At 39.9% G+C, this 274,294-nt stretch overlaps 3 protein-coding genes across 6 annotated transcripts; 1 reads left to right on the top strand and 2 right to left on the bottom strand.

The window, feature by feature from the left end:
* Positions 1-16,868: 16,868 nt before the first annotated feature.
* LOC149318082 (lysosomal amino acid transporter 1 homolog) lies at positions 16,869-51,665 on the bottom strand. Of its 4 annotated transcripts, none has more exons than XM_089507707.1 (9): positions 51,533-51,665; positions 35,021-35,135; positions 30,179-30,518; positions 27,429-27,558; positions 26,248-26,338; positions 25,148-25,272; positions 24,412-24,507; positions 22,436-22,621; positions 16,869-17,439 (listed from the first exon to the last, which is right to left on the bottom strand). In XM_089507707.1, the coding sequence occupies exons 3-9, from the start codon at positions 30,358-30,360 to the stop codon at positions 17,341-17,343; spliced, it is 909 nt and encodes a 302-aa protein (XP_089363833.1). In that variant the 5' UTR covers positions 30,361-30,518; positions 35,021-35,135; positions 51,533-51,665; the 3' UTR covers positions 16,869-17,340. The 4 variants fall into 4 exon arrangements, with proteins under 4 accessions (XP_089363833.1, XP_089363834.1, XP_089363836.1 ...); XM_089507708.1 differs by lacking the exon at positions 51,533-51,665 and adding an exon at positions 39,130-39,239; XM_089507710.1 differs by lacking the exon at positions 51,533-51,665 and adding an exon at positions 38,919-38,993.
* A 23,570-nt stretch (positions 51,666-75,235) lies between these two features.
* Positions 75,236-228,457, top strand: VEPH1 (ventricular zone expressed PH domain containing 1). The gene is made up of 13 exons (XM_089508976.1): positions 75,236-75,373; positions 79,601-79,816; positions 85,530-85,704; positions 109,433-109,599; positions 119,190-119,399; positions 140,863-141,083; positions 155,003-155,212; positions 160,426-160,820; positions 178,611-178,750; positions 187,052-187,186; positions 204,794-204,911; positions 220,218-220,354; positions 223,362-228,457. The coding sequence occupies exons 1-13, from the start codon at positions 75,236-75,238 to the stop codon at positions 223,596-223,598; spliced, it is 2,499 nt and encodes an 832-aa protein (XP_089365102.1). The 3' UTR covers positions 223,599-228,457.
* On the bottom strand, positions 93,586-101,869 carry PTX3 (pentraxin 3). The gene is made up of 3 exons (XM_089507711.1): positions 101,737-101,869; positions 100,817-101,359; positions 93,586-95,088 (listed from the first exon to the last, which is right to left on the bottom strand). Exons 1-3 carry the CDS (start codon positions 101,867-101,869, stop codon positions 94,469-94,471), a joined length of 1,296 nt encoding a protein of 431 aa, XP_089363837.1. The 3' UTR covers positions 93,586-94,468.
* Positions 228,458-274,294: the final 45,837 nt, after the last annotated feature.

Here is a 274,294-nt window from a genome sequence, read left to right on the forward strand (position 1 = left end):
GGTAGCAAGAGAATTAATTGATGAATTATCAGGGTGCAATTTTAATTGGAGACAGACAGCATGATGTAGTGTGTGTGAGTGTTGGACTAGGCCTCTGGAAACAAGGGTTCAAATCCCTGCTCAGCCATTGAAACCTACTGGGCAACCTTGCATAAGACACACACTCTCAGCCCCAGACGAAGGCAGTGAAAACCTCCTCTGAACAAATCTTGCCAAGTGAGCCCCATGATAGAGTTGAGTTCAGAGCAACAATTTGATGGCACACAACAATAAGAATTTTAATTGGGGAGTCAGGGGCTCTGCAGACTGGCAGTTTGGGCTGGCCTGGGGGCAGAGTTGGGGTGTAGTGTCTACATGACACACACCCCAGCTCTGTCCCCAGGATGGTGTGATGCCATGCATTGCACCACACAGTGTGAGGCATCACGGTGCTCCTCTGGCACTGCGTCTGCACAATACAGTGCCAAAAGAGCACCATAAAGCTGCAGCACTGTGACTATCGCACCCTTTCCAGGACACAAAAAGGAGCCGCTTATTGCGGCTCCTTTTTGCGTCCTGGAAAGGCCAGATTGGGGCTGTGGTGTGCGGTTGCTGTGGCCCTGATCTGGTTGTAAAACAGGTGGCTGGAGGCTGCCCCTTCAGGGCTGTCTGTACAGCCCCTCAGTGAGTCAAAGGTGCCTCCATTTAATTTTAGGCTACTGATCTTTGCTGAAGTCTGAGGTGCATGAAAGAATTGTAATTGGAAATATAAGACTGTTTCAGCCACACCTCTAACTCCAGCCACAGACTACATTGCAGGGCTGTTGTTAGGCTCTTTCCTTAAATCACTACTCCTTTGCATTATGGGAATAATGGAGCAAGTTTTAAAAACATAGAACAAAAACAACAATTGCCACACAAAACTGCAAGACCCCATGTCTTTGCTGCACTCTTTTTGTTAGATGAAGACATGTAATGCAATCATAAGTATGCTAAAATCATAGAGTTCTCCATTACCTTTTTGTGGCCAGCTATCATTTCTGCCCTATGTGGGCCTTGCAATTGGGTGTGTAAATTTACAGCGCTTTATAAATAAAGGTTAATAATAATAATAATAATAATTCTGTATGTGATTGTAATGATGCTCCTCTCTAATATGATTTGTTATTTTCCCAACACCAGCTTTCCGTTCCAGTGGGTTTCTTATCAGCATGCAAGAAACTACATGGAAATAAAGCTTACACATTAATGAGCTCAGTAGACTTAATAATAATAATAATAATAATAATAATAATAATAATAATAATTTTATTTATATTTCCCACCTCTTCCTGCGGATCAAGGGGGGATTACAACAATAGAAACAACATTACAAGATAAAAACTACAATTTCATATAAAAAACACTCAATGAAACAGTAAAACTGCTATCAATACAATACATAGACTAAATCATCATTTAAAATACATATCTTGCAAATAGAGGTGGGGTATTTCTAACTCTCTTATAGCAGATTGGGTGGATAGGCCTTAAGCCAAGATGTATCAGAAGACATTTTCCTTGAGCAAATATCTGTCTTCTTCATGTCTTATCATCCTAGAAACAGGACACTTCACAATTTTATCCCTGAATATCCTTGTTTGCTGGCATTTATTGTGGTAGCCATCCTGAGTCCCCTACCATGCTTTAAGAAGAACACTAAGGCTGCATCTACTCTACAGAAATAATGAGATTGGATACCATTTTAACCACCATGGTGCAATGCTATGGAATTTTGTGAATTGTAGTTTGTTGTGGTACCAGAGCAAAAATTCTAATACTCCAGAACAAAGCCCAAGTCTGGGCTATTAGATGCACCATGAGTGGTAATTTGGATACCAACACAATTGCTGCTTTGGTCACATGCAGTGGTAATAACAGCAACTCCCCCAGAAAAATGGAAAGGAGCTGTATTTCAGCCATGGAGTGTAATCCTAAGAAACTGGTGGATAATTCCCCACTCCTGGAAATTTGGAAAATAGTCCTCCAACCCCAGCTTCTCTGCTAGGAAATTTCAAAAGGCCATTTGCAATAGCAGTCCTGCTGTGGCACCTGCTCTGAGTCTGCATTCAGAGATGAAAAACAGTTTTGCTGTGTTGCTGTTTTGTCAAGATTCTTGACAAAAGTAATTATGATCTACCTAAAACTAACACATTTGAGGGTTTAGAGTACATTTCAGAGAAATACAGTTTAGCCAAACCATGCATGCTACATTTCTCTAAAATGCATTAAAATGTATTGGTGCCTGTTTTCAACTGTACACTTTTTTGCCTTGTCCATCCTAAAAACGTATAAAAACGCATACACACATTTTAAAACTGCAACTGACTGAACTATGTATGGTTGAAAATTAGGTACTGTAATTATTTTGTCAAGGGAGGAAGGGAACATGTATAAAAATACCTTTGTTAGGAAAAATATGCATGAAAAATACCATATTCTCCAGCATTTCACAGATGAAAACTGGGACACGTCTAGCCAAATAACATTCAAGTACAGTCAAAGTGGCAAAATGTATTAATCAGGAAGAACAGACAAGCTAGGAGAGGCTGTAGTAGCTGGCTTTTGCCTGAGTCTTCTGGGAAGAGCAAAATCCCCACCTCTTTCTTTTCTCTCCCCCCTGCTGATATAATTGAATGCAAATTACTTTTGCATTTTGAACTCAGTCTGAAGTAACTGAAGTTAAGTTGAGAACAAAGGGGTAAAGTGGGAGAAGGAAAAATAAACTGGGACATTTTAAAAGCAGCTGAAAAAGTGGGATGTCAGAGGATTAATCAGAACTGTCTCAACCAATTCAAGTCAGTTGAATGAAACACATACAAATGTCTATGAAGGAATTAAAAGGCAAATTTTATGACTTTATATGAACAAAGGCTGTGAATGGAGGTGAGATTCAGAGAAAAATAACAAGCTCAAAAGTGGGAGTTACATTTGTACCTGCAAGCCTCGCAGCCATTTTTGTAGTCTCATGAGTCCTGCTCTCTGTATTTCCTTCTGCCTACTTATCTGTTCACCTTCACTGCTCTGGATTCTGACTTCAACATGCCTCTCTGTTTGTATTTCACTCTCTTGATCCAAATGTTTTTTATCTGAAAGTGATTCCTGAACAGGTGAGAAATCCTGACCTGAAAATGACTCTCTGATCCTCTTAAGTCCCTAGTGACTATTGTAGTAGTATGGCCTTCTCTGTCAGCAACCCAAACACTTAAATACAAAGCTCTCTTTGGCCACCATTTGTAAATCAGAATGATAATGCGCTGTCGGTATCTGCTCTCTGTAGACAACGTGTGGACAGAAAAATAATTTGTGAGAACGACACTAACAAGGGCTTGGGATATTCCTGGTTTATAGGTTGCAAAGGAATAATAAAGAGCATTAGATTCCCCAGCCCTCCTGTTCAGAGGCATGTAAAGAAGTTTACAAGCCCAGGACTGCACAGTCTCAATGTCAGTAGCTCCAGTCCCAACAGACTGAAAATGATGACAGACATCAAAGAAACAACTATCCGGGGAAATGGTCAGAAGCCAGAGACAGCTTAACCACAAAGTTGAAAGCTGAAAACTGTATATTGCAGGCTTGAAAGTCAGATTCAATATCTCCGCTTGAACACCACATCAGAAGATTTCTGCAGAAGCCGTCAACAGATGGACACCAATATTGGAATCTTGAGTGGGGACATACTTGTTCTGTTTGCAGGCACATTACACTTTTTCTTTTCACTTGAGAACTTTTGAAACCCTGCTAAGAAGGCTGCTTCGTCTTTCTCCTTGCTTTCAGGATTTTATTTGCTTTTGAGCTGGGAAAAGAACAGCGCATGCAGAACATATGCAACACGAGTGAATGTTCTCATGCAAGATTATCGGCTGTAGAAAGAGAGGTAAGCTTCAAGCCAGAACCTGTTTAAAAGGCAATACAAAGTTTGAGACAAAGATTTTGTGAAAACATATTCAAAATGACATCTGCTGGAAAGAAAAAAAAACCCTTGAGAATTGTAAGACCAAACTAGACTACATGAAGATTAAAGATATCAGCTGTAAACAGGATCAGAACAATAATGGTTTGATGGGAACAATTACTCCTACTCCCTCACTGGCTAGGGCTAGGGAGTCCAGTCTTGAAGTATGAAGGTATAGTTAGTTAGCTAGCTGCTAGCTCACTCCTTCCTTCTTTCCTTCTTTCTTTCCCACCAATCCACAAAGCTGATATTCAACTTCACTTTACTGGCCTGCATCTAGCCCCAATGCAGCATCCAGGCTTTGCTCCAGCACCTTCACAATCCCTGCTGACTTCAGTGACAAGGAGAATAAAGACAATTTTATCATCAGCATACTGATGGCATCCAACTCACAAACTGCTAGTGATCTCCTCCAGTTGCTTCATATAGATATTGGACAGTATGGGAGACAAGATACAGTACTGTGACACTCCATAACACAATGGCCATGAGGCTGAGCAGGAGGCCCCTAATGCTACTCTCCAACCTTGCTGATAAGAGCAGAAACACTGTAACATAGATCCTTCTACTCCCATCTCCCAGAGCTGGTCCAGTAGGAGATCACAATCAATCGATCAAAAGCTGCCAGGAAAGAGAGGGGCAGTAAAAGCATTCCAAGAAAACCAACAAGATAGCACTCTTCCTGCTTTTTCCTCATTGTAGGTCATCAGTCAATGAAACCAAGGCTGCCTTGCTACTCTACACTGGACTGAAACCAGACTGAAATAAATCCAGATAATCTGTTTCTTCAGTGAAATGAAGCTGCCTAGTCACAACACATTCAAATAACTTGTTCAAATACAGGATATTGGTCAGTAGTTTTCAAATATCTCTGGATCCAGGGAGGTCCTTTTCATGAGAGAACCCAATGTAGCCTCCTTGAAGGCACCAGGCATCTTCCACTGACACAGTGAAGCATTTACCATCCCTTAGAGTAGACCCACCCAATCAATCCATCTTGTTACCTGTTCTACCCCAATCATGTCCCTAATCTCCTGGTGTATGTGTTATCAATGTATAGTTTCACATTACACAGTTATATAATTTTGATACCAGTTCAAATGCCATGGTTCCATCCTATGGAATCCTGGGATTTGTAGTCTGGTGAACTGCTTAGACCTCTATCAGAGAGTTCTAGTGCCTCATGAAATGACAAGTCCCAAAATTCTATTGGATGCAGCCATGAAAGTTAAAATGGAATTATAGTACTATGGTCCTGTACTGCAAAAACAAAGACCTTACTTGAATAATAGAGTAAGAATTGCAGAGGATCAGGCTATTAGTTTCAACCAGGTTGCAGGTCTGAAAATGGGTTTACCCATACATAATAATAATAATAATAATAATAATAATAATAATAATAATAATAATAATTTTGGTGTGTGTTCTTGTCTGTTGTACTATTCCATTTCTATGGCTCTGCCATACTGCACAATTAATACAGTTTAACACTGCTTTAACTATCATAGTTCCCTCCTATGGAATCCTGGGATTTGTAGTTTGTTGTGGCATCAGAGGTTTCTGATAGAGAGAGATAATAGCTCACACAACTACAAATCCAAGAATTCCGTAGCACTGAGCCATGGCAGTTAAAGTGGTACCAACTTGCATTAATTCTGCAGTCCAAATGCAACCTATGCCATAACTCAGAGAAGAGTTCAAACATGTCAGGGGGAAAAATGTATTGGGAAAAGGGCTTCAAGGACCTCAGTTCCCTGTGACTTAGTTGTTGGTTGCTGCCAAGTCAGTTTTGATTTATGTCAACTTTATGAATGACAGACCTCCAAGTGCTCCAGTCATCAACAACTCTGCTCTAGTCTTCCAAACTCAGGGCCATGGCTTCCTTGATGAAAGAAGTAAACCCTATGATGAGACAATCCTTTGTGACTGGTGTGGACAACATGGAAAACCTGCAGGTATTGCTTTCATTTTTTTAAATAAAACAACCATGTTTTAAATTTTATTAAACCAAGAAGCCATGTTGAGATGCTGTCTGCAATTTAGCCATTCTAGCAAATTATGGATATATCTGATGGATAAAATAGCTAATTTGTTTTGTGGTTCTAAAAATATTTCAATATGATTGGGGAAAAAGGAAAATTTACAGAATAAAAAAACTGGAGAAGGTCTTCTAGACCATCTAGTTCAACCTTCAATACAGGAAATGCAGGATTATAGCATCCCTATCTGAATGCTGTCCAACCTCTATTTGAAGACCTTTGGACAGAGAAAGTACCCTACTGGTTCCACTGTTGAACTACTTATAATATCCAGACTTGGCTATAACTCCAAAAAATACATTAATCTATTAATTACATCTATTAAGTGAACTGGAGTCCACAAAATCTTAGTCTCAAAGGTGGTACAAGATTCTTTATATCTTTTTTCATTAAACTGTGTTAAATTAAATGCATATATATTACACTATACATTCCTAAAAATATTGTAAAAAGAAATATATTATGTTGCCTGTTTGGAGGACAGGATACAATCTCTTGGTGATTTTTTGGCATTCTCTGATAGATAGACAAGATAGTAGTTGTCTCATGATAATAAAGAAGATAATACAGTATTTTAAAGAAAAAAAATATATGATAGAAGTGTGGAGAAAGTACACAGTTTGGAGAGAGTGGATTTGTTGTTAATTCCTGTCAAGATGGCTTTAATTTACAGTATCCATATAAATCAGGTCCTCCCAGATAACCCACCAGTAACACTGTCTTCCTCTTTTTCTATTACCTCCTACTTTACTAAGCATTATAATCTTTTCTAGTGAGTCATTTCATCTCATGATATGTTCAAAATACAATAACCACTGTTTGGTAATTTACAAAAATGGTAATCTAGGGAGAGTTCATGCTTGATTTGCTCTACCACACTTTCATTGGTTATTTTGGCAGTCTATGTAGAACTCTCCTCCAGCAAGATTTGAAGACAAAATAAAATTTTGATTTGTGTCTGTGTAGGGTGTGGTGGTGAGCGACAGCTCTCTGACAGTTGTCCACCTCTGCCATACATGTTTAATTTAGCTGGATACTCATTGTAGCAGCATCATGCAACATTTTCATTGATGCTGTGATCCATCATCTTCCTTAGATAATGCAACTAAATCTTATTGGACCCTGTGCTAAATCAGTTTTTTAACCATTGGGGGATCACAGACACGTCTGCAATTGTAAGGCAAGCTACTGACCCTCTCTACTAGTAATGCACATAAACAGAAGCACACAAAATTTTGCATACCTTTAGCTTATTTTAATGGATTGGAAATAGCATAACATGACAATGACAAGGACTGTATGTTACTTCACTGTGTAGGCTACCCTACACTTGTTTGGAGTGAAGCAGTAACTTAATAACATAGCTTGACGAAAAGTTGTTTTCCCTATACAAAGACAATTTTCAAAGTAACATGAGGAAACTTAAAAAAAATTAAACTCATGTTCACAAATCCCCTGGAGCCCATCCATGGATGCCCCCATCTCCTACAGGGGTTTGGGGGTCACAAATGAAGACACCCTGTGCTAAACAGAAGAAAATAGGTTTGATGCCTTGACTGTGGACTGCTGCAAAAGAATTCACACATTTTACCAGCAACAAACAACTGGCAACTAAGTTTAGAATATGTGTGATGCAACAAGTAAACAGGCACCAAAGAGAGCTCTGACAAATACTGCAGTCTGTGTGAAACTTCAAAGGTAAATAAATGATCATTCAGTTACTCTAAGCTCCTTAAATAAGAAAATCCCAGGAGTGCAAAAGAGTAGGGAAAACACCTGTCCTGTTACATTGATAAGCATGTTAATTGAATAAGTGGAGAGACTACTTACACTGAATTAATCCAAGGAAATTCAGTAGAATTATACCAGATAAGGGGTCTAGGAAGTCCTTACTGAGCTAAGTTGAAGTGTTCAAGTTATGCAGACCAATTTTAAAGGCATTATAGGAACAGATGCTTCCATTCTGGAAAAGTTCATCTGCCAAATTTTTTAGCAAGCCTGTCTTAGTAATGTGGGGTAGACTTTTCAATATGTCAGAAACACGATCGGCTAATAGCTCAGAAAACCTATATTTTTCAACCTTAAATGATGATTTTGCCTTTTGTAAATCAAATGGAATGTGGAGAACCTTAATGTATTGATTTACTGACAATTGTTGAAAAGGGCAAGCAAGATAGAATTTCTGTTGTTTATCTCCACTAATACTGGATGGATTTCCCCCCACCTTTTCATAATTATAGAAAAAGAAGAAGAATGTCTAATTGTGTGTTTGCTACCCTGTTAATTTAACAAGATTAATATAAACATAATATTTTGGCTCATCTTGAAAATAATTTGTTGCTGTTCTTTTCTTCCAATCTGTCCTGCTCTGAAGTCACCACTGTAGCTCTCCATGGATATATCTTCCTTTTTGTTTTGTTTAGTAAATTTATGTCCTGTCTTTCTTCCAAGCCATGCAGAATACATGGTTTCTGTTCCCTACTAGTGTTATCACTGTGAAGTCAGAGGCTGTGCAGACCGGCAGGAAAAGCCAGCCTGGGGGGTGGAGTCAGGTGTGACATCATGCGCCACACCACGGCACTCCTCTGATGCTATGTGCACACGACCCAGCGCCAAAGAAGCACCTTAAAGCTGCAGCACCTCGGTTATCACACTTTTTCCAGGGTGCAAAAAGCTGCTTTTTACAGCTCCTTTTCGTGCCCTGGAAAGGCCAGATCGGGTCTGCAATATGCGGTTGCCGCGGCCCCGATCTAGGGAACATGGAGGCAGCTGCTGATTGCCCCTTCGGGGCAGTCTGCACAGCTCCTCAGTTAGGATCAGAGAGAATTTGAACGCAAGTCCACCAGTCTTAATCTGATACCATGCAGTTAACACTTCAGAGTGGTGCTTGTGGTATTTACTGTGTAGTCCAATGCATATTTACACAAACCATATTCAATGGAATTTACTCTCAGGAAAGTACCAACATAAAGTTGTATCCTAAACAGTTTGGGACCAAATTGATATTTTCCTTAGTAATAGTTAGTATGAGTGTAGAGAACAGTAGGCTTGCTAAATGGCTGATCATTAAAACTGCAAATGTCACAGATTTTACTATGAAACACAGGCTGCGTTCTGCATACAAATTCTCAGCTCTATTGCTGATCTTTGCAGATCATGATTCTTGATTGGAAGAAAGAGATGTAGTGATTTAATTTTGCATAAAAATATTCTGCATATACTCAGAGACTCTCTGAGTTTTCCATTTATGAATTCTCTATGTTTGAATCACTGGCTAATCTTTGTAGCTATCCATTTATTACTGTACTTGTGATGGATGAATGCTCTGTAACAAACATTTCCTTGTTAACTTTTATGTGATAGTGGAGGTAGAAAGCAAAGAGATGTATATGACTGAACTGAAGGGCTAGAAGATGAGATTCCATGTTTGGTATACCTTTCCCCAACCCCACAGTTTCCACATATGCTGGACTCCCACCATTCTCAGACAACAGTCCTATTATTGACTGTACAACCCATGTGGTGGAAAAAATCCAGGTTTGAAAGAGATCTTTTGAAGGCGCCAATAACAAAATGTTCCCTTCTAAAGTCAATAGTGATGACTTCCATGCCGTTCTCTGTAAATCCTATCATCTGACTCAATACTAATGTTTCAGTCCATGAGTTAAATGGTAATTTATCAGATCAAACCATTTCAATTATTAGGATTTGTGCTTGTTCAAAGTCAGTTTGACTTCAGTTTACAGCAATGAGAAACCTCCAAAAAGATCCTGTTATAACAGCCCTGCTTGGATTTTCCAAATTCCTTGATTTAATCTATGCAACTATAGTGTGGTCTTCCTTTTTTCCTGCTGCCTTCCACTTTACATTCCACTGTTGTTTTCTTGTCATCTCATGATGTGTCCAAAGTATGGCAGCCTCAGTTTAGTCATCTCTGCTTCTAGTGAGAATTCAGGCTGGATTTTCTCTACGACCCATTCATTTTTTCTTTTTAGCAGCCTATGGTATCTGTAGAACTCCACTCCAGCACCACATTCAACTGAGTTGATTTTCTTTCTGCTGCCTTTCTTGACTGTCCACCTTTCACATCCAGGCATAGAAAATGGAAATACCATGGCACGGATAAGTCTGATTTGGCATTTAAAGATATATTTTTACACTTGAGGATCTTATCTAGACTCTTCATAACTGTTCCCCCATTCTGATTAATGACTTAGCCAAGGTATAGAAAACCTTTAACTATTCTGATATCTTCATTAGCCACTTTAAAGTTATGTAAATCATTTCTCGGCATTACTTTTGTTTTCTTAATATTCAGCTGTAATCCTACTAACTCATGTGAGCAGCTGTTTCTATCTGGTTCAGACCTGTTTCAGGGCTTCGGGTAGCCCAAGTACTACTTGTTTGCAAGGTCTGGGAGTTAAGAGCATTTAATGTTTTGATAGACAACACGTAAAGCTCAATTATATTTCTTCGACAAAGCCAATCCCTTGGACATAAGCAACATCTAGGTAAGTATTACCAAATGGTAACTGAATAATGCTCAAGCCACAAGTTTTAAAAGAAAATGATCCTTTTGCATTCTTGGCTCATAATAAATAATTCTTAATTTGCTGGAACTATGAATGAAGGTAACATCTCTGATCCAAGCATTTCTTCTTTAAAAAAATTATTCATGAACAATCTACATTAACATTAATGCTCAACATGATAGCTACAGTTAGCAGATACCTATTAATACACTAAATGTCAAAAGAATTGGTTGCAAATACTCATGAACCAGAATTCATAGGCTTCACAAAGTATTTTTATTTATTTATTGCAGTAATGAGGTCTCTTGCTTTAGAGTCAGTCTCAGATAATGGCACATGATCTGCTCTAGGAATTTTGCCCGAAAACAGAGACTTAAAAATATCCCAGTGCCTGGCTGCCAGATTTTATGACAGCTATTATACTTATAGAAATCTACAAAAGAAAAATGAAATCCACAGGGAATCCAAATTTACTTTGACATTTGTCAACATTTGGTGGACCAGGAAAATAAACACAAGACCTAACAATGTGATATGTCAAATCATTATGGAACATCAGATGTAATAGTTACCAATTATCATAGCATCCCTGGTTCACAGTGATGTTGCTAGCGGTCTGTCACAGACTGCAGTGTAACTCCTTCATTATTAGGACATGAAAAGCTAAATTAAAATATGTCACCCTGAACTCATGTTATCTGAAGTCACTGTTTCTCTCCTGCACCTCATAGTCCCATTTATTTTCAGATAAGCATACATTAATGAAATCCCATTAGTGGGTTTTAACTCTTGTCATGCTTTGGTGTTACCAAGAAACAGATCAGCAAGGCTATCTATGGTAATTCAAGGGTGCTATTGGAATATGAAAAGGTTCAGTTCTCAGGAATCCAAACAAAGCTATAAGGTGAGCCTTGACTGGGAGAACCCAAACTGTGAAGGTTTATGCCCATCACAACATTATCTGTAAGTACATGCCAACACATATTTGGTAGAGAAAAACTAAAACCAAGGAGCTGACAATTTCCAGCCTGTCTTTTCCCATGCCAGCTTAGATTCTGATAACATCTGTTGCCGGAAGGCTATGCTGGAAGACATGCTTGGTAGTAGCAGCCTTCTCCACGCTTTACTGCATGGTGTCATAGCATTACCGTTCTCTTCCTGCAGGAAACAGTTGTAAAAGTGTGTCTTTTGTGGAATGGATTTTTCCAGCCAGAAATAAGATTTACTTTTTAAACCATCACCTGCAGGAAGATGACTGAAACGCTACATCATGTGGTAAGGCATACAGTGAACCGCTACTTTCTGGTTCAGTTTCTGCTTTCTTTTCTTGTATGATAAGACTCATAGATGTTTTAATATTATTTTATGGCTTAGCATATGGAATCCTGGGATTTTTAACAGGTGAGGTACTGACATTGAGCTATTAGAGAGCTCTAGTGTACTCCCCAGAAATTCATCAGTAGGGCTTTCTGGAAGAGAATACTGAGTACCTTATTTATGAAGAAACTGAATAAACAAATATTGAGTATATTTAATCTTGAAGTAGGTCTGACAGACTTTACCATCCCATATGTGAGAGATATAGAAGGGGCTAAGAAAGCAAACTCTCACATAACTAATGGGCTGTTTTTTAATAAATAATGAGTCATTTTCATGTAACTAATGTAACATTAACACACATACAATAGTTTAAAATTTAAAAAAAAGCATTTAAATCTCCCCAAATGATGCTGTCCCCCCCCCCCCAACAAGGTGTTAAATCTAAAAACAGGACCTCTATTGGTTAAACTGGAACTTTAAAAATTTTCATTCTTGAACGGCAGCTCCCAGGACCAGCCAGCATGGCCCCTGGGACTTTCCCAAGCTCTGGCTTAGACACAAAGGAAATGGTCAGTTCACAGTACACATGATTTTGCAAGTAATAACTGTCTAGAAGATCTGATTCAAACACTTCAGTCACTGCTTTGACTCAGTAGCCCAAATCTATTTGGTCATATAAAAAGCAAATAATTTATTAGAAGGGCTAGCTAGAAATTCACACTGAGGTCAAACAGCTCAGAATTACTGTATGTATAAGATGTGCAAGGCAAACATAAAGAAGATGCGCTCACACCACAGGTAAAGTACCTGCTAAAGTTCAATTGTTGCCAACCTGTCAGTGACGTATGATGGTTTAAATTCAGCTTATGACACCATAAGTCACTTTTTTGGTTATTTCAGAATAACCAGCCTTGTGCAATGATCAACCCACCCCCACCCCCCAAAAACCTTACCTTTTAGCTGGGGTTCTATTGGTAAATCATGTAATCTTAATAGTTGGAAGGGACCACAAGGATGCTTCTCATATCCTTTTCTCTCCAATGTTGACTGAATTGCTGTGTAGTGGGGGTCATGCAGCTAAAAGGTGGATTTGGGGTAGTAAAGGGGAGAAGTAGCATAGTTTCACATGTGGGACTTCAATGTTACATCCCTGTGATGCAGGGTGTTAGTCTTTTGTTACAATCTACATGCACAGTCACTGTGTTTGAAGTGAAAGTGGAGTGCACTTAGGTATGAAAAGGGAACAAATATGTTGATAGATCACTCAAATGTGAGTTTTATATTACACATATACCTTAGTTAAAGAAATAGATATGTTCCTGGGCATTAGTTCCTTAACTGATAATGTAATATCAAAGGTGCAAATAATATGGAAGGAATAGAGATTGATTCTTATATCATAAAACAGAGCAGTAGTTCAACATATTTCAATAAATGTTTATTCAAAACAAATGCACATACAAAATGAAACCACTAGCTCAGGTAAGGCTTGCATAAGCCTTGGAAAAACAATAACCAAAACCAAAACTAAAACCAAACAAAAACATTTTGATCCCTATACAGCCAACTTGAAGGCTTCTTCCAAAAAGTGTCCAGGAATGACCCCCCCACCAGCTCTTACTTTTCTTATGATTTCCATTTTGCTGCCAAATGTACACATCTGTAATTTTTCAAAAACATGCTGGCAGTAGTTGGTGAGGTAGGTTTACCTGCTCTTCTTTGTTTTGTTGCTCGTGCAAGGTCAATAAGGAATTCACAATCTTAAATTGTGAATTTAAAATGTGGATTCTTTTAATATGTGCACATCTTATTTGTCCTTTTACTGATGTGTATTTTACTGATGTGTATTGTCCTAAACTGATGTATATTTTAATTTATGTCTTTTTAACTGATGTTGTTTGTTAATTCCCTGCCTCAATTCATGGGGAAAGGCAGACAAGAAATAATGATGATGATACAGAGCTAATTATCTTGCCTAGGCAGACATGTACAACTAGAGTAGAATTGGCTAGAGTAGAATACCATTGTGAAGTCAAAGGCTTTCATGGCCGACATCCATAGATTTTGTGGGTTTTTCGGGCTATGTGGCCATGTTCTAGAAGAGTTTATTCCTGACATTTCGCCAGCATCTGTGGATGGCATCTTCAGAGAATTCTGGCGAAACATCAGGAATAAACTCTTCTAGAACATGGCCACATAGCCTGAAAAACCCACAAAAATCCATAGAATATCATTGGTTCCCAGGTCAAGCTTTATTGTGTTTTTTTATTTTAGACAGGTTGCTGTAACCTGCCACCCAAAGTTTCTTTCCTCAGCTCTCCTTCACCATCATTACCATGTCAAAGCTGCTCAAAACACTTCCAAGATAAAACCTGAGAAGAAAGGAACGGGCAGGCATAAAAAGACTTTGTAGAAAAGAAAAGAAGAGCCTTTGTGTAGAAATGTCTAATTCTACACTCATATGAACTCTAAAGCTAACAGTGGCCTTCATCAGTTTCTGCTAGAGTAGCCCATTTATTAATTGCTGACCAGTAAATCAACCCTTGTGTAAATTCCACCAATTCAGTGAGTTTATTGTGGATGGAACTAGCACTTGGATTTAAGTCAATGTTTTCTTAATTGCACGTACCAAAGTCATTTCAAATTATCATACAGACCATACTACGAGACTTTGTAAAGCATTAATGGAAATGGTTAAAGGAAATTGCCTTTAACACACTGCTTTATATGCTTACTCAAAAGTATGTTGTACTGTGTTTAGTTGGGTAAAGTTGCATAGAATTATAGTCTTGCATACTACAGTGGGCCCTTGGTATCTGCTGGAATTTGGTTCCAGGACCCTTTGTGGCTTCCAAAAGCTGCGAATACTTCAGTCCCATTATATACAACGGCTTAGTAAAATGCTGCCCATTAAATAAAATGGCAAAAACAAGTTTTGCTTTTTTCAATTTATATATTTTTAAAATATTTTCTAGCTGAGGATGACTGAATTGGTGAATGACAGAATCCATGGGTAGAAGGCTGACTGTATATAAATATAACTAGAAATATGAACAGATTCATATTGAGTCCAATGCAAAAGATTATGAACAGAAGCTTTAGCCCCATCTTTTAACTATAAAATGCAGTTACAGCACATGGTAATTTGAGTCATACTGTATAAACCAGTATCCAATGAAAATATAAAACATGTGCATGTGTGCCTACATCAAAATGAATTGGGAGAATAAACTGCACCACACTTCAGGTTGCAGGCAGTGAAAGTATTTTTTTTTAACTCAAGGGAACATTAAAAATGTGATCGTCCACCTGCATCCATCTGTATATTCAATTATTATATACAGACACCAGAGGTTATACTTAGAGTGGGAGCTGCTGATTCTTTTATGAAGAGAAAATATATTCATTCTCAATCTATGTCCTATGCCAGTTATTCCTGAATTAGAGCCACTGCCATGTGGGATGTCACACTTGCCAGAAGACACCAAGCTGATCCCCTAAGTATTCTGGCCCCAAATTTGCCCCAAATTTGACCCATATCTAGTCTCTTTTGCTACAGATTTTTGCATCTTGCAGTCAATGATGGGGGCTGCCTTCCTATGCAATCCATTTGTTGCTTGGCTGCTGCCATCAGAATAAGGCACTCAGCCACACTACCAACACTGAGTTCTGAGTGACTTGTGCCTACAATGGCATCACCAGACAGTTTGCCAGGACTATGCGTGAAAAGGCAGCTGCCGTCATTGCTGCGAAGAGAGCCAAAAACTCACAGCATAAGGTGAATCAATGTGAGTTGGGGGAAGGAAAACCAAAAATAAGTGCAAGTGTCATGAAGATAGTCCAGATTTAATTGGGATTTTGGACTGCATCATGTACACAAGTTACAATGAGCCCAGTGGAATTTGAGGTAAATCACCCATGAAGACAAGTCCACAGATAGTACTGACTATAGGTTGCCTCTGGAAGATCTTTTCTTTTTCTTTGGTTGTAGCAGTTAAACTGACTACATACTGTATGACCCCATGTCTGTGCATGGCTAGAGGGAACTCTGAATCACAACTGTATTCCCCCCCCCCCCCCCACATCAGTGCATAAACACTTGGAAACACACAGCTGATTCTTTAAACCAGGTATCAAGAGCTGCCAGGTCATGGGCCAAATCTGTTCTGAAGTCTTCCTTTCCTGGCTCTGTATTAAAGGGAATGGGTGATTGAAGTAGCCACTACAAAAGGAGGAGACAGTCCTCCACATTTGATGCCATCCTGGAAAAAATGGGAGGCTGGGGAAGAGAGATACTCATGTCTAATAAAACTTTTTAAAACCTCCCATTGGTGCCAAAGGGAACTTTTTAGAGACAAAGAGTGAATTATTTAATGGAAGAATTGGATGAGTAGATCCCTGTGTAGATGAGTGTGAGAAAAAAGTGGTGAGGATTTGAAAGAAAGTGTATGGAGTGATTTGACCTTGCCCATTGCCACTTCTGGACTGCTTTCTAGTACAAGGTACTCCAAATATTCCCTTCACTTAATAAAGCTCGCAGCTGAATAAATGTTCTCCACCCATCCTTTAAACTGTTCATAATTCATGTGTGGACTGGATTTCCAATGCATTAAAATGTGTGCTGTGGATATGCATTATAAGAGTATATTGTACTACTGAGTTTAAACATGGCAGATGATATTCCAATTGTGTAAGATCTCACAGAACTTGTGACATGATAAGAGGTCTTAGCATATTCCTGCACCTCCTTTAGTTCTGGTTCCTTAAGGAAAACAAGAGAGCAATCATGATGAAGTGGTTTGAAAGATGAACTACAACTCTGGAGATCAGGGTTCAATATGCACTCAGCCATGAAAACCCACTGGGTGACCCAGGCAAGTCACACTCTCTCAGCCTCAGATTAAGGCAAGGCATATCTGAACAAATCTTACCGAGAAAACCCATGGTAGGCTAGGGTCACTATAAATCAGAAATGGCAACCATCACAATGACTAAAACGATCTCACTGATATATAAAAGAGTTTATTATCATCCGGCTCAGAAAAGTAGTGTGCAACATAAGATTCATTTAAGGATGAAAATATTAGTTCAAAAGATGATGCTTTTTTTGGTTGCAACTTAGCATCTGATCTTGCCAAAACTGGCATGTTTCTTCCCACACTGGCTAGTCTCCAAGGATTTCAACTTCTTAAAATCCAGTAATTGAAGATCATCCTGGAACTCTTAGGTCTGGCTTCTTTTCTCTTTTGTAACAGTATCTCTCCAAACCAACCAAATACAAGCAAATGGAAATAAGATGAGCTTCTAATGAGCATCATCTTTCACTTACGGCAAGTCTTGAAGATGTCAGAATGAAAACAAGGGGGTACATCTAAACTTTATCATATCTGGAGAGAACCCATTGGGACTTGAGTTAGTTATGACTAAATGAGGATCCAGCTGATTTTACAGAAAGATAACACGGATTTTATGGACATCAGAAATCTTCATTTATGAGCAAGGGTTCTATTTCTAAGGCCACCAAGCTGGCTCTTTTCTTCTTTTGTTTACGATATATAATAAATTGTACAGTTATCTGGATATTAAGGTAAGGAAAATAATAGTTTCAGAGAAAGACAGCTTACACAGTGTCAATTTTAGGACCAAAAATAGTAAATTAAATTAAGGACATATTTTCCTCGGTACAAAATACTTTAGAATATGTTTCATCCTGATCACAATATTTCATGGATGAACATGTACATGATAATTTGAAAAGAAAAAAAGTATTCAGACAAACATGTATTTGCTCCATCACATTAGTTTGTGTGAAGAAATTTCTGAATGTATATACAAATATGTATAAGACTCTATATATAGTGGTTCCTGACAATGAAGATTATCAGATGGGGGGTGGGGGGGGGGGAAGCTGGGAGTTAACGGCATATTCCTAGCAAAGTTGTGCAATTGTGCTGAAGATTTTCAGACACATTGCACTTATCCAGGACTTAATCCATGAAAATCCAGGAATGCTTCAACAACAAGCCAGTCATAGGGAAGTCCCAGGAATAATTTGTCACTGGAGCATTCCGGGATCTTCATGGGTCAAGTCCTGAATATGCGCAATGTCATCTGAAAATCTTCAATGCAACTGTGCAACTTTGCCAGAAGTATGCCTTTTTCTTCCCCGATTTTTCCTCATCTGATAATCTCCAATTTTCTTAACCAGAGAACCTCTTTAAATATCTTGTGAAACTTCACGACTTAACTCAGTATTTAAAATAGTAGTAATAGTAATAGTAATAATAATAATACCTGAACACTGAATCATTAACAGTTACACCATCCATTAACCTTCCCTCAGAGGTGCTGGAGGGGGACAGAATATTTTTCTCCTTTTCCCTACCAGTTTGCAGCTGGAGAGCATTGAATGGCAAAGTGCAGGCCCAGCCAGCCAGCCTTTGCCTTGGCTTCTGTCATGTGGCATCTCCACTTTGGGGAGGAGGTGGACTGAGCAGCCTCAAGTCTTCACAGACCTGCTGTCAGGACATCATGGCCCCCTGGGAGGTCTAGACCACAGGTTAAGAACCACTGTTCTCCACAATAACTGGAGAAGTCCAGAGTTCTCACATATATACACAGTCTTTAACCTAATTGAAAAAGGAGGTATACATACTCAAATCTAAATGTAATTTGTTTTCTCTGCCAAGATAAACAGGTATTTACTTCAGGAGAGGGAGATCCATCACATATCTGGAAGAGATATTTGGAAAAGAACAAATATAAAACAGGTCCTTTTCCACAAAACATTTATTGTTCATCATTCCCAATTAACTAACTTAGCATGCCATTTAGCAACTGAGTATATCAATTTAACCTTTAATACCACAACAGCTCTTTTACTTAACTTAATGGCATTTGAATATTAAAATCCTTTCCCAGTAATTATGTGTGTCATTCCTATTCTGAAATTTTGAATTAAAATACTATAGAGAAACATTTGTTCCTTGTCTTTTTGATATTTCTAGCCCACAGACACAACCACCTGTCTTCTGAATATATTAACATTAGTCTAGTTTGGACAAAGGAGGAAAAGGATAACATTACAATAAACTTCTTTTTGTTAAAAAAGAAGAGCTATTTCAAAATCATCCAAGGCAGAAGACTGCAGTATAGTATTGTTTTGTTAAGAGAGACACAGAAAGAGAAAATGCTGTAACACCAAGGAACCCAAAGTGAAAATTTTTGGTTATCCTAAAGACCCAGAATAATCTAATCTGATGTAACAGGGACTACAGGAAAACACACAACAGACAACTAACAGAGCATCATAGATACTTACTGAAGCTTATAGAAGGCAATGGCACAAATTTAAGATAAATTTGATGGGCAGAAAATAATCAAATTACATTTTTAGCCATGTGGCCCTCTAGATGTTGCACAGCAACTCCAAGCATTCATCACCATTGGTAACACCAGCAATGACTGCTGGGACTTTCATTTCAACCACATCTGGAAAGCCTATTTCAAGCATTTCACAATTTACAGTTGTGAGCTGGAGATTCAGTCTGCTAGGCTACTCACCAAATAATTGGATGTTTTATCAATTTTTTAAGAAATAAGAAAATCTGGAGTCTGAATATACAGACATTTGAACTATTATTTGGCCAGTGTGCAACCATGTGGTTTCAATATGAATTGAACTTAGACACACTCCCTGACATACAGTTCAGTTTCTGAACAGACTGCATAACAGAAAAATGTGTGACCATTTCTCATTTGTAATGTGTTGCTCGTGATCAGAGGTCTCCAGGTTCCTTTTAAGCTCTGTGTTGCTGTTGTGGAACAATATTATGAACCATGCAAAAAACACCATGCCAAGATCACTGGGGTCAAATACACATTTGCTTGTTTTAACAAAGAGAAAATCCACTCAGTGTTAATGTTTCCAGCAAAAGCCATGGGACCAGGACATTGTTTAGCCCTTGCAGAAATAAAATGCTTTTTTGTTCAAATTATGGCTAGAAGCCATGCATCACAGAAGGCTGCCAGTGGACAAAATGACACATTACCACAGTAGCTGACAATAGAGGTTTTGTATCATGGTGTGGAATTACATTTAGCTATGGACTATGTCAAGTTAGTACTAGAATTCAAATTCAAATACAATTTTTTAAAAAAAAATCCACATACATTCTCAGTTCTTTGATACTGTCATATCCTGCCTCAGCTCTGTCACAAACAACATGCTAAATTTACAATACAGTGTGCCCTTGGCTTATGTGGGGGATCCGTTCCGTACCCCCCCCCCCCGCATAAGCCAAATATCGCGTATGTACACGGTGGCATGGTGGCGCGCGCACCCCATTCATTCAAATGGGACGCGCCACCCCTTGCGCCCCGCATGGCTCTACACAGCTTTGCGGGTAAGCTAAAAGCTGCGTATAACACGGGTGCACTGTACCTATGTAGATGTATGGAGATACAATCTTTCCATACAAGTACCGGGAGGACATCCAAGCCCTCTGCCATTTCATTCCCATTTTTCACAAAACTTTAAAAAATGATTTTATTGGCAACGGTGATGGCAACCAACACGATATTGCTTTATGTACCATAGCTCTGTCTCAAACAATTTGATTTGCATCAAAATTTAAAACAGACTGTAAACTGCTTTCTTAAAATTACGATTTGGGTTACTGAATAAAAAATAACATGTAAAGCTTGTGATAAAACTCACTGAAGCTAAACTACTAAAATGTAGTGATATTGAAAGAAAATAATGTGATGACTTGAGTTATGGATTGGACTGTTATAAATGTATATTAAAACCTTAGGGATAAAGGAGCAATAGTCAACAACATTCTTCATCTAACTTAAAGTATTCCTTGCTATACCTCTTTACAAGTCATGATGTATTTTGTAGAGAATGGGAAAGCAAAATTACTGTCTAGTTTAGATTTCATTAGTCTCAAACAAATGCCTAGTAGGTAATGTTAGCTGTAATTAAAATGAGACATAGTGAAATATATTGGTTGTTTGAGTGATTTTGAGTATGGTGTCAGCTAATTTCTACAATTCTATAGATAACTAATTGGGTAGGGAAGGTTCTATCTGGAGACGTGATTCCCAATCTTCTTACAATCACATTTGGATTATATTTTTAGAGATTCACATTGGGCTATCATCTAGTAACAGTAACACGGAAGAGAGAATGTTTCCTGCTGTTACAGCAATCAGAAAAAAGGGGACTGAACTGAAACAAGAAAGAATGAAGAAATGCCAATAAGGCATTTTAGCAATTTAATACATGTTCTTGCCATAAATTATTCTAGAATTGTCATTTAAACAAAGGAATAACTTTCTTAAGTCTTTTACCATCAATCTGAAACAATATTTCTGATAGTATAATGCACACTATATTAAACTGTAATTTAGCCACCCACTAGCATGTTTAATAAGATACAGTGGATCCTTGTTATACGCTGGGGTTTGGTTCCAAGATCCCCTGTGTATAACAAAATCCGTGTATGCTCAAGTCCCATTAAGTATAATGACATAGCAAAATGGTGTCCCTAATAAAAAATGGAACATCAAGGCAAATTTATACTTTTTTGGAACATTTTCAAACCGTGTATGCTTGAATCCGTGTATAAAAATCAGTGTATAAGAAGGGCCGACTGTAGTATCCACTGCCACTTACTTGCATGTGACTGTATATAACAGCTGTGTGTATAAGTTGTACAGCATGGGTAGAAATTGTGTGGACCTCCCAGTGTTGTTGACCTTCTAGATGTTGAACAGTAGCTCTTAGAAGCCCTGGCCAGCATAGCCAATGGTGAGGAATGCTGGGAGTTCAACAACTTCTGGAGGATTGCATCATTCCTACCCTGATGCACATTTTGAGCCTATGAATATTTACTCAGAAGTAAATCTTACTATGTTCACTGGGGCTTACCTTCCAGGGAAGTATGTGAATAGGGTGCAGCCTTAGTCAGGTTTTTTTTTCCATTTTTCAATCTGGTGCTTAATCAGCAGCATTTTAATCAAGATTGGACCAAGCCCTAAGTACAGTATAAGGGACAATTTATTGGTGTTCAATAGATGCAGCAAGTGTTCCACAGAGTTTTCTACTTAAGTGCAAAATATCTATTTTATGTTCATTTTAGGCTGTGGAATAACATTATGTACAACATGAACAAGCTATGGTAACAATAGCCATATTTAGCATACATTTCTCTGATACACTTTTTCAAAACTAATGTTTCAAGATACCATTTTGGTCCACATATATTCAAAGATATAGGTCACACACAAATACTTGTTCTCGATTTAACAGGTACATTACACACATATTCTCCTTGTTCTCTGACATAACAAATGAAATTTGGTAAAGTTGTGCCACCTATGCACATATTTGATGTAACAATAGAGTTTTAGAAAGTGTAAATTTTTGTTCCCTTATTATAGATAGAATGCTGAAACTTTATTGAAAGAAAAGTTATTACTTTGTAATTTGCATCACCTGCGGGCAAAAACTACTTTTTCAAGAGATTTCTGTGAAATAAACAATTTTCATTTGAAAAGGATACAAAAATATCTAGAAACAAAACTCCAAAACTCCCAATAAGCCAAGGAAGATGATGCCAGAAATAAAAACGTATGAGATATTTTGTTGCAGGCATCTTTAAGACAAGACTTAGACCATAGGTACAGTTTCCCATCATGGCTAAGGCAAACAACAGATAAGATGTTCCTTCTGTCGATCTTCTTTGGAACTAGAATGCAACAAGTAAATGGAGGATTACAGGAAAAGCAGATTTTTTCCACACATTACCTGAAACGAATAATTGAAATCTTATGGTGGACATTATGGAAACTGAAAACCCCTGAACACATTTTATCTACTGTCATAAGAACATAGGTTGCTGTGTGTACCTTTAAGCCATTTCTGATTTATGGTGATCCTAAGACAAACCTTAAGGCCAAGAAAACAAGGGTTTTCTTGGCCTTATTTGGTTAGAGGGCATTTGCCTCTGCTGGTCTGTCTAGCTCAAAACTGTCTGCACCAACTGCAGCAGTACTTATGATGTCCAGAGCATGCACTCTGCTATTGGGTTATACAGATCTCCCCTTAATAGACACACATCAACCATGATAGATTAGGAATCCTAAAATCATTTGGCAGCCCATTAAATCTTCACCTTCTCCAATGAAATCACCACTCATTTGAACACCAATTCCAATCTTCCCTTGCTTGCGGAGTTGTAACCACAACCACACAACCCATATAGGAGAGATTATCAAAAGAACTAGGGATAAGCCTGAAGATTGCTGGTATGCACAAATAAGAAAATCTGGGGGGAGCAAAAGAATGCCAAAAAGAATCAAAAGATGCATCATGATTCAGTGATTTGTTTCAATAAGTAGGGGATCTGACAACTGGACTGAGGTGGGAATAAAGACTGTTTGGTTGGAAAGGAAGAAAGAGAGAAAATATAGAATAGTATTTTCCAGATGTGCTGGGACTACAGCTCCCATAATCCCATTTGGAAGGCATGGGTTTGAGGAAAGGCACTGCACTATATAACAAGGCCAGTATGGTGTCATTATTTGAACATTGGACTAGAACTCTGGAGACCAGGGTTTCAATCCCCACTCAGCCATGGAAACCCACTGGGTTTCACATTCTTTCAGCCTTAGGGGAAAGCAAAGGCAAACCCCTCTCTGAAAAAATCTTGCCAAGAAACCCCTGTAATTGGTTTATTTTATGGCTATCATAAGGCAAAAACCATCTGAAGACATACAACAACAACTATGTAAGAAGGGCTGAAAGAGCTTTTTCATTTTAGATAGGTCAGACGTTCCTGATTCACACTGGAAAGTTAGTCAAAATGTTCTTTCAATGGAAAATGACAGGATGCAATGAAAAAAATGTATATTTTAATGTAACTGGTCCTAGGCACCAGTGTGTTCATCACCCCACCTTAACAACCACAAAATAGATATAATCCCCAATCAAAAATATAGTCCAATAAGGACTGAGTGTACTTTGTGGTTTGGTAATTTGACTATTGGAGGGAGTGGAAAACAGGGAAGCAGGGAGTTATAAAATAGTTTGAATCATAAACAGAACTCCATACTGTAATATTTTGCTGCAGTGCCAACTTGTTAAAACTTATTCAAGAATTTTAGTCTGATCTTAAATGCACATCAAGATACTTGAATCTCCATTTTCAAGATACTTTCAACGATTTACTCCAGAAAAATCATGCAACCCATGTAGTCAAGACTGAACATATAGGATATTTCTGTTGGATAATGAAGATATCATTTTAATCATCACCTAACTCTAACCAAAAATCATTTAGTGGAAGCTGTGTTGAATTGGTCTTTTTTGTTTCAGTCTGAATTGTAATCTGTTCTATTCAGTAAACATCTATTTTACTTAAAATTTAGAGTCCTAAACCCAATTCTCAAAAAGAAATTATATAAAAATATTTTAAACATAGTTAAAGATCAAAATAGTCTTCTACCAATAAAAAAACACAACAATAAACAAACTTACATTTTTATACAGCTGAGGAATTCTTGATCCTAAATAAAACACACATGATACATAGCCACAAATGAAGCCTGACGTCTCAATTATATCATGAGATCTCTGAAAAATTAAGAAAACCAAAGAGAAAACATTAAGCAATTTCAAGTTTGAAGCCTGCAGGTAACCTTCAGAATCTTTTATTATGGATTAAAGCAGGGAACAGAAGATGCTTTTTTAAATGGCAAATTATCTTTAAAACTAATAAATGAAACTAAAGGTACTACATAGTATTATGGTATTTCTACATGTGGTGGTTTAGTGGTTAAGACACCAATTCTGATTATTGTAAGGTCGGAAGGTTGTCAGTTCGAGGCCCAAGCACCACATGATGGGGTGAGATCCTGTCACTAGTCCCAGCTTTTGTCAATCTAACAGTTCGAAAGCATGCAAATGCAAGTAGATAAATAGGTACTACTTTGGTGGGAAGGTAATAGCGTTCTGTGCAGTCATGTTGGCCATATGACCATCGGATTCGTCTTCAGACAACTCTTTGGCTTAATAATAGAGATGAGCATCACCCCCTACAGTTGGTTACAGCTAGACATTCATGTCAAGGGGAAACCTTTACCTTTTACCCATTTCTACATCATATTACCTAATACTACTTTTTGTTAGGATCATAACAAATAATTATTCCACCAATTATTCTGTTCATAAATAAATATATAAAGTCTCCATATAATATAAAACTAGGTCATACCTCACTTTTTCCTGAAAAAATGGTCTGGACTTGGCTTTGTAGCAGCAGTTGACTGGGTAAAATCATACACAGTACTAGGCACAACAAGATCCAGGTTATACAACAGTTCTTCAAGTTTATACCACCTTGAAAGAGAAATAAAATAAATATCTTTCCACTGCTGCTTTTAAACAAATCTAATGTTTGTTTATAGACTAAATGCAAAAACAAATGCATGCATGTATAGTTCTATGGCAGCACAGGATCCAAATTAGGGTGAATAGCTGTTCCATTCATTTGAACTTATTTCTTCTTTTTCTATCCTTGAAGCATTCAAATTGTTGGTTCATCCTCAAATCTCTCTTTTTGGATTGAGGACAATTTTGAACTGGCCCCATATGTACAATAGACAGTCATCAGATGGACCATTCACCTCTACCTGTGCGCAGGAGCCACTTGTCTTCAAGCCATGAGTTTATTGCAGCATATCAGCAAATCATACAAGTGACCTATTCTGCGTCTTCTTACAGGACTGCCGACAGGTGACTGCATGATATGGTATAATTAGGGAACTTAGCTAAGAGCACACCTGTACAGTCCTATATCTGGAAGTCCATATCTATACTTCAAAAGTAATTTTCTTAAATTCAAAAGGGCTTACTTCTAGGTAATTTGGTATAGGATTGCAGCCTAAATGAACATTTTTCTGTAGCAACTTCTCTCTCTCTCTCTCTCTCTCTCTCTCTCTCATTTCCTTTTCTTTCATTTGTATGCTACCTTTTCCCCAGAGTGGGACCCAAGGCAACTGACAGAGAGAGTCAATTAAAAAACCTTCACAATTGTTTTAAAAACAATTAAAATTAATGAGTCCATTTTCCTTTCCTCATTTGATAGCAGCAGAAGAGTATGTGTGACTTTCTGCAGTCCTTAGTGCATCCTCTTTTAAAACTACAGTGTGCTAGCTAGATCTAACACCAAAATCACAAGAACATGTCAAGTTGAAGCTACTACACTGTTCAACATGCTATTTAAAACACACAGTTTAAGCAGTTTAAAGCATGACAAAATAAAAAATTAAGAGGAGCAGAAAACTGCATAACATCTTCATTCAAAAGACTCACATTTTGTCACCTTCTGATTCCTTAGCTTATAATAGGCAAACTGGGATATCATAATTATGTCCATGTAAATGTAAAAAATGGCAGTGATGATCTGTAAAAGATGACAAGACCAATGCATAATTTATAGATCTCAACTGGCAGGGCATTTGCAAGCTCCTGCTCCAACACCTCATTGTTTAGTCATCTCTTATAAAGAGAAGCCCTGAGCAGGACTACAGTAGATGACCTTAACAAATGTGAATATTTGTGGATATTAGACAGCCATCCTAGCTTAGTGTGTATGAATCTCATTGAACTTTTATTCTGCTGAATTGCAAGCTTTCTGCCATTTAGAAGCATGCATACATATGTACATTTTTCTGATACCATGCCGGCACAGATTAGTCTCCACCTCCACAAAACCCTCTTAAAGTATTTGCAATCCTGGGATAATTTACAAAAGCTCTGACACTTATTAAAGCCCACCAAATGTGAGTGCAGGAGACAGAGAATTCCCATACCTCTTCTTCCTCTCTGTTGTTTCAGAAGTATGTGATAGAGTTGCTATGATCTGTCCCAGCTTCTTGCAATTTCACATACATTGAAGATTCCTTCAGTGTATGTGAAATGCTAAGGAAGTGTGAAAATTTTGCAGGCTGAGGAAGATCATAAATGAAGAAAGAGAAAAGTGTGTGTGTGTGTGTGTGGGGGGGGAGTAGCAAAGATGGGGTACTGTGAAACCAAGAAGTGTCATGTGGAATACAGAGAGAAAAGGGAGCAATGTGAAATGCAAAGAAGCCTATGGAGATGGAATATGCCATGGGATGCACAGAGAAAGTGTAGGTAACAGAGATAGGGTGCCAGAGATGTGTGTGTGTGTGTGAAATGAGATAAACAGAAAAGCCATTGTGGGGGGGGGGGGACCCCACCAGCGTATGTACTATAAAATATAAAGAGAAGAGAAAGAAGCTTAACAGAGAGGCTGGAGATACCTGTTGTGGTGAAAAGAGAAAATATATATGAAGAACAAATAGAAAAGGATCATTAACTGAATAAACAGAAAACACTCCAATAAAATGGAAAGAACACAATTTTTCATAATTTAATATAGTTTTCTTAAGTTAGCGTGAAAAGCAAGAATAAATGTCAATGTGATCTCAGGTCTATTGCAAATCAACATTTTAAAATTCTGACCAGTTTACCTGTATTGGAAGTTGCTTTGTCAAATAACACCCAATAAAACTGGTGAGGTCTCCAGCAATCCAGCACAGGAGGAAACCCAACGACAGTGCTTGGTCCACTTTTCCATTCTGATAGGCCACATACAATTGACTGGAGTAAGGAAAAGTGAAACAACACAAATCAGAGTTGGGGGGAAAATAACACCCAATAAAACTGATAAGGTCTCCAGCAATCCAGTACTGGAGAAAACCATTGTTGTTTGCTTTAAACCATTTTTTTTTTGCATTTATGTGTAGAACTATACCAATACAGGACTAAATCAGAAAATTAAGTAGCAGAATGCAGTTCAGATGTTATGACCACTAGTTTAAATAATAATTGTTCTTTATAAGGTGCTCTTTTAAAGCAAGTTGTTTTGGTTGAACTTATGTTAATTGAAAGATCTGTTTCTGAATGACATTTCTTGCATTATAAAATAAAGTGATTAAAAGAAGCAACTGACACTGGATACTGATCTAACAATAAACAACTGCCAATAAACTGTTAGAAGTTAAAATGTTTAATTTCTAACAGTCATTGTGGTTTCAGTAAGAAGGTTGGTCATAATAATAATAGCCAGACTTTTTTTAAAAGGAATAATAAATTTATATATATTATATCTATTTATGAGGGGAATATCTGAAAACATGTTTTTTTCTAGAGAGGAAGGAAACTTATAAAGCAAATTTATAGTAAATGTTTAAAATTGTTTCAATTGTGCATTTTACTATTATAAACATTTGTTATGCTTTATCATAAATTCAATTAGTCCCAATTCAAATAAAACACATTAAAAAACTGAACTCCCTTATGTGCTAATGTATCAATCTTCATTTATTCAATGGATATATTCTTGTTGGTACTAACAACTGGCTTTAGGTCTCAATGTTTCTGTCTTGTTAACCATTTTAAATTCCATTTGATGTGAAACACATGAACTATCTGGATGATAAGTACTTAGGAGCTGAACAGACTGCCCGTAATGGAGGCCTGCAGCCGCCTCTTTCTTCACTGGATCGGGGCTACAGAAACTACATGCCACGGCCCCAATCCGACCTTTCCATGGTGCAAAGGCTTACTCATTAATTAGATTTACTCATTAATTAGGTTTACTCATTAATTTCAGTGAATCTAATTCCTGGGTAAACCTGCATAGGACTGAAGACTTAAATCTATTTAAGTAACTGTGAATCCAGTTTTTAATAAAGCAAGCCAATTCTCCTTTTCTTTCTCTTACCACGACTAGTTACTATCATTTTCCACAGTATTTAATACTAGAAAAAATGCTTTAGAAACCTTTTCTAATTTATCTTAACAATAAATATGTGAAGGTGATTATTAATATTCCTGTTCTACTAGTGAAGAACAAACGCTATGGGATAAGCAGTTTCTGAAATCATGATTGAGGGGGAAAATGAATCAAGGCTTCCTACTAGATAAGACCCTCCAATCTGATGCGCAGGACAACATTCCCACCCCCTATGGGCCAAGGACTGGTACTTTCTTAATGCTCATTGGCTACAACTGCTTCTTTTCTGGAAATCTGCCATGGAACAGCATCTGAGCATTGATTTCCATTTTGAGTAGTAGATCACAGTGCTCTAGATCACACTGGTCCATGCCATCATGTGGGTCCACTATTTCAGATATACCATTAATTCCGTTCCTAGACAATGCAATTTGTGTCATTATGATGTTGCCACTAGATTCAGATAATTAGAAGCTCTGTTGTGACCCAATCAACTGGAGGATTTGTCACCTGATGTACAAATCATATACAATAAGAAAAGTTAACAGACTATAATGTAGCAATGGTTCTCCAAACATGACCCTGCAATGAGCTTCTAAGCATTACAATGGCCCCATACAGACAGACTAAAATAAAGCTGCTTCGGGTCACTTTGGAGGTATGCTGTTTAAATGATGCATGCGTACTAAGAGTCCGGAAGCTGCGTCAAAGCTGCGCTCTAGTCCTTAGGACTGGATCATGGCTTTGGTGCGGCTTCTGGACTCTTAGTATGCATGTATCATTTAAACAGCATACCTCCAAAGTGACCCAAAGCAGCTTTATTTTTGGCCTGTCTGTAAGGGGCCAACGTGCCCTTACTTTACACAGGGGATCTGTTCTGGACTTCCCCGCGTAAAGCAAATTCCGCCTATGCTCAAGCCCCATTTAAATGAATGGGGCTAGTGCATATGGCGGCGTGGCCTATGGGAAGCGCTGAGCCGCGCCTTTCCCCATGTGGCTGTCAGTGTATGCTGTAAGCCGCATAAAGCGCGCCCGCGTCACAGCACTGTACTAGCTCTATTCCCCATGCCATATCATCAGAGGTGCAGTGGCTTGTCATTTGAATCTACCAACAAAATGGGCAGAATGTAGACAGTATGATGGCTTCTCCTCCCGTTAAATGTGTGAACGATGCTCTTGCACTGCCATATATTTAATGATGGAAAGATCAAAGAAGAAGGGGTGATGTGTTCTTATGTGCTCCAAATAGCATAGATTAGTGTCAAGTCACCACAACAGTAGAGTATAGCAAGCTAATTTGTCAACCATCAAATGTTGCTTTAAACAGGAGAAACATGCTGCTCTGGCATATCCTATTTATTCTATGCAGATAGGGACAGAAATGCATCAAAGGATAAACCAAAAAAGGCTGCTTCCGAGAAAAGCTTCAGGCAAGATTACTCATATATGCATCTGAAAAGTACTTAAACACTTTAAACTCACGGTAGAGCAGCAAACAGAAAGCAGACAATGGAGATCAGGCCTATGACAACACTCCAATACTCCCACGCATTCCCGACACATTCTTCAAGGAAATGCCAAATCCAGGGTGTTCCATTTAGACACAATCTCTTCTCCTCTACTGGGGAGATATTAAAAGCTTGTAGATGCTGCTGGAGAGCCATCTATTCAAGTTCAGGGATATTATTTCAGAAGTTGGCTCAGTTCTGAACCCCATGCAAATCCATTTACCAATTCTGAATATTCTCTCTCTCCCTTCAAAGCTCACACATCCAGATGGATGACTTGGTACAACAATTTATTTCCAACCTCACAGAAGGGCCTGCCAAATTCAAAGAAAATAAAATACATCCAGCATGAATACATCAATTTAAAAGACAAATCCAGCTAATTATTCTATTTGGACACATATGAAAGGCAAACTCAAAGCAGGAAAGAAAATTTAGAATATAGACATTAACCCACAGTTTTGAGTGTTCTTTTGCTGATAGAAAATGTCTAGTTTTCTACAATTCAAGTGAGTGTTTGGTTCCAGCCCAAGAAAATCAACAGAAAACATCAAAATGGTAATATTGTACAGTGGTAGCTGATGAAGTGTTTCCTATAGCAAAATTGCAATGAACAGTATTCCAACTTTAATTGAACTGCCATACTTATAGAAAATTTGACACCATAATAAAATTAACAACTGTACCAGAGTAAGAGAACCAGTCAGACATATTTTGAAATTATTTGCAACTGCTTTCTTTAATCTAGGTTGTATGTAATATGTATTTCATGTTATGTCTCCTTGGTCATTAGTTGATGCTAATGACATGGGGAAGGGTAGGGAAAAGATTAATCTTCACCTGGAAACAGCAGTTTAGTGCTTCTCTTTCCATCCCCTTCCTTATCTGCCAGACTTTTCATAAACTAATAGTAGAGGGTTCAATTCACCCAAACATTCTCTAGTTAAGCCTCATTAATGTAAACAGGAGCTACCAAGCTCTTACATGACTCCCATTCATTTCAATTTGTGTCAGAGAACTTTCTGGATGACTGAACTCACAGCTTGCTTTTTGCTCGTTATTATTTTAACTGGAAATATTAAATTTGATATTTGATGTGTTCAATATTACTTGCATTTCAAAACTAATTTTTGATTGTTTTAGTTCCTTATCATTTACAATTTGTCTGTATACATTTAAGCAACCTGGTTATTATATACAGCAATGATTCTTGATACAAAATGTCATTAACATTTGTTAGCATATTTGTAATGTGAACAAAATGCACCACAACACAAAATAAATTGATGCCCTATAAAACTGTATCTTTACTGTCTTATGTTAATTAATATAAAACAATGACCAGCCATAGGTTCCATACTTACAGCCACTGATAAGGATTAAAGATCTTGCTCTGAGATTCAGTATATTGTCAGATTGACTGTAAGTACATAATGGTTAAGAGCTTTTTAAAAGAGTAATAATCCACATTAAGTGATCTGGATATGCATCCAATTTCCACTGCAAATTAAAGCATGGATTTGAATCAAAATCTCTAGATTCCAGGAATTAATTTAATGAAATGTGGATGGTAGCAGCAATATGTCTTGCATTGCCAACACTTTTCATAATTAACTTCTCCATTATTATGAAAAAAAATGTTTTGCAGTGCAGCAATGGCCACACACTCAATTGCATCCTGGGTGTGGGTGTATGTGCAGCAATGGGTAAAAGTAACTGATGATAGAATAACTATGTGCTCAACGGCATATGCAACAGAGAAAGGGATAGTGAATGACTGGGCCAGTTTCCAAGATTTCAGAGTACTACAAGAAATAAATTAATGTCCATTTCATATCCTCTCTGAATATGTAAAATCTTGTTATTCTCAATTTGTACATTAGTACAGAATAGAGGTCACTCTATCTGTATGTAATCCAAACAAAATCACAGCAGAGGTAAGGCTGAAATTTATCTTTAGTATCCACTACAGCAGACCCACACAATAATGGAATTTATGTATGTGTTTACTCAACATTCAACCATTGATTAAATAGATCTTACTTTAGTTGAGAATAACTCAACACCCAGCTTTGCTATATTTTAACACAAATGATTTTGGATATAAAATCCGAACCATCAGAAATAGTCCACTCAAAATAGTTCTAACTATATTGAGCTACTTCATCCAAATTAAGAATTAATGATTGTAAAGGGCATAGAAGATATTTAGGGCACTAAAAGCATGAGCACTAAGATCAATGAAGACATCTCCTGCCTTTGTGGCACTTTTAGAATTCAGATACCATCTTTCTAAGATTTTATCTATAAAATATGAGAAAGTTAAAAGGAAAGGGAGGACTGTCATGTGCTGAGCTGATGAAGTTTATTCTGTATTTCTGCTGAAGTAGACAGGTTTTTGTCTCTGTGTATGGCTGCGCAGACATCCAGGAGCATCCAGAAACCACTCCCAGTCTGATCGCCCTGGGGCTGTAATGAACACATGCTGCAGCCCTTAGGGCGCCTCCTGCTGAGGGTGCCTCCTGCAGTCCCAAATGGACTGCGGCAAGGAGCAAAAAAAAGCTGCTCCTTTTCTGCCTCTGGGTGGCTTCTAGGTGCTCTGGGGGCATGTGGCGTGTAAACACCACATTCTTGGAACAGCCAGAAGTTGCCTCTGTATGCTAGTATGTTTCGAGCCTAAATTAATAAATTGGGAATCAGAACATTTACTGGTCTACTGTAAGTTATCCAGTGATCTATTAATAATAATAATAAGTTTTTATTTATATTTTCCCGCCTCTCCCAGATGGATCAAGGCGGGATTACAATCCGTTAAAACACATACATCAATAATAAAATACATATTATATCAATAAAAGTAATACAGTTAATTCTTAAAACTGACTCATCATCAAGTGGTAATGCAGTAGATTCGTACAATGGTCTGAAGGTATCTCTTACACAAGGTCAGGTGGGTAAGCTTGCCAGAAAAGTGCTCTCTTAAACAACTCCAAGGAGGTAATAAGACAGATCTCTTCCGGGAGATCATTCCACAATTTCGGAGCAGCTGCTGTGAAGGCTCTTTGGGAAGTCGATATGAGCATAGTTGATTGATGTTTTAACATGTTCTTCTCAGTTATTCTAAGTGTGGGGGGCGGATTGTGTGGGGAGAGGTGTTCCCGTAAGTAACTTGGGCCCAAGTCATATAGGGCTTTAAAGGTAATAACCAACACCTTGTATTGCGCCTGGAAGCTAATTGGCAGCCACTGAAGAGATTTTATATGGTCAAACCTGGATAAACTGGTGACCAGTCTGGCTGCCACATTTTGAACCAGTTGAAGCTTCCGAACTTGGTACAAGGGTAGCCCATATACAGCATGTTATAGAAATCAAGACGAGAGATTACCAGTGTGTGTACCACTGCTTCTAGGTCCTTTTGGTCCAGGTAGGGGTGAAGTTGGCATATCTACCGAAGTTGGTACCAAGCACTCCTGGCTGTCGCATCCACTTGAGATGACAATTGTAGCGACGAGTCCAGGCGTGCTCCCAAACTGCGAACTTTGTCCTTTAGGGGAAGCATGACCCTATCCAGGACTGGTTGACAAATCTCCATCCCTGGACTTAAGGTACCTATCACAAGTACCTCTGTTTTCTCTGGATTCAGTTTGAGTTTGTTTTCCCTCATCCAGCCCATTACTGACTCAAGGCAGGCATCCAGAGGAGAGATGCCTTCTTTAGTCACTGCAACAATCGGAGACATAAATAAATTTGGGTGTCATCAGCATACTGATAACACTGTGCCCCATGTCTCCGGATGATCTCACGCAATGGCTTCATGTAAATTTTAAACAGCATGGGGGACAGGATGGTGCCCGGAGGTATGCCAGATGTCAGCTCTCTTGTAGATCTCAATGTACACTATATACAATAACCCCATTGTTTATAATAGATGAAAAACTGGTCAAGATTCTTCATCAGATGTAGGTTAGACAAAGAGCTCCAGCATTGCAGCTTTTTCTGCAAATGTTACCCCCCCCCCATCTACCTCTTCAGGTAGCACCACAACTGAAGGGTTTCTGAAGATCAAGGTGCTGAAAATGACAACTATAGTGCTCTTCCAGTCACTGGATGCAATAAGACAGGCAACTGGGAAGACATTATGGGCTCCTGCTGCAACTGCTTGTCTCAATGCACCCCATGACCAGGAGAGTGATGCAGTCACTTCCCAGGATATCAATAACTCTGCAGCTGGGGTGCTGCCTGGCTTAAGAGATCGACTTTTGGGGTCATGTTTAATCAGTAACAACTATAAACGTGAATCTCAAAAGTTATGAAATCACAACTCCAGCTTGCAACCTTATAAATAATGAACAGGATGCCAACCACTATTTCTTAAACTTTTTCATTTTTTTCAGTTACATTTTTGTATACAAAAGCAAGTGTCCAAAAACTCCCTTAAATTTAACCTTATTTCCTTGCAGTGGAATTTTATGTATGTCTTACCATGAAAAAAAAATCCTGAGTTCCATGGAGCTTACTCCTAGGTACGTGAGTTTGCTTCTAGGCAGGTGAATATAGTTCTGTAAGTTTAGTGCCTGTGCATTTCCATCCTGCCACACATTATTGACACTAACAACTACTTATTTAAAAGGGGAGAAAAGGCCACATATAATCCCTTGCTCTTTATGAATTATAAAATGGAGACAAAGAACGTGAAATTGGAAAATGAAACCCAAGATAAAAGCCATAAAACTAAAATACTAATACAGTGTGTGTGTGTGTGTGGGGGGGGGGGAATCAATGCAATGCCTTATTAAAGCAGAACTCATTTCATTACCTGCAGGGCCTGCATGTTCTTGTGAAACCTCTGTGGTAGCTCTAACAACACAATGTGGTACATGCAGGAGTGTTGAACTAGCAGTTAATACTGGTGGAGATTAGCATCATATAAACTGTGGAAAAGAGAAAGCACATTTTGGTTTAGTCAAAGGGAAACCTTCATGACATTCACCTACAAGAAGAATACTGAAATATCTCCAGCCATTTATGTACTATACTTTTCAAGCTTAACCTGATGTCTCCAGACAAATACCAGCAACAGCTATTAGAGAAACAAAGTAGTTCAAAAGCAGTAGGATAATACAGGTTAGTCTATAATCCTCATGAGACTGAAGGTCTGGCCTTTGGCTTATTCCTGTACAACATCTCCTCTGATGCATGTTATTTTGTTGTCTGTTGCTAGTTACCATTTATGCAACACCAGCATTTGTCAAGCAGTAAGCTTAGTATCACTGTAGGTTCTGACAAAAACCCAGTCGTCTGTTCTTCCACGGTCAAGACATCCAAACACTTTCTGCAACTTGTAGACCTTACCTATGTAGGGTTAATTTCAAGGGCTTCCCACACACAGGTCTTTTCTTCCATGCAGGTTAAAAGTTCAATATTTCTTATTTTAGAAACTAAACCAGCTACACAAACAAATGGACGAGCAAATAAAATTCAAGGGGTGTATGGAGGGAGGACCCACACTACTGTGATGTAAAAGACTGGCAAATTACTTCACTTTAAACATTTTACTTTTAGCTTACTGTTACCTGAGTATAAAGAAATCTAACAGACCCAAGTAAAGAAATTTTGCCCCCCCCCCTCCTAAAAAGCTCCTATACTTTTAAGAGTAATATTAGCATTTATAAGTGAGCCAGCATGGCATAGTGCTTTGAGTGTTGGACTACGACTCTAGAGATCAAAGTTCAGTTCTCAGAAAACCTTCTCTGAACAAATCTTGCCAAGAAACCTAGGGTCACCATAGGCACACAACATCAAATTAGCATTTATACAAAGTTTACTCATTAATGCTTAAAACCTCCAAATAAGGCAGGTCAGCTTTGTTCTTACCATATTACAGACGTGGAGGAAAGCTGAGAATACCCTGCCTCTCATTTATCATGTTCATGGCTAAGGCAAAGACTTCTCAGCTATGACGTGTCATAATCATGATGCGTGACCTCCCTTATTCATAAAACCAGAAGTGAGGCTCACCCAGGCACAGAGACACAAGGAAAGGGAGGGTATCATCAGCTAGATTTCCATTTATGTTGCAATTACTACAGAAAGGACAGTCCCATTCCAGGGCGGGGAGGAGACGACGTTTGCCACATCAGCTCTTTTAAGACAGCCAGTAAAAAACATGGAATGCAGCTAGAGGGTTGTGGGGACTGTGCCTGCTTTCCTCCTCCAGATCTCTGCACATTTGTTGGCCCTTCTGCATATAATAATATAATAAAATAGTGCTGAGGAGGTCTAGAACCAAGGGTCCTTTCACAACCCACAAGTACAGTACTATTTTACTTTAATTGCCATGGCTGCTTCCTATAGAATCCAAGGGTTTGCAGTTTGGTGAGGCACTAGAGCTCTCTGGTTGAGAATTCTAAATGCCCCTACCCAAACTGCAAATCCCAGGACTCTATAGGATGAAGCAAAGGCAGCTAAACTGGAACCTTAGTGCTATAATCAAGTACAGGTTGAGCCTCCCTTATCCGGAATTGTAAAATGGGAAATACTCCGAGGTCATTCAGATGTAGTTTTTTATACTGCAAAGACACAAATAATCTCAATCATGCATTCCGGGTTTGTTATTCACTATGGAATCGCACTGATGTGCATCTCTGCAAGTTCGGTTGCTCACACATGCAAACATTCAAATAAAGATGGAGTTGACAATGTGAATGCATTTGGAATATGTTCAAGGCATGCAGCGTTTTATCACAGGTCTATTCATATCGGTTATTCACACTACCAGCAATGTGGATCGTTTTTAAAAACGCAGGGAAAACCTGATATCGATTATCCCGGATTAAGTGACAGCCTCCTCAACTTAATTGGGTGCATTCGGGATGTGTGTGAACAGAGATTCAACCCAGATTCATCCTGGATTATTTGCACAGTGTGAATGACTCACTAAATAATTCCCTAAATTGTCCACACAGGGTGGCTGAGATAGTGACATCTTTGCTTTGTGAAGGTTCACTGTACACCATCTTTGTTTCATGCACAAAATTATTAAAGTAGAGTGGACCCATCCCTTATGTGGAGGATCCGTTCTGGAACCCCCTGCATAAGGGAAAAATTGTGTTTTATCACGCCCCATTGAAAATAATGGGGTACAAGTCATGGCGTGGTGCTGGTAATGTATATAAGGTATATACGAAACATAAACGAATTTCATATTTAGATTTGGGTCTCATCTGCAAGATATCTCATTATGTATATGCAAATATTCCAAGATCTGGAAAAAACCCAAAATCTAAAACACTTCTGGTCCCAAGCATTTCGGATAAGGGAGACTCAACCTGTAGAGTGAAAGGGCCCCAGTACAGGAAATGTGAAGCTCAGGCCTCCCCTCTCCACATGTCCATTGGTTCTGTGTTAAATTATTTTAATTTCACCCCACCAGCTCTTTCAAGACAGAAAACGATGGCATGGAATGGGGATAGAGGGTGGACTGTGCTCCAGACCCATTTGTGCGAGATATGAATAAAAGGAGAAAGGCAGGATATAAATACAGTGGACCCTTGTTATACACTGGGGTTTGGTTCCAAGATCCTCCGTGTATAACAAAATCCGCACATGCTCAAGTCCCATTAAATATGACATAGCAAAATGGTGTCCCTTATAAAAAATGGAAAATCAAGGTTTGAAATTCCACATTATTTAATTGTATTTTAAGGGGGGTGGGGTGGGTTGAGGCTTCGGATTGTATATTTTAACCTTGTAAGCCGCGCCAATTGCATTTTGTAAAGAGGCGGGATATAAATAAATTTTATTATTATTATTATTATTATTATTATTAAATTTATACTTTTTTGGAACATTTTCAAACCGTGGATGCTTGAATCCATGTGTTAAAAAATCGTGTATAAGAAGGGCCAACTGTAAATAAATACCTTAAGCAAGCTGAAGGGGAAAGGGTCTCTTTGTCCTTCCCTACCTTAGAAGTAGAGGCCTTATAATAAAGATGTTGTTGTTTGTTGTCAACTGTCCTTGAGTCGACTCATGGCGACCCCATGGATGAGATACCTCCAGGATCCCCTGTCCTTAACTGCTTTGCAAACTCTGACCCGTGACCTCTTGTTATACACATCTGGTGTGTGGTCTTCCCCTTTCTACTACCTTATACAGTGCGCCCTTTTTTTACGCAGGGGCACTGTTCCAGACCACACCGTGTTCAAAAAAAGTGTATGCTCGAGCCCCATTGAAAGTAATGGGGCTCGTGCATGGACTTCAGCTCCCAGAATCTTAGACAGCTGACCAAAACGGCTGAGGCTTCTGGGAGTTGGAGGACCAGAGTTTGGGAATGACTGCTCTAAATGAAACAATGTTATCGGATACAGTGGGGAAAGGATGCCCAACAAAAGGAAACAAAACCCAGCCCTGTAAAAGGACCTTGAAGAAATAGATGCCTCCTTCACTACTCTTTTGGGATGTTCTAGCTGACCCCTAATAAAGATTGTGGCCTTTAGAAAAGCACCTTCCCCAACAAATGAAGCAACTCTGATACCTAAAACATCTCCCAAAAATGGGCTGCACTGTCTCTTACACAGATACAGAGATCATGATGATGATGATGATGATGATATTGATTTGTATATTGCTTGTTTCCCAAAGCTTGGACTCTGTCTCTGGCTGCCTCCATTTCTGAAGAGTATAAGTACAACAAATAAAGAAACAAAACCCACACTGCAGAAATAAGCTGGTTGGACAGCGCTTTAAAGTGCCAGGGCTCCATGCTATGGAATTCTGGGCATGGCCGTTTGTTGTGGCACCAGAGTTTTCTGCAAACTGCCATTCCCAGAATTCCACAGCATGGAGCCCTGGCACTTTAAAGCGCTGTCCAACCAGCTTATTTCTGCTGTGTGGAAGGCGGTTTACAATGGAAAAGAACAGTACCATTTTAAAAACAGACGCAAAAGTGAGAGGGCTCCTTTCCTCCCTGTCATGGAGGACCACAGAAATATTAGGCCGCAAAGCCTGGCCCCTCTCAGTACCTGAGGGGCCCCTCTTCCCTCCCTCCCGCCGGGCAATGGCGCCCTGAGGCGGCACAAAGCGAAGGGGCGCCTCCTCCTCCTGGAAAGGAAGGCAGGAAGGAGGGACGCCATTGAATGGCTGTCCTCCCAGGCAGCTCCCTCTGCCGACCGACGCCTGCCTTTCCTCCTCAGGCAAACCTCCCAGGGACTTCTTGGGGGAAAGAAGGCAGCGACTGTTTTTAATTGTATTATATTTTTATGCCGCCTTTCTCCCAGAAAGGGGCCCAAGGCGGCTGACAAGAGGCCTGTTTGTTTGTTTGTTTGTTGTTGTTTTAACCTCAGGCAGCCACACTACCAAGCTTCCTCTGTAACATCTGCTGACCCTTTTCTAGGACACTCCAGCAGGGATTTCAAAATATCCTCCATTTTGAGCATGACTAAGAAGCATGGATTTAGCTTTCTGTCTGTTTTTAGCTCAGGGTGACCAGAAGTCCTCCTTTTCCAGGACATGTCCTACATTTCAGGCTTTTCTCCAGGAGGAATTTCAAACTTTCCTCCATTTTGAGCATGACTAAGAAGCAGGAGTAATGCTTTTTAGCTTTGATTTGGGAATGTCCTCCATTTTTCCTCGAGTGTCCTACATTTTCTGGTGGCTTACCCTCAGGGTGACCAGAGGTCCTCCTTTTCCAGGACGTGATCTCCATTTTAGCCCTTCTCTCCAGGAGGAATTTCAAATTTTCCTCCATTTTGAGCCTGGCTAAGAATCATGGACTTAGATTTCGAAGATTGGTTTTCAGTTTTAATTTGGGAATGTCCTCAGTTTTTCCTTGACTGTCCTACATTTTGTGGTGGCTTGTCCTCAGAGTAACCAGAGGTCCTCCTTTTCCAGGACATGGCCTACATTTCAGCCTTCTGTCCAGAAGGAATTCCCAACTTTCCTACATTTTTGAGCTTTTGAGATTTCTACTCCTAGAAATCTAAGATTTCTAGGAGTAGGGGGTTTCTAGATTTCTAGGAGTAGGGTTTTTTAAAGTCTTTATTTGGGAATGGCCTCCATTTTTCTTAAATTTCCTACATTTTGAGGTGCCTTGTCCTTCTTTGTGGTTAAGACATCTAGTCACCCTGGTCCTGACCACAAAGGAGGACAAGCACCATAAAATATAGGGCATTCAAGAAAAATGGAGGACATTCCCATATTCACATTCATGGGAGTTTATTCTGAGCCATATAATAATAATAACTATTTATATCCCGCCCAATCACAAGGAATCAGGGCAGGTTACAAAAGTAAAAAGCTGCCGTTTTTGTCCCCTGGGAATGACTGCTCTATTTTCGTGTTATTTCTGGTCTGGCAAAATGCTGTGTGATAAACTTCCCATATTTTGAGGGGTTTTTAAAAAAATTAAATCTACTTTAAATCCCATTTCTTACTAGTGTGATAAGGTCCTAAGAATGAAAACTGGAGATGGCTCCTGTACATTTAATAGTTGTAGAAGAAGAAATTCAGCAGGTGCTGCTTGTCACTCTACCAGCAGGAAATAACTTGAACACACATCTCTAGAAATTCCCTGTTGCACACAACCATGTATAGGAGCCATTTCCAGTTTTTACTCTGGCAGCCCCACCAATGACTTGCCATGCCTGCCAACATTCATTCTTCTATTCAAGTATTAAAACAAAGGTGTTCTATCTGGTCCATTACATAAATTTAGATAACATTGCTTGCCCGCTTGCTGGTACTGAAGAATATACTACTTGAGTCCTATGCTTTTAATAGTAAAAATAATCTAATGGGTGTAGAGTACTAGAAAAACTTTTCATCCACATTCATTTATATACAACCTGATGTAAGTATGCTTACTTGGAAGGGAGTCTCATGCAATTATTCCAACAGAACGTATTTCCCACTGTTTGGATTTAGAGGTGAGATTTTACAGAGATCTGAGTCATTATATACTTTTTTCACTGCATATTTTACCAGCTTTGTTTCAGCATGTAGCCATCCAAATGCTGTTTGGCAGTTTCCGTTATAAAACCATATTTTATTTTCTGGTTGCCTTGAGATAGACATTCCTATGGACTAGCCAAAGCAAAGCTATCCTAACTAAAACGGGTCCTTGATATCTGCTGGGGTTTGGTTCCAGGATCCCCCATGGATACCAAAATCTGTGGATGCTCAAGTCCCATTAAATATAATGCCATAGAAAAATGATATCCCTTATATAAAAATGGCAAAATCAAGGTCTGCTTTTTGGAATTTATATTTTTTTGGACATTCCCAATCTGTGGATGCTTGAATCTGTGCATAAAAAGTCAGTGAATAAGGAGGGCCAACTGTATTTCTGATAATAGCTCTAGAGGTATTCTCAAGGACAGACTCTAGCAGTTGTATTCCACCAGTATATTCTCTGGTGATATACTGGTGACAATGTTTACTAGCTCAGATTGCTTTTTTTATAGAATCGTAGAGTTGGAAGAGACCACAAGGGCCATCCAGTCCAACCCCCTGCCATGCAGGAAATCTCAGTCAAAGCATCCCCGACAGATGACTATCCAGCCTCTGTTTAAAGACTTCCAATGGATCAGCTCTATTAAATGCTTCCTACTATCCAGTACAGCGGCATAACACAGTCAGAAAAAGTGTGCATGAAATATGAAATGCTGGACACAAACAGTATAGTGGGTATGCAAAAACTTTCATGGCTGAAGCACCAAGAATATTGGGATATAAACTTTTGTGCAATGTAACAAGGGAGTTCTTCTGCACCTGAACTTCATTTGGAGATAGTACAAAATGTGTCTGCCTATCTTTTGGCAGAGGATAAAGGAGTGGCAGTATATCGTTTCAAAAATTCTCCAAATTCTCCAACTAGGGTGGCCAGTGATTATATTGAATGGGGCACTCTAGAAGCTGTAGTCCAAAAAAGTAACTTTCCCAAGCTCTTTATCAATTAGATTTGAAGAATAGTTGCCCTGACTGTAGTCACCATCTGAATATCAACGAATTGTACTGAATTTTGGAGTAGGGAGCCTTTATCTCTCTAGGGACTTTATCACAGTAGACAAATCCCATAGAAACGGGATTTAAAAGTAGAAAAAAACTGGAAATGCAGGATTTTTTCAGACGGTGTTTCTTCCAAAGAGCAATAACACAAAAATAAAGTGAACAGAAAATTGACAAAAACTTCCGAAAGTAAAAAGATGTCATTTTTGTCTACTTTCCCTTCGCTTTGTTTTTGTGTTATTGCTCTTTGGTGCAAGTGTGTCTGAAAAACTTCCTGCATTTATGGTGGGTTTTTTTATACTTTTAAAATCCTATTTCTGCACGGGATTCATCTAGTGTGATAAGGTCCTAGATCAGTGACTCCCCAAACTTTGGTCCCCCAGGTCTTTTGGACCTCATCTTCCAGAAGCCTCATCCAACATGACCAACAGCCAGGAATTCTGGGAGCTGAAGTCCAAAACACCTGGAGGACCAAACATTGGGAACCACTTTCAGATGTTTTGCACTACAAATTCATCATTCTGTTACCACTGGACAGTTACACAGGGCTAAAGGGAACTGTAGAACAAAACAACTGGAGGCCCAAAGATTCCCAGACTTTGTTCTAAATTATAACCTACTCTTTCACATTGGACAGGCAATTCCTATATTTTCCTTCCTTCCTTTTATAGTCCACTTTCCCTTAAAGTATTCCCATGGTAGTAAAGAACAAAATTTGTGGATCAAGCCCACAGAAATCAAGAGTGGAACCTGCAAAATTTGCCAAGCGCTTTGAGGAGCACTTTAAAAAAAAAATCTGCAAAGTAATTGCACAACAGAAAGGAAAAGGTGTAGGTGATGCTCTTAGACTGTAAACGATGCCAGATGTCTTTGATATCCAGATATATTTTAGTTTCAGTGCTTTACACAATGGATGATTATAGACAAGAAACAGTGGCCTGTTACAGACAGGCCAAAATAAAGCTGCTTCGAGTCACTTTGGAGGTATGGTATTTCAATGATGCATGCATCCTAAGAGTCCAAAACCCACACCAAAGCCATGCTCCAGTCCTAAGGACTGGAGTGCAGCTTTGGTGTGGATTTTGGACTCTTAGGACTCATGCATCATTGAAATATCATACCTCCAAAGTGACTCGAAGCAGCTTTATTTTGGCCTGTCTGTAACAGGCCAGTGTTTATGAGTAAGTCATTATTTAAATACAACAGTATCCAACAATGCTGCTAAACACTGGACAATGTTATTATATTACTATATTACTGGGCCAGATCTGAGGGATGGTAGTAGAAGGCACTGTCTTGGAGAGAAAAGGAGCTGAAAAAATGGGATGAGATATAATTAATCAGGACTGTCCCTACTATATTGGACAGTTAGGGGTATGCACTTTTGAACAGATTCTTAGGTTTTAACAGATTCTTAGGTTTTTAAATGGCACTTTAATTCAAATGGTTTTACATTTCTGCTTCCTCTGTCATGCCAGATCTCCAACAGGACTCATTTGCCCTACATTTTGTCCCTGGTAATAGTGGACAATTATGGCAACCCTACAGAGTCATACACGATAAAATTATATAGAGCAGGGAACTTGAGATATTGTGTCCCTTCCTTCCCCTAAGTCCCCTGAGCAAGCTGTATTTATACAAATTAACTTGACTGTGCAGCAATGAAATGTACAAAGGTTTTCTTATTACTGAGCTACACTCTTATAGCATTGCTATTCCACTTCAACTGCTCTGGCTGCCTCCTGTTGCATTCTGGGATTTGCAATATAAAGAGGGGATTTAGAATTCTCACAGAGAGCTCTTAGACCTCATGGAAATACAAATCCCAGAATGCAACAGGAGGTAGCCAGAGCAGTAAAAGTGGAATAGAAGCACTAAGTCGGGTAATGTGATTTGACTGCTGTCATACTACAGAATTAATGCAATCAGACACCACTTTAACTGTCATGCTCAATCTTGTGGAATCCTGGGATTTGTAGTTTGTTGTGGCACCAGAGCTCTCTGACAGAGAAGGCTAAAAATCTTACAAGAATACAAATGCTAGAATTCCATAACTTGAGACAAGGCAGTTAAAACAGTGTCAAACTAGTAATTCTGTGGTGTAGATGCAGCCATTGTCTTCCTTCATAAAATGCCTATGTTGTAAGATAGTAAGGTATTCAAACTTTCAACATAATGCACATCTTGGAGTAAAACTGAGGATATTGCAGCTTTTACTGTGCATAGAACTTTTTAGTGGTTTCTTTTTACAGAAGTTCACATCAAAAAGTAGATATTCGTTCATTCTTGAAGGACTGCTTAAGCTGAACAGTCAGTTGCCAAGATGCATGATACAAACATTTATTTTGATATTTATTTACATTTATTAGTCTCCTACTAACCTAGTCCTGTAAGTATTATATATTTTAAGATGGGAATATCCCCTCATAAAATACATAGAGGAAGCTGCCCTTACTTTTTATTGAGGTAATTTTATGCTGTGCAAGTAACAGTAATGGAATATTTTACTTTTTGCTACGAGATGAAGTAAGACCATCTAATCAAAGAGTATCCTTACATTTTGACATAGCTGCCCTCTGCTGGACATCTGCTTTTTCAACATACAATATTTATTTGGTGGTCTTAATGTATCTGTGTGATCAATGGCAGTATCATGTGATAAATGACATTTTCCATATACCACTCCTTGCCTAACATATAGTTTTTCCATTAATCTATTTTAACTGTGACTTATTTTGAAACCACAAGCAATAGAGCAAGCTGCTGCCATTTTCAAAAACAAAACAAAACACTCACTTCCATACAAGGATTGGTCTCTCTAGAATTAGAATACTGCTTTTCGAGTGAAGGATATGTTGAAGGCACATGCATATATCATAGTTGCATATCAAAGAATGAGGATTTGGAGTTTGATTATTTTTCCCTGTGTTTCTAAACACCTCTTGTCTCCACTGTCACTAACCTAAAATGATGCTACGATCTTAAACTCTATAAGGCTTCCCTGTGGTATAAAACACGTTTAAGTAGAGAGACTTGGAAGTAAAGTTAGCTTTTTACAAGTTATACTTAAACTGGGGGATAAGTGCAGTGTCGCTCATTATATTACAATCCTAATTTAATTTAATTATTATTAAGTTACTGCAAAAACAGAAAAACAGCTTCATTTATATACCGCTTCATACTGAACTAACAGTGTCTAAGCAGTTTACAACTGTACGTTAATTGCCCCCAACTATCTGGGTACTCATTTTAGCAACCACCTCGGACGGATGCAAGCCTGAATCGAGTTTGAGCCCTTTCGCTGGTATTGAACTCGCAACCTTATGGTTTTGAGTGAGTGGCTTCAGTACAGGCATTTAACCACAAAAGGAATTTATAAGTAACTTATAATTTGTAACTATTGTCAGATTGTCAAGGGTTAAAGTCAGCACACTGGGAAATGCTTAGATGTGTGTGTGTGGCTGACAATGAGCGTCAAGCCTGGGAAGGACAAGGCTGATCAAGCACAGCTGATGCTCATAACCTCAAGGACACTTTGGTGCCTGTGTGCACTTGTACCTGGTTGATGAAACATCTGACTGGATTGCACAGGAACTCACTGAGTTTGGGAGACCACATGGTCTGAAGGGTATATAAACTCAGGGGCTTCCAGTAATTGCTTGTGGGTTGTTAGTAGGAGTTTGGTATTTGTTTGAGAGATCTGTATTATAGCCCTGTAAATAAAGCACTTCGGGAGACTTGGCTTGTCTGGTCGTTTATCAGCTGAAGCCTGGCATCGGTTGCTGAGAGTCCCCGGAGGTTCCTGCATTTCTTCAGTTCCTGGAAGACATCCAGCTGCTGTTATCTCTACTGAGAATTGGAACCACGTTTCTGAATTTGCCAGCTTACTCTGCCATACAGCCAACATTGGCTACAGGGCTCAAATGAGTTGCTGACAACTATCTACTTCCACCTTTTTGCTAACAAATTCCTGAGATAGAAAGCATATTAGATGGAATCTATATGTGAGATGAAGTGGACTGGATGCCTCAAAAATTTGTTTAGAAATGCACTTGTCCCAGTTAGTTTCAAAAGTGCAACAGAACTCCTTTTTATCTTTTTATGCTGACTAATATGGCTATGTCTTTGAAAAGTACTTTAAATAAACTGTACTTTAGATATATAATTTAGGTGGTTTACAATATTATGAGCAAATATAATATTTCTCTGTGTGAGCAGTGTTCTGTATAGAGATGTTGAGGGAGTTGAAGTTATCAAGTAAATTCAAAAATGGAAACATGAGGTTTCTTAGTTGTGCTATAAAAGGCACTTTACCCAAAGAATTCTGTAAACCTGTGGGTTGAAAATTTAATGCAAGATTTTTGTTGGACTTACATCATTCTGGTTTAATTGCCATCTAGTCAACAGCTTACTGTTTTCTTTGACAATGAATAGATTTCTTTGACACCATAATCAGTTCAAACCTCACCTATGTTGTCTGGTAAACATGTGCCCCACTAAATGGCATGCATGTAATTACACAAGGAGCTAGGATGGATGAAAAATGGGTTTTTCCATCTATCCATCCATCCATTTATCCATCAGTCTGTCTCTCTCACCTTTTCACTGGATATCTGTATGTTGGGCAGTGTAAAGAATTTCATAAATCTGTTCATATTCTGCTGCAGCAAACAGTATTGTGGTATACTGAAGACTATTTATTTATCACATTTTATGCTATTCATTAGCTGCAAAGTCTTGGTTGATATATTGCTACATAACCTTTTGTAAACCAGAACCCACTTTCCCTGCTGTATGAAGTATTACCTGCAATTGGCCAATAAACATATGCACAAATACAGAGAGAAGGGGCAGAATATTCTTGCAGTGTAAGATCAGAAAGCCTCAGCAATGCAAGAGACATTTGGATGCCTTTGCTGTTCAGAATCAAATGAGTAAACTAAACAGAATTCAGTACAAGGGCTAAATGAGCCAATCAGTTGGTTTGGCAAGGCAAGATTAAATAATGTACATATCTCTAGCAAGGGACAGTGGTTCTCTGTGTCATTTAGCAAGAATGACACGACATGGCCATATTTTAATGTATTATTTTAAATAAATGTTTTTTTTTCTTAGAATGCTGCCTGCTTTTGTGTTTGCAATCATATAGTGGTTGTGTTATACTCAAACAAAGGATCATATAACTGGTTTCAGCTGCGGCATATCATGATAACATTTTAACCAACAATTTTGTAGTTCCAAGCTTTGTGTGTTAAGGTCAGGAAGAGTCATAGTAACGATAAACAAATCTAGATCTGAGGGACATTTTCTCCAGGTCTGAGATTCAGTGATTGTTGCTTGCACTCAAACAATGGGTAGCTGGGCCAGATCTCTACCATTTAGGGTTGCTAAATCTCCAGGTACTCCCTAAAGTCCTAAATTAAATCATGTACATGAGCTGCCGGCAAGTTCAGGGAAGTCTGGCTGGGCCAACTGTGCCCTTCTTAAACCAAAGGAAAGGTGGGATTACCATTTAATTAAATGTGCTCCAATCAGCAAGCCATACTAATACTAAGCATGGCTTGTTCCGTGTCTGGAGTGGGCATTTGGAAAAGCTGAGCTGAAGGAATGAAGGAGTGTGTGCACTTTAAGAGCAATATTGGTTTGACAGAATGTAAAGACTGGCAGATTTGAGGGCTGATTTATTGCTGCTCTGAGTTTGGGTGTCAAAGAAGACTCTGAGCAGGTGACCAGAGGTCCTCCTTTTCCAGGATATGCCCTACATTTCAGCCTTTGGTCCAGGAGGAATTCCAAAATGTCCTCCATTTTGAGCATGACTAAGGAGCACGAATTCATATTTATATAAGTGGTTGGGGGTACATGGGGGCCATCTGATGATCCATGGTTTGCCACAGAGTCCCCCCCCCCCAAAAAAAAAAAATCCATGGTAAACAGCAGATCAATTTGACCCATGTTAAGGCTCTTTTCCACTAAGATTTGGCCAGATCCACTGGATCTGGATCTGATCTGCCAGGATCTGACCCAATCCTTGGCCTGGGGTTTTCCACATCCTGATAGGTTTTGGCTTGCATCATCCAAACAGGATGGCATGAGGCTGGGGGGAGCACAGACTTTGGCCCATATGGACAGCACTCATGTCAAACTTTTCCTCCCTGAATTTGCCTATTCACCTTTCACACAACCTGTGTAATTACTGGGGCAGTATCAAAAATGTAAAGCAATAAATAGAAAATAGTAAATAACAGGAAGAGGTGGAGGGAAGCCCGGGGTGGTGGTGGAGTCGTATTGCCTAGGCTAGATTTTGAAATTTCATTTCTCAGATCTAAAAAAACAAATTTCTTTCACAGTTCAGTGAAGATTGCCAGTGTGGACAATCCTTAACACAATTAAAGAATTAATAAAAGCATCCTGTACTGACTTCCAAGCCACTGTGCCATATTTTGATATACAATAAAGGCTTATGATAAATTTGTACATTTGAAAAGTAAGATTAAACTTGGCTGAAGTGCCATTTATCTTTTAAAGTGTTAATCTGTTTTATTTCCATTTTGCAATCTTTCTCCCTAATGTACTTGATGACAAAACCCAATCATTTTTACTACTGAGCTGGGCCTGAAAGGCCAGTGCTCAATTTTCTGTTTCTCAGTTTTTATGCAATGTGTATAGTTGGGCACTTGATAAATTCAAACCTTGGGGACAGCACTACCGAGTTATATTGTGAAAGCAAAGGACCATCTGTTGACTTATATAATAGAGATTATCGGTTTAATTTTTTGAACCTTATGAGAAAAAAAATTGATTCTCTACAATATATTGGAGAAGTTTAGCAATCCTTGTTTGGGTTCATGTGCTTGCTAGTAGTTGTGTATCATTTTAGAATAACAGCTCCTTTCTCCTAAGATCATATCGAGCTAATATGGTTTTTATTGATAGCAGAGTAATGAGACATAAAGCCAAGATAGCAGGGGAGGACTTTAATGTCAGTATGGCTAGGATCTAAAGACCTTCCATTTCTAATAACCATTTCTTGCATTGTAGGAGAATTTGTTTCTTCAGGCAGGTGGGCTGTGGTATAAGAAAAACAATACCCTTTTTATAGGTTTTGTTCCACAAGTGCAAGCTTCACTTCACTTTAAAAAAAAAAAAGGGGGGGGGGCAGGTCTTTATTCTACAAGTTGGTTCATGACTCACTTGAAAACATTGCAAACTACCTTATATAAATTCAGATTATTTGTTCATCTACTCCGAGATTGAAGATCCTCTGGCCTTTCAGATGTTGTTGGGCTAAGTTCCCACCACACCTGGCCATTCTGTCATGATCTTGAAGGCCAGACGTTCTCCAACCTTGATCTAGTCAAGTATCATCTATCCAATATTGTCTATCTTGACATATCTCAGACAGAGGTTTTTTCCCCCAAGACCTACTATCTGGTCCTTTTAATCAGAAATTGAACTTTTGACTCCCTACATGCCAACATGTGTGCTACTACTTAGAGCCCAACCATTCTTACTATTTATTAGCTTTTGCATATCTGGATACATATTTGTGTGAATATATGTCTTCCGCTCACAACCATTTGGATCTTAGATGGGATGTCTACATAATATTCATAAATGGTAACATCTGAAGATAACTTTGGAACCATTTAAGATGTTTGAATGTTAGTAGAAGAAGCATTCTTATGTTTTCCATCTCCCTTTTTTGAGTCCCATGGAAAAGAAAGAAGTGCTTGTCATCCATAGGGAGACATACATTTGTGCTCATATCAAGAGAGTAAGATCTTCATGGGAGATATCAACACCATCCTCTCACAACCCTAGGATGTTATGCTAAATCTATTTTTTAAAAAAATTGTTTTAGCACACTAATACATTGTTTCAACACACTAATACATTATTATTTAAAGTACTTTGGAAGTAATTTTTTTTTAAAAAAAATAATGGTTTTAAGTTTTAAAAAATTGATATCAGCATGCTACTTTTGAAGGTACTGAGAGGATAACCATATTCCATTAATGAAATAATGCCTAGTAAGTGCTACAGATTGTATAATAAATAATGATTACTTTACACGCCAAAGGTAATGTTTTTGGCTAATATCGTTTCAAGGAATTTGGGAGAATTTTCCTATTCTTAAGGGTTAAAAATCATTTGCAAGAAACAGCAGAAACATTTTGCTCTTAAAACAGTGCATAATGCACTACTTTTTTTAAAGGAAAATAAAGATAAAGATAAAGGTAGGCATTCTGTTGGTTAGTTTAAAAGTAACATTCTAAGCTCTGTTCAAACTATTGCCCATTTTAACACAAGCCCAACTTTTTTCTTTGTAATATTCACTAAAAGACTATGAGCATTATATCCATTTTCAAACGAGCCCAATTTGTTTCCTATCTAATATTCAGAGAAAGGTGCTCAGTAGTCTCCCCCCCTTTAATTGCTGTATAATTAAGGCTCTTGGTTAAAACTGAGTTGTCTTAATTTTAGATGTTAATCAAATAATCAATTATTAGATGTTATTGCTATTGGATTAAGGAGGTTTAGCAAGGTAAAAATTATTGTACTTTGCAAGTTCATCATTAGCATAATTGTTTTAGCTATTGATACTCAGGGTCAATATTGTGACACTGTATTTTTCAAGGGCTGTTGCAGAATTAATGCAGTTTGACAATTCTTGACTATCATGGCTCAATTTTATGGAACTCTGCGATTTGTAGTTTATTGCAGCACCAGAGCACTCTAAACAAGAAGGCTAAATGTTTAACAAAATTACAAGTCCCAGAATTCCATAGCATTGAGCCATGGCAGTTAAAGCAGTGTGAAACTGCATTAATGCTGCAGTGTAGATGCAGCCAACGTCGACTTTTCAAAGCAAAATTTGAACAGATACAATTTGAATTTTGAAGCAGTGTTGCATTTTTCATTGATGTGACTCTCTGTATTCTCTCTGTTAAACAGAAGTGGAGCTTGAGTCCCCTTGTTCAATATGATTGGCCAGAATCCATAGCAATCAGGAATGTGGGAACCCACCTTATATGAGGTCAATCTATTTGTCCATCTTCCACAATATTTTTTTTTATCCTGAGGGGATAAAAATGTGTCTAGCATACATATTTTCTATAACTTGTTAGATCTTTTTACAGAGAACTAGTAGAGAATTAATCTGGGACCTCCTCTATACAAAGTAGAAAGTGAGCTTTAGCCAACTAATTTTGTTATCTAGACTTTATTTAATATTTGGAATAGCAGTATCAGAGATCCCCAAGCATTATTTATACAGAAAAACCAGACTTCCTTTAAAGTTGAATTAAATTGTGCTACTTACCTTAAAAATACTTGAAAGTATTTGTTCAAGGCAGGGGGTCTTCATTGAAATTTATAATGCTTTTAAAGGCTTTCAGAAAAGTATGTACAGTAACACTCTCCTTAGTGAAGAATGCAGCCAAACTGGTCAGATATTGAGGTAGTGAAGTATGCATCTGAAATGACAGAGCTCCAACCACTTGTCATACTTCACTGAGTTCAAAAGGAGCACCTAGTCTCTCAACGGCTGAGTTACGCAGTTCACTTCAATTAGTAGAAAGTGCTCCAGAGTTCATCAAGTGTGCAACTCAATTAGCAAAGCTCCCTGGATTGGTAACAGCAGTGACATAAAAGGCATTTCTCTTGGCCAATAAAATATGCAGCTCAATTAGCAATCCATGCAGGTTGAGAATTAAAATATATAACTTGATCTTCCAACAAGAAGACAGATGACTAGTTAAATTTTCAGACCAACCATTAATAGCAGTTGTCATGCTTTGCAATAATAATGAGAAACACAGACAGCTAAATTTGTTACTTATACAGCTGTAGCATTTTACCACCATATTATCACATACCCACACATGGGAGAAAAATATTTTTCTCGGTTATCCATTAACCTGGTTTATTCAGCATTGGATCTACACTTTATGCAGAGTCAATTGGTATATCGCTGAATCACTTTCAAATTGCTGACAGTAATAGTATTTTAAAATTAGAATTTTTAATTTGTGCTTTTAAATATATGGATTTTTTAAAAGAAATGTTTGTTGCTTATATACCACCTCAACTTATTTCAGAATTGCAGTGGGCCTTTACTATCCTCTGGGATTTGGTTCGAGGACCCCCTGTGTATACCAAAAACCATGGATGCTCAAGTCTCATTAAATACAATGGCATAGTAAAATGGTGCCCCTTATATAAAATGGCAAAATGAAGGTTTGCTTTTTGAAATTTTAAAAATATTTTCAAACCATGGATCACTGAATCCATGGATAAAAAAATCTATGGATATGGAGGCCTGACTGTACAAGAAAAAAAAAACATTTTAAAATTATTCTCAGTGAATGTCTCCCCTGTGAATATGGCTGGACACAACAGCAAATAAAGTGGGATGTACTAGTGACAGATAATTAACTATGTTTTGAGATCCAGTGTGGTGTAGTGGTTTGCATGTTGGACTACATCTCTGGAGGCCAGGGTTTGATTCCCAGCTCAGCTATGAAACCCATTGGGCAAGTCACATGCTCTCAGCCTCAGGGGAAGGCAACGGCAAGCCTCCTCTGAATAAATTTTGCCAAGAAAGCCCTGTGAGAGGGTCGCCATAAGGTGGAAATGACTTGAAGGCACACACCACCAACAACAAATGGAAAAAGTTAAAATATTTGTATCCTACCACTGCAGCCTGGAATGGTGAGGTCCAAGAATTCTACACCTCATTATACAGAATGCAGCCCTCAAGACAAAATAGTGTAAAAACTTACCCAGGCTGCATCCACACTAATGAAATTATCCAGTTTGACACCACTTTAACTGCCATGGCTCAGTGCTATGGAATTCTGAGAACTGTAGTTATGTGAGACATTTAACTTTCCCTATCAGCGAGCTCTGGTGCCACAACAAACTACAGTTCCCAGCATTCCAGCATTGAGCCATGGCAGTTAAAGTGTCAAACTGGATTATTTCTTCAGTGCAGATGCAGCCTCAGTTATCTTTGCATTTGCCATCTTTAAATGAATAGAGAACCTCTAGTCAAGCCCCATGAGAATTGAAGGGTTAAATTAGAATTGCTACAGTACTTGAGATTACTGTTGACTTCTAGGATGGCTGTATACCACCTCTGGTAACAGAGGCAGTGTAAGGGTGCGGTGTACACAGTCCCTAAACATGTACCAGTCTTTGATGGAATGACAATTTATGCATAACATGTATGGGTCTCTTACCTATCCTCCCAGATAAGAATGTAAGAATCTCTTTATGTGGGGAAAAAGTCCATATGGGGTGTGTTACACACGCGCCAAAAGTACGTGCCGAGCACGTACTAGGGTTAGAAAGGGGTGTCCTTTCTGAACGCCCCTAACCCTAGTACACGCTTGGCGCATACAAAATCGCGGCGCCTGTTCTACACGGGTACCACCATCTTGACGATGCAGACGCTTAGCGTCCGCATGTCGTGCAGCAGAAATGATGCCGCCAGTGCGCCATTGGCGCTTTGGGGCACCATTTCCGCGGCACAAAAAGAAGCTGCATTTTGCAACTTCTTTTTTGTTGCGTCCGGGAATCGCACGGTTTGGCTGCTGTGGTTCCCGGATGCAGCAAGCAGCGGCACCGGCAGACCGCCCTTTGTGGGTGGTCTGTAAAGCACCTTTGTTATCAGTTTTAAGATGGGGACAACATTTTCCCTCCTCCAGTCTGCTGAATCTCTTCTGTTGTCCAGAAATTCTCAACAATTATTGTCAGTGGGTCTGAGATTACCTCTGCTAATTATTTCAGTTTTACAGATTGCTAATAAATTAGTTCTTTTGACTCTAGAGACTTGGAATTCATTTAGAGGTTTTTTTAATCACCTTTTAAATCTTCCACTCACATTTTAGCACCTTTTGGTACAAATTAGTCTCCCTGCCAATTCTTTGCAAAAAAAGTCTTTTTGCACAAACCATACAGTTTGTTGTTGTTGTTGTTGTGTGCTTCCAAGTCATTTTTTACTTATGGCAACCCCAAGGCAAACCTATTTCAGGGTTTTCTTGGTAAGCTTCTTCAGAGGGTGGGTGCCATTGTCATTGTCTGAGGTTGAGAGAGTGTTATTTGTGCAAGGTGTTTATGTTCAAACGGGGAATCGAACTCTGATCTCCACTCATAGTCCAATGCTCAAATCACTACACTATGATTGTGTGTGTTTGTGCATGTGTGTATTGTACAGAAAATTGTGTGTCCCAAAATGTGAAAAATTGCACAGCAGTTGACCATTCTTTCTGTGGAGTATTTCTGTTTAAGACTCCTATTGTTTACATCCTCCCTAGCTGTGTCAGTTTAACACAATTTCTTGAAGATACTGAAGACCAAACATCTTAAAATGGAATGAATTCACCAGATTATTCATTCTAATGTGATAATTGTATTTTGTGTGGCAAATTTATTTAGTCAGAGGGAATAAAAATGTGCAATTGATCAAGCAGGCAGCAGTCCATTAAAACTCATGCCAAATAAAACTTGTTAGTTTTTTTTTAGGTGCCATAACATTCTTTGCTGGTTTTGGCTGCAACAGACTAAAACAGCAGCACCTTGGAAGTATTACTCAAAATATAACAGCCTGTACTTTTCATTTCCTATTAGTTTCATTTCCTATTATGCCATAGTTAATTTGATAGATTTTAGCATGCTATAGGACCCTTTGTTGTTTTCACTGCAACGTACTTAACTTGGCAATCCCTCTCGAAGTCCAAAATGATCAAAAGGTTGGAACACTTTTCAAAGAGGCACAAAATTCTGACTATTACATGGCAAGGAGAATAAAAAGGTGGAATGAACTGTTACCAAAACCCAGACCAGAAGCAACTCACAATGCAACAATTTACCTGCACTGTCCCACTTGTCCCCTGTGAATTTTACTAAGCCCTTTTTAAAACCAATTAAACATTATATTGTATGTAGAAGAAAAGTATTTCCCTTTCTAATTTTTTTCTAAAATTGTCCTGAATCTATTACCTATCAACTTCATTGGGTAGTCTCCAGTATTATAATAGACAGAAATGTCTCCTCCTGCATCATTTTCTTTGTTTTCCCCCCAAGCTTTTTGTCATAGTGAAAGAGCTTGTTCATTTTGGTTGCACTTTTTAGTGCCCTTTTCATATCAGTGATATTATTTCTGAGATATGTTTAGTCTAATGATTTGCTTTAACCCTGTCCAGAAACAGCCCTGATATTATGTGTCTATATTGTTCATGTTAACTGATAAAGAAAGGCACTGATAGGACCAATCAAAGGTTAAGGAAAATGTGGCCTGTGGAATGCATGTAACTGTTGGGGCTCTGTTTGCATCCTCTGAAGCCTACCTAAAGCCCCATATATATATGGGTAATTTCTGGTTATATCTGAACCACCTGTGCAGGTCAGTTTTAGCTTCAGTACTTATAAGGTACAGAACAGAGAATGCAGTCAAAAAAATTAGAAGAAGACCAGGATTTGGAAGGACAGCTATGAAAGAACTAGACAAGATTCTAAAGTGTAAAGATATAACTCTGAATACTAAAGTGAGGATTGTCCAAGCCATTGTATTCCCCATCACCATATATGGATGTGAGAGCTGAACAGTGAAGAAAGCGGATAGAAAGCTAATCAACTCATTTGAGATGCGGTGCTGGAAAAGAGTTCTGAGGATACCGTGGACAGCCAAGAAGGCAAACAAATAGGTTCTAGAACAGATCAAGCTTGAACTCTCCCCAGCCAAGATGACTAAACTGGGACTGTTGTACTTTGGTCACATCATGAGAAGAGATTGGAACTTCTAATAATATATTTTCTAAATTGTGGACTATTTCATAATTTTATAGTTTAATAACTCGATAGCATGTGTGAGCATATACTAGTAAGGTATTTGATTTTTTTTTTATATGCAGATGCAGCGCTGGAGGAGCACCATGATGCCACACTGCCATGGAGTGGCACACGGCATCAGGGCACCCTGGAGGCAGAGTCAGAGCATGTGTCATGTGGATGCGACATCCCGACTCTGCCCCCAGGCTGGCCTTAATGGCCGGTCTGAAGAGCCCCCTAGTTACCATCAAAGCTGGCTGTGGAGAAACTGTCAGTACCTGTATTTTAACATGAGTGAATAGACAGGTGAAGGGGAATTGTTTTGTCATTGTGGTAGGGTGAGGGAACTGTAGCCTATGTACTATTCTAAGAGGAAGTTACATAGTAATAATACATAGTAGTAATCTTTAGGATATTAGAAATATATAAAAAAGTAGATACCAATAATGGTTTATATTTATATCTTCTTGGCTTTACTTCGCGAACGAAGATTCAGGAAGGACTCATCCATGCTTTCTACAAGTGCGTTGATGACATTGGATATATCCTTCGAGCCTGTGCAATGGATTTTTCTGGTGGAGCGCAGCGTGCACAGAACTGGCCTCACCCTTTAAACCAGAGGTTTGACTGCTGAGGCCTTGACAAGCATGGATGGTGGCAGCGAGGTTCTTGGGTTGTAGGTTTGATTAGAGTTTCCTTCTCTTAGATGGTTGGCCTTACAGGGCTAGATAAGCACCATCTGCCCAGGTTTGGGATTAGAGTTTTCCTTCTCCTATGATGGTTGCCATAAGGCTAGAGAGCCCATCCTGCCCTTTGGTGCTCTTGGTCAGAACCTTCAGTTGTGACCTGTCTGGCATGGGAGGCCCTACCAGTGGCTATTATACCACCGCCAGCATAGCTCACAACTTCATTAGGGTACACAAGCCTCTCCCACAGACAGTCAGAGCATAGCTGGGGGAAATAGGAGGCCAGAAGATGACAGTTAAGGAGGGAGGAGCCTCTTTCTTCAGGCTATCCCTGGTGGAGCTGGGTCTGCCTCTCTCTATGTATATATGAAACATGTTTTGTTCCATGTTTAAATACACTTACCAATGGCAGAGTTATGGGGCTATAGTTATGGTAGCAATGATATAGGAGTTGCGAATGACCCAGTAGAGAGGGAAATGACAGTGGAATTGGTGACACATCACATTGTGGTGCTAGCAGTTGAACCTTTGAGGGTGGTCTGGCACAAGTCACACGAAATGGCAAGTTCACTATAAAACAATTTTGCAAATATTTTATGTTTCTCCTGCCAAAACTATACTGATATGTGTATTTAAATTCATTTATTCATTATGTCCAGTTATATATAAGGAAACACTGCAAAACCATACTATTCTGAACATTTTAGCACTTTGCAATAATGTTCACAGATTGTTCTGTTTTGCTAGCTGCCTAGGCAAAGGATGCAATAGACTAATTAATTATCATAATTTGCCTGCTAGCAAGTATTCTAATTCTCAAGCAGGGGAAACAAAAGGGGCATTGTGGGCAGAAATGGGGCCAAGAGACTGTTTCTATATTTAGCATAAATGGACATCGTCTAACCAAAGTTAAGCATTTTTTTATGTCTCACTGAGTTCAGTTGGACTGGTAGGCATGTTTACACATCATACTAAATCCCCCAAACTACACTCTAACATTCCAACTTCATGTGTCATTAATTGTATGAATGCACTTAACATACACATTTCAAAAAACAAAATGGCATTTGTGGCAGAAAGAAGAAGCAGAGGGACTAGAAGTAGGTCAAGAAGAATTTTTTAATGCGCCTCCCAAAGGAGGTTTCTTGGCCAGCTGCTATGATTTTAATATTTAATACTGTGAAAAGTAATAATCTCAATTGGTAGGATAATTTTATTTCCTTAGCTTGTTGTAGGATTGCCAGGTGAAATAATGAAAAGGGGTTCTATACCAAGTGAAGCTTGGATGACAAGTAACACCTGTTGAAATTCACTCTTCCACACAACTGGTAAAGATACAGGAGCAATGTCTCTTATTTCACCTTGTAACCTTATTATTGAGTTCCTAGCTGTTCTTTTTTATTATGAAGTGAAGTAAAACAATGGGTTGAAGCCGTCCTGAGTTAGTCATGGCTCTTCACATTGAAATCAGTGTTTGCCACGTTAAACTAAACCCAATTACTATTCTGAGTTAAAGCATTTAGACGAAATCAGTTGCTGAATGGCATGTCCAAACTTACATGAGCCCATTGGTTCAGAGTAGGAATTGCATTTCACCTTTAGTGACTAAAGCTTCTTGCATTCTGTTCAGTAATAGTCTGTTGTTTCATGATAATAGTCATCTTGCTATGAGGATGATAAACTACTTAAGGGATGAGAATAGCAATAGCAAGCAATAGCAAGTACATTTCTATACTGCTTATCAGTGCATTTCAGCACTCCCTAATTGGTTTACAATGTGTTGGCTAATTGCCCCCAACATGCTGGGTACTCATTTTAGCAATCTACAAAAGGATGCTAGGCTGAGTCAACCCTGGAGCCCTGTGACTGGCTGCAGTACAGACATTTAACCACTGCGCCAACAGGGCTCCTGAAGATAAGGCAAAAGGCATAAGCATAGCTTCACTATGTTCTATATTCTATCTCTATCTATGCATCGATCGATGGATAGATAGATAGATATTGATATATGTTCTGTGTATATGTTCTATATTCCCAGGCCCTCATTTAGGGCTCAGCTCCAGGTAGACCTGCTTCTTCAAGCTGATACTGTTTATTAAATCAGGGACCAGTGTTTCTATAAAACCACATAATTCTGTTAGTTTTATATGGAGATTCAATAAAATACTGGTTAGCATTTCTGGGGTTTTCCAAATTTCTTCTCTTTTAAGGTCTGGTACTTCTAAAAACTATTCCTCAGGGGTTTTGTTTTTGTTTTTCCTAGTAAGAGAAGCTAGCTAGATCTAGGACTTGTATTAACTTCTCAATGTTCTTTCCTACATCTAGCAGTTTATTCATTAACTGAATGGAGAACCACTTGGGGGTGGGAGGGAAACCCCCACAAACTCATAGCATTATAACTATAGTGATTCAAGTTTGGAAATCAACTTCATTACCCCCCCCCCCCCCCTCCCGGCTTTCACTCAGGCCACAAGTTTTGCAACCAATTAATGTGGTTTTTGAGTAGCCAGGTTAGAGGGAAATACAGAGAAGATATTTGTTTGCCTGATTCCACATGACAACTCCAGGGTAACTGAATAGACTGTACGGTTGGTTTGACAAGGCAGAACACTGAGCCAGCAGCCTCACATACCAGAGGCAGGGGGGTCGGCAGGGGGACTCTGACAGTTGTAATGGATTTTATCAGAATTTCTCCGAAGGCTGACTATTTTGTCTTCAATTATTAATGGTTTTCAGAGGGGTTTCTCTTCCACCCCCTTTTTGTGAGGTAATGAATAACTATTAACTTAAAACAATATGCGTTCATATTAGCTTTGCAGCAATGAATAATTTAATTGCATGCATGGGGAGGCATAGCTTTTAAATGGCTGAATGTCAAAATACTGGAGTTTATTTTTGAAGCAGTGTAAACTGTATCCTTAAAGTTGGGGTGGTTGGGGTAGAGGATGTTAGATACAGATGTGCTACAGATGCTTGTGAGTTAATTTGATGTATTAAATGTGTTACTAGTGTTTTATATGAGGCGTGAACATGTAAATTAATCTGATAAGATACTTCTTTTGGGAAATTGATGCTTCACTGTATGTATATGGTAATTTTTAATAGGTCTTAATTTCTTTTCACTTTTCTTCTCTTCTCTCACTACCTTCATTTATCAAATGTTATTCTGAAACAGCCTTAATTTGGCAACAAATTCATTTCAGGAAACAAAAATATAATTGTCTTGTTATGCAATTTCTTTATTAGATGCCCTGTTGGCTACTACTGAGGGAGAACCAAAGGGCATTGGAGGAGTGCTGTCCAGTTGCACTCGCAGTATTCTGAAAGTCACAGCCAATTGATTTTGATATTCCAAAATGAACTATCTGATTCTTCTGAATTCAAGCTACTCAATGATGCTTCATTCATGTCTGACAGCCTGTCTTTCAGTTTGAGAGCCCCTTATTTATCTGTAATATCTGCAATATGCCTGTAATATGCCTAGCAGGCATTTTAACTCATTGAAATACTAATACACAAAATAGTGTGCAAATAAATGACAGCACTATACTATGCTCGTTCACTCGGTTATAGGTTGCACTGTGTTCACTGCATACATCCATGCTGGTGTGCGCAAGATTGCGAACTAACAGCACCATGTCTTTGATCAGAAGTAATGTCCATTAAATAACTCAGGTAAGTGGATTCTACAATTGCCCCCTTATTTACCCTTGTTTTGCTGCAACAACTAACTTCCAGCTCTTTACAGGAATAATTCTTGTAGGGTTAAAGAATGAGTACAGGAATACTGTGAAATATAATATTATTGTGCCTGTGAGGTGGGGAGGGGGGAGGAGTTGGTAGTATGTATCATATTGTTATTCAGTTCTCATTAAATTGTTTTTAAGGGACAGGAGGATCTTGATGATATGAGATAGTTATATTAACTTGGTTTTCTTTTCCTTTCAGCATGTTACATAGGGTGGCCAGTTGCAAAAGTAGACAGGGATCTTGGAATGTTAACATGCTGACATTTCCTATTTTTCACCACTTCTAAAGGGGCAGGGGCTTTGCTCTTGTTGTTGTCTTATTTTAGGCAATAATTGTCAATGAAACATGCTTCTTTAATATTGCAGTGATAACCCACTTATGTATGATGTATATGACTCCACTGATTTTTGTAGGACAGCACCAAACAGAAGTTATTGCTAACTGGACTTCTGTATTGCCACATTTTTGTTTATAAGTTAAAGAATAAGATGCAGGATTGTTTGTTTTTGTTTCGGGTTCTGCTTGTATCATTTATACCACAAACAGGATGATTAAAAGGAACTACCTATCTCTACCGGTAGTTTTAAAACTTTTTTTGTGGGGGGTAAGGTAGAGTCAGAGTGTGTTTTGAAAATCTAGTTAAAGCTATAAATAATAATAATAATAATAATAATACATTTTATTTATATACCGCTTTTCCATAGATCAAAGCAGTTTACAGACCATATAAAAACCATTTAAAACATCTCATAAAAATAGATAAAATCCACTAATACAAATTATACAAAATCTGAACACAATCATTCAACAGGGTAAGGCAGAGAATCAATGGGATTCTCTCCCAAGAGTGAGAAAGTGTATTTATTTATATAATTTATGTATATAATTCTTCCAGAGTGGGACCCAAGGTGGTTTAAAACATGATGGAAACAAGATACAATTAAAACCCTCATGATAATTTTTTTTTTTTAAAAAAAATTAGCCACTATAAAATCACAACTGAACACTTGGAAAGCCCAAAGCTTTACCTGAGAAGTCACTGTGACAAAAAACATTCAAAGAAACAGGAAGAAAATGAAACAACAACAACAACAACAACAACATTTATTTATAACACAATTTCCACGAAAGGGCATTACATCAGAGCATATATTATAAAAATAAATGATAAACACCATACTATAAAATGTTAAAATAGTAAAATAAAATACTAATATGCTAAAAACAAAACCAAACAAAATCCTCCTCAGTAACTACACATCTTGGCCACCTTAGACATGCTCAGCAACTTAATGAGGTGAATCGAAGAGGAAGGTCTTTAACCCAGAACTAAACTGAAGTATATCCTTGTTCTCTGGTTAAGAACACTTGCTGTATATGCTGATAAAAATACCAAGATTCATTTTCTATTTAACAAAGTATAATGAATCCACTATTTTAATCATTTGTTGTTCAGGCAGTAATAAGGCATTTTTGGCTGAGCATTATGCAGCCTAAAGTTTCACAATACAATAAAAAAAATAAAAAGGGGTGAAGCAACAGAAAACAAGCTTGTTCCCTCCTCAATATGACACACCTTCACATATTTCAACATGGCTATCATATCACCTCTTAACCTTCTCTTCTCCAGGCTAAACATCCCCAGCTCCCTAGGTCTTTCCTCATAAAGCATGGTTTCCAAGCCCTTCACCATTTTGGGGGCCCTCCTTTGGAGACACTCCAATTTGTCAACATCCTTTTTGAATTGTGGTGCCCAGAACTGGACACAGTATTCTAGGTGAGGCCTGGCCAATGCAGAATAGAGTAGCACTATTACTTCCCTTGTTCTAGACACTATACTTCTATTGATGCAGCCTAAAATAGCATTGGCCTTTTTAGCTGCTGCATCATACTGTTGACTCATGTTCAACTTGTGGTGTACTAGAACTCCTAGATCCCTTTTACATGTAGGAGCTTATTGCTTGGGCAAATAAGCCAGTTTACCATGGTTTCAATTCTGGATCCAGGATGCCTCTGGATGTTATCATATCTAAATCGCCACCGATCTAGGTGGGATGCTGCCGTCCTCATGTATCCCTGGTCGAAGCCTCGCTCAGCTGGACAATATTTTATGTTGGAATCACCCTGACTTCAAAAAAGTGCTGGCTGAGTGAGTCTTTGGCCCGGGATGCATCCAGGCAACGGCATCCTGGCTAGATTGGTGGCGATTTAGCTGTGATAACATCCGGAGGCATCCCAGATCCAGAATTGAAGCCAGAAAAGGGAATCCAGCTTTTTTTTCCCAAGTGATAAGCTCCTTAGTCTCCTTAAACCAGATATCTCCCATCCTATGTCTATGCGTTTCATTTTTTCTACCTGTTGCAGTCCGGCTTAAAAAAAAAAGAACCAACAGCTTGATGTTATCCATCCACAGTTGGTATTGGGACAGCAAATGGAGCAGGCATGTGGTCCACCTGGTCACATTTTTTCTCACTAGGGTGAGATGCATTGCATTTGCATTGAAATTACCATAATTATTTTTAGATATGAATCTCTCTGTGTAAATTAGAAAATGGAACACTTTATGCAAAACATAGCATTCTTTTGACTTTTGTTCTGGTTACGTTAAAGCAAATACCCTGTGTTTTGTGTTCAAATGATCTGCATGATCACAGCCGTTAATTGAAAAGAAATAAAAGAGTATATCCTAACATTAGAGTACTCTGTAAGAGGTTTATCTTTAATACCATGGGAGAAGGGGAATCCTTTTCCCTCCTTTAAGATATGAAGTATCCATTACTTGACCTTTCGGCTAAAAAACAGTGTCCGCTTGCATACCACCAAAAGTGAGGGCAAATGGGAACAGAGACTAACATGAAATTTGCATATACTTATTTATAGGTTCAAATTTGGTGAGGGGAAATACAATTTAAAGTCAAGGTGGGGGGATTAGGTATCAGAGGCACTGCATTGCAGTGGTTCTGGTCCTTCCTCTCGGGCAGGTCCCAGAGGGTGCTGCTTGGGGACAGTAGCTCCAGAAAGAGGGAGCTCCTTTGTGGGGTCCCTCAGGGAGCTATTTTGTCCCCAATGTTGTTTAACATCTATATGAAGCCGCTAGATGAGATCATATGGAGTTATGGTGCTGGGTGCTATCAGTACGCTGATGACACCCAAATCTATTTCTCCATGTCTCGTTCATTGGCCTCGAATTCTAATGGCATCTCTTCTCTCAATGAATGTCTTCAGGCGGTAATGGGCTGGATGAGGAAAAACAGATTGAAGCTGAATCGAACAAGATGGAGGTGCTCACGGTAGCGGCCCCGAAACCAAGAATTGGGTTGCAACCACCAGCCCTGGATGGGATCACACTCTCCTCCAGTGACTGTGTTCACAGTCTGGGGGTGCTCCTTGACTCGTCGCTCCTGATGACAAATCAGGTGAATGCGACGGTCAGGAGCGCCTGTTATCAGCTTCGGCTGATATGCCAGCTGCGCCCTTTTCTGGAAGTAAGGGATCTCGAGACTGTTGTGCATGCGCTGGTAACCTCACGCCTTGACTTCTGTAATGCGCTCTACATGGGGCTACCCTTGTGCCTGGTTCGGAAACTACAGCTGGTTCAAAACATGGCAGCCAGGCTTGTGTCAGGAACATCTAGAAGGGACCACATCACTCTGGCTCTGAGGTCCCTCCACTGGCTGCCTATTGGTTTCCGGGCCCACTACAAGGTGTTGGTTATTACCTTTAAAGCCCTAAATGTCTTGGGTCCAAGCTATCTCAGAGACTGCCTCTTCCCATACAATCCTCCCTGCGCCTTCCGGTCCTCTGGGAGGAACTTGTTGCAGCCTAAAAAATCGAGGCTTGTGGCGACCTCCCGGAGGGCTTTTTCTGCTGTTGCCCCCAGGCTCTGGAACGACCTGCCAGACGAGATCCATCAATTAACATCTTTGGACAGCTTCAAAAAGGCTGTCAAGACGGATCTCTTCAGGCAGGCCTTCCCAGACTAAAATATCCCAGTCTCAGGATCTCCCCCCTCCTCAGTAATGTCTCCAAAGCCCCCTTTTCTTTTCTTTAGAACTGAAGTTGAAGTGGTTTATTGGTTGGTATTATTTTGTTTAATTTATTGTTGTTCTAACTAGTTATTGTGATTTTAAATTAGATATGCAGTTTAATAACTTTTTAAGGGAGGAGGGAAATATATTGTTTTTATGCTTTATGTTATTTTAATGTTGTAAACCGCCCGGATTGGTTGGGCATAGGATGGTATATAAATAAAATTTATTATTATTATTATTATTATTAACCTCAGCAGGGCTGGGGGCCAAATTTTCACTGCCAGCATCATTTGTAGCATGTAACAGGACTGCAAATGGCTATGTGTATGGAATACACGGGTAAAATGAGCTGAAAATGACCAGATGTTGACTTCTGGTTTTGATTTTTATGTTTGGGCAGTGCTCAACATTGTTGTCCGCCCCCCGCCCCCAACCTCTTGAAACTCCAGACTACCACTCCTGGAGGTTTCTAGGGAAATTCATATTTTTGCAAACATTAAACAATTGGTTTAAAGGGAGATCAGGTGGTGGTGGGGAGGTGGCCTACAGGATTCAATCTGCTCACCTTTAGATTTAAAGCAGAAATATTGTGCAGCACAACATCGCATAATGGTTTGTGCAGGTGACAGGTGTGCCTGTTCAGTTCTCTATTGATGGGCAACTTCCAAGCCATTGCCTCAACAACCATTCAAATACAGAGGATATCTATAAAACTAGAACACATGATCATTCTAGCTTATAATGGTATATGTGTATAGGAAGCCATATAGATACAATTCCATACACATCAATGTAAGCGGAGTATGAACTATGGATGTATGTCTAAGTGGATATGCATAAGCCTGCATTATTTAGACTAATTGTCGATATGGTTATATCAACTGAGCTCAGACATGAATTTGCAAATGCACAGTATTAAATATGTGCAGTGTAGTACAGTATAAAATCACTTGCTGTGTAATCACTTCTCATAATATTTTACTTGTCATAGTTTTCTTTGCTCAGTTATACGAACCTTGTATGCCATTTATGCGCTTTTTCATTAAAATGAAGGGCAGAGGCCTGTCCTGACAGAAAGAAACTGAGAGGTATGTAAGAAACAATGGGTGTTTTGTGGGAAAAATTTAAATGTATGCGTCTGATCCCATGGGAATTGCAGCAGACCATATATGCTGTGTGAAAATGATGTTCTTTCACCATAATCTCTATGCCTTTTGTTTCACTGAAAAACAAACTTGTGAACATTGCTGTGATTCTGCTAAGAAGATCCTGCTAATTCTACTGCAGTTAAGTAAATATATCTAATACCATAAAAATATAGCTCCAAATATAGTTCTCCAAATTAAGATCCTACTATTGCTCAGGAAAGATAGAAAAGATAGTAAACATGTAAGAATGTTAGGATGATGATAAAATATTCTGTAACACTGAGGATGAGGAAATGAGTTTTCCATGCTCAGACTGGGAGTATAACTATGGGGAGGGGGAGGAATAAGGGATTCACCTCTCGAATAAGAATTATGCCCCCAATGAAATTTTCCTTCAGTTTCCAAATTTCTAACAGTGCACTAACTTTTAAAATTTCAGTTCAGTTTAGGCACAAAAGATTACCAGGGGAATGTGAACACAGCAAATGTAAGAGTTCTAGGTGTGGATGATTTTCAATGTCTCACATTCTGCAGTGCTAGAAATGTGGGCAATGAAGGGAAAAAATCATCTGGAGAAATAGAAATCTTACTGAGGGGGGCAATATCCTTATTTTGAGAAAGAGTTGGGTTAGAAGATTTGTCATTAAGAAATTGGGTATTCCTGAACACAGATATCTATTTTCTCCAACAGATTGTGCAGCTCATTGGTGGCACTGCTTTGGGAACTACTTTTTTTCTTACTTGATTGAGGAACCCAGTAGCCTCACTGTCCTTTGGCCAACAGTTCTGTACAATTGATTGTTAACAAATATAATTGGAATAAGAAAAAGAGGACAGCAATAAGATTTCTTCAGTCAAGAGGCAGTGTTGATTTACTGGAATATGAAAGCTAAGCTCATAATGAGGTTCAAACTTATGCATTATTTTAGCTAATAGAAAATATTGTAATAATTGGTATATAATCATGGTGTAGTTACAGGGGTGGGTAAAATGAGTGTATTGCCCCTCTAAATGAGAATTCTTCTGCCCCCATGAAATTTTCCTTCATTTCCCAAATTTCTAGTACTACAGAAAATATGGAACTGAAAATTCTTTACACCTAAAACTCTTATATTTGCTGTGTTCAATTTCCCTTGGTGACTTTGCTTGGCCCTTTTCTTTGGATGCATAAACTCTGTTTCTTAATACTCAAATAAAGTTTTCAGTTATTGCAATATTAACAGTTTTGGGACTGAAGGAATGTTTTATTTTGGGGTCAGAATTCTTTCAGGGGGGCAATGTTCTAATTTTGTGTCCCCCTCCAACTACACTGTTGCATATGTATAATTGTTATATATTTTACCAAAGTTGAAGCCAGCAGGAAAAGAGGAAGACTACTACAGGTGGATTGACTCAATCAAGGAACCTGCAGCCCTGAGTTAGCAAGACTCAAGGAAAATTGTTTATGACAGGGTTTATTCATAACAGGGTTTATTGGAGCACTCAGTAAAAGGATGGCCATAAGTATGGTTGCCATACTCCAAGTTTAGCCAAATTTTATCTGGCTTCTAGAGATTCTAGCCAGTGCTTATTTGGACTATCATATAGCCTGCATTCTAAACTTTCGTTTTTTAAAAAATATCCCTAGCCCTTATACAAACACAATTACAATTATTAAAATGTGCAGCCCCTCTGTTTTTCAAGAAACAAGGGTATCCAGCCTTTGAGTGTGTTTAGCCAATTGAGGTCTCACACCTAAGTGACAGAAGTACAGTATTCTATAGACAAAACCCAATGTCTCTCAGTACAAGCCTCCAATTTCTTGGGTCAATGTTACAAATCTGCATAAAAGTTCAGTGCTTAAGTAAAGTCCAGCTGAAGTTGAGACTTACTGCAAATCCTGCACAGAAGACAAAGCCATTCAACTGAAGGATGAAAGATGCAACCAGGCAGGGTAAAACTTGGAATATAATTATTAGTGTTTAAGGTTCTATGGGGTCTGCTCCCCCCCCCCCAATAACATTTGACGTAGCAAGCATATGCTTTTTATTGGATGTTCAAGGCAGAGAGGAATCAAATTCAATTTTATAAGGGGTACTCAGAGTTTTCCCACTCCATGTCTGTAAACAAGAGAATCACATGGGCCAGAACAAGCCATTTTTGAGATAGATTGATGCCTAAAGCGTTGGAATGTGTTGGGCATGCTTGAGAACAGTATTTTAGAGTGGAAACTTCAAATACAGGTTGAGTTTCCCTTATCTGAAATGCCTAGGACCTGGAGTGTTTTGGAGTTGTGTGTGTGTGTGTGTGTGTATTAGATTTTGGAATACAAGTAGTGTAGTATGCACCTATATGTGAGGTTCTGTGAAATGACAGGAGATGTGGATTCATGCCAAGCACTATGCTCAGACTCACTCATTTCACAGCTGCAAGCTGAATGCAAAGTACAAAAAATACTTGTTCAGAGAGGGTTTGCCTTTCTCAAAGGTTGAAAGAATATGACCCAGTAGGTTTCATGGCCAAGCAGGGATTCAAACACTGGTCTCTAGAGCTGTGCTCCAGCACTCAAATCACAGCACCATATTCTCCAGAAGTTTGTACCCCTCCTGAAAAAAATTTGATAAGCAAGACTATTTTTAGGGATACTACAATTTATTCCATCCTGTTCAAGACCTTAATATACTGACCATTAGTGGAATAAATGGAGAGTATGAACTATAGAGAGGACACTGTGCATTATTACCCTTTGGTATCTTAATTTGCTCATTGTGTCCTCATAAAAATCATGGTAGTGAGAGCAGCAGCAGAGAAGTGGCTCTTACTACCTTTTGTCAGTAAAGAAACCTAATAAATGAATAGTTGAAAAGCAAGTTTTACAATATGATGGAAATAGATGTTTTCTGCTTAAGGCAAAAAATAACATAAAATAAAATAAGGGAAGCAGGAAGTAATGCAATTCAGATATGCATAAACCACGAAAACACAATTGTTTTCTAATGTTCAGTTAGCAAAAGGAAGTGGTTTCTGTTTTGCAGTAAGGTAGGTTACATATTGTGAGGATGGTGGAGTCTGAAGAAACAGCCTTTGGTATCAAAGTGAATTTCATGCCTCACCTTTACTTTTTTCAGCTGATTGCCTGGAGCAGAATTCACTGCCACCAGAATTTTTTGCTTCCCTATCCCTGCACAGGAAGCACAGAATCAACAGACATGAGCATTTTAAATGCTTTAATATTATTGTTACATTGTATTCTGTTACTGATGCTGTTTATATGTTTTTAATCTGTACTTGTTTTAATCGGCATTGCTTCCATTTTTGTAAACTGCCTTCAGTCCCGTTTCTGTAGGGGGGGGGAATGGGATGTAAAATAGATAGATACATTTGCGCAGAATGCCAAAAAAATCTGATTTTTAAATAAAAGTAGCCAAAGAAGTAGATCATCTAGTTCAGCGGTTCCCAATCTTTGTTGGGCCGCAACCCACACTGCGGCCGAAAGTCCCACCCGGCGGCCTCCCTGATTGTTTGGGAGGCCAGGAAGGGGCGGGTCTTCTGGCTGCCTACAAGCCCCAGCGGCCTTTGCGGTCAGGGAGGCCGCCAGCCGGAAGAAGGGGTGGGACTTCTGGTCGCAAAGGCTGCTGGAAGCCCCTCTACCTCCTCTTCCTCACCCCCCTCCTCGTCCTCCTCTGGGGTGGTGGCAAATAACTTTTGGAGAATATGGGCATGGGAAGGTTTCCAGTTTTAGGCATCTTCAAACCAAGCACTAGTACTTTGTACTAGCCGTATCTACAGTCAACCACAGAAGGAAACAAAAAGTTGCTTTCCATTTGTTCTTGTAGCTCCTCCATATTCCCTGCCCCATGACCCCTAAACTTTATTTTTGCTATTACATAGACCCTTTGAGTGCTATAAGATCCCTTTGGACATTGGAACCTTCTGAGGATTTCTGACTTTTGATTTCAAAAAATATGGTGCCTCTTTAATACCAAAGATGAAGTCCTGATCAGAAATTTGTACTTGGCAGAAGAGTGGTAAGGATATGGAGAAATAAAATGGTTCCCAATTGGCAGAGGGGTCAGGCAAGGCTGCATTCTAACACCCTATTTGTTCAACTTGTATGCAGAAAATATCATATGAAGAACAGGCTTAGATTCAGAAAGAAGAGGAGGAAAGATAGGAGAAAAGAATATCAACAATCTGAGATATGTGAATGACACCATTCTACAGTAGAAATCATCATGGACTGGGAACATGATGAGAGGACAAAAAAGAAAGTACAAAGGCTGGCTTAATGTTGAATATAAAGAAAACAAAAATAATGAACCCAGGGAACCTACATAAATCAACTTAGACAATGAGGAAATTGAAATAGTTAAAGAATATCTTGGATCAAACATAAATCAGGAAGTAGACTGCAATCAAGAAATCAGAAGGAGACTAGGAATGGGAAGGACAGCAATGAAAGAACTAGAAAAGATCTTACAGAATAAAGATATACAACTGCACACTGAAGTAAGAATTGCACAAGACGTTGTATTCCTCATAACCGTATATGGATGTGAGAGTGGGACTGTGAAGAAAGCAGATAAGAAGAAAATCCATTCTTTTGAGATGTGGTGCTGGAGAAGAGTGCTGAGGATACTGTAGACAGCCAAAAAGACCTTGAACAGATCAAGCCTGAAATCTCCCTGGAAGCCAAGATGATCAAGTTGAGGCTCTCCTAATCCGACCACATCATGAGAAGGCACGAGTCATTAGGAAAGACAATAATGGTGAGAAAGAGAGGCAGTCCACACACTAGATCAATAGGCTCTATTGGGGGGGAAGATAACTGGTATGAATTTACAGGAAATAAGCAGAGCAGTGGAGGATAGAGAATCTTGGAGATGTCTTATCCACAGGGTTGCCATGAGTCAGGATCAACTTGAAGGCTGTTAACTACAAGCAGCACCTTTGAGACTAACTGAAAGAAAGAAGCTGGCAGCATGAGCTTTCGTAGACTTGAACCTACTTCCTCAGATGCCTGAAGTGGACATCTGAGGAAGCTGGCCCAAGCCTATGAAAGTTCATGCTACCAGCTTATTTTTTTCAGTTAGTCTCAAAGGTGCTACAAGATACCTTTGCATTTTCCTGACTAACATGGCTATGTCAGTAAGTACCAGAAGCAAAAACTAGCAATCCTCAATTAAGTGGAAATAAAATTACCCAAACCTTCTGGATATTTCAACATAGCCTAAGTGAACAGTAAACCTATTGGGAATGAAGATTTCTCAATTTTTTGCAAATACAGTGGAGCCTCCGCATACGCTGCCTTTTTATAGGCGGCTTTGAGCATAGGCGCTCAAAGCCGCCGGCGCGCGCGGGGCGGAAGGGGTGGCGCATCCCATTCAATTGAATGGGCGCGCGCACCCATTGCGTCTCGCACGCCGCCGCGCCGCCGCACACGAGCCCCATTGGAAACAATGGGGCTCGAGCATAGGCGGATTTTTTTATACGCGGAGGGATCCGGAACGGATCCCTCGCGTATAATAAGGTTCCACTGTATCTAGATTGTATTATTAATGTTGGTTTTGAAAATGTTGCCATACCTTTGCCTAAAGGATCCTGGATAAAGTAAAATGATGAGGATACTGAGCACTCGCTTTTAGAAGGCTAGGGCCATTTCTTCCAGAACTACAGTTCCCAAGATCTCTGTTGGTGGAGGAAATGACGATTAAGGTAGCTAAAATCTGCCACGTAGAGATCTTTCTAGTTGAATATACATCATGAGGAAATGTTCTTATTCAAGTGCACAAAGATACTACAAGGTGTTTTATGATGATAAACAGTTCCAGAAGCCTATAGACAACTTCGGTCCCACTTTGTATTCATGAGCTGTTTTATTCTTTGGAGGAAGAATGTCTTCTTTATAGTAGTTAAATTCATTTACTCTCTTTTAAAGAACCATAAATAAATAAATAAATAAATAAATAAATATTTTAATTGCAAACTCACTGGGGTTTCTTCCCAGGAGAGGATAGTTTTCCACAGACAGAGAGCTCTCTTTTATTCATTAAAACCACTGGGCTCTCAAGTTGAACAAGCTTTTTTATTTTTTTGGTATTTTTGTCCTGGGAACAGAGGCTTTCATTCAGAGATAAGGCCACTGTGCTTTTAGGCTCTTTCTGGTCACCTGACAAAGTCCTTGGTAACTTTTAGGCTGCTTTAGTCTGCATTCCACAAATTCCTTATTCCTGGCCCTGTAATTAACAGCTTCAGGTTCACTGCATTAACAGTAGATTCCATAACTTTCCACTTGTTGTTCCCTCGGATGTTGGACTGTTGCAACAAACAGGCAATGCTGCGCGTCAGTCCTGAGTCTCAAACTAACACCATTTGCTAGCTGTCAAAAAGCAGACAAAAAAAATCCATCTGTGAATGTCGTGGAGTCATGATCAGGTAAAACATTGGTTTGCATTTGTATATTCTTGTGTGAGGTTCCTTTCTATTGCAAAATTAGCCATTCCAAAAAGTGCATCTGTTTTGAACCTCATTGATTCCCAGGGAGGGGATGTATTTTGTTTTTGTTGCATCAGACAGAGAACCTAATGTGTCAATATGGCTTTGATTAATCACCTTCGTCAGGTTTTATTCCTAGGCTATGTTTATTACAATGAAGATGTAAAAGAGAACTCTTTGATATTATTTTTTAGCAGTTTTAGGTTGACAGTTGTCCATCTGATGCCCATGTTCTTGTAGACAGCTACATCTCTTGTCACTATGCTGTATCATGCTCTATGTGGTTTTTAAATATTTTGTATTGGCAATTAATGGCATGAAATCAGAATCACTGTAATGAAAGAAAGTTGTTCAGGGCAAACTATTTTACTCTCTCACAGCGTTGCAACTGAACCTCAGACTGACATTTCAGGTTAGTCAGTTAAAATGTTCTTGGGGGGATTGATCTGGAATAGATATCTGATTGTGCCTTTTGACCTTAGAAGGAGTGATTACATACAAATACTGAAAAGCACTGACAGAGAAATGTGTGTAGGAGACGACCTGTTCATACTACCTACATGTCAAAATGCATATACATTTGTACAATTACAGCTGTGTACCATTAACAAAAAGTCACAGTATCTGCAGTGCACAGGTATTTTAAAATACACATGTTTTAAAAATTATGTTATGCTTCCACATGAGCAGAAAGGGAAACAGGTTGATTTTCATTAGTAGAATGAAAGTGAAACATGATAATGAAATAAGATACATTGTGCTTTTATCTAGTTGTATATCAGCATGTTCGGTGAGAAAGGTGAGACAAAGATAATGTGAATTGGTTCTCAGAATACATGATCTGACATCTTTATATCAAAATCTACCATTATTGGTTTTAAATTGTTTTATATCACTGATTTTATGTTGTTTTTAAAGGCAAAATCATTGGTTTTAAACTATTTTTATAACTATTTTATGTTGTTTTAATTGTTTGTACCTTTACAAAAGAACTCTGAATATAGACAGTGATTTAAATCTTTTAATACACCCTGAGGTTGTGATGGCGAACCTATGGCACGCGTGCCATGGGTGGCACGCGACACCATTTCGCCAGGCACGGGGCGAGGGAGAAGTTGGAATGGGCGCGTGCCCGTTCTGCCTCTTCCCTGCCATTTTCAGGCCTCCTGCTGTCTCTCTGAGACAGCGGGAAGCCAGAAAATGGTGCCTGGGAGAAGGAGAGAGGCGCACGCGTCTGGCTCCTCCTCCCAGCCCTCTTCCCTCCCGGCTTCCCTTTCCTCCATGCGAAAGGGCTCCATGGAGCCCTTTTACGCTGAGGAAAGGGCTGAAGAGGAGGGGGCTGGGACACGTGCCCAGCTACCTCCTCCTGACCTTCACTTCGCCCTGCACGAAGGGCTCCATGGAGCCCTTTCGCATGGAGCGAAGGCAGGCCAAGGAGGAGGAGACTGGGATCCATGCCCAGCCTCCTCCTCTTCGGCTTCCCTCTCCTTCCCTTCTTGCCCTCCCAGACCCACGGCTGCGCTGCCATGGGTTTGGAAAGGCGAGGAGGGAAGGAGAAATGGCCCATGGAAAGGGTGGGGGGAGAAGCTGGCTTCCTCCTCCTCTCGCCCACAGGGCTTCGCCAGGCCGGAGGTGTCCTTCGGAGGACACCTCCGGCCTGGGGAAGCCCTGAGGACAGGAGCAGGGCCTGCGGATCCTTTGCTCTTGCCCCCCACGGGCCCTTACTGGTTCCCAGCTGTCTCTGAGAGACAGCTGGAGACCAAGGGAAGGGCAGGAGGAGCAGGCACACCCCTGTCACCCCTCCCCCAATTTCCCCCGACTTCCAGCTGTTTCTCAGAGACAGCTGGCAGCCGGGAAAGGGCGTGGGGAAAGCCCTGCCCTCAGAGGGTGGAAGCCCCACCCTCGGAGGGTGGAAACCCCGCCTCTGGCATGGGCCCCCACCCCCGGAGGGCGGAATCTCCACACTTGGCACCGTGACCTAAAAAGGTTTACCATCACTGCCCTGAGGTGTAGAAACTGGGCTAAAGACCAAGTGGGCTTTTTTCATTACCTTCCCCTGCCCCTGTTTTTCTTCATATTCTTCAAGAACAGATTTTACATGTTACTGGAGATTCAGCATCACCACTGTAATTCCCTCTGTTATAACACTAAAATATCTAATTAAGGTCTGTAATGGTTTCATTAGTTCATGAATGTTTTACTTATGTTGATTTCAAATATGGTTTAGGATTTTTTTTCATGTTTAGGTGAGGGATATGTAAAAATCATCTAATGGATTTTGAAATATAATATCCTGATATGGTACCCATAACTGACTTAAGGTGACTCTGTGGTTCTGTTGTGAAATGTTCTTCTAGCTTCGCCTTTTACCAGCAATTTGTACATTCGAAGTGTCCTATTAGCCTATTAGAGATACATTTGCTTTCCAATATTGTGTTGAAGGTCTGCATATTTCATATGAGTGTTCATAAATCATAGGCACTTGATTTGAGATTCATTTCACTGCCCAGTAGGGCTTAATCACACTGATTGGGTGAGGTACAACCTGTGGTTGATTGATGACAATGTTAAGATTGATTTACAGTAGCATGATAATTGATTTATTGCTGCATTCTGATTGATTTATGATGGAATTATAATTGATTTATGACTGATTTATGATCCCTATATTATGAATTAAAGTTGTGGCTATCCTGAAACTCAAGTAATGGTATCCGTACACCCTTGCAAAGTAGTATATAGTAGTTATATAGTTTATATAATCACAGAGATTATATAAAAACAAAACACTCTAAACACAGGGAAAAAATAAAGAAGCTTTCACCTAGAACCATGAAGACATCTAACAGTGCCATGTGATCTTACCTAGGGAACATATTGCTAAGCTCACAAACTATAGAATTTGCAACAACAAGATGTGGTGATTTTAATTTCTTCATTTCTTTTCCTCAGATTATGGTGGAAGAGCATTGTATATGTGCAAAAAACATTCACATATATAAAAGAGGGACACCTTTTGGATTATGGATTTATGTGTCACTAACTTTGACTAAAAGCACACTGGTACACTGAAATCTTTTTCTGGCTGGCAGAACAATCAGTTATGCATCATCTCTTTGGGCTTGTTTTGGGACAAAAGGACCTTTCGCGTGCAGGAGACCTTTTCTCCTTAGATGATTCTGAAATAGAAGGATGTCTGTCAGAGGCTCTTGAACAGATAAAAATTATTAGTTCATCTCCAGTGAGTATAACATTTAATACTTTTGTTGTGTGCATGATTTCAAATGCTTGCAATGGATTAGAAAAGCAGAGTATCTCCAACAGGTGTAGAATAAGCAAATACATGTATTATTACATGCAAGGACGTTGACACAGAATTTTAGCCTTACCTTGCAATTTCTTAATCATTAGGGAAATAAGGTACAAGACACCTAGCACCTGAAACAGGAGGGTGGTAGGGAGAGGTAAGATGCCTTTAATGTGGAAAGAAAAATGTAAGATGGTACATGGCAGACTGAATTATGCTTCCCTGAGAAAGAAAGATAGTTATAATCTTTCCTGGGGGGGGGGGGGGCAACTTGGAAGGCATCCCACCCCACCTATTCATAATGCCAATTAAAACTGTTGTATCATAAACAACAATAATAATGAACTTCTGGTTTAAGATCAGAGTTAAGATCAACTCAAGTTCTGTAAAGGCAGGAAGCTGGAGGGAAGGAATAATGATCCTTTAACAGCTGTGCTCCATGATGAGTAATGATATTTTACAGTGTCACAAATTGTGCTTAATTTACCCTTTATGTCCCCATACTTTCCCTTCTGTTAATTCACAGAAAGACTCCTCTAGGAATACAGATGTTTCATAAGGCAGCACCAGGGCCCCTTTCACACTACACAATTATAGCACTATGATTCCATTTTAACTGCCATGACAACTTCCTATGGAAATCTGGTATTTGTAGTTTGATGAAGCACTAGAGATCTCTGGCTGAGAATTCTTAAGTAGCCTTCCTTGAGTGGAAAAAATTCAGGATTCCTTAGGATGTTCCCATGGCAGTTAAAGTGGAATCATAATGCTATAACTGTGGAGTGTTAAACAACCTCAGGACAAGATGGAGTATCTTTGCTGGTCCCAGGCAATCTGTTGTCTTCCTCTTGGTTTGGGACAAAGGATGTGTGCAGGGCAAGTTGTAAGCAAGCATATTTGTAATATTATACTACATAGCTGTACTATATGTTGGTACTACTACATACATACTACATAGACAGGAGCATACCTGTCAAAGCATTAGCCTTGTCTTTGAATTTCCTGGCCTTCTGTGGCTAGAATCAACTTGAAAGATTACTGAAAGTGCAGGAAATAATAAAGAAAGGTTCCCCCAGTACATACACAACATATGTTGTAATCCCGCCTCGATCCGCAGGGAGAGGCGGGAAATATAAATTATTATTATTATTATTATTATTATTATTATTATTAGTGTGTATGTGTGTATGTGTATGTATATAGGAAATTTGATACAAAAGAAATAGATAAAGGTCCTCCCCCCAATAATTGGAAATCCATTTTAGTGACATACATGCAGTATAGATAATGATCAATATAAAATTAATTAAGGGAAAGTAAGATTTAAATGTAAGATGCATGGTGAAAATAGATCTCACCTTCTGTATTGATGCTAATTACATAATATTTATACTATTTCTGAAAGTATGGTTACACTGTTTGATGTGTAGAATTACTACTCACTTTATTATTTATAAGCATTGGAATATTTACCAATCTTTAAAAAAATGTGACTGCACTTAGAAAATGTATTAAGATGTATTTGTATTTTATAATATATAAAATAATATCATTTCAGAACATTAATAAATTAAAACAAATCCTTTTACAAATTTAATTCCCACTAGAGGGCATCAGTGATACATAATTGACATGGAACACATTTTCAAGTAATTTTTAAATTCAGACTCTTCAAGTTGTAAGTAATTTTCTCCAGATATGAATGGAGTCTCTAATTGTAGATGTGCATATTGTACAACTTCCCAGAACTGAAAAATAGAAATTACAGAGATTACACAGAAAAGAATGGATACAGTGATGGTGTGGATCATATCCTTTCTAAAGCAGTGGGGGCTTTAGCTCACAAAGAAAGCTGACAGGAGCACCATAGTATTTTATAAAATCATGAATAGTCTGGATAAAAACCATAATGTGACATCATCCCTACTGATTGACTGGCAGTAGTAAGCACAGAAGAACCAGAACGTGAAGAAATACTTTTGGGTTTGTACAGTCAGGTTGCTGTGTTGGCCCTGCAGAAAAATACAACAAAATCCAAAATTTACAAAACTGTGATATTTTTCTTGGAAAGCTTTTGAAGCTTCATTGGCTTCTTCATTAGGCAAAGATGTTAAAAATCATATAGAAGAAGTAAAGTCACCATGTTTGTCACAGACATTCATTTTGTCTCAGGTGTTACTTCTGTGGTCAGTTAAGATGATTTGTAGGGATCTCAGTGCAGACAGAGGCCACTTCACTTCATGGTCATGTGGGGACAAGGGACAAAAGGCTGTAAATGACAGGCAATGATATTTCAAATCCATTAGCAACAGAAAAGTATCTTCCCTTGTCCTTCCCTTATGTGAAGATTGAGATCAGTTTGTTGTTGTCATTGCTGCAGAACAGAAAAGTAGAAGATTTTTTAAAACAGTAATACAGATGTATGGAAAATAGTCTACTTCTGATAATTCACCTCAATATCTTTTTTAAAAAATAGAACTGCCATGTTCAGTGGCAGTGTTCTCCTGGTTATTATGGCCTGGGATAAGCAGCCACAGCAGGAGATGGCCATTCCCATGATGCTCTTTTTTTGTACGTTTTTCATGGGACCTGGCTACTGTTAGAGATGGAATATTGGATGGAAGAGGCTTTTGATCTGATCTAGATAGTTAGTTGAATAATGCAAATGGGTATAACTCATCTGTCCATAAATTTGGTTTTGGTACCAAAAATACATGCCTATTAAAGGTACAAAACAGAGACAGACTGATAAAGCAGAAATGTGAAAGTGGGAGACTCACTAATAGATTCCAATTTGGCAAATGTCTGTCTCATGGCTGCCTTCCAGCAGTGGAAAGGGCTAAGGAAAAAGTTTAAGAAAAGGATGGAGTAGATGAGATCAATGCATAGCCCAATATATTTCTTAACATTTTTTTGCCAAGCATACAATGCTCAGTTCTCTTTGCTTCCAGTACTTGGAACCCAGAGAAAAATGGGCACCGATTTGTTGTTGGTGTGTGCCTTCAAGCTGTTTCTGACATATGGTGATCCTAAGGTGAATCTATCACAGAATTTTCTGAGGCTAAGAATGTGTGACATGTCCACAGTCACTCAATGGGTTTGTATGGCTGAGTGGTGAATCAAACCCTGGTTTTCAGAGTCATAGTCCAACATTCAGATCTACACCACTTTGGTTCCTCGACGCCAACAGTGAGTCTAAATTAGTGGGAGCAGCATATAGAGAATAGAGAACACTACCTAGTAGTGATGTGATATCTAGAAGGGATTTATGTTACTTTATTCATTCAGATGACAGTTGGGTACCATAAATCCAAAAATCTGGAATGACCTGTTGGATGCAATCTGCCATCTAACATCTTTGGATGCCTTTAAGAAGGCAATAAAAACGGATCTCTTCTGGCAGGCCTTCCCAAATTGATCTCCTCAGAATTTTCACTCTCCACTTGTTTAGCTGTACCCACCAGACCTTTATTTTGATCTATTTTATTAACCATTTTATTGGGAATTGTTTTTAATGGTATTTTAGGGTGGGAGGGAGATTGGGGAACTAGGATCTAATATGTCCTGTTATGCTTTTATCTATTGATATTTATGTTTGATTTTATTGATTTTGTTTGTTGTTACCTGCCTCGATCCAATACAGTGAGAGGCGGGATACTACTACTACTACTACTAATAATAATAATTCATTTGTTTTAAACTTTTTATTGTAATTGTTGTGTAATTGTATTTTATTTTAGAGATTTAAGTCACAAAAATAGAAAGTGGAAACAGAGCTGGAGAGTAGTGGCTTTCTTTATGCCTTATGGGATGACATTATAGTACTTCAGTTCTCTTCAGGAGAACTGTAACTCTTCAGAGAATTCACAGGAGATGGTTGTAAAAGCATGTCTTTGGTCTATCTGGAAAAATTCATTTGACAAACGACACGTTTTTACTACTGTCTTCTGGGAAGAGAACTGAAGCGCTACAACATTATGTGGTAAGGCATGGAGAAAGCCATTACTCTCTAGCTCCCATTTCTGCTTTTTTTTCCTTACACAATAAGGCTCTTAGTCTGTGCTTTGAACCATTATGGAACCCATATTGGGATAAAGGCATGATTTAAAAAAATAATAAATAAAAAACACATAGCTTGACAAATTGTGTTGTCTCAACCAGGACTACCAAACTAATGACAATGACCAGGCGGTTGTGGAGATCTGTATAACACGAATTACCACAGCCATCAGAGAGACAGAGTCCATAGAGAAACATGGGAAAGCTCTTATTGCTCTTTGGGAGTCATGTTTAGAGTACAATCTGAAACCTTCAGGAAAAGATGAGGACACGCCCCATGCAAAAATTGCATCTGATATTATGAGCTGCATTTTGCAGGTAAGAATGCATTGCAATGAGTATTGTATTAAAGCCCAGAATAATGAATGGTAAACTTTGTGAGGCTTGGTTTTTCTATCACCCCTGGACTGCCACAACTGCCCCTCTGCTTGGGACAAAAGCAGAGGTGAGTTTCTGAAAATGCTATTTGTTTCCAAAACAAGGACTCAGGGAGGTGACATTTAACAGAAGAATTGTGCCTTCTCAATTTTGGAGTCACAATTCTCCATGGGCACATTCACCCTGACTTTTTGTCCCGAGGAGATTCGGATCACATACCCAGATTATTGTTCCCATTACGTTTTGTGTTCCTGAATATCTCAGAGTTATTTTAACCCTGTTGTTATTGACACATACCATTATTTTGGGTTAAAATGGGACTGCCTTTTCAAATGCATTCAAACCTTCTCAGTTTTTTGTAAATGTCAATTGAACAATGTGCATCTATCTCATCTCTCTCCCTTCCTCTTCCTGAGCTATGGGAATCAGCCATCAGTGCCCTTCATGTCCTTATTTATATTTATGAGGTGGCTTTTTGGAGTAGTGGAGGTTGTTTATTCCTGAACTTTTGGTGAAAATCAAAATTGGGAGTGTGAGTGTGTGTGTGTGTATGTGTGTGTGTCAGGGAACAAAAACTCCTCGCATTGATGGGAGAGCCAGGCAAATGGGGAGGAGGAGGAGGAGGAGGAGGAGGTGGGAGAAAAATCCTCCTTCTCCCCCACACACCCCAGGAGCCTCTGAGGAAAAGTTGGGTCGCCATAGGTCAGAAATGAAGGGAAACAACACAACCATGGCAAAACAAACCCCAACATAAACTGGGGACATTTTGGAATTCCTCCTGGCTGAAAGGAAGGACATGTCCTGGAAACGGAGGATGTTTGTGCATCCTATTTCTGACTCATGGTGACCCTACCACAGGCTTTTCTGGTTGAAATGGAGGACAGGTCCTGGAAAAGGAGGACCTTGCCTGGTCACCTGGGCTGAGGGAAATGGTAAGGATCTTTGGGAAGGATCTTTTCAGAGAACTCCAAATCAATTAAATAGTGTATTCACATTGCCAATGATGCATATCTTTTAAGAAAAAACAGGAAAAAAACGGTATTGAATATCCCAGGTTAAGTGGGTTTTTGGGTAGCCCCTCTCCCCAAAAGTGCATCAAGTCCATTCTGGGTGTGAGAACACTAAGGAAATAACCCGGGTTCACCCTGGGTAATTTTCGTATGGTGAATGGGGCCCATGTTTTGCTGGATTCTTGGTGTGTGTGTGTGTTCATCCCTCATGCAATCCCACCCTTGGTTTAAACCTTTGAGCTTTTTTTAAAAAAATCAAAATTCTGCACCTTCTATTTGTTTCTTGTCCCCTGCCCCATTGAAGGAGATGTTGGGGAGAAGGAATGCAGAAATAAAAAGCAGCTTGTAGGGGAAGTTCTTAAGTGTCCTAAATCCATGCTGGTTATGATCTGTAGCAGGGCTTTTTTTTTCATGGCTACATAGTTTAGCTTTTACATTAAGCATGGAATAAAGGCTGTAGGCTTAGTCAATTATAAAGCAAGGAGATGAGCCCAGGACAACGCAAAATGCATTGCATGTCCATGTAATGTCCAAAGGAGCAAAGAACGAGACTGAACCAGGAGGTTAAGAGGGAAGGATGTTGTACGCATAGGTACAATCTATTGAGGCATTGTTTAGGGGTTTTCCACCTTTGGTAATAGTATCTATTGGCATTTAGTTGCCCATCCCATGCCTGGGGGCAGTCCTTGCAGCTTGTTTTCACTTTTTACATCCTGCCATTCCTGAGCATACTTAAATCCTGCCATACTTTCAACAATACTGAGAGGTTTCTTGATACATCCTAGTTGCCATTTCGTCACCCTAAACTTTGGAGCTGAGGTCTTGTCTTGCTTTAAAATCACATTAATCTGTTTTGACTCTTGGCTGTTTTCATCCAAAGGGAACAAGAATATGATATTAGAGAAAGAGAGAACTCTTAGACCTGGTTTCACATCAGTGCAGTGGCAAATTAAAACTGTCTGTGTGCCTGGTTTTGTTTGTTTCTGCTTCAAAACTCTAGGATCATGTCCAAGTAAACATTTTAAACAATGAAAGATGAAAAAAAATGCTGGATCTTAGATGAGTGTTGATTTCCAAAAATATATTTCTTTAATAAACAGAACAAGTCTCCATTGTCTCTACTTTTCTTATTATTGTAACTCTGTCAAAACACAGGCCCTGTTGGCTTGTATTTATAACCACCAAGTCGGTTGTATTTGTTCAAAAGGCATGCAGGTGATACGCGACCAAGAGCCACTGATTTTGGTCACTGCTGATTTTGCTGCTCCCTAGGATGTTTATGCTACACATTTCTGTTATTTCAATGCGTGTGTTTGTGTGCGTGTGTCTATATAGGACAGCCCCTGAATGTCAGTTTTGCCATCTGAAGTGTTCCTAAGGGGTTGTTCCCACTTAAGATTTGAAATGAATTAAAATACAACGTTTTTAATAAAACCGATTCAAAATAACCCTGGTCTTATCCCACATTCCGAATCGCTTTTATTATTCGTTCCCATCTGTTTTTTAAATCGAAGTTTTTAGCTGCAAGCGTTCCTACTTGGCATGAAATCGGTGTTTAAATAAAGCGATTCTTCTCCTCCATACCTTATTTGGAGCTGTCAATCAATAGTACGTCAGAATGACTTAACGTTAATCCGGAATATTTGGAAGCGATTTATGTTTTGGCATCGTTTCCATTTCATTGACTGTTTGTGAATTTAGCGAATTTAGGAAAGCGAATTTAGGAAACCCAAGCTCTTTCCAGAGGAACTATGGGATAGGTTTTGCATGACAGCATCCCCTCTTCATGTCTCCCAAGACAGCCAGGGAGAATCCCTTCAGAGAGCACAGAGATCAATGGGGGAGGCTTCTGGCAAAGCGAATTTAGGAAACCCAAGCTCTTTCCAGAGGAACTATGGGATAGGTTTTGCATGACAGCATCCCCTCTTCATGTCTCCCAAGACAGCCAGGGAGAATCCCTTCAGAGAGCACAGAGATCAATGGGGGAGGCTTCTGGCAAAGCGAATTTAGGAAACCCAAGCTCTTTCCAGAGGAACTATGGGATAGGTTTTGCATGACAGCATCCCCTCTTCATGTCTCCCAAGACAGCCAGGGAGAATCCCTTCAGAGAGCCCAGAGATCAATGAAGGAGGCTGCTGGAAAAGCAGGGAGGGAGCACTCTTCCCAAAGATTCTCTTTCCAGGGTTGGAGGAGAAGGCAGATTCCATTTGAGAAAGGGAGGGAGAAAGGCTCTATCCCCCCCCCCCCAATTGATCAGAGCCCTTCCTTGCCTGGGCGAGATCAGATGCCTCCTCGCGAGGAGCCTTCCCTTCCCTGTCTGGGCGAGATCAGAGCCCAAGCGGGCAGGGAATGCCTCTTCGAGGGGAGCCTTCCCTTCCTGCCTCTCCTCCGTTAGAAATGGGCTCTCCCCACACAGAGGGGAGGTTGCAATCCACCGGCAGATGCAGGCGCTTGAGCAGCCGGGACTTCAGGCGCTTAAAGCGCTGAAGAGATTAAGCGCCTGTAAACCATTAAAATAAAAAATAAAAATAATCCTTATCTCTTATTGAAAGACCACAGTGGACAAAGGGGTGAGGGAAGCAAAAATGGCGACAGCCATGACGGATGGGGACAGAAAGGGCAACTCCCCCAAGGCCAGCCCCATCGCACTCGGCTCCTCCCATCCATCTAACCCGATTTCAAAGGTTGTCGTTCCTATTTAAATATTCCAGTTCCTAACTCGAATCAATGGAAAAACGTAGGTCGGACCCTAGTGTATTTTTAACACGCGTTAAATGAGGAAAACTTGATTTAAATTATTATCCCGCTCTACGATTCGATTTGTAGTGGGGACGATTGCGGGTTGCTCTAGAACCGTTCTAGGTTTAAATCGGATCCTAATAGGAACACCACTCCTTGGATTTGATTCAGAACGCGGGGTTTCACCTAGTGGGAACAACCCCTCTGTCCTACTGGGAATGTCACCTGATTGTAGAAGATCTGGATCACCAGTCAAAGTCTACAGCTTTTTGGGGAGCCAGAATCTCCTGGTACTCTGTCCAAATGCCACACTTCAGAACTACTTTTAGAGTCTTTCTTTCCTGCCAGCCCATAGATTCTGTTTTCTGTGATTTCAGCCTATTTTGAGAGAGAGAGAGAGAGAGAGAGAGAGAATATGCCTTCAAGTCACCTGTCACCTTATGGTAACCATGAATTTTTTTATAGGATTTTCTTAGGCGAGGAATAGTCAGAAATGGTTGTGCCAGTTGCTGCTTTTGAAATATAGCATACAGTACCTGATATTTGTTGGCAGTCTCCCATCCAATTACTAATCAGAGCTGACCCTGCTTAGGTTCCAAGATCAAACAAGGTCAAGTGCTTTTAGAAGATTTTGGCCTTATATGCCAGGTGGTTATCTTCTTCTTTGAGCTCTTTTCTGCCTGATCAGCTCTGACTGACCGGGGTGATTCTATAGATTGCTGAAAAGGGGAGGGAAAGAAAGAAATCTTTAAGATTAACTGGTTTTTAAATTTGCATGAGCTTTCATGGATGTAAACCCACTTCTTCAGATGCAGTATTGAATGGTATTAAGGCCTCAGGTATAAAGCATATTTATTCAGTTGTAGGAATTAGGTAGAATGTGATAGGATATAGAAAGATGCAAATCATGATCCTTGCCCCACATTTTCAAAGGGCTACATAAGGTGATACAGATCTTTATAGTGGCCAGTTAGTGCTGATATGTTAAAGCAATAAATCTGTGTACTAAAGGTCAGTTTCCCCGGGTTCAAGACTCTCTCTGAGAAGATTCCTTTTGTTATATGTGCAGTAGCAAGGACTCTTGTATTAATGTATGTAGTGTGCCAGTTAAGCCATTGTGTGCCAATTAAATCACTGTTCATGCCCCTGCTAATGGACAGAAGTTTGTAATTATAATTAAATTTAGCTTTTTCTCTTTCTAGCCTTCCTTTGTAATTCTAATGCTGCTTGACCAGATGTGTTCCAGTTTTCATCTGTGAAATGTTGGAGGGTATGCAATCATAGCTAGATGGCACTGCATAACATAGAGCTTTACCTACACCCGGCATATAAGGCCACAATCTTCTGAAAGCACTTGACCTTGTTTGATCTTGGAAGCTAAGCAGGCAAACAGGAGTTAAATGCAATTTAAATTAAATTTGAATTTAAACAAAACTTGCAAATTTGGGGAGTTTATCACTCCGAACTGCTTCCAAAACAAAATAACGCGAAGTTAAACCACAGTTAAAGTGGAGAAAACCGGCAACTTTTTACTTTCAGGATGTTTCGAAAATAAAAAGCTGCCAGTTTTCTCCGCTTTAACTGCAGTTTAACTTCACGTTATTTCACTTTAACTGTGATGTCGTGTGATAAACTTCAGGCATTTCTGGGTTTTCTTAAGGTAAAATGGCATTTAAATCCCCTTTGCCTGCAGGATCTCGCTAGTGTGATAAACTCCATACTTATTTATAAACACTAAACAACATTCTAACAAGATAATTCTGTGCTTCTCTCAATTTCATGAACATTTATGATGATTTTTAGAGATATTATTAATAAGAAAGGCCTTTAAAAAGTCTAGAAAAGTACTGACAATGATTTCTAATAATTGTTGCTTTTTGGGGTACCATTGTTTTTTCTAACAGAATTACAATCGTCCTCCCATCATGATGTTGGCTGTACCAGTGGCAGTGAAATTTCTCCAGAGGAGTAACAAAGAACTGTGTAGGAACATGTCCAGTTATCTTTCCCTTGCTGCAATAAGTAAAGTGGAGCTCTTGGCTGAGCATACAGAAACAATAGTAAAAAGTGTCTTGCAAGGTAAGAACCATTAGAATTGTTTCATTTTGATTTGTTCACTCAAGCCATTTACGAAGTTTCTATATGTGTAATTTTAAATAAATTCATATAGGATATAATTTTATCTATATATCTATATCTATTCAGTTATATTTTAGTTAATGAAGTAGATGTGTTCCTGGGTATTACTTCTTTAGTACCAGAGGTAGAAATAAAAGGAAAAGAATGATATGCAAAGGGATCTTGTTGTAACTTTGAGACTAACTGAAAGAGGTTGGTACCAAAAGCTTTTGTAGACTAATGAAGTAGACGTTGGCGGGTTACAGACCGCCCTCAAGCGGCCGTTTTCCCACCACCGCCATTCGCTGCAGAGGGAAACCCTAGCGGCCAGACTGCGAGGCTTCCCGGCGCAGCGAAAAAGGAGCGCTGAAATGGCGCTCCTTTTCAAAATGTGGAAGTGGTGCCACAAGGGGCGAAGCGCGCCCTTGTGGTGTCACTTCCGCCGCGACACGTCTGGACATTTACGCTGCCATTTACGACGCGCTCCGCGCGTACTACAGAGAAGGGCCGTGAGGAAGGTAAGACCCTTCCTAACCCTAATATGGCCCTTCCTAACCCTAGTACGCGCAGAGCACGTACTTTATGGCGGTCTGTAACCCGCCTTACTGTAGTATATGAAAGCTGATGCTACCACCTGCTTCATTCAGTTTGGAGATTATTGCACTAGTTGTCTTTTCCCAATCTGGGCATACTTCCACTTTTCTTTTGATTTTCACTTTCGTTTGATTTCCATTTTGGCAAAACTTATAGATCTATGCTTTTTCAACATGCTAGCGTAGCTGGTGCAATTGGTTAATGTGCTTTTTCCTTTTCCTTTTGTTTTGCTCTTCAGAGTAGCCAGCTGTTTATTTTGCCTATTGTACATAAACACACACAGCAAGAGTAAAATCACTGAGAAGAAAATCCCTTTCTTTCCCAGGTCAAACTTTATTGCATTGTTTTACTGCAGACACACTGTTGTAACAAGAGGGCTGATCTGGGCTCCCACAAAAAGACTTTGTAAAAAGGAGCTCCTTTGTCAGATGCTTTATACAGCAAAATCTAAAAACCCCACAACAGTTATACCTTTATTAGGTTTGTCAGAGGCATTGTTGACTGAGGTATGCCTGTATTCTAGTGAGGCATTGGGACTAAGTGGTTGAACCTAAAGCTTAATGGAAAAGGTTGAGTCTGAGGATTGGTTTGAAGTAGGTAAGATGTGGCATCACAACAATATAATTATATATACAGTGGTCCCACCACATTTGCTGGGGTTAGGGATGAAGGACCCCCATGAATGTGGAAAAACCACAAATAAAATAACACTATTCTTTTTACCTAAGAGAACACTGCTGTAGGAGTCTCTAGGTCCTCCAGTGCAACTCTGTGGTCAGCATTTGCCAGAAGTTGATCATAGAATCATGTTGGAGGATCTACAATGCCTAGAAAAGTGTTTTCTCTAGGAATGTCTATGTTCTCCAGCACAACCATATGGTCGACTTCTGGCAGAGTTGCACTGGAAGACTAAACCTCCGAAAAACGGCAGTCTGCTGGCACCTGTTTTTCCTCCGCAGGGAAGCCGCAGCCGCCAAACCATGTGGCTTCCCTGCGGGTTGTTCCCCCCATGCCAGTTATGTGTGAGTGCGCCAATGGCGCACTACTGACCTAACTGGCGAAGCGCGATGTGTGGATGCTATGCATCCGTTACGTCATAATGGCAGCACCCATGTACATGGGCCACCGCCATTATTGCACCGCCAGTATGTGCTAGGGTTTATTTTATATAGTATATACAATGTATTATTTGAAATTGGTTAGACTTGGGGCTGATTTCAAACGTTAGAATGGGAAGTACAGTAATATCCAAAATCCACAAAACAGTGATTTCTTTATTAGGCAAATCGAAATGTGAAAAATACATTCTGCAATCTTTCGAAGCTCCATTGGTTTCTTCCTTAGGCAAAGGTGTTAAAATCATACAGGAGAAAGAAAATTGTGATGCTTATAAGCCTACATTTTGTCAAGATGTTGTTTTTGTTCTTAGTTAAGATGGTATAGAAGGATCTTTATGTAGGCAGGCCACTCCTCCTTCTGGCTATTTGGCTTCTGGGAGACAAATAATAATAACATCCAGGAAATAAAATTATGGCTTGTTAGATTTCATGGTCACTCATAGTAGACCCCTTGGCATATGAAAAGAGCTGGACACAATTGAAATGGAGCTCCTGCCATCCCACTGTTCCCCAGATGTCTGGGCTCTTGCTCTGTTATGATAACACTTCAAATGGAGAGTGGTTCATGTATTGACAAGCAGAAAAGGATTCAGTTTCAAAATGATAAGGGGATTCTCTCTCTTTCCCCCCTGATTATGTTTTGCAGTTCATAGAAGGAACCAGTACTTTTAACTTTAGAAAGGAGAATGCAACGAAAGGGGATCCATTAAGCTTCTGATTTTTTTAAAAAATGTAAATAAACTATCCTCTGCATGTGTGTGTTTTTGGTTTAAGAAATAATTGAAGTTGTCCATTCAAATCAAGAGTGGGACGGGGTTGGTGATTGAACAAACAGTGGTAATTCCTTGACCATTGTATTTTTTTTGTGTGTGTGTGTGTGTAATTCAAATTCCTTTCAGCCGGTGTTGCCCTAAATAACTTGCTTCTGTTCCTTTTCATGGACTTACAAGCCACATAGCAGTTCTTCTATTATCTCCATGGCCTTGTCCCTGATACTTCCCTATTCTTGTATCCTAATAATCACATCATGCCTTTACTTCTCCAACTCCACTAGGTCCAATTACCTGTTATTGAATCAGTTACATATTTACCATGTTTACCCCATCTTTTTTCACTGTTCCTATTTCCTTTGCTTTTCCTTGGGCAGAATCTTTGATTGTGATCTTTTGGGGGCAGTGTAGATTAATGTCAAAATTGATAAAATGGATCCCTCTCGTATACATTTGTATATGTAATTAAACTACATGTGGGAAATATTTGGTGAGATATATAGTAGAGAAAAACAACAACAGCAACAAAGTTATTCTACCCATAACTAAAACTGTAGTTAAGAAAATTGTAAATATATTGTTAAGTATTACTAGTGCTGTTGGATTCATTTTCTTTCTTTTTTACATTTATAATATTCCACCACCAGGTGTTGCTCTGGATGTCTAAGATGAAGTTGCAGGAAATTGTTGCTTTTAGAATGATGCAATAGACACCAGGTAGTTAGAAATGAATAGACACTTTTTTTTAAAAAAAATGTGTGTGTGTGTGTATATATATATATATATATATATAGAGAGAGAGAGAGAGAGAGAGAGAGAAGCATAGTTTTATGTGGGTTTTTCTGGCTTTGTGGCCATGTACTAGAAGAGTTTATTCCTGACGTTTCACCAGCATCTGTGCATCTCTTTTCTCTGAAGATGCCAGCCACTCTTCTAGAATATGGCCACATAGCCCCAAAAACCCACAAAAAACTATGGATGCCGGCCATGAAAGCCTTCGACTTCAGAATGAGGAGCATTCATAAAATTACATATATCTGAGCCCCTAAATGATAGGGATTGTATGTATACAGAAACAGAGTTCTCTGAATGTGTTCAAAGTTGCATGAAGAATTAGGTATTATGTGCAAAATACCATCTGGGAAACTCTGCACTGAGTTGTTAGATAATTCGAATTAGCTGTTTTGGAAGCAGGATAACTGAGGAAGTAGGTGTCATATTCCCCCACTTCGTATGTCTAACATACAACTATCTTCTTCAGTTCGTTACATATTAATAGATAGAATTGCTTCTTTTCTACTAGAGTTCCACGTCTGCTGTCCTGGCAGTTGTGTGCATGCACATTTGAACTGGGATCAGAGAGTTCTATGGCTTCTGCTACTCAGTTCAATAACAATCCAATTAAGCTGGGATTTAAACTAGTGTTGGAGGAGCATTTTATAGGTTGGGTTTCAGAACCTTAGTAGGAGTATAATGTAATGCCTTAAGGATGGTGATGTATATGCTACTGATGCAGTAGTAATCAGAGGTGCTGCTTATACCCATGTTTCTCCCCACCTCAGGCTATACTGCAATGCACAAGAGCACTAATACAATCTGATGCTAAAAGGAGGACTAAAAACTGTTGGAGGGATGGATGTTTATGACACTGAATGGTACCACACTTAGGCAGAAAAAATGAAAGGCTCAGATATAGGATGGGTGACACCTGGACTGACAATAGTACGTGAGGAAGAAATCTGGGAATCTTAGCAGACCACAAGATGAAGATGTGGCAATATGTGATACAGCAGATAAAAAAGTTAATATGATACTAAACTGCATCAATAGGAGTATAGTGTCTGGACAGAGGGAAGTAATAGCGCCATTCTACTCTGCTTTGGTGAGACCTCACCTGGAATACTGTGTCCAGTTCTAGACACCACAATTCAAAAAAGATGTTTAGAAGTTGGAGCATGTCCAGAGGAGGGCAACCAAAATGATGAAAGGTCTTAAAACCATGCCCTATGAGGGACAGCTTAGGGAGCTGAGTATGTTTAGTCTGGAGAATAGAAAGTGACACAATAGCCATGTTTAAATATTTGAAGGGATGCCATATTGAGGATGGAGCAAGCTGCTCCAGAGACTACGACCTAGAGCAATGGATTCAAACTACTGGAGAAGAAATTCTCCATAATCACAAAAAGTCAACATGGGTTTCAGAGAAACAAGTCATGCCAGACAAATCTAATCTCTTTCTTTGATAAAATTACCAGCTTGGTAGAAGAAGGGAATGCTGTGGATATAGTATATCTTGATTTCAGTAAGGCCTTTGACAAGGTTTCCCATGACATTCTTGCAAACAAGCTTGTAAAATGTGGGCTAGACAAAGGAACTGTTAAATGGATCTGTAATTGGTTGACCGGCCGAACCCAAAGGGTGCTCAACAATGGCTCCTTTTCATCCTGGAGAGAAGTGACCAGTGGGGTCCCACAGGGCTCTGTCCTGGGCTCAGTGCTATTCAACATCTTTATCAATGACCTGGATGACAGAATTGGGAGCATACTTATCAAATTTGCAGATGACACCAAATTAGGGGGAGTAGCTAATACCCCAGAGGACAGGATCAAGATTCAAAATGACCTGAATAGTCTAGAAAGCTGGGCCACAGCTAACAAAATGAAATTCAACACGGAGAAATGTAAGGTATTGCACTTGGGGCGGAAAAACAAAATGCACAGATATAGGATGGGTGACACCTGGCTGAATGAAACTACGTGTGAAAGGGATCTAGGAGTCCAAGTAGACCACAAGTTGAACATGAGTGAACAGTGTGATGCGGCAGCTAAAAAGGCCAATGCTATTTTAGGCTGCATCAATAGAAGTATAGTGTCTAGATCAAGAGAAGTAATAGTGCCACTGTATTCTGCTTTGGTCAGGCCCCACCTAGAATATTGTGTCCAGTTCTGGGCGCCACAATTCAGAAAGGACATTGAGAAACTGGAGTGTGTCCAAAGGAGGGCGACAAAAATGGTGAAGGGTCTGGAGACCATGCCCTATGAGGAACGACTTAGGGAGCTGGGGATGTTTAGCCTGGAGAAAAGAAGGTTAAGAGGTGATATGATAGCCCTGTTTAAATATTTGAAAGGATGTCATATTGAGGAGGGAGCAAGCTTGTTTTCTGCTGCTCCAGAGAACAGGACCTGGAACAATGGATGCAAGCTACAGGAAAAGAGATTCCACCTGAACATTAGGAGGAACTTCCTGACAGTAAGGGCTGTTCGACAGTGGAATGCACTTCCTCGGAAGGTGATAGAGTCTCCTTCCTTAGAGATCTTCAAACAGAGGCTGGATGGCCATCTGTCAGGGATGCTTTGATTTGGATTTCCTGCATGGCAGGGGGTTGGACTGGATGGCCCTAGTGGTCTCTTCCAACTCTACGATTCTATGATTCTATGATTCTATGATTCTATGAAATTCCACCTCAACATTATAAAAAATCTCCTGTTTGACAGTGGAATATGCTGTCTTGGAGTGTGGTGGAGTCTCCTTCTTTGGAGATCTTTAAGCGGAGACTGGATGGACATCTGTGATTCTTTACTTTAACTTACTTTTAACAAATAATGTAAGTTTGTTGGGGTTTACATGCTTCTAGTGCTGCACTGGTCCACATCTTACCAGGTGATATGGCTGTGGGGATGGAAGAAGAAATGATGACAAGCATTTATCCTGGTGCTAGTATCCATCTCTGTATATTCATTGCAAGTAAGAATGGAACTGTTTGTGCAGCTTTATTTGTGGCTGTTAGACTCTCCATTGACTCCAGAAGAAGTGTTTTTACTTGTCCTACCTCTTTGGCTAGTGTGATGTTTTGCCATCATTGTGAGCATGAGAAATCCTGATGTGAGCACCGAATGTAAACTTCAGCCCGCCCTTTTCCCACCTTACTATAGTTTTCCTCAAGTAGATAAAAACTTTTTTATTCCAGCAGGGCTTTGAGAATTGATTTTTGAGGCCAAGTAGTTCTTGTATAATGAGCTGGACCTTTATTTGTTGTTGCTGCTTTAATTTGTTTTGACTGGTTTCAGATTTCATGATGATTTAATTGCTTTTTAATATTTTATGATGTTAATTTTTAACTGTGTTTGTTTTAACTATTGTAAGGTACTTTGAATCCCAAACTGGGGAAAATTATTTAAAAAATTGTAGTAATACTAACTACAACAACTACTATTACTCCAAACTGCCAGACGTGCCTTCTGCTAGTGTAAACATGAGTACAGATTTGAGCTATCTCATCCCGGCAGGCATATGTAATGGATACAATCCATCTGTGATGCTTTTTATCTTAAAGTGACTAAAACATAGTAACTGTTACATATGCGTACGTTAAGAACTGTGTGTAACTCCAGATGTGTCCTGAAGTACTGTACCTGAAAGGAATCGTGGCATTTGCACTTGAGTATAGCACACTTAGGGAAGAGAAACAAGTGTATGTGAAATGTGTAGGCTCCACAAATAGATTCAGTGTATGCAAATGCTATTTGATTATTTACAAGATAGCTTGTTAGCTAAATGTGAAAGTATCACTTTCTCCTTAACACTGCAAGAGATTCCCCTGTCTTATGGCTCCAGGCTTCTTGCAGCCCACAGACACCTCTTTTGTGGGCCCCAAAGCCCCAGTCATTCCCCAGCCCCTGAATCCTTCCAATTTTGCTGCAATATTTGGATGAGTTTCACCCCAAAATCATACCCACTCCCTCAAATGCACAAAACATGCAAAAAACAAACAAAAAAAAAAAAAACCACATTCCTCTCTCTAATCATCTTCCCATGTGCCCCCCCCCCCCCCCGGCTTATCCTGGCCTGATTTGTGACTGGCAGTTCATCATTTTGCCATGAATATACCAAAGGCGTATACCCCTTGCTTTTCTGAAGGGACTTAGATGGACCATTAGAGGCTTTATAGTTGTCATTTTCAATGTTTCCATAGAGTAACTTTTAGAAATATGGCTAAAGTTTCAGGACAGGACTCAGCTGCCATAGTCTGTTATATACAAGTCTTCCCCCTGAATAAGAAATCTCCTAGTGTAAGATTATTTTGTTCATAGAGAAGCACACAAATATTGTGTTTGAAAAAGAAGCACAAGAAGAAAGAGACATGCACTTGAAAAGTGAGCTTATTTTCAGAATTCAAACTTTTTGGGGGGAGGATAGTGAAAGTAAATCATCAGTCCGATAAAGGATTTTTATTTACAGTACAATTTTATAAAAAATAATTTCAATAATGTTAGTACATAATCAATTTACAATATAATACAGCTTTATCCATTTCATAAAAGAAAACTGTACTTATCAGAATGCTAGATGGACTTCCAGTATAAATAATATCTTGGGCAAGACTCTAGCTTCATTAAAGTGTACATATCAGTAAACAGGGAACAAAAACAGCAGATATTATGCCATGACACTTATATGGTTCATCTGCAAAATTCACATTAATGATATAAAATCTACAAACATGGAACCTGAAAAAGACAGCACAGTATTAGCTCTGTAAAGACCCTACCATTTGTTGGCATGCCTGGGATCCTCAAATGACCCCTATGTGTTTTGAATTCCATAATATTAAACCTATGATGAGATCAGCCTCTGCATTAATAATTATTCCAATATAGTTTTTCAGTATGTCTTTTAAGCTACATTTGACTTTGTTTGCTAACACAATTTTGCATCTATACCTCAGTTCAGAGCTACATGTTTACAGTATTACCCTTTCATGAGATATATTTAAGAACAAGTTTTATATATTTGACACATGGAAACCAGCATTTTCTGTGTGTCTGTGAATGAGGATTCATGTGGTTGAAAATGCCTCCAACTCTGACTTAGAAGTTCTTTGTTCTAAAAGTGGCTATAGCTATTTGTGGAGAGCTATTCTTTTTTCCTAACCCTTTCTCAATGCTGTTCATTCATCTGTCCACCCTCTAGCAGCACCATTCTTCTTTATGGACTCAGAAGTCCATTGAATTAGGAATGAGGTGGCCAAAGCTTCTGCAGTCACCCAGAGGCTTCCTGCCATGAGGTGCCTCATTCACAGATTCCTGGATGAACCAGGGCTAAATCACGCACCAAGAATGGGAAGGTTTGCTTCATACTACTGCTTTTCTATTGAGATTTCCATGTAGCAGCTATGCTGTGTGACTGCCCTTAGAATAATTCCTAGATTCTGTCTTTTTGGTGAGTTTATAAAGCACCAGAAGTTCAGGGCCCAAAAACATATTGAACACCTCCATGAGGCAGAACCTCAGTAACCCCCCACCCAACTATGTTGCCACGGTTGTTACATGCCTCTTCTCTAGTTTGTCTTGTTATCTCTTTCTCATTGAGGACTTTGCTCCAAATATTAAAACCAGTTATTTTCCCAGAAAAAGCTAAAGATTCATTAAAACCACCTCCAACACAGCAGCCATTTTTTTCTTGACCAATCTGCAAAATCCCACCATCTGGAATGATGTAATCCTCAGCTATTTCTGCAGCAGTTGCCACATTCTTTCCATTTATCCACAATGATGTACTTCCATTAATTGTGTTCCAAGAGCCACAAAGGTGAGTCCACTGTTCAGAAGAGATGACATCTGGGGCAATTATCTTGTTGTGATCACTACTTACAGCAAGAACTACTGAACCATAGCTCAGATAGAGTTGGATTTCATAAGGATTTCTCTTCGTTCCATATGAGAATACAATAGTTTTGTCCAGCATTTCAGTTAATTTTATCCATGTACAGGCGGTAAAAGAATGGAGGATCAATGGAGTAGTTGGATGAACACTCACAAAGATCTTTTTGGAACGCATTGGGAATAAAAGAGCTGTTTCACAACCTTCAAAAACAATAGAAAAAGTTAAATTATATATTAAATTTATAAAAAGTAAAATTATATATAACGACCATGTAGAGAATTAATCAGAGCATAATATAATTTCTTTCAGTGGTTCCTGAGAATTGCCTTAGACTCTGTGCATTAGCCGAGAATTGTCTTACTTTAATGGACAGTGGGTTTCCAGGATATTTGCCAGAGAAAGATTTTATCCTTTACCTGCTATTTGGTGTAATAAACCAACAACCAATTAAGCCTGGAGATCTTAAGACCAGGAACTTTCTGCATGCAAATTATGTGCTCTACTACCCTGAGGAGTTCAGCAAAATTTCTGTGTTCAAAAGTGTTATGCTGGAGTTAAACAATGGATTTGGTCTGCAGAGGTTCATTGTTGAGTGTTGGTGAACATGCAATGGAGAGGCATCTGCATATCTTCTTAGGCTGAAATCTCAAAGAGCTGGTAATAAATTATTTTAGAACACTCAGATGATTCTTGTGGCTCTCCACCCCACTATTGCCTTTCCTATAGTCTTCCGGAGAGGGAATGTGGTGCAGTGGTTTGAGTGTTGGATTAGGACTCTGGGAGACCAAGTTTGAATCCTCACATAGTCATGGAAACCCATTGACATGCCACACCAGCTCCGCCTCAGAGAAAGGCAATGAGTCCATTGTCTCTCATTTTCCAATTGATGGTTCACAAAGAGCACTAGTGATAAGCATGTTGTATGGATTTGTGTGTATTATTCAGAAGCCATAGCTTACTCAGGGTGTACCCGCACTGCAGAAATAAAGCAGTTTGACACCAGTTTAACAGCCATGACCCAATGCTATGAATTCTGGAATTTGTAGTTTTGTAAGTTATTCCATGTCAGAGAGCTCTGGTGCCCTGCCAAACTACAAATCCCAGAATTATATATCACTGAGCCATGGAAGTTAAAGTGGCATCAAACTGATTTATTTCTGCAGTATGGCAGCAGCCCCAGAGGAGTAGATGTGGACTAATGGAATACTTATCTCTGCATATTGGATCACAGTTATTATAACTATTATAAAAGTTCAAGCATAAGAATCTTGGGTCAACTTCCTGGCCACTTTTGAACACATACCATCAGAAAGGAACTCTCATCCACTGTTTTCCGGTTATTAAGATATCTTATGAAGTTACCCTCATGTGGTAAATCTGCATTTTCATGGTCTGAAAATTGTTTATTTTCAGTCTGGTGCAACTTATAATTTTATTCAAAAATGCCTTACCACAAAAAATAAAAAAAAATTCACCATGATATTATGGTACTGAAAAGAAGACTATAATTTGGTAGTGTACAGGACTAAAAATTCAGAGCAAAAAGAAATTTAAAAACATTATTGAATGGGGCAATGCTGTATCCAGTTATAACTGGGTTGGTAGTAGATAATCATCAAACTATATGGGGAAATTATCACAGGAATTTGGAATTTACTGTATTGTTGTTATACTGTGTATAATAAATGAACACTGTTATTTCTGGTTCCTAGATGTAAAGAACGCTAATGAATTTTGAAACTGCAAATGCAGTTTCTGCCATTAAAATACATTTTCTGTCTTCTTTTATTGGTCCAGTCATATTATATGAGTTCTGAATATGTTTTAAAATGTTATGACCACTGAGAAATAGGGCATTGGGTCATGATTATGCAGGAATATTTCTTCAAAGAGCAAAAAGCTCTGTGTAGAGACATGACTTTTTAATTAGCAGGATTTCTAACTTTATTATCAAGGGCTAAGTAAAATTAAAACCAGCTTCACAAAACACCAGCAACAGTGTGATGAGAAAAGCCCTTAAGAGTCAACCTGGCAAAAATCCAAGGTATGTGAGAAATCAAAACCAGTTGCTGAAAACTCTTTGGGAAAAGATTTCCAGGGGGATCTGAGGGGTATTTCAAAAATTTACTCTTCTTGTTCTTAATCAAATTATGACTTTCCTTCCCCCTATCAAAACATATGGTACTGAACTCTTGTCTTTTGTCAGTCTGTTGTGAATTAAGAACCAGTCCTGTGGATTCAGTGGAGTCATGCTGGATTTAACACTGACTTCACAGGTTGAGCAACAATGACGAGGCTGATCCAGGCTCAGTTAAGGATGTTAATATCCGATTAATTTCAGTGGATTTGATTTGAAGCCCAAACTGTATATTACATAGCTGATGTGTAGGTGCTGGAAGCAGCTATCCTGCATTGTCTCCTCTTCAATTTATAATAATGGGAAGCATATGTGACCATTACATGGGGAGTTTCCTCACCTCTCAAGCAACAGCCAATGAAGTGAAGTGGGAGTTGGGAAATTTGCAGTGATGCAAGTTTCCCATCAGATATTGTGAACTACAACATTTTACGAGGAAGGGAGGAAGAGGTGATGCAGGCTTGCTGCTTAATCTGCAGGCATGCATCAAGCTCAGCCATATATTTATCTGTTTGCATAACTCTTCCACTAAAATAAAGAATACAGTTGGCCCTCCACATTTGCGGCTTTGAGTTTTGCAGCTTTGATTATTTGCAGAATTGATCCACGTTTTCTCTAGAAATTTCTAGGTTCCCCAGTGCAACTCAGCTGAAAGTTGACCATAGAGTTGCTCTGGAGGACCTAGAGACTGCTAGAGAAAACACTTGCCTTGCCATTTTTAGGTTCTCCAGTGTGATTCTATGGTCAGCTTCTTGTACATGTTGACCATAGAGTTGTGCTGGAGGACCTAGAGATTCCTAAAAAAGTGTTCTCTCGATTTAAAAAAATAGTGATTTTTATTTATGTTTTTTCCTCATTCACAGGGGTCCTGTGCCCCTAACCACAGCAAATGTGGAGGGCCTTCTGTACTTAAAAGTGCTTACTTTTGCCTGAATCATGTCTTTAGTGCTGCAGAATTAACTGTGGAATTTTGCACAGAGCTGTTAGTGCCAATTTTAGTGCCAATTAGCTCTTTTGGAAGCAGGACAATTGGGGAATTAGGTGTCACTTTGCTTGCCCACTCCGTGTGTGTGTGTGTGTGTGTGTGTGTGTGTGTGTGTGTGTGTGTGTAAAAGAGACACTGCAAGTTGCCTGTAGACTTATGGTGACCCCATGAATTTCATAGGGTTTTTTTTTTAATGCAGGGAGCACTCCAATCTGGTTTGTCAGAGTCCTCCTCTGAAATCTAGCCTACAGCACCTGGTGGTTCTTGGTCCAAAACACACTGCAGAAATATCCCAGTTTGAGACTGCTTTAACTGCTATGGCTCAGTGCAGGGGAATTCTGGGAACTGTTGTTTTAGGAGACATTTCGGCTTCTCTGTCTGAGAGCTCTGGTGCCACAATAAACTACAATTCCCAGGGCATGGAGCCAGGGCAGTTAAAGCAGTCTCAAACTGGATTATCTCTGAGGTATTTTGGACCCTTGTTCTCCGATCAGACAGGATCTGGTGCCTTCAGGGTATTTAGGCCCTATTATTCAGTTTGTTACATACTCTGTTGTTATTGTGCCATCAAGTAGTTTCAGGGTTATGGGAGGGTTGCCATTGCCTTCCTCTGAGATTGAGAGTGTGCGACTTGCCTAGAGTCACCCAGTGAGTTTCCAAGTGGGAATTCAAACCCTTGTCTCTCAAAGTTCTAGTACAACAGTCAAATAACTATACTATGCTCACCCACTTTTCTTGCTCAAGGTGATTTGTCCAAGGTTTTGTTTGTTCCAGTAGAAATCTTGCATAAATGGAGCACAAATTATTATTTGATTATTATGTTATAAATATGTTGTTGTTCCTTGTGTGCCTTCAAGTCATTTCTGACTTATGGTGACCCTAAGGCAAGCCTACCACAGGGTTTTCTTGCCAAGATTTGTTCAGAAGGGAGTTGCCTTTGCCTTCCTCTGAGGCTGACAGTGTGACATACCCAAGCTCACAAGTAGATTTCCATGGTCAAGCAGGGAATTGAATCCTGGTTTCCAGGAGCATGTACTCAATTTATTACGAATTTTGTTTTTAAACTCGAAGCATGTATTCTTAGCAACATAAAATGCCCATTAAAGAGTGAGGTGTTGATAATCTTTTGTTATTAACCTAACTGGTTAAATAATTAAAGGACTATCAAGAATTTCTTACTGGTTTGTAGGTGCTACTGTAGGGTTTTCCAGGGCAGAATGAGCTGTGCCTACAGAAATGTATTTCTATATTAATGTGGCTTCATATTTTGAGAACTAGAGTGTAGAGTGGCATCATCTGTATTTCAGGGTGATTCTCCCAAAACCCTGTTTACTCATCCAGTCATGGTATCTATAAAGTTCACTCCCTATACTAATAAAAATAACATTTGTCCTGAATTAACTTTATTTGAAAGACTGTGGAAAGGTAAAATGTCAATTGTTTAATGAGAATGGGCATTTTTAAAAACTTTGCAAAGTCATCTTCATTGATTATGAATGTTGTCTCTAGTTCTCTTTCAGAAACTGTTCTCCCATTTCTGTTTTCCATCCACGTATACTAGAGAATATCTGAGAATGAGATTTTATCTGTATGGACTAATGAATGCATAATACATGGTGTTGGTTCTTCTACCACCTATTACATCTCTGCACCACTGTATTCAAATAAAAAAGAGCATCTTTAAAGGTTTCAGTTTCACAGGCAGCTGTGCCTTTGGAAATAAGTAATTGGTAATGCCAAACAAAATCTCTATGCACATGCCCTGTTAATGCCACAGAATCTCAGGAACCCTTCATATGTGGCTACATAGTTCTGTGTGGTTAGTTCTTAAAAGTTTGGCCATTTTTAAAAAGTGTATCCCAACATTTCTGCTAATATCCTCTCTCTGCCTAACATGGAATAAATACTGATTTACTTTAGATAGATAAAGCTACCTTAAATTATACTGGTTGGGTTATAAATTAAACAGAGGAAATACAAGTTATCATTGTTTATTAATATGAATCATAAGGAACATATGGATGACTGCTAGTGGCTGGATACCAAAATACTTGAATGGGCTGTTGTTTCAAAGGGAAAGTGGGGTGGGAGAAATCTTGATGATGTATCACTGAGTCCTGTTGCATGGGGTGAAAGCTGTTCCACCTCTCTGAGCCCCTATGGAGAATCTGTTTATGCCCTGAAGCAAGAGTCTTGATTAATAGCCTGTTGACATAATCAGTGAGCTCACAGGGTCAAGTTTTGTTCAGATGTAGCCTCTGAGGAATGCTATGAAAGAGGTAGCAGTTACCTACTGGGAGAAGAAACTATAGAAAGTGGTGAAAATATAATAGGGGAATCCATAAATTCTTGTTATCATTTTTACAACAAAACAATTAAGAGTGGAAGTCCATAGAGGTAAACTGGCAGTGAAGCAGACAACAAGGCTTTCCAAGAATGTGTTCACTGCATATGTATGCCAGCCTTTTTTTTTTTTTTTTTTGGGGGGGGGTGGTCTTTCTCTTGGTCAAACACAAGTACTGATATTTCCTTTGGCTAGGAATCTTACTGATTCCTATTTGCAACATCTCTGTTGAAGTTGTGGATATACTGTGTGTTCATGCCCTTTGCCTTCCTGCCTATACAAGGTTGGCATTTATTAAGGGTAATCTGCACTGTCACAACTGAAATTCTTCGATAGTTCACAGTAATGCCCTCCCTCCCATATAAACCAGGTATCAGCTGAGGTTATTAATAGAGTTATTTGACATCCTTTGTGAACAGATGTGAATTGCATTAGTATCACTGTCAACAGAGTTTAACTTACCAACTGGTAATAAGTGCCGTGTGGTCCTTTTTTGGGATTCTTTCAGTTCAGCTTTTGTTTCCTGAAGTTCTTGCCACAGTGATTTCACAATGAAATCGTCCCCACTTGTGATGTAGCTGACTCTGGCTTTCTCTGACAAACCCCTCTGCTGAGCATCCACCTCCTCTCTCCTTTGCCAAGCATGTTCCAGGCGGCTGAGTCTGCTGGACACATTTTGGCTCAGCTGCAGAATTTCTTTGAGGATTTTTCCTTGCTTAGATTCAGGAAGCATCCCGAAAAAGTCTTCAGATTCTCCACTGTTCTTTACCAGCATCTGGTCCATTTGGCTCAAAAACTGAGAGGCAGCTTTATCAATGTACGTGGTGCATGTGCCAGCAAAGTTTTCCAAAAATTGCAGTAGTTCCCCTCTCAACGTCTGCAGCTCCACTTTAAGGATTTCATCCAGGGACTGTAGCAGCATGTTTTCTTTCATCTGGGAGTTCTCAAGCATAATGAAGAGTTTGTCCCACTCTGTGTGTTCCCGCTGACAATCGCAGGAAATAGCTAGAGCAGAATACACAACAGCTGTTACAATACATTTCTGCGCTAAAGTTACTGTTTAAAGAAATGCATATTCCTGCATGCTCCAAAGCTACCACTGCTCCCCCCCAGAAGACAATGCAAAACGTAAATTTCTTGTAACAGTGATGGAGTTATGCTCACTCTTAGAAACAATCAAAAAAAGAGCTGAGAGATCTGCTTGCTCTTTTTACTTATGCTAAATGAATGTTTTGCAAATTTAGTACTAATTTTGTATCTGCTGACAAGAGTTTATACAATATCAACAGTATATGAATCCTGAATGGTCTTTCCTTTGGTGGTATAGAAGCAGCTAGCTTGTAGCTAATGAGTAGAAGAAATAGGCAAAAAATATTACTTACTTTCTTCCGTAGCAGGAATTACACTTTCTACTTCATTGTCAAAATTCAGGAAAAAGAGGTCATCATACTCATCCAGTTCCAGAGTAGATGCAGAAGACCAGAGAGCAAAAAGCAGGAACACAGAGGAATACATATTTTTAAAAAACAAACAGAAAGCCCAGTATTCTCCAGCTGCTACTTTAATAGTCTGTGTCTTCCTGAATGAAAGGTCTCTCCTGTTACTAGAGTCTAGTAAGACCCAAGCAGAGATGATTCTAAGAGGGGGAGTTGCTGGAAGCCCTTAAATAATACTGAGAGAGAGTGGCTGAATGTGAATGAATGAGTAATGCTGGTGCTGTAATGGGAGTGCTTCTGGTTATTATTAATGTTTTTGGATAGGAGTTCTAAGTAGGGGGAGACATGGAGGTTTCACAATCCTGAAACTTAAATGTTTGAAATATGTTTGAATTAGCAAGCCATGTAAGAGGAGAAATGATGGAAAAACTCTTATTGTACATTGCAAAGTTCCTTGGAGACACTTTTTAAAAAAATGTTTTTAAAGAAAAGCAGGAGCAGTAAATGAATAGCAAATTTGTTGAATTAAAAAAGTTGGTGTTTCAAGAACTGGTTTGGAATCATGTTAGAGTACATTACATTCTAGACTCAGGAGTTTTTGTATGAGTAAGCAGTTTTGCAAACTGAACATTCTTGGTTATTAAGAGGCAGGAACTTTGACAAATCCATATATTAGTATCCCTTATTAGTAATTAACAGCAGAGGGATCCATATAGTGTTGCTGCATTTCTGGAACTCCTTCTTCAAACACTGAATGGTAGCTTTTTGCTTCTATGGCAAAATAAATATATAAATAACATGTTGGCACATTCTCCATCCCTATAACACTGATGTATATGTGGATGGAAACTAGGGAGGATTTTTGCTTACAGTGGTGGGTGTTAGATTCATTTCTGCACATGCAGCATTCCCACTCTTCCCCTGAATTCTGACCAAAAGCCAGTGTGGCATAGTGGTTTGAGCATTGCAATATCACCTTGGAGACCAGGATCTGAATTCTTTCTCAGCTATGGAAACTCACAGGGTGACTTTGGGCAAGTCACCCTCTCCCAGCCTCAGAGAAGTGAAATGGCAAAACCCCTCTGAAGAAACATGCCAAAAAAACACTTGTGATAAGGTAACTTTAGGATTGCCATAAGTCAGAAACAACTTGAAGGCACACAACAACAAGCTGAACTTATTTATCCAGGAGTTCTGGTCAAATATGCCTACTTCCAGACAGTGGAGATTACCGCACCTGTAAATCCCGCCAGGATAGGCAAGGGATTGAAAGGTCAAAACCGGGTGTTATCGCACACAGCCGAGGCCAGGCAAGTGCAACCTGTCTGCATCCTGGACCCCAGCCATACTTATCCAGGAGCTTTTCAAAATTGACAAGATCCAGTTTTTTAAAAGCTCCTGGATAAGCATGGCTGGGGTCTGGGGTGCAGATGGGTTGCACTGGCCTGGACTCAACTGTGTGCCATAACATCCGGTTTTGACTTTTCAATCACACGTCTATCCTGGCAGGATTTGCATGTGCAATAATCTCCTTAGTTGTTCAGAACAGTTATCTCTAAAGGGCTTTATAACTCTCCTCTTCTTTAAAAATAACTTAATGCGTTGTATAGTTTATGAGATACTCCAGATATTCTAGAGGTCAGAACAGAGAAAATTCTGAACTGTCAGGACACTTACTGCAAAGATGCAAATATGAATTAATTACATACTACGTAGTACCCAGGCAACTACACAGTAACCTGCCTAAATACCCTAAAGGCACCAGATCCCAACTGATCTTGGAAGCTAAGCAGGGTCAACTCTGGTTAGTCATGGATAGGAGACGATCAATTAATACCTGGCACTGTAGGCTATATTTCAGAGGAAAGAATTGGCAAATGAGTTTTACGCCAATGAATATTCCTTGCCTAAGAAAAAAACCTATGAAATTTATGGGGTTGCCGTAAATCAACAGCTGATGTGAGGACACATATGCAGAGCGTACTGAAGTCAGATATCAGAGGAGTTGTGTGGTTGCTCCAAGTCTTCTCCTCATCTCAACCCCAATGAAGCCTAATAAAACAAAGTATATCACTGGATGCCACTGTGCTGCACAGCCAGCCTCCACAGACAGCAGAGCCAATAAAACAGAGGGAATCTTGCAGCTTAATGACACTGTGCTATGTATTTGCTTAACATGACTCAGGGAGAGAAGGGACAAGAAGATGTGGAGCAGCTGTTTTTCTGTAGCAGTCACACAAGTCCTGTCTTGTCTAGCAATGGTCCAACAAGATTGCTTATACTAAAGCTGGGCCAGAAATGCTTTCCTTTTGTGGGATTACATGTTTCTTGTGACAAATGAGCCCTTCAGAGACTTGGCTGAAAGAGGTTTTAATGGGATGATTGCTTATGTTAGACAAAGGGACAGAAAGTTTCATAATTTTAATTAAAAAGCAGCATTGTTAGTACTTTGATTAGGCAATGATCTACAGTGATAACAGTGGGCCAGTTGGAACAATATGAGCACCCATTTCTCCCCATAAATATTCTTGAAAACAATACAACATGTTTACATTGTATCATTTCCATTCTTCTGCACCCACTTTGAAAGTGCATGGGGAAAGCAACACCTTCTAGCTGATCAATGTAGTGTTTGCCTTTTGAAAAGGTGTTTGAAAAAGATGAAGATGGAATGGAGGAAAAGCTTTCAGACCATCTAAAAACTCTAAATTATTGACTGCATCTCACCTGAAAATCAAAGGACTCCCCCTTGAAACAGATGTGGTTCCTCCACCCCATCTCTTTGAGGGATTTTCAGTTCTGTTACTATTTGCCAGTTAGCCTGTATATGTTAGCAGTCCCTGGCTTGATCACCAGTTAAACTTCCAAGTTCATATGCTTGTCCTAACAAGCAGGCATAACAGCAATATTCTCCTTTAGTAATTTTAACCATTAGAGTTCTGTAGCATTTAACATGGGGAAATCAACATGCAGCTTTGTAATCTTTTAGGATATTCATTAAACATTTTCACTCCTCACTGGGGAAGAACACAGACGTTTTAGTCTAGGCTTATAGCATATACAGACAATTTAGGCCCTCTTCAGGCGGGCCTTTACGGCGCCCCCGTCACATGCTAGGGTTGGCTGAGGGTGCACCACCCATACTGGCATCAGCCCTAGCACGTGACGGGGGCGTCAAAATGGCAGTGCCTTGTACACACGGGTGCTGCCATTTTGACGTGACAGATGCTTAGCGTCCGCACGTCCTGATGTCATTGTGATGCCGCAAGTGCGCCATCTCAGTGGCTTTCGATACCATTGACCATGGTATCCTTCTGGAACGCCTAAGGGAGTTGGGTATCGGGGGTACTGCGCTCCAGTGGTTCCGATCCTACCTCTCGGGCAGATTCCAGATGGTGCAGTTGGGGGACACTTGCTCCTCTAAGAGGGAACTCACATCTGGTGTCCCTCAGGGAGCTATTTTGTCCCCCACTTTGTTTAACATTTACATGAAACCACTGGGAGAGATCATCCGGAGACACAGGGCATGGTGCTATCAGTATGCCAATGACACCCAAATATGCTTCTCTGTGTCTCCGACTGATTCAGTGACTAAGGATGGGGTCTCTCCTCTGAACGCCTGCCTGGAGTCGGTAATGGGCTGGATGAGGGAAAACAAACTCAGTTTGAATCCAGAGAAAACGGAAGTACTGGTGATAGGTTCCCCAGGCCCGGGGAAGGAAGTTTATCCACCTGTCCTGAATGGGGTCACGAAGTTCGCAGTCTAGGAGTACAGTGCGCCCGCGCCATACGCGGACTTGAGCGTATGCGCTGAAGCCGCGGCGCGCGCGTGGGGCGGAAGGGGCAGCGCGTCCCATTCAATTGAATGGGCACGCGCGCCCGTTGTGCCCCGCGCCGCCGCGCACGAGCCCTATTGTTTCCAATGGGGCTCAAGCATAGGCGGAATTCGCCTTACGCGGAGGGATCCAGAATGGATCCCCCGCGTAAGGAGAGGACGCACTGTACTTCTGGATTCATCCCTGCAGTTGACATCTCAAGTAGATGCGATGGTCAGAAGTGCTTGCTATCAACTTCGGTTGATACGCCAGCTGCAACCCTACCTGGGCCAAAGGGACCTTGAAATTGTGGTACATGCTCTGGTAACCTCTCACTTAGATTTCGGTAATGCGCTCTACATGGGGCAACCCTTGTACCAAGCCCAGAAGCTTCAGCTAGTAGAAAACATGGCAGCCAGATTGGTCACTGGTGTTTCCAGGTTTGACCATATAACACCTATTCTGAAAGATCTGCACTGGCTGCCTATTCACTTCCGAGCACAATACAAGGTGTTGCTTATTACCTATGAAATCCTACATGGCTTGGGTCCGAGTTACTTGAGGGACCGCATCTCCCCATATAATCCGCCCCGCACACTCAGAACAATCAGGAAGAACTTGCTAGAAATTCCATCATCTAAATAGGTTACTACATCCCAGAGGGCCTTCTCAGTAGCAGCCCCACAAATCTGGAACAGTCTTCCCGAGGAACTCTGCCTGATCACCCCTCTAGAAACATTCAAAAAGAGGCTTAAATTTTTCCTCTTCTATCAAGCCTTCCCCTCTGGAAAATGAAGTTGTGTATTTTGATTCCATCAACCTTCTGCCTCACCCTTTCGAATGATTGTTTTAGTTTTGTATATTGTATATTGTGTTATTGGTTTTATCTATTTTATGATGTGTTTGTAACTGGTTTTAAATTTTGTGTACACCACTTTGATCTTCTGGAAAAGCGGTATAAAAATAAATTTATTATTATTATTATTATTATTATTATTATTATTATTATTAAACAATTACATGTCTTAGAAATTCAAGAATATTATCCAGCCAGTACATGATCATCATGAGAATAACATGGTGGGAAATTTTAAACATAGTGGTGATATTGTGTGTGTCAGGTCAACAACGGGGCAAAAATTGGTCCTATCAATTGACTCTTTGTAGAGCAACATCAATTGAAAGTGTCCACAAGATGGACTAGGCAGGGAAGGGATGCTTTCTTTTTCTGTGTATAATTCATTAGCCAAACATTTTCCCACTGGGATAATCCATTAGCCAAGATTTACCTCACACCTTTTAATTCACAAGTACTCAACTGTTTTCTGAGCTGGATATGAAAAGGCAGCTTTGGGTTTAAGAATGAACATCTGTTTGCATGCTGTACAAAGAGTAAAACTCTAAATCCCAGGCTGATGCTCATTTCCCCCCCTATTAGTTGTAGGTAGGAAATACATCATTATTGCTAAACCACTATAGAGGCTTAATATATATAGGTGAATAATGATAATGTCAGGTCTCTGCTCTCAATGTGCTCCTCTGTATTATTCAGAAGATACCTTATTTGGGTATCTGAAGCTGGAATGGACTGGGTCAAAGAGGCCTAGAAGGCAAACATGTGATGTTCCTCCATCAAAAGAATAAAATGTAGGAGTGCTTTGTTCCACTGTCTGGCTTGCGGGCTCAGTCTGACTTCATTTGAAGCATGTGAAAGGGATCTGGGAGTCCAAGTAGACCACAAGTTGAACATGAGTCAACAGTGCGATGCAGCAGCTAACAAGGCCGATGCGATTTTAGGCTGCATCAATAAAAGTATAGTGTCTAGATCAAGGGAAGTAATAGTATCACTCTATTCTGCTCTGGTCAGGCCCCACCTGGAATATTGTGTCCAGTTCTGGGCACCACAATTTAAAAAGGACGTTGAGAAACTAGAGCGTGTCCAAAGGAGGGTGACTAAAATGGTGAAGGGTCTGGAAACCATGCCCTATGAGGAAAGACTCGGGGAGCTGGGGATGTTTAGTCTGGAGAAGAGAAGGTTAAGCAGTGATGTGATAGCCCTGTTTGAAGGGATGTCATATTGAGGAGGGAGCAATAATAAATAAAATTTGTTGTTGTTGCTAATAAGATATATTTGTTGCAACAGTGTAGGATTAGGGTGTTAACAGACACAGTATTTTACAAAAGACATTATTGGCAGATGGCTACCATTTCTCTATAGAAGGAGCACTGGTGTTCCTTTTCTAGTGGAACTTCTTTCTATACCGTGATAGTGATATTTTTAAACCTATGTCATCTGTACCACAATGTCAGTCTGTATTTCATTTAGAAAGAGCAGTAGCAATAGCAAGTACATTTCTATACCGCTTATCAAGCAGTGTAGGGTGAGTACAAAACAGGAAAGTGTGGCGTTTTGAGATGTGACTGCTAACTCTACTCACAAGAAAGCATGGCAAGTTTCTCTGACATGAAGAGTGCTTGAAGCAGGCACTATCTCTCAAGAGGCCTATTACTTTGAGGAACAATGTGGTAATGTTAGTATCTTTCTATTGAGAAACTGGTGGTTCTTCTATGGATCACTGACTTGGAAAAGAGTGCCATTCAGGACCAAAAGCTGGCTGTTCCCAGCATGTTTGTGGACATATCCCCTCCTTCAAATAATGCTGCTAGAGAAGACATAGTATGAGGATATGGCATTAGCATCTAAGCATATGAAATATAGCATATTAAAAAGGCACTTCGTGCATCCCTTGTGAAACAATGAAACTAAATGTAGACCTAGGGATTAAGAATTGAAGTTAACTCTGTTTTTATCCTGTGGTGTAGATATTCATTTCAGTTATGGTTTAAGTGTTGTTTAGAAGATGTTGTACCATATAGATGTCATTCCAGATGCTGTTTGTTGAGAGGGGATGTTCTAACAGCTGATGTTTCTACTAAGCAGCCTGAAGTTTTGCTATAATACAAACTGATGAGAGTGAACAAATTAAAATAAAAGAAAGTAAAGACGGCCAACATACACTTTAAAAAGTTTTTTTTTTTTTTGCTAGAAAGTGGATCCATAGGGCTTTCCTTATGTTTAGAAGATTTAGAGAGTGAAACCATGTAATATAGTGATAGGCAGATGTTTTCCATATGTTGTCAGCATGAAACCTCAATCACTCCAGGACCAGTTTGTACAATGTTTCATGTTATAGATTTCTCTGTGAAGCCTAGCTTCAAATTAAATTGTGCACGCACATCTTCAAACACACACTCAAAACTCTGAGAATATTTCGCCCTGGTTGTTAGCTTTCATTTTCAATGCTTGCCTAGCTCCATAGGCCCAACAAATTGCATCCTAACTGTTTATATTTTAGTTTACCTTTGTGCCGATTGTATACTTTTCAAAACTGAATATTGTTTCCAGATTTCTGTTTAATATAGATTTCTTAAATACAGCGAGTAATGTTGGTGAGGGGACTTAAAATACAATTATTTACCTTCTTTTTAATGTTAATTTAGCAGTAATGGTTGTATTGTGATTTAGTGCTCAATTAAATATCAGGGTGTTTTTTTTCAAAATTCAAGCAGATTTGCTTTATGCACCAGACCATGTTGCCTCACTTAGTCACATTCCACATTAAGGTTTTGTTTTCTTAATGCAATATGTATTTCCCCCCTTTCTTCTGTCATATGTTTCAGCATAAAGCTTGATTTTCTCAAATATCATTTCCAGAATTCATTGATAATAAAATCCTGATTTTTCATTGCTTTTATCTCTTTAATTTGAGAGACGTGATTGGCACACCATTTCTGTGAGGTTTTTTATGGTTTCTTTTTCTGAACAGGGAATTTCATGTTGCTACGGGTGTTACCCTCTTTATATGAAAAACAGTCTGAGACCATTAACAACCACCTAAAGGAACTTGTAGCATTGATGGCATATCTGGAACAACCTGAACAGCACCACCTTTTACGACTTTTGCTAACAGTTGCAAAGAAAAAACAGCCAGAGGTAACATTAATTAATTTCAAGCTCAATGAATGTGACTTTACCTCAAAGGAGTCTAGGTTTATTGTTGTTGTGTGCCTTCAAGTCATTTTCAGTTATAGTGACCATAAAGTAAACCTATCACAGGGTTTTCTTGGCAAGATTTGTTCAGAGGGAGTTGGCTTTTGCCTTCCTTTGAGGCTGAGAGAGTGTGACTTGTCAAAAGTCATCCAGGGGTTTCCATGGTTGAGCAGAGTTGTATGCTTGTCCCTTTAGTTTCATTATAATCAGGGGCCCTTTCACAACTCACAATTAAAGTATTATGATTCAGTTTTAGCTGCCATAGCAACATCTCATGGAATCCTGGGATTTGCAGTTTAGAATTTACTGACAGAAGACACTAGTGCCTTGCCAAATTATAAACCATATAACTGGAACCAAACCCCCAGTGGATACCAAGGGCCCACTGTAATGGCATTTCCATCTCAGAGTAAAATCTGTTTCTAGTATTTCTCCCTGGTACGATAAATACCAGCTCCCATGAGGTGATTCTTCCCTTACTCATCTTCTTCACCACTTGTAATTAAAAGTCCAAATGTAATACTTATGTCGGAGTCTAAACAAAAACATAAACGGAGGACTTTGGCTTGGAAGGTTGCCACTGGATCTTTGACCTGGTGGCAGAAGCTGATGGAAAAAAATAGACTGAGAGCCACATAGGCTCTTCTTGCTTTAATGACCTATAGAAAAATAAGGCCCATGGTGCTGTCAGAGAGACAGCCAGAGGTAATTCTGAGTGTGTGCTCATCAGTGTCTTGTTTTAAATTAGAGTAGACAAATAGAAGAAGATTGGTCACGTTAGCCCCCTATGAGACATTGGAAGGCCCTTGCCATACCTCCACCAACCCAAAAATCAGTTTTTCCTTCCAGTGTCCTTGATGGGGTGTGGGAGCATTTTTAGGGTCTAGCGTCTGATAATATCCTTAGACATATGACAACTTATGAGGGACCCTGTTATCACAAACACTATTCAGGTCTTGCAGACATAGAACTTTACCAGTCTTGCAAAAAAGACAAGAGCACAGCAGTATGTTCCCGTCAATATGTGCAATAACACAAAGACTGTCACACAACATTGTGATTAAAGAGGTGTTCTAGTGCCATTTTTTATTCACGGGATTTTCTCATTAATAAAAAGTGGCACTAGAATGCCTGTTTATTTACGGAATAATTGTGCAATAATCGCAACATCACATGATGTCATGTGATAATCTTCATGTTATTACGTGATATTGGGAGAGCATACTGTTATGCTCCTGTCTTTTTTTCCAGACTAATAAAGACCTAAGAGTTATGGTTTCCTTGATTATGTCTATCTACCTGTAACACAGTCTCTCCTTTGCCTACTGCTTTCCATTTTACCCAGGATTATTGTCTTTTCTAATGAGTCATGTTTTTTCACGATATGCTCAAAAGGATTCATTATACAAACCCATAAATATTTTGCTCAGAAGCTACCAGGTAAGAAAAGTGTATGTGCATTTTCTTTTCCCTCCTAATGCAAAGGCTTTTTGGGAAAAAAAACCAAAAACAGCAGGTATTTATACATACACAGGCTTAACTAACAATCACACATAATCTCAAAAACAACTCTACTCACATATTTCTGTAACAACATGAGCGCTGTACAGACTGGCGGATATGGTGCCCCCATCATGTGCTAGGGGTTGGCTGAGGACGCACCATCCATATTGGCCTCACCCTTAGCGCGTGACAGGGGCATCAAAATGGCGGCACCCTGTACACACGGGTGCTGCCATTTTGACGTGATGGACATGTAGCATCCACACGTCCCATTGCACTGGCGACATCATGAGTGTGCCGTTTGCGCACTTGGGCAAATAACCCACTTTTTGTGGGTTCTTTTTCTGCCGCCGGGAAGCCTCGTTGTTTGGCAGCTGAGGCTTCCCACCGGCAGAAATGGAGGAGGCGGCAGACCACCCTTGTTGGGCAGTCTGTATCCCGCCATGGAGAGTTAATTTAATTCTTACAGTTCAGCTAAATATACCAAGTGCAGGGTTCAGGATTTTTTTTTGGGGGGGGGGGTTGTCGGCACTCCTTAACAGATTTGCTCAATAAATGCTCCCAAATAACTTCATATTAATTGCAATACCACGATTGGAAAGATGAGCAAATGTATTGTTGTCAGTGTTAATAGAGGACTAAAGTAATTCAAGTAAGATCAGCAGTTGGAACTAACTAGTTGCATATAACTACTTGCTTTTCATGAGTTCCCTTCCCAACTGACTAAGGTACAACTCCATTATATTGCCATTATAATGAGGGATAACACCATTCCTTTTGTGGTGTAACTGTAACTTTTTCGCTTACTTTATTGTTATTGGGATATGGGGGATACTGTACATGGTTCAAGTCCTGGCTCATGCCCTGGCTGGTGCTGTTTCCTTAGTGAAGCTGGTAGCAGAAGTGTCAGGATGCTGATGAATCCACTCAGTGTTTTAAGATGAACCTTAATGAGATTTTGAAGTTGCTGAACCTGCTTTTAGGCAGCTTCTTTACAATTCAAATCAAAATCTAGTGCAGATTCACTGCCACATTATTGTGCATGCTGAGCAACAGTGAAGTGTGCAGAAGCAGGGTTTTTTTTTTTAAATACAGTCTAGGGGAATTCAGGTTGTCAGTTTCTTTTAATTAAATTAAATTAAATTAAACTTTTTTGTTCTAATTGGAAAAAAATGTAAGGAAAATGTTACTTAAAATTCTCACTATAAGATAATTATTTTAGGTAGGAGGTGGATTGATAACTGTAGCTATTGTTTTTCAATGTAACTTTCCAAGCTTTATTGGATCAGAAGCAACATAACAGGCATTATAGCAGTACAGTTAACAAGATAAATGTAATGGTCTTCAGTTTTATAAAAAGGCACAAGGGATTATCTGCCATAATCAAGACATTACTTAAGTCATTAAGTACTTTGTGTAATTACTGTATCTTCTGTAAAGACTAAGATATTTTAGAGACATTTTTAAAGCCAAGCCTGGTGAATAATTGCCAGCATATGAGTAAGCAAAGTAAATAAGTAATGCAGCAGAAATATTTCATGTTTCATGTATGATCCACCCAGTTACACATGCAGGAAGTTTATGAGGCATAGAGCATTGTAACAAGTTACAAGGATACCTACTTTATAGAGTATAAATTATAGCAGTCTTTGAGAATTTTTTTTTTTAAAATACACCCTGGAATTTAATATCCACCGCTCAGTACGGTCAAGGGAACTCTGTCAAAATATATGGTTTCAGAGGAAATATAACTCTTTCTCTATAAATGCAACTTTCCAGCCTGAAGAGGCCCATTTTAGCCATTGATTGGAGCCTAGGTCATATGACACCTTTTCAACATAATTCTCAATCGCTTGTTAATTCTTTTTCTGTACTATTACAGCTCTGTGGGACCTGTTCTGTAAAACTGAGATCTGACATTCATAAAAAGTTAAAGAATGCACAGTGTCAGGATCCAGTATTCTGTGGCAAATGAAGAATTTAACTTGGACAAGCACAAGGAAACTGAATTGAAAGTGCTCAGCAGCCAAGGAGCTCACTCTTAGACAACCTGCTATCTTTTAACATAGCCTCTTTTGCAGGGCTGTTGTGAGGAAGAAATCAAATAATGTCAATAAATCAGAAGACTAGGACTTGGAGGGGCAGCTATGAAGGAGCTAGACAAGATCCTGAAGTGTAAAGATATATTACTGAATACTAACATTAGGATTGTGCATGCGATTGTATTTCCTATTTTTAGATTATTTTTTGAAAGCTGGACAATGGGGAAAAGTGATAGGAAGAAACTCACTTGAAATGTGGTGCTGGATAAGTTTTTTATACATGCCATGGACTGCTAAAAAGACAAATAAATGAGTCCTAGAGCAAATCAACTTAGACAATGAGGAAAAAGAAATAGTAAAAGAATTCTCATATCTGGGATCAAACATTGATCAGAGTGAGGACTGCAGTCAGGAAATCATAAGAAGTCTAAGAATGGGGAGGGCAACTATGAAAGAACTAGAAAATATCCTAAAACGTAAAGATATACAACTGAGCACGAAAGTTAGAATCATACAAGCCATTGTATTCCCTATCACCATGTATGGGTGTGAGAGCTGGACAGTTAAGGAAACAGATAAGAAGAAAATTAATTCATTTGAGATGTGGTGCTGCAGAAGAGTGCTGAGGATACCATGGACAGCCAAAAAGAGAAGCAAATGGGTTCTAGAGCAGATCAACAAAAATCTCTCTGGAAGCCAAGATGACTAGACTGAGGCTGTCGTATTTTGGCCACATCATGAGGAGGCACACCTCATTGGAAAAAACAATAATTCTAGGAAAGGTGGAGGGAAGCAGAAAGAGAGGAAGGCTGCATGTTAGATGTATGGACTCTATAAAAGAGGTCACAGGTATGAAACTACAGGACCTGAGCAGAGTAGTGGAGGATAGGGAGTCTTGGAGATGTCTCATCTACAGGGTCACCATGGGTTGAGATCGACTCAAGGATGGATAACAACAACAACAAAAGAGGAAATGATTTCTGAATAGTCACCAAACAGTCAAAATATCTAAACTAAGACTGTTGTGCTTTGGCCTTATCATGAGAAGACATGATTCACTAAAAAAGACAATAATTATTGGTAAAGGAGAAAGCAGTAGAAAAAGAGGAAGACTGCATTCCAGATGTATAGTCTCAATGAACAAAGACATGGCTCTGAGTTTGCAAGAGCTGTGCAGGGCTGTTGATGATAAGGTAACATGGAGGTCTCTTATTCATGGGGTGTCCATAAATCAAGTTGATTTGACAGTAGTTAACAGCAAATGCTGTTCTCAGTTACTTGTAGAAAAGGAGGGTACAACATGCTATCAATAACTGTAAAATGTACTATAATTATGGGTGGATTATGGATTGAGTGGGAGAGCCTCATATCACCATTTCATGGGGGGGGGGTTCACGTTCCCTGTTTCAGTCCATTAGTCCCCATGGATTGGATCAAATGCAAAACATTTGATTAAAAGAGATTATTGAAGGGCAGGAGGACAGATTATAGTGATGTACAGAACTCTTTGCTCCAATGTCCATTCAGGAAAAGACCACTTGATAATCCCATAGGAAGCCCAATAATAGAATCAGAAGCCAGCAGTCTTTCTTTAAATTAGAGAAATCTTGAAATGAACTAAGTATGCAAATTCTGAAAAAATGGCTGGCAAAGTATGGTGCCCTGAAAGTACTAGGGGGGAGGGTTGTATGAATACCTGGAGTAAAGGCTCTGAATCCATGTCTGTCCAGGGGTTTTGGCCTGCATCATCTAATCTAGATGATGTGAGGCCAGGGGGAAGCTTGGCCTTTTGGCTTATGCAGACAACCCTAAAGACTGGGTTGTACTTCTTCACTGAATTTCTTCTCAAAGGTTGCAATAAATAATATCAGCAATTTTCTTCCAGCTGCAAGAAAGGATTTGGAAACTACACCATTTTCAAAGGCTATTTGCAATTTGGGACTAATTCTGTACAAAATTTGCACGGAAAACAGCATTTTCAGCATGAAAAACAATATTTCTGTGCAGAAATATTACTTCATGCACTGAAAATTCTGCGCTCTGTGCAGAAAGTGCTGTTTTCTGTGCAAATCACTTACGTGCAAATTTATGTAGACTATGGCCCGTTACAGACCACCTAAAAGGGGCGGTCTCGGGCCACTGCCGGTTGCAGCGCGGAGGAGTCGCAGCAGCCAAACCGCGCGACTCCTCTGCGCTGCAAAAAAGTGCGAAAATCGTGCTCCTTCCGGCAACCCGGAAGAGATGCCACAAGTGCCAACGCGTGCACTCGCGATGTCTCTTCCGGGGCGTGACGTCAGGACGCTGAGCATCCGCGATGTCAAAATGGCGGCGCCCATCTGTATAGGGTGCCACCATTTTGACGCACTCATTACGCGCGAGGGGCAAGGCGCGTCAGGAAGCGCCACCCCTCGCGCGTAATCACGACACGATGACGGCGCCTCTTGGGCCCGTCTGTGTTTTCTATATCTCCATTTTCTGTGCCAAAAAAATAGCCTTTTCTGCCCAGGAATTAATATTTCTGTGTTTAATTATTATTTTCCACACAAAAATACTCTGTCCAGCATAGAAAATGCTGTTTTCTGCACAAAACAACCACATGCGAATTTTCCTGAACTGTGATTCTTCTCATCAGGGTTTCCCAATACTGAAAAATCAGTTTTCTGACCATTTTTGAAATATTTCTGAACATTCTTTCTATCCTTACATTGAATGAGGGAGTATTTGCATGGAAGTGTGAAGATGAATATATAAAACTTATGAGTGCATGGTTAAATGTTAAATGTATAAAGGTGCACAGGAAGATTCAAATTATTAATTGGGTGGAATTTGATTTTATATATTAAATTTATATGTTCTCCTATCAACACATATTCCCAGGGCTGCTTATAAATTGAAAAAATGAAACAGAATACAAAAACTAAAAACATCAATGAACAATAAAAGTGTGACATAAAGAAACTTTTCACTTGAAGGAGATAACATAAAACAATTTGTAATTCAGATCCAAAATCATGATATAATAGAACCTAAAGGAGTGTTTAAATGGTAAATAAAAATGGTCTCACCTGATGCACTCCCTTCCGAAGAAGCATAATGAAGACACCATGGGAGACTCCTTGGGTTCTATTAGCCAAGATGCCACCATTGAGAATGCCCTGTATTTAGTATCTAGCCATTCCCTCACTTTTCAGGGATACATGGAGAATGTTAAGATTCTGGCAAATAAATATAGGGAAAGGCCACTTGTCAGTTACTGTACTCTAAAACCATTTAGTTTAAGCTATATCACTTTAAGCTGGGCTTGGGAATTAACTTTATTTTAAGGACAATTTTAGGACTGCTGCAATTGTAAGGGCATTATTAAAGTGAAGGGGAAGACTGGAAAATTAAACAGGGATGGAAAATCATGCATATAATCCTTTACAAATAACTTATTATTAATTGAGATGTTTGCATTATAATATAGATATAGATAGTTAAGAGACCCTAACACATACAGACTTATCATTGCATTTCACTATCTAGTAACAAACATCTTCAAAGCAAGAGACAAATTATTTGGATTATTTGGATTTTAGCATGTTAGTTTTAATTTTATACTGTTTAATCTTGTTTTAAGGGGGGTACTATGTATATATGGATGTATTTTAGCATGTTGTATGCTGCTTTGATTGCCCGGCAAAAAGCGGGATAGAATATTTTTATTATTTATTTTATTAGATCTTTGACTCTGTAAACTAACCATCTAAATCAGCCTTTTAAAACCATTTTACTCTAGAGGAGCCTTTTAAATAATTTTCAGGTCTCAAAGAATTCCTGCATAAAAATTATTATATCTGCGGCTTTTAAAAAAGTTTTTTCCCCGATCACAATCTCTTACAAATCACTAGCGACATGTCAGGGAACCATAGGGCTCCTTAGAACCTTGTTTGGTAAACCCTTATCTAGATGGAAATTCCCTATAATGGGTCCCTATAATTTAGACAAATACTGATTTTAGAATCAGATACTGGGATAGGATGGGGTAGGATGACAGTTTACAGTGGACCCTTGGTATCCACTGGGGTATGGTTCCAGTACCCCCATAGATACCAAAAGCCACGAATGCTCAAGTCCCATTAAATATAATAGCATAGTAAAATGGTGTCCCTTATTCAAAATGGCAAAACCAACATTTGCTTTTTGGAAATTATATATATTTTTAATGTTTTCAAGCTGTGGATGGTTGAAGCCATGGATAAAGGGGGAGGGCAACTTTACTTTTCTTCAGGCAGACATAACTGAAACATAACAAACCATTTCATTTCCTTTTCTCCCACAGTGAAACACTTTCTTCTTTCTCCCGCTTCATACAAAAGTTGAGTTTCCCTTATATGGAATTAAGAAATCCAAAGTATACTAAAATTCAAAGCTGTTTGAGGTACAACACAAGAAGTGTAATATATATTTGTATTTGAGAGATGGAGCTGGAGAGAGAGATGACAATCTGTGAATCCATGCCCTTTGCCATTTCACAGATCCTCAGTCTCTCTCTAGCCTCTTTATGTCTCACTATGTATATACAAATACAGCAAAATCCAAAGTATGGAACACTTCTGGTCCCAAACATTTTGGGTAAGGGATGTTCAACCTGTATTGATTTCCACATCTGGATGCATTACATAAACAATCCTAGTGTGTATTTTTTTACTATTTAGATAATGCATATTTATGTGGTTTGCTCTCCAAATCACTGGTTTCTCCTAATCACAAGCAGAATTCACTATGGCATTCAAAACTTGCTTCTTTTAGCATGCGGGTCTTGCATAAAACTCAAACATATGTATTTATATTATTGTACAACTGGCTGATTAAAATGGTTTCATATAATGTTCAGATAAATTGTTGCACAGTAATGCAAATTGCATCTTCCAGTACCTATGCCATGATTTTATGGAACTTCTACATACAAATCCATAGGTCACGTTACCAGAATCTAGAACAAGAACAATATAATGTCTGTGTCTGTCTAGGGCAACCATCAAGACATCATGCTGGGCATGCTTGCCATCCAATTTGTGTTGCTGAGTTTCAAGTCCAAATTTGAAAGGAGAGACTAGAAGTTAAAAAAAAAAAAGGGGGGGGGGTCAGCTGTAACACATTTAGGATATAATGGTAGATAGTTCAAAGTATGATCGAGTATTTTTAAGTGTTGCAGTCATCACTTTTAAAATGAAATATCAAAATTTCAAATGGGCACCAAATTCCAAATGGGCACTAAATGGAGCTACAAAAGGGGGACTTACGAAATGTATTGGGAAATTGTTGCACATGCCTCAAAATCTGACACTGTTCTTGGATTTTTGTTCTTGGGAGGCAGGAAAAAGGAGACAGTTTTGTGGTTTTAAAAGGGATTGGGAAAATGGGAGAGTTCTTACCAGGAATCTGGTAACATTCCTAAAGTAAAAAGGAAGTGGAATGGCAGGAAAACAGGAAATCCCCCAGGGGCTCCTTTGGGGGGGGGGGCATGAATTCCCACCATTTTACAGATCCTTGCATCTCTCTCCAGCCTTGTAATAAATATGCAACTTGGAGCAATAATGACAACTAGTAGGCACAAGAACTAGTAGGCATAAAGGCATAAAACCAAGATACCTCTTTTCTATTTTTTAAATAATGTTATTTGGACTACTGGATGAATTATGATATACTGCATTGCAGGTCTTACATTTTGGTAGATGTTATAGAGAAAGGCTGGGTCCCTAATTTTATTCTTCACACCAGTCATATTTGGAATTTTAAGGATTTCTAAAGGACAGTCTTTAATAGCACAATGAAGATTCCCCTCACATGTGAAATACTATATCTATGAATGTATAACATCAGGCAGCTGTCTGTTTATGTGCTTTGTGAAAAGTTTAACTTCCAGTGACTTCTTTGAGAATTGTATATAAACATTTTTGCATGAATGGATGATAATTCTTACTTTCTTCTCTATCTACTTTGTAGGTACTTAAAGACTGTATTCCTTCTCTAATTAGTCACCTGAGGGATCCCCATCACAATGATATTATCCTAAATATACTGATAGAAATATCAGAGTATGAACCAGAAGTATTGATTGATTTGCTTCCTGTATTGAAAGAGATTGGAGAGAGTTTCCCAGGTTTGATTGGACAAACAGCAAAAATCTATGGAGCTGTTGGACATGTAGATGAGGTATGGAATCTATTATCTGTGGAGAATTTTTTTAATATAATTGTAGCTATGCTATTTTATGTAATCCAAATGTAAGAAGACACTGATATTCAGCCTTAGTAAAGCCAAGGAGGCAAAATAGTTCCATACAAGTGGCATTATTTTTAAACATCCTTTGAAAAAATGTCCATGGCCTTTCCTAACCTTTCCTAACCTAGCCTCGGGTGGGAAGTATACCTGAAAAGCCTGCCTCCAGAGAAACAGTGAACCGGAGACCCTCTGTGAGTCTTTACTTCCATGCGTTTCTTCTAATGTATAAATGAATCCTCAGAGCTGTATGCTGTCAGGCCTTGGTCCATGTCCTTTTGAAATCTAGCACTCTTTATAGTGTTCTCATAAATCATACTTTTGAATGAAGAAGGATGCTGATCTTCTTCAGTGCAAGATTAAAGAATCAGGGACCTGTAGCTGCACTAGAATAGCAAGCATAGTGTATAACCTATCCAACCATATTGAGGTTTTAGATGTATCCATCTTCACTTCTTTATCATGTTCGGGGATTTGGCTGATATATTATTTGTTCCATACAGTCAAATTGTTGTGGCAGTGGAAGGACATATATGACTATATGGAGAGACACACGTTATGAAATATTATTATTATTATTATTAACCTTTATTTATGAAGTGCTGTAAATTTACACAGCGCTGTACATGCAATCTTTTTAGTTAGACGGTTCCCTGCCCTCGGGCTTACAATCTAAAAAGACATGATACAGAAGGAGAAGAGAGTGGTGACGGGAAAGGGTAAGAGGTCCAGCAGTTCCTCTCAACCTCCGAGGCCTGGACCAAGGCAGATGGACAGGAGGGAGGGCTTGGCTTCAAAATGGAAGGTTAATCATTATTTAGGGAAATACATACTCACAAGTAGGATAATACATATACAGTACATAGCAATACAGGAAATGGATCGATAAACAGTCAACAACAGAATATCAGATAGTAAGCGACAATTATGTGATGCCTGGGAAGGCTTCTCTGAACAGGATGGTTTTCAACTCCGTTTTGAAGCTGGTTAAAGAAGTGATGACTCTTGCTTGTGGAGGAAGAAGGTTCCAGGAGTGAGGGGCAGCAAGTGAAAAGGGGCGAATCCAGGAAGGGGCAGAGGAAATCCTGGGCTGGGACAGGAACCCTTGACTACCAGAACGGAGGGCCCTGGTGGGAAGGTGAGGAGAAAGAAGGTCTGATAAGTAAGTAAATAATCAATAATTAGGCTACTGATTGAGCAAGGTTTTCTTACCATTAAATGTATACTGATTTAATGATGTATCTAACAAGTCTTAAAAATGGGAATTGCTCTGTCCTGGATTTTATTTCCCTGTAGGAATTTTTTGTTCTTGTGTGGTTAAAGACAACCAAATATTTAAAAATTCAGAGTCCATTACTAGTAGGTCTCTAACAGGATCTGTTCCCCTATTGATATTAGCAACTCAATTATTTAATAGCAGTACTTCAAACATACTTTTATTAAAGAACATCACTAAAGAATAAAGGAACCATTGTGAATTGCAGAAGAGATTACAGCAGGCGAGACTTGTATCACAGCAGCAGTGTTATCTTCCAAGGCAGGAGGAACCATGCCTAACATGACTGATATCTCTGCATAGAGCTTTCTTTCAGAACCACATTTATTTACTTCAAGAATTCCAAATTTCACATTAGTTAGTCCCCCTAACCTGTGTTTTTTCTATCCCAGAAAATTATGCTTATCCATTTCCTTTAAAAAATACCTCATTTTTAAACCCCCCCCCCTTTCTAGGAACCCATAAAACATTTCATAGTTGTAGTTGAAAAGGTGTGTACTCTTGCCCTGTACTAATTGTCTATATAGCCCAGGATGAGCAACTACCAGGCATGGGGGCGAGGGGAGAACTAATCCTTTCTTTTGCAGTGCCATTCCCACTTACATGACAACTTTACTTTTTTTAAAAAAAAATGGTGAACAATGCCCCCATGTCTCCCTGGGGGCATGGGGAAATTTTGCTGTACCCATCCACCTATTCCTTCTGTTTTATGCCTAGGATAGCCTTTATTTAAGGCAAGACATTAGCCAGAATTCAAGGGCATGAGGGGCATTTTATTCCAATTTTTAAAATGATTTTGGAGGGTCCTTGGGGCCTCATAAATAGTGTTTGTCTGCATGCAGACTGCAAGCCTCACTTTCCCTACTCCTGATGTTGTTGTTTACTGCTGTCAAATCAGCTTTGACCAGTGGTGACCCTATGAGAGACCTCAAAGACCTCCTGTTATTAACAGACCTGCTCAGGGGTCTTGCAGGGCTGTGGCTTCCTTGATAGAGTCTATTCACCTGTAGTGCAGGTCCTCCCCCCCCCCCCCCAATGTTTCTCACTTTACTAACCATTATAATCTTTTCTAAGTCATGTTACATTAGCTTTAGGAGATTATCGCACTGCGTTCTGAGACCGTTCTCATCACGTGATGAGAACGGAACGCATTTGAGTATACCGCACGTATGTGTTCCAGTCGGGTTCTCAGAACATTTAAATGTGTTCCAAATGTGTTCCAGGAGGGTACAGATATGAATGTGTTCCCAGAGAGCTGAAACGTGATGAGAACGTTCCAACAGAGGTGTGTGCGGTATTCTTATCTGTTCTCAAATCCGTTCTCTCATTCCTCCGTCTCCTGATTGGCTGAAAGAATGACAGGCAGGGAGGGAGGCAGGCAGGCGAGCGACTGCAGTGAGGGAAGGTGTGTGTGTGTGAGGGGGGAAAGAAGGAGGGAGGGAAGGGAGGAAAGTTGGGACAAGTGAGAGAAGAGGAAAGAAGGGAAAGAGAGAGAAAGAGAGAGGGAAACAGGGGGGCCAGAGCAGAGAGCAAGAGGGAGAGGGTCTGGCTGCTTCTGCGGGGGCCTCTAGTGTCATGTCCAGCGGGGCTCCTGTGCTGGCAGCCTGCAGGAGGCAAGGATGGCAGGGCTGCCCAGGACCTTCTCCTCCTTCCCTCCAGGAAGGAACCCACAAAAGCTCCTCTGTTTGGAGCAACACACAAAAGCAAGCAAACAACTCCCAGAATTCCATAGCAAAGAGCCAGACAAGAATTAAAGCGGGGAGGGAAGCTCACAGGCCCCACCTGGAATATTGTGTCCAGTTCTGGGCACCACAATTCAAAAAGGACATTGAGAAACTGGAGCGTGTCCAAAGGAGGGCGACTAAAATGGTGAAAGGTCTGGAAACCATCTACAAGGAACGACTTAGGGAGCTGGGGATGTTTAGCCTGGAGAAGAGAAGATTAAGAGGTGATATGATAGCCCTGTTTAAATATTTGAAGGGATGTCACATTGATGAGGGAGCAAGCTTGTTTTCTGCTGCTCCAGAGACTAGGACCCGGAGCAATGGATGCAAGCTCCAGGAAAAGAGATCCCACTTCAATATTAGGAGGAACTTCCTGAGAGTAAGGGGTGTTCGACAGTGGAACACACTCTTTCCTCAGAGTGTAGTGGAGTCTCGTTCCTTGGAGGTCTTTAAGCAGAGGCTGGATGGCCATCTGTTGGGGATGCTTTGATTGTGATTTCCTGCATGGCAGAATGTGGTTGGACTGGATGGCCCTTGTGGTCTCTTCCAACTCTATGATTCTATGATTCTATGAAGGCACACATTACATGCGCACACACACAGGAGGCAAAAGGCTGACAAGCAGCCAAAATGGGGAATTGGGATGACAGCAGAGGACTCTTCTTTTCTAACCGGTTTAAAGAGCTGCTATGGCTGCCGGGGCTCTGCCCTTGGCCCAGTCCCCTTCCTGGCAACTTGCTTTCCTTCGGCTTGAAGAGACCTGCATGGAGCTCCTCCTTCTTCCCAGCCTTGCAAAGGAGGTTTGGGATGTAACTTGCAAGGCTCATCTCTCCCCATTTCTCTTTCTCCCTGCCTTCCTCCCGATCCCTCCTTCTTCCCTCCCTTCCCTCTCTCCTCCTTTCCCCCCTCTCTCTCTCACACACACCCCTTCCCTCACTGCAGTCGCTCGCCTGCCTGCTTCACTGCCTCCCTGCCTGTCATTCTTTCAGCCAATCAGGAGACGGAGGCGGCCTTGGTGGAATATGTTCTCGGAACGGTTTCAGGAATCACTGTGCGGTAAAATGATGCAGTTCTGATCACATTCTGATCACGTTCTAGTTTACTAATGCAGTAATATCTGTTCCAGGAACGTTCTCATCACGTGATGATACGGAACGTTCTCAGAACGCAGTGCGATAATCTCCTTAGTTTGGCTTCTATGAGGGGCCAAGCCTGATTTACATAACCAAATAGAAATTGAACATTTCCTAACTTCTTGATATTTCAGTGCCATGTATCTTTGCTGAGTTTTTAGTCTCTCTTCTGTATCTCTATCCTAGAATTGTTGTCTTTTTAAAATCCTTTATTATTTGTATATGCAATGTCCTGTTCATTCTGGTAACAAATACCTTTAACTTGCACCTTTTTATTATTTTTTTAAAAACATATTTTAATAACTAATAGCACCAAATGCTTATACCCACAACACAACACAAAGCTGTTGCTAGTGCAATGATCAGGATGTTTTAAGGCATTTCTATGTGCCATAGCAACTCAAGGGAAAGCAAGAACAGGTAACAATTATCTTTCATTTAGATATAACCAAACCCCAAATTGCTTTCAGAGTGGGAAGTAAGTTACCCCCTTTCTCCTTTCAGAGTTCAATTGAATTCTGGGTATCATCTCCATTGAAAAGAGAATATTGGTACTCTGCTTAAAGCAAGTATCATACTCATATGGGTTGGTGCAGGGCACAAATCCATATGTAGTAAATGCTCAGAGATTATACTCATTGTTTAAAAATCCAAAATGTCAGTGCCACCGGAAAGTTCAAATTGTTTTATCTCAGTGAAAAGAGACAAGAGATTATATGCCTGCAGCTTTAATGAGAACATTGTGTTTGGCCTAAAGTTATGGCTGAAGTATCACTTCCCTAAGTAATGGATTGAGAGTGTATCAGCTACCTGCAAAGTGGAAAAAATATCCCAGATGGAGACACACAGAAGACTATTGTGTTCTATAATATGACATATCTGTCCTCACCTAGTGATAACCTCATCTGTATAGGAGCATCACAGCAGTATTGTGGATAAGAAATTAATATGACAGGGCTCTTTCACATGGTCTCAGAACAGATGAAAGAATCTGCATTTTGCACTCTGAGAGCAAAATGCTGTGTTGCACATTCATATGGAGCATCCTAATCAAGGCTCTGCAGGAAACAGTTCTGACCCAGAGCTGACCTGCCTCAGGGAAAGTGTAGTGCGCTTATTGCCATACTGTGCTTTTCCTGGCATGGGGCATCTCTGAACCAAAACCAGTGCTTTTATGTAAGATACCTGGGGTATCTTTTTGTGAATTCCTGTGAGAACATCAAGAGTTATTCTCTAACCATCTGTTGGGCTTACATCACTTTGTAACAGCACTTTCAGTTCTTGTTGTTTAGCTTTTAGGCTATTTAATCTGCTCCAACACCCCTTAGCCTTCACGCAGGGCAGCTGGAAGGAGGTAACAATGCTGTGGCAAGCTTCATTTCTGTATGTGAAGAAAGAATTATCTCTCAGTTTTGCTAGCATTTTGGTTTGCTTGACTGGTGAAGATAGTTGCTTGGTGATCTTCAGTGGTAGATTGCTGCTTCAAACCCTTTGTGATTTTTGGAGTTATATCCCAGAGGAATGGGGGAAGTATGCATTTTGGCAAGTGGTTGGCAAGAAGCAGATTTGGGGAGTGTTCTGTTCTTTTTTAGGATCCTGAACCTGTTTTAGGAACAAACTCTGCCTGCCTGTTAATGAGCTGATAACTAGTGGTCACCATCTCCTCTGCCCAAACCTGTCTTGGAGCAACATTACATGGTGACACAGTATTGCTCTGAGTTAGAATTGTGGCAGAGGCAGGGATGGGAGCCATTTAGTGTTGGCTACAGAAATTAATAATTGCTGGCCATTGACACCATCAGCACCACTGCTAATTATTTTAACTGGGCATCACACACCCTGTGGTATAAAGATTAACTCTTAAGAAGACTGTAATGAAATAGTTCAGTTCCCCTTCTGGCATATTCACAGATTGGGGTGGACTGTGGAGCAATTCTACTGCTTTTGGAAATTTGGTACACCAACTTGTGGGTGTTTGGCCCAGTGAGGGAGCTAGTGGTGCGGTCAGTGGGTTCTCCCTGTGAATTGAGAAATCCCAGAAGTAAGCTGGCTTTTCCCCTCCATCTGCTTAGCCCCTATGACCCTGGACCTACAGCAGATTCCCCAGATTCTTTTTTTTTCCTAACAAAAAAAGATGATCTGTTGGAATCTATTGGAATCTATTCCTATTGGAATCCACCTTTACTCCTGCATTATTTAACATATGAAGATACATTATTCAAAACCATAAACATACTCTGGGCATCTTGTGGTGCGGCTTTGGTACTCAATGGCCCCATTCCCACTAACATTTAAACTGGTTAGTAATTTTCCTTCACTCCATGTCGGTGAATCGATTCCAAAAGGTCCGTCATTCCCACTACAAAAGCAGATATTTTCATTATCTCCTTGTAATGGCTTCTTTTTTGGCATGATTGTCATCTCCACTAGTTTGCACCACTTCAAAATGCATGTCAATCATCTGCATGTCATCGGTGACTTAAACAGCAGCCTGCCTTGGGAACTATATATATATATATTTTAAAAATTGATAGAACTACATGCCTCACTGAGCTGCCAATCGCCCGGCTTGCCACCTGAGTAATTGCAACTAGTTGCAAAATCAATGATTTGAATCTTCTATCATTTTTTTTAAAAAAAAATCATGTGCCCATAGGTCACACCAGAAGCACAAAGGCAGCGCATGGGGGAGGGGGATGATGGATCTACCAAAAACTGAGGAGGAATGGCAAACACCTCTCTGCCAGAATCGCATCCAGAATGATGTGATTCAGATCCATCATTGCCACTTTTTGAACATGCTTCAGAATTGATTTTATTCAAAAGAACCGCCAAAGAACTAGTGCTAGGAAAAAGCCTCACTTCATCACAGTTGAAACTGATCACAGTAGGATTGGAACCAGTTGCAAATGGGAACAATGGTCATATAACCTGATCAGCAACTCGCTTTAAATCATAGGGGGAATGTGGCTTATGTCGCTCCTGGAGGGCTTTTATGACTGTATATTTGCCCCTGGATCTGCCAGGTTGCTTACTTACTCATCTATATTATCATGAAATAGATTACCACCACCATCATTTTTGCTGATGTTTGTGGTCCATTTTTATTGGTAATGCAGTTAAAACTTTCCTATTATTTTTTTTAAAAAAACTTTTCTACTTGTTTTACATCTACAATGAATTACAATGGTTGCTTTCAGCTCCTGGCCCTTTTATTTGGTATTAAGTGTAATTTTCCCATTTTATGTGTGAGTGTGTTTCTCTTTATATATACAAATATGGGAGTGGATGGAATGAGCTACAGAGTTACAGCACTGCTTCTTCTTTTTAAAGCAGTAATCTATGTTTTCAAACTAGTTGTTGTTGTGTGCCTTCAAGTCAATACTAGGTAAATTGACTTACCCAATCCATTAATTTTCACTAATAGTATAGTGGTTGGCACTGTGTCAGATAGACAGGAAAATATTTCTTTTAAAAATACAAAGAAAAATAATCTCCCCCTCCTCCCTGCTACTCTGTCAAACAACCCAAGGGCCACTCATATTTACTGGAACACTGAATACTGAGGGAAGTAGAATATCAGTTTTGACATTTTCTTCTCTTCATATTTTATGATCTGATATGAAACATGAACATTGGGTTTATATTGTGATTCTGACCCTGTACGTATTTGTGGAGAATATTATTCCTCTTTGTATGTATCTTGCTTCACCCCATAATATTTCTTGAGTACCCTATAGAATGAACTGTGATACTTTGTTCTGCAGATTGTCATGTGGTGGCTTACTGACAGTATCTACAAGTAATAAATCTTTCTTTATGAGAATGTAGCCATTGGCAGAACTAACAGAAATATTGTAAGCTCTCTGATAAATGACCTGCCTTAAAACTTGAGGGCCCACTTCAGATGGCTGCAGCAAGAAGGACCCTAGAGTAATTCAGCAAAATTTTATCAAGCCATTTATAGGTTGCATTAGACATTGTCTTTGATATAACGTTTATAATAGGGGCATATTAAATGAAAAGGAACTTGATTAAGAAACTGTATGTTTTTGTGTGGCATAGCTATTGATGACAGTGCCTTTTCCATCAATTTGCCATTTAATATTGAGGTCATGATTCTGTACAGAGCTGAATATACTCAAGGCCATAGAAATCAATTATCTTAAAGCATACTGTATATACTCATGTATAAGTCTAGAAATTTAGGTCAAAAAATTAACCCCAAAAACCTAAGTCGACTTATCCACGAGTCAATGTAATTACGGTAACTTAGAAGAAACTATCCCCTGGTGAAAAGCAAAAGTATAATCTGTCCTGAAAGCATTGACACCCCTCCCTTTACTCTCTCATCCATCTAGCCTTAAGGGTGAGCACAAAGTGTTATGTCTGCTGTAAATTCTTTGACATTGTTTGGCTTTGCTTCATCCTTAGATCCTTTGTTATATGCTCCTAAATTCTACCCTCAACTTATCCATGGGTCATGGCAAAATCTATAATTTTGGCCCCAAAATTTTCCCTTGACTTATACATGAAGTCGACTTATAGTGCTGGACATGTGCCAGAAATTCTCAGAAACTACCTTTCCATAAAGGCTGGAATATAACTCTGTATTTTCTAATTTTTATCCATTCCAGTTTAGTTGTGAGAAGAACAGGAATATTACATCCTTGAAAAACTGCAAGGCTCTTGGATGATTGGAAGCAGCATTAGTCATTACATTATTATTTTTAAAATACATTGTACCCTATAATGTGTTAATAGGGTACTCTTTCTCCCCACATGTGTAATGTGAGTCGCTATAACAAAGCCAATCCTCCAGTATTTCTGTCAGTGTTTGTATCTGCTTGCAGATTTCCAAGCGAAACCAAAGGTCTATTTTACAGTGCCAATTGAGTGTTACCATTATATCTGTTTTCCTGTTTCCTTAAATGTCCATTGTGATCTTCTCTGAAAGCATTTACTATGTTGTTAGGTATCCTGTTTGTATTGTCTGTTTAAATATCCTGTCTAAACTACTGTTAATCATTAACCCTGACCAATTAATATTGGGAAAGTGGTGCACAACTGGTACACAGCTAATATTGGGAAGGGGATTCTATTGATAGCAACTTTCTAAGTGGACGATTGCTTGGCAGAAAAAAGAAAAAAGGAGTTTGGAATCCTATTAGTCTTTGTCTCCAGCAATCTTGGGAAGATGCCTTAGGTTGTGTGTGTGTGAGAGAGTGCAAAATAGGCAATATAGATCCCCAAACATTCACTGCCTTGGGACCTTACAGTTACAACTTCATCTTTTAAGTTTATTGCATGGCACTTGGAGGAATAGGAACAGAATGGAACAGAATAGGTGTTACCACATGAGGGAATGCTGCCAATGCCACCTGGAGTCCCCAAACCGTTCTCCATCCATTCCATGGCAGCCGATTTTGAAGGATGATTTTGAACCATTCTTTAAAACTGGCTGCTAGGAATGGATGGGGAATGGCTTGGGACTCCCGGTGGCATTGGCAGTGTCCCCCTGTGTGGTAACACCTGTTCCCCCCACCCCCGTTCTGTTCCATTCCCATTCCTCCAAGTGCTGTGCGATAAACTTATTTGTTTGCTTGTTTGTCTGTTCTATGGGCTGTCAAGGACGTTGCATTGTTCCTTTCACCTACATCTTACATTTTTGAAAGATCAGAAAAAAAGATAACTGTCAATACATGATTGCTTGCTTTTTCTTAAGCTGTAGAAAAAAGCTGCATTGTTTAACTGCATTTGCTTTGTGATCAAGATCACGATCTACCAGGGCTTTTATGTCTCAGTTTTCTGATTCATGACAAATGGTGAGAAAAATGAAACAATTATTTGTCCTGCAATTTTGGAACACTTGGGAACTGTTTTTCTTGCAATGATGGGAGAGTGCACAGCTTTTATGTGAACACTGCACTGCTTGGCTGGAAAATTATGTACAGTAGCTTTCCAGAAATGACAGCTTTCAGCACAGAAACTGAAAACTGCACAGCATTCCTCATACAAAGAAAACTGACAACATTCAAACCAATGAAGGCTGCAGCCTCAGTCAACCTGAATTTCTTTTCCTACCATGCAACATTTGGTTTGCACAACATTGAAACTGGCAGAGACAGTGCATGAAAAGACTCTTAATTTAGGTGTTTACAGCAAAGCTGCATAGTTCCTCAAACTCCAGTTTGCATAGTTTATGTTATATCAGGAAGAAAGAAAAATTTCTGCAAGTTGGGTGAATTTTCAACATGCCATTTTTCTTCCTGCACTAGTTTCTGAAGAAAGGGTGTGATAGTTTCTCAAGAAAGGAGCAACGTGATGCTGCAGACTGTACAATGCTGCACACAATATCACGCCACCTTGGGGGCGGAGCCAGGGCATGCATCCTGTAGATGCTACACCCTGACTGTGTCCCCAACCTGGCCTTTAAGGCCAGAGTGTACAGGTGGTAAGGCACTTAAGATAAAACTGGTGTAGCTTTGGACATGCTTGTTGTTTATAGGAGCTACCTTGTGATAAATGCTAAGCTTGTATTAGCTTCATAATGTACTGTATATACCTGAGGAAAAAGTTTGCCTACCTTACCCGTGATCCACTCTTAAGACAACATTTTTTTCACACATGATGGTGATATGAAAAGCCCTTGTAATTTGTGAACCATGCAGTTTTGCAGCCAAACCATGAGGTATATCCAGAGAAACATAAGCAGAGTTCAGCTGACACAGTGGGACTTTCCTGCCACTTCCCCCCTCTTGTACTTTCAGTCCCTTATTTCTGCAACAGCATGGGATATGGTGCGGCAGGAGGCAACAGCTGCATAAGAATTGGCAGGGAGCTTTGCATAACCAGCAATTTTTGCCCACTCAGACAAAATACACTTTGGATTGAAGCCCAGATATTAGGAAATTAGCTTCTTATATTCAGTTGTTTAAGGAGTATAGTGCTTGAAGAAAAGCTTAACTTGCTGTCCTTTGAAAGCCAAAATAATTGTAACTTTTGTTATTCTAGTTTGGCTTCCGTTCATTGTAAGAAGCTATAGGGCTGTTGTTCTTGAATTTTGTTTTGTTTTTGTTCCTGTCTGTAATGAATGGTTCCCCATTTTGTCCATTTGCTAATGGTAGATTTTGTGTATAGGGACCTGATATCCCAAGACATATTGACCTCCTCACGTCATGCACGATACTATTTCTAATCCAGTAAATACAGTATTTTGTTTGGTTACAGTCCCATCACGATAACTTGCCAGTCTGATCCCTAGCCAAGGACTCAGTTTCGTTTCCCCAGATTCTTCGGCAAGAGCTTTAATTGGGTACGGCTGACAGTCAGTAGGCTGAGTGCCATTTACCTCTGCTTGCTTCCCTCCTGTGGAAGGAGAGAAGCCTAGGAAGAAAAGAGTTCTTAAGCAAATCTTAAAGACACAAATAAGCTGCTCGATTGTCTTCTGTGCTGTTTTCCTCTAGCATTAAGAGGGGGAGGAGGAGAACTTGGGAATTTTAATTTTTAAAACAATAGTTTCCCAAATGCTTCAGCCAGTATGACCAGTGATTATGCTGGCTGGGGATTCTGGGATTTATAGTCCAAAAATAAATTTCCCAAGGTTTGGGAAGTGGAATTTAATTCAAGACAGACACCCTCATACCCCCCCTTTTTTTTTCCTGGACATAACACAAGAGAAGGGAGCATCAGAGGAGCATCAGCTGATGGCTTTGCATGTTAATGTGGTGGTGAATTCATCCCAAGTTAACTTTAAGTTTAAAAGAAGTTATAATTACCCCTTGAACACTATAGATAGCTGCTTTAAACCAAAGAGTAAACTTGGTATGGAATCATCATCCCACTAACAGAGGAGTAATTAGTATCTGTATCAGAGTACCAAACAAAGAGGAGGAAACACATCATATACTGCACTGTGATTTTCACATTGCAAGGAGCAGGGTGGTAGAAAGAAGATGTATGGTTATGTTTCCACCATGGACAGCAGATAAGCCAACTTGGAACATCTGTGGATTGGGGATCAAGTGTTTTCAAAAAGGCCTAGGAGTGATGCCCAGGAAAACAGCAAGGAAGACCAGCATATTCCCTTTTGGTTCCAATTGCAAGCAGGGGTAGCTGCATGAAGACAAGTTGCGGATTATTTATTTATTTATTTTATTATTTATTTATATCCCACCTTCCTCCTGGTACAGGGACTCAAGGCAGCTAACAGAATTCAAAACAATCCAAGTTAAAACAATATAAAGCATGAAAATATAAGGTTTTAAAACAATTAAACAAAAAGTTAAAACATTACATATTCACATTTAAAAACTCTTTATAAAATTCTTAAAGCACCCATGTCAGTGTGACAAAGCATGGCGGCATAAAAATGCTTTTATTTGCCACCAAAAGGAAAGCAGGGATGGAGCCAGCCTGGCTCATCTAGAGAGAGAGTTCCAGAGCCTGAGAACAGCCACTGATAAAGCCATCTCTCTTATTCCCACCAAACATGCCTGAGAGGGCTTCTCTGGACAGTCTCAGTGTTCTGGTGGGTTCATAAAGGGAGATATGGTCCTTCAAATAGGCTGGACCCAAGCTGTTGATGAGTGACACCAACTAATGTAAGCCCTGGAGAAGGGAGCAGCCTAATTTTTAGTGAGGTGCTGCAACAAAGTTTTTGAATAAAATTAATAGAGTTGCAAAAATGTTTAACAGCATGTGCCTACTGTCACATCTTGGACTAGCTCCCTATGTTTGTCTGCCATCTCATGCGATATGTACAGTATATAGTGTGTATGTATATACTAGTCACAGGTCCTATTTCCTTCCACACACTAATTCAATAGAAAATTTAAAAGTCTGAAAAAAGCTATAATTTCAGTTTCTCATCCATGAGCTTCTCTACCACTGGGAACAGTGGAAGACACTTTTATTTGAGCCTATTCATTTGTACTGAGTCAAATGAGTCTATTCATCTCTATTGTCCTTGATGACATGCTCATTCAGTTTGATGTAATTAATAACCTGAATTGTTGAGTATTAGACATTTATACTTTAGGGACTGCTGCTTGTATTACAAGCAGTAACATTAATACCATTGTAACTTGAATTCACAGAGATTTAGAAGGGACGTATTTTAATATAATACTTCAAGCTGCAGTCCAAGGAAGTAATATCAGTATAAATGTCTTCAAATGTAATTCTGTATAATTCTGCAATATCTACCACATTCATTGAATAACTGAAAAAAAGTTAATTTTGAAGTGTCCTGATTTTTCCCTTGGCCAGGCCTTATAAGCATAGTGATGCACAAACATCTGTATGCTGAAACACTCAGTGGTAGGAAAACTCATGGATGAAACACTAGAATTATAGGAACTGTGATTATTGTATACACATACATTTGTACATATATGATAAGGATCTTCAGATATTTGCAATTTGGAGATGAGAAAGTCTAGGGTGTGACAACGATCATTCCAAACTCATTTGCTGATATTTTGATGAAATTGTGAAATACTTAAAATGTTGTTTCAAAACTCAAAAATGTGTTAGTTGAAAGCAGATTCAAAGTTTTAAAAAGGAATCTAATGATATAGGTTTATTTCAGAGGAGTTTTTAGATTACATTATGTTCATTGTAATGTAAGCATGCTGAAGAATCTGTAAAATAAATATACAAGTCAAACAAAGTTGCATAGGGGAGCCATTTCACAAAACTGAACCTCCTTCAATTACTAGGTGAATTTTTGCAAAAGTAAGAATGGATTATTTTTTGCCAGATGGCATTTTTAGTTTTATATGACAAAGACAGTAAATATGCTAAGACAGGACAGGAGGCAGGACTAACAAATCCAGCTCCAACTTTATGATGTAATGTAGTACCTGAATGTCTGAAAAGACTTACATCCAAGCATTCATAATTGGAAATGCAAGATGCAAAGTTTCATAGAATGGCAGTGTTGACTTCCATTTTATCCCATCAGAATTAATAAACTCTAACCAGCCTATGCCTACATTATTTATCTGTGGTGAGCAAAACAATATTTCCTTCTAATGTATCTGCTTAAAAGTTTAGTCTCCAACATTCTATCCTATTGCTTCCCCCATTTGTCTAAATGGTTCTGACATGCTGACTTAGCAGAGTATTTAGTTACAGACTGGCTGATCCATTAACAACACTTATTTGAAGGGATGACATAGATTGGGCACTTGTATTACCAGGTCCAGTTTCTGTGACATCCGGGAGACCTTTCACAAGATATTTTAAAATATTTATGGAAGTGAAATGAGAAAGACAGCAATGGTGTACTCACCAACACCAGACATCCTCTACTTTGAAAAACAAAAAGTGATGAGCAATGTAATTTTATAAGCAGATCCAAATGATTGGTAAAAACTTGAATTAAAAGTTAACATAACAAATCAATCTTCCCTAGGACAGGGCTTATCTGAAACTGAGCAAACACAAAGGACCCTTTCAATCTATACAATTATAGCATGGCTACACTCTATGCCATCCTGGGATTTGCAATTTGGTGAGACAGTAGAACTCTTTCACTGAGAATTCTAAGTAGCTCTCCCTAAACTGCAAATCCAGGATTCCAAAATGGAACCATGACAGTTCAAGTGGAATCATAGTGCTATACACTCATCCTTCCACATTTGCAGCTTTGACTTTTGCGGATTTGATTATTCACAGATTTTATTAATATGTTCTCTTTAGGAATATCTAGGTCATCCAGCACAACTCTACGGTCAACTTTAACCGTAGAGATTCCTAGAGATTAAGCATTTGTAGCTCCTCCAGTGCAATTCTGTGGTCATTGTCTAGTAGATGTTGACCATAGAGTTGCACTGGAGGACCTAGATATTCCTAGAGAGGTGTTCTCTTGGGTAAAAACATACTGTTTTTGTTATTTGCATTTTCCCCACATTCACAGCAAATGTGGGGGGATGATTGTAATTGCTTAGTGTGACACAACATAGACACAACACACCAAGTTTGAAGCCCTGTCTTCAAGGGGAGTACAAGCCCATGCTGAACAAGCAGAGTGTATATCATAATTAAGTGGTGGTGATGGTGGTGGTGGTGGTGGTGGTGGTGTGCTTTCAAGTAATTTCCAACTTATGGCAACCATATGGTGAACCTATCATAGGGGTTTCTTGGCAAGACTTGTTCAGAGAATGTTTGCCATTGCCTTCCCCTGAAACAGAGCATGTGACCTGCCCATGGTCACCCAGTGAGTTTCATGGCTGAGCAGGAGATCAAACACTGGTCTCCAGAGTCATAGTTCAACACTCAAACCACTATGGGGTGAAACAGACTGTTCCTGACAAAACCAGATTGGGGCCGCAGCAACCACACACTCTAGCCCCAGTCCACAGCAGCAACCACACACTGTGGCCCCAAGGCACCTTTTTGCCAGTTGAAAAAGAACCACAAGGAGCCGCTCCTTTTGGGGGAGGCAAAAAGCTGCCTTTTCCACCCCACCACAGAAGGAAGCCAGCTTTAAGGCGCTCTGGTGGTATATGGCGTATAAACACCATGCTGCTGGAGCACCTGGAAGCTAGCCCCCACATAAATGGCTGGGCAGCTTCTGGGCAGCTTGGGAGCATGCGGCATGTAAATGCCATGCTCCCAAACCACCTGGAAGGTGGTGCAAAGAGGTGGTCTATTTAACCCCATGTCACCCTGGCTCTTGTATATCATAATACTGGAAGGTTTTGTTGCTTCTGTGGTACTGCTAGTCCTGTACTCACCTTTTGAAAAGGCAAGCAAACTGGCAAAAAAGGTAAGGAAGGTCTTTTGTGTTTATATTAGCTCAATGTTTGTTCCTAAGCTAAATGACACACTTTCAACTGACTTTGGTAAGATCCTCTATTGCAGAAATCTAGACACAGTGCTGGGGCTGTTGTCTTTTCCCCCCAAAGTGAAATAAGCAGCCCTCTCCTTAAACTCTTTTCATGTATTTTCTGATGTTGCTAATTAAAATATTTTAAGCTGTTGCAATACTTTACTGTTTACATCATTCTTCTGTCAATAAATGTAATTGTAGGCCATAAAATGTAAAATCTGCTGCTCATAAAGAAGATAAACATAGCCTCCAATCAAGCCTAGGATAACAATTGTAACCAAAATCCAAATATCACTTTTAACCAGTGATTTTTGATCTTAGGCAGCTTATGATAATTACTTTCAAATTGAAGAGGCCTTTCCTTTTTTAATTTCCTTTCCTTTCTTTTTCACTTTTCTTTTTGTATATTAACAACATATCCTACAATGGTATAATTTACCATTCCTGGAGAAAACTGTAGAGGAGTAGCAACATTTTCAGCACTTGCGGATTCTTTCCAGCTGGGTCAAAGCAAGAAAGCACGGGTGGAAACTTCTCCTCCCATTTGGGTCTACTACAAATATTGTTTGGAAACAAAATTGCTCTTTAAATGTTAATTAAGCTCTTGTTTATGTCTTGATCTGTCTGGCCCTAAAGAAACAGGAAAGAAGAGAGGAGGGGAGGAGATGGAATGGAAATGCATGAACTTCCAAACTTGTGAGCTGCCTTTTAAATGCAGAGTTCCTTTTGCAAAGCCCCACTTCAGAAGATTGATGTGGCTGTTTCCAGATGGAGGGCTCCATGCACAAGCAATTAGAAGGCACTCTGCAGCTAATCTGTCTTATTCTCATGGTCAGGAAAAAGATGGAAAAAGTCATGGAAAAAAGCAAGAGATGGTTGGGAGGATGTAATTGACTTAAACTCCCATAAAATTCAGTGAAAGAGGCTAGACAGTGTCATGATAAAAGCTTTGGATGAAAATATCAAATGGCTTGTTGCTAATGCAGTCTCAAATCAATTAAAAGTAACTATTCAATATCATTAACATCAGTAGTAGGAAATCTATGGCCCTCCAGATGTTGAAAAACTATTTCCATATTTCTTTGCCAATGTCAAAACTGAATAGGGCTGAACAGATGGGAGCTTCAGCAGTGCTACAGGTTTCCCCACGCTCCTGTGACCAATTGATTCTTCTCATGTCACCATTTAGTGACAATAGGCATTAGTCTATTGTCTTTTCAAGTCACCATCCAAATTCTGAACCTGTTCTGAATGAAGGCATGAGGCAAATCATATCATACACACTGGGAGTCATCTTGCATTCCTAGTCCTACTGTACATGTCTTAACTGGGGATTCCCAAATGCACAAGAATGCCCTATACACACATAAATTTGCTATTGTGTTGGCTGTATTTCAACTTTCACATGAATTCACATAGGACCAAAGGCCTTCTCCTATACTGTATATCTGAACTGCCCTGTAATCTTTGCCTTTTTTTATTTGCAACAAGGTATATAGCCAGTTATTTGAAGTCTGTTCCCAAACATGATTGCTACCAACAAGTAGCCTATATATGGAAATCCTTACACAGCATGAGTATAGTTCTCACAGTTGGAGCAACCTGTTCTTTAAATATCCTCCTCCACTAGCAGGTGATAGACAGAGCCTTCCATAGAAGCAAGCTCTAAAATAAGAAGTGATGTTCAAAGAATATCCATTACTGACAGACTTACAATAGTACCAGGAGGTTGTAAGAGAGAAAGTTTGATAATTGTAATCTCAATGGGATAGACGAGTACAAGCTATCACTGAAAAGCAGATAGTGCCTTGCTGATTTGTCTATGAAAGGATGCAGGCTAAGAGTTAATCCTAACAAAATACTGGTGTTGAATTCCATTAGGCAGACATTGTGCAGTACCTTTTGAAACCTCTTGAAATGAATCTGGCTGAGCAAGGCTTTGACCTGGGATGCATCTGGGCAGTGGCATCCCAACTGGATAGGTGGTGATTAAAGTATGATAACATTCGTGGGCATCCCGGATCCTAAATTCAAGCCGGAAGAGGTAAAATGGCTTATTTGTTCATGAAATAAGCTACTTAGTAAAAGAAAATAAGCCAGGAAACTGAACCATGAAACTTCTTCATAATGTGTAGCTTTGCATTCATGACCACAGTCAAATAGTTAGATTTCTTCTCACCTGGAGTAGTCTTTTCAACTGATCTTAGAATCATAGAACTGGAAGGGGCCTCATGGGCCATCAAATCCAGCCCCCTGTTCAGTGCAAAATCTTCAGCTAAAGGATCCCCAGAAGATAGCTGGTCAGCCTCTTTCAGAAGACATCCAAAAGAAGAGATTCCATCACTTTTCTAGACAGTTGGTTCCATTGCCAAACCACTCTTACTGCCAAGACATTTTTAATGTTCAATTGAAATATACTATCCTATAACAGACCTGGTCCTACCTCAAGGGAGTAGCAAGGACAGGCCTGCCCCTTTCTCTATGTGACAGCTCTTGAGGTAAAGAGTGTACTTATGTCACCCTTCAGTTTTCTCTTCACCAAGCTGAATATAATAATAATAATAATAATAATAATAATAATAATAAATTTTATTTCTACCCCGCCCTTCCATAGATATGATCAGGGCAGCTTACAAATTTTTAAAACATTTTAATACAGGATAAAAATTCAATATAACAGTTAAAAACATTACTACAAAAAACAGGAACAGGAAAACAATAAAATACACATGTCAAGGGCAAGGAAAAGGAGAAAAATTGTTTACATCGGTCCGGGGTCGAAGGGAAAAAAAGAGGGCAGGAAAATAAACAGACAATCTAAGGTGGGAAAGGTGGGACAATCTAAGGTGGCCAGCTCCTTCAACCTTACCTTATATGTTTTGTTCTGCATGGCTCTAATCATCCTTGTTGCTTTTCTCTGAACTTGCTCAAGCTTGTCTATATCTTTCTTAAAATAAGATGCCTAGAACTAGATGCTGTACTCCAGATGAGGCTTGATCAGCACAGAATACAGTGGGATTGTTACTTCCCTGGACTTGGAAACTGTGCAGGCTAAAATACCATTCCCTTTCTTTGCTTCAACATCACACTGCTGACGCATGTTCAATTTGTGATCAACAATAATCCCAAAGTCCTTCTTCAATGTAGTACTGCTGAGCCATATATCCCACATCCTATACCCGTGTATCTGGTTTTTGTAGCCTAAATATAGAATTTTGCAATTGTCTTTCTTGAATTTCATATTATTAATTTCTACCCAATTTTCTAGTTTATCTAGGTCCTTCTGGATTCTGTTTCTATCTTTCAATGTGTTAGCCACCCCTCCCAGTTTTGTGACATCTGCAGACTTGATAAGGATTCTCTCTACTTTGTCATTTAAGGGGCTCAACAGACGGCCCCTAAGGGGCAGCTCCATACTGCACCTTTCCTCGCCAGATCAGGGCAAAAAGTGGCTTCTTTTCCCGCCATGGAAAAACTGCCTTAGCTTTGGCGGCGGTGGCTTTTCAGCACTCCTTTGGTGCAGTGTGTTTAAACACTGAGCCAATGGAGCGCTGTGACACACACACCCGCCATGCTGTTGGGTGTGCAGCATGACATCAGTATGGGGGTGGTGTGAGGATGGCCGCCATGCATACACCATGGCTCCACACCAGCCCCACTCCAGCATATAACAACAATCTGTAGAGGCTCTAAGCAAAAATATACATCTCTCTTCATAGTGATGTAACAGTGGTTAAATGTAGTTAGAGAGCTAAAAGTGTAGGAACGGTAAAAATCATACATATATAGCAAAAGCAGAGAATAAACTATTAGCAATTTTAATAGATTAAAAAGTAGGATCCTGTTAAATAGCCAGCAGGAAAAATAAGATTTTGTAGAAATTATGGGGATTACAGCAGTGCTTGCACTAAGGACTATATGCCTGCAGGTGGCATTAGTGATGGAGAAAGACCTGGACGTTCCCTTATCTTGTCAGTCTCCTCTTTACCTCAAAGATGACTAACCTCCTTACTCACATCCTTGTTTTCTCTGTCCAGATTTTTTTCCTCTTATCTTTAGGTGGAATTTCAAGTTCTTTTTACTCCCAGTGGTTTTGCTGCCTAATTAATTACCAGCTTTTCATTCATGTCTAACAAACATAACACTACTATGACTGGCATCCTGTTAGTGGCATACACCATCCTAAATTATGGGGGGTGGTATACTCATCCACCCTCTGCAGAGAACCTTGCGGATTGCATCATATTATGGAATCATTCTGTGTCTGGCTATAGAAACTTAGCCAGACACTTCTCCAATTCCCTCCCTCCTTCTGCTCTTCAACAGCCACAGAATGGCTGTGTGAGGCTGCAGTGGTAAGTCTGGAGGGTGCTGAATGATTATGTTATATTGTGCCTTATAGGAACTCATCCTGTAAGTATCAGGCAAAGTTCTGAGGAAGCTGTTGTCCTGTATAGCTGTTATGGAGGGGGCACCTGGAAAAGAAACAATTCATAAAACTATCAGTTGCTTTAAATCCAACCAAATTTGCCAATTTGTCTGTCCTATTTAGTGTGTTTTGGCCAGTGAGATCAAATTGTGTTGTTAGTGTACGGTTGCACAGGTATGTTGCTAATGAACAGTAGTCCCCTTTAAATTAACTACATATAACACCGGTCTGTAGAGGCTCTAAGTTATAGATAAAATTTTTGAAGAGTAATGGTCCTAGGATAGAACCATGAGGCATTCCACTGGAGTCCTCTTTCTAAATTGAAGTGTAGCCATTGATGATAGTTCTTTAAGCATGGTTTCTAGAGCTCTTCTTCAGTAACCAGAACTCTTGGACTGTTCTTCATTAACCAGAGAGTTAATACAAACCTGTTCTTTAAAGGAGGCACATGGTTTTCAGGATTAGTGTCAGTATCCCGCATGGTGAAGCAAATGGACTACTGCTGCTGAGGCAACATTTTTAACCATTAGAGGGATACTGTCTAGCATGATTTTAAGGTGGTAAGCAAAGCAAAATTTATTTCCTGGGGGGGGGGGGGGCTGAAGAGGTAAAGGAAAGACAAAGGCCTTCTCAAACATGGCTTTATACCTGCATAGTTACCAGCTGCTATATACATTCATCCTTTTATTTACCACCTTACAATAGATAAGACTCTGGAAAACTGGAATGGAAGCCAGCCTCCTTTGTCTAACTACATGAAAGTTTTATTTGTGTTATTTGGCCACTGATTTTTGCTTAACCTGAACTTATATTTTCAGTGTTTATTGATTTCATTAGTTATTTTACACAAACTCTCAAGAATAATCCATGTTAAGTGTTTGAAAGCAGGTAGCAGAGAAGCTCTTGATTTCTCTCCCAATCCCTAGCAAAAGTTGTCATATTTTTTAAACCATGGTGTCCACTTTTTAAACAATACCATCTTTTCATTATGAATAGGAAAGAGCCCGAATCTGTCTAATCTACTTGGTTAATCAGCTGGCCAACATGGAACATTCATTCCACCATATCCTTTTGTTGGAGATCAAGCACATTACAGATACCTTCTCCAATATCCTGGGCATTCAGAGCAGAGACATTTATCGTATGAGTAACAGTTTCACTGCCATAGCAAAGCTTCTCATACGCCAGCTGGAAAATGAAACAACTTCTGAGAGCAGGTAAACTGAAAATTCTCATTCTTTTATTCTGGGACACATATTAGAGAATATCTGTTTATAAGTATGTTTATAATATCTGTTTATAAGATATTAAAGTCATCTTTAATATCTCAGCTGAAAAGTATTTAATCATGAAATGCCATTCTGAAGGTTGATGTATGTAATCAGCCACTAGCTGCTGAGTGCTTATGCAGAGCCAGAGTGGAGCTATGGACCATCCAGACTCTCAGCAGCTCTAGACAGCATAGGCAATGTTGGAGAATGCTAGGCATTGCAGACCAGCATCTGGAGGGCCACAAAATTTCCAAATCTGATACAAATCCAGGACTGGTGTCTTTTATAAATGTTGTTGCATTTTGAAAAAGGCCTTTAAGGAAAAATCAATGAAAGAGATAAATGATGTGTTGACATGAAGCTGACATTTCCCATAGATCAAGAAAAAAATCAATGTAATGCAGAGTTTGTGAGCTGCATCCCATTGTTTACCATCATGTCACTAAGACTTTGAGCCTCAGCCTTCAGTTCAGGTACCACCTCCCTGCTAATGACAAGATGTTGAGTTGAAGACTTTGAGATGGCAGAAATAATGGCAGGCAGGCATTTCCTACACTTGACACTGTCTCATGGCAGCCTATTTGTGCTTCTAGACTATTTCTCTGCTTACTTCCTTGTTGTGGCAGAGCAGGCAGCAAGTGTTTTTGTAAATTTGGGTCTCCATGCATTCAGTCAATATGTATAAGATGAGGAAGATGGTAACATAGCTACAGGCTTCCTTTCAGAAGAGATCCCAAACATCTGAAGAGGCTTCAGTATAAGGAAAGGCTCAGCTTGAAGCAGAGGGAGAGGTGGGAAAGACAGCCATTTCATTGGATTTGCTCCATGGACAGTGTCCTCTTCTGCTTCCTGGACAGTGTCCATTCCAGGTGTTCGCTTTATTTATTTATGTATATTTAGAGTATTTATACCCCCCTTCAGCCACAAAGGCTCTCAGAGTGGCTTACAAATTGTTAATTTGACTGTTCTAAAAAGAACAAAAGGAGAAGAAAATGGCAGTGGGAAAGTCCAGCAGTTCCTCTCCCCCTGCTAAGGCCAGGCCAGTGGCAATTGGAATGGAGAGAGGGCCTTTCATCTGCCTCTGGTCCAGACATAGTGGAGCTGTAAGAATCACTCTGAAACTTTAAGAAATGATAGCTAAATTTTCCTTGTCCATCGTCATTTCAATGTCTTTTTGTATTATATTTATTAGAATGTAAACCTCTAAGTAGGGACTCTTGCTTTTTATAAAGATGTACACCATAGGTATCCTTCTTCTCAGCAGATGTGAATCTTAAAAAACAGCCTGAATGTTTAGTAGAGAACTAATCCACAGAACAATTTCAGTGTGTGCTAAAATGCATCATTTAGGCACTTTACTCTGTGGTCCAGAGATACCTTTATCATATTATAAATGGCAATAATGAAATTTATGGGTTCAATGGATAAAATCAAAAGATTGGCCCCCAGTAGGGTAGATCCCTGACTAGGGATTTGAGTACTGATCTCCTGAAGTCCTAGGCCAACCCAGTAACTGAGATGGGCTAGGACTTTGAAAGACCAGGGTCCAGAACACACTGCAGAAATAATCCAGTTTGAGACAACTTTAACTGCCCTGGCTTAGTGCTATAGAATTCTGGGAATTGTACTTTTGTGAGACATTTAGCCTTCTCTATCAGAGAGCTCTGGTACCATACTTGCTATCAGCTTTGGTTGATACGCCAGCTGCGACCCTACCTGGGCCAAAGGGACCTTGAAACCATGGTACATGCTCTGGTAACCTCTCGCTTAGATTTCTGTAATGCGCTTTACATGAGGCTACCCTTGTACCAAGCCCGGAAGCTTCAGTTAGTACAAAACATGGCAGCCAGACTGGTCTCCGGCACATCCAGGTTTGACCACATAATACCTATTCTGAGAAACCTTCACTGGCTGCCCATTCACTTCCGAGCACAATACAACGTGTTGGTTATTACCTATAAACCCTATATGGCTTGGGCCCGAGTTACTTGAGGGAGCGCATCTTCCCACACAATCCGCCCTGCATACTCAGAACATCCGGGAAGAATCTGTTGGAGATTCCATCTTCCAAATATGTCTCCACATCCCAGATGGCTTTTTCAGTGGCGGCCCCGCAGATTTGGAACAGTCTCCCCGAGGAGCTCCGTCTCATGACCCCCCTAGAAACATTTAAAAAGAGGATTAAAACCTTTCTTTTTTGCCAAGCCTTCCCCTCTGAGGAATGAAGTTGAGCACTCTTGATGCCATCTCTGCCTTACCCTATGAATGATTGTTTTTGTATAATTGTATTACTTGTTTTTATCTATTTTTATGAGATGTTTGTAATAGATTTATAGTCTGTAAACCGTTTTGATCTAGGGAAAAACGGTATACAAATAAAATTTATTATTATTATTATTATTATTATTATTATTATTATTCTAAATGACAATTCCCAGGATTCCCTAGCACTGAGCCAGGGCAATTAAAGCGGTCTCAAACTGGATTATTTCTGTAGTGTGTTTTGGAGCCAGGATCCAAATACTTGCTCAGCCATGGAAAATTGGGCAAGTCACATTCTCTCAGTCTAAAAAGAAGGCAGAGTTGGAGTCAACTTAATGGTGTATAACAAGAAAAAAGGCATCACTTAGGTGAATCCCATTTACTCAATGAGTAAATTTTGTTAGGACTCAAGGCAACTTACAAAAAGGCAGAAAATTACTGTAAAAACAAACATATTTTAAAACATACAAGTTCAAGATTAAAATAACAGCAAAATTAGATTAAAATAACAGCAAAATTAAAACCTTTAAAATCTTAATTTTTATTGTTTATAAATTTGTTATTTAATAAAACTTAATTTTTTTATAAAAAAAATCTTAAACCTTAAAACAACGATTAAGGAGAGTATGACATCTTGAGAAGCTTTTTTGTTATTGTTGTTAAAAGTCAATTCCTAAAGATTTGCTGGAAAAGGAAGTTCTTGAACTTTTCCTTCATCACCTGCACAAATGTACCCTTGTTAAGTTTTCGCATTGTGGAAACCTGTTAAATACTTGTTAATTGGTTTGAGTAATAGTGGTTACAAAATTAAAGGATTTTTAAATATTGGCTAACTATAAATTCAACATTTCTACACAATTTCCAGTTTGACGCAGTATGGGGTGTTTAAGGACACAGATAAAATAGTATTGGTATCCATATTGACACCATCACATGTAATAATGTTGATAAAACTAATAAACATTAGCAAAGACTGAATACTTGGATTATAAAACTGCAGGGAAAAACAATCTAACTGCTACAAGTACAACAGCAACACCAGTCTTTCTGTCTCATATCTTAATACCTTAAAATCCTAGCAAATATCTCATTTCAATTTCCATGGGGTATATTTTCATAATGTGATATACCCAGCTGTTTTTCAAATAGTTTTCATTAGCAATACCCAGCTTAATATCATAAACGCTTTGCTGTACTTGTTCCTCAGTGCACGTTTTAAACATTTTTATTTATCCAGTCTTTAAATAGTCACATTTCATTGCAATCCCAATAACCTCGATTTCTTACACTCTGTGGAAATAAGCATTTAAAATAAAAACATAGAGAGCAAAACTTTTAACAAATTTTCATTAACAGTGTTGGTATGTACAAACACTAGTAAAGTTATTGGTGCAGTCTTGTCAAAATTAAGCTAGTTTAAATCAATTGATTTCAATGCGACAGGACACTTAACTTCTCTGTTGAAGTTAGTGGGCTTTATGCATGCTTGACTTTGATTGGCTTTCATGCCTAGGTTTTTGGGTTTTTGTTTTTTTTAAGTTCAATGCAGCAATTAGTTATAGTGACACAAATCTTGCAAGGACAAGATTTTCAGTCATTTTATTAAATGTATTAACTAAATGTTTATTAAATTTAAGAAGGTTGGTTGGTTGGTTGGTTGGTTGGTTGGTTGGTTGGTTGCATTATGGCTGGATCCTGGTGCATGCAACTGAGCATGAAGAATACTTTTTTGTACTGTTCTCCCCAAAGCAGCTTCTTTAGTCCCCAGACAATACTATGGAGAGGGTTAGGCAAATCCTTCTGAATGGGGCAAGCTGTGGTGTGTGGGGAGAGGGGACTCCCTAAAACTGCAGAGTCCCTTTCCATGAACAGATTCTTTCCATCTGTGGAAAGCAGATGGTGATCCAGTGCAATAATTGTTAGTCACTTGGGGTGCAGCTACACTGTAGAAATAATACAGTTTGGCACCACTTTAGCTGCCACAGCTCCATCCAACGAAATCTTAGGATTAGTAGTTTTGTGACTACACCAGTACTCTTTGGCAGAGAAGGCATATAAAACTACAAATCCCAGGAGTCCATAGAATGGAGCTACAGCTCTTAAAGCAGCATCAAACATCATTATTTCTACAGTGTAGATGCACCCATAGTCAACTGAGTTCTTAGGGTTATGTGTGTAACTAAAAAATTTAAAAGAAAGCATAACACTCATGAGATGTAATCTAAATATACATCAAAAGTCCAATAGCACAAAACTAGAACAACAGCAAAAATATACATCTCTCTTCATAGTGATATAACAGTGGTTAAATGTAGTTAGAGAGCTAAAAGAGTATGAATGGTAAAAATCATAAATATATAGCAAAAGCAGAGAATAAACTATTAGCAATTTTAATAGATTAAAAAGTAGGATCCTGTTAAATAGCCAGCAGGAAAAATAAGATTTTGTAGAAATTATGGGGATTACAGCAGTGCTTGCACTAAGGACTATATGCCTGCAGGTGGCATTAGTGATGGAGAAAGACCTGGACATTCCCTTATCTTGTCAGTCTCCTCTTTGCCTCAAAGATGACTAACCTTCTTACTCACATCCTTGTTTTCTCTGTCCAGATTTTTTTCCTCTTATCTTTAGGTGGAATTTCAAGTTCTTTTTACTCCCAGTGGTTTTGCTGCCTAATTAATCACCAGCTTTTCATGCATGTCTAACAAATATAACACTACTATGACTGGCATCCTGTTAGTGGCATACACCATCCTAAATTATGGGGGTTGGTATACTCATCCACCCTCTGCAGAGAACCTTGCGGATTGCATCATATTATGGAATCATTCTGTGTCTGGCTATAGAAACTTAGCCAGACACTTCTCCAATTCCCTCCCTCCTTCTGCTCTTCAACAGCCACAGAATGGCTGTGTGAGGCTGCAGTGGTAAGTCTGGAGGGTGCTGAATGATTATGTTATATTGTGCCTTATAGGAACTCATCCTGTAAGTATCAGGCAAAGTTCTGAGGAAGCTGTTGTCCTGTATAGCTGTTATGGAGGGGGCACCTGGAAAAGAAACAATTCATAAAACTATCAGTTGCTTTAAATCCAACCAAATTTGCAGTTTGTCTGTCCTATTTAGTGGATTTTGTCCAGTGAGCTCAAATTGTATTGTTAGTGTATGGTTGCACAGGTATGTTGCTAATGAACAGTAGTCCCCTTTAAATTAAATACCTCATAATTAGAATTAAGCAGAGTGTAAAAGGTCAAGAGACAAAGATGGGAAATTATGTGTACAGTAACATCCAACACAGATGTCACTGAGAAGATAAAATATGAAGAGCAACCTCAAGAAATGTTTGGGAGGACTTTACCCCACAAGCCACATTCTCATAGCAATCATGTCAGGTTTTGAAGGGGAAAAAAGCATCATTAGGGCATATACAGACAGGCTAAAATAAAGCTGCTTCAGGCCACTTTGGAGATATACTGTTTAAACGATGCATGCATCCGAAGAGTCTGGAAGCCACATGAAATTCACGCTCCAGTCCTAAGGACTGGAATGTGGCTTTGGCACGGCTTCTGAATTCTTAGGATGCATGCATCATTTAAACAGCATATCTCCAAAGTGGCCCGAAGCAGCTTTATTTTGGCCAGTCTGTATGGGGCCATTAGTCACCTCCAGAGTATGAGGCCATTGACGGGTTTCCTCTGTCAATGAAAAGGAATGGGTCAGCAACTATGGGTTGCAATAATTGTCACCAAAGCCACCTTTTTCCTGGTGTAATTGCGGTTTAAAAACCATTTATAGTAATCTCCTAGGTATTTCCTAGATATCTGGGAAACCAGGGTTTCAATCCCCACTCAGCCATGAAAACTCACTGGGTGACCTTGGGCATGTCACACTCTCTCGTCCTCAGAGAAAGGCAATGGCAAACATCCTCAGAATAAATCTTGCCAAGAATGCTCTATAATAGTGTTGCCATAAGTTGAAGGCACACAACAACAGCATGCACACACACACACACACACACACACACACACACACACCTCCTGTGCAAGAAGGAAATGATCAGTCTTCTTTTCTCCTTTTATGGGCTCTATAATATGCTCTGAAGCAAAATTACTCTCTTTCCCTTTGTTAAACAAAACACACATTTTAGTGAACACAGAAGGACAAGACTGTATATCAACAAGATGTAAACCCATCTAGTACCTTTATGTGTTTTTTTAAAAAATCTATGCAACAAGACAGCAGCAATCATATTTTGCTTTAAAATATTTTGTGTAATTTTGGGGGGAAATGATCTGGCCAATGTGAATACATTCTTTGAAAATGCACAAAAAACTTGCCACCTCACTCATTAAAGAGGGAAAGAATGAGATTTGTACAATGTGGTGGGGTGGTTTGTGCATTGGATGAGGACTCTGAATCCCTGCTTAGCCACAGAAACCCAATGGGTGACTGGGAAAGTCACACACTCTCAGCCTCAGAGGATAGCAATGGAAAAACCCCTCAGAAGAAATTTGCCAAGAAAACCCCATGATAGGTTTGCCTAGGGTCACCATGAATCAGAAACAACTTAAAGGTCCACAACACAACAACAACAACAACAATGTGTGAGGACAGGGTAAGCAAAGATTTACGTGGCCAATGGTAGCACTGGTTAGAGGATGATGGGAGTTATAGTGAAATAAATCTGCAGAGTCTCAGATTGGGGAAGATGATAATATAAAGAGAACTCAACATCAGGGAAAGAAATACATCAATTTTTACCTAAACAGTGAGGTTTTCTTTCAGCGTCTGTTGCCCAGTAAAGAGCTTACATTTCTTCATCAATTCTTCCAGGGGGTGGGGGGGCAACAGACACATACACACTGTGATGCAAGATTTGGGACTTTGGGACAAGTATAATGTTACATCAGGTCTGTCCTATGTTTTCTCAGAATTATGATGTATTATTTTAGAAGTAAGAATGGGATTTTGTCTTTAGCTCACAAGGGCAGGAATCCAAGGTAGGATCTGCAATCAGGGCTCTCATATACATTTAGGGACTTCTGAAACAATCTCCTGTTGTTTGGGAGCAACTTTCTCATCTTATGAAATTGGTTTGCTCTCAGGATTGATGACAGGGCACAGCAAATCCTCTTGCTTCAAGGCAGCTATCTCATGTGCTGTCAGAAACTAAAGTGACAGAAAGTTATATGTAAAATGAGCTAGGGTTCCTTACTGGAGTCATGTTTGCAATAGCGAAAGAGCCAATTTGGCACCAAAACAGGGCCTCAGTTCTTTAACTGGAAAGTGGTAATGGTTGCCTCCCCCCCCCCCCCCCAGCACTGTTCACTACAATTCTCTCTGCTACTTCATTTTTCCCTGACTTCAGTCATCCTCCATCATTCAAAAAGTGTAGTTTATGTCTCTGCTTCAGACATGTCCATCCAGTTGAAGTCAGTGGGGTGAGAAATGAAATAATGGCTGCTTTCCAGATTAAAAAGGTCAGAGGAAACATTATAAATGTTGAAATGCTGAAAGAAAGGGTATAAATTTAAGTATCATTAGAGATGGATTTGCTCTCTGTTCATCTTTCCTGGAAAGGGCAATGGTGGTAACACTTAAGTCAATGCTGCCTTTGAGTTGATAATGGGTCATTGGAAGATATGTTTCCCATCTCTGCATTATGTTTCGCCTTTCACATCCAACGTTGCCTCATGTTATCTTCACAGGGTTCCTTTCCATGCTGTGTAGTTACTGGGAGGAGTTCCACATCAACATTGCCAATATATTTGCAGTTTAAATTCAAAATGTGGTCTTGAAGGTCCTGCACTGTGCCTCACCAGTTGGAACAATATACACCCCCCCCCCATAAGCCTGATTGGCATCAATGCTGGTGCCATTCAAGTGCCAAGTGAAAACATAGCTTTTTGTTAGAGCCTTTGGGACCAGTAGCACGTGTGTTTGGTTTAAACTCTTTTAACAGGTTTAAACTGTTTTGTTTCACCTTCTCAAGTTGTTTAATAAGTTTAGTCTATTCAAATTATAGAGCCAGCATGGCACAGTGGTTTAACTGCTGGTCTAGGGTGCTGAGAGATCAGAGTTCAAATCGCTTCCTGGCCAGGAAAACCTATTGGTAAAGTCACACTGTCTTAGCCTCAGAGGAGGACAGTGGCAAACCCCCTCTGCCAAGAAAACCCTATAATAGGTTTGCTTTAGGGATACTGTAATTTGGCAATGATTTGAAGGCACACAACAACTGTTTATATTTCTCTTACTATTTTAAATTAACTATTTTAAACTCTTATTGTTGATTTTATTGTGCACCACCTTGACATCCTGGGATATAGTGTGGGAGATAAATATTTAAATGAATGAATGAAATTACACAATTGCTAGGATGAACAACTGTGTCATAGGGAACTTCCACAACATGATGTCCTCCCAGCTGGCCTGGGATTAAGGTTTTTAGTAAACCTTGTTGTATGGCTCCTGAGGCTCAAAGATAATATAAGAAGAAGGTCACCATCTTACAGTACAGCTCTTATCATGCTGTTGTGTCATTCTGGATAAGAATTAATGTCTAACACACACTGACGATCATCTGTACTGTTTTGTACATATGTGGTTAGTAGTTACATTTTACTACACCATCTCAGCATGGATATACTGTGATTTATACACATATGCAACTGCCAGCCAGCTTGAAACCAATCTTGCATGGAAATGCTTTTCCCATAAGAATTATGCAGTGTTTGAAGTGGTCCTGACTCTGAGATCAGACTAAAATATGAAAATCAACATTCTTGATATAACAAATAGGCATTGAAATATCATGTCTCAGCATCAGTTCCTTCTTTTAGGAGTCCTGTGTTTCATTACCATAAAGAAATGACTTTTTGTACAGTAATTGTTGGCCTTAATCATTTCACGTGGGGTATTTTACATACATCTGATGTATTTTAAACCATATCATAATTAAAACGGTGCAATACTAGAATACCCAATTTAGTCCAAAGATATAGGTTATTCGGTCAACATAGCCTACTTTTTTTAAAAAAAAATGAATGAATGAATGAGAAATGTTGATACATGTTGATTTCATCTTAGAAATCAAGCATAGTCAAGTTAACAACAAACAGAAAATGCAGATCTACCCAAACCTTCCAACTACCATTCTCGAGAATAACAAGACATGCAATTTTGATTATATCTTTTCTTGTTTATGTTACTTAATTGCTGGATGAAATCGATTTCTTTTCTTTGAAAGAGAACCTTACTTTGGCATATCTGATCTGGCTCTTATAGCCCTTACACCTTTTTGTCCCTTAAAAAAATTACCCTTTTCCCCATTTTAGTTAAACATGGAATGAATATTTGCATTGTTGGAAATGAACAGAGATGTTCTTATCTTCTTCAGAAACAATTCCATGCTTGGTTTGCTCTATCTTAACAAGATTCATGTCATGGTTTACTAAGCCATATTTCCTCAGTAATCAATCATAGCCTTTTCAGCTGTAAATTGAGGTTCGTGTGTGTGTGTGTGTATTAGTAGAATTCTTCTGGGAAGGGCAGCATGCTTATGATCTAAGGTTTCTAGATCTCAGGACCCAGATAGTCCTCATTTCTCAGGAAATGAAATAGGCAATCCAGGGTGAGAAAAGGGTATATGTATATATTTTCTCATTATTTAGACAGTGGATTTTTTAAAAAATTGAATGATGTACTCTGTGCAATTGTTGTTGCTATTTCATGCATCACATTTAATACTGTCACTAGGAGTTGCCCCTTGTAATACCAACCTTGTAGCATTGCCAAAGCATGCCTCTTGTGACATCAAAAGGGACCATCTCCAGTTCTCAGATTTTCACCCTGAAATCTCAGGATTTGGAATAGTCCTTGCTTGACAACTGTATTATGGGGAGTTACCCATGGAATATGGAGTAATAATATATACATGATTTATATATACATCACATATATAAATTAGATGGCTTTTGCAGGTGATTTCCCTTCTGAATTTGCAATAAGGTGACATTAATGAAGGCCTAAATTTCAAGCTTACTGTAAAGATTACGGAGATAATATATATGAAGCACTTTGAGTACCCTCTACACAGAGAGATGATTAGGAAATCAATTCCAGTTACCAAAGCCTGAGTTTTGGCAGCCAAGAGGCTACATTCATTGTGCCAGAATGTTTCAGCACAGACCTTACTCATCCCTAATTTTCACCAATAATTAATTTTATTGGTATCTCTTTTCCTGGCAGAGTCAACAGAGAAGAGGACAATTCTCTGACTTGTCACTGTACAAAAGCTAAGCAAAGCATTTCAGAGATATTTCCAGGAAACTGTTTGCTAGGAAAGCCACACTGTTTAGGAGGTCAGCCTGGACATAGAAAAGACAATGTTCTACCCCCTGATGAGGATCTCTAGGGATAGGATTTTTGTTATTGTTTGCTTTTGGCAGGAAAGCACAAAATAACTGATGCTGAGAATCCCACATGTAATAGTTGCCAAGTAGGACAGTGAAAGCCAAGTTATATATTTTGTGGGTTGCTGAAGCATCATGAGCAATGCAAATTCAAATGTAGAACAAAATGTACCTTTAAAGGCAATAATATGTTCCAATAATTTTCTTCTATGTTCTGACACTGGTGAAGACATTGGGAAGAACTTTCTGATGGTCAAAGCTGTTCAACAGTAGACCCTGCCTCACCTTCTTATCAATTCTCTTACTTTCTTATCAAGAAGGTAAGAGAAGGTGAGAAAGAAGGTGTAGACTAGAGTAAATAGAATGGAGGTAATCAGGGAGGAGAAAAAAGAAATGACTGAGAAGAAGAAAGAGTAAGGGAAGCTATAAGAAATAATTAGAATGAGGAATGAGGATGAGGAAGTATAGAAGAAAAAGAGGGAAGAAGAAAAAAAGGAAGTGTGGAAAAAGAGGAGGAAGACTTTAAGTATGTAGACCACAGTTCACCTGTGGGGTAAAAGGAAAAAGAATAGTAATAAGGAAGATAGTCAGGGAATCAAGTGGTGTACAAGAAGAAGAAAAAAGAAAAGAAGAGGATAAGGAAGAAGAGAGGAGTATATGTGAAGAGTCGAGAAGGGTTTGGTAATTCTGGAATATTATTTTTTTTAAAAAAAAAATGAGTATATGGTAATACCAGAGACTTTGCACAGGTACATAATGATTGAACATACATGTATTGATGTAAATAAGATCTCATTCAGAACAATCTTCAACTATTATAAATTATTTTATTTTATAATTTTATTTATAATGCATAACATTATTCTATCACTGTTTTTTGAAATTGGATTCACAATAAAAATACATTAAAAACAACAACAGTAGACCCTGTCTCAGAGGGTGATGGCTTCTCTTTCTTAGGAGGTCTTTAGACAGAGGTTTTATGGCTATCTTTCAAGAGTTATGTATTCCTTCATGGCAAGGGGTTAGACTAGATACCCCTGTCCCTTCCAGCTCTGTGATCTATAAGACACCCCTCCCTGTCAGAGCCTGGAAAATTACATTTAAACATAATTAGTTACAGTTTGAGTCCAAAAGCCCTCTCCAATTTATTTTTTTATTGTGGTTGCACATTTTAATTCTTTTTCTTTATTGTTCCAAAGGAACTACAATAGATCCTTTCTTTAAAGAACCATGAGAATGCTACAAGCAGTTGGCTTGTGGTATAAAATCCACCAAAATGAAGAGGTTACACACTGTAATGTTCTCTGTGGTAGTAACTTTCTTGCTATGGAAGGAACCCTCCACTAAAGAGGCACCATCAGCTGGTCAGCCACCATGGTGTAATGCTGCGCCACCACCTAAGAGGATGTACCGTATGTTGATAGACTTTCTACTCTGTGCAGCATGAGACCCACATTGCCCTCTTGTCCAATATATTTGGACCTCAGAGATCACTGGATTTCAGCCTCTGTTTAAGCAAGGCAAAGAGCAGTTTTTTAAGATCACTTTCAGATTCAGCATTCACAAGGAAATCAAAAAGATTTGTAACATATTTGTGAAAAGGGTATTTAGAATTTCTCCAAGTTGAGAGCCATTGAGGCATAGTGTTTTGAGAGCTGGACTACAACTCTGGAGATCCTGGGTTTGATCCCCAGCTGGAACATGAAATCTGTTGGGTAACTACGAGCAAGTCACACTCTTTTACCCTCAGGGGACAACAATGGCAAACCTTCTCTAAACAAATCTTGACAAGAAAACCCCATGATAGCTTCACCTTAGTCTTGCTATATGTCAGAAACAACTTGAAGAAACACAACAAACCAAGTGACTCTGGATGGACTGGGTGGAAAGTAAAACAACAATGTTACTGGTTATTTGGAATCTGTGCTGTGATTCACAGATAACATTGCCTTAAGCTGCATTTAAAAAAATTCTTCGAAAGAAGAATGTAGCAAGGCCTTCTCCATTTTAAAAAACTGAAGGATTAATTGGTGTTCTTTAGGTTCTTTTAGGCGCGTTACAGACCGCCCCTTTGAGGCGGCCTGTAGGCGCTGCTTTCCCCAGTATATCGGGGCCTCAGCTGCCAGACTGGCAGCCTCTGAGGCCCCGATCCACCGCTTTCCAGGCTGTGGGGAAGCGGCAAAAGGCCGCTTCCCCGCAGCCTGGAAAGGGGTGTCCTTGGGGCTTCAAGCCCCAAGGACACCCCGCGGCAGCGGGGAGGAGGAGAAAGGGGCCACTTGGCCCCTTTCTCCCTTGCATTGCTGGGTGCAGCCATCTAAGGGCTGCGCCCAGCGACGGAAACCAGGAAGGAGCTCCGAAACGGAGCTCCTTCTTGCTCCGTGGAAAGGGCGCACTAAGCACCCTGGCGCGGAGCGACGACGTCACGCCCGCACCGCCCCATATAGAGGCGGAGCAGTTGTGACGTCATCATGGCGGCCCCCATGTGGAAGGGGCACCGCCATTTTGTACAGACTCAGTCCGTACTAGAGTTAGGGGCGTCCAAAAGTGACGCCCCTTTTTAACCCTAGTACGGACTGAGTCCGTAGTTAAAGGCCCGTCTGTAACGGGCCTTAGTTATCTTTATTTAATTTTCCTACATTTCTGACTGTTCGGTATATATTTATAGCCAGACATATGAGTATGGGGTGTGGGTGCATAAAAGAACAGTAGACATTTTGTTCATAAATATTTTTGCAACAACAAAATCTTTGTTGTTAACTGCCCTTGAGTCAATTTCAATTCATGGCAACCCTGTGGATGAGATATCTCCAAGTTCTCTGCCTCTCTGGTTAAGTCCTGCAGGCCCAGGCCTGTGTCTTCCTTGATTGAGTCTAACCATCTGGCATGTGGTTTTCCTCTCTTTCTACTACTATCTTCCACCTTTCTTACCATCATTGTCTTTTCTAATGATTCATTTTTCCTCATGACGTGGCCAAAGTAAAATCCTGCTACATCTCAAAATTACAGCAAAAGACAGGAAGGTGTGAAACTGGACTAAATGAGAATGGTTATCCTTTGAAACAACCTGAGCATAGATGCACTTGGAATAAATGTTGAATACATATTAGTCCTTAGAGAGATATTTTTTAAAATGTCTATTGCTTGCCAAATGTGATGAAATTACTCTTAACCCTCTGTGTTCTTTTTCTCTAGGGTAGAAGATGTTGTTGAAATAGAATCTCCTTCACAGGTGGACGATTTAAAATCAGTTATGAGTGGGAATGAAGAGGATGAAAAGCTCCAAGTTAAAATACAAGCTTTTGAAGAGAAAATAAACATTGAGAGCAATACTCCTGGCTCTGTACGCAGATATAGTTTGGGCCAGGTTTCTAAAGAAGAAAGAAAGGACATGAGGTTTAACAGGTGAGCTCCAATGAAACATGTTGGTGGCATTCCATGCTGATCAGTATACCTATACAGATGTATAAGAACATTCACTTTGACAACATAGTACCTGTGAGCATGAAACATTTAATTGTGTCCAGACATCTTGTCAGTAATTTCAAGAGCTGGATAAAATTTGTATGAATTATTTGTTTAACCTACCCTACTCTCCAGAGGGCAGGGGTAAGTTCAAAATAAATGCTGAAGTGGATTTGAACAGGTTCAAAAAATAAAGATTTCCTTTCATAAGTATAATTTAAGCAGTAACAATCCTTTTGCCAATTTCATAATTTTAAAGCATGTTATAGAGGGAATTAATCAATACCTTATAGAATCATCGTGTTAGAAAGGATCTTCTAGTTCAGTGGTTCTTGAGCCATCTGATACAAGGGTTTGGCATATTTTTTCTAGTGTGGCAGGGACTGGTACTATTTTTGTGCCCAGTGGAAACAATTCTTCCGTTCTTTTCTGGAAACTCTCCCTGCACCACTGCTTTGAGTAGCACTGCTCTAGTTCAACCTCTGGCTCAATGCCAGCTCTATAATACAAGAGGCCACTATGCCACTCCTGAGAAATGGCCATCCTCCCTGGCTATTTAAATACTTTCTGTAGAGGACAACCCACCTTTCATACTGCCTTCCAAGGCAACCTGCCAAACAGCTCTTCCTGTTAGGAAGCTTCTTCTAACGCTGGGCTATAATCTGCTTCCCTGTATTTTCCACCCTTTAGTTTTAGTCTGGCCCTTTGGGGCAACAAGTTTGCTCCATCTTCTGCCTGCCACTATTTCAGCTATTTGCAGTCTACTGTCAGTCTTCCTTTGAATGTTCCCCTTCCTTTTCCAATCTAATCATTTGTTGTTAACTGCCTTCGAGTCAATCTCGACTCATGGCAAACCCTATGGATGAGACATCCCCAAGATCCTCTGTCCGCTACTGCTTTGCTTAATTCCTGCAACCCCATACCCATGACCTCCTTAATAAACTCCATCCATCTAGCATGTGGCTTTCCTATCTTCTTACTTCCATCCACCTTTCCCAGCATTCATGTCTTTTCCAATGAGTCCTTCCTTCTCATGATGTGTCCTGAGTACAACAGCCTCTGGTCATATTGGCTTCCAGGGAGATTTCCGGCTTGATCTGCTGTAGGACTCATGTGGTTGTCCTTTTGGCTGTCCATGGCACCTTCAGCAGTCTTCTCCAGCACCACATCTCAAATGAATTGATTTTCTTCCTATCATTTTTCTTAACTGTTCAGATCTCAGATCCATACATGGTAATAGGGAATATGATGGCTTGTATGATTCTAACTTTTGTGCTGAGTTGTATATCTCTCTTCATTTCAGAATCTTTTCTGGTTCTTTCATAGCCACCCTTGCCATTCTTAATCTTCTTCTGATTTCTTGACTGCAGTCCCCATTTCTATCAATGTTTGTCCCAGGTATGGGAATTCTTTTACTATTTCTGTTTCTTCATTGTCTATGTTGAACTTGTGAAGGTCCTCATTATTTTGGTTTTCTTTATATTCAACATTAAGCCTGCCTTTGCACTTTCTTCTTTGATCTTCCTTAGTAGGCATTCCAGGTTTTTGAGGTTTTCTGCTAGTAATATAGTGTCATCTGCATATCTTCTTCCCATTTTCACTCCTCCTTCTTCAGTGTCCAAGCCTGCTTTTCTTATAATATGTTCTGCATACAAGTTAGAAAGATGGGGTGAAAGGATACAGCCTTGTCTGACCCCTTTGCCAATTGGGAATGATTCTGTTTCTCTGTGTTCTGTTCTGACAGTAGCCTCTTGTCCTGAGTACAGATTCCTCATTAGGACTATCAGATGTGTTGGCACTCCTATGTCTTTAAGGGCAATACATAACCTTTTATGATCTATGCAGTCAAAGGCTTTGCTATAGACTATAAAACACATGCTGATTTTCTTTTAGAATTCCCTGGTGCCATCATATGTTTGCAATGTCGTCCCTAGTGCCTCTTCCTTTCCTGAACCCTGCATGAACCTCTGGGGTTTCTCTCTCCATATATGGTTGGAGTCTGTGTTATAGAATTTTGAGCATAATTTTGCTTGCATGGGATATTAGTGCTATGGTTCTATAGTTGACGCAATCTTTTGCGTCTCCTTTTTTGTGGATGGGGATGTATATTGATTGCTTCCAATCTGTTGGCCATTGTGTTGTTTTCCATATCTGTTGACATCTGTTGGCACTGAAGTTGACTCTGTCAATGTGGATTGCAGCAGTTTAATTGGAATATCATCTGTTCCTGGTGATTTGTTTTTCTCTGTTTCTCTTACTGCAGTTTCCACCTTGCTTTCTAGAATTAGGGGTTCATCTTCATATAGGTCTTTGTTCCGTGTGTCCTTCATTTTATCATCCCTTTTTTATAATGTGTATCTCTGATGCTCAAGCTAATCATACCCAGCTTTTTAAATTCACCTTTTCTTAGAGGAAGGGTTTTTTGCTATTCTCTGAATGTACTTGTTGATTTCCTTCTTCTGAGAGCATACTTCAGTTATGTAGCCAACGTAATGCAGAACAGAGTGGAACAATTTCTTTTCATCACCTGGAAACTACTTTTGCTAACGCAAGCCAGGACTGCATTAGCCTTTTTAGGTGTTGCATCACACTGCTGTCTTACGTTCATCTTGTGATCCACTAAAACACTTAGATTATTTTCACATGTTTCTTTGCCAAGCCATGCTTCACCCTACTTCTGTCTTTGATGCTGTTTTGTACCATACATGCAATTATTTACATTTATGACAGTTGAATTTTACCTTAATAGATTTGGCCTTGTGCTCCAGCCTTTACCAGATGCTTTTGGTCCTTGCCTTCTAGGTGTTAGCTGTCTTCCCTCTTTTCATGTCATCTGTAAATGTGATAAGTAATGTTCTCATTCAGACCCTTTATAACATTCTGAACAGTATATCATCTAGTATAGGCCACTATTTTCTTCTTTTTTCTAAAATATTCTCTCTATATGTGTGTGTGTGTGTGTGTGTGTGTGTGTGTGTGTGTGTGACTCATCTCTCCCCCTGGATCAAGGCAGGGAACAACAACAATTGGAAAACATCAGTTAAAACACTCATTGGTTTAAAAGGACAAATAAGATGTACACATATTAAAACAATCCATATTTTAAAATCATCATTTAAAAGTCAGAATTTAAAAATTACCTGGATAAGTCTTTCAGAAGAGATTGGTCTTTAATGCTGTTTTAAATTCAGACATTGTATTCAGCTGTAAAATCTCCACTGGCAGGTCATTTCTCAGTCTAGGTGCAGCTGAAGAAAAAGTCCTTTGGTTGACAATTGCCAACCTAGTTCTGTCTTACTGAAGTAAGGACCTTATCACACTGCTTAAATAACCTGGTTTATCTCTTTTGAACTGAAGTCTAATTCAGACTGCAGCTGGGTCCTATCACAAGGATTTTGCCGCCAAAGCCACCAGGCGATTCCATCCTGGCTGCAGCCCGGGTCGCTGGCACACGTCAGCAGCAATTATTTGAAGTTGGAAAGCTCCCAGTTTCAAAATGAGGCTCCTGAAACATACCTGGGACCTGGGCTGCAGCTGGGCTGGACTTGCCCGGGGGCTTCAGTGGCAAAATCCTTGTGATATGACCTGGCCACAGTCTGAATTAGACTTCAGTTCAGAAGAGATAAGCCAGGTTACTTGAGTGGTCCTAAGTGTTGGCCAGAGGACCTGAGTGTATATAATAAATGCTGGTCTGCAGCACATAAAATTTTGGTATTAATGTACAAAATAATTAGTTAGAATTAATTGGATTATTATTAGTAGTAGTGGTGATGGTAGCAATGTTATTATGAAACTATAATATTACACACTCATATTGCACACACATGTACAAACGATACAGAAAAACAAAGCAGTGAACATAGAGAATAAACAATTTCTATTACATACATAAAAAATAATAACCAGAAGAGTACAAAAAAGTCCTATCAGAGGGTTTATACATAGTACTAATCTTCATTGCAGTAAGATGTGAACATTTTATTAAATAAATAATAGAACAGGCCATTACTTGATCCCCTAGTCATCAGACCACAGTTAGATCTTGGCTTGAAGACAAAATTGTGATGTGTTCCAGACCATAGTTTACTGCAAGTAGGTGAAATGGCAAACTACAATGTGCTACTAATTTGTAGTGGACATTCTGACTCCCTTCAGGCTTGAAAGAAAGGAAGAAAGGGATGTGTGAGTGCGAGAATATTGATATGTCTTGTCCATCATGATTTTTCATTATGTCCAAACTAAGCCAGTCTGATACATCTTCACTCTCCTATTCTGCTATCTTTAAATTTCAACATTTTAAACTAAAAAGAGATGGAGTGAATCTTAGTCCATTTCCTGGATGCTCTGTGCTATAGCTGATGATCCTGATATATCTTACTTCCCTCTCGGTTTAAGGCTTTTTCTTTTATCTTCTTCTTCATCTTAGAATCCTAGAATCATAGAATCGTAGAGTTGGAAGAGACCACTAGGGCCATCCAGTCCAACCCCCTGCCATGCAGGAAATCCAATTCAAAGCATCCCTGACAGATGGCCATCCAGCCTCTGTTTAAAGACCTCCAAGGAAGGAGACTCTATCACCCTCCGAGGGAGTGCATTCCACTGTCGAACAGCCCTTACTGTCAGGAACTTCCTCCTAATGTTCAGGTGGAATCTCTTTTCCTGTAGCTTGCATCCATTGTTCCGGGTCCTGTTCTCTGGAGCAGCAGAAAACAAGCTTGCTCCCTCGTCAATATGACATCCTTTCAAATATTTAAACAGGGCTATCATATCACCTCTTAACCTTCTTTTCTCCAGGCTAAACATCCCCAGCTCCCTAAGTCGTTCCTCATAGGGCATGGTTTCATGCAGTTGTTCTCACTACTGGCTCCATGACATCCTGCTGAGCTTTAGAAATGGCTCATCTTGCATGTCCATTTGCATGCGGAAAAAGGATTCCTTTTCCTGACTGTAACTGAACACCAGAGTAGCCATGCAGAACAACACCATCTGTGTTAAATGCATGTTTACCTCTTTTTGGAGGGGCAGGTGTAGTTTTGAGACAGCAGTCAGGTTCACAGATGATTCTACCACCATCTTGCCTGCCATTCCAAATATATCAGTATCTATTTTGCCTCTGCCCCAAGCCATTCCCCATACCTTTGTTTTCACCCCAGGTCCAAAAGTCTAGCTTTGCATGCTGTTCGTATGAAGGGTGTTCATTCGGACAACGGACAAGAAATGGAAAATGGAGATGTTACAGCCGGCATCTCTTTCACAGATATCTATATGAGCCAAGAAGCCGACAAATTGCCTTCCAGCACAGGCACTGAAGAGTCACAGCTGGAACAATCCTCCCTTTCACACCCAAGTATCAAATGTATAGAACCAGAGAACCTGCCAGAACCTGTTAAAGAAAATGGCCATGAAGGGAGCCCAAAGACAATGAAGAATCCAGTGGAATATCAAGATAAGCTTTACTTTCACTTAAAGGAAAATCTGTCTAAAGTGAAAGCATATGTGATGGAGATGGGGAAGAAAATTCCTCTCCCAGATGAGTGTGTTATAGAAGGTAAGAGGCCTGGAATTCTGAAACAATGAGATTGTTTAAAAATACTTTAGGACTCTCATCTAAGGTGTCAAACAGCCTCCTCGAAGATTTCTAGGTTAGTTGAAACATGTTTTTACGTAATGACATCATATTTAAACACTGTGCTTTTGAGATTCCTTCTTGCTGCTATGTTGTTTCTATCCTGCAGTGTGCTTTATCCCTTAGAAAGACCATTAGTAAACTCTCCTTGCCTGATTGGAAATAATCACATGCTAATATCATCACAGTATGCCCTAACTGTGATCAGAGGACATATTCCTAGAACCCTTTCCCGTGTGCCCTGGGGTGCATTAAACTAGGGCTGGGGACAGGCAATTTTCTATTTTATTTATTAAAGCACTTCTACCCCACCCTGTATCACAGGATCAGGGTTGCAAACAAAATAAACAATTTAAAACATTTCCAGATTAAAAGCATAAATAACGGGAACAAAGTAAAAACACATTAAAGATAGTAGTAGTTAAAACCACTTTAAAAACATTGCATGCAGAATTAAAATGCATTGGTCCCTGAAGCCTTTAATAAAAACCCATGTTTTATCTTAGTGCTGAAAAGAGATCAAGCTTGGCTCCAATCAAATCTCCCAAGGAATAGCATTCCACAGTTAGGGTACCACAGTCTAGAAGCCCCCCTCCCATGTCCTCCCACTTCTTGTGTATACTTCAGTTCTCAGCCAGGTAAAGACTGGAGATTATCATACAGGGAAAGGGACATCCTTGTCCCATGCTTTTCCAATTCTTTCACATGACATCACACTTATCCTGTCATTGTCCCATCGTTGAAGTGGAATTGTCCTGTCATTTTGTATTGACCGGAGTTCACATTAATACAATTCCACTTAAATGACAGGACAAAGTGTGAAGTCTCTGAAACACTTTTGCACGATCATAAGGACTGGAGAGTGATCTGCTTCGCTCTCAATCCTATCCCATCCCCATGTGATAATTTCCAATGAGAGGAAACTCTCTCAGGCATTTTCCCCCCAGAAAACTGAAAATAATCTGAAATATGGATCAACCCACTTTTGCCTCTCATCAAGTAGGTTTTTCAGGTTTTAGTATTGTTTCAGAAACTGCAAAATCTGTTTGACCAGAATCAACTGCAGGCCAAAATAAATACATATGTAGCTGTTCACCATGGGAAGAAAATGTGCCTTCAAAATACTTTCAACACTTTTAACACCTGCTCCCTTCACCAACATTAGAACATTATTTAAATATTTTAAGAGAAATTCAACTATAAACAAGCACACCTACTAATGCATTGGTTAAGAATAATTTGGCTAAAGCTTTAGTCCAAAATGGGAACGTTTCCCAACTTACGGTACTAAGACATTTCTCATTACAGTGTGCAGGAACAGAGAATGAGTTGTACTAAAACAAAGTAACTTTTCTAAACTCTAAGAAGGATATATGCAATGCTTCATAGGAGACAATCATGATTCTGCAGTAGACCCAGGTGTCTTGAGTGCCTCCCCCCCACATATATTTGTTCTTTCTTTCTTTCTTTCTTTCTTTCTTTCTTTCTTTCTTAAACACTGTTTGTGATGGTGGCTGTGGCATTCCTAATATGATCCAGGTCGATTTCTACCTGAAGTACCATCACAGTTTAGAGTAGGACCACTTAATCCACTTGGAAGCAATGAGAGTAACCCTAATTCATATGAGATGTTAAATGCATGGTATTGGTACCAAAGAAAACATCTGTGTCCTCAGATGTTTTTGCATGCATCTCCCATCACTCCTTATTTTTAAATGGAACTGTTTTACTTCTGAGCTGATAGTCACTAGGCCATCAAAGTTCATAAGTCAAGCTGTGCAAGATCAAAGGCCTAAGACTAATGGAAATTAAAGTCCAACAACATCTGGAATGCCCCAGGTTGCCCATTCCTGATGCAGGGAATAAGGTATGAGCAAATCCATCATAATAGCCCTTTTCATACAATGAATAGTTCATGCGTATCCAGTCATTTTTTTCTCATTGCTAAAATAAACTGAAATGCCTTATATGGTAATCTTTTTCACTCTTACTGTTGCAATTTCTTGTAAATTCTTTAAGTAAGATTCTTGAGATAAAATTCCCACAGTAAAGACACATGGTGAGATTGATGTTACTCATTCTGGATATATTCACTGAAATGCACTCACATTCTTTACACATGGGACACCTAGTTAATATTTCAGATACTCCATAAACTACTTGTTCTGAAGTCTGGCAGTAATCTGACCTCCTGTTGGTGTACCAAGAGTTAGTCTTTTCCTCATCCTTAAGAAATGATTCATAAGTTATTGTCATGAGTATACAAGTGGCTAGTGTTGGATGGAATTTGTACAGATTTTATTAATAATAAGATGAGGAATCTAGTATAAGAGGAACTCTAGGTCAAACCACTGAATTAGTAATAAATGCTATGTTGTGACATGGTTTTATTGTAATACACAAATACAGAGTACAAGGACTTCTGAAAAATGACTTCATGAGGCTTTTAATGCAGACTTTTAAATGTCACATTCCCTGTAATAGAGAACTGTTATACTGGAGAAGAAAGGGGTAAGCCAAATCATCAAGGGGCTGGAGCATGAAAAAAGGTTACAGCATTTGGGTTTTTTCACCCAGAAGGAAGGTGAGTAAGTAAGGATGTGAGAGAGGTGTATAGAATAATGCATCATGTGAAGATACTGGATAGTGAGCTTCTCTCATAATACCAGGACCCAGGCCAATCTCTAAAAAATGAATGCTGGGAAATTCAAGACATATAAAAGGAGGTGCTTCACCAAGCACATAATTTAATTCCAGAATTCACTGCTACAAAATATAGTGATGGCTGCCAATGTGCAAGGTTTTGTAACAGATCAGAAAAAATCATGAAAAATAAGGTATTATATATGACAGGTGTGTGTGTGTGTGTGTGTGTGTGTGTGTGTGTGTGTGTGTGTGTTCTGTGTACCAGATGAGGTATACCTCTTAGGGGAAGTGAAGTAGGGCATTGCTTTCTAATAAGAATTTTGTCCCCTCCAATGAAATTTTCTTTTAGACTCCAATTTCTAGCAGTACAGAGACTGAAGCACTGAAAATCATTTGCACCTACAGCCCTTATATTTGCTATGTTTGCATTCCCTTGGTAACTTTGCCTGCCATTTTTCTTTCAATGCCTTATCTGTATTTCTAAATGATCAACTGAAGTTTTAAGTTACTGCAGTTTGGAGACTGAAGAAAAATGTCATGGAAAGAGGAGAAGAAGGAGCAATAAATTTTATTTGCACACATACCCCTCTGCCCAATATTTATGACCATGGTGTTTATCACATGGAGCTTTTTGCAGCTTTTTGCAGCTCAGATCCGACGTGGCTACAGGCCCAATGATGTGAATTCATGTTATAACATGAATGTGTTATCAAATGTGATTCCTTTCTATGGGGGCTCCTTCCAAGGCGCTTCCGCAGTGAATCCAAAGTGACTCCTCATTTTGATGAATTCAGAAAAAAGTGAATTCACAGAATTCGCTTTCAAGCTCACTTTGATTTCATTCCGAACTGGTTTGGTGTGGAATGCAACTTTGCTTCTGCTCTGGTACACCACCGCAAACCCCCTGGATTGCAAATTTCCCATGATGCAGCACTGCAATTTTCCCCCATTTTCTTTCGGTGGTCCTTTCACTTTCAGGGCAACTTTCAGGGAAACTCATTTTTTGGGAATATATATATGTGTATTTGCGTGAATGTGAATATACACATATGTATGTATATCTATCTGTCTATCTATCTATCTATCTGTGTGTGTGTGTGTTGAAATTGCTGAAATGGAAGGGAAAATAAAAAAGGGGGATGAAGAAGACACAGAAATATTCACAAGGCAAATATTCATGCAAACACGCAATTACGCGAAACAGGGAACACGAACTTGCGCCCCTTTTCACCCCAGAAACGTACAAGGTCACGATGCGTTCAGACCCCCACTGAGCATTTGGAAGGGTGCCAATTCGAATCGTTGAATCCCACCAGTGTGGTAATACCATTTGCACTCACTCATCTTGAATCCGCATCACGTGACTTGCCTTGGATTCGATTCCCCCTCGATTCGGAAGGGCATCCAGGTGTGATAAAACATTCACGTTATAACGTGAATTTGGATAGCTGAACCAAGAGTCACCCCGGATATGAGCTGCAAAAACCTCTGTGTGATAAACACCATTGTAACCTCCTAATAGGATGGCAGCCTTTATGTTTTCCTTTTGGCTCTTGTTTGCCATATTACCTGATTAGTTGAGTTTTAGACAAATTTACATTGCCCACATTCCCATTTCCATATTCAGCTGGCCCAGAAGTAGTTCTGGCCCAATTCCAAAAACTCTATAATATCAGAAAAAAAGATGCCCCATGACATCACAAAGATCGGTACCTCAGTCTCAGGTTTTGATGATGATGATGATGATGATGATGATAATTTCTTTCCCACCTCTCCACATGGCTCAAGGTGAGGGACAAAAACAATTAACAAACAGCAACATCCGCTAAACACATTGGTTCAAACACACATCAATTTAAAAGGACAAATAAGATGTACACATATTAAAACAATCCACATCTAAAATTCATCATTTAAAATTCACAATTTTAAAGTCATCTTGATAAGCCTGCTGGAAGAGACTAGTCCTCAATGCTCTTTTAAATTCAGACAGTGTATACAGTTATTGAATCTCTTCTGACAGGTCATTTCACAGTCTAGGGGCGGCCGAAGAAAAAGTCCTTTGGCTGACAGTTGCCAATCTAGCCTGGCTGACTGGAGTAAATGTCGGCCAGAGGACCAGAGTGGACAGGGCAGTTTATATGGGAGGAGGCAATCTTGAAGATAACCTGGACCTAAACCATGTAGGGCTTTCAAAGTAATAGCCAATACTTTGTACCTTGCCCTAGAATATCAAGGAGTGGGATGTTGCTGTCTCATGCTGTACACCTCTGATAAATTGGCCAAGATGGCCATGCTAATTTTCTGTATTCCCAGATTTACACATGGATATTAAGAATCCCAGTTTTGCCTACTTCTTGCTTGTTAAAGTCTCTCCATCAATTGAAGTTACAGGCCCTGAGAGTAAATGGGGTTATAAACAAGTGGTGTGTGAGGATGATCATATAAGAGAGGGAAGGAGGGAGACCTTGGTCAAGATCAGAGACAGAGCAATTGATGTGCATCTTCTCTCCTTCTTTTGACAACTGCAGGAAAATGCTGGTTTTATTTGCTCTGGTGATGCAGAGATCTGCATTACCTCTTTGTTTTGTAATTTATTGATTGATTTTTACCACTAACAATCTAATATACAATCAAAATGATATACATTCAGAAAATACATACAAAAACATAAAGAAACAGAGAATAGGGATCTTACTCTCAATCATAACTGTAATGAAAAGAAAATTAAAAAGATAGAAAAAGTCTTTTGTTATTCTATGATTACAAATCCAATTAAATAAACCTACTATAATTGCTAATAAACATAACCACATATTTTGACATTGTTAGATTTCTTATTGCTCAAAAGTCCATAAATATTTTTCATTCTTTCAAAGAATCTTCAGTTGGCTTATTCTTTAGAACCCATTTAATGTGGCATTTTGTGCTAACTCAGCAGCCTTAACAATCCATTCTTCCATTGTTAGTGCTTCAGACTGTTTCCAAGTTTGTGCAAACAACAATCTTGCTGCTGTGATCATGTATTGAGGAACTGCTCCATTACCTAGTTCTTTATCCATGATGCCTAGCAGAAACATTTCTGGTAACACTGCAAAATCTACCTTTTAACTTTTTCCAATTAACATATACATTTTAGACCAATAACTTTTTGCCTTCTTGCAAGTCCACCAAATATCAGAGAAGGAACCCTTCTTATCCTGACATCTCCATGGCATCCTTGTTTTGGAAAATCTTTGGTTCTCCTGAAACATCATATTTTATTGTGAAAGACAAATTTCATGACAATTCAGCTCGTCCCTAGTACTTATGTGTATAAACATCTAAGATCCTGTACATGCTTAGCTTGGGGCTAAATCCCAGTGACCTCAGTAAGCAGAAGTAGTTCTAGAGTAAGGCTGCATGTGTAGGTACTCCAACAGGGAATGAACACTCTTGTAAATCTTTAGTAAACCTTCAGATTTCTGTTTCATGCTGGAGTGACAACTGGTTTACGTGTTATATAATCCCATCCAGGACCAATTAAAGGATATAAAATCACTTCTAGATTTTCCTAGCAGATTGACAACTTTAAGATGATTTTTCTTTCTTTCTTTGTACATTTCAGAAATATCATCTTTACCATCTAATGTCTTCCTTTAAAAAAAAGTAGGGTAGTTTTTATCAGTGTATATTTCTCCAGATGTTTTGTGATCTTCCTTATCAACATTTCAGGAATGCTGCTTACTACAAAGGCAGGTTTATGAGTTTATAATTTCCCCAAGGACCTGCACTTTTATATTAAATTTAGGGCTGGTACAGACTGCCCTAAAGGGACAGCTTGATGCTGCCCTTTTGAGCTCCAGATTGGGGCCACAATAACCACACACCATGGCCCCAATCCAGCGTTTTTCCAGCCCAAAAAGAAGCAGCAAAATTCTGCTCCTTTTTGGGTGGAAAAAAGCCTCCCTTTCTGTCATGGCGGCAGCTCTTCTACACTGCCTACTGTCTGGTTGAGCAGGCAGGGTCATGCTGGCTTGGGGGCATTGTTGGGGCATGTGGAATCTAAACACCATGCCCCTACATTGCCCCCAAGCCGGTGCTTACAGCCAGTCTGTTTTGGTCCTTAGTTGGCTATGCTAGCTGGGATTTCCATTTCTATTTCTTAACAAGTCTGGTGTGATGAGACATGTTTTTCCTTCCCCCCCCCCCTTCTCTTATTATATGTTCTTACAAATATTGATTACTTGAGCATATATGCAAATCATTCCTGGGCCACATACACACATAAGATCAGTACAATCAATAGCTGGACTTTTACAAATGATCTACAAATTGGAAACAAGTGATGAACAATTACTACTTAAGTCACAGTTTATGGTCAGCTGAAATCTTGCATATCCATCCCATGGTCTAATTGAATTTAACTCATTATTAAGAACTTTCTGTTGGGCTAATTTTTTAGTCTTCCTCTGCACTGGTAGACACATGCAGGCTGACAGATGCACCCTTGCTTCAGTGCTTGATGAATGGTAGTTAAAATGCGAATGAAGTTAGTTGAACAAAGGCTGACGTGACAGGCTAACATGAATTCTATCAGTGGCACTAGATCTATAGTGGCTCATTCATATGTGCATCTGATCTATTCCCACTCAGAGACTAGATTGTACAGATTCTTGTAAGTGCTTTTCATGTAAATCCTGTAATAATTTGATTAGGAAAAACAGATTGACACAAACAGTGTCAAATGCTGATGTTAAACTCAGTCTGTCTTGATTTGTTTTTCTTTCTTTATTCTGTATGATAAAACTTAAAACAGCAAAAAAAAGTGATTGAGTTTATGACAGAATTCCCCTTTCAAAAAGTGCCCTGGGTCTGATTTGGTTGGTGTTACATTTTAGGCTGTGCTGTGAGATAATTAGTACCATATGATGGAAGAGATGGAAAAGATCATTGCTCCCCTGCAGTGTTTGCTTCTGGAACCTTTTGATAAATTTAAGCATGGCATGAGCCAAGGTTTTATTGAGAACACATGGTGCTCTGCTAGCTCAATACAACCACAAACTTGCAGAAATGCAGACCAATGTTATGAAAATCAGTTGTGTTTTCACTATGCCATTTTTTCCCCAAAAATGGCCTCTTATTATTTAAACCTGATCTTAAGCTCCAACCACCCCTAAGACTGTTCCCATACTGTGAAAAGTTCACATGCTGTCACACAAACTGGTCTTGCAATGCAGATTGTTTTATATGATTGGATTTTAGTGCCTAAAGCAGCAGAACTGGTGGTGTTATAAGGAGAGCACTAAGCTGGTTTTATAAGGTGCAAAAGAGTAGAGTAGGTTTCCTATATACAGATGTTTAAATGGAGCTACCACAGACCTTTCTGCCTATAAGGCTTTCTGATTTGTGCAAAAAGGTACAGATACAGAGACATATCTGCAAATATGTACTGCTTTTTGACATTATGATTTATAGCTGTAAACATAAATTTGAATAGACTGAGGACAAAAAGTAAAACTAAAAGTAATTTTTAAAAAACCTTGAAAACAGCCACTTAAATAAGCATAAATTCAAAAAGTTTAATACCATTGATTGCATGGAGGAAAAAATTTTTGGCTGTCTTCCTAAAAGCAAGACATGTATGAGGCTTTGGGAAGAGCTCTGAATGGCAGTTTTGAGAGGGTCAGCAAGAAGAAGAGCCCCTCTCAGTTCCTAACACAGTCCCAGTACAGTTCACAGCTTTTTTTTTTATTTTAATCTCAGAACATGCATGTTGTGTTTACTTTAACCTTAATAGCCAGGGGAATATCACTTCATAGTTAGTAACGTCCTATGGAGAGAATAGAACTTTTCTTGTTGGAAGGTGATTTGGAATGGATCCATATGAGGGGAGCAAGCCCTTGGGGCAAACAGTCTGATACATTAACCCATTTCCAACCACTCTTCATAGGTTCCTTTCTATAGTTATTTCTTGACAGCTTTGGCAAGTTGGAGACTACTTTGGGGAAATAAAATGTTGATCTGAGCATTCTGTCATATTGCTGACATAACATTTTCCCCACAATACACTCTGTATCCAGAAGTAGATATGCAAGATCATTCATAGGACACACTGAGAAAAAAAATCTTCATTGCTCTTGTAAGATAAGAACATAGTAAGCATTCAGGATAGTGTTAAAATAAATGTGTGTATTAGCAAGAATTGTATGGGTGTGACACTTGGACACTGAGAAACACTGGCAAGAAAAGAATCAATATTTTAAGATCTGGTGCTAGAAGACTGCCAAAAAGTAAATGGGCCCAAGAGAAAATCAAGTCTGAACTCTCACTAGAAGCCAAAATTTCTAAACTAAGGCTGTTGTACTTTGGATTCATCATGAAATGACATGCTTCATTGGAAAAGATGATAATACTTGTTAAAGAGGGAAGCAGTAGGAGAAGATAACATTTCAGATTGGTTGATTGATTAAATCAAGGAAGCCATAGGCCTGACCTTGCAAGACCTGAATAGGACTGTTAATGATCAGGACTCTCAGAGGTCTCCAGTCCCCATAAATTGAAGTCAATTTGATGACAAATAACAACAAATAGACAATGTGTTGGCCCGATCACCTCCATCATCCCTCTCCTCATATGGAAAGTGACACTAAAGAGGAGAATTTCTGTTACAAATCAGGGTTCCCGATCATGCTGATAGCCCCTGTATGCAGAGAAGCCTTGTCTCTGAGAATGCTGGTCTCTGCATCTGGAGTTGTGATGGAAAGATCAAGGCCAGCATGTTCTCCACACATTTATATCAGCTCTGTTCCTAACAGCTGAATAGGGTTGATCAAATTCAATATTTGAACATTTTTAATCATTTTTCACCTTCATCTTTTGAAGTGATTCAACCAAGGACCCTCTCGTACTATTTAGTTACAATGCTATGATTCTGCTTTATCTGTCATGGCATCATCTTGTGGAAGTGAGGATTTGTACGTGTTTGAAGAGGCACCAGGGCTCTTGAGTTGAGAATTCTAAATACCCCTCCTGAATTTGCAAATTCTAGAATTCTATAGGATGAAACCATTATTAACCTTTATTTATAAAGTGCTGTAAACCATGTCAAGTAAAGTGGAATCACAGTGTTATAACTGCAGTTGGCTCTTGGTATGTGCATTGGTTCTGTTCCAGAATTCCCCTCCGCAGATAGCAAAATCCATGAGACCCGAAGTCCCATTGTTCCTAATGGCACACAACATGCGTGCAACCACATTGGTGTCACCGCATGTACGCACTACCATTGGGAACAATAGCAAGCCTGCGAAAGGGGAGAGCTGACTCTATGAAGTGTGAAAGGGTCCCTAATGTTCCCCAGCTCCTTTCAGCTTTCCATCAGAGTTCATTTTAAATGGTGCTCTTCCACTGTTTTGGTTTAAGTGGAACTCCAGCCTTTTGTTCAGATTCTTCTTGCCTGAAGATGTTTCCCAATGGGCTGAAAAATGCAGTCTGTGGCTGTGCTGACCCAATTCATGCCAGAGCCGCAGCAACCACATGAACCCAGCCCTGATCTGGGCTGCTGCTGCAGTTTTGAGCTGGGCCAGTGAAAGGATGGATATTTTACCACTCCTTTTATTTATTATTTAAGTTATTTATACCCTGCCCTTCAGCCCTAATGGCTCTCAGAGCGGCTTACAATTATTATTTTTAATAAGATGGTTCCCTGCCCTCGGGCTTACAATCTAAAAGACACGACACAAAAGGAGAAGGGAATGGTGGTGGGAAAGGGGATGAAGTCCAGTGGTTCTTCTCTCCCTCTGATGCCTGGACCAAGGCAGACGGACTGGAGGGAGGGCTCTTCTTCTTCTTCAGGCTAGCCCTGGTGGAGCTGGGCCAGCCTATTCACTCCCTGGCAGGCCAAAGGATGACAGTTATGGAGGGAGGAGCCTCTATTTTCAGGCTAGCCCCGATGGAGCTGGGCCAGCCTATTCTCTCCCTCACAGGCTGAAGGATGACAGTTATGGAGGGAGGAGCCTCCTTTTCAGCCCAGTTCTTCAGCAATGACATGGATCTGGTGGGGTTTCCTTCCACGTTTGGGACATGGGTTATCTAAATGCTATGCCCCAAATGTGGCAAGAAACTGCATCATTTGGCCCATCTGTTTTGGGCCAATATCTAAGAAACCCCCTCCCCATAGCTCACCAATACATTGAAACTCCTTGGCTTTACTAGTTTATCTGACCCTGCACATGGAAGAGGTAGCATTTCCATGAAATCTAACTTGGAAGTCTGGGCTTTTAGCATCCTACCCAGAAAACTAAATTTCACTTCCAGGACCTCACATACAGTAGACCCTTCTTATACATGGTTTTTTTAAATACACAGATTCAAGCATCCACGGTTTGAAAATGTTCAAAAAAGTATAAATTTCAAATTTCAAATATGATTTTCCATTTTTTATAAGGGGCACCATTTTGCTATGCCATTATATTTAATGGGACTTCAGCATCTGCAGGTTTTGTTATCCACGGGGGATCTTGGAACCAAACCCCAGCATTTAACAAAGGTCCACTGTATACAATTCTGCATGTCAGTGGGGCTAGTGTGCATCAAAACCTTGATTCCACCACAGAAATGTCAAAGCTAGGAATATTTACTTTTTGGACTACCTCTCTCAGAATGTTTCAGTCAGAATCATGAGTGGCCACCCTGACTGGGTGATTCTAGGATTTGTGGTCCAAAAAAGTAATGTTTCCAAATTTTGATTGCTACTAGCTTCAAGACATGAACGTAAGATTTGGAAGTTGGATTGACAGAGTGAGGTACCTCAGGCAGTAGAAGCTAAAGGGCAACACAAAACACTAGTGAAATGCTGGAAGACTCAGCTATCTGTGCCATACAGTCTTACCTTGCAATTCCCACATGGCCAGAAGGAGGAGGAGTCAGCCTGCAAAATTTACCCTTCTCTTAACTAAGGACAGGAACAACAAAATGCAGGCATCTTACTAACATCTCCAATTTTTTTCTCCTTTTTTCTTCTTCTCCTGTTTGGTTTGTAACATCTTGTCTGATGAAGAAGCCAGTGGAGCTTTGAAAACTTGCAACAAATATATTGTGTATTTCACTTGGTTAATAAAGGTATCACTGCTGGGTGGATTTTTGTTTGAATTTGCTAAATGGCCAACACAGCAACCCCTGCAAATTTTCATAATACTACCTAGTAGTGTCACTGGATTCTAGTTGCATGTCTTCTGTTTGAAATGCGGGGAAAGGCAATTTGGATCTGACTCATTAAAATGTTTAGACAAATATGTTAGAAGTGATATAAGGTGCTACAGTATTGATAAGGCACTAAGAGAAATTTTTAAAACTTGCCTGTGCTGTTACTTTGAATTCATCAGTACAGTCATTTGTCTGCTTTGAAGCTCTGCTCCCCCCATGTCTTTCAGAGAGGGCATTTTCTGACCCTCTTTTTCTAACTGTTCATGGTCAAATGTGTGTCAGGGATGATGGGAGTTGTAGCTCTTCACCTCTGGCTCGAACTCACCACCTTGTTACGCACCGGCGCTGACCAGTTTTGGTCAGTGGTTAAAGCTTTTGCTCTAAAGCAGCAGAGTTACAGAGAATAGGCTGAAGACCCTGACAAACTCTCCAAGCCTTCTCACTCTTCCTTCCACAGAAGTCTTCCCACTTCTTGAGGATCCAGCTAGCTCTTGTATCTTCACCCAAGACACCAGACAACTCAGTAGTCTTATATAAAAGATCTACTTTATTCTACTATATACAGCTCCAAAACTATCCAACACAACTCCAATAATACTCCTCACTACTACCCACAAAATACATTGGGATTCATAGCCATTATTATAGTCATTGGATAATACCACCCACTCTTGCCAGTTTCCACCCAGTGGGCGTGTACATCCACTCTCATTGGTTCTCTTGGTTCAACCCACAATTAATGATTTCATCATCTCAGCCTTGACCACTTAACAATTCTCAGGTGTGTTCAATTATCCACTTTGCATTTCTGTCCTTGGCATTTAGGACTTGTTAATTCCATTACCTTCTACACCTGTGTGGCTCCTAATTGCTTCTGCTGAGTCACCCTGACTCTCACATACATGTTTTATTTCTTTCACTGTATATCCCATGTTGCATTTTCCTTAACAATGTGTTCATAAGAACCAACTCATAGTCCTGCATACTGATGTAAGGAAAACAAAGAGAAATAAGTACTAAGTAAGGTCACCATATGTTGTTGATTTAAAGAAATTCCCTGTATCTCAGAACATGAGGAAGATTTTTAATATGTATGCATTTCCTATTGCTTAGTGTATGCTTTGTGATAAAAGCTTATCACTATCCATGTGGATTTTATTATTTATTATATCCCCACCCACCTTTCCAAAAAAAGTTTGAGGTGGCTCCATATATCAAAAGTGCTCTGTAATAACATCCTGTATCATGGCTAAGAATGTTTGTATATCTTATTTCTTTTCTTCAACATTTTAACAGAGCAAGAACCCCACAAATGCCTTTTGTCCCTTGTAACATTTTAAGGAATATCTTTGTGACGTCTATTGGCATTACACCAGTGTTTTCACTTATCTCATTCTCAGAGGCAAAAACAAATACTTTCAAAAGTTCTCTGTCCATAGGGTGAGATTACAAGAGTTTTTGTGGATTCCTTGATGATTTTTGATGAAACTTTAGAACTTTTTTGAAAAGTAAAGAAACAACATATTGCACAGAAAGTGGATACATTTTGCACAGAAATTAGATACAGTTTTTTGTAAAAATGTTTTCTCCCACCCCCATAGCCCCCTGAACACTTGATGTGAAACCTTTGGGAGGTTTTGAAAAGGTTCCTCAGTTGGGGATGAAGAATCACCTTCTTCTGGGTTCCACTGGTGGAATCTCTTTTGCCAGAAAACTGGTTCTTCCCTCAATATCTGTTTTTGCTTAGTACATTCATTGAAAAAGTTATTCAAAATACTTTCCTGTGGGGGCAATTTTGTCATGTTTCTGCTTCCAATGGTTTTAAGGCCAATAGAGACATTTTTAAAACCAAGATATAAAGCATCACTGACACAGTATAGCACCCTGAATAGCTTTTTTTTAAAATGTTGGTGGTTGGTGGTGGTAAAATAGCTTTGGGGCGAATTCTCCCTAAACCTATCTTAGGGGGAATCACGTATTTGAATGTGCCCCCAAGCATATGAGAGTCAAATAGTTTACCAAGTGAATTGGTTAGGCCAGTTTTAGTACAGCCTAGATCTAGCAAGACACTGGGATTCACTGAAAGGAAAGAAGAGAGAAAGGATTTTGAAAGCAATTCAGTCCAATCTTCTACATCGATCCTACACACACACACACAAGTTTATTCTCATGTATTTTCTTTTCATGTTAAATATGTTTCAGCTCTTTCCCTGACATCATTGCCTTAACATATCAACTGAAATTTAATCAAAACTATGACTGGCATTTAATCTGTTTATTTTTAAGCCAGGGGAAAGTATGGAAAACTATGACATTTTGTGAGCATTGATCATATACACACTTAATTACCTTGCTGGTAGTTGGCCATATGTGAGTTTCTTATGGATCAGCATTACTGAATGAATATAGCTGATGTGATTGGCCCAGTTGATAAATGTATGATAGTATCAATAAATATTTGATATTTGTACTATACAGCTTCTATTTGTTCTATGTAGCTTCTATGTTGCTCTAGACCTGGTTAGCTAATTGGATGTAATAGTTGTTGCTCTAAATAGACATGTGCATTGTGGCCTGGGTGAGCATTAAAAAGAGGCAAGGGATGAGTACCCAGATGCTTATATGTAGCCACATTGTCTAGACATGCGTAAAGTTGTTTTCACATGGGTATATCTCTTCTGGATTGTGGTGAAGATTATTCTTTTGTCAGTGCATATATCATTTTGAAGGAGAAAGGGAGCCATCTTGTGAATGTGAAGGCTGAAAATGAGCCTTATAAGTTAAAAGAAATGCAGAAAAATCCCCAATGCACTAAATCAGGGATTGAGGCAGCATGGGCCCAAGAAGTTGCTTGTGGTCTCCAATCCAGTTTTGTGACCCACAGAAGACCACACTGCCTATATTATTTTCCACACAAAAGGAAGAATTATGTTCCAGGAAGGCCATAGGAACCACGACTCTCTCTTAAAACAAAGTATAGCATGTGTATGTGTGTGCGTGCATAGGGGTGTCAAGTCACGCAATGACTTATGGCAACACCATAAATTTCATTGGGTTTCCTTAGGCAATAAATACTCACCAAGAAATACTGGTTTTTGCTGTTCCTTAAGAAATAGAGCCTACAGCAACTGGTATTCATTGGCAGTCTCCCATCCAAGTACTAACCAGAGCTGGCTCTGCTTGGCTTGCATGATCAGATGAAATCTGATGCCTTTCGTGTATTTAGGCTAAGGTTCAGCATATGGACCTTATTTTCTCTCCCCCTGTATCCAGGCAAAAAGCCTGAGGTTTTAGGAATGTAGAATTCAGGCTACTCCTACTTTTTGTTTTGGGAGTGGTGTAGCTCACAGTGGGTCCTGGGAAGAATTGGATTCAAATTCTCACAACTTGCCCACCTAAATGGACTGTGATTTGATTTAGCATGTGATTTTTATTTCATAAATGATTTTTTTAGCCACATATTAATTATATGTCCCAATAGACACTAATATTTTAACTTGAAATATCAATAAGGCAACATAGCATAGTAATAGTACAATCTTGTACATGTCTACCCAAATTTCTGGCAGAAATTACATTCCATTCAGTTACTTCCAGGTAAGTGTATATAATACTGCAGCCTTAAAACAGTCTTAGGAGATTATCACACGGGGATAAGAAATGGGAGGAAAGGATTATGCTCTCGTCATGTTTGCACAATCACAGGAAGATTTTCACACTATGTCATGCACATACCATACTCGTCCCATTATCAAAGCGTCGTACTAGTGCAACTTCTCATAAAAGACAAAAAAGCGATGGCTTGCCAATAGTATTTCGTTAGAGCTATTGCGAACATGTGAAAAGCAATCACATTTCAACAGAGCCGTTGAGAATCTGTCATTAAACCTTCCAAAAATAAATTGAATTCCCCAGTCCCCCAGTGTACTGTTCAGCAAGATCACTTCCTGCATCACACTTGTGAGTCACAGGAATGTTCCTTAGTGGCAAGAGATTACCCGTTTTTTTCTCTCTGATCACACCTTCTTTCTACATGCAGAATGTAAAAGCCCTGTTTTACCATTCATGAATTGTTAATGCCCTATTATTGCGACACCATGTGAAAGTGTTGCAGTTTCACTATTGTATCGTTCTTGCTAAATAATGTTAGAATAGCATAATGAAAGTGTAAGTAGCCCTCGTGTGATAATTTCCTTAATGTTATTAAGCACTTGGTGAAGGTTTGTAAAAATGGAAGTGGAAGAAATGGAAATGTTTCTACCCCATATCACTGCAAACTGTAATACATTCCCAACATTATGTTTTCTCTTTGAAAATCTTGTCTTGTTTTATTGCAAGTTTGAAAATTGAGATATTCTGGTTCATGATATCTGAGTCCGCTTACTTGGTCAATTTGAATTGATTTACTACAGATGCTGGAATTAATGGCATGATATATATGCCACATAAATATGTTTCTTCTACAGCATCTCACTCTGATTCTGGTTAACAATAAATGGCTTCCAAAAGGAAATCCTTCTGTGCTCTGTAGTTCACTTAAAAATGTCTGTAAACCCACAACAGTCCTTCATTGTAGCTAGTTCTGAACCTGAAAATTATGTTTGAACTGAAAGATTTATTTTAGTCCTTACAGTGTATTTGAACTGATGTAAGTTAGAAAGCTTTTTAATCATGGAACCCATTGATTAAATATTGACTAATAGCAAGTAAGTTTCCTTATTTTAAAAAATAAGATTGCATCTATGCTGAATGTAGTCAAATATTTTGTTAAACAAAGCAACAGATGGTGTACATTAAACACCCAGCTCTCCACTTGCTCTTATTCTTTATGTTAGAAAAGATGTAAATAAGCCACTCAAAGTTCATTGCTATGGGAAGATAGGCATTTGGTATATCCACTTATAATGCAACCCTGTATCTTTCTGCTCAAAAGTAAATCCACTGAGTTCTATGCAAATTATTCCCAGGTGTTAGGGTTTATGATTGCACCCCTAATGTGTCTGATAGGCCAGTTGCTGTTCACAATGTTGTTCAGAGAACTAGGAACCCTGAAGTTCAACACAACACTAAACAAACAAATCAAAAGCAAAACATAGAATTTATATTATTCTGGTATAAAACGTGTGTAATGTATACTTAACACTCTTTGGAACAATGGTAATAAAAAGATCCTGGTATGTTTCTTCCATTGGAGTGTAATAAACTGGCAGCTGTTCAGGCAATCCATAGAGTGCTATGGTTTTCCTCTCAGGACTTTCTGCAGAAGGAAAGAATCCCGAGGAACTATCTGAGAATGTGTTACCTTGTCATTCTGGGTCAGACTGAAAGCACATGGATGCAAATTTTCACAGATCTATCTATTTCTTAATGGTTTCAGAAATGTAGATATTATTAAGAAATCCTAAACAGTTAAACAGCAACATATATATTGCTGGCATTTATTATGAAATATACAGAAAAAATTATTTAGCTTGTTTGCAAACTTTTAGCATTATGTTCAAACAATGTTAGTCTTTAACAAGCATAGGTCACAAATCCAGACCACCATGTTAGCATGAGTGTAAACTTCCTATTTCTTAGCTATAAATGTTCCTTGAATGTATTTCCTGTTGTGCAAATAGAATATTTCAAATTGTAGTCAAAAATGAAACACCTCTGCTTGTGCATGCTTAGGACCATACACATAGTGGTTTATATTGCACTTTGATGTTAGAAATTAGTGCATTAACCACCTCACTGACTCAGGTTGCATTTGATGCAGTGCCAGTATATTACTGGATATCTACAAAGATTTTACACTTTAACTATATTATTGTTATTGTTATTCAGATATAGATTAAGATAGTTGGAGATAATGCTAACAGCATGTATATTTGTTTCTAGATACCGTTAAAAGTTGTGTTGCAAAGCTGTTCTTCAGTTGTCCCTTGAAAGGCCATTACTGCCTGTACAGTAAATCCAGTTTTACTCTCATCAGCCGACAGCCTCAGCTTTGGATCCATATCATGTTTCTCTTTCAGCAGGTGTGTGCAATACATGAATTTATAAATTGTGGTGCTTTGATAGTTAAAGATTTTTTTTCCAATTAAGATAACTGTTAATTGAAATCTCTTGGGACATTACATAGGTCTTTCTGTCCATTTTGGAAGGTGAATTGTTGCAGTGGGTTTCAATTGTTGTTGTTGCGTGCCTTCAAGTCATTTCTTGGCATTATTTGTTCAAAGGAGGTTTTCCTTTGTATTCCTCTGAGGATGAAAGAGAGCAGGCAGGCTGGGGAGAGGAGCTTCATCAGATGGCATATGAGATGCCTGTTGCCAGGATCTGTCCCATACTCTACCACACTCTGCCAAGGCTCTAACAGGAGTTACTAATAAAACATTGTGGCCATGTTTCATTCCAGAATTGTGTGTAAGAGAGGGTCTTCCCTGCCAGTCTCTTTTAAACTTCTGGACCAGCAATGTCTGACCTTATAAATTTTGTTGTACTGCAAAGTCCATGAACCCTCACTAGTGGTTATGCTTGTAAGGTTAAAGAGTCAAAAAATATCTGCCCTGTATAAATAGACTTAAATATGGAAATATGCCATCTTATTTCCCATTTATATGTATGGATGAGAAAGCTGAAGAGTGAAGAAAGCTGACAGGAAGAAAATCAACTCATTTGAAATGTGTTGCTGGAGAAGAGTTTTACAAGTACCTCAGACTTCTAAAAAGAGAAATAAATGGGTCCTAGATAAAATCAAGCCTAAACTCTTCCTAGAAGCTAAGATGACTAAACTGAAACTGGACATAGCAGCGAAGAAATTCTCCCTACAAAAGACAATAATGCTTAGTAAGGCAGAAGGCAGTAGGAAAAGAGGAAGACCACATTAAAAATTGATAGACTCAATTAAGGAAGTCATGGATCTGATTCTGTAAGACTTAAACAGGGCTGTTAACGCTAGTATGACTTGGAGGTCTCTCATTCATAGGGTCATCAGAAGTCACAGAGTTGACTTGACAGCACAATCTGCCCCGCACCCTTAGAACTACGGGGAAACTATTACTCGAACACCCTAAGGTGAGACTGGTGACAACCCAACAGAGGGCTTATACAGCTATGGCACCCATTCTCTGGATTGGTCTCCCAGAAGATATCCGCTTGAGCGGGTCATTGGAAGCCTTCAAAAGGGCATTAAAAACCTACCTCTTTCAACAAGCTTACCCTCCCAATTCTCTCTGAGATTGTACTCCCCTATCTGGCAATTTTATCTAACTGTGTTATTCTTAGATGATTTTATTGAATTGTTAATATTGTAACTGTGATTGTAATTATATTTTTAACTGTTTTTACATTGTATTATGGCTTCGGTCATAATTTTAATTGCTGTAAACCGCTTTGATCTCCAGGAAAAGCAGTATATAAATAAATGGTTTATTATATTATTATTATTATTAACAACAGCAATATGATATAGGAAATACTTGTGTTGTCCTAAATAATCCATTGACACCCAAAATCTGTTTTTGGATCAACACTACAGCAGAACATTCATCTAAAGAAGATTATAGCACAGTGGTGATTTAATATAGGTTTCCTCTAAACCACTGTTTGCAAATCAGGACTTTGCCTCTGATATTCAGTGCAGTCCTTCCCTTTCTCTTCATCCTGAGAGATTACCACACTACACCCTTATAGTGCTGCAATTCCACTTTTGTTGCTCTGGCTGCCTCTTGGCTGGAGGCCAGGTTGGGATTTGCAGTTTAAGGGAGGGGGGCAGTTAGAATTCTCAGCCAGAGAGTTCCTAGGCCTCACTGAACTATAAACCTCAGAATGCAACAGGAGGCAGCTAGAGCAGTAAAAGTGGAATAGCAACACTATAAGAGTGCAGTGCGGTAATCTATTTTCTTATTCCACTGACAAAGCAAGCCAGACGTCATTTCCAGCCCGATCTTGGGAATGGGCTGGGATTGGAATGGAACAGTGGAGAACAGGTGTTATCGTATGGATTTTGCCACCAATGCCACTGCCAAGCCATTCCCAAGCGGCTCCCAAATTATTCCCCAGCTGTGCTATAGCTGCCGATTTTGAAGAATGGAAGCTTTCCGTTCTTCAAAATCAGCAGCCAAATCACACCTGGGGAACAGCTTGGGGACTCCCGGTGGAATCAGATGCAAAATCCATGCGATAACACCTGTTCCATCTCATTCCATCCCAATTCTAGCCCATGCCCAGATCGGGCTGGAAATGACATCTGATGAGTTTATGACATTCATTTTTGTGTCAAACAAAAATGGAATACATAGTTTGAAGTGGCTTTGCAAACTTAACACATCTGGTTAGTGTTGTGGTGCTTGCACCACTGTGTCCCTTAAGGCATAGAACGGTTTTCAAGCTTTTTGCCCTTGTGACCCCCTTTATATCTACATGCAGACATCATGCCTCCCCCTTGACATAGTAAATTAATAAAAATATTTTGTTTGTTTAGTGTACATATTTTTGTTCACACATTCAAGCAGCAGCATCTCATCCTGAAAACTGGGGCAGTGACAGGACAGTTGCGGGGGTGGGGGGGGGTGGGGATGGCAGCTTGGGATGGGCCTCGTCAGATGCCATGATCTAGGGAGCTTCCCCACTTCCCTCTTCCTCCTCCCTCGAGAAGAGGAAGCTGTTCCAAGTGCCTTGTCTTTCTCTTCTCCTCCAGGAAAGAAAAGGTTTGGGAAGTGGAGATCAGGAACTCCATGTCTCAAGTCCCCCTTGAGCAACTTGTGTGCCTCCCAGGGGTCCCACCCCACAGTTTGAGAACCACTGTCTTAAGGGATAATATAGAAAGAGGAAATTGCACAGGAGAAAGAGAGGCAGGGGTGAGATAGTTTAAGGCTGGTTGATGATTTGCAATCCAGTGTTTTCTGGGATTATGTCTGCAACAGTATTATGTCTGCAGCAGTCTTGGTTTTGGGATCCTGATCATTGCAGTCTTCTGTTAAACGTTGCTTAATGTGTCATTAGTTTCAGCTGTGTACTACTTCTGCTTGTTTTTTAAGTATTTTACACTAACTTACAAAATTATGGTTGTTGCTATTTGCAGGCTACATCATCACAGAAAATTTAGCATATCTCTTACTGACTGAGTATCCCTTATCTGGAATTCTAAAATTTGAAATACTCCAAAATTCGATATTGTCCAGATGGGTGGCTGAGCTAGTGACATGCTTGCTTTCTGATGGTTCAATGTACACAAACTTTGTTTAATATATAAAATTATTTTTAAAATATTATGTGTAAAATTACCTTCAGGCTATGTGTATAAGATGTATACAAAAGATGAATTAATTTCATATTTAGACTTGGGCCCCATCTCCAAGATATATTATTATGTATATGCAAATATTTCAAAATCCAAAACATTTCTGGTCCAAAACATTTTGGATAAGGGAGACTCGACCTCTGCTAATATTTTTACTCCTACCCACACAATAGTCTAAATACACCACAAATAACAGACAGTGAAAAAAGCATGGGAAGGCACAGCTCAGTTTCGCTATTTCATTTCCACTGAAGGGCAGTTAGAGAGCTGATCTGCTCATTATTCCAGGAATCCAGCCCAATTTCACTGCTGTCAAAACTCATTTTGTACATATCTTAATTCAGCGATGAATTAAGTGATCAAGACACAAGGGCGCCATTTAGGGTTTGAAGGGGGGGACATGCTTCCTTCTCCCCTTGCAAATTCCATATTAACCTCCATCAAGAGCACCTCTACTTCTGTACGTTTAAAAAAAAATGGCCTCAGCAAATGCTGTTAAAATGTACTGCTTTTTAAAATTTACATTATATATAATGAGCCAGGGAGAGAGTTGACAGTCTTACTTTGGAGGAGATATGCACAACAGGAGTAGGCAGCACATGGCTTTTAGACCACATATGGTCCTGCACTTGTTTTTGCAGCTCCCAGGACTCTTCTCACCCCAGAAGTGGAGTTCCAGGCAATTCCAGTTTCGCTGGAAGGTATAACACAGTCTGTAGCAGAATTAGCCCCCAGACCTACCAAAATTATCCACACTTGATGTACAGGATTACACTGCATATTTTGAATATGGCCAGGAAAAGACCTTTGTATCTTTCTTCAAATTTCTCTCTCACACACAATCTCTTTCTCTTTAAACATTCATGGGGAGCTGTGTTGGCCATTTAACAAATACCTACAAAAATCCACCAGTGATAACTTTATTGGCCAACTGAAATACACAATATATTTGCTGCAAGCTGTTGAAACTCCATAGGCATCTTCATCAGGCAAGATGTTACAAACCAAACAGGAGGGGGAAAAACAATTAGAGATGTCAGTCAGATGCCTGCAAGTTGTTTTAGTCCTCAGTAAAGATGTTATGAGGGGGAAGATATTTTTTGCAGGCAGGCTCCTTGTCCTTCTAGCTATGCGGCAATAGGGAGATTTTCAAAGTCCAAGAAACTGAAAGTCCATTTGCATCTTAACAGGGACCCCTCTTTTGCAATCAAAATATTCCTCTTTCACAATATCTCTCTTTAAGAGACAAATACAAAACAGAATCCTTTTGCTTCTCTGAAGTTGCAATATTGCAGAGATGTCTTTTTAGTTTCTGCCCGCATACCATAAATTCAAAATTGTCTTTTATTTTCATTCTTCTGCAACATTCAATACCATGTTTTGTCCATAAGATACCGGACTCTAAACTACATCGAAAACTGTAGGCTCCCATAAGCTCTTTCTTGCCTTTTCCCTCACTACTACTGACACTCTTGCCATTCACAAGAGTTTCTGTCAGTTTTGTGTTAGCTACAGAGCACAGCTATTTTGTTTGACCAAAGTTGAAGAAACAGCAGGAATCCTAGTAGGAACCATTTGCCAACAATGTAGCTTTCCTTATTGGGCTAACACTTCTTGGTGAATCCTTTGGATTTATGAACAAAGACAATAGTTCAGCCAAATATTTATACCAGATTCTTACACTGAGTGAACAGAATCCAAAACACCGACTCTTTACTTGGACAGTTTACTACACTCTCACGAAAAGTCCAGGAACAAAAATCTGAGGAACTGGAAGATATCTTTCCTGCTCCCAGCAGAGCAGTGGAAAGAGTTGATATCACTGTTGAGGATATGGAATATTCTGTCAAAGATGCAGAGATTCAAGAATGGACTAAAGTGTCTGGACTGATTGGACTGTGGGCAGCAATCTGGATTAAGTTAGGAGTTGGGAAGAGGATGTCAGGACCAATGAGACAACAACTCTGGAGGAAAAACTAAGGCCAGACTGAAAAGCAAGACCAGAAAAACAAGATACAGCAAAGCTCGAGTTATGTGCAAACAAACCTCAGCTGGGAAAGGAAGCCTTTGGTATTTCAGCCTGCCCAAGAAAATCCAATGGTCAATCTAGATGACAGACTCATTTCAGGCAGTTCTTTAAATGTCTGCCACTAGCAGTTTAGTGGTTCACCACACAGCATAACAGCACACAGATTACAGCAGTACCAGTGATAAAGTGAGAGCAGAATGAACCCCAGCAGAATTGGATTAGTGGAAAGATAATTCATTGAGCCAAGTAAAGGAAAGAAAAAGAACATCAAACAAATGACATTGAAAGAATGTTGAAAAGAAAATGTCATGGAGCAAATGCAGAGCTGATGAGTGAAGCAAAATACATAATCCTACAAATGAAGTGCAAAATAAGAAATCTGTGTTTGGAAGAAATAATCTCATAAAACAGCTGTAGAGAAGAAACCAGGCATATAGTTTTAAAAGTCCGAGACTGTAATAAGTTAAATGGAAGGACAGAAGAAACATGGTATATCATCACCATTGTCAGCATGGATTAATAACTGCACTGTAGCCACAGAGCCACATTGAATTCTATCTCTGTCTTTTTTAAAAAAAATACGGCACATATTTGTTATCAGCCTGTAGCTTTCAGTCGCAGTACAGTTTCATATTCAATGTTTATTAAGCTATCATTCAAGTCAAATATATGGCAGAAAGGGGCACATCCCTTCTATTGAGTTAGTTTAGCCCTCAAGCATAAGGGGCAAGGAATTTAAAACACCCATTTTCCAATTCATCTTTCCTTCAGTTCTCATCTATTGTCCACACTCTCTCTGCTTCTGGCTCAAGATTGTACTGGGCGAAACAACTGCTTCTGCCTCAAGATTGTACTGGGCCAAACATCAGGATATATGCTTGACAAAAGCCCCTGCAGTTGACCATATCTCAGCATCCCAGCACTGAGGGAGGGGGATTATTAAGTTTGGACTACAAAAGGGGTGGGGGGGGGGAGATGATAACAGGAGATACAAAGTGGATAAATGCAATTTTCATGTAAATGTATGATTCAGTTTGAAAATATACAACCAAATATGTTGGGTGAACTAAGGCCTGAAGCAGATGGGCCAAAAGGTGTGGCTTCCAGCTACTTTGGGGGTGGGGCGTGCAGATGACGCATGCCCCCAGAGCAGCTGGAAGCCACTCCAAGTCCGCCTAAGGTGATCCAAAGCTGCCAGAAAAAAAGAATGCAGGAAAAGCTCTCCTTGCTGGTGGCTTGTTTGGGATCGCGGTGGTGGGCCATCCAGTCACCATGGTCCCAGGCCAATTGAGGGCTGATCCAAGCCACCAGTCTGCTTCAGCCCTAAGTAACATTTTCATCTCTGTTCATTCTATCTTCTCAACATCCAGTGTGAAACTTCAACTGAAGCATTTGGAAGCAAAGATGCATCAATGCTTGTAAAAGTGATTAGTGAGGGGGGGGGTCTAGATAATGCCTGGAATTTTGTTTTACCCCTGTATCTTTATGTGGTGTATGCTCTCAAGTCTTTTGCTTCCTTCTTATCTGCAGAAAAACCACTTACCCCTTCTCTCAAGAAGTTCATTAGTGTTTTTGTTCTCTTTGTCTGGAAGGAGCATCCATGTGACTCCAACCCCAACAAAGGATGGTAGCTTACACCCACATAGGAGAGCCAGCTTTTAGAAGGTTTTCTAACCAAGTGTAGGTCAACTTCTTTTGCCTATCCCCTTTCCTGTCCTAAAATGGATTTCCTGAGAAAATAAACTAAGGCCCGGTACATACTAGCAGGAAGCGGCATCCTGGCAGCAATTCTAAGGTTAGGGAGCACACACCAACCACATGCTCCCTAACTGTAGCATGTCATGGCGGCAGCGTAATGGTGGCCTCCCATCCACATGGGGACTACCATTGTGACGTAAGCAACTCCCAGCATATAGATGTCGCTGCGTGTCATGTCACGAGTGCGCCAACGGTTCTTTTTGTGGTGGAGGGACGCCGTGCAGTTTGGCTGCTGTGACCTCCCTCCGGAGGAAAACTGGGTGCCTCCAACCCACCCTTTTGGGGCGGTCTGTGGAGCCTCTACATTTTTGGTTTTTTGTGGGGTTTTTTGCCCCACTGGAGTATCCAATCATTTCTCCTATTTCTACCACAAATTCATATTGCACCCACTCCATTGCATTCTGCTTAATACAGGTGCCAAATATACAAGACAAGTGATATTTTAAGAGCAATGAAGATTATTTGACCAAGAATCTTCTGTTTTATGATGTTGTGACACCAATTCTAAGGAGGACTACATTGGGTTTATGATATCTGTACTGAGACCCAGTACAGATGTCAAGGCTAAATTGTGATTTGGATATCAGGGCCATGCCTTGGGTACTCTCTGTGATTGCAATCACTAGTTTGCTATGATCTCTGAATCAATTACATTCATAGATACAGTGGGCCCTCCCTTTACATGGGGATCCATCTGGATGCCTCTGCGTAATGGGAAATCAGTGTATGCTGGAGCCCCATTAGAAGTAATGGGGCTCATGCCTGCAGCACACGCCCCATTAGTTCTTTTGGGGCACGTGAAGGGCTCTTCCGGCACGGCTTTCAGTGTATGGCACACCCATGTAAAACGTGGGCGTACTGTATTATCAAAGTACAAAGGGAGATTTGGTCTTGGTTCAAGAAACCATATATTTTTCATACTTTGGCCACATAATGAGAAACCATGACTCCTTATAAAAGACAGTGATGGTAGGAAAGGTGAAAGAGAGAAAGACCACAGACCAGATGGTTAGACTCAGTCAGAGAGGCCATGGAACTGAGCAGAGGCTAGAGGATAGGGGATCTTGGGGACATGTCATCCATAGGGTTGCCATGAGTCAAGGTTGATGCAAGGGCAGTTAACAACAAACTAACAAACAAACAAGTAAAGGCCACTTAAATGATTATTTTGTATTGTGTGTTTTTTAATATTAATTATCTAATTAAAGAAGCCTACATGTGAAACTTTCTTCTTTCAATGTTGTCCAACAGAGCTTGTTCCCAGAACCTTTATCCATGCAAAGTAATTCTGTGCAAGCTCTGAAAACTTTGTGGGGAAAAACCCAGCTGAAGGGAACACACAGTTTTGAAACGGCAATGGTTCAATCTACATTTCCACATCAAAAGGTAATCTGTTTTTTACTCATGATCATTTATGAAGGTGTGAAATGTACTTCAGTGGATGAACAACCTGTGCTGCAGTTGGAGAACCTGGATATTGGGGTCATATCAATGTTGTTCTCAAATATTTTGGTGAAACAGAGACCACTTGGCTTTATGCTATATTGCTAAAAACCTCTGTGCCAAAAAATTTGGGGAGAACTGGAGTTTTCCCCATAATTGGGCATATAGACACCAGTGGAACAGAAATAATCTTTAGATACAAATTCTGTAAAAAGGGCAAGAGCAGAGTAATGGCTACAATGTGTGTCAAGGAGAACATAGAGCCCCATAAAGTCCGATAAAGAAGAGAACATAAGCAAAGCAGCATATGTTTCTTTTCACATGTCACCCATGAGCATATGAGGGGCCCTATCTTTTCCGTTGCCCTATGAGTGGCAAAAGTTGGTTGTCTGTGACTTATTTTTTGTGTTTTGTCCAAAATTATTACTTTCATGACTTCCTAGATAAACATTATTTCGGCTGCCTTTCACAAATAGAAAAAGAACACTTGTGGGTTTGGCCAGAATGATAAAAGATCATTTTATCATTCCTTGCATATCTCTCTTGTACAGATTCCTTTAACACGAAAACACATACACACATGTGCATATTATTAATTAATTGATTGATTAAATTCCTTAGATCCCTCACTAACAAATTATCTCTAGGAATCGTACAAATTAAAAAACAGTACATTGGAGTAAAATTAGATTGTGAGCCTATAATATAGACTTTCTTTACCTGGCACTTTTGAAAAGTGTGTTTCATTGAAAATATTTTAACTCATCCCGGTTGATTAAAAGCATTTCTTTTAGGAATAATTCTAAGGTTACAATCAAATGTATCTTTACCTTTCACATTAAATAGCTTCACTGGCTACCAGTTATGGTTATAATATATAAAACCCTATACTGCTTATGTCCATACTGTCTGAAGAACTGTATCTCCCTAGATGAACCTGCCAGAGTCTTAGGAGCCTCAGGGCAGAGTTCTTTCTCAGTCTCACCACCATCATAGGCTCATCTGGTGAGAACACAAGAGCGAGTCTTCTCAGTGACTGCTCCCACCCTGTGGAACTCCTTTCCACAGAAGACTATGCTGCTCCCCTCCCTGCTCTTTGCCACTAGGCAAATGCCTTTTTGTTCAAGCAGCTTTTGATAAGCAATTGTTTGCAAGGGACTTTGCAGGTTGCTCTATTTTTAACTATACTAGGTGACAGGCAGCCTATGAATGGAATAAGCATAGTGGGACTTAAAGGTAAAGGTAAACATTTTCCTTTTGACATGATTGTCAAGTTGTATCCAACTATTGTCAAGTTGTATCCAACCTTGCTTAGCCAAGGGAGCCAACATTGTCAAAGATGACTCCTTGATCATGTGACCAGCATGACAGCATGGAATGCTGTTACCTTCCCTGTGAAGTGGTATCTGTTTACTTACTTGTACTTTTACGTGCTTTCAAAGTGGTAGGTTGGCAGAAGCTGGGACTAGTGACAGGAGCTCCCTCCGTCATGATGCACTTCGGTCTCAAACTGCTGAACTGCTGACATTGTGATCAGCATTTTAGTCAGCATCTCAACCAGTGAGCCACAGTATCCCTATAATGGGATGTTCAGAAAAAAATGGTAAAAATGGTTGTTCTATTAAGTAGCCATCATTTGCCCAGTCCAAAGTTTGTTTCTCATGGTTTGCCTTTCCACTGCACCTAATAGGAAAGTGTTAAGTAGAGTTGTATCCTGTATTTTGAAATAAAAGATCTCTGAGCATGTGAGGGAGGGGGGTTGATGGAAAAACATAATAGACACACAGCATATTTGCTGAAATCCAGTCTCTGACATTAAACTTTCATGACATCTGTTGCTTTCCATGTTTATACTATTTTACATTAACAGCAGATGCATGTACAACCATTCCTGTAGACTGTACTATTTTAGATTGCAGAAGAGCAATTACTTGACTGAATACTCCTATGTGAAAATAATCCTCTGTGCAGAAGGCTAAAGGGCAAAGAACACATGATATTATTCCCAGGGTCTGGCCTGCCATGTATAAATGTTTTAAACCAAAGTTGCTGGCATCATGGACAGAAAGCATGGCCTTTAATCCTTTGCCCCCACCAAGGGCCTTACTGGACTTGAAATACCTACCACTGTACCTTCCATTTGCAGTGAGCAGAATCTTCCAACTGGAGACTTTCCCCTACATTTCAAATATAATATATATCAGACATATAGAAGGGGAATGATTTCATGTTGGTACTATGGCAGGCAATGTGTTGGGGGGGGGGACCTTCTCATGCATTAGTCCTCACCTCAATTTTAAAAATTCATGGGAGCTGGGCAAAACTTTAGGAATAATTTACAGCCTGGAAAAAAGATAGTGACACAGCATTACTTTCAGAATATGCTGACTGTGAAAATTAAGTTTTTATACTAAGTTCCAAAATAACACAATATGATGATTTCCTCTAAGTATCAGAAATATAGGAAGAGCATGAGCCTAACTGGTGTGCCCAGGACACAAAGCATTTCTGGAGAAGCATTTACCTATATTACTTCATGTTAAAACCAAATCAGAAGAGCGTTTGCACCTTATCTTGCTTCCAGTGGTAACCATCCAGATGGCTCCAGGAAGTGCACAAGAACAGACTATGTACAGGAAAGACAGAAAGTGCACATGAAAATTTGAATCCCTTAGAATCCTACTGCCACTATAGCCTGTAGCTGTCCCATTTGGACAATCCAAGCTCTGGAGTATATAGAATCATAGAGTTGGAAGAGACCACAAGGCCCATGCAGTCCAACCCCTGCCATGCAGGACCTCACAATCAAAGCATCCCTAACAGATGGCCATCCAGCCTCTGCTTAAAGACCTCCAAGGAGGGAGACTCCACCACACTCCAAGGGAGTGTGTTCCATTGTTGAACAGCTCTTACTGTCAGGAAGTTCATCCTAATGTTAAGGGGGGAACTTTTTTCCTGTAGCTTGTATCCATTGTTCTGCATTGTATCCCACTTCCATTTTTAGTCTCCAGCATCTGTTGCAAAATAATATACTGCCTTTGTCCACTGGAGTTCCAAATAAGTACTTTGTCCAATACCCACCCTCTTCCATAACTGGCACAGGAAAGTGGGAGAGATCTGCTAACAAGTTGAGATGTTGACATGGTCAGACTTCCATTAGGACCAGAACTGAGGCAATGTGTCCGGGATTGCTGCCAGCAATCTCTGACTTATGCTGATAACCAAGCCTTCAGCCAACACATGCAAGCAAAACAAACCTTGTGAAGAAGCAGTCTAAGAGCAGGCCGAGGAAGCAAGCCGATGTCAGGGTTCCAGAAAGTCAAGCGTACCGAAAGATGAGCCGAAGTCAGGAAGCCAGAAAGCAGCGTGGTCAAAACAGTCCGAGGTCACAATAGCCAAGAGATAACAGAGGTCCAGTCCGAGGTCAAGATAACAAGGTAACAAGATGTCAGGAGCTAGAGCGACAGTAATCACACCAAGGGCTCATGCAATAAACTCTAGCAACAAACTCAACCCTCTCTCCCACTTAAATCAGGGAAACTCTCCCTTGAGCCACCTGAGGCTGGTTTGCTAATTGTCTTTCTGCAATCCTCCTGGATCTGCGCCTGCAAGCACTCTTGGCCCTTCTTTCTTGATAAGAAGGCACCTGCAGGCAAGCCTCGTCTCCAGAGTCACCACTAGGCTGTGGCACCATAGGAGGCCTCTCCTCAGCACTAGGATCTGGTTGGACCTCCTGCTCTGGGGCTGGGGAAGCACAGCTGGGACCTGGCAGAGTAGAACTAACACCTGGCATAGCCTCAATCAGCCCTTGCTCTGGAGGAGGCTCATCCTCCGAGAGCTCATCTTGGCTGGCCATGACACAATGCCTCAGGTGGTGTGTGCTATGAGTAACCTTTTGGCCATGTCTCTTGGACTCCAGGACTTGAAGACAGAATTGTGTTTTTTACACATCATGTCTGCAGGCTCTAAACTGGTGTCCTGCACTCAGGTGTGGAGAATGATACTGTCCTGTTGGCAACACTGAGGTTTAATTCAACCACCAGTCCAGTGTACTTTTTTGTATGTAGTTGCTGGGCTGAGGAGCAGTGTTGCCATTTTGTATTAATTCAGGCATCAAAATACCTTGGGATGGTCCTGAACTCTGATTTCTGCAGTGCTTACATAATAAATAAATAAATAAATAAATAAATAAATAAATAAAACTTTTATTTATATACCGCTCTTCTGTAGCAAGACAATCTGAGTGGCTCACACCAAAATGCCCACATACAATATAATACATAAAATTACAATATCCCCCCCTCAAAAAGAATGAAATTTATTATTTACGGTATTTATACCCTGCCCCTCAGCCTTACAGGCTCTCAGAACGGCTTACAATTATTATTTTAATTAGATAGTTCCCTGCCCTCAGGCTTAAAATCTAAAAAGACACAACACAAAAGGAGAAGGGAATGGTGGTGGGGAAAGGGATCAGGTCCGGCGGTTCTGCTCTCCCTCTGAGACCTGGACTAAGGCAGATGGACTGGAGGGAAGTCTCTTCTTCTTAATCGAGGCTGGGCCCGATGGCGTTGGGCCTGTCTTTTCACTCCCTCCAGACCGGAAGATGACAGTTGGAAGGAGGGAGGGCTCTTCTTCTTCAGGCCCGAAGGTGTTGGGCCTGTCTTTTCATTCCTTCCAGGCTGGAAGATGACAGTTAGCTAGGAGGGAGGGCTCTTAATTTATTACAATTAAAAGAGTTTTAAAATCAATTTATAATAAAGATAACATAGGTAGGGTGGTAGTAAATACATGGTATGAACATTAACATAATCTGCATGATGTTTTGAAATGTTTTTGGGTTTTGTCCCAAATCTGTTTCACATGCAGTTGATATGTATATGGAAAAATAAAATGGCACATGGCTTTGCAAAAGAGAGAATACATTTCAAATAGCAGACCAAGAAAAAGCTGCCAGAATGGATTGCTTGGTTGCATTTTGCAAATTCACATAGTTGTGGGCTATAGCATGAGCTCCAGAAGGGAGCATGCTCAGTTTTGCACATGCTCAGTTCTATCAACCTTTGCCCTCTAAAGAGATTACTGTTTCAAAGCAATTATATTTTCAAAGACTGCAAGGAATACTGTTTCAAAGCACAGCAAAAGATTTCTGGTCAAAGCTATTAATCTTTAATTGGAGTTCATGCGAGTGAGCAGCATGGAATTTCCTTTAAAACAAAACATATTTGAGGTAAGTCTTAACTGCCTAAAATTATCTTTTTTTAAAAAAAGGAAAACACATACAATCTTACTTTAAAACTGCGTAATTGAAACCAAGCATTGAGAGTCTTTCTAAAACCTTCACTGACATTTTGGCTGTTAGCAAGAGAAAGATCCATAAAATGTCTTTCTTGGAGTTACACAGCTCACCTAGTGTCATGGGCTTTCAGGATGGGATTATGACATTTCTCCTACCTCCCTTTAAAAAAGAAAACATCCAGTGCTCTCTCACAAAATATTTTCCTAAGTCTCCTTAGATTCATAACCCTATTTTCCAGAGATGGCCCCTACTCTTTTCCCCCACGTTTTCCCTATTACATAGATTATGCAAAAAGATGTCACAGATTTGAATAAAATTTGATTAAAAACATAAAATATTGTAAATAATTATTATAATGTAAAACTCTAGGTCAAAGGGCTTTTAAAAAAATATAAAAACACATTGGCCTACCCTTTTTTTAATACTGACTAGAGTAGGTCCCATTGAAACCATTGAATTTATCTATGTGTTGACTCACTATTCAACAGTTGATTGAATGGGTTTGCTCTAGTTGGGATTACCCAACAGGGTGTGATTCCAATGAGAATTTCAGTTCTTGCAGAATTAAAAATGTACCATGTCCAAAGGAGTATTTATGTATACAGAATCAAGTGTGTTATACACAGACATGCAAAGACAGAAAATGAAAGGCATAATAAAAGTAAAATAACATCACATAAAATAAAAGGAAATAAAATACTTCTTGTAAGAATCCAGTAAATCCAATATCTCTCTCCCCTGGAAGAAATTTCACTTTCCCTCAAATGGGGTTTATTTACAAACAACAAGAATATGTCACTTCTGCTTTGCCACACCAATATGTTAAAGTGGCTGGGATAAAATAGTACCCCGATGAGAAAAAGTAGAGGTGCTTGGACATAGGTTTTTTTGCAGCCTTTCTTTGTATGTAAAAAGCAAAAATGAAAAACCGGACATGACAAGTGGCTTTACCTTTTGTTTGCAAATCTTCAGATGATAATCCCCTAAAATAATAATAATAATACATTATATTTGTATCCTGCCTCTCCCTACACTGCAGCATCCACTTGTGGATTCTGCAATAAAATGTGACAAAATAGTAAATGTACAGATATATGCACTCTCCTTAGGGAGGAGCATAGACCTTTCATTGTCTAGGCCCATAACTTAACATTTCTTGTAAGGCATCACACTTTTTACATTATATTGGCAACTTCTGATTCTTTCATATTGTAGCCAACATTCACTAAGAGGCACCTATATAATCTAACCCCTGTAAAAAATTTGAACCTTTATATGTCTTCTGCATATTGCAAACACACAGGCATCTGTATCATTACAAACATCTTTGGAAAATAATATTCTTGTAAAGGCATTTAGCTATCTAGATGAGAACTATAGCCTGTTTCAGATCCGTAATGCTCTCTTTCTCTCTCTTGTTGTTGTGTGTCTTAAAGTCATTACTGACATATAGTAACCATAATGTGAACCTATCACAGGGTTTTATTGGCAGAATTTGTTCAGAAGGAGGTTGCCTATCTTTCCCTCTGAGGCTGAGAAAATGTGGCTTGCCTAAGGTTACTCAATGGGTTTGCATGTCTGAGCATGAATTTGAACCCTGGTCTCCCAGTGTCTTAATCCAACAAGCAAATCACTACACCATTCTGGTACTATCAGCATTTTACTATTTATCTTGCCAGCATTTTATGGATATCTATCAGTCAGGAGCAGCATGAGTAGCATAGCCTTGTTGGAGGTGAATTAAAAGAACTAGCAGAAGTAATCTCAGAGCCACTGGCAATAATCTTTGAAAATTCCTGGAGAACAGAAGTAGTCCCAGCAAACACTATACTTCTATTGATGCAGGCTAGAATCGCATTGAGTTTTATAACTGTTGCACAAGTTGAACAACACTGTCATGCAACAGTTAAAAAACTCAATGCAATTCTAGGCTGCATCAATAGAAGTATAATATTTACACTGAGGAAAGTAATAGTGCCACTCTATGTAGCTTCTGCTTTGGTCAGGGCTCACTTGGAATACTGTATCCAGTTTTGGGCACCACAATCAAAAGATCAAAGTACAAGGTGTTGGTGATTACCTTTAAAGCCCTACATGGCTTGGGCCCAGAGTACTTGAGGGAACACCTTCTTCCCTATTGTCCATCCCGCACACTAAGGTCCTCTGGAAAAATCTACTACAGCCAAAAAAATCTAGGCTAACGTCTGTCTCCCAGAGGGCCTTCTGTACTACTGCTCCTAAACTATGGAATGACCTGCCGGAGGAGATCCGTCACACTTCCACTCTGGCAGCTTTCAAGAAAGCACTCAAGACGGATCTCTTCTGGCAGGCCTTTCCAACTTAGTTACCCTCCCCAGATATAGAGATATTTGTCCCCTCATCTGTCTATTTCCCCCCGCCAATGTTTCTGCCTATTTTTTGTTTGTTCAATGTTTTAATGTTTTTAATGTGTTAAATGTTTTAATATTATTACTCTTAATTCTGTTTTAGTACTGGGAATGGGGGGGTAGGTCTAGGGTTTGATTTTTTATCTCTATTGTAATTTGTTGTATTTTATTGTTGTAACCCGCCCGGATTCTTCGTGATTGGGAGGGCTAGAAATAAATCTATTATTATTATTATTATTATTATTATTATTATTATTATTAGGATGTTGGCAATCTGGAGAGTGTCCAGAGGAAGGTGACCAAAATGGGGAAGGGTCTGGAAACCATGCCCTATGAAGAGAGACTTTGGGACCTGGGTATGTTTAGTGTGGAGAAGAGCAAATTAAGTGGTGATATGATAGCCCTGTTTAAATATTTTAAGGGATGTCATATTGAGGATGGAGCAAGCTTGTATTTGTAGCTCCAGAGACTGGGACACAGAGCAATGGGTGCAAACTACAGGAAAAGAGATTCAACCTACTGTATATACTCATGTATAAGTCTAGAAATTTAGGTCAAAAAATGACTTAAAAAAAACGGAGCTGACTTTCTACTGGTCAATGTAAGTACTATACTTTAACTCTTAAAAACATCCCCTGGTGAAAGACAAGAGAATAATCTGTCCTGGAAACACTGACCCCCCTCTACTCACTCATACGTCCATCCTTTAGTGGGAGCACAAGCATTTATGCCTTCTGAAATTTTGTATGTTCTTTGTCATTGTTTTTCATTGCTTCATCCCTTACATCCTTTGTTACATGTCTTGTTTAAATATTTGAAGGGGTGTCATGTTTTACTCGCGACTTAACCATGGATTATATCAAAATCCATAATTTGGCTCCAAAACCTCCCCTTGACTTATATATGAGGCTGACTTATAATTGAGTATATACAGTAAACATTAGGTAGAACACTCCCTGACAGTAAGAGCTGTTTGACAGTGGAACACATTCCCTCCGAGTGCAGTGGAGTCTCCTTCTTTGAAAGTTTTTAAACAGAGGCTGGATGCCATCTGTCAGGGGTGCTTTGATTGTGCTTTCCTGCATGGCAGGAGTTTGGACTGAGTGGCCCTCGAGGTCTCTTCCAACTGTGTGATTCTATGATTTTATGAAATACACACCAGCACCAAGTTGTATTATTCTCAATTGTATTACTTGCTTAAACATAGTACTGTTTGTATGAGACTGTAATGCATGTGGGGCTGTTCTGGTGCTTCTTTTCAGTAAAAGTATGCACTGAGGCTCTCTACCATTACAGCTGTATTGTTTCTGCAAAACTGGAGCAAAGTAATCCCTTGTGGAAAACAAAATTTTGGAATCTCCTACAGTCTCATAATCTCCTCTCTTAGCCAACAGCTTCTGAAATATTTTCTCCCCTGTTAGTGGGAGGTCCCTGAGGACCCTGAGGGTTTTGTGTGTGTGTGTGCATGCGCGCAATGTGTTGCTGTTATGTCTTTGGTGGGGAAAGCTTATCATGAGCTGGCTGTCACAACAACATATGGGAAGGCTGTTACCAAAAGCTTATATGCACTCTAAGATCCAAACTAGCCAGCAAAACTATTTCTTGAATTGCAATTTGGCTTCAGCTATGTAAAGATCCAAGGATGAGGGGACTGATTTAAAGAACAAATGGAAAGGGCTCGTAGTGTGGCTACCAGCCATGTTGGCTGAAAGATTCTGAGAATTGTCATGTAAAAATATTGGCAAAACTTTAGGTGTTAACTCATCCCTATGCCTACCATTTAATCTCCCTGCAGCCCTGTTTCTCCCTGGTGGAGTCATTTCTGACATTTAAAGACAGGCTTGGGGGAATGAAGCAACAAGCATGTTTCAGAAATCATGTGTCCCTTTTGCTCTTGAAGTATGAACCCCTTCACACACACACACCTCCATGCATACACCATTCCTGTTCTATTAATGAGTGATGCAGCATCATATTTAAAGGGGTGGGACTATTCTGATTTCAGATTTTTCACTAGGCTGATCTAGGAGATTATTGCATTGACAAATTACCCAGGAGCTGGGAGCTTTCTGACTTTGAAAAGAAGCCTCCAAAGCATGGCGGGACCCGGGATGCAGTCACCCAGTGGCAGCAGCGGCAAATTATGTGCTGTAATACCTAGCTGCATCCCACAACCCAGCTGCATCCCATTAGGAAGCAGTTGGGTTATTTGTCAATGCAATTATCTCCCTAGTTATCAGGGCATATTCAGAAGACTTAAAAGTTACAGTGTAGATGCTACATAATGAGCATTCTTGTGCCCAATGCAACTAACAGCTCTAATCCTAACCAGGATTATTTGGTATGTTTCATTCATTTGGCCTTACTTAAGGTTAAGACTGTAGCATGAGCATAATTGATGTTAACAGTATTCTGGAGGCTTAAGACTCAAGCACAGGCTTAAGTAGTTTGCACTTTCTGTCAAGATCACATCTGGATTGCTCCAAAGATTGCAAAGGTCAGATCTGTATCAATGTCCTTCGAATATGAATACAGCTTCTCCTTCAGCTGAGTACCTGTCTACAGTCTGCAAGAATGGTTACTGTATGTTGTGGAAGTAAAGAGACACTCTGTAGACAGTGTAACATGTGCAGTCTGCATGCCAGAATTAATGATATGAGCATGAGTTTCTCCCAAACCACGTCATTCCAGCCCCTAGAGAAACAATGTCTGCTCCTTCAGTTAGTGTACCGGAACTGAAGGAGAAAGCAGTTGGTGGTACAGACACATATTACCAGTCCATATAGCTACATTTGGCAGCTAAATAGCCAGGCTTGCTGTATGACATTAACCAATAGATTCTACTGGCTTCAGTAGCAGAATATTACTTTGCAGCAGAAGATCTTGCTTAAGTACAGCTTTCCTGGGAAAAGATGTGTAATAAAAAACTGTCATGGAAAGACCAATTGACAAACAGCAAGGAAAAGATTTTTCCCTTGCAAATTGTGAGTTAATAAATCTGGGTGTTTGTGTTTTTGTTTTAATTTACAGCTGCCCCATCCTATCATAATAAAGTATGTCAGCTACACTTCTCTGCTACATTTCATCAATGACAGCCAGATGTTTTATATCAGGCAGAGACCATTCAGAATGCCTGGCAGTCTGAACGTGGTTAAATACTCATTGCTGGGGATTCTTTGCCAAGCTATTTCTAAAAGCCTCCATTTCCCCCTAGCTGATTGAAGTAGCATTTCTAAACATTTGTCACAACTACTCAGGAGGTAGGAAGACCTTATTCATTCTCTCTATCAGTTCTTTGGCACAGTTCCCTGCATTTGGATATGTGCCAGTCTTTGCTCAATACACATGGAGTTATTATAGAAGGAGTGACCCACCACCACTCTTTTGTAGAAAAACAGAGATAGATAGATAGATAGATAGATAGATAGATAGATAGATAGATAGATAGATAGATATATCTGTTTTTGTACAAAAGAGTGGTGGTGGTACAGTTTTATGTTCTAACAATCTCAGTGACTCTCCAGGTGTGTGCCTATGCAAATCCTCAATGTAGATGGAGACCACAACCACCTCATGCCCCCTTGTGCACTACATGAGCTTAATCCAAGGATTTTGTTTAAATGCTCTTTGTTTTCTGTTGTTTAATGAGTTGCTTGTTCCTCCAGGATAGTTCATTATTTGTACAATAGCTATTTTACGATGTAAACTGTTTGTTAGCATAAACATTAGCTTTGTCAGGCAAAGGCCAGGCTAATATGTGCATGAAGATTTGAGTTCTTGTCTTATTTTACTATTGTGCCAGTCTACTCCCTTAGAATGAATGCTTCTATGAGGGCTGACCCAAATTATTTTGCTACCTATGGCAAAGAAAAATAAAGAAGGAAATGGAACACGTGAATATAGCAATACTAGGAGAGAATGAGTTTAAAATGAACATGAATCAATCATTTTGACTGACAGCTATACAGTAATCTATGCAGGAAATGAAAAAAACCAAGAAGAAATGGGGGGGGGGCCTTCATACTAAGGAAAGATATAGCTAGAGAACTGAAAGGATACAACACAAAGTCAGACTATTTATTATCAATAAGGCTTCAGTGTAAACCTAGGAACATCATATTAATCTAGGTATATGCACCAACCACAGATGCAAATAAAGAGGAAACTGAAAGATTCTATGATGCAGTCCAGGAAGAATTTGACAACATACCATCACAAGATTTCAAATTAATCATTAGATAATTGAATGCTAAAGTTGGCAACAAAGAAAAATAAAAAACAGTAGGAAGATTTGGATTAGGAACAAGAACTAAAGCAGGAGAGCGTCTGGTGGGATTCTGTGAGGCTGACAAGCTATTCATTGCAAATACCTGCTTCATACAACTAGATAGGAGACTATTCACATGTACATCTCCAGATGGTAAACACAAAAACTAAATAGACTACATAATTGGAAGTAGAAGATGGAGAAGCTCTATCCAAAACCAGACCAGGAGCTGATTGTGTAACAGACCACAAATAATAATAATAATAATAATAATAATAATAATAATAATAATAAAATATTTATCCTCCTATTGGAGGATCGAGGTGGGAACTGCTCATAACAAAAATTGGAGTTAAGATGATGAAGAAAGCAAAAATCATCATTATACCAAAATGTGACCTGAATAACATTTCAGATGAATTCACGGTCAATGTAAGAAACAGATTTGAACTATTGAGTATAATTGACCAGGAACCTGAAGAACTGTGGACAGAAGTCAAAGACATAATTAAGGACGAATGCAAGAAAACACTAACAGTGGCCAAAAAGAAAGATAAGAAACAATGGATAACAGATGACACACTTACTGTAATAAAAGCAAGAAGAAAAGCAAAAACAAAGGGAGATAGGAACAAAGCCAGAAGTATGAGCACAACTGTCCAACATCTGACACGCAGGGATAAGGAGAAATACTACAGTGACCAATGCAGAGAAATAGAAGGAAAGAACAAAAGGGAAGAATGAGAGACCTGTATCAAAAAATCTGAGAAATTAAAGCCAAGTTCAAACCGAGAGCAGGGGTGCTCTATGGAGAAGAAAAGAAAATTATATAGGAACAAAAAGAAATAAAAAGACGTTGGAGGCAATGCACAGAAGAATTATACAGTTATAAAAGATGAGTTATAAGAGATGAGAAAATCAATGATATTTGGAATGAGGAGCCATATGAAAATGAACCCCAAATTCTAAGAAGTGAAGTGGAATCTACAATAAAGGAAATGGGGAAAAATAAATCACCAGGAACAGATGATATCCCAATTGAACTGCTACAGCGCCTACAGAGAGATGCAACTTTAGTGCTAACTGAAATATGCCAACAAATATGGAAAACAAGGTGGTGGCCAACAGACTGGAAATTCTGGATATACATAACAATTCACAAGAAAGGAGATATAAAAGACTGTGGTAACTATAGGACAATAGCACTAACCTCACATGCAAGCAAAATAATGCTCAAAATTCTGCAGCATAGACTCCAATCATACATGGAGAGAGAAATTCCAGAGGTGTAAGCAGGATTCAGAAAAGGAAGGGGCACTAGAGGGTGTTATGCCATAGCTCTGTCCCCAGTCCGGAGGCATCCTGTAACTGATCCTTACTTGTCCCATGCTTTGCAAAGAATGGGAAAGTCCCGTTCTTTCAAAAAGTACTGGAGAAGTACGGATCAGGTACGGGATGCCAAGATTGGGTACACAATGCCTCCGGACTGGGCACGGAGGTATGCAATAACACCCGTTTTTTAAAAAAAATTCAAAAGTTTCAGCCTATGCTAAGGCTGGGAGGAAAGGCAGTGCAATAATCTCCTTGACCTCAAAGGTACTACAAGATCTCTCAGCACACTGATTCTACAGATTAACACAGCTAAATCTTTGAATCTTTCTAGTTGTATTGTATTTTATCCAATATAAAATATTCAATGGTATACTATCCTTAGTAATATATGCATTTTTTTATTTAGGTGTTTATTTTCTCCTAATATATACATTTTGTAAACATGGAGGGAAGGTTTGAAAACTGCACTGCAAAATTTGTAGAAGTGCATATGTTGGAGTATGGTTATATCTTGTGTCACATGGTGGTGGTGGGTTGCATTACAGAATGGAAACTAAATTAAATTTCTCCTATCCTTAATGTTAAACTGCTTTGGATTTCTTTGGAGGGAAGAGATGATGATGATGATGATGATGATGATGATGATGATGATGATGATGATGATGATGGAGAAAAGAAAAGTAAAACATAATTGAGATCCATTAAAGAAGCTGGTGGAAGTGGGTCCCTGCCAGGATGTTTATGGCTTTGTTCAGAGGCTGTTCCCTTTCACCCTCCTTTTCCTCAGGCACGGGGGCGGGTTATAGACCGCCGCTTTGAGGCGGTCTGCCGCCGCCGCAGTTTGCTCCGTAAGGGAGCCGTCGCAGCCACACCGCGTGGCTCCCTTGCGGAGCAAAAAAGAAGCTCCAAAATGGAGCTTCTTTCTGCGGAGCCCTAATGACGTTGCGAGGCACCGCTGGCGCACTCGCGATGTCACAGGCACCGCGACACGTTCGGACGCACAGCGTCCGATACGTAAAGATGGCGCCGGCCGTGTGGAACTATTAGAGCCGGGTTGATTGGAGTCTATGCCGTATTAGAGCCAGGGGCGTCTAGAAGAGATGCCCCTTCTTAAAAATGGGACGTCCTGCGGACGTCCCAAGTGCCGGTCTGTAACCGGCCCTAGTAAAAGCTGGCTGGGCTCCAGGGCACAGCTCAATTCCCCTGGCCCCTTCTTAGCTTTGAGGATAGTGCCTTGGTGCATTCTTATGCCCCTACAGCATACAGGGAGGAAGAAGAAGTCTTAAATTGGAGGCAAAGACATACTTTTGTAACCAATGAGCATCCTGGGTGCTGTTCTGTATCTAAGGCAAAGGAAAGTGTGCAGGGAGGCAATGGATACCTTCTTCTGCAACAAGAAAACATAAGGTTGTAAAACGGGGAGTTTTGCCATCCTATGTTTCCAACAGGAATATAATCTACTGTTACCTGTAAACCATTTTGATCTATGGAAAAACGGTATACAATTATTATTATTATTATTATTACGTATTAAATACTCTAAGAGTTGTTTGGTGTTTCATTTAGAATCTATGATTTGAGAAATGCCCTGGAAGAATGGTTAAGCTCCCCCTCCTCGGCTTAGTAGCTCCAGTTGAAATTGGTGGGCCCTTTGTCTACTTTTAGCCAAAGAGAAAATATTTTAGAAATCCAACGACTTTTGGTGATCTTGGACATTTAGGATTACATTCTGAGATTGCAGTTTTAAAGCATTCAGTGGATCTTTGTTATCCACTGGGGTTTAGTTGTGGGACCTGCCATGGATACCAAAACCCATAGATGTTCAACTCTCATTATATACAATGGCAGACTAAAATATTGTCCCTTATATAAAATGGCAAAATCAAATGTTGCTCTTTGGATTTTGTGTATACACACACACACACACACACACACACACACACACACATATATATATTCAAGTTGTGGGTGGTTGAATCTGTGGTTGTAGACTCCATGGATATGGAAGATCAACAGGCTGAGTCTCCCTTGTCCAAAATAACTGGGACCAGAAGTGTTTTGCATTGCAGATTTTTTTGGGGGGGATTTTGGAATATTTGCATACATAATATGAGATATCATGGAGATAGGACCCAAATCTAAACATTAAAATAATGTATGTTTTGTATATACCTTATACACAAGGCCTAAAGGTAATCCCATTGTGGGAGAAAGGCGGGACATAAATCCTTGAAATAAATAAAAGATATAAAATTTTACACAAAATATTTGTAATAATTTTGTGAATGAAACAATTTTTGTGTACACGGAATCATGAGAAAGCAAAGGTGCAACTATCTGTCTCAGTCACCCATGTGGCTGTTTTGGAATTCTGGAGAAGGGATACTCAGCCTGTACATATTGATAACAAAAAGCTGTTGCTAAATTCCTTTCCTTTCTTCTACCTGCACATATTTTGCTTTTTAGACAATAAGGAAATTTCTATAAATTAGAACATGCCCCAGTGACCTCAGTGGAAGATTTTATTATTTGCATAGTAGTTATGTTTTGCAGAATGTGGCCAAATCAAAGCATATTGGTCAAATGGCTGTGAGATATTTTTTTTAAAAAAACTGTTTCCAAAGAATGTTGTGTACATGCCACAGAAAATATTTGTGTAACATAGTTCAAATTTGCTAGTAAGTAAAATGTTTCCAGATGTATTTATTTCCTCACAGATTTCCGGTCAATTGCTTCACTGATATTTGTCAAAGGACATCAGCTATGTTACACTGCAAACAAACCCAGCAGCTCTTTTGCAATTCATTGTACTAATTTGTACTGTGACTTGTGAGCAGGGGGGAAATTCCTCCATCTGCTTTTAAATGTCAACAAAATCATGCTAAACTGTTCCTTTTTCTCTGTTTAATCTGGATAAACCTGTGAACACTTTCCTTGTGGGTGGTAGGGTAGCCTTTCTGTTTGGTCATTATGCAGTCTAAACACTCTCGCTGTAGAATAATTTTGCATTAACCTCCTCATGTGTTATTTGGGTGATTTACATGTCATCTTAAATGGTAGAACTTCATCAGGGCATGTTGTAAAGCAGAGAACAAGTGTTCTGAAATCCATACATAATGCAATACACCCTCCACATTCACTGGCATTAGGGCACAGGACCACTGTGAAAGTGGAAAAAACATAACAAAACCCACATTTTTTTTAACCTGAGAGAAAACCTTTCTAGGAATCTCTGGGTCCTCCTGTGCAACTCTGTGGTCAACATCTGCCATGTTGACCATAAAATTGTGCTGGAGTACCTACAAATGCGTAAAGAAGTGTTATCTCTAGGAATCTCTACGTCCTCCAGCATGAAAATACAACATAAATCTATCAGTGTCTGTTTACAAATAAGCTCCACTGGTGTCAAGTGGACTTATCCACAGGCAAATGTGTACAGGAATCAGGTTGGGGAAAGGTTTATTTCTGAAATAGTGGACATTCACTGCAAGTCAGATGATTTTATGTCCTTTCATCTCCACATACACCCATTGGTCTTCATTAAGATCACTGCTTCCTTGATAATAGCACAAACTTTTACATCCTCCTTGTTATTGTTGGGTGCCATTTCTGACTTACTGAACCCAAAGGCAAACCTATCACAGGTTGTTTTTTTTGGGGGGGGGGATTTCTTCAGAGGAGATTTGCCATTGCCATCCTCTGAGGATGAGGGAATGACTTGCCCAAGACCACCCAGTTGGTTTCTATGGATGAGCTGGGATTTGAACCCTGGTCTCCCAGTGTCCTTGCCCATCGCTAAAACCACTACACCACACCGGCTCTCTTCCATCTTCAGCAGTAAGGAACATTGCCTTTAGCAGTAAGGAAACAGCATTCTGAATCTGTCCTCCATATTGTATAGCTCATCAGCAGGAAAAAATGGGTGAGACTTCCAAGGACCCCACAGTCTGCAGGAAAAGTGTCCCAGGACCATAGGTTGTCCCGGTCTTGGCTAGATGGGCCAAAATTCTCTGTCAGGAAGTTCTGGATGTATTTGTTCATTTCTGTTAGCCAACCGCCAAAAGACAGAGCAAAGGTATCTACAAAAAATCATACAGAAGAATAGCTATTGAGAGCCTGAATCCACTGCTCATATATTTTTACATTTAGTTCCCATCACCAGAAAGTACTTGACCTTATTACTTTAATTTTGCAGGTAATAAATTGCACATCAGTTCCTAGTCAATTGAGTTCCTAGTAGATTTCATGCCTTTTTTCTTGCTTAGGACCTGGACCATGTACAGATACATCTGGAAGAAGTGAGGTTCTTTGATTTATTTGGTTACAGTGAGGAAGCGGGGGCCTGGCAATGTTTCATGTGCAATAATCCTGAAAAGGCAACAGGTAAGTCAGTTTTTCCCTACAGAATACTGTGTTAGACAAGTTGTAAAAAGTTCAGAATCTGACAGAGCTGAAGGCTGTTTCCACAAGTGGCATTAATCATACAACCAAAGCATTAACAGCTTATGCCTATGGTGCCTACACATGCATAAGCCCCATTGAGACTTACTCCAAAGTAAGTCAATATAGTGTTGTAGTCTAGTATCTGTGATGCATGTGTAAAGGAAATTTAGTGTTTTGGATTACACTGTGAACCTTTCATCTCAGCTGGATGTGGTGTGGAAGCTCAACAAAGTAACAAGATAATATGTATTTGTGAAACAGCTTTGTGGGGCAACTGCAATTAAAATTCAATATAGGGATTGCATTGATCCAGGGAGGAGGTCTAAAGGAATGGGTGCCAATGCATGGTCCATGGTTATGTGTATCACCAAGGTGCGAAGGCCCTCTACCAACTGTACTTGTTCAAAAAAGGCTTTTCATGTTTATTTTAGACATGGGGAAGGGTCAATAAAACTAGCAGTGTTAACTGTCTTGTTCCAGTTTCCCACCAAAATTCAGTGGACAAATTTACCACTAGTTTTTGGCAGCACAATGGTCACAGAATGTGGACCAAGGTGAGCCTAGGTGGAGGAGTGAAATGGCACCTGGGGTTGCCAAAGCTCATGGGGGAAAAGCCTGGCGAAAAAGGAAGGTCTTCAGAGTCCTTTTAAAAGCATCAAGGGAGGTGGCTGTACGGAGCTCGTCGGGCAAGGTGTTCCAGAGTTGAGGAGCTGAAATGGAGAATGCCCTCCGAGTTACACTATAGCGTGTGTCTGGAATTCTTAGAAGATGTTTCCCGCCCGACCTGAGAGTGCGGGGAGGATTGTATGGGGAGAGGCGGTCCTCCAAGTACCCTGGGCCCAAGCCATTTAGGGCTTTATAGGTTATAACCAAGACCTTGTATTGCGCTCGGAAGCGAATGGGCAGCCAAAACAGGTGTTATATGACTGGCCCTGGGACATCCAGTGACCAGTCTGGCTGCCATATTCTGCACTAATTGAAGCTTCTGAGTTTGGTACAAGGGTTGCCCCATGTAAAGCGCGTTACAGAAATCCAACCGAGAGGTTACCAGAGCGTGTACCACAGTTTCAAGGTCCCCCCGGCCCAGGTAGGGTCGCAGCTGGTGTATCAGCTGAAGCTGATAACAGGTGCTCCTGACCGTCGCATCCACCTGAGATGTAAAGTGGAGTGACGAGTCCAGAAGCACCCCCAGATTGCGAACAGAGTCCTTCACAGGGAGCGTGACCCCATTCAGGACAGGTGGAAAAATTTCCTTCCCCGGGCCTGGAGAGCCTATCACCAGTACTTCCGTTTTCTCTGGATTCAAACTGAGTCTGTTTCCCCCCATCCAGCCCATTACCGACTCCAGACATGCATTTAGAGGAGAGATGCCATCCCTAGTCACTGCATCAGTCGGAGACACAGAGAAACATATTTGGGTGTCATCAGCGTACTGATAACACCGTGCCCAGTATCTCCGGATGATCTTTCCCAGCGGCTTCATGTAAATGTTGAATAGCATGGGGGACAAGATCGCTCCCTGAGGGACCCCAGATGTAAGGGCCCTCTTATCGGAGCAACAGTCCCCCAGCTCCACCATCTGGAATCTACCCGAGAGGTAGGAACGGAACCACTGCAAAGCAGTGCCCCCAATACCCAACTCCCTCAGGCGATCCAGAAGGATACCATGGTCGATGGTATCAAAGGCCACTGAGATGTCCAAAAGCACTAACAGGGACATGCTCCCCCTGTCCATGCCCAGATGGAGATCATTGACTAAGGCGACCATGGCAGTCTCAACTCCATAGCCCACCCGAAAGCCAGTTTGAAATATGACCTGTGGATACACCAAGGGCCAGACTTAAGGGGGCAACCCAGCTGGGGACAGGCTGCTGGCGATCGATCATCCTTCCCAGCATCTTGCCAGTATCTTGGGCTGTCCCCTGCAGAGGTAGCCTGGTTGGGGAGAGGCTACAGGGTGATTGATTGCCTTTCCCACTGAGGAAGTAACCCAGCTGGGGCGAGGCTACAGGACAATCCATTGCCCTTCCCAGTCTGCTCCCAAGTGGGTTTGCCTTCATGGAAGGAGCCCAGCTGGGTGATCCATTGCCCTTCCCAGCCTGTCCCCAACTGGGCTTGCCTCCATGGAAGCAGCCCAGCTGAGGAGAGGCTACAGGACAATCCATCACCTTTCCCAGCTCTCTGCAATTAGACTTTCCCCTGCAGAGGAAGCCTAGCTAGGCAGAGGCTGCAGAGCAATCAGTCGCCCTTCCCAGCATCTCCCCAGCTGGGCTATCCCTTGCATAGGCAGCCAGGCTGGGGAGAGCGAAGTACCGTATTGGCCCATGTATAACTCTACCCAGGATTTTGGAGGCCATTCTGGGGAAAGAGGGTAGTCATGTGATATCAATGGGTGTGATTGTGCCCCTCTCCCTTCTCCTCTTGCATCTCCCAAACAGGCTGGTTCCCCCCCCCCCTTTTCCCATTTTCTTGTCTTTATGTAATCAATTGACTGCACAATTGGAAATTAAAAAAATACAGACCTAAAGGCATAGAGCAGGAAGGTGGGGTTGGCATGCAGAAGACAGAGCGGGGACTATAGCAGTACCATGTTGCTATTGAAGAGCTGTGTGAAAATTAATATCCCCAAACCGGTATGTTTGCATTTCCTACACTAATATGATTATGGTGTCTTAGCCTGGTGTGATAATGTCCGCAGACTATGCCCTAAATTATCGTATACTTGAGAATCTAATCATTAGATATATGAAAATGCCAGGGGTTTTGATGTTGTTGTTTCTCTCTCTCTCTCTCTCTTTTAAGTGCAGTTTGAAAAATTAAGGTCTGGCCCAGAAAATAAGAACTGTTGATATGTAATTTTCATAATTTTTTGCTAAATGGTGCCTTCTGCTTCCTATATGGGGCAGTTTATTTTGTTACTGATTTCCATTTTTGCTAGGTGTGGCACAGTTAAATGGAGCTACACCAATTATTCTTTTGGACCAGTGTGTTGAGTTAAAACCATTTCACTGTTCTGGACAGATGGAGATAATGAGAAGAAAAACAGATGCCAGTTAAAATGAGTTGCCATCTAAAGATGTAAAGTCATTGAAATCTTACAGCAGGATGGAAACAGCTGGCAATTAGGGAGTTTGGACAACTTTCTAATGCTGACTGTTGGCTATAGCACAAAGTTGACAATTTTTTCTTTTCTCCTTTTAAATTCATTAACTTCTGAGAGCTTTGCATGTGTATGTGAAGTGCTTTTTATTGTATTTCACCCAGCTCAGTTTTTCATAAGTCGAAATGAATTCTGTGGCATTTTTCAAAGCAAAGTGTATTCATTTTATTCAGCAGCACATCTGCTCAAGGGTATGATCTAGAATGAGTCATTGCTCGATCAAGCAGTTTTTCTATGGAGTCCCTAGGCAAAACAAATTAAGGCTGAAATTGTAAGCAATCTGCATCCATTCAGATTAATAAAACTTAATTCCAAATAAATATAGTTAGGTGTTTCCTTCCTCTTTGAAACATCCCCATATAGTGCAGGGTTTTAAAATATCACACAACACATCCTCCTTTCTGGGAAGTTATGTATTGTACAACATCTCCCATCATCCTCCAGCCTGTCTGGGCATGATAGAGTGATGCAATAACAAAGACTGCTTTTCCTTCCTGTCGTCCCACTTCCCTGCCTGCCTTTCAGCTGCTGTGCAACTATGCAAAATCCACACTATGATACATTATGTACCATATGTATATAATGTACATAATTTGGTACATTATGTACCAAATGTACACTAAGGCAGCTTGGGCATTCTGGTCTCTACTCTGAGCCTGGATGCCTAAGTTTCAGCAGTGGCCAGAAGTGTATTACCACAGCTAAAACTAGTGTGCCAGCTGTACCCATTCCTTGGGACATCAGATCCAACTACAGTGACACATGCCTTGATTACATCCCATTTGGACTACTGTAATGCACTCTGTGCGGGGCTGCCTTTAGAAACTGTTCAGAAACTTCAATGGATTTAAAATGTGGCAGCCAGAATGCTGGCCAGGGCCAGTTACAGGGAGCATATAACTTCCTTGTTGAAACAGCTCCATTGGTTACCATTTGCTTTCAGGCACAATTTAGAGTGCTGGCCATGGCCTATAAAGCCCTGTACAGCTTAGGACCAGACTGTTTGAGAGACCATATCTCCCCATAGAAACCTGCTAGAGCCCTAAGATCTTCAGAAGGAGACTTTCTCTTGGTCCCATCACCATCACAGGCTCACTTGGTGGGGACACGAGAGGCAGCCTCCTCACTGGCTGCACCCACCCTCTGGAAAGCCCTTCCATGGGAGGCTAGGTTGGCCCCCTCCCTGCTTGCCTTTCACCGGAAAGCAAGCAGGTTTTTTAAAATCATGACAGGGTGGCTTTTAAATGGATATGTGTGTTTTAGTTACCTTTTTAACATTTGTATGTTGATGTAATTTTAAACTGTTTTTAGCTACTTGGTTTTAATTGTCTTTTAAATTTTTATTGTAAAGTTTTTAAATGGTTTTATTTGTGAACTGCCTTTGTCCCTTTCTGAGAGAAAGGTGGCATAGAATTGAAATAAATAAGTAAACAAACAAAAATATAATGTTATCAGTGCATGAGCAGGATTTTGGACCAATACTTTATTTCTGGGTGGCTTAAGTTTTTTCAAACTGATGGGCATTCTGCTACTTACATTTGTTATTAGTGATAATCAGATTGCCTAAGCATCAGAGGGGGGGGGATCCACTGGGCTAGAGGAGAGCTTAGAAAGTTACTTTTTAAGACTGCATTTCCTAAATCCCCCAGTCAGCAAGGCTTCTTGTAATCCAAATCTTTGCAAGTTGTCATCCAAAAAGCTGGTTTTTGCTGTCTATGAGGCTAGGTAACTGCTTGGAACTACTGTAGAATAATATTCCAGGTTATTCTTATTAGAACTGAATAAAACAAAAATCTATTAGGCCTATGCAGATAAAACTGTATGAAACTGGAAGTGTTAAGGCACATCTCTTTTAAAACCTGCTATTGTAAAATGTGGACATTGGGTGGATCTACCCTGGCCAGAATACTCTGGGGTCCTTCCAGAGTATTCTGGCCTGAATTCCCCCTGTGCCCTTCCTGGGAACTCTGCAGCCACATGAGACAACTGTTTACATAGCATCCTGGTGCAAGTTCCTCCCTTTGATAGCAAAAACAAGGTGCTCCATGTCACTCGTGTGATTGGGCACATCATTGTGACCTTAGAAGGAGAAAACCATAATGGCAGGCAGCCCAATGGGATACTATATAAACAGCCACCCAGCATCACTGCAGAGTGCTCTGGTTTTTCTTGGAAGATCCAGAGCAAATGGTGAGTTTTGAAAAATTACTTTAATGCAGGGATGGGCTGGATTTGCTGCGGAACTGTCCTTCTCACATGAAGACACTTCACAGTCGAATCGGTTCTTTGGCCCTCCCCCATGAGGGTAAGGTGACATGAGGGTGGGGAGAAATCAATGCAAATAGTCCATGTAGACATGCCCTAAGATCCTATGTATAGAGAAGCATAGTTATGCAGAGGGAGGAAAAGGCAGTAATGCACATGGTGGAAATGACAAGAGAATGAAGGCAGCAGTGAGGGCAGACGAGGCCAGCTCCAAATAATCTATTCCTTGAATGATTGGCTTTGAGGATTCCTCACAGTTAAGTCATTTTGGGAGAGATGAACTGGAAAATTATCTGTATTGTAGCAGAAGCAATTTTCAAAGCCAACATGCCTGTAGTGTCTTGAGATATCTCAAAGCCAGGTTTTCAGGAAATAGGCCATTCAGACCTCACTTCATATTTATCACTATGAACGTCAAAAACATCTCCCAGTTTGTTCATTTTTAGCACTTCAGGCGAACATACTCACTTTTCTTCTCATCACCATGATCTTATTCTTATTCTTTTTTCTTTTACTGACATTTATTTATTTATTTATTTATTTATTTATTTGTAATGTATTCTTTTGATATTGTTTGAATTATGTTGTATTATATTGTACTCCTCTATTGTTGTAACCCGCCCGGATTCCGCGTGATTGGACGGGATATAAATAAATCCATATTATTATTATTATTATTATTATTATTATTATTATTACAGCAGCCCAGGATAGCAACCCAGATGTATACCAGGTCTAAATCATACAGAACTTCAGAGGCAAATTCAAATAGGTTTTTGTATTTTTATTAGGGGATCTTGATTCCAATCGATATGAGTCTGGAACAGTGCAAAGTCAATAACTGATATGGCTAGCCAGCATATTGAGTAGCCTAGTCTAGCCAAACCAACAGAGTGTCTGTCTGCTTGCAAACTAGACTGACGAATGGCTATTTTACTAAATATATATATAACCAGAATTGTGTCTTGGGGGCAGAAACCAAGGCTTGAAAGGATTAGAAGCTCTGCTAAATGGATTAGAAGCTCTGCTAAATGGATTAGAAGCTCTGATAAATGGTTTTCCTGGGAGAAATGAATAGTCTGAGATAGAAGCAGATATTTGGGTGACTGCTGAGAAAGTGCTGGACAAAGAGATTAACATCCCTGGGCGAAGTGTCCTTGTCCCAGGTAGTCCCAAACAATCACCTTCTTGGCCAGGATTCCCCTACCTCCTTCTATCACCAAAGCAGAGGACTCAGTAAATCTCATCAGGGTGGGTGCCCTCTAACTCCCATGCTAGCACAAACCAGTTTTTCCAAGGGTGAAGAGGTCAGGCATCCACAGCAGGCTATTGCTAGGTCACCCCCATTTCCCTTTTAATGTTAATTTGATATGAAATATCAGGGGCAATTAGAGGCCTGATCCTAGGGTAACGTGTGGTTTTGTTTTATTTTGTTTACACTAATCTGTTTGATTGCATTGGGAGTACTAATTTCCAAACAAATACCAGAATTAAAACTTTTTGCTGCAGACCTGTGATTAACTCTTGGGTACTAATAAATGATCTTGATTAATATGTGAAATTGCAGTTAGTGAGAAATCTATAACTTTAGCTTCAAAGATCTGTACAAGTCTAGAATTTTAATACATAACTAACTTCCTAAAATTTTGAATTTCCTAAATATAATACTTTGTCTGCTTTTGAAAAGTCTTTGGGAAAATCGGTCAGATAAAAAAGACATAAAATGTGAGTTTAAATGATTTGAAAGTTTGGTCTTGCCAGTTCCTGACTCTCTTGTTATTACTTGAAAGTAACCACTTCTCAAAGAGACAACATATTGGGCCAAAGCACTCTGGTATGGAACACATTTAATCTAAATGTTTGACATTCAAAACCTCACTATACTGGGGACTTTCTTTGCTCATTTCCTGCTGTCATAGCAAAAAATAAAACTTTTTTTTTTAAAGTCATCTGCCAGATGGAAAGCATACTATTTTACAGGGAGCTAGACTCATTACCTTTAAAATGTGTGTTAGAGGTTATTGATACTCCCAAATGTGAGGCATTTCAAATGTGTGTACAACAAATTCTGTAATCCCCAGGCAGATGGCTCTGCTGGTAGGGGACAATGGCAGTTATAGTCCAACACATTTTCAGCATGACAAGACCAGGAAGCCTGCATTCAACTATTGGTATTCCGTTAGTGAGTCATATCTGATGTCAGCACTAGCTTCTCTTTGGTTTGTGAAGAGCAAGTAAATGAAAAAGAAGAAATGCAACCAGAAATAGAGGATAAAAGGTTATGTGTGTTTTTATGTGGATGTGGGTATGTTAGGGTGTTAATAAACCAAACTTAATAAAGAAATTAGCAAAACATTTGGCTTCTGCTTTCTTCAGCTGATGAAAACAAAGGCATGCTGCATCCAAAGTCCCAGGTAAGATACTCGATTCCCAACATTATTAAGAGGATGATGATGTTATGTACTACCCTCTAGGTTGGGACCATGTGGTGTTAAGGTCTTAAGTCTGTTGATCTCGAAATTCTTCTGTATGTCCAAAGTACTTGAAAGAGATGGCACCTCAGTTCCAAACAGAAAATCAGAGAGGCTGTGATGTTCTGAGCTTAAATGTCTGGTTGTTGGTTATTCAACCTTCCTGGTCAAGGTTCTTAAAGTGCATGGTTGTTTTTCCCATCTGCTGATGATGATATTCTGTACATCTGCATTCAAGTGCATAAATAGGTTTTAAGGACCAACAAGTGATATTTTATTCTATATAGTAGGTCCTGCCATTCATTGTGATCCTAAAAGTATATCTTCTTAAGATATAGATAATGCAATGCTTGGAATCACAAAGCTGTAATACAGGATTGTTGATTGGTCTTTTTAAGGAGAGGTTTTACCAGCAGTCTTTGTACATTAGGTACCTGGTGAAAAACTATAGTAAAAGGCTTGCTGCTGACTCTAGCAAGGCGTTCAAATTTGCTAACGATGGATAGGTTTCCCTAACTAGTTTATGGTAGTTACAAGATGCTGGATGGAGAGTTACCATAAACAGAATGTACAGTTAGCTATGTTGTTTGTGGAGATTTTCTCTCAAAATGATGGTTGCGCTCTCGATGTTGTCTTGAATGATATAAGCAGGATATCCTCTTTGAAGCAGCTGTTGCTTAACCTCATTGGTTCTTTTATAGTAATTTTCATTGTTGTTACAGATGTGTCTAATGATTAGACCCAGACTGGAGATGGTATTGTCACTAGAGATGTGCAGAGAGGCAGTCTGCACAAGGTGACACCCTATGGGGGGGGGGGGTGTGACACCTCTGCTCCTCAAACATCTGTGAATTGGCAGAAACAGGCTGTGGCGTTTGCCTACTTTCCTTTAAAATGCTTTAAGAGATAGTGGGAGTGTAGCTAAGCTCAGTGAGAGGAGAAAGGAGAGCCCTGAGGATTTTGCAAAAATAATTAAAACTTCACATTCCAAAATTTTTATTTTTTAAAAAAAATATTTATTCTTTTTAAATTTTCTTCAAAAACATCACATTTTGCCAAATCTTCTACATACATTTACACTGTGCATACGATACTGTAATTTGAAGGTATAATTTTAATTTTGTTAGTTGTTTATGTCACAACTATTACCAGTATGTTCAGTGATATAAGGGAATTGCAATTTACGAGTAACATTAGTGCAAAAAGAAAAATTACTAAGGATTCTGTAGCATGTAGTATATGGGATGGGGAGGTGACACCATGAGTGACTGCACCAGGTGATGCCAACCCTAGTGATGCTACTGACTAGAGGTAATTTTTTTTTAACATACTTGGGGTGGCAGCATTTCCAGCCCAGATAAATATGAATTTAATGGATTTGTGAAGCTGAGTGACAATTTCCAGATTCTTAATGGTGAGGAAGACCTCGAGGATGTTCAGTGTGTTGCTAGATGTAATCTTGCTTATTGTATGGGTACAGCTGACGTATAATATAAACTTTTCTAAGCATTATTTTCCCTTTATTTATATAATTAAAATGTCATCAGATGGGATCTGGTGCCTTCAGGGTATTTAGGCATCACAAAGGTAGTGTAATATACTTAATATTGTTAAATTAAATATTGTGCTAAATAAAGAAATGCTCATTTTAATGATTCAAAGGATCTGTCACTTTCATCAAATGGCTTTAGGCAAATAAAAATCCCTAACCATGCAGTCTCTTCATCGAGCATTATTTATTCTTCAGTTTTGTATAATGAGGTACAAAAGGATGGAGTGATGTGCCCAGGATCAAAGGTCAACAAGAAATATAGTGATTGCTAGGGATATTTGGTAGGGGAAGGGGAGGTGAGGGTCTTTTTTTCCATATCTCATCCATTTCCTCTGTAGCAAGTCTCAGCTGACTCAACTGACTCATGTTTCCTTTTGCACTCTCCTTTTTCTGAAGCAAGGTCCAACAGTGAATCAAAGCTCAACCAGACAATTACTATTTTTTGTGGGGGTTTTGGGCTATGTGGCCATGTTCTAGCAGAGTTTCTTTCTGACGTTTCGCCAGCATCTGTGGCTGGCATCTTCATATTTCTCTGAAGATGCCAGCCACAGATGCTGGTGAAACATCAAAAAGAAACTCTTCTAGAATATGGCCACATAGCCCGAAAAACCCACAAAAAACTATGGATGCCGGTCATGAAAGCCTTCAACTTTACAATTACTGGTTTGGTCTTCATTAATCCCAAATCAACATTCCAGTAAATCCACTGATGTCATCCTAATTTGCATCAACACTAAGGAGAAGAATTTGGTTTGATGAAAATGTGGCATTGGAAGCTTTATGGGAACGGTGTCAATAGGAGGGATTGAAAAAATGTTTCAGGATGTTCTGTATCTTGACAGCAGTTTTCACTGGCAAACTTGGAAATTCCATACTGCATTCTCAGTGCCTGTTGTTTGTCATGTGGTATGGTTATCATGTGAAAGGATGGAAAGATCACTGCAATATATTCAGAAGGGTGCTCTCTGTTTCAGCTATCACTTTCCGTTACAAGTGCTAAATGTTATTATGCAATCATAAGGCTATTGTGGAACTTCAGTCCTGTAAGAAATGTTTTCTCTCTTTGCTAACCATTTTGAAGTATAGAATTATCCCCATTCAAGTCCAGAAACTCCAGTATTTTCAGCAGTTTCAGTTAGAGGTTTATTGAGAAACAAGTATGACTATCAGTCAATACCTTTTTACAGTATATCATGCTAACTTCGTAGTTAGGGACTGAAAGGCTGCAATAAGAGTCACTCATTTATGAAATGAAATGAGATAAAGATACATAATTTTTCTTATGCAGATATCCAGACAATTCAGAGAATCCCTGCTGATACCAAGAGAGCACATCAGCATATATGTTGATTTCATTGCTTACTGGTTTTCTTAATGATAACTAGAGTGATTCCATATAATACATTAATTGTGGTGCTGAAATTCCATCATGGTAACATGAAAATCATATTAGTAGAAATTACATCCAGGTTTAGATTTTATATATGCTAACTAGAGGTACTTTCATGTTAAAGATAAGCAAAAGCTGCAGATTTCCCTCTCCTCCTACTTTAAGGGCAGCCTCATGGGTGACCTGACTCCTCCACCCACACCATTAAATCACACCTCTGCTGCCACAGCTAATGTCATACAGATGCTCTTTCCTTGGTGCTGCTAGTACTGTAGAAACAGCTGCCTGGATCAGGATTTCTACAGAAGGGGGTAGAGAGAAGGCTATCTGCTCTTTGCCTCAGAGCTCCTCTGCGTTCCTCCCACCCAGCCACCCCATTCCTCTGTCTGTGTGATCTGTTTGTATTTACTCTTTATTTTGGTGTCACAATTTTGACAGTTTTTCATGGGAGTTGCATCTATTTTGGGATCAGATGAGCCTGGTGTGCTTGTCTTCTAACCTCAGTGAGGGGTCTCCTTTGGGGGCTGTGGAGGTGAAGATGACATGTGTTAGATCTAACTCAGCCTCATCCACACCGATGGGGGATCCACACAGTGGCCTTTGCACATGTTGCATACCACTTCCACCTCTCCAGGCTGGTCCTAACATATGGGTTGCTTCTGCAGTGTTCTTCAGTCACCTAATGGGTCATCCAGTACCTAGATCCAATCCCATTAAGGCAAGCCTAGACAGCTGTAACCTAGAAAGCTGTAAGTGCTAGCTTTGTTATGCCCCAGTTGAGTTTGTCTCTGTGCTATTTGTCAAGCACTACCCTTCACACATTTATCTCTGGGCACCTTGAGGCTCTCTGCTCTATCCGCCAGAGATCCTTCTACAGATCACTATTTTCTCACTGGGGTAGAGATTGGAGAAAAGGCATTCCACTCTCTCCAAGTGAGGAAAATAGACTGCTAACTTGGGTACATGTATGTGTAGCTTCCAGTCCCTGAGCTAACATTACATGCAGCCTGGGGTTGGGGAGGGGAGTTCTGCATCCTGCCCTTAGTAGTAGGAAAAAGTGTCATCCACTTATCTGTGCTACCTGAAGACATTTTGCTTCCTGAGATGGAGGCCATCTTATATTCTCTCCCATGCTAAACTCAATACGCAGGAAAAATTTTGCTGCTGCATTCAGAGCTTAGCCCCTTCCTTAATTTATTCCAACCTGCAACCTTTACCACTCATGGTGCCACCTAAAGTCATTTGCTTCACTCTGCTCCATGGCAGGGCCAGCACTGAATGCCATAGACAGCTGATGTGGCGTAGTGGGTATGAGGTGCACAAGAAAACATATTTTCAAGGGGCTTATTATTTAGGAAGGTTATTCTGTATTAACATTGACTTGATATCACCCCTGATGGCTATACTCTTAGCATAAATAAAATGAGATGATAGAGACTAATTTATTACTCCCTCTGAGGAGCTTAGTTCTTCCTTTCCCTTTCTCCATCACTTTGCAATTTTATCTTCCCACAAAGATGTGGTACAGTCCTGCCAATCATCTTGGTATTCTACCACTTCATGCTTAATGTAGCTTATCCTGCTACATTATTAGAAAGAAGCTGAAAGAATGTTTGTGTGTGAGTGGTGTGTAAAAGATAACTGTTTATATTTTTCACATTGTTGTGGGATTCTCAGAGGGGTCAAGTGCTCTGAAAAAGATTTATTGTCAAGTCAGAGAAACATTTAAATACTTACTTTCTTTAATCTTTTCTACATAAATATGAACATTTATACCAATGTTTCAACAAAGGTACAAATAGCAGAAATTCCAAGCATACTGGAAGTAGCTTAAAGCAAAGATATGCAGGAGTAAATTGAGACCTATTTTCATGGTGATAAATAAAAATCTGAATTCCAACTGCATATTAAAAACAAACAAACAAACAAACAAAAAAGAACTGCACTTCTATTCATATCTAGGATCAATTACATGTGATAGTAAGACTGCAGTCTTATACCCACTTACTGGAAAATGAACTCCATTGAACTCAATGTGAATTGTTTTTGAATAAATGTGTGTAGGACAGCTCTGTTAATCTGTGGTTACTGTGCCCAGGTTTTTCTTCTTTTAAAAAATAGATGCAAGGAAGGCAATCATAACTGCGATCATGACTGATAGGGGTTAACTGCCATTTTGCCAAGTGATTTTCTCTGCTCCCCAATATTAGCTGGTGGAGGGAAGCTTTCATTGGCACCTATGGAAAAATTAAGTGCACACAATAAAAATACATTACCCAACTGAAGAATCCTCTTTCACAATAAACCCACTTCATGCATTTGCAAGCTTACTTCAAACTTCAAAATGAGGATGCATACACTAGCACTCCTCGATACCTGTACGGACTCTGCTCTCTTTTTTCTATTCTTGAGCTTCCCATGTTGACCTGAAATGCCTGAGGCAGAGGTCTAGTCATGATCAAGCAAACAGGCAGAACACTATATGCTGTCCAGGACCCACATTATAAGCCCCTTCCAAAGATAAGAAAAAGGTTAAAGCCTCAGACTCAGATTGCTTTATATTAATGGGAAACAGGGAGGGGTGACACTTATGTTTTTGTTACCTCTGTGCATGTTTGAAGTTATAAATTGATTTGCTGAGCAAATACAGGTCATAAGAGCTACCACCACCATCACCATAAAAGTATACTTTAAGTTTTAAATTGGTGAAATTTCTGGCAGAGGCTCAGTGCCACAAAGTCAAGATGGATATGCTAAGACAGAGCAAATGAGGTCAAGAAAATGCGTGTTTTCCTGACTTTATAGACAGTGGTTGAACTTTGACTTTATAGACAGAAATGCATGTGTGCTTGCCTTATTAGTTCTCAGATATGTTTTGCTGAATGGACATAGGTCCAGATGTCTTTACTTAAGGACACAGATTATCATCGTTCAGTCTTGCTTTTATCATTGTACAATAATGCAATGCCATCAAGTTCTAATATCCTGCATTGTAGTAAGAAACACAGATACAATTCAGACTGCAGTGCTTCACTTCAGTACTTTAAAATGTATAAAGAGAAGTTATACCATTCTTCAACTGAGGGGTCACGAGGTTACTGTATAAAACTGTACATATTTAGACAGCTTAATTGCAAAGAAAATAAGTTTTTCTAAAAAATGAAATGTTTGGAATGCTAGTTCGTTATGACCCTGTGACCTTTTCTTTTTAATTGGTCCCTCAGACATTCTGGCAGCTTATCCGTTAGGGTGCCCTGTAAAGTTGAAGTGACTGTATTTTTGTGGAATTATCCAAATATACACAAAGAAAGTTAAATAATGAAGGTCGCCGGTGTGGGCCCCTTAGCTTTTCATGACATGTTAGCATTTGTAGCACGAAACTAAAGCTGCATCTGCACTGCAGAAAAAATGTAATTTGACACTGCTTAAAGTACCATGGCTCAATAGTATATAAATCTGGGATTTGTAGTTTTGTGAGATATTTAGCCTTCTCTGTCAGATAACTCTGGTGCCACAACAAACTACAAATCCTGAATTCCATTACATTGAGCCATGGCAGTTAAAGTGTTGTCAAACTGCATTATTTGTGCATTGCAGATATAGCCCAGGTTACTAAAAAAACAACATCTCTGGGCCAAGAAAACTGGATCTAAAATTTCATAGCAAAGAACTATTTTCAAAAATCTCACCAGACCCAAAGTTGAAGTAGCCTGTACTGTTTTTGCCTCTTCAACATCCATCTTTGGTGGAGCTCCAGTATTAGGAGTGGTAAACAGGGGTGAGAGTATGGACCAACTGGGCTTTGGATCCTCCCAGCCTTCTTACAGCTCTGTTGGATTGTATGGAAGCTGATGCTTGGAAACAGTAGAAGAGACACTTAACTGAATATCAAGAATTTACTGTCAGATAAAGAAGGACTGGGTCTGTTGGCTACAATTACATTGCAAAGAAGGAGATGATTGATTGAGAAGAGGAGAGGAGAGCAGAAGTATCAGGCTCTGCGCTCCCCAGCCCTAATTTCAGCCCCAGGCCACCGCAAAGTGGTGGTCTGTACCGGGCCTATCTCTCTTTGCTCTCTTGCCTCCTACAAGCACATGGCTACTTTTGGGTTCTTCTTCACTATCAAGAAACACATTTTTAATGGGATGGATAAACAGTTTGACTCCTTTATAGAGAGAAAAAACTCTTAATCCTGCAGGGATAAAAATATGATTCTTGTAGGCAGGGATATTTTTTTCAGCTATTTCAGATTGTGGTTTTGGGTAAACATGATCATGTGATTTATAAAGATGTCACTTTCTGGTCATGTGATTTCTGGATTTACTATAATGTCTAAACCACCAGAGAAAGAACAAGATATTCAAAAGAAATACTTCTTTTCTGGGGGGGTGAAAAAATGTCTCCCTAGTTGTGAATCAAGATGGCCAACCCTTGATTGAAGGCAAGTTGAAGGAAAAGCAAGTCCGATGGAAGTTCATCAAAAGGTGGAAGACACGGTATTTCACTCTCGCTGGCAACCAACTTCTCTTTCGCAAAGGAAAGTCTGTAAGTTGCTGAGGGAATTTCATAGTTTTTCACTAAGATCAGACTTTAAATAACTCTGCAAAGTGGTTATCTGTCAGACAGTGTGACTTGTAAGACTCATAAGTATTTTTTACAACTCACTGCTGTGCCTGAAAAAGCTTGTGCCTTTAAGTTGCCTGTCAAGTTATGGGGACACCATGAATTCTGTAGGATTTTCTTAGGCAAGAAAATACTTAGAGATGGTTTTGCCAGTTCCTCCCTTTGAAAGAAGGCAGAGCACCTGGTATTCCTTCGTGGTTTCCCATTCAAGTACTAACTAGAGCTGACCCTCCTTAACTTCATAGGCCAGACAGGATCTGATGCCTTAGTACATTATCGCACTAGACTAGAAAGCAGAATTTTAACAGAATAAAAGTGCTTTTGGCAGATACTGATCCCATGACATTGTGCCCATCCTGCTGTTGCCTTACATTTAGTTGATTCCAATGTGAATGATAAATAAAAGGAACTCACTAGATTGAAAGCCCAAACCTATGGGGTTGTGTACAGGCAAAGATGCAGACCATCCTGCTCATTTGCTTTAGCATCCACATAGTGGTTTAGCAAAGAAATCCTATCTCTACCAGCACAGTTCTCTGGGCTGGATGGAGGACAGTGATTACTGAATTAGCAGGGAGCAGTGACCATTGCATTTTGCAAGTACTAGAAATCTGTTATAGGATGTGACACTGGTGTGATTTTCCCACCAGATCATCTGAGAAATATAGAGGGGACTCATAGCTGATTGTCAGGAACACTGGTAAAATATGACCATTGACCAGTGAATCAACACTGCACATAACAGAAATCCTACTTGGAATTTGTAATCCCCTGTGCAATTAGCACTGCATGAAAGAGGACAGGGAAGTACATGCTAGTTCTCTTCCTTCTGTTATCTTTCACAAGTTGAAAGACAAACATTTCCGAAGGGAAGACTATAATTATCTAAGGCAACCCAATATAACCTTGTTTAGCAGCTAGCACTCTGGTTTCTTATTTGTGTGCTGAGCTTTTATAAGTACACAGACGCCCCACAATCCAAACTATGGAGTGCAATGGAAACAGCAGTGGAACAGAAAGAGCTAGCATGCTTGTCCTCCACCCACTCTAATGTGATTCTAATCATATGGAGGATTAGCACCTTTCAGGGGCTAAAGTGTTGACTCACAGAAGACAATGACAGGCAGCTACCTCTCTCACTCCTTCTCTGCGGTGTTATAGGCTCACAGTAGATTAACCATGGGTTTCAGTTCAGTTTCTTGTATATTCACTACATTAATTACATTAACAATCTTTCTGCCCATAGCACAATTTGTTTAAACAGAGTTAAATGGAAAGAGGGTCATTACAGGTGGGTTGGATTGGAGATCTGTTGGATATGTCTCTGGGCCACGTTGTCTGTGAAAATGAACAGAACACATCAGAGCCTAGGGTTATCAGCTGGGCATCTTTCACATGCATTAAGGCTGCTTAAAAACCAAGTAGGAAAATTGCACAGATCCTACATTTCTGGATTCAGTTAGAGAGCTGTTGTAACATATGTGCTGATGTTGATAGAAGAAAAATCCTTGCATTAACCTATGCAAAATTTACTGATGTCTCAGCAAGGACCTACACCTTAAAATTGGCTCTGGTGAAACAAATTATGTGTTTAAGAGTGATCCCCTAGGGCATACTGAGCATATTCTAGAAACGTCTATTGGTAGTACACCAGTTTACTACAGTGAATTTTCCCAAAATATCCCGGGAACTGTAGCTTGGCAGGAGTACTAAACATTTTCTCCTATGTCTTCTCTTATAACTTCAGTCCTCTGCATTCAAGGGAAGAAGAAAATGGCAGTTTAGCTAGTTTACATCAGTAGCATGGATGAAAAAACCTGGTAACAGACAATCATTTGGACATAAATATTGCATCATCCAAAGCCTTTTGTAACACAATAATTAACTTAGGGGGTGTTCACACTATGTTACAAACCATTTTGCAAACTAGTTTAAAAGGGGGCCGTTACACTTGTGCCAGTTTTTCCCAACCCAAATTCCGGGGGGGGGGGGCAAATCCCCCTTAATCCGGTTCTTTCGGAAATGGGGATTTCATCATGTCTTTTCAAAAGAACCAGTCTTTTATTTACTAGCCACCAATGGGAACTTGCTGTTGATTCAATTTGGAGCACAGGAAGGAATGGGTTATTGCGCAGGGGGCAGATCATGCCCACCCCTTTGCTCTCTCCCTGTCAGCCAAAGCCAAGGCCAGGGAGAGGGTTCTCTGGGGACATCATTAGATGGAGTACTTTTTTTAAAAAAAAAATTGAGCTCATGCACATCTTTGCTATTACATGGCCACAGTACACAGCACCTTTAAATACTTGTGTCATCGATATGACAAAGGTGTGCTTGATTTGCTTGACATTTTTTAAAAAAACCTATCAGTGGGGCTGGGAGTTAGGGGTCATTTTTCCCTCTTTCTAAAGAAATAAGACCACAACAGACTCTGCTCCCAAGATGGTGCAAGCTAAGCTCTCACATATATATTATATTGCATTTATACCCCACATTTAAACCCATGGGGGTTTCTTGGCTGAGAGACTGTGACTCCCCTCCAAGGCTAACCTATCCCTGGAGTTCTTGCTAAGGGTTGTGCTGAGGGGCTTACCATTGCCATCCTTTGAGGCTGACCGGGGGGGGGGGGGTTGCCCAAACAGTGTGACATAGATATGCATCATTTGATTGACAGTTTTTAAAAAAACCAAGAATGATTGAATTCAGCTCCATTTTAAATTGATACAAATGGTAATGTGAACTTCAACAGGGTTAAATTGCCATGGAGAGCTTAGATTAGAGTAAATGTAGTGGGAACTTTAATTCGTTATTGCATCAGCGAATCTCCCCTGATCTTCTCAGCACAAAAATTCTAGTGTGAATGCAGCCTAGGTATCTTCAGAACAAGTCTTGAGCAGCATTTTTTCCTCCTTCATTCTCTTTTCTGTTTCAGAAGGATGACCCAGATGACTGTCCCATTGAGCTCAGCAAGGTCCAGAGTGTGAAAGTGGTGGCCAAGAAGCGCAGAGATCGCAGCCTTCCTCGGGCCTTTGAAATCTTCACAGACAGCAAAACCTATGTTTTCAAGGCCAAAGATGAAAAGAATGCTGAGGAGTGGCTCCAGTGCATTAATGTAGCAGTTGCACAAGCAAAGGAAAGAGAAAGCAGGGAGGCAACCACATATCTGTAAGAATGGCAAGCCTTGCTATGTTACCTTTTTACCTGTGGTGCAACTGTTCTTCATGTAACCATTTCTTTGGTAGGGTCCACTGCGTCCCTGTTCATGGTGACCTGGTCTACTACAAAGAAAAGAACTATTTCTTTCCTACAAAGCATAAATGAAGATAGTGCATGCATGGATACACTGACCATGGCCCTCCTTGGGAGGATGAAAATGTGGCCGACCCACTTCTGTACAGAAAATACAGTATGACTGATTAACACCTGGAGAAGTGCCTAAGACTGTCTTGGCGTGAATATAGTTTAGGTAGTGATACAAATGTGTCCCTTTGTGTGAACATCAGGGCTATGTTATTACCAGGCTATTTGGTTATTATCATATCTGCTGGTAAAAGACCAGCTATATGACAAGCCAAACAATGTCAACCATGAACATCATGAGATGAATGATGCTTGTAAGTACAACTGCCATTTTATTTTCCTGTCTTCTTTAGAGAGGACCAAGATAATATCAGCATTTCTTAATATCCTTCCAGCATTAGTATATAGACACCTGCTGCCTTTCAATCCACACTGCCTTTCAATGCATTTTGAGTGGTTTTGTACATAGACCCTGAATATGGCCACTGCTACATTTTGTCCTGCCACTGCCTTTCCTGCTTGCCTGCCATTTTCTGTTTCCAACCTGCCATGATAATTACACTCACCTCAAACCTGAGACTTGGTCCCATTGAAATTGTGATGGGATAAAAACCTCTAGAAGTATCTTCCCACTTGATAAATAATAGGCCACATTCATTTATACATGTTGACATTATACCAATTAAACTAGACCAGTCTGAAGCTCAGCGATTCAGTGACAGATGCAGACACATGAGCAAGGAGAATAAGATGTTTTCTGTGCTTCAGATTACAAAAAGACTAGAGATAAGACTGGATTTTCTGGGCATCTCTCTTTCCTATGTGCTGTGGATAATGTACGCTTTATTACTTGAGTTACTAAGCAACTAAGCTTAGAGGAAACAAGGAAGCCTTGGATGATGTCCTCACTGAAAAGTCCTCGCACTTTAATTGTACAAACCCTGGTTCTACTACATCACTGCTTGTCTGGCTTTACAGATGGTCATCCATTTTATGAACCCAAACCTTGGCTAGATTACAGGAATTCAGACTAGGATCATGTATGAATTAAAACTGGATCATGCATTTATCTTACTCCTAGGAAGTTCAGTGTATACATCACAGCTGCAATCTAGCTCTGGAAGTGCCTGTTCAGGACATGCCTATACTTTACAATTATGGCCAGTGGTAGAATGGTAAATCTTGAAGCATGAGCACTCCTCACAGTCTGAAGAGCCACATTCCCAAGGAGAGTCCAAAAACTGGAAGCAGATGTGGTGATCCACACAACAAACTTGGTATAACAATTTTTACCTCTACCAGCACCAGGATGATTGTAAAGGTGGTTGTTGTGTGCCTTCAAGTAATTTCTGACTTATGTTGAGCCTAAGTGTAGTAATGGATCTCTCTGGGGGAATTTTTAATCAGATCAATTAATTAATGGGTTGATCTACAAGCAACACTTTTGGAATCGTTGCCAACTTGTATACTGAGAGAAAAGAGATCAAAGGAATCTCACAGAGGCAGAATTCTCTATCTATAGTGTTTCTTTTATTAAAGGGGGAAATCACACCACAATCCACATTCACTCACACATATATACAAGGACTAAGGAAATCAGGAATTAGCTTTGGAATAGTTGGAGGCTGAACTAACGGCGATACTTACACAAGATGAGGCTTGACTCTGAGTCCAATTGTAATGGGGATGGCATGGGATACGGCCGTTGTGGTGAGCGGAGGGGAAGAGGATGTATCGGGACCGGTCAAAGTTCACAGTGACAGAGTGTCCCCATGCCTTCCAACTAGCCCACTAACAAAGGATTTTGGAGATCTTTTATTGGCCAAAACTAGCCTGAAGGCAAAGGAAATCAAATCTACATTGTAAAGGATCGCTTGGTCTGGCAATATCCGGGATGAGAATAAGGTTGTAAATCAGCCTTATCGGGCTTGTCCAGCAGAACATCCTGCCTAAATCACCTATCTTCCTGTACACACAGAGAGGTGTCAAAGTTTCTCATTTGCAACTCCCAAACTCTTCTATTTGATGTGCTTATGGGATAGTGTGGACATGACCACTCACCTCAGAGATCATGGATGCCCACAGTGCAGAATCCATCTGGCACCATAGGGAGAATGTGAACACACCAAAATTCAGAAGATTTCAGTGCTGGTAACATAAGGCAACTGTATCATGGAGTTTTCTTGGCAAGATTGGTTCAAGGAGCTTTTGTCATCCTGTGAGGCTGAGAGAATGTGGCCCGAGGTCACCCAATGGGTTTCCATGTCTGAGTGGTCTCCAGAATCATAGTCCAACATAGTCCAAACCGTGGTCTCCAGAATCATAGTCCAACATAGTCCAAACCATAACATATGCTGATTCTATTGTGAAGGTAGTGGGGATTAATTTCTTCATTCAATATCAAAAATGCTTAGCATTGCAACAGGAACAGCTGAGGAAATCCCGTACACATACCCACCTATTATGATGACTACAGCTAAGCTTAGAGTGGACAAGGGAGCCTAAGATTATGTTCTCGTCCCTGGTCACTGAAAACTCTTAGCACTTAGATTGTACAAGCTGCAATTCCACTGTACCACTAGCTTTGTCTGGCCTTGCAGATGGTCATTCATTTTATAAACCTAAGCTTTTGCTAGACTGCATGAACCAATGCAGAAATATTATTTCTGGATTTAATTCATCTGGCACTTTGATAGGAAAGTATATTGATAACACTACGTAGAAAACATTGAAAACACAAGTGTAGCACACAGATGGCTTTATCTTTCTGTTGGAGAAAGAACAACAGAGTAAAGCAAAGATCTTATCCCAAAATCATTACTGTGATGTGGTCTGGGGCTAAAAAGTCAGGCTCTTTGCTGCAAAGCATGTCCAAATTGCCAGAATTTTAGTAACATAAAGATTTCTTTATTTCAGTCAATGTTGGTTTCATGCTGGATCATTTTTGTGCCTGTACACTAGATGTTATACTCCCTGTATTATTACTGTTTTAAGCCATTGCATTTTCAACTCCTTTATATTTACATTTTAACCTTTTAGTCCCTGTTCCCCACTAGAACAGAGATGGAATAGATGTTAATGCATTTGCTCAAAATTGTCCCTTAATATCTTTGTCACTTCTACCTCTTTTTTGCTGTTGTTGCTATACTCTCTGATTTTAGATTGCAGGATCTTAGAGACAGAGTTCTGACTTTTTTGCTCGTGTGATTTCTAATGTAGAAGGATTTCATATGTAGAAGGAATAATAATAATAATAATAATAATAATAATAATAATAATAATTTGATATTTATAGTACAAGAAAACTAAATTAAGTTTTATGAGCAATAAAAATAGAGATCTGCCTGTAAGGAGCTTATATATACAGACATATAGCTAGATGGGGGAGCTAGATGGGGGAGGTGGGACCAGAAAAAGAGATAAAGAGGAAGATGATAAAATCTCAAAAGTGAACAAAAAATTGACACTTTTACTGTGCTAAATAGTTGTTCCCATCATCTTAGAAGATATCAGAGCCTGTAATTAACATGTTACAAATAACATTACTTGAAACATGATACTTTTTGAGGCATGGGCATAATGAGCTTCCTTTTGGAAAATAATGTAGTAACATATAACTTTTAATTCCTGTTTTTAATGGAATGATTAATTTCCCTTATTATTATTTCAGGGGGAGTTTTTGGGGAGACATTTTGAGTGATTCCCCTCACCAAAACAATTTAGGTAATTTCTTTTCTTTTTTTTTACTTGTTTGGTTGGAGTCCTTTTCTCTTGCTTAAGGAAAAATAACATAGAATCACAGAGCTCGAGGGACCTCATGGTCCATCAAATCCAACCCCATGCTCAGTGCAGAGTCTCCAGCTAAAGCCAGCCCCAACAGGTAGCCTTCCAACCTCTTTTTGGAGATGTCCATAGAAAAAGACCTCATCACCTTTCTAAACAATTGGTTGCATTGCCAAACCACTCTTATTATTAAGAAGTTCCTTCTAACATTTAATTGAAATCTATCTTCTGTAACCATTAGACCAGGTCCTTCCCTCTGGGGCTGCATCTGCACTGCAGCAATAATACAGTTTGACACCACTTTAACTGCCATGGCTAAATGCTATGGAATTATGGAAATCGTAATTTTGTGAGACATTTTGCCTTGTTTGTCAGAGAGCTCTGGTGTCACAGTATACTACAATTCCCAGAATTCCATAGCACTGAGCCATGGTGGTTAAAGCGGTGTCAGCCTGGATTATTTCTTCAGTGCGGATGCAGCCAGTGGGAGGAGCAGAGAGCACATGTAATGGAATAAAGTAAAGCAACAAGTAATAATATATTTTTGTGGGCTTTGTCTAAGGAGTTACTTAACAATTTACTTTTTTAAAAGGAACTTTTCAAATTCTGAATTTTACACTTGTTCGTTGGACTTCTCTCTGGTGTCCTTAATGTAATAGACCTAGTTCCATGCACTTTTTAAGATTTCAATGCCTTCCTTTATTCACTTGATAACGATGCCTTTTACTTTTGTGTATACAGGTGGTAATATACCACAGACCTAGGTCTGTATCCACCATTGCTAGTTCCACTTAGAGCAGACAGATTAAATTAGTGGAATTTATATACTGTAGCTTCCCACTGATTCAGTGGATCTCCTCTAGTTGGGACTAACAACTGCATTTTGACTACAGATATTTGGAATTTTTCATTAAGCATGGAACTTCTCGTTAACAGAAAATGTAATAGCACCCATGTTCTTTCATTACTTTATTTTAAATAAATACTAATGTCTTTTCATAATCAAAGATGTGTTCATTTGTGTTGGTAATTTACATGTTGTACATGACAGCTGCAGGCTCTCTGTACCAAAATCTCTCTAAGCATGTTGCATGGATGTAACATGGTTGACTTCATGATTTTTATAGGTAAATGAAGGTAAGGTTGAATTAGGATCTGGATGTTATTGCTGGCCTGGTTTATACATTTCTAATACTGCAAGATTCCTAAGAGTTTAGTTCTTCTGGTAAAAGCTGTATTTCAGCACATGTGCAAGATCTCAGTTTGGAGAAGGCTGATCTAAACAGACAACTTTTCCCATCAGTTTTTCCAGTTCTATTATTATTATTATTATTATTATTATTATTATTATTATTTTCTGGTCCTGGGTGTCTGCATTTATTTTGCTGACAATGATCATCATACCCTTCAACATTTCACAGATTAAAACTGGTACACATGTAGCTGAGCAACATCAGAATATGGTCAAAGGGATGTGGCCAGGCAACCAGAATGAAAAGGCCACTAACAAGGAGGAACACACAAAACTACAATTTTAAGCTTAGAAATCCTGGAATATATGTTCGGAGTTTAGGAAAGCTTGAAAACACTAAATGAGTTTACTGGGAAAGGCAAGACTCCCCCCAACCATCTCCTCTCAGTCCTTTAATTGCGTGCAAATGACTTTTGAACTCAGTTTGCAGCAATTGAAGTAAACCAAGGAAGAAAGTGGGAGGATAAGAGAGAAACTGGGACAGTGAAAAAGCAGTGAGAAAGTGGGATGGCTGAGGATTAACCTGAGCTGTCACTGCCAAACTGGGACTTCCACTCCATGCATCCTGTGATAGGAACTTTAGAGGCCAAAGAATCTTTCTGTACAATGCTTCTGTCAGTTTCTTTAATCACAGTCCCCTTGACCCAAGACACAAGCTTAAACAGAAACATATGCCTTAGTGTTATTGTAACTTCAAGTTATATACTTGGCTTCCACCATTGGGTTGACAAAAAGACCTGCCTGAGATAAATGGTGTGTATCTTATTCTTGGTCTTCACACTATAATTGGAACAGGAAGCCATGCTAAATCATGTCACATGGTGTGTGACTGAGAACAAAACTCCTTATGAAACGCTCCCACATCATGCAAGATTTGAGAGAACTCTGAGACCAACAGGATATTTACAGATAAAAAGAGATAAAGTTAACAATGGCCTTCATGAGGTGAACTAGGGAGAAAAAGGAAATTTGACAAACAACCGAAACAGCTTCTTAACCAGATCCAGGCTACCTCAGCAGTCCTAGACACCTAGAGACAATGTAGAAATTGTAAGGTTGTTGGAATAAGCAAAGGGGGAAAAAAACACCATTGGCCTGGAAGTGTTCTAGAGTTTGTTCTGTTCTTCTGCAGTTTACTAGGAATAAATCAGCATTCACTGTGTCTGTCTGAACCCTTGCCGAGTGTTTTCTGTCATTTTTGATGGAAGACGATTCTGGCAATAAAAACACTAACCTTTGCATAACACCTTACATCTTTGAAGGATGGGGAAAGAGAGGGAGAGAGATTTTGAGAGAGAAAGAGTCATGTTTCCTGTTATGATAGTTGGCTTCAGATGTCTGAATGGCCACTGCTAAGAATCTTAAAAACAACTATTTTCTCTTGCCATGGAGACAAGAAAAGAGATAGAGTGCATATACAGTCTAGACAAAGAGACAATTCATGCCACACAATATCAGCCTGGAGCATGTAGGTGACACAGAATGCATAACAGTTACTTCATGTTCCAAACTGGCAGTCTTCGTATTACAATGACGCATTGGAAACTCAATGTTCATAACACACTGTATTGAGTAAAAGAAGCCATGATTCTTGCTACCGTCAATAAAAAGGGAATGTGACAGGCAGATGGTCTTGGGAAGGGGTGGGCAACTTCATCAAGTCTGAGGACCAAATTGCCCCTGGCACCTTCTGGGGAACAAAGGGCCTACCAAAAATGCTCTGCAAAACAAAACTAAGGTCATAGAAGTGGCTTTAATTCCATATTATTATTATTATTATTATTATTATTATTATTATTATTATTTAAATTAAGTTCATCAATGCAGGGAGTGTTTGATCTAAATCAGTGATCCCCAAACTTTGGTCCTCCAGATGTTTTGGACTTCAGTTCCTAGAAATTCCAGCCAGATTAGCTAACAGTCATGAATTATGGGAGCTGAAGTCTGAAACATCTGGAGGACCAAAGTTTGGAAATCATTGATCTAAAGCAACATTCCTAAAGGCTTCAAGAAGAGGGAATGCAACCTTCTTTTGACAGAAAAAGTGTGCTGTGGAGTTTTAGAGAGGAGCCACAAAAACAGAAGTCACTGAATGTGGCTTCATGGCTGCATTGTGCCCCAGCCTGCTCTAGGTAATAAAATGGACACAAATAAAATGTAGAAAGGGTTGCTTACATATGATATCTCTGCTCACCTGGATCATCACTTCTTTTTGCTGCCAGCAGCAACACTCTGGCCTACTGAAAGTCCAGTAGAACCAAAACTGGCCTGCTAATCCTGTTTGTATGCCCATCGGCACCTTAATGGGATAGGTCTTTGGCCTAGCACTCCTTCATCTCTCTGAAAACTCATGTTTACATTGGCACACTGGCCCCAGGGATTGGGGAAGTCTTGCAGGACTGTTTACTGTCTGAGTACCAGAATTAGCTCAGGGGCTGTCAATGTTGGGGTCTCTCACTCTCATAGAATAATAGAATTGGAAGAAACCACAAGAGCCATCTAGTCCACTGGTGCCAGTGTCTCAATAGTTGCAAACTCTAGTGTCACTCTAGTATGCAAACAACTCTTAGATACTTGTGAGGATGCCCATCATTGTACCATCATCCTACCTGACTGGCTGCAGCTGGGGGCTACATGCATTCATGTAATACAGTTGGCCCTCCACATTTGCAATTTTGTGGATTTGATTATTTGTATATTTGATAAATATGTTCCCTATGTGAATCTCTAGGTCCCGAAATGCAATTCTGCCAGAGGTTGACCATGGACTTGTGCTGGAGAACCTAGAAGTTCCTAGAGAAACACAAATATAAATTTGCACAAATTTAAAGGTATCCATCGTCACTAGACAATCGGGGTTAGAATTATATCCATGGGATCTGGGTTATTTTTAGGATCCAAGTCAGAGTGGATCAGAGTGTTTTTTATCTGAAAAGTACTGGGCAAGTTGTTTGCAGCAGGCTATCAAGTAATCTGGATTTTCTCCTCTTGGGCCTGTGTGTAAAAGACTCCTGACCCCCTTGGAGTATGATCTTTCAGTATAAAGAACCACTGGAGAAGGGACTGTGTTAGTTTCAAACAAGTCACAGAATCACAGAGTTGAAAGAGGCCTCATGGGTCCTTTAATCCAACCCCTAGTCAGTTCAGGATCTCCAGTTAAAACAGCCCCAGCTGTTTTTGAAAATGTCCAGAGAAGGAGACCTCGCCTTCCCTTTCATTGATAATTCTCCCCATCGCATGACCACAGTACATGCGATTGTGCCCACATAACCATGCATATATAGCCTGACATCCTACATCACTTTAGCATACCATAAATAGCTGCCAGAAGAGTTACATTATGCAGTCTTTATACTGAATACCAATGTAGCACAAATAATGTGGATCAATGGTCATTATGTAATTGCAATATGAAATGTGTAATGGCAATACATAGAGGCAATGTGCATTTGTCTGCTACTCTGGGTGTTTTATATATTATCATTTGTGAAACAGTCACACTTGTGGAACTCTAGTTATCTGCCATCAACTGGATACAATGATCACACATCCTCAAAAAAAAAATCACTTTGCATGCATAATACAATTTAATGTCTGTACACATCAATAAAAGGATGATGACTGTAGTTTGAAAGGGGGAAAACTCTGTCCCAAAGTTCACATCACATCACATCATGGTAATGTAATTTTGCCCAAACTATTTTGTGAAAGGTGGGCAGAGTTGGAGCCACTGCACTGCCCCAGTTCTGTTGTAACATGCATATTACTTTTAAATCTGCTGCTGAATTCAGGGGCTGGGACAGTCACAGCTTCTCTGTTTACACTAAACCTGCTTTGGGTCATTCCTAAGGGGGAATTCTGTGGAAGAAAACTTATCTGTTTTGAGACCTGAATCAGCAACAGATTTTAAAGGTCAAAGGGTAATTCTCCAGACATCCAGACAAGCCTCTTTGGGATCTTGAAACTAAATCCTAGGCATTCCAGAGTTGGAGTGTCAATGTACAGGACTGACTGTGACTGTACTGATATTCAAAGAAGGAATGTGAAATGAAGGACTGGAATTATGAAGAAGACTCAACCATGGCAGAACAGACCATTACGGAGGACCTACAAATATGGATCCAGTTCATATTTTACTGTGAATGGTGCTGCAATTACAGGAGCAGACAACTAGCCAGGAGCAGAGGTGGGGAGGCCATTCCCCCATGAGCTTCCCCTTTGTGGGATGTAACATTGTTCTTCTGGGAACTGGCCAAAATATGGCTGTTGTTTTGTTTGGTTTTGCTTTTTGCAATTTGGAGTTTGGTGTGTGGCAGGAGAAAGCAGAGAACAAGATGTTTTTCCTCCTGTCAAATAAATATCCTAGAATCCCAATGCTTAAGGGGAATGATGATGTTGATCTGCCCTGGTGGCACAGTTGTTAAATGCCAGTAATGCAGCCACAATGTTGTGAGTTCGATCCCAGGGCTCCAAGGTTGACTCAGCCTTCCATCCTTTCGTAGGTTGATAAAATGAGTACCCAACTTGTTTGAGGCAACTGGCTCACAAATTTGTAAACTGCTTAGAAAGTGCAGAGTTCACTGATAAGCAGTATAGAAACGTATGTGCTATTGCTATTGCCATCTGCCTACTAGACAGTACTGCTATTTACAACCCCGGGACCTCAGGTGACTAAAATGGCAGATCTAAGAAACTCTAGTTAGTAATACACTGACAGACATATGGCAAATACTCTTCAGTCTATCATCTAATACTTTGAGTGATTTTAAATCCCTATGGATGTGGGAAACTAGAACATAATCTTTGTTTTCTTTTACTTTAGTAGAATGTATGTGAAACAGTACATTTTTTTCAGCCCACTCTTTCTCTAAAGCTATCATCAGGCATCTCAAATCCTTCTTGCTAGTCTAAGTGTTATTGAAACAACGTGGAACATAAAACTGTGAAACTGAAGAGACCTGCTTCAGAGCCAAACATAATTGCATAAAATGAATAGCATAAGTTCCCCTGTAGTCCATTATAGTTTGGAAGACAATCAAAGGAAAATTACATTGCCAACCTTTTTAGTTGCCCTTCCAGAAGAACATAAATAAAATGAATGAATAAATAAATCAGGATACAGATGAAGTTATCACACACACACACACACACACACACACACACACACACACAAAATCGCCTCCTCCTGCTGCATATTTTCTACTTCAACTGTCAAATAAATCTTTATAGGTTTTGTTTTCCAAAGTGACATACAAAATAATGTCTGTACTCTACTAAATTCATGTTGCCTTTGTAATGTAGCATTGGTTTGATTACTTAAGCTGATCCCATACTAGCCATTTAGTCTCAAATGGAATCCGTCATTCATTCAGATTGTACAAAGAATTCAGATTATGTTCTGGCCAGCCCACTGCATTCCATTTTTTAAAAACGAGCACATTTGGGGTCGGTTGTATACACACAGGACTATCCAAAATGCTCACATCCTGCCAATAAGTTGTTTAATAAGGAAGGAGGGGCATATAGAAATCCAATCCTGCCCCTGTTTAGCCTTTCAAAAGACTGATTGGTGAGAATCTGTCTGAATTCATTCAATTTTAAAGCATTGCAGAATATATTGGTTGGCAGATCCAAGGTTCAATCCCTTGCCTCTCCAAATAAAAGGATCAGGGTGATGGGAAAGTCTTCTGCCTGATTCCCTGAAGAGTTACTGCCATTCAAAACAGGCAATGGATAAATAGGACAAGACAAGAATGACTGGGGGAGTTGGATATGTTTAACTTGGAGAAGAGAGGACTGAGTGGTGACAACAGCCATCTTTAACTATCTGAAGGGATTTCATGTTGAAGACAGAATTAGCTTGTTTTCTGCTGCTTCAGAGACTATAACATGAACGAATGGATTCACGTTACAAGAGAAGAGATTCACTGTTCAGTAGTGCAATGGTGGTGGACTCTCTATCTTTGGAAGTCTTTAATCAGTGGTTGGATGGGCATCGTTCAACAGAACTTTAGTTCTATATCCCTGCATGGCAGAGAGTTTTATTAGATGGACCTTGTGTGCCCTTCCAACATTAAGATTCAACAATTCTAATAGTATAATTTGGTATATAATAAAGGTTCCTATGTTAACCATGCAGATAACACCTATGAAGAAGTGTGTCCAGAGCAAACGGACAGAGCAATTCTTTGATGCAGGGAAGCGTTCCTAGGTGTATGTGTGAAAGGATCAGCAACAGAGACACTATGGTTTGCAAAGCTCTGAGGGTTCATTCCAATTAAGGTAGGAAGGAACATCCATTTCATGTTGCGTTTTCCTCCTTCCTGATGCATCCAGTTGGAGGCAATTAACCATACAGTTGGCCCTTTGGATTCTTTATCCACAGATTTAATTATCCACAGCTTGAAAATATTTTAAAAATATATAAATTCCAAAAACCAAACCTTGATTTTGCCATTTTATGTACAGTATACCATTTCACTATGCCACTGAATTTATTGAGACTTGAGTACCCACGGATTTTAGTATACACAGGAGGTCCTTGAACCAGGCCACAGTGGGTACCAAGGGCCCACTGTACTAAGAATATACATATGCTACATGGTTGTGGCAATTTAGTACCACTTTGATTGCCATGGCTCCAGCCTATGAAATCCTGGGATTTGTAGTCTGGTATTTAGAATTCTCTGCAAGAGCCCAGTGCTATTCAACATCTTTATCAATGACTTGGATGACAGAATTGGGGGTATACTTATCAAATTTGCAGATGACACCAAATTAGGAGGAGTAGCTAATACCCCAGACGACAAGATCAAAATTCAAAATGACCTTAATAGATTAGAAAGCTGGTCCAAAGCTAACAAAATGAATTTCAACATGGAGAAATGTAAGGTACTATGGAGGAAAAATGAAATGCACAGATATAGGATGGGTGACACCTGGCTGAATGAGACTATGAAGGTTATCGCATGGGGGCAAAAAACGTCCCCCGATGTGTTCTAACGAGCACGAGCACGGGCGCGCACGGAGCGTGATGGGAACCCGATGGGGCCCAGAACCCTAGTTTACCACACGGTGGAACGCCACCGCTGCCGCCGGGCGTTCCCATCGGGTTCCCGATGTGTTCCAGGAGGCGCCATTTCTGGGAACGCTTTTGAAACTGAAACCCATCATGCTCCGTGCACGCCCGCGCTCGTGCTCGTTAGAACACATCGGGGGACGTTTTTGCCCCCATGCGATAACCTTCTATATGTGAAAGGGATCTGGGAGTCCAAGTAGACCACAGATTGAACATGAGCCAGCAGTGTGATGCAGTAGCTAACAAGGCCAATGCAATTTTAGGCTGCATCAATAGAAGTATAATGTCTAGATCAAGGGAAGTAATAGTGCTACTCTATTCTGCTCTGGTCAGGCCCCACCTGGAATATTGTGTCCAGTTCTGGGCACCACAATTTAAAAAGGATGTTGAGAAACTGGAGTGTGTCCAAAGGAGAGCAATTAAAATGGTGAAGGGTCTGGAAACCATACCCTATGAGGAATGACTTAGGGAGCACGGGATGTTTAGCCTGGAGAAGAGAAGGTTAAGAGGTGATATGATAGCCCTGTTTAAATACTTGAAGGGATGTCATATTGAGGAGGGAGCAAGCTTGTTTTCTGCTGCTCCAGAGACTAGGACCCAGAGCAATGGATGCAAGCTACAGGAAAAGAGATTTCACCTCAATATTAGGAGGAACTTCCTGACAGTAAGGGCTGTTCAACAATGGAGCAAACTCCCTTGGAGTGTAGTGGGGTCTCCTTCCTTAGAGGTCTTTAAACAGAGGCTATCATGGCCATTTGTCGGGGATGCTTTGACTGAGATTTCCTGGATGTTAGGGGGTTGGACTGGATGGCCCTTGCGGTCTCTTCCAACTCTATGATTCTATGATTCTATACCTACATTAGGCCAAAGAATCACAAAGCAAGTTTTAAAAAATACAAGAACAAAACAGTAAGTTACAGGATAAAATTTCAAGCCAACAATAATAATACAAACTACAATGTAGCCAAGGGTCTGTTCAGGGGAATTTTATTATTGTAGTTTAGCTCAAATTGCAAGAGGGGGGCTTGTTACGACGGCCCCTCCCAGGATCGCCCTCCCGATATTTATACCAAGAGACTAGGGTGTTCCAATAACTGAAGCTGAGACAGATTGTAATAAATAAATGTCTTATTTTATTGAAAAAGGGGAGACACACTCAATGCACGCACTCACTCACACATTCAAGGCTCAGGAAAATAGGTTGGAAATGTGGAAAAGATGTTTAGGCTTTGCTAATGGTATACTCACCAAGATGTAGGCTTCCTCCAAGAAGCAAATGGGATGCGGGATAATGAGACAAGTCTGCTCCGCAACCTGGGTTTGAGCAGAAATGCCGGCTACCAGAACAGAGGTCTGACTGACGTGGAGTAAGTAGACCTTTGAAATGGCGTGCTGAGGAGTGAAAATGGGGACCTTTTAAGGGCGAAATCTCACCTGAGGGCAAAGAGTTTTGGTGATTGGAACAAAGGTGTCTGATGGCCGTCTTTCACCTGGAAGTTCTCTTGATTGTCCTGGGCTTTTTGGACAATAGGCTTTGAAGGGAGGGGGAGGCTGCTCCTTGGAGAGCAGACATCTCATTCTCTTCTGAGATTTGATGGTCTTTTGGCGACTCCCCAAACAATGTCGATGTTAATGAAGGGATTACCTCATAGCATGCCATCCGGCTCTGTGGTCAGGCTTTGGTCAGGCTTTTCCCGCGTGTCTAGGGGCCATGCAAGGCTATCCTTGATATCAAAATTTATACAGAGCACTATGGGTAACAACAACAACTGGTCCAATTTACAATCCACTGCTGATATTTTTAGGAATTTGCAGCGGATCTTTTTGGCTGTTACTATGAAGTGGGCAACCTTGACTGTAATAGATTTAAACTGATATCAGCAACTTCCAACCTGCTGTTGCTCTCAGGAGGTCTCCCAGGGGTCCTCTAATGGGCAGTGTAAGAAATGTTGAACTAGGGGGCTATACAGACCGCCCTTTTTAGTGCCAGATCAGGGCTGTAGAAATTGCATGCCATGGCCCTGATCTTGCCTTTCCACAGCATAAAAAGGAGCTGCAAAAAGTGGTTCCTTTCTGTGCTGCGGAAAGGGTGGCATAGCCGTTGGTGCCATAGCTTTTTGGCATTCCTTTGGTGCTGTGTCATCTAGACGCAGTACCAGAGGAGCACTGTGATGCCGCATGCCATGTGGTGTGGTGTGTGGCATCATGCCCGCCTGGGGGTGGAGTCAAGGCATGTGTTGTATGGACACCACACCCCTAGTCTGCCCACAGGTCCACCCCTAGGTCTTCTACCTCCCCAGAGCCAAAGATACATCATCACTGTGTAGAGGATCCCTTCATACCTTTCCTCAAGATAAGCTGATGGCATTGTTTGAAAATGGAGGGAAGTAAAGGCTTTTCTGAGAGCAACAAATGATAAGACTTGAAAATACTGTCGTAGATATTGTTCTTCCTTTATAATGTATTGTTCCCCCTTTATAATTTAGCCATGGGGAGAATGCTTGCTGTTGATTAGCAAGCCCATTTTCATAAGAATCAATTTGATATCAAATAAAATATTTGTCCTTATGGATTATAGAAGTCAGGACATCCTTGAAATAAAATTGGGGCAATGATGACCAATAATGGGCTAATCTACCCTGAGTGAGCCATTCAATGAAACATAGTTTTGCTATGTGAAGTTGAAGGCTTTCATGACCAGCAGCCATTGCTTTTTGTGGGGTTTTCGGGCTATGTGGCTATGTTCTAGAAGAGTTTATTGCTGACTTCAGGAATAAACTCTTCTAGAACATGACCACATAGCTCCCCCCCCCCAAAAAAAAGCATAAAAAAACTATAGTTTTGCTAAATTACAATAATCCAAACTCATCAGCCTTTTCCCATGAAGTATCTCAGCATCAAAGGATGACAGTGGCAAACCCCCTCTGAAGAATCATGCCAAGAAAACCCCATGATAGGGCCACCTTAGGGTCAGAACTCAGAAATGACTTGAAGACAAACAACAACAATAAATTCCTTATAGGATTCTAGCATTAATAGAAAGGAGATCGACTTCCAGCCTTAGCAATGAGGAGGACACCCCTGGAAGAAGTGCTAGCAGTTCTTTCAAAAATCTATTCTGAATTATCTCAACAACGGCAGCACGGTCCTATCCCCATATTTCTACTCCATAAAACAATTGGGCCAAAACTTTGGCAATAGTGATTTTTAGGCTGGGAACCTACCTAAAGTATCTCTAAACAACACCCCCCCCCCAATATATACCCACACAAACACACACTCAGCAGTGTGGACCACAGCAGCAGAAATCTCTGCAGTCATCCAGAGTGGAAACCTGGCAAAGAGGGAACTCTGTGGCATCCATTGGCCCCTTAACCATCCCAACAGCATGCGCAGGATTACACTGCAAGTAATAAAAATCAGTCAGATAAAAAAGTACATTGAAACAAGTACCACAGTGGCATTTGCTAAAACAAAAGAATGCAAAGAATGAGGGTTAAATGCTCCATTTTTTCCAAAGTTTATTTCTCTCTCAAAAAGAGAATCAGACCTACAATGTGCAATGGACTGGAACTGTTTTTATGAAGAATTACACAGCATTATGTGTTGACATTTATTTGTTTTTTCCATTACTGATGCCACCCCTACCTCCTGCGATGTTAGCCACCACCCTCCAGAGTGGAACAGGACACACACACACACACCGCCCCCAGTTTTCTGGTACAGAAAACAAGGTTGACTACACAAAGGCAATATTCTTCTCTTCCAGGAAACAATTCTTCATCTAGCTTGCACAATTTATGACTAAACACATGAATAATGCAATTTAGCTTTCACCAAAGGAACATATAATTTTAATGTGAAAGAATGCAAGACAATTTTCCTTCTTTAAATATATATATTGGGAATTTTTTCACAGGGATCACTTTGTGGTCCCTGGACCAAACAAACAAAGAAACAAACATGCAGGGGGCTTTAAAATACCAACAGGTTTCCCAGAAATGAGACCTTCTGAAGCCAAGGAACTCTGGCTACCATTCATTCTTCACTATCCTAACTTTTTTACTGTGTTGTTTTGGGCATTGAACATAACTGACGCCTAATACTCAGCTTCCCTTATGCTAAGCAGAAACCTGCTTCTCATGATATTTCCTATGGGAAGGAAGTGGTCCTCCCTATCTCATATCAGGAGCTCAGAGGGTCCTCTGCCAGTCACCTAAGGCCCCCTTACATTGTGTGAGACTATAAGAAAAGCCATTCTGGAAGATTCTGTTTCCTACAGTAACCAACAAGATGGCTACAAGAAGTTCACAAGGAGGTGGACATGATGGCAGCATAAAAACACCCAGTTTATGTTCCTTAGCAGCCTTTATTCAGAGGCATGCTGAGAGCCCCTTCAGATGAAAAAAAGCTCTGTAAAAGCCCCAGGTTTTGTTCTTGTGAAATAATGAAGAGAGTACTGAAAAACATGTTGAAAAGCAGAAAGCAGTGAAGAGATAAGCTCCACATGCTCTGAGATGGGCAACTGTTTGATTGGTATTTTTAAAATGTCCAACATGTTTCGACCACAGTGAGAAAAGGCCTTCTTCAGAGACCTTCAAAAGGAATCACTAGAGCTGAAAATACTCTCCAAAACACAGGACCAAAAATGCAACCTAGAATCATATTGGCTTTTTAGCTGCTGCATCACACTGCTGACTCATGTTCAGCTTGTGGACCACTAAGAGGCCTAGATTCCTTTCAATGCTTGAGTGCTAACTCTAAATTTTTAACCATTGATTTCCCAATTTTCTCACTGACCCTTCCATCCAAGGCGTTTGTCCCCTCACTCCTTAGACTTTGCTCCTCTGCTCTTAGCAGTGGGGTAAAATGAAGACATATTGTGGTTAAGGAAGATATGAGAGCCAATGGAGCTGTATGAGGGTTCATTCAGTACACATTATGACATACTTTACCTTCCATATACTTTGGCTAGTAAGAGCATTGAGACCCAGTATGCATAGTGGTTCGAGTGTTGCACTAGGACACTAGGTGAACAGGTTTTCAGCCATGAAAATCCATGGGGTAACCTTAGGCAAGTCACACACTCTTGGCCTCAGAAGACAACAGAGCAGACTTGATGGCACATTACACCAAGAACTAGGAATTGCAACAATTGGTTCAGGGTGAGCCCTACCATTCAACAGAATGAGATGTCTGCGTCAAAAAGTAGATAATGGGTGATGGACCAGCTGTATATTTGTTACACAACCACCACCAAGAAACTGTCACTCTGGAAAGTGGCCAACAAGATATGATAACAGAACCATTGAGAGATTCAGGAAGGGATTAGGAAAGAAGAGGCAACAAACAAGATTTTTCCCCTTCAAGACCAGTCCCTCTAGCTAGTGAGGGCTCTGAAGCAATTGCTCCAATGGAACCAGTGATGATCGGGCTCTGAATGGGATCCAGGGTCAGTTACTGAAATGTATTTGGACTCATATCTATGTAGCTCACTTTCTTGTCTGTGAACAATGTGGAAACCACATCCCACCAGGTGCCATCACCACCTTTTCTTTCTTGTGGCATGTTATGCAAAGCACATGCTGCTGTGGCCCTTCCTCTCCCTTCAGTGCTAAGTAGCAATGACAGTCCCTTCTGGCCTTGTTGGTGCTTGCAAAGAACATAAAATGGAAACATATGATGACCTTGGCAACAATTACATTGGCTCACGCTTCTTTAGAATCCTAACTAACTTTGGCAAAGTGACTGCAGTAAGGATGGAATATAAATGTCATCTCCCCAAGATTTGCTACTACACAATAGATCCCTTGAGGCTCGGGGAGGCCTGAAGAGGGAGCAGAGCTGGCAGAGCAGAAGTCAAAATATTTTGTCTCACTCAAACACACACAAGAGAAGCCAAGAAGGTAGTTCCAGCTAACACTGAAAGTAAAGTTGGTTATAGTTAACTATTATTTAAGCTGTTTTGCTTTCCATCTATTGAAGCCTCTCCTGTGGAAATGGAACATTTATATAATGAATTAAAACAAAAAAGGGGGCAGCAAAGAGTTCTAGAGGGATCTCTCTATGCTAGGGGTGGTACATCAAAATGGCAAATGGTAAATCCAGTTGTCTGAAGGACCATACAGTATTCTCCAATATATAGTAAGTCTGCCAGTGTTATGAGATCTTCTGGGGAAGGCCTTCTGTCTGTTCCACCATCGTCACAGGTACATCTGGTGGGAACAGAGGAGAGAACCTTCCTCGTGGCTGATCCCAAGGCCAAGATACTCCAGGCTGTCCTCAGAGTATTCCAAGAAGCGTATACAATGTCTTAGACAAGAGGTCTTTCCAGGTCCAACCAACATGGCCAATGGCTGATTATGGCTGACGAAGAATGGAGTCCAACACAGCTAGAGGACATGTGAAAACTGCACCATTGATAACCACAGCTCACAAAATGTCCTGGGGCTGCAGGCTGTGCCCCTATTGTAAGGGATGATAGAAGCATACACCTTTTCTCTCCAGCACAGACATGACAGCAACCATCCCTTTAGAACTTAAGAAAGGGACCACTTTCATGACTTCTTCCTTTACCTGTTTTTGAAGGTAGAATCACAAACCTATGACTGTCTAGCAAAACTGCTGTCACAACCAACATAAAAACTGAACCTAGTACTGGGAGGTTATCCAAAAAACATTATACCTTAAAATTCCCACTTCTGCCTCTGTGATCATCACTGCATGAAATATTTTCATGAGGCAGAATGAACAAGACAGTGAAAGAGTACATCCTCCAGCTAAATTAATGTATTCTTCAATGGAACTGGGGAATATTATTCATTCACTTCTTTATCTCCATCTTCTCATGAGTTTGGAATTATAGTAATTCAAACCATTGATTCTCAACATGTTTCCACGTCTGGGAATACCATACTATGCTGCGTAATACAACTGGAATGTACATTTCTGCTGATGAAAGCCTTTTGAAAGCTAATGGAGTCTCTTCTGATTTGAAATTCTAAGGCCCCCGTTACACATAGATCTGGTGAGCTGGTTATTGCTGCCTCTGCAGCTGATTCATATCACCTGGTTCCTTCTGATATCAAAGTTAGCAACACTACCCTTTGTAACACAACAGACCTTAAAAAAGAACAGGCATTGCTCATGTTGTCACATACCATTGTGTCAGAGGCTGAATCTGCACTGCAAAAATAATGCAACTTTAACAGCCATGGCTCAATGCTAGGGAATTCTGTGATTTGTAATTTTGTGAGCTATTTAGCCTTCTCTGTCAGAGAGCTCTGGCACCACAACAAACTACAAATCCTAGGATTCTGTAGCACAGCCATGGCAGTTGAAACAGTATCAAACAGCATTATTTCTGCAATGCAGATGCATTCAGAGTTATTCAGATGGGATGAAGGCTTTACATATCAGTAGGGGAACAACTGCTGTGGCAGCAGTAAGCATAGCATTCAAAAGTACAGTTTAGAGAGTTAGACTGGTACTCTCACTGCTGTTTCCTCAGGCAAGTGAGAACATCTTTGTTTCAGCAGAACTTTGTGCAAGACTAAGCTTTACATAATGTGCTGGGATATTTGTTGTTTTCTTTTTCATGGTTTAGGCTTTTAACTGGTTTTCATTTTTTGACAATTGAATTATATTTTTAACTTTTGTGAATTTTTGTGAATTTTTGGTTCTGCTTGTTTTAACTGGTGTAAACTACATTGAGTCTCAAACTGTGGAAAAGATGGGATGATGATGATGATGATGATGACAATGATGATGATGATGATGATGATGATGATGATGATGATCCTCATCGAAGGGTCTAAGCAAACTGTTGGTAAGTTTATCTTGTTCATCCAAGTATCATCCCACGTTTTTACCTTGTAAGAGACACACTATGACTAGATCATGCTGCTATTCTCATTTACCAAGATTAAAACTACCTTCCATAGAATCAAAGAGTTAAAAGGTAAACCTCAAATATCATCTACCATACTTCAAACTGCTGATGACCCAGGAATTTTACTATTACAACCTCCAAATATGTAGTCACCTACCCTCTGTTTAAAAACTTCTGTTAAAGAACAGTCTACCATCTTCCATGGCAGTGTCTGCTCCCATAGAACAACTCATATTGTAAGAACATTGCTCTGATTTTAACTGAATTTCCTTTTCCTTGAACACACTGGTGAAATGGTGTCTTCTAGAAGCACAAAAAACTTGTTCAACCATCAATCTGATAACTCTTCAAATTTTTGAAGATGACTGTCATATTGTTTTTGTTTTTTAATTCTTTTCTCCAGGCTAAACACACCCAACGTTTTCAATCTTTCCCCCCAGGACTTGGTCCTGGGTTTCATCTATGGTGAGTTTAAATACTATTCACTATGGAGATTATCACACTTGCCATTTTTCCTCGATTTGGGCATGGGTTGAGACCATGTCTTATCTGATGGTAGATCTCAGCCTATAGGTAAAAACTACCTAAATGAGCTTGGAAACAAAACTGAAGATAGGTTTTTTGTGGGTTTTTTGGGCTATGAGGCCATGTTCTATAAGAGTTTTTTTTCCTGACCTTTCACCAGCAGCTGTGGCTGGCATCTTTAGAAAATGCTGTCATGGAAGAGAGTGGGGTACATATACTGTTGGTTGAGAGGAAGTGATTTGCATGTTAAACAGTGTGTCCTGGAAGTCCCCACAGATGGCTCTTGTTGTGCATCTGGCCACAGGAATATAGCTAGAGATATCTCTGGCGATTCTTCACACTCACTGATGACACAGAAACGGTTGTATTGAGTGGGCTGTGTCACTTAGAAGTTGGATTTTGTGGGAGGCAGCCCTGGAAAACACAGGCCCTTATCACATGGAGGCTTACTATATGGTATGCTTCAGGAACGATAAAATGTTCCTGAAGCATACCTGAAGTGCGAAAGTGTGATAGCTGGTTGCACTTCTAAATCATCATTGAGGCATCCCACTTCTGTCCTGTCCTCAAAGCATTTGTGAAGCAGCCATTTCTTCAATAACAGAAGTTCCCGTTATTGAAGAAATGGCTGCTCCACTAATGCTTTGAGGACAGGAGAGAAGCAGGACACTTCAATGATGATTTAGAAGCGCAACTGGCTATCACACCTTCGTGCAGCAGGAACGCTTCAGGAATGTTTTACTGACATTTTAGCAACTGTAAGCACCTCTGTGTGATAAAGGCAATAGCTAAGTGCCAGGCATATCTTTTCCACTGCAGGATCTGGGTCAGTATCACTGAAGCACATGCAAGACCACAGTCTGGCTGAACTTTGTACTAGTTGTAGCTTCTAAGCACTATTGAAGGGCAGATCTACATAGAGCATATTTCAGTAATCTGTTCAAGAGGTAGTAAAGGCATGGACCATTAAAGCCAAATCCACTTTCCATAGGAAGAAGTGCAGCTCGAGTGCCATTGAAAGTGGACAAACATTTCTGATCACAGGATTAATGCTGGATCCATGAGCACCTCCAGGTTGTAGACCACGTTGTTCATTATAGAGATAGCAACCATGTAAGCCTATACAATGCTCCCTCCACATCCGCTGGGATTAGGGGTGAAGAACCCCCAGGAGTGTGGAAAATCTGCAAATAAAAGAAAACTATTCTTTTTATCTGAGAGGATACCTCTCTAGGAATCTCCAGTGCAACACTGTAGTCAGCATCTACTAGAAGTTGATCATGCCGGATGACCCATAAATGCTTAGAAAAGTGTTTTCTCTAGGAACTTCTAGGTTCTCCAGCACAACTTTATGGTCAACCTCTGACAAGTTCTGCTGCAGGACATAAGGATTCCTAGAGAGAACATATTAATCAAATCCTCAAATAATCAAATCCACAAACGTCAAAGATGCAACTATGGAGGGCCACATGTACCCATAGTTGCTAACTTGCATTTTTCTATAAGAGTTTAGACATAGTGTGTTTTCATGTAATTTCCTCTTCACCACACCCTTTCTTTCTGAACCACTTTGTTTGAGTTAGTTCATCTTCCATTTTGTAATCTGCAGTTGTCTTTCCTCCACGTCTGAAGTGTACTTCTTACAGAGTACAGTCTCTCAATATGGCATGTTATGTAACCTTTAGAATGTGTAAATAAACCTACTTCATATGTTTTTACCAAAGAAAACAAAGCCTGCTTTATTTCTCTGCTGGGCCTTGTGTGTGGGATGATGGTGCAGACTGGTAGTTGATCACCTTCTCCTTGTGAATACTAATTACTCTGCTTTTCGGATCGACTACTTTCTCTCACATTCCCCAACACTTCCAGGGGTCTGCAACTCCATCCAGAACAGGTTGTAATGTCAATTAAAGGGGGGGGGGGTTAGATGTAGATATAAGAGAGTGGCTAGAATTTATCCCCAATATATTATATAGTATCATGGAAAAATGTTAGCCGGTCATGGAAGAATAAATGCACTTCCTCTGATAATAAGAAAATGCTGTACATCAGTACAGAAGAATGTAAATTACACCTGTGGAGTTCCTGGGCATTGATGAATTACATGTCAAATTAAAGAAAACATTTAACAGGCTCTATTGCATCATAAATCTCCCAGTTGTCTAATTAGCTGAGGAAAGAAAGAAAATCAGACCCAGCTCATAGCAAGGGGCCCAGTGAAACAAACTGGAACGTTATGAACCACATAATACTTTGATTACCTGAATTCTACATCGCCCCTCTTGGCTGAAAGGATGTTGATATATTTAAAACAGGAAATGAAATTCTGGCATTTTGTCTCCCTCAGCATGTGCCATTTAAAATGTAAGAAATTAGAGAAAAAATTATAATTTGCACATGCACGTGTACCACTTAATTTCTAAACATTTTGTGACTTGGCAGGTGCATGCATGAATCAATTTCACTAGGGGGGAAAAAGTAATACAAGAACCCAAAACACACTGCAGAAATAATCCAGTTTGATACTACTTTAATTGTGCTGGCTCAGTGCTAGGGAATTCTGGGAACTGTAGTTTTGTGAGATATTTTGGTTTCTCTGTCCGAGAACTCTGGGGCCACAATAAACTACAATTCCCAGGATTCCCCAAATCCCCTACACAGCATGGCTACTGGCCATGCTAAGTGGGGAGCTATGTGCATGTTAGTCCAAAATACATAATTGTTATTCCAACTCTGGTCAACTATAGGAAGCCCACAGGCAAGGCTTAAAAGTGCTATTCTAATGTTGCTTCACAGGCCAGCAGCTGGTAACCTTCAGCCTAAAGCCTTCCAGCCTGTATGATCCATATAGCTAGCACAGTGAATAGACTTTGGTGGTCCTGTCCTTCATGGGAAAGGACAGTAGCTCAGTAAAGCAAATGTTTGCTTGTAGAAGGTTGCTGGTTCAATCCCAGGTCTTCCCATTTGGGGAAAAAAAGATCAAGTAGTAAGAAGGATTCTCAGATCTCATGGTCTTGCCTGGCCTTGCATTCATTCAATATCCTGCCTTTCTCACAAATGGAACTCAAAGCAGATGGAGGAATCTCAGGTCAAAAGCACTGCCTTGAAAGGTGTGTGTACAGTCCAAAACACATTGCAGAAATAATGTAGTTTGAGACCTCTTCAATGGCCCTGGCTCAGTACTAGAGAATCCTAGGAATTGTAGTTTATTGTAGCACTAGAGCTCTCTGACACAGGTTAACTGTCTCACAAAACTACAGTTCCCAGAATTCCCTAGCACTGAGCCAGGGCAGTTAAAGTGGACTTTAATGGGATTATTTCTGCAGTGTGTTTTGTACCTATGTTAAGGTTGTCAAGTCTCAGAAGACTAACAAGGAAAGTCGATATTACTTAATACTCATATAACATTTAGTAAATAATACAAATATTTGCTGCTCTTTCAAATTGCATACATTTACTACTAAATGAATTCTCATTATATATCAAAATTAGCAATAACCGTTTTACAGTTTTATACAGTTGAACAATAATGCCATTTAAACAATATATTCTATTATTCTATCTACCATCTAGAAAATAATCATGTAGTAATAATAATCTCATAGCAACTACAATGTAAGGCATACCAGCCCTGAGACTTAAAAAATACCATCCAGGAAACAATCATATATTGATAATGAATAATAACCAATAAAATACTGAGTATAGGTTGCAGCTGGAAGAGGCTGGCAATCCTTCTATGGCACCAGCAGAAGCAAAGCCCAGTCTATCCCAGACAGCTGCTGCAGATCAAGAGTGGGTGACACAGGTACTTCACACATCCTAGCAATGCAAGTTAAAGTGCAGGGAACAAAAGGTCAGGCAACACTGTGTTCCACTTTAAATACAGGATGCTGAGCTAATGAGACAAGGGGCCCGAAGAGACAGGCCAAAATAAAGCTGGCATCTCTGGCTTTCTGGCTCTCTGACCTCTGGTACATACTTCTGGACTAATCTTTCTGGCATTGCCCTTCTTGACTTTGGACCCGGCTTAGGACTGTTCTCTCCTTTTGAATCTTGGATTGAATCTTGGATTGAAGACTTGGAACTAGACTGGCTTTCCCCTGCCAGTTTTTGTGGACATTGGCGTGTTCACCTGGGCACTCGCTGGCTTTTATGCTAACACAAAAACCCTCCTGCTTTATAATTTAAACAGATACACTTATTTCTTTGCTACTGAAGCTTCAGGGTCTTCAGTTTTACAAAATGCAATACCAAGTGGCACTCAGTTTACAACATAATATCCTTTTTCTACTACAATGGTGACCTAGATGGAAAAATTGCCAATATGATTTCAGCCCTTACCAGACACCAACATGATTCCAGCCTTTATCTGTCATTGACTATTACTACTGATACCATTAATCTCTTCAGATTCTTGTGCTGCCAGTAATGTTTTCCACATTGCCCATCTTAGAGGCTCTGTATTATTTGTATACTGTTGAATGTTCTGTAGTTTAGCTGCCGTGGCAATATGTGCATTCCAAATGATGAGTAAACAATTTTCCTTTGGACATTTAATGTATTTATGTTGATGACCCAAAACATTTTTATGTTACTCATTCTCAATGAGGCATACATTTTATGGCTTTTCGTTGTAGCTTAGTTGATTATGCAAGGATGATGGCAGAAACTGCAGAAAGCTAACAGATCACAATGGAAAGGCAGAACTACTCAATACCTAATTTGCTTCAGTTTTTCTCCCAAAAAGTGAACTACCATATATACTCATGTATAAGTCGACATCATGTATAAGTCGAGGGCAGTTTTTGAGGCCAAAATCATGGATTTTGATATGACCCGTGGATAAGTAAAGGGCATGTTACAAAAGATCTAAAGGGGGAAACAAAGCACCACTTCCCGCTCTACATCTCTCTCTGAACCTCTCTCAAGGGTCACAGTATCAGCATGGGGAAACAAGTCTGGGTGCATACATACACACACACACACACACACACACACACACACCTCTTTGCATCAGCATTTCCAGACTCAAGGTTTGCAGAAAAAAAAGAAGAAGACACCAGCCTTGCCTTTAACCCCATCATTTCCAGACCCATGGCTTGCAGGGGGAAAAAGGAGGACCCCAGCCTTGCCTTTAACCCCATCATTTCCAGACCCATGGCTTGGAGGGAAAAAGGAGGACCCCAGCCTTGCCTTTAACCCTATCATTTCCAGACCCCTGGCTTGGAGGGGAAAAGGAGGCCCCCAGCCTTGCCTTTAACCCCATCATTTTCAGACCCATGGCTTGCAGGGGGAAAAAGGAGGACCCCAGGCTTGCCTTTAACCCCAGAATTTCCAGACCCATGGTTTGCAAAATGGGGTCCAAGCCTGGGCATGCTCCCTCTCTCTGCATCCTTCTCCTTTCCCTCAGTAGCTGCTTGTTAGCTCCAGCTGTGAGGGAGGGCTGAAGGTTCTCACACACACACGCGCGCGGATAGGGTTGCCATAAGCCAGGACCTCCAAACCAGGACAAATGTAGGACAAATGTAGGACAACATTTTCAAATGTAGGACACTTTTTTTTTTTGGAAAAATGGAGGACACATGAAAAAAAAATGATGATTTTTTTAAAAATGTTAATATAAATGCATGTTTCTTAGGCATGATCAAAATGGAGGACATTTTGACATTCTTTCTGGATAAAAGTTTGGTATGTAGCATTGTGTGTTGGACTAGGACTCTGGAGACCAGGATTCGATTCCCTGCCTATTGGGTGACCTCAAGCAAGTCACACTCTCTCAGCCTCCTCAGCAGAAAGCCATCACAAACCTCCTCTGAACAAACCTTGCCAAGCAAACCCCAGGATAGGTTTCCTTTAGGGTCACCATATGATGGAAAACAAGTTGAAGGTACACAAGAATAAAAAACAACTGAGTACTGTACCTTTAAATGCAGTGGAGGGTCCAGCATGGTATATTGGCCTAGGACAATGGGAGACCAGGGTTCAAATCCCAGCCTGGCCATGGAAACCCACTGGGTGACTTTGGGCAGCAAGTCACACTCTCTCAGCCTTTCAGGGGAAGGTAAAGTCAACACCCCCCCGAAGAAACTTGCCAAGGTAACTCGATTCTATAGACTAACACAGCTATATCTTTGGATTATTTCTGCAGTGTGTTTTGGGCCATAGTGCGGTTTAGGTCCAAATCAGACTGCAGAAATAATCCAGTTTGAGACTGAATGAACTGCCCTAGCTCATTGGAACTGTAGTTTTGTGACAGAATTCAAAGATACCGCTGGATTCGTCTGTAGAAATCAGTATGTAGAGAAATCTTGTAGCATGTTTGAGACTAACTGAAAGAAAGAAGTTGGCAGCATGAGCTTTCCTACACTAAAGTCTACTTCTTCAGATGCATTTGACACACAAAAAGGGGAATATTTTAAGAATGCTACAACCATCTGAATCTAGGGTCGCTATAAGTTGAAAAGGAACTGAAGGCACACAACAACAACAACAACAGCAATAGAGGAGGAGGAAGGGGAGAGAAAAAAAGGGAAGGAGTAGGAGAAAGAAGAAAAGGAGGAGAAAAAAGAATAGGAAAAAGAAAATAAAAATAAGAGGAGGAGGAAGAGAGGAAGAAGAAGAGGAAGAAGAGAAGAAGAGGAGGAGGAAAAGGGAAGAAAAAGAGGAAGAAGAGAAGAAGAGGAGGAGGAAGAGAGGAAGAAGAAGAGGAAGAAGAAGAGGAGGAGGAAGAGGGGAAGAAGAAGAGGAAGAAGAAGAGGAGGAGGAAGAGGGGAAGAGGCAAGGTTTCCTTCTCCCCTTCGGCTTCGTCCTGGGACTGGAGCCGAGGAAGGGAGGGAAGCCCCCCGCCAAAGGAGAGAGGCCTACACAGACCTCTCTCTTTCCCCCGCCACCGCTGCCACGCCAAACACGCAGTAAATGGCGGCCCCAACCTCCCCGACTCCCCACAGCCCTGCCCAGGCCTACCTGGGCTCCTCCTCCTCTGGGCCAGCCACTGCCCCTTGTGGGCAGTTGGAGGCATTGCAGGCAGCTTCTCTTTGCCAAGCCCAGAGGAGAAGGAGCTGTGGGCCTGAGGCAAGTGCGGTGGAGGTGCGCGAGTGCCCGGGCCCCTTGGGCCCGGGACAAACTGCTGAAACCGGGCGGGGACAATTCCAGAGCCCCAAACCCGGGATTATCCCGGGTAAAACCGGGATATGGCAACCCTACTCGCGGAGAGAGGAGAGGCTGCCGGCACCGGGACTCAAATGGGGACTGTTTACTTGGCTACAGAGGAAGGTGGGCACTTTTTAAAATGAACTTTATCAGCTGTAGTAACCTATTGACCCTTCCATAAGTTGATCCTTGATTTTGGAGTCCATTTTGGGGCATAAATTTCTCTACTTATAGTTGAGTATATACGGTATGTGCTTCCATGCAGCAGCAGCAGAGACCTTGAAAAGGAATCTGGATTGCAAATCTCTATTGATAGGAAATTCAGAAATCACCTAGTTGTAGGGCCAGACAAACTGCATTCCAGAATGCTGAAGGAACTTGCCGATGCACTCTCTGAACCACTTGCCATCATGTCTGAGAAATCTTGAAGAATAGATGAGGTACCACTTTAAGGTTGTTTAAAATTTGAACAGCAGATTTGAACAATAACACAACAACAAGTTTATTGATTAGTCAGTTGACCATATCAAGGAATGCACAATACAAATTGCAAAATACAAAATCCGAGTATCAGAATACATAAAAAAAATAAAACTTAGTAACATCTAAAAACACATATAAAATTAAAAATCAAAAGTGAAGAGTTAAAACCAATACTAGCTTTAAAAAAAACAGATATAATAAAATAGGGTGCACAATGCATTGGACTAAAATAAGACAAACCACCTAAAACAGAGTAGAGGAAATCGGTAAGGGTATTAAAAAAACCTCCATGGCACGAGACCCCATTTTGTATGATAAATTGATCTCTTAAATGAGCAGCTTTTACAATAAATTTTGCAATACATCACACTAGGTGTAAATTCTCTCCAGAAAGGAGACGGGACAATTTAACAGGGGTTTCCCAGTTGGTCATGTTAACCAAAAAAGGTTGTAAGTAATGGGATCTCTCCTTATCATATAAACAACAATCAAACAGAATATGTGTAATGTCCTCTACAGATGAAGCGCCGAAAAATATATGTTCTTTCATGGTAAGGTATTTTTTGGAATACCACTGTTCTTACCATGGAGTTCAGTTGTTCAAATCTAGTTCTAGTGAAAGCTGTTCTCTGGCTCTATGTTAGGTGTGACCTAAGATATTTTTCAAGGCCAAATACTGTTTTATTTTTAGATAAATTGTTGAAGGTTTAATTACTGACTGATTGAGGTCAGTTATTTATCCTCGTGCTTTGTCCTCATGCATCAACTGCATCAATTTACCTGAGACATTGCCAGGTCTGTTGATGTATTAGGTCTGGTACAGACAGGCACAAAGTGCCGGCCTGTGGGCAGAGTCCTTTTTCCGCCCTCTGGAGGCCGGATCAGTGCCGCGGCATGCGGTGGCTATGGCCCCAATCCTGCTACTAAAGGGGCGGCTGCATGCAGCTCCTTAGGGGCTGTTTGTGCCCCTCACTTGGACAGCTAAATCCCTAAATTGTGATTGAGGGAGGAAGCTACTTATAAATTCATGCTTATGCAGTAGGGACCAGAATATTGGTGCCATTTCCAAGGTGACAACAGTATGGTATATAACAAATGGAATCCTTGTTTTTATATTATCCAAGTGGTCCTGTTTGCTTCTAAGACCATTTCTTAGAACTGTCTGATCAGAAGGATGAGAGAGTTGTTCCAGCTTTTGATTGTCCCAGATTTCTTCATCAGACAACGTTGGTTTTAAGAAAATCATGTAGGAGTAAGAAAGTGATGTTATCAGAGTCACACTATATGTTACTTTGAGGTGATATAGAGGATTAGGGTCTGTGTAGACTGTAAAACTATACCTCCCATCCCATGGCCATTCACTGACTGGGGACAAAGGCAGTAAAAGTTAGACAATAAAGTTGGCATCTCCAATTGAAAATACAAAGTGACTCCATCCTCCTGCTTAAGAACTCAGGCTTGTCTCTATCCAAAATGAGGCTCCAAGCCTCTCTGCAGGAAAGCTATAATGAGTTCCTAAGAAAGCCTGTATACTTTTACATCTGGTGATAAATGTAAACATTGGAAGAGGCAAAGCATTTCAATAGTAAGAAAGCCAGTGTAGTGTAGTGGCTTGAGCACTGGACTATTAAGCTTATCACACAGCACTTAGAGGAATGGGAACGGAACAGAGGATAACAGAATGGGGAGGGGAAACTTGTGTTACTGCACTGGAGAACACCTCCGATGCCGCCAAGAGTCCCCAAGCCGTTCCCCAGCAGTTCCTAGCAGCCAATTTTGAAGAACAATTCAAAATCATCCTTCAAAATCAGCTGCCATAGAGCAGATGGGGAACAGCTTGGGGATTCCCAGCATCATTGGCGGCATTCACCCATGTGGTAACACACATTTTCTTCCCATTCCATTCCGTTCCGGTCCCTCCAAGTGCTGTGCAATAAGCTTATATGACTCTGGAGACCAGGGTCTGAATACACACTTGACCATGGAAACTCACTGGGTGACCTTGGTTTAGTCATACTTTCTCAGCCTCAGAGCAGGGCAATGGCTAAATCGTCTCTGAACTAATGTTGCCAAGAAAACCCCATGATAAGGTTGCCTTAGAGTTGCCTTAAGTTGGAAATGACTTGAAAGCACACAACAACAAAGGAGTCAAAACTGAAAGAAACCCTTATAAAATCAAGTCTTTACGGTTAGTTTCTAATGTTCAGGCTGCCATCCTATGAATCCAGTTAACACACTCCCTACTCAGATAAGACGTTAAAGGATTTGCTCACAGGAGTGTCCCTGGTTCTGTTCATAAATGTTGGCAAATAGGCTGTTTCTGGCAGCAGCTATCAAGGAGCCTAGAACTGAAGAATTTGGTTAAACTCATGTTCCCTGAGCCAACAACAACTCCTTTCATTTGTAGTCTCTGGGTCTAAAGTCTAGGCCCTGTGGTTTGGTTCATCCTCTTCAGCATAACTAGCCACATCATATCTTTTGCCCCTATGTAATTTCCTTGTCTCTCTTAATTTATCCCACAGCTTCACGCCCCATTATTTGTGAACAAGTTGAACAATTCTCCTTCTCTTGTTTCTGAAACACTTTTAAAATGTTTGAAAACTGTCAATATAATCCCCTTCTTCCCCTTCTCCCTCGACCCCAAAGCAAAGCATATTCAGTTACCTCCAGCTTTCCTCACAGGATTTGCCTTCTACATCTCTCACTATACTCTTAGCTCTCTTTTTGAATATCTTCCAAGTTGCCTACATCTTTCTCCAGCTGCAGTGACCAGAACTTAATGCAATATTCCAAATGAGGTCTTCTTACTTGAGCTGAAGGAAGTGATAGTATTACTTCCCAAAATCTTGGAAGGTATGCAAAAGTTTTCTTTGCCCAACTCTGTAGAGCATAATCAGCTATACCATAACACAAATGTAAAGAACAGGATAGTTTGGAGTTCAACAAATTCCTCAAATTAGACTATGTGTTTGCATATGTGCCTTCAAGCCACCTGTCAACTTATGGTGAGCCCATGAATTTCATTGGGTTTTCATACACAAGGAATACTAAGAGGTACTTTTGTCAGGACCATGGTGTTTCACAATTAATCACCCCACCATTGACAAGTCCATCATAGGGCAGAAGTGGCCATCTTGGAAAGTGTTCCCAAACTTGCACTTTCTGAAATGGTGTGAGCACTCACAAGTGTTTGTTTTGTGTTTTTGTTTTAATGACAGGCACAAATCAAATTTCTCTTGCATTTGCTTTCCTGGGGCCATTCCTGCCCTGCTGGGCTTCTGTCTAGTTTCAGAATCAAACCGGAGTGGGGAGGGGACATGGAAATGATTTTAAATAGCTTGGGAGATCATTTGCTAGAAGAACTGGCAAGCAGGGGAAGGGTGAAGCATCTTGCTTCAGCTTCTAAGATTCTCCCCAAAATGCCTTTATTGCATTTGCTTTCCTGGGGGAAAATGAGGTGGCATCAGGAGGTCAAAGACATTGCATGTGTGAAAAGTCAATGCATGTCAAGAGATCAGTAGGGTCACAGCTGCATGCATTTACTGGTGCATCTCTCACTTTTTTTGTATATCTAGCATAACTTTTGTAATAAGATTCATGTTGCAGCAGCTAGAATTGAACATTGGGCCAAATTTTAATGCCCTAAAGCCCACCCAGATCCATGACCACCCAAAGGGCACCACATGACAGGGACAAAAGCTATTTAGCACCAGGATAGCATGAGGATGCCAAGCTCTCTAGGAGCAGTACATTGCTCATCATAGAATCACCTCTTCTTGTTTTTTAAATAAATAATCCATGTAATGCGTTTAACCCTAGTTAATCCTGCTCTTAGCTGATCTTCTCCAGGGTCATCAGTTTGAAATATTTAGGGGAAAGATAATCAAATAACCTTCTCTGTGTTCTGATTCCCAGTTCTCTTCAAGAGATCCTCAGACTTCTGTATTCTAAGTGATGGAATTTATTAAGTTTTATAAGTATGGAATTCTTAAAATCCAAAAAAAATGGGATTTTTGTCATCTTCCCCTTTTTATCTTAAAACATCGAAATCTGTCTTCAACTCCAAATGCTGGTTCAACTAAAGAGAACATTAATATGACACCCCCATTAATTTCCTCTGTGGCACTAATAATTTAGAACTATGTTGTGTCAACATTACACTGTCCAACTTTGGAACATACACCCAAGCATGTGTTTTAAACTGGTCAGCTAAGAGCAGTGTTTTCCATTTTGTTGAGAACAAACAGAAGGCCACAGCAAATATCATTTGTGGGGATGGTGATGGTCACAAACCTATATGTCACCATGCTGTGCTCAGGAGCCAAGTAGAAAGCGCTTGCATTGACTGAGTTTATTGTTAAATTTGTCTGCTATAGCCATTTAGGATATGTAAGAGTCCAGGTTCAGGAGTAGTGGGATTATAGGCCTATGTACATAGGTTCAGGAGTTGGAACTGAGGCCAGCATGTTACTGAATGACTGATAAAGGCCTCGCCCATTCTTCCCCATTCAGAAGTCATCCTATTCAGATGATGCACATCCCAAACCCCAGTTCTGCTGCGGACAATCCAGACAACATCAGCATGTTCTGCACCAGGGATATAACTGTGTTAACACAGAGTAAAACAATTTACCTGTTGCTCCAGATCATCTGGGAATACTTGGAGCCCTGCACTTCCATGCTGCAGTCAGTATCTGCACAGGTGCCCCACTGGGCTACTTGGCTGATCCACCGCTGCCATAGGTAACATGTTCTGTGAAGACTTGTCTCCAGTACAGTTCCTGGCCTTCTTAGCTGAAGTACATAAAGTCTCAACCAAGTACTTGAAGTCTTCCATTTGGAGGGACTGACATCCTTTGGAATGAAAGCCACATTTTCCATACTTCATACTGACTTCTTCAAAGCTGAGGAACAATGTCAACTATTCATTTCAACTACTGGTGTCAAAGATTGTTTATAAGATACTGACTCTTGTCATTCCAAGGGCTGCTTGTACAGAAGAGCTTTAGGCAGTGGTCTCTGTTGCATCTGGGCTGCACTGTGAATGTCACACAGTGGACACACAAGGCAATAATGTGGGCTTTGACCAAACACTAAAGGCATCTCAAATGCCCATCTCAGTCCAGAACCTTAGGACTGCATTCAGTGCACTTCTTAAAAGAAGCCAGTGGTATCAAGAATGCTCCTGGGGCTAGTGTGGCTCAAAGCCCACACCGATGATTGATCCTAAGAAGATGTCTTCTAATCTGAGCAAACAAACACTGTTCCTGATAAGGCAGCTGCAGCAGTGGATGAAAAAGAGTTGGTGGGCTTTGGAGGGAGCCCCGTATATAGGGCCAGTAGAGGTGGATGGGTCTACTGGCAAAACCCTTTAGAATGCTATAGAATGCTCTGAAAGAAGCACTGCACAGGTGAAGGATAGATAATGCAGTTGTGTGAGTCACAGTGACTATGAAGAAGAACACATTTGTGAATTATATTCTTCCTGTTCAGAGAACAAAGTGCTTGTACCATATCAGCAAAAGGTTCACAAGTCACCAATTATTTTCTTGTAATTCTGTTTGTTATATTTGCCTATTTGGAGCTGGAACTAGTTGAATTGTCTTTCAGTTTCACTGAACATCTGAATATCCCTTGAACTCAGTTCATTTCCATCACACTGCAACCCCTTTTCAAATGGTTGTTGTTGTGTGCCTTCAAGTCATTTTCAGCTTATGGAGACCCTAAGGCAATCCTATTGTGGGGTTTGTAACAAATACTTGAAAGAGTTTATCACTATATGGTACAAAAAGGGGATTCCTACATTGCATACAGTATCGCCAAGTTGCACAACTGCAATATCTCAGTTCAAATGCAGCATTGCAATTCTTCCATTCTATGGGAAATGACCATTACATTGAATACCAAAATAACAAGCTGACTGACAGTCAAGAAAGGGCTCCTCCAGATGGGAAAAAAATATCTGGAAGTCTCAGGTTTTTCCTGGTTTTATTTTGGAAATATGTATGGTGTTTTCCTCATTCCTGGTAGCTCCAAGCATTCCCAGTCTTTTCATTCCTTGGGCTGGTTTAAACTAGCCCAGTACTTTCTGAAATGAAAAGTATGTGTACTTGCCTATGTGGTTCTGTCTCGGACCCAGTAATGATGACCACCAAGTAAAGACAGCTATTGTTTCCATGACACAGATTCAACATATATCAAACAAAGAAAGAGGAATGCTAGCATTAAAATGGTCCTGATGCTTAGCTAGTGTATTGTTGCGAAAACACTTTAGCACTTTGACTATAACTCCTGAATATTTTTAAAAGGCTCAATGGAAATTGGTGAAAATTAATTTCTGAGATGTTTCATGAGACTGGGTGTGGCATATAATTGGTGGGAGGGGGAAGGGGAGAGATATTTCAAAAAAGCGCCTGGATGCAAAGCCATGAATACACTGGTATAAAAAGAATTTGAAAGTCTTGATCCTCCCTGAGATTTTTAATCCATCTGGAGCCACCCAAAGTGAAGTTGTCTGTTTCATTTAATCTGTTTGGACATACAAGGAGCCTGCTAACAAAACCTGAATCAAAACTGATATGGAGAACATCACCAATGTTCAGAAAATAAACTGACATTGCAACAGGAAGAGAAGAATCACTTGCAGACCTTCTGGGATTTGAGCTATATCCAACCCACATTTTATTTTACTGTGATGACAACAGAACAAACCCAGCTAAATATGTTCTCTTGTCAGATCTGTAGAAATTATTAGCAGTCCCAAAATATCTATCTATCTATCTATCTATCTATCTATCTATCTATCTATCTATTTTTCTGCCCATTCATAAGCACATGGCCACACTAATTTTATGTCTTCTGTAATGGTGAAAACAAACAGACACTTCATCCGATTTTGAACATGTGCAGTAGTATTGTACTCACATGTGTGATGTGCAGCTAATTGGCTGCATTGAAAACTCCATCAAAAACAATGAAACGAAGAGAAGATCTGTGTCAAACCCCTAAAATTAGTGACCACTGAATGCGACACAGCTATTTTGAACAGGTTTTAGATATTTTGCCATATGACTATGGAGTAAGGTTGATGTCATCTGAAACATGTTGAGCCACTTTGTATCACTTGATAACTTTTATAGATTTGTTCATAAATAATATTTTAACAATGTTTTGTGGACTTGTCTCATTATTTGTTTTTGGTTCTTTTCTCTTTTTTTCAGAGTGACATATACTACATCCTTTGTTTTTCCATTCAGTGAATGAAACAACCAGAAACATATGTCTTGTGCTTTGGATGCCAGTCATTCAGATCTGGATTTGAAGAGTAAAGGAACGCCTCGTATAAGGTCCTTATCATACCATGCTATTATACCAAGTTACACTATTTAAAAACCCCTCTAACCATACTCTCAATGACAGATGATTTTTTAAAAAAATATTGACACATAATTTTAAAAGCACAAAATTGCACATAAGGGAACAAACATTACTGGGGGTGGGGAACACCTTCCCATACATCACATCCAGGACTAAACTTATCTAACTAAACTAATTTTATAAAACTACACAACTAACAAAATACAACAGATAGACTAAAACACTAGGGAATTATATGACTTCTAACTTTCTGGTTAGTGTCTATAATTAATAATAATTCTACCACATCTAAACCAACCTAAAATAATACTAGTTGAGTCTCCCTTATCCAAAATTCCCAAATTCAAAATGCTAAAAAAATCTGAAACTTTTGGAGCTACAACACAAGCAGTGTAGTGTGTATATTTGCGAGACTGGAGTGGAGATAGACCTGAACAAACAACCAGAAATGCCACTGCCACCAGCTTGAAGGTGGAAGCAGGTGGCTGGAGGGCTCCCCAGAGATCTCCTGCACAGTAATCAAGTCCCTTATATTAGATAAAATGGTGCAATATTTGCAGGCTGCAAAGATATGACAAAATTCAATGAAGAGCAGTGACACATCCACACTCAAACTGTCTACTGAATCATAGCAGGAACTTGCTGGCCCAACCTCCCCAACCCTCACTACTGGGAAATGGCCACTGCGATCATAGAATCATAGAGCTGGAAGAGACCATGATGGCTATCAAGTCCACCCCCTGCCATGAAGGAACACACAATCAAAGCACCCTCCACAGATGGCCTCCAAAGAAGGAGACTTCACCACACCATCTGTTCTCCTATCGCTCAGAAAGCAGTTGACTGACATTCTCATCCCCCTCCTGTGAGCAATCTCTGTCAGGAAGGCAGAAGCAGGATCCCTGTTGTAATTCCCTCTCATTCTGGAGATGGCTCACACAAGGGTTGGGTGGGAACATCAGTCAGCTGTTCTCTAAGTGGCAGGGGAAGAGACCGCCATCCATCACAGCTGCTACTTCCTGGTAAATGAAGTCTGGGTCCCTATCTGTATCCTAAACTGAAGAATATGTAGGAATCGCAAATGCCACAAGGTTGCAAATGGATAGCTCCAGGTTACGTATTCCTAACTCCACAAAAGGATATATGTTGATGTCACCCATCTTTGAATCAAAAGTGGCCATGAAATGTCTGGACCAGAGGCTGGATACAGAGGTGAGCTGCAGTGGAGGACCAATAAGCTGAGGCTGAATCCTGATAAGATGAAGACATAATAAGTGAGTGATTTCCATGTTCATGAGATAGACAGACAGACTGTTCTGGGTAGTATTGCATTTCTTCTGAAGGATCAAGTTTGCTTCTTTCAGATACTCTTGGATACTCCTGGATCCACCTTTATCACTCAAGGTCCACATGTTTCTAGTAGCTTAACAGTTCCTTTTACCAGTTTGGACTGGTACAGCAGTTGTGGCCATTATTGAACAGGGATAGCTTGATTACAGTGTTTCAGGTATTTGGTAATCTCAAGGATGGCTAAATTGATGTGCTTGATGTGCATAAGGCTGGTCTAGAAGCTGCAGTTGATGCAGAATTCTTTAGTTGGACTTCCATGTAGGGTGATCTACGCACATCACCTTTGCTGAAGACATTGTGTTAGCAGTTTGTTTGTTTTTTAAGCAGGCCAGGTTTAAAGTGTTGTGGTTAGTTTATAAACAACTTGGAGCCTAGTTACCTGAGAGATTGTCTTATCCCCTGTGCACTCTTTTACTACTTGAAGCCATCTGGAGAGACACTTTTGATAGTGTCATGTGCTCCCGAAATCTACCCTGCATCTGATCCAAGTAGAGCATTTAGTGTGATGGTACACTATGTATGGATTAGTTTTCCCTCAGAAATCTGACATGCTCTGACAACTTGTAGCTTTAGATGTCTGTTGATAACATATTGATTTTTGCAAGTCTTCCCTACCACATATTTCTGTTGATGAGGCAAATGGTACATTTTGTGTTTATTTTTTAATTATTATACAACACTTTGAAATGTTCAGTATTTTATTTTATTTTTTGTAAATAAATAAATAAATATCCCATCGACTGCAGTGAGTCTTACCCACAAGTAATTTGTGTGTTAGATTACAGCCAGGCTGTGTGTTGGTCTTGAATTAACATACCCTTATGCTTTACACTACTTTACTTGCAGGACAAGCTTGTTAGAGTGCTTCATAAATAGCTAACTTTATGCCATAATATAAAGAAGATTGTTGTTGTTTTTCTTTTGAAGTATCCTAATTTCCTAAATTATTTTTTTAAACTTTTCACAAACTCCTGAGAAATCTTACAGCAGAATGCTGCCTCCTGCTGGATCAAAAGCAACATGGCAAAGGAATTATGTTTAATTCAGGAGTTCTGGAAATAATTTAGGTCTATTTCACACAACACAGTTATATCATTTTGATACCATTTGAACTGCCATGACTGCTTTGAGGCTTCTGCTCCTTTATCCCACTATTTCCACCAGGTGTGAGGATCTGCCTAAATCTCTTTTGCCACCATATATGAAAACATGTGCAAATCTCATGGCTACCATTAAGAGGAGGGCTTTCCTTTAGCCCCACTTCAAGCACAAATGTAAGGATCTCCTCCTGACCCACTGCTGTGGCTACCAACTGTGGGAAACCTACTAGATGCCCTCAGAGTTAACATGCAGAATACTATACATTTTCTATCCCCACTGAACATCAGTTCTTTCTCTTCTCTGCTGCCATCACAGACACCACGCCTGAACTTAATATTTATACATCTATTATTCCCAGAGGCCAAAAGTGTATGATACAAAAATACTTTATTAACAAGAATTGAACACAACAAAACATATTAATAATATTTAAATAATTTTTAAATAATATTTAAAATATTTCATTCTGAATCACACCCCTAGCTAACTCAAGACACTTAAATTTGTGATGAATTTGGTAGTCGTGGGTAGCTAACGCTGTCTTGACCTGCAGCCCACACTACAGAATTAATGCAGTTTGATACTGCTTTAACTGTCATGGCTCCATCCTATGGAATCCTGGTATTTGTAGGCAGTTAAAGCAGTGTCAAACAGCATTAATTCTGCAGTGTCAACACAGCTTTGATGAGACATTGGGAGACAAGAGTGATACAGGGGGACAAGGCCACTCTTTTCATGAACTTTATTGAGGTGATCTCCTGAGGTGGGGCACTGGGAGTGGCAAATATGCCATTCCCCCATACCCTAGCATGGCACCTGCCACTCATGAGAGGTGCTTCTACTGCTGCTGGGTGCCCTGTAAACTCTTTGATGGTGGCAGTGGCTGGGGAAATGTCTGCTTTCTTCACCTTTACTTCCTTCTTCTTTGACGCAGTTACCATCATTGCAGATTCCTTCCTTTTGGTGAGCAGGTGAAGGTGGCCTTTCAGTACAGGTTGGTAGTGTGTGGATGCTGCTGAGTGGATGAATCTCCTTGGCACCATCTCATGTTCTTCCTTTTGGGTGGACGAGTGGGCAGGTGGAAGCATGGGCAGTGCCACTAGATCTTCCTCTTTTTTGTCAGGGTCTAGATCTTCCTCCTTCTTGTCCTCCTTTTTTGCCATGGCCACAGAATCCTTTGTAGGTGGGGAATGCAGTTGTCAGCACTGTCACCTCATCTCTTCCCTTCCCAGGTAGGTAGGTGTGTGTGTGTGTGTGTGTGTGTGTGTGTGTGTGTGTGTGTGTGTAGAGGGGAGTGTCACCACTATATCCTCTGCTTCCAGTTGGGGAACCATTGTCATGACACAATGTGGCATTTTGCTTCCAACCTCAGGTGGTCCGAGAGCCTGGTCTGCCCACGCTGGATGAGAAAGAAGGGCTATATAAATTCCTGTATATACTAGAGATGGAAAAAGTGATATTTTGCTTTTCCATACAAAGTACCTCAAGTATCTTTATTGTTGTTATGTGTCTTCAAGTCGTTTCCAATTTATGGTGACCCTAAGGCAACCCTGTCATTGGGGTTTTGTAGCAAGTTTTTTCAGAAGGGTTTGCCATTGCTATCCTCTGAGCCTGAGAAAGTATGACTTGCCCAAGATCACCTAGTGGGGTTACATGGCTCAGCCTTATCTTACAGAGCTTTATTTGTAAGTTCTTCAGAGAGCCACAGTGAAATTACCAAATTTAAAACAGTTTGCAAGAAATGGCAAAAGTATGTAAGAGAATGAGACTCACCAGGCAAATATGCATAGTTTGGTGATGGTGGTGTTTTGTTTTTTTTTAAATCAAAACATAGATGCTTTGCTTTATCATATCTGAAACTCCAAAAATTTCCATAGCAGAATCATGCTGATTCCCACACCTCTGTAAAGGAAAATTTCAAGGTCAGCAAGAGTGAAAAGGGTTGCACAGGGCAAATTCTGCATGCATCCAGGCACTCTAGCTTTTCAGGTATCATTTCCTGACTTTCTAGTTGAACAAGAGAACACTGAAAAGAGAGTCCCAAAGGCTAAATGCTCAAGATTGCTTTTGAGTGAGAATAGCAAAAGGTAAATGTTGTAACACAGGAGACATGGCTGAACTGAATGTCAGCATTCATGTCACTGTATTCATGTTACAAAATTTCTGACACAGCTAAACTTCATGTGAAATTGAAACCCATGTAGGAGTTCAGAATTGAAAGGTCTGTATAGCCAGAGCTTGGAAAAAATGAGTTGTAAATAATTAGTTGCTTGTAATTAGTCCCTTTTACTAATAATGAAGATACTACTATTGCATCTTCTAACTGTAATTTAATGATGGAAAACTTAACTCTTTTGTAGTGTAATGGTATTTTTTGTATTACTTTACAGTTATGGGAGTCTGGTTTTATTAAATGGTGGAGCAGAAATATCCCATGTTTCAAATGCTGGCTACTGTTGTACTGCATGCTCTCTTTTGTGGATGTTGTGCTCACAGCAAGGTGGTTAGGAAAGGAGAGGCCAGTGGATTGTAGCAGTCAAAAATATAAAGTGGCCATGTTATTTAGATTTGAGAAACGGGGAAAGTAAAGTGTCTGTTTCTAAAATTGCAACTATAATATTAACTAACTAGACTGGCGATGTGGGAACAACAACTATAACAAATTACATTTTAAGAACAACTTTCCAAGCTCTGATGATTTATAGCTCATGCAGAGGGCTGCATTAAAGCACACTGATTTTCAGTATTCTTTATTGAGAAGCCAAGGATTTTATGCTCTATAGTTGTAAATCATTTAAAAACAACAACCCTATTCTCTCTCTCTCTCTCTCTCTCTCTCTCTCTCTCACACACACACACACACACACACACACACACACACTATAAGCCAGCACGATGTAGTGGCTTGAGCATTAGACTACAACTCTGGAGACTAGGGTTCAATTCCAGACTCGGCCATGAAACGCACTGGGTGACCTTGGGCAAGTCAAATATTCTCAGCCTCAGGGGAAGGGAATAACAAACCTCCTCTGAACAAATCTTGCCAAAGAAATTCCATTATAGAGTCTCCTTAGGGTCGCCATAAGTTAGAAACAACTTGAAGGCACACAACAATAATACACACAAACACAGAGAGACACGTATATATGTATCCTTGAAAAGATCAAGGGCCCAAACAGACAGACCAAATGAAGCAGCTTCAGGCTACTTTAGAGGTGTGCTGTTTCAATGATGCATATGTCCCAAGAGGCCAGAAGCAAGGCCAAAGCCACGCTCTGGTCTTAAGAACCAGAGTGCAACTTCAGTGTGCCTTTCGGCCTATTAGGACACATGCATCATTTAAACAGTACACCTTCAAAGTGGCCCAAAGCTGCTTCATTTGACCTGTCTGTTCAGGTTCTAAAATACCCCTAGAAGTCAAGATGATGAAATTGAGGTTGTCATACTTTGGCCACATCATGAGAAGATGTTGAATACTTTGTAACTATAGTACCTGGTGCAGCAATTAGATATATACAGTGGAACCTCGCCATACGCGGGGGATCCGTTCCAGATCCCACCGCGTATGGCGATTTCTGCCTATGCTCGAGCCCCATTGTAAACAATGGGGCTCGTTCACGGTGGCGCGGAGGTGCGCGCGGCGCAACGGGCGTGCGCGCGGCGCAACGGGCACGTGCGCCCATTCAACTGAATGGGATGCACCGCCCCTTCCGCCCCACGCGCGCGCCACGGCTTGAGCGCGTATGCTCAAGGCCGCGTATGGCGCGCCCCCCTGTGGCGAGGTTCCACTGTATTGTTATTAATAAGTAACTCTGTTCTATCTTTTTTGATTAATTAGCTTTGCATGTGAAGTCAAACTAATCATCTAATTTTTTCATATCAATTGTGGATACACAAAAAGTGTTCATCATCCTGGAGGGGCTAAGAACTGCAACTTAAGTATTCATAGAAACAAAGCATATGCTTGACCACTGTGTCATAGCTTACCCTCAAGCTTACTTCTTGAAGAATGCTGTGTAACCCCAACATCTTCATACCATTATACAGAAAATACAGTCATGAGACATACACAACAAATTGCATAGTTTTCTCCCCCTTCCCAGATTGTTAAAGTCCTAGAGTAGGACCTAAAGTGGACTTTAGATGGCACTGGACATGAAATAAGCCCTTCTCTCTGCTGTAATAGACACATAACTACTCCAGAGCAAGATTCACTTGTCAAATGAATTTTTAAGAAGTGATATGTGAATCCAAGTTGTGCCACTAGGTGGCACATAGTCATCAACTACCAAAAATGAAAGAGAAGATAGAAATAATCTATAGTTCTACTACACTGACAACAGTGCAGACCCAATGGAAAGTCAGTTTATAGCACAACTTTTATGTTTAGCCTTCCATTCAAGCCCAGTGTAGGCTTGATTTAAGCTTTAAATGTAATTTATAAATCAAATACAACCATGGACATAAACCTAAATCACCACCAGAATCTTTTTTGTATGTTGTTTTGTATGAAAATAAAAAACATAATGCTATCAAGTTCAGTGTTTATTTAACAACCAGAAGAGTCTTTTGGTACCTTTAAAATTAACAGATTTAAGATATAATTTTTTATGTTATGCTACTATGAAAGAAAACAGCATTGATTGTAATCCTACAGCTCACATAGCCAGGAAGGAGGAAAGCAGTATGGGAGATAAGAAAACTGGAATTTTCTTGTTTAACGAGATTCATTTTGAGGAAGCTGTTATCTTTCTAATCCATTCTGCTTTTGGCTGGAAACGCATTTTGTTTGTTCTTCAATATAAATACAATTTGTTCTGTATCTTGAAAAGAGAGAATACCTTCTGGTGGGTTTTCCCACATGTACATAGAATCATAGAATCGTAGAGTTGGAAGAGACCACAAGTGCCATCCAGTCCAACCCCCTGCCATGCAGGAAATCCAAATCAAAGCATCCCCGACAGACGGCCATCCAGCCTCTATTTAAAGACCTCCAAGGAAGGAGACTCTATCACCCTCCGAGGGAGTGCGTTCCACTGTCGAACAGCCCTTACTATCAGGAAGTTCCTCCTAATGTTGGGGTGGAATCTCTTTTCCTGTAGCTTGCATCCATTGTTCCGGGTTCTGTTCTCTGGAGCAGCAGAAAATAAGCTTGCTCCCTCCTCAACATGACATCCCTTCAAATATTTAAACAGGGCTATCATATCACCTCTTAACCTTCTTTTCTCCAGGCTAAACATCCCCAGCTCCCTAAGTTGTTCCTCATAGGAGATGGTTTCCAGACCTTTCACTGTAGCCACTGTAGGTTTGCAATGTGGTCCCTAGTGCTTCTTTCTTTCTTGAATCCTGCTTGCACCTCTGTGAGTTCTCTTTCCATGTATGGTTGGAGTCTGTGTTGCATAATTTTGAGCATGGTTTTGCTTGCATGAGATATTAGAGCTATGGTCCTATAATTACTGCAGTCTCTTATATCTCCTTTTTTGTGGATGGAGATGTATATTGATCATTTTGTTTTCCATATCTGTTGACATATGTTGGTTAGCACTAGTGTTGATTCTGTTAGTGTAGACTGAAGCAATCTGATTGGAATATCACCTGTTCCTGGTGATTTATTTTTCCCATTTCTCTTACTGCAGCTTCCACCTCTGTTTTTAGAATCTGGGGTTCATCTTCATATGACTTTTCAATCCATATGTTCTTCATTTTGTTAGTACAGTGCACCCTTTTTATACATAGGGGATCTGCTCCAGACCCCCCCATAAAAAATCCCCACGTATGCTTGAGCCCCATTGAAAGTAATGGGGCTTGTGCATGGTGCAGTGGTGTGACGGTGCGCCAGCATGCATGCACCATGAGCACGCGCCTTATTAAGCTTAATGGGACACGCCACCGCTTGCGCCCCATGCGCTCCCGCAGGCTCCCTTGCAGCTTTCAGCATATGCTGAAAGATGCGTATAGTGTGCCTGTGTATGGCGCGGGCGCACTGTATCAGTCTCCTTATATGTCATAAGTTTCTGTTTTGAAACAAAATGTTAATGTATTGGGACTCCCTTGGCAATTGTCCATTTCAAGATATTCCCCCGATAGTCTTTTCAAGTGTCAAAGCAGACCTGTCTGATAAGCTGTGGAGATCATTCACTCTTTATTGAAAGCATAAAGTTGAACATGAGTGAACAGTGTGATGTGGCAGCTAAAAAGGCCAATGCAATTTTAGGCTGCATCAACAAAAGTATAGTGTCTAGATCAAGAGAAGTAATAGTGCCACTGTATTCTGCTCTGGTCAGGCCCCACCTGAAATATTGTGTCCAGTTCTGGGCACCACAATTTAAAAAGGACATTGAGAAACTGGAACGTGTCCAGAGGAGGGTGACTGTAATGGAGCGCAACAAGGAATTCCAAAAGAAAATCAGCATGTGCTTTATAGACTATAGCAAGGCTTTGACTGCATAGTTCACAAAAGACTATGGAATGCCCTTAAAGACAGTGATAGTCCTAATGAGGAATTTTAACTAAGGACAGGAGGCCATTGTCGGGACAGAACATGGAGAAACAGAATCATTCTCAATTGGCAAAGGGGTCAGACAAGGCTGCATCCTCTCACCCTATCTGTTCAACTTGTATGCAGAACATATTATACAAAAAGCAGGATTGGACACAGAGGGAGGAGGAGTGAAAATAGGAAGAAGGTATATCAACTATCTAAGAAACGCAGATGACACCATACTAGTAGCTGAAATCATCACAGACTTGGAACAATTACTCAGGAAGATCAAGGAGGAAAGTGTAAAGACAGGCTTATTGTTGAACATAAAGAAAACAAAGATAAATGACCACAGAAAATTTACACAGATTCAACCCAGACAATGAGGAAACAGAAATAGTAAAATAATTTTCATACTTGGGATCAAATATTGATCAGAGTGTAAATCACGAAAAGACTAAGAATGGGGTGAACAGCTGTGAGAGACTTAGAAAATATCCTAAAATGTAAAGATATACAACTGAGCACAAAAGTTAGAATCATACAAGCCATTTTATTCCCTTTTACTATGTATGGATGTGAGAGCTGGACAGTTAAGAAAGCGGATAGGAAGAGAATTAATTCATTTGAGATGTGGTGCTGGAGAAGAGGGCTGAGGATTCCATGGACAGCCAAGAAGTCAAACAAATGGTTCCTAGAACATATCAAACCATAAATCTCTCTGGAAGCCAAGATGACTAGACTGAGGCTGTCGTACTTTGGCCACATCATGAGGAGGCACGACTCTCTGGAACAAACAATAATGCTAGGAAAGGTGGAGGGAAGCAGAAAGAGAGTAAGGTCACATACCAGATGGATGGACTCCATTAAGGAAGTCATGGGTATGAATTTGCAGGACCTGAGCAGAGGAGCAGAGCATAGGGAGTCTTGGAGATGTCTCATCTACAGGGTCAGGGGAGATACAGTATCAACAACAAAAACAGAGGAAGTTGAAAGAGAAAGTCAAAAGGGCCAAATCTCCCCAAAAAGCTTGGCATCTCTTCCAAATCATAATAATAAGATCAACTAGAATACATGCTGCAGATCAGGAAAGGCACCTGAACAACAAGTCCAAGAGTACAGCAGGGTAATTAATAAGCAGAGTTGGGGAAACTACTGGAGACAAGAAGCTTTTCTTCAGAAAACAGAAATTTTGCCCACATGACAACAAGCAGACAACAAGCTTGCACACAAAAACTGCATCAACAATGCAATTCCAAACAGACTGACAGAATATCTGGATGGTACTGCTATTGAGAGGATCACAATAACACAACTACTAAAAGTCACGCTGCTTGGAACATGCTGCTTGGGGATTATGATGAATTGGAGCAATGTTTCCAAACTCTGGATGATACCAATTATGTCTCTTCCCACTTCCAAGTCCATCCAGGGTGCCTCTAAGAGAGAATTGGCCCCGGCCTATGAGGGATACTTCAGAATTTCTTTGCTTTAGCTTATGTGAAAGAAAACAAGGAAGTTCCAAAGAGTTTGACCTGACAATACTTCCGTTTCTTTGCTGTAGCCTAAATGCTTTTCTTTCTTTCTTTCTTTCTTTCTTTCTTTCTTTTTCCTACTGTGGATTTTGGCTTCTCCTGAAACCTCAAATGACACACCTGAAAACTGACTTCTTGTACACACTGAGTGAATAAGCTCTTAATTAATGTATGAGGAATGTATACAGCTTGGTAGCTAGTAAACAACCGGGTGGATTCTCTGTTTCTTCAGTACACACAGTCCTAACTACTTGCTCACGTATTTATTTACAGCACGTGTAAGCCATTACACAATATAAAATTTTCTGAGCGCATTACAGTAAACAATTAGATATCAAACCAGCACTGCATCCTAAGAATCAGTTTAACCACAGACTTCATGTGTTAAACATGCAGCTTTTAAAAAACATCTAGCCTCCCTCCATTCTTTAAAAAGTACTTGGCTTGATGAAGAGCTGAAATCTTTAAAAAGGGATATATGCTTTAAGCCATGAGCTCTGTGGTTAAACTCACTCTCAGACTGCAAGTCCACAAGAAAGGAGGGGCGATTGTAGTTGCTGGAGAATGCAAGATGCAGCTGCACTCATGTCCTGTTGGTGGACTTTCCATAGGTCACTGCTTGGTCACTGTGTAAACAGAATGCTGGACTGGGTAGATCTTTGATCTGATATGGCTGTAATACTGCTCTCCCCTCTTTTATGGGAAGTCCATGTTCTTGAATATTCACAGAGGGGCAGCCTCTGTTATTTTCAATGGGGTGCACCCCTGCAGGGACATGCCCCATTCAAGCCTATGGGACTTGAATATAGGTGAGCCTCCATTGGGGGGGGGGATCCAGAATGGATCCCCTGTGATCTCGCCGGCCTGAGAGGGAGTTCACCAGGCAGGTCCAGCTCCATCAGGACTAACCTGAAGGAAGGAGACTCCGCCCTCCATAACTGCCATCCGCCGGCCTGAGAGGGAGTTCACCAGGCAGGTCCAGCTCCATCAGGGCTAGCCTGGAAGAAGGAAGAGCCCTCCCTCCAATCCATCTACCTTGGTCCAGGCCTCAGAGGGAGAGAAGAACCACTGGACCTCATCCCCTTTCCCTCCACCACTCCCTTTTCCTTTTGTAAAATAAAACGGAGGGCCGACTGTACTGTATACTGTATATCTCTCATATTGGAGACAATGTAGAACCATTCTGATCAGTAGCCATTGATGGCCTCATTATTTATGAATTCAGCCTCTTCCATTAAAGCCATCTTGAGCTCACTGGAGAAAAGTTTAAATACAAATGTAACTAATAAACGTTAATAAATAAAAATAAATATAGGAGGCATTAATAGTTGTCATGTTATATAAACACATCTGTATGTGTATACACCTTCAAATCCTGTGTTGACTTATGGCAACTCCATGAATTTCATAGGGTTTTCTTAAGCAAGGAATACTCAGAGTTGTTTTTGCCAGTTTCTTCCTCTGAAATATAGCCTACAGTTTCTGGTATTCCTTGTTGGGAATCGTCCATCCAAGTACTAACCACGGCTGGCCTTTTATAGCTTCTAAGATCAGACAGTATTTGGTGCCTTTTCAGGTATTTAGACATATGCACACCTACCCCAGTAATTATCAAGCCTGCGTTTTTCCAGTCTGAGAGTGAGTTTAACCACAGAGCTCATGGCTTAAAGCATATATCGCTTTTTAAAGATTTCAGCTCTTCATCTGGCCAAGTACTTTTTTAAAGAATGGAGGGAGGCTAGATGTTTTTTAAAAGCTGCATGCTTTAACACATGAAGTCTGTGGTTAAACTGATTCTTAGGATGCAGTGCTGGTTTGATAAGTTACTGGTAGGTGTGAGCATGAAATCTACCAATGCCTCTCGAGATGAAAACAGTATGGTGGGTCCCTCTCTCTGGAAATAATTTGTGGATTTCTGTGCTTTTCCTTTCCTCCAATTTTTTTTACCTGTTCTGCAAAACAGAATTTAACAGCTTTCATTCTGTTATGAAATGGTGGCTTTAATTCTAGTCATTTAAAAGCACCTCTGTGGCTTTTGGATTTTACTATTAAGACAAGGATGGTGGGAAAATATTAAGCTTTGCATCAGGGGAGGGATTTTCTGAATTGATGAAATCACAGAACTTCAAAATCTGTAATTTATATCCTATATACTTGGCATCAAAAACAGTCCTAGGCACAGTTAAACAAGTCTATCAAAATATCAAATCATAATAATTAATTAACAATTAAAACAACAAACAAACCTAGTGTCATATGGTATCAGGCTTTGTGAAAATACTTTAAATAGGCCCTTTCCTCAGTGAAGGTGGACTACATGATTTTTTAGATCCACTTTAAATTATTTTCTACAACAAGCAGTTCTCTCTTGATGGAAAACAACTTTTTAAAAACTTAGTTATTAGAACCAGAACAGTGGTATAGAAACACAGGATTTGCCAAGGATATTGTGATTTGTTTTTATTCTCTCGCATTGTTCTCTCTTTTGTTGGTTTCTTGCAATCTGTGTCCTAAAAACAAGCCTTTCTTTCTTTCTTGGGTTATTTTCACTACTGTTGTGTATTAAATAAGTAGGTGTTTTAAGGTAGCACATCAATCAGGAAAGCAATTTTCTACTTGTCCCTTAAACTCTTCTACTCTGCATCTCCACTGTAGAATTAATGCACCACTTTAACTGCCATGGCTCAATGCTATGGATGGCTGGGATTTGTAGTTTTGAGAGTTAGGCGCTCTACAGATGGGCGCCATGAGGTGCCGTCGTTACGTGCGAGGGGCGGCGCTTCTAGATGCCCCTCGCCCCTCACACATGATGAAGGTGTCAAAATGGCGGCGCCTTGTACAGATGGGCATTGCCATTTTGACGCAATGGACGCTTAGCGTCCACATGTCACACCATTGTGATGTCGCAAGTGTGCCATTGGTACACTGTGGCATCACAATCACGCAGCAAAAAGCGGGTTCTATTTGCTGCGCAAGGGAGCTGCGCAGTTTGTCCGCTGCAGCTTCCTCGCGCAACAAAACAAGGTGCTGGCAGACCGCCCTTTTTGGGCAGTCTGAACCCCACCATATTTAGCCTGTGTTAGAGAACTTTGGCACCACAACAAACTACAAATCCCAAGATTCCATAGGATGGTGCCATGACAGTGTAAACGTCTCATTATTTGGTTTTCCAGTCTAATGAAACATAAATGAAAAGTTAAAGCAGTGTCAAACTACATTATCTGCATAATTCCTTTGTTTTATAACTGGTGTTACTGCAAACCCAAGATTTGCAGAGGGCTGCTTACCCTTGGTAGTTTTCCAGAGTGCTCAGGTAATCAGTTTGTGGACCAAGTAGGAGAGGGTAAACATCTCATTATTTGGTTTTCCAGTCTAATGAAACATAAATGATTTTTAACTCTATTTCTGTTTTACAAAGCCATTTGCCAGCAGGCTGGACAACAAGTATATAGATCACAAGTAAAAGTTAACATGCTGGCCAGTGGAAGAATTGCATAGCAGTAATTTTGTTTATAAGATGAAAGTAAGCAATTTGTTATATTAGGGCTCTGATGTGACTAAAAGTGTACACCTGCTTTATACATTCTTGTTTTTAAAGAGACTTGTACATGGGGTGACAAGATGTCCTCCTTTCCTAGGACATGTAGGACATTTCAGCCTTCTCTCCAGGAGGAATTTCCAAATGTCCTCCATTTTGAGCATGCCCAAGAAGCACAATTTACATTTATATGAGTGGTTGTTTTTTTTTTTTTTTTTGCTCAGGCAGGGTGACCAGACAGCCTCCTTTTCCAGGACAGGTCCTCCATTCCAACCCTTCTCTCCTGGAGATATCCCACAACGTCCTCCATTTTGAGAAGGACTAAAAAGCAGGAATTTACTTTTCTGGGAGTGTTTTTCACCTTTTACTGGGCCATGTCCCCCATTTTTCCTGACTGCCCTCCATTTTATGGTGCCTTGTCCTCCTTTGAGGTGAGGACACCAGGGCCAATGCCCCAACGGATCTGAGTGAGAAATCCTCCATTCATATGACAAACTCTGTCTCCCTGCAGCAGCAGCAGCAGCAGCCAGCAGATGGTAAAAGGGGTTCCGGCTCTCCCTTGTAGGTGGCGGATGGATACAAGGCCAGCTGAGCTGAGTGCTTGAGTGACGTCACGGGTCCCAAGGAGAGGCTGCTATGCTGGGAATTTCCCCACGTGGGATTGCGGAAGAAGACAGAGCATTAAGAAAGAAGGACTAGGCTCATGTAAGCTTCCAGGAAAGGCCAGAGAGCAGTGAAAGGGGAGCCATTTGGCCAGGGTCAGCAGGTGTCCCAAGGGCAAAGGAGGACAAGGCATTGCAAATGGAGGACCTGCCCAAAGAAAAGCTAAAGACTCTCATATAAATGTAAATGTGTGCTTCTTGAGTCATGCCCCAAAGGGAGGATATTTGGGAATTCCTGCTGAAGGGAAGGGTGAAATAGAGGCTTTGTGTCCCTGGAAAAGGACCTTAGCAAAAAAAAGCTAAAGACACTCATGTAAATGTGAATTTATGCTTCTTACTCATGCTCAGAATGGCGGG

This window comes from Sceloporus occidentalis, unplaced genomic scaffold (genome assembly GCF_023333645.1).
Source record: "Sceloporus occidentalis isolate IW3139 unplaced genomic scaffold, rSceOcc1.0.p SCAF_2, whole genome shotgun sequence".
Taxonomy (NCBI): Eukaryota; Metazoa; Chordata; class Lepidosauria; order Squamata; family Phrynosomatidae; genus Sceloporus; species Sceloporus occidentalis.

Bases quoted from the DNA above. Each gene is read 5' to 3' on its own strand.
- VEPH1 (XM_089508976.1), top strand. From the start codon at position 75,236: ATGCATCATCTCTTTGGGCTTGTTTTGGGACAAAAGGACCTTTCGCGT. The intron at 75,374-79,600 runs GTGAGTATAACA...TGTCTCAACCAG, and splicing joins AAATTATTAGTTCATCTCCA to GACTACCAAACTAATGACAA. The intron at 220,355-223,361 runs GTAAGTTGCTGA...TTTCTGTTTCAG, and splicing joins TCTTTCGCAAAGGAAAGTCT to AAGGATGACCCAGATGACTG.
- LOC149318082 (XM_089507707.1), bottom strand. From the start codon at position 30,360: ATGGCTCTCCAGCAGCATCTACAAGCTTTTAATATCTCCCCAGTAGAG. The intron at 27,559-30,178 runs GTGAGTTTAAAG...TCCTTACTCCAG, and splicing joins TTTCTGTTTGCTGCTCTACC to TCAATTGTATGTGGCCTATC. The intron at 25,273-26,247 runs GTGAGTCTTTTG...TTCTCTTTCAAG, and splicing joins GAATCAGAAGGTGACAAAAT to GTGGTATAAACTTGAAGAAC.
- PTX3 (XM_089507711.1), bottom strand. From the start codon at position 101,869: ATGTATTCCTCTGTGTTCCTGCTTTTTGCTCTCTGGTCTTCTGCATCT. The intron at 101,360-101,736 runs GTAAGTAATATT...ATTCTGCTCTAG, and splicing joins AATTCCTGCTACGGAAGAAA to CTATTTCCTGCGATTGTCAG. The intron at 95,089-100,816 runs GTAAGTTAAACT...TTGTTTTTGAAG, and splicing joins ACGGCACTTATTACCAGTTG to GTTGTGAAACAGCTCTTTTA.